We start from the raw sequence: 288,358 nt of genomic DNA, 5'->3' as shown, positions 1-288,358 counted from the left end.
GTGCGTGTCTCCATTCCCTCCTGAATTGTACAAGCCGAGCGTCAGCATGAGGTCAAAGACAGAGTCAAGCGCACTGGTGCAATACAGTGCTTTTTCTTCCAAGTGACTTATTTTTCCCTTCCTCCTCCCTGATCTTGTATAAACGCCGGGTTTTTTTTCCTTTCTTGCATTGGCGGAGCCCCTTTCCTCTCTCGCTATGACAGCATCGGGCAGGCGAGCGTGGCTTTGGCGGGGTTCAGGAGCAAGGGCGCACGTTTCCTTTCCCACCGCTTTCCGCTGAGTCAGAGCCGCGCAGAGCTGTTCCTGACCGCTGCTCCGTGGCTGAGCCCTCCCGGCGTGCCCGGGCCGCCAGATAAACCGCGCTCCGGCTGCTCTCGGGCTCTGTGCCCTGGCCGCTCTGAGGCGTTTTCCAAGGCCGTGCTATTGTCGCGTTCCCTTTGATGTGCAAAGCCGAGCGGGAGCATGAGCCGCCTGTTTCTACGGCCAGCGGCTTGGGAGATGATAACAATGTTATCGGAGCAGGAGGTGAATATCCGTGTAATGCTGTTAATATTCAGATAAGCGCTGACTTTGAAGAGATAATGGAAGACTTTCAGCCAGGCGCTTCTGCTTGTAACACGTAGGCTGGGCTAACCCACTGAGGAAGGGGGGTGGGTATGAAATTTCTGACCAGTTTTAGGATAACTGTTTAAAAAAAACAAAACAAAACAAAAACCCCAAAGCTTAAAAAGAAACTAAACCCAGAAAAAGAAACGAGAAACTACAGTCTTGTGTATTTAGACAGCGCAATTAGGCAGGTAAAAGGAGGTTCCACATCAGACTTGTATCACTGCCAACAACTAAGCAAAATGCAAGCAGCAGGAATTTAGCTAGTGCTCTTCTGAGGTTTCTTTCTCGTGAACAGAGAGGCTGAGAAAACTGATGGCCTTAAAAGAGCCTTGGAAGAGTAAACAGCAATACTGTTGACTTTGTTAAAGGGAGAGGGGGTATTTGAAAACCTTTTTCACTGATAATACGCGTGTGGAGTGTGTGGGCCCAACCCCAGGCAGGAATAAGACTAGCTCACTAAGTTTTAATATAAACTACACATCTTTGCAGCCCTTGGGTGGATGCAGCCCTCAAAGGACATGCTAATGGGAGATAGGTGGAAAAAACAGATGATGTGTTCAGGGTTTTTTTTTGATACCAATAACTTCCCATCTCTGCTCCTGGAAACAACCCAAGGCTCCACAGGGAGTCTTTATGTAGTTGCATGATGGTGGTTTTGTGTTCTTTTTTTTTGGTTGTTTGGGTTTTTTTTTGGTTTTGTTTTTTTGTACCTAGCCAAATTGTGCCTGATACACTGAAGGGTGCCTTCAATGTTGTCTCCTTTATACTCTGTTAATGTTACTTTCCAGTTCTATATATTTTAAGAACTAGCTAAGCATTTACTTCTAGATGTAGAATAGGTATGTTGCCTATATTTTTCACAGCAACTGTCAGGGGCAACTTAGGTTTAACTACAGGGCTAACTGAAACCACAAACTTACGTCCAAGATCTCTATTAGATGTAACATGACACTGCTGGTGCCTTTGTAGCGCCCATATCCTTTGATTCATAGAGCAAGTGAGTGAACTGGGGACCTGAAGTATGCTTTCCTGAGCAGACACTAGCTAACAGTGAGACACGTTGGTATCTTAAGTCTGTGATCCTGGAAAAACCTAATCTAGACCTGCAGGATATTATTGTGTAAGTGCACACAATAGTCTCAGTTAGATTTCTGAGAGGAAAAGGAGATGTTAGGACTCTGCAGTCAGTCTGGAACAGCTATTATCATTAATAATGTATTAAAAAGAAGTTTTATAGCCCTGAGGCTATCATCTCAATGATGCATAATCAGAAATGTCAAGGTGACTCAGGGTGACATGATGGACCATGGCATCTCTGAACTGCTCTGAAATGTGCTGTTTTGAATAGCACACATCCTGAAATGCACACAGCGCTCAGACACAAAGGCTTTGTTGCCCTCTGAATCATAAACACTCTCCTTGGCAAGGGTACAGAGCAGCAGTAGTGAGTATTGTCTTTGCCTCCTAAAAGTATGGGTTTGTTTTTACAGTCTGTAGCTAATTTGGGGTATGAATGGTTCTGTAGGTAAATAATAATCTAATTCCCCCCCCTGTACTGGGATAGAAATACTTTTTGCTCCTGTTCCTATGGGGTGAGCTAATATGGCTTAAATATTGTGGCTCCAATAGGGACGTATTTGTCACATTGCTGCAGTTTAGGTGGAAGTTCTTGCAGTTAACGGCATTTGTGTGTGTTAGTTTTGTGCTGTGTAACCATACTTCTTTCTCGGGTAACATTATTCTTTTTATGAGCACGTCCTCCATTCACACAGTGGGTTAACCAGCACCGTATTCTTGTTTGTAAATTGCTTTAGAGCAGCTTCGAGCTCTTCCCTGGGGTCAGTACAAATCAAAGCTGAGAACTGATGCCAAAACCTTATGCACAGCTACGCTTTGGCCAGCTGTGTCTTTTTTTAATTGGATATTTTTGTGATACAGTCCAATGGAACAACAAATAACATTGATAATGTGAAGGGAGGAGTTAGAAGAAATTAATTTGAATTCTTCAGACTGTAACAGAATGTTGTGAAATAAAGGACAGTTTGACTGTCATCTTCCATTGGAGTGGGTAGTTGAAAACTCCTAGTAAATAGCATTCCTAGTAGGGACCAGGTGGTGTAGCTGCTCCTCCCACCCTGTGACCTGATGTTTTCATTTTATTTTTATGCAGTGCCTTTCAACAATAGGCTTTTCTTATGTTTAGTGGACTTTTTTTGTATAATGGGCTGGGCTTCCTGACCAGCAGAACATCTGCCTCCCTTGATAATTTCCCAGAAGTTTCTCTCTGAAAGCTCTTGTAGTACGATATATTTACTCAATAACTCACTCTGCACTTGGCATTCTGATTGGGTTTTCCCATTTTAGCACCAATTGGCTTTCTGAATGAAAATAGCCTCACTGGTATGACATTGCAGGTGCAAACCTGTTGGGCCTTGAACAAAACTAAGATGGCCCCTTGGCACTTTGATTTTTGTTTTGTTCTTTGTTTTATTTTTATGCTAGAGGACTGACAGCTGTTATTCTTGGACTCTCATGTGGTCTAGGCTGAGCACTGGAAAATTTGTCTCTGCCTGTTGCTTGTTTATACCACAAAGTGACTTTGGGTAGTGCTAATGCCAGTCAGAGCTCTGGGGTAAACCCCTGGCTTTAGTAGAATTAATATTAAACTCTCGTTAAACAAAGTTGCTGGGGGAAGAGGAACCTCAATCCACCCCACTCCTACCAGTTTGATGCTAGTGCCAGCAATAGATGCCCAGAGCCTTGAGAGGGATCACAGGTCAGCAGGAGAGCACCTGGAGAGCAGGACAAAGGAATTCCAGCCAGTAAGCCAGCTTCACTGGGGCCTAACTTAAGTGCATCTGTGCAAATGCAGGTAACACAAAAGGAGTTACAGACACACACATGCTTGCAGTGCTGTGATCTTAACTGGCATCACAAAGATGTGTTGAATGGAAGCATACAGGCTATTTAGGAATTGTCTAAGGAACCTGAAGGTGTACAAGTCCGTAGGACTTTGATGTGGCCTGAGGGAATTGGCAGTTGAAGTTGCCAAGCCATTTTCCGTAATATTTGAGAAATTCTGACAGTGTGGAGTAGTTCCCACTGACTGGAAAAGGGGAACCAAACCCCTCATTTTTTAATGGGTGGAAAAACGGATAACTTGGGGAGCTACAGGCTGGTTAGTCTCACCTCTGTGTCCAGCAAGATCATGGAGCACATCCTTCTGGAAACTATGCTAAGGCCCATGTAAAATAAGGGGGTAATTAATGACAGCCAACACTTGCTTCAATGAGGCCAAATTGTGCCTGATAAATTTGGTAGCCTTCTAGGATGATGTTATAGCATTGAGAGGTAAAGGAAGAGAAACTGACACCATTTATCCGGAGTTCTGCACGACACCCTGCATGACTCTCTAAATTGGAGAAACATGGATTTGATGGATGGACCATTTGCTGGATAAGGAATCGGCTGGATGTTCACACTCAGAGTTGTCAGTGGCTTGATGACTGAGTGGAGACCAGTGCTGAGTGGTGTTCCTTGGGGGTGGGTACTGGGGCAGGTACTGTTCAACATTTGTTGGTGCCATGGACAGTGCGATTGAGCGCGCCCTCAGCAAGTTTGCCAATGACACCAAGCTGTGTGGTTCGGTTGATACCCTGGAGGGAAGGAATGCCATCCAGAGGGACCTGGACATGCTTGAGAGGTGAGTCAGTGCCAACCTCATGAAATTCAAAAAGACCAAGTGCAAGGTCCTACACCTAGGTTGGGGCAAGCCCAAGCACACCTATAGGCTGGATGGAGAATAGATTCAGAGCAGCCCTGAGGAGAAGGACTTGACAAGAAGCTTAACATAAGTCAGCAGTGTGTGCTTGCAGCCCAGAAAGCCAACCGTATCCTGGGCTGCATCAAAAGAAGTGTGATCAGCAGCACTTGGGGTACTGTGCCCGGAACCTCTGGGGCCCTGAACATAAGAAGTACTTGAATCTGTTGGAGCAAGTCCAGAGGAGGTCCATGAAGATGATCAGGGAGCTGGAGCACTTCCTGTATGAGGACAAACTGAGAGAGCTAGCGTTGCTCAGTCTGGAGAAGAGAAGGCTCTGGAGATGCCTTATACCAGCATTCCAGTGCCTAAATGGACTACAAAATATCTGGAGAGGGGCTTTTTATAAAAGAATGTAGTGACAGGACAAGAGGCAATGACTTTAAACTAAAAAAGCTTGGATTTAGATTAGACATTAGGAGGAAGTTCTTTCCTGTAAGGGTGGTGAGGCTCTGGCACAGGTTTCCCAGAGAAGCTGTGGCTGCCCCATCCCTGGCAGTGCTCAAGGCCAGGTTGGACAGGGCTTTGAGCAACCTCCTCTAGTGGAAGGTGTCCCTGACCATGGAAGGGGGTTCAAACTGGATGACCTCAAGGTCCCTTCCAACCCAAACTTTTCTATGAAAAAAATAAAGCTCTTGGAACCAGTGCTATAACTGGCAAGACTTTTGAATAGCAGCATTGAGTCTAATCTCTGACAGAGGCACATATAATCACATATCTGCCTATACATTTTGCTCTAAAACCAGGTGACCGTGTTAGCTGAGGTAATGCCATGCCTAAGGCTACAAAGTAATGGTGAAAGGCTTTCTTTGCATGCTGGGCTTGGTGCTGTTCTGACATGATCACACAGACGTTCATTTTTTCCAGAATGGTACGTGAACTGAAAAAACTTCATCTGCTTGGCAGGAGCCTGCAGTGTGCAGTGCAAACAGATACCTGTCTGACATCCAAGTGAGTTATACCAAGTGTGCATTCCACAGTCTCTCTCTGTAAAATGAGGGTAATTCTTTCTTCCTTTTGTAAGATGTCCTGGATGAAAGGTGTTTAATTGATGTAAATTCTCACTGTTAGGAATGTACCTCGTTGCTTCCAGTTGCTCATGCTGCTGACTTACAACCCAATTCTTTTCATCTTGGGCATTACTCCAGTGAGAGAACAAGTTTTGACTGGTCTTCATGAAGTGATATCTCTGAGTTCATGGAATTGTTGCTGTTTTGTACCACCCTAATGATTTACCTTGATTGTACTAATGCTTTTCCTAATTCTAACAGGAAAAGTAATTTTTGCTTCTGTCCAGCAACATTAAACATGCTTGATTAACTTGCAGTAAAACAGAGGCTTTGTCTTTAACAGATTTTCTTAGCAAGCAGCAGAACTGTTTGTATCCAAAACATTGTCAGGTTTCTCTCCCTGGTGCCTTTCTTTTTTTTTCCTTTAAAAGGACACTGCTTGCTAAGGCATCTTGTTCTGGAGGCCATCAGTAGTCTGTCCTTGTCTTCAGCTGTAACTAATCAGCCTTTTCTGCCTTTTCTTGTTTTCTTTCTCCTTTTCCCAGGAAAGTTTTCAGTCCCCCAGTATTCGTGAGGGAGATCAGAGGCTGCAAATGAAAGAAGTCCTAGCAGATAGTATGCTTAGAGGGTATGTACCACAGTTCTAAGTGTCTGTCAAGTTTAATTAGCTGGTTTTAGTCCATGGCACAGACAGCTGCAGGACTCTTCAGTTCCAATGCATTCCTTTCTCATAAAGGCATCGATGGTTAAGTCAGAGGTCTTGGGAGTGGTAAGAAGAGAGGGATGCTATCTTCTGAAAACAAAATCATCGAAAACAAACAAACAAACCATTTCATAAACAGCCCTTTCTAGTTCTTTTTTTCCTTTCTTCCCTGGCCCTGTGGCTTCCTGGTGCTGTTATGAAGAGACCTATTAAGAGTGAACCACTGCTTTACAATCCTGGCAGCTCCTAAAAAAATCCTGATGAGGGGAGTCATTATCTAGTATCTGCCAGAAGCCCTGGGAAGAAAGAAATGGGATTTGGGTCTCCCTGAAGGTATCTGAATTAAGAGAAATGCAGCCTTCAGATGCTTATTATATTTAATTGTATAAGCAAGGGTTAATTAGGAAAGCCCCTTCGGTATTTCAGGTGTTTAAGAGATCACTTAAAGCTGAGCAAACCAGGCTTTAGGATGGAGACTGAAATCTTAACAAGTCTCCCTGTGGGACTTTTGCAATCCTATGTGACTCTCACTAGCTCATCTTGCTATTTTACAAGCTATGACGCAGATGGTAAAGCAAGAGTAAGGGAGTATTAATGCCTGATAAGCATTGCAGCAATTTGCAAAGTCACCAAGTAACTGAATTTGAAGGTTAGCATATTCATGGTCTGAATGCTTGCACGTGTACTAGCACATACAGTTTTGTGTAAATAATCACGATATTAACTAATTTATTACATATTTGGCAAGGATGTATATTGTTTCCCCAATAATGCCAAACTGCAGGCTAGCTCTAACAGCATTGGATGTGTCTTAAAGAAAGAAAGAAAGAAAGAAATGGCTGAGGCTATGAAAATCAGAGATGTAAAAGGTTTAAGTTCACCATGAGGAGTCTGTATGTAATCTGGTACACATCAGGTTTTTGAGATATAGCTTGATAAACTTAGAAATTCTGATTACATCCTTGAAAGCAGCTGTGAAAGAATAAAATCTATATAAAGAAACGGTTCATTTTGTAGGAATTTGCTTCAGCCAGCTGTGGAACTACTAAGGAAAGAAAATGCAAGGCTCTGTTACAGCAAGTTGGGTTTGTTGTGTTAAGGGTTAAGGTTTTTTTTTTAATTCTTTTGTGTTTTGTGTGTCCCCTGTGTCCTGTTTCCCCCCCCCCCCACACATAGTCTTGCCAGAAAGTCATAGAATCGTTGAAGTCCTCAGTTCATTTGAATAATAACATAGGATAATTCTAACAGCACCAGGCATTTTGGTGATTCCTGCCTTGCCTCTAGCTGCTATTCCAACAGGGTACAGATTCCATAATGTGTGATTACATACACAGCCTTAGGCAGGTGTCTTGGATACCTCAGTGAACTGAGTGCAGACTTCCAACAAAAATCTAAAGCCTCTGAGAATCCATTTCCTGCATTAATATTGTACTATGGAAAATTATAAATTAAAAACAATGTTTTCAGTTTCTTGAAATATAAAAGGTTTCTCTATTACCTACTTGAGCAGCTAAAATTCTCTTCACTAATAGTACATCGGCTTCAAAGTTGGGAAATGCTCTATTCTTTTTTTTTTTTCCCTTAGTTTTGTTTGTTCAATATCAGGTACTCTTCAGCATTTCCAGTCATAACTTTCTAACTGCATAAGATCTGATATTAAAATGGAGAACCCCAAAACCTAATAACTTAGATCTCATAATTTGCTTCCTAAGTTCCAATCGGCACAAAAACTGGTTAATTTTGTTTCCCTCTTGTTCGAGATGTGTGCGTTAATAAAAATGTACACCAAGTTGCAGCACTGGCTCCGTTCCAGAAGTATATTATGCAAGATAACAGCAGTAAGCTGTGCTCTGGAAAGCCTGTCTGAGAGCACGCAGTTGGAAGCACAGGGCTGTGTTTTCTTCTGCATTGCACTGCTGTACAGATCATAGCAGGTCTCCAGCATCGTGGAACTGCAGATCTGGGCAGATGCTCTTTAACAACTGGTTTGATGTGTAGTATTTATGACAAGAAAACTCGTTTAAACTTGTGTTCAAAGTCAGCTGAACTTAGATCACACATTTAAACCCTCGCTGTACTTCGGTTAGCCTCCTTGCTGCCTTCACAGTAGGAACTATTTCCGAAATGACTGATGGGAGCAAGGGACTTTCCCCACTTTCAAAAGGGTCTGGACCATTATTTTACAATTATTTGGTTTAAACTGCTTTAGCTTGACAGTGTTAGTGCAGAGTCAAGATTATCTGCAGAACTGCATCAATTATGCCTAGGGATCTTACTGTTACCTCTTACTGTTAAATAAAATAAGGATACACCTGGCTTGGCACAATAGCAAAATGCATCTTTAGGCGGTATAGGCACAAAAAATGAGGTAGAAATTCCTATTCTGGCTGTTTGGTCACAAATACACTCTGCTCTTGAGGCCAGCCCTGCCAGATATGAATATACAGGGGAGTTGTGCAGACAGGTAGTGAGACCTAACCCTACTGAGGGAAGGTGGGGAGGAAAGGCTCTAGAGTTGAAGCCTAGCAGAATCTTGTCTTTGCAAAGTGAAAATGGGGAGATTTAATCTACAGATTAGCAACTGACAATTTTTCATCAAAAACAAAATCAAGAGGCAGCTGTCAAAGAGACAGTCATTTGCCTATGAGCGGCATTTAGTTTGAGAAGGCTGATCGCTAGTCAGTGTAACTCTTCTTTCCTGCAGCTGTTATAATGTTATAGCTAGGTTACTTATCCTCACCAATTTGGAACTACAGCCAGCTATACTGTCATAAATTCAACATGAGCTGCTTGTTGCGTGGCGCACTGTCAACAATATGTTCTACAACAGGAGTGTGATTCTTTTTTTTCTTCCTTTTTTTTTTTTTTTCCCCAATTAAAACATCATTCTAAAGAATAAAATAGTAAATGGGCAAGAAGAGTAGGTCAAACTCTCTACCTGTCAGACATGACAGGCACAGAGTTCTGTAGCAATAGGCTTATAGGTATCTGGTGGTGGAAAATCTGCCTCAAAGGGAGGTTGAAGTATTGCAAAAGAAGCTTTCTATAGAGTTATGGATATAATTAAAGTTACCTCAATTTTACTGGGATCAAGAGTAGAGGTATGGATAGAATAAAAACAAACAAACAAACAAATGTGGTTTATGTCCATAAAGCAAAAGCAGAAAATGGATATTTTTGAGGAAAGTGATGCATGCTTTCCCCCCAAAAACTGTGCTGAACGGCCCAGTGCCACAGGTTGAGGGTGATCAGGCAAAGCATTTTCAGATGCAGGCCCTTGCTGTTAAACCTTTTTGTTTTGTTAATTGCTTTGCAAGCAGGGAAGGGGCTCCAGGCATCTCTATCAGTGCACAAGTACCTGGTCATATCTCATGTCTGGTGGCTTGGGGCAGCACTCATTGCTCTTGGGGATTGCTCATTATCCCTTGGATGCCTTCAGAAACTGTTGGCTGCTGTTCAGTGGTGTTGAATAACGATCAGGTATTTTCTTCTTTCTTCTTGTTTTCTCCCTTCTTTCTCCTCAAGCTGCCTCCTGTGACCCTCAGCCTTTCCACCCCACACACCATCTGTTGTTCTCTGGTTTTGATCTCAGCGTGTGTCTCTGTTTTGGGTGAGGATTTATTATCAGGATATGTCTGCTTTCTTTTCCCCTATGTGTTTTCAAGATGGACAGTAGCCAATGGTAGATAAGTAGGGGAAAATATGAAGAAATATAATTCCTGTGCTCTGGAGAGAAAAACATTGTTCCTAATGTGAATCTCTGCTCACGAGTTGCTTTTTCAGTTTTCCCTTTGCCCAATTTGCTTTCCTAAGGGCACTACCTCCCACTTAATGCAGGTGTGAAGCAGGTGTTCTTTATGACCTGAAGATGCTCTGTTTGGGGTAAGCACGTGTCAGCCAAAGTCCCCACCTGCTTGCAGAATTTGTTCTTCAGTGTCAAATATAATGGATGGCTTGAAGGTCGAAAGAGGGTTTGTGAGGTTTTTTTTTCGGTTACATGTCTGTCTCCGTAGTAAAGTAACTAGGGAAGTAAAATTATGGAAGTACAGATAGCTGAATTCTTGACAGTCAACAATTTGAATGTTGACTACCTTTGTGTTTATAGATGTGTAGAATGAGGCAGTTTTGTGAAAAATGTAAGAATTAATCTGTGAGATGAGATATGTAGAGATTGTCCTTGAGACCTAGCTGTCTTACTGGATAGCTTGTGCTGGTTTTGGCTGGGGTAGAGTTTATTTTCTTCCTAGTGGTTAGCATGGGTCTGTGGTTTGTATGTGCACTGGAAATAGTGTTGATAATATAGGGATGTTTTAGTTATTGCTGAGCAGTACTTACACACAGTCAAGGCCTTTTCTGCTCCTCACACCTTCCTGTCAGTGAGGAAGATGGAGGTATAGAATCTGGAAGGGGGGACAGCCAGGACAGCTAATCCCAACTGACCAGAGGGGTATTCCATGCACAGCAATAGAACTAGGGGGAAGGTTGGTTAGAGTGCTGCTGCTTGGGGACTGGCTGGGTATCAGTCAGCTAGTGGTGAGCAATAATTTTCATTTGCATCACTTGTCTTGGGGTTTATTTCTCTTTGTTACTTTCCTTTTCATTACAATTTATTCTTATTATTTTATTTCAATTAATAAATTGTTCTTATCTCAACCTATATGTTTTCTCATATTTTATCCTTCTGATTCTATTCCCTCCCCCCATCCACTGTGGTGTTGGGTGAGTGAGCAGTTGTATGGTGCTTAGTTGCTGGCTGGGGTTAAACCATGACATAGCTGTACCTGGTGATTTCATGTTTTCTTATACTGGGAACCTTTTACTCAAGAGTGAGTACTTCCAATGAGCAAAGTGAACAAACACAATTCAGTAGGTATATAAAATTGTATCCTAGTGAATATTTCATCCTTTTAAGTCTGTCTCAAACTGACTGCAACACAGAAACACAGAGATCCTCCTGCCTACTTTCAAAACTCATTGCTTCCTATTTCTTTTGCAGCAACTCAGCTTGCATAATTTCATGTATGCATATATGCTACCAAGTCTATGAATACCTAGTACCTTTTGGTTAATTATCTATGGGGAGTTGAGATCTCTGAATATAATTTATTAATAGAGCTGAATGGAATTAGAAGGTGAAACCCAGCAGTGCTACAGTGAGGATAAATTTATACCAAGGGCAGCTCCAAAATGATTTGCATAGCTTCAGTAGTTTTCCGCTACCTGGAAACCTCAAGAGACTGAATAATATTCTTACCTACTTGCAATTTATAAGGGCTGTGGTTATCTCTAATCCACAGTTTTCTAGGTTTTCTATTTTTGATTTTGATATCCTGCACTATTTGTGGAGGTAAGGGGGGGGGGGGGTGTCTGCAGTGTCTTTGGGCGTGCCTGAGAAGTGTTTTCTTTAGATAAAGAATATTTTTGATCAGCCCTCACCACAGATACTTGTTTTCAGCTCAGTACTCCTAGGGGAGCTGTTTACTTTTAAAAAAGGCTACAAACAAGTTAATACTTTCTTTTTGATAGCTACATCAATGTTGCGGTTTACAAACTTGCCCAAGTAGGGTCAAGGTGACTGCAAGTTTGGAGGTTGGTGTGCTCCCTTCATGTGAGCCCTGCTGGTAGTGCTGCTCTGGCAGGGTTTGCTGAAAGCCTTTCCGTGTGTTTTAGGCACACATCCTGTCGATGAATTAATTGGTAGTGATAGAGAAGTGCTGGTGTGACTGAAGTGCTCCATGGATGGCACTTTTTGGACAATGCAGTTGTGCAAGCTTCATGATGTGGCCTCAGTATCTCACCTCCTTTCTGTCTTGTGCTGGAGTTGCCTGCAGATGTGCTGCCTCTTGTAGCAATCCCTGCAGTGAAGGGAGAGTTCACTTGCCTAATTCTTCTCACCCCCTCACTCTTTCCCTGTGTAAGAAATGGACAGAAGGGGTATATAGATGAAAATCCTGGCTGGAGGACCTGAACAGGACTGTACTACAGCGTTTCATTTCCACTTCTGTCTCATCTCTCCCACCTGGTCTTTAAAAATGCTCCCGTGGGTGGCCTGGCCCCAAACAACAGTAATAATTGTCTCAAAGAGTCCTGTTAGTGTTATTTGTTTTGATCTGCTTCTGGCTGCTGGGCTGTGAGCCTGGGCTGCAAGCCTGAAATGTGGATCTCCGTCTTTGAAACAGATCTCAGAGCAAGCTTTCCAGAAAAAGATCATCTATTCTCAAAGGTATTTCCCCTGACATTATAGAAAAGGCCTTGGTCTGCTGCTGCTTCACTAGGAATGAGCTGAAAACCTTTGATATTTGAAAGTTGAGCTGCTATGCTCAGATACATAAATCACATGGGTAGCTGGCCGAAAGCATTCTATATTAGATAGGTGTTACTGATAAAAAGTGCTTCCATTTCATTGTCTTTTTCAGCAGGGCTGTTCATATAGTCTTTGACTTCTTAATTTTTGGATTAGGTAACTATAGAAATCCTATATATATATTGGGTTTACTGTGTCAAAATTTGTCTCATGAATGATCTTCAATGTTTGCTTTTAATTTACTGTGAATGTCCACATTGGCAAACTTACTCTGTCAACTATTTATAAAATATGAATGCAGGCAAACAAACCCCTAAGGTTCAAACTGAAAAGTTTTTGCAGACTTCATTGAGTTGTGTTTGCTTTCTATTTCCCTTATTTGTTTATTCCTTTTTATTAAGGTGCTAGGGTGGTAGCTTGGAGCATTTTTGTTTGGTGGGTTGCTTCCCCCCCCCCCCAGCTCTGCAACTCAGGAACACAGGGGAAATATAGAGAACTGTGACCAAAGAAATCAATTTCCTTGTCCGAAGTAACTGAATTATGGATTCCATGCAGTCTGAGCTGCCCTGTGCTTTCTCCTGTTCCAAGCACTGATATGGGATACATGGACTCTGTACCTGAGCATGCTTCCCAGATTGCCTCTGTGAGATACTTGAGTAAGAATTAATGAATTAAGACCTAAGGATCTTTGTTTTATGAAAAGGAAATTGAGACAAGTGTAATGAGAAGTCACTTGTAAGCAAATAACCTCACTTGGTTTCACTGGTTGAATAATTCTGTATGTATCGGCAAAATAAATTACAAATACTCAGGCACCACATCCAGAGGGACTCCATTTTGCAGCTAATTTGCTACATGTTTTCATGCAGTTGGCCTGTCAGAAGAGCTACTTATCTCCTGCACGAGGCGTTACCATTCTTGCTAGATGTTGTTCCCTGCTAACATAACTAACGTTTTCCAAGTTTAAGAATGAGATACTGTAAAGCCCGTAGAAATGGAACAGCCTCGCATTGGGCAAACACCATTTGCCTAGCAAACAAATTCACCTTTTCATTTTTATGTCCCTGGCTTAGATTGAGCTTTCCCCAATGGCTTGTGAGCAAAATATTTTGGCATTTGATGTGAAGGAACAGGAACAGTTAAAGCACAGGGGGCTAATGAAGGCTGGCTCTCATGCTGGGCAGTGCAGTGCTGTGCAAGAGGCAGATGATTGTACTGTTGAGTCATGGGCCGTTTGGATTTTGTCCTGAAAGCTCCAGCTTCCTGAGTTAGGTGAACATATAATTAGAGCAAAGCTTGGCTTTTGTCTTGTAATTGTACTGCTGGAAACCCGAAAGCTTTACATTGTTTCCGTGCACCTCCCTAACCTGAATGCTGGGCAGTAAACCTGAACTGTAGTGTCAGAGGGTTGGTGGTTTTTTTTTCCCACCATGTGTAGTAGCTGGGGCTTAAAGGGAAATACATCTCTTAACTTGCTGCAAAATCATCAGAGCTGGTGTGCTGTGTGGAAACAACCCCACACAAAGTGCAACAGGGTATACAGGGGCTGACTGCCTCATGCACTCAGCCTTGAGGCAGCACCACAGCTGGGATCAAAGCAGAAGTCCACAGCTTGTTACTGTACCCCATGCCAGAGATGCAACAGAGATTTGTTTCAGAAGCAGGGCAGAAGCCTTGCCCTTGGCAGCTCTGTTCAAAAGAGCTTCTCTTAAATGATCAGGAGCAGTATTTTAGCCATACTAACTCATCCAGGCGTTTGGATTGCTGCTAGAAATACAGTGTCAAGGGCAGGGGGACATGGAGCTGAGGTCTCACATAAGATATATGTGTGAAATTGAGTGTGGTTTGTGTAGTGACTAGGTGAAACTCTGCTGATTAATTCAAACTGCAGTAACTGGCAGTGGTTCAGACTTTGAAGACAATCCAGCTGTTATTCTGGGGTGGATTTTTTTTGTCTTTATTTGTAATCTTTGCTGGCACCGTCAAGGAATGTGGATTCTTCCTTTTATTTTTGCTGTGTAGCTTTGCAAGGCTCTCTGTAAAGAGCGCCTGCTGACTTCAAGTGAAGCAGTGTGCACTGCAGTGGTAATCTTTTATTTGCTTCCCGAGAGGTGTAGATGTAAATAAATTAATCCTGAGTTGCCAGTTTACTGTTGGCAACCCTCTGTTCGAGTTCAGGCATGCTCCTTGCAATCGTGCCTGCATGCCAAGGAGTTCCTGGCTAATACCTGTCAACAGAAACCCTCATTCAGTGTAGGCATCATGAGTTACCAGTTCCTAGACTGGCTTAGATGGAAAGGATAGTCTTTCATCTCTCTTTTTCCCTATTAATTTTAGGGCTGGGTGCTGAATGATCCAGGGCCCTGTTAGGAGAGGCGGCCATTTCTTTAGGAATGGAATGCTGTTTGACCATCACTTTGAAAGCATCCCTTACCACCTGAGGCTTACAGTTAAAAACCTGATACATCCTGAGTATTGACCGCAGACATGGGCTACAGAGGTGTGCAGAAATAAGTCTTTCTCTGTTTCTAATGGCTAGTCTTCCCCAACCATTTTATTGACCTACAGAGTTTTTGGGAATACTTGTGAGAAGTATAAATGCTTCATCCTAAAACTTGCCTTTGTTAATGGGGGGGCGGGGCTCTTGATGAAGAGGTTTCATGTCCTTCTTTGCATGGAAACTGGGTATTTTGAGTGTGTATCCAACATTCTTCACTCCCCTGCTGTAAATCTCATGATCAATTAATTGTTCATGACATTTGTTTTAACACTTTTCCTACCAGGCCACCAACCTCTCCACTTCTTAAGGCTGAACATCTAATGCCATTTGGGTCAGAGTAGAGTTCTCCCTGTCAGAGTGATGACTTCCTTGGCACTTACTGAGCAAATCACAGCGTATCTTCTGCCTAGCAGGGCCATGTTTACATCAGTGTAAAAGCCTATTAAGCACAGAAGCTCTTTTACTGTGTAAACCCATACACTAAAAGTTTTAGTATTACAGTAAGTTTAGGTGATTTAATGCAGCTATGAAAAATTTAATGTTAACAAATTTCTTAAAATACAAAAATTGGAAGTTAGAAATCTTGGAGGTGGCTGGGCATTTTGTATGTGTGTTGGTCTGGTTTTATTTTGTTTAATTCTTGCTGCAGAAGGGATCCTAGAAAATATTAGTTTTGGACTTTTTAAATGACTAGAAACCAAGGAAAACAAGTTATAAAAGCTTGCATATGTAATATACATAAAGTGCATAGTTAATACAAAGGTGTAGGCACAAGTGGATTGTTGTGCATTTTGGACTTGCACAGGTTTGGCATGCTTTGTGCCAGTAGTGAGGAAGGGGTGGGATTGGACTGAAGCTGCAGTAGGGCATGGAATATGAGAGACCTTTTTGGAAGGGCTGACTTTTAACATGGGCAAAGGAGGTGGCCTGGAGCTGAAATTGCCAGGGAAATGCACATCAGCTGTAAGTGACAGGGCAGGAGGTCAAGGCAGAAAGGAAACAGCAAGATAAGGCATGACCCAACAGACAACGCTTGTTCAGCAAAGCGCTGGGAACAGTCCTTGCAATGACAAAAAAAAGGAAAGCAAATGTTCTTGGTGATCCTGATACAAACAGCAAGAAATGTGACAGTTTTGCTGAATAACTTTAGGTGCGTTTGATCTTGAAAGCATAATTTGAAAGGTTTGTTTGGGTAAGAAAACATGCATTTTATTAATGGAGTAGTGATTGGAAATGCTATGCAAGTACTAACAGAGGTCCACAGGACACCTCTCTACAGATGCTAAAGGGTGGGTGTAACTTCAAAATGAAGTGTGTAAAAGCAAAAGAGACTGATTTCAATACCATTTTCTGCTTACAAATAATGACCTCAGTATAAAGCCTGCTTATCTTCAGTATGGGCTTGAATGCTTCCCTCCCAGATACAGTTGGTCAGCGTAATATAAACTATTTCTGTTTCTCCTTCCTGTTTGCAGGAGAAAGTTTTGTTGATTTTTTTGTTGTTGTTGTTGTTTTTGTTTTTAATATATTGTAGGTATGTGATTAACTTTATGTAAGAAAGTGAAGATCACTTTATTTTTGTTGTTGTGTTCCCTCCCAGCTTAGCTCTTATCTTTTTAGCTCCTCAGAGAACAAGATCCAGTGCTGCGGCAGCTACTGTTCCTTTTGGGCCCACCCTATTGTACAATGAAGCAAGACTGAAATTCACTGTTGGTTGTTTTGTTTGGTTGTTTTTCTTGGTTGGGGGGGGGGATTTTTTTTCAGAGCTTGTAAATAAGATAAACCTTATTTAAGATAAACTATTTGATGTCTTCCTGAGGTTTCTCTGCAATGAATTTTCCACTATGTGTTCAGTGAAATGCATTTATTTTTAATCAAGAATCTGGTAGAGATTGACTTCCAATCATAGCAGAAATTTCCATTCCCTTCAGCAACAGTGTTGGGAATAGTCATAGTTTGGTGACTGCTTTAAAAGTTATCTTGACTGCAGAGACAGGCATATTGTGTTCCTTTCCAGAAAAAGGAAGAACAGAAACTTACTTTGTTCTTCAGATAAGACAGTTTCTATTCTCTGTCTTTACACAAAGGCTGGAGGAATCCCAGGGACCAGTTAATCTATGCCTCTGAGCTGATGCGAGGTTAAGAGTACTCAGCCCGCCCTAACACATGTTCTGGTAGTGTTTGCTCTTGAAAACCTTCAGGGATGATTTTCCAGTCTCCCTAGCTAGTCTGTGTTTCATCTCTTTCTCAGTGCCTTCAGAATTTCCTCCAGTACTTAAGCTTAGTGTTAGTTATTGTGAATTAAGCTGAAGTTCTTGTTTTCTGTTCCTAGTGGCAATGAAAAATAATTGCTTGCTGTCTTCTTTCAGTTTGAGAACTGTATTGGATCTCTGCCTCTAGCACAATTTCTTTGCTCATAATCAAATATGGCAGCTGATTTTTATTTTTTTTCCCCCTTCCTCATCACTTTGGCTGTTCTCTAAATTTCATATATGAAATTTTGTTGCAGTAGAAATGGGGTCTAGCAGGTCAGACTTCTTGTTAGAGCTGTAAACTGGAGATACACACTTTGAGTGTAATTATACTTGCAGCTTCCACTGTGGATATCCAAATGCTATTTAATTTCCCTCTGTCCTTTCTATAACCCTCTTGCATATTTCTCATTTGGTTTTCCTGCACTCCCCCCAAAACTGAATTTTACTGCGGTGCCCCTCTGGTTTAACATGAACAGCTGCTCAATCTAGAAGGCAGAGGGAGAGGCTGCAAAATGCTAAAGGGAAGCTAAATTCCTTAGTAGCTTTTTGATTCCTGCATAAAGGCAAACAAATGGAAGTACACCAGACCCTTCTGCAATATGCAGGAGGGGCTCAGAGGTATGAATACCAGTGAAACCATTATGATCATCTAGAAAGTGCCACCCTGTATTTCCTACAGCCACCTCATTTCTCCTGACTGAGATAGGGCAGGAATGTTTTACTTAACATGATGTCTCCTTCTAAAGAGTCCTAATTATAATATCATGTGGTCTGTATGGATTACTTAATCAAATACTACTCGGAAAATAAGTGTAAATGTTATCTCTAGTTTCGGATCCTCCACCAGTCCTCACCTTTTGTTCGGTTACTTTGCACCCCCTTCCCATCTAAAGTCCTGTGTTCTTTACGGGCATTCAGCAGCAAACACATTTGCTTTTTCCCACCACAGGTATTTATTAAATCAGCCAGAAGGACAGGAAATCCCCTAACTTTTAGTTAGGAATCATGAAGTTTTAACACTTGTTAACGATGCACCTTAACAGATTTCAAGGGGTGTCTGTTGTAATTAAAGAAAACTGATTGAAGTAATGATGATCTTTAATTGTCTGTCTCTTCAAAACAGCACCTCTTGCTTGTTCACCCTTGTGTCACAGTAGCTGTGAACAGCAGCTGTAGTGAGAGCAATATAAATTAAGAATTTTGGTTGTACTCCTGAGTGTTGAAGAAAATATTTATGCTATGCGAGTGGAGCGGCCAGTTTCTCTCCCAAAGAGAATAAGTGCAAAGCTGTACTGAAATTACTTGTTTGTTGCATTTGCATTCAGTAAGAGAGCCTGCGTGTGGAGGGCCAGCATTGCTAAATCGCTGATTGTGGTTTGCTTTCCTGCAATAGTGAGAGGTGATGGGTAGGAAAAATGTTGAGGTCTAAATGTGTGTAATTCTTATGCTGTCTTTATTCTCATGGATATGTGGACCTTGCCATGTCAACAGCAATTCTTCCCCTCCCCTTCCTCCCCACCAGTAATTTCTAAACCTATTTGCATGTGAATCCCTATGGGCACCCCTTTCAACACTGGGGCTGACCTGCTAAAAGTAGGTCTCCTAGGCTTTCAATCATCATGCCACGTATAATAGCTAAATAATTCTGCCTGCCTGCAAGAAAATGACCTGCATACTGAAGGAAAGGGCAGATGAAGGTTCTTGCACTGAGTAACTGCTCAGATAGGCATGCTGGTGCAGAGCAACAGATCACAGAAAAGCAATGAAACTACTGCCAACTTCCTGATGTGCAGATACCACCCAGTAAATTCCTTAAGGTATTGACAGCACCCATTGTGTTAGGAAAGGGTCCATAATGTCTACTTTCCCTGGAGACACCAGTGCATTACAATGCTTCCTAAGATGTATCTCTGCTGGCAATCATAACTGGTTAATGAAGTAATTCTTCACACTGTTAGATGTGGTGGTAGGTCTTGGACGTTAGATAGTAGCGACCTGACAGCTGCAGAAACCTTGTATGAAGGCTTAGTTGGTAGCCTTCAGGATGTAGTGCATCAGTGTCATGCTAAACACTGTCAGGGATTTGGAGCTCTTATTTCTGCAGAAAGTGGAGTTTCAGCCACAGCCTATCATAATTATTCTACCACAGATCGCAATGAGAAAGCAGCATTGCAACATTTGTAAAGCTGTTTCTGCTTAGAGGATGGTGCTGTAAGTGCAGCTGTTCCTGGCAACTAGAATGGCTTGGCATTATGTTTGGCAAAATGGCATTCATATAAGAAGTGGGGGGAACAAAAATCAACCCTATGAAAAGCAGTTGTAGGAAATACTGTTTAGAAAATTCAGCTTCATTAACATACAACATAATTACTAATTGCCTTGTGCTGAAGCATTTGCTTGCCTTTATATAAAAGATATAGGCTAACTGGGACAATATGTAACTGTTTCAGCGGGATGATATAACATGGAGCAAAGTAGCAAAGGATGAGCTGATAGTTTTATATGCTGCCCTTATGAAACTTCCTAGGCATTGCACAGTGCAACTCAGTAACTAGTATGAGAAGTTGAGAGCAGTAGAAATTGTATTTTTTTTCCACCTTCCTTCTAATTATATGGTTAATGAGTTCTTGGAGGTTTTAGTCAGGGTAATGTGCTCCCGGTCATCTTCCAGTTGAGCAGTGCAAGTCAACAGAGCTTACTTTCAGCTTATTCACACAAATATAGGCTTGGTACTGTTTGAAATATGGTGACAGGATGCTCCAGAACACCATTGTCTGGGTGCAAATAATCATATGTATAGGTTAAAAAAAGGGGGAAAATAACCTATTTTACTTTTTCTAGACACATTTACTCTTTATCTCCTCGTGGAGGAAACTGTACAATTACAGAACTGGAGGGGGAGAGTGGGGGTGGAGAAGGCAAGCACCTAAACTTTGCAGTTACTAAGCCTAATGTCGTACCCAAAGACTGGTTCCTTCTGACATCCCCTTTGCTGCTGGAACTTCCAGAGATAATTTTTTTTCATAACTGTATTTTGGACAGATCTATTTATTGAAACAATTGGGGGTTACTTTTATCTCTTTTTCTCATGGTTCACTTCTCCATCTTCAAGTATTTTATGTTTTTTATTTTTTTATAATTAAAGAATTAAGTGCCTGCCAGACCTCAAGTTCTTTATCCTGCTTAGGGAGACCCTGGGTATTAGCTTGTGTCTATTAGTAACCTTCTCACTGTTTAGAAGCTATTTTTTTAGCCTGTAGGGAACAGAAATATAGTTGTTAATTATTTCTAGAAGTAGCTGATAAAAATTAGAATGAGCTAACAACGTATTCCAGCAATCAAGACTCAGTCCTTGGAGTATCCTTATGGAAATTCTTGAGGACTTAAATCTGTGGAGAAAAGTACTGGGAGAGTGGAAGTATTAGGAAGTATAGAAATCTAGTTCCTAAATTCTACTTTTTGCTGTAAAAGGGCAGGGGGTGGGGGAGGAAATCAGTCCAAGACAGAAAGAGTAAGCAATGAATAATAAACCCTGGTATTCCTTAACAGCCAGCAAATCATGTTCCTTCTGGTATTCCTTAAAGAAGACTATTGCTCTAAAAATACTGGAAATGTACCCTACTGTGTTTGTCCTGTTAAATGAGGATACTGAAAAACAATATGTGAAAGAAGCATTTTTCTGTTTTATAGATATTCTGCTGTTCTATTAACATAACTTCGGTCTATAAGAGAGTGCCTTCACAGTATGAAAAAAATGATTGGAAAGCGTGAAGGACCTTTTATGCTCTTCTGCTTTGAGAATCTTCTTTTCCTAACCTTAACAAAATAAGGTAATAATTAATAGATTGTTCTTCCTGGTGGGGAAAAAATGTTGTTTATAGCATCAAAGACTACAGAAAAAAAACCCCATACTATTCCAGAAATATCTGAGTCCCAAAGGAACTAAATTGAGTGATGAGTCTTTTCTGGGCTGTGATTTTCTTTGCAGGTAGCATCTGGAATCCTTTCTACAGAGGTTTTTCGTTCTTCAGGTTGTACGGTAGAAGTTGTGCGCCCATTTTAAGTCCAAGACTAGATGTATGTTTTTGCAAATATGATATAAATATTTGTTACTTAACTTGTCAAAACCTAAACAAATTGCTGAGTAAAATGCAAAGCCTGGAAAATTCTGACTGGGATTAATTTCTCTGGCAAATAACCAATTTCCTTGCACATGCCACATCTTTCTAGTGAAAAGATCCTCCTGTTCCAAAAAACTCTTTGCTTTCTCCTAGAAGAGATGGATCTGACTGTTGAGAAATACTCAGAAGACAGTGTAACAAAGGATCTCCTCTGGGAGAAAGCATGATCTTCCTCTGTAATTGGAGGAAATGGTTCCTATTTCTTCCATTATTTTTATGTGCTGTGATAAGATTTCAGAGCTTAATGATCATAGAAAATAATATCTTAAGGTTTCTTGGGTTCTGGTTACATTGTGAAAGCTTGAGTTCCGCAGATGCTATTTGTCCGGTGTAGAGATGGAGTGGTGATATTTAAAGAAACCAGCAAAGGCAGCTTCATCTAGCATGGGACTAAAACAGTGAAAGGTTGGCATGGCTGGTCTGATATTGCTGAGTAGCAACAGGAACCTTGTGCTTTCACTGCTCATACCTTTTGATGATCAAATAAAAGAAATTGAAACTGTGATATAAATAATAAAAGTAGCTCAGGAACCAAACAAGATAGAAAACAGTTTCCAGAGTGGTCTCTTCAAGACAGTAGACAGCAGCTTAGGAAATGCATACAAGCTTGCATTTCTGCTACCCATGTTGAAGTTGTCATGCAGTTAAATAAAATGCTCTACTTTTAACTTGAAAGAGCAAAAATTGAATAAATTGCAAAAATAATAATACCATCGTAGCTTTAATTTTCACATAGTCTGTCGCTATTGCTGTTTTTCTGAAGAACTTTAGTTCATCTAGTGAGTACATACCTGCTCCATTGACAAGATGTTTCTTTTATTTCTTGCCTTTCAGAAGTGCAATTATATCTGACATGGAGCAAATCAAATGCAGAAAAATTATTAAATTAGGCTAAGTGATTTGAAAGAAAATGCTAATGAGGCATTATACTTAGCATTGAAAACATCTATCCAGAGCTTTTGGATGCAGATGTTAATGTATATGGCACCTAAAGACTCCTGTTGAAACCTGTTTTCATTCTTTTACTTGTTGAACGCTTTATTGTTGATGAATGTATTTATTTAGCGTATTTTAAATTGGACTAAAGAGAGACAATACTATTAACAGCCAGACTCTGTTCTCTCAAAATCCAGTAATAAATACAAACCTTTAAAAACGTTTATTTTTTTTTATTTTAAAGACTGTGTGTAAGAACTCTTGGAATGCTTTTTTCCTGGAAAATCTACCTTTGCCAGTAAATGTTGTAATTTATTAAGAATGAACTTGCTGTTTCTTTTTTTCTCCAGAAAACTAGTTGGTGTTTGTTGTCTTCCAGAAGAGTCTCTTAAGCTCACTTTAATTTCTACTGAATTTTCTGTCCTTTAAAGTGTCACTAAGTTACAGGAATGTTTAAAGCATTATCCTCTTTAGCAATTAAATGTCACTCATGCAGACCCTCCTTGAAAATGTGTCCTAAAATAATGTGTTCTTTTTCTCTTTATCTCTGAGCACACTTTGTTACTTTTAAATTTCTCTTCATGGGCATAAAGTAATAAATCTAGAAGCAGTTCTTGTTAAAGCAGAGCTGAATAAGGGCTGAAACGTTCTTGTAGATATTCTGAAAATGAATTTTCATTTCTCAACAAACTTCAGATATCATAGGAGCCACAGTAAAATATTAGCAAGAAGACATTTAAGGATGAATTCAAGGACTGATCATGAGTTATTATCTAAGCTAAAAGTTACCCTAAGAGAATTCCTCCAGTACGTTCTTATAATAAACATATTTGAATACAGTGTACAGCAATAATTAAGGTAACAGTTGTTATATCTATATGGTGTATTCATCTCTGATAGTGAGAGAAAAGACTGGATGTCCTACCGCTAAATCTTTAAATTAGGGGTAGGAAGGTTAGTTAATTTCTTCTTTAAAATCTTGCTGGCAGTAGTCTTTCAGCTCCTCTTGTATGGTTCCCTTGCAAACCCCTGGTGTCTCATGTAGCTGTATAGTATAATACCAGATTGTGGCCTTGTCCTAAGGACCATTTTCTTTTGGTAGTGCTTTGGAACTATGGTGCAGACATACTCTTTTTTTTGAAGAGCAGCACCTGAAAGGGAAATGAATAGCATGAATGAATATGGCTAGTGCGTATTCCCTATGATGAATAGTCTAAGAAGGCAGTAAATTGTTGGAAAAAACTTGATGCAGGAGGGCCACATTTATAGGTAGGAGTAAGGGGTTTGGTCTTAGAAAGAGAACCAAGTAGAAGAAGGATCTGCTACTGCTGTTTAGCTTTCTTAAAAACAAAACAAAACTACAAAAACTTGAATTATTAGAACTACAGAGAAAACAGCTGCTGCTTCTCTTGAGTATCAGTGTCTTGCATCTAAAGCCTGACTCCAGCTTTGCATGCCCTTTCCCAAGCATGCTGAAGGACAAGGATGTTTGTTTTGAAATACAGCTGTAATGTTGCCGTGGCTTTAAAAATCATTTTCATTCAATTTCAGCTATTGAGGTTATGTGCCATTTTTATCCACTTACTATAATGTCACCTCATCAGTCTCTCTGCAGAAAAATCGAAGGTCAGGCTAGGTTTCTCTTCTTGGTTGTTTAACCATCTAGTTGATATGGATTCATTATATTTTTTATGCAAAAAAAAAAAAAAAGTGGAAAGCAAATAAATGCAATACAGTGAAACCTGTTACCCCGAAGATGTGGCATGTGTGTTTTACCTTCTTCCCTTATAATGCAACGTGAAAGTATGCTTAGAAACCACTGTGATGGGTCACAACAAAGAACAACTCAGGTTAATAGAAACTGGTTCTCCCATGCCCAGCTAACAAAACTAGGGGAAAGTCTGCTAAAGCAAACATCTTGGACTGTGGCAGCAGAACTTCAAAGACTGGATCTGCCTAATGACAGTTCTTGCTGCATGAATTTGTACAAAGCGCTAATGAAGACAAACAGTCTATTTAGCAGTCGCTGGAAAGCTCCCATTCAGCTAGCAGCTGCCATGAATGTTGTCAGTCAGGAGACATAAGCAAATGACAAATAACTGAAGATGTGGAAAAAATGAGATGACAATGAGCTGATTTCTCATTAGCACTTCTTTTCTTCTTCTTTAGATATTATAAACACGTTATTCAGGGTTGGTTGTACTGGCCTCCTAAATGCCAATAAGTCACCGCTGAAGCAGTGTGCAGATGGGGAGCTGCTGTTCCCTGGGTGGGACTGCAGTCCTGCTCCATGGGAGCAAGGCACTTTTGTGTCCTGAGGTATTCACAACTCTGTGCTCCCTAAGTAACTTCTGTGGGGCACAAGATGTTCTGATTACAAAGAAAGACATTTTCATGAGAGCTAGAGGAAGGATTCTTGTCAACAGTAGGGCTGACAGAATACTTTAACATGTATTATCAAAATAGAACAGCCTATTTTCTTGGGTTTTTGTTTTCACAGATCTTGTGTGTACTTTTTTTCTTCAGATAACAGATATATTAGAATAACTGCAATTTAGAAGCAATTTAAAATGTTACACAATTGCCTTGAGAGGCCTTCTGCTGTAGACCAGGTCTGGCAATATAAATGGCCCTGGACTGCAGTGTTTGGATTCAGCTTCACATCCAGTGTGGAAAATAGGACTATTAGGTACTTGTGTTATTAGGTTATTAGGGTATTGTGTATTAGGCTATTAGCTTAATCTTGCATTCTAGGAAACTGGAATACAACATCAATGTGATTTTTGCATCCAAACTATGATGTCTTCAGGCACCTGAAAGCTGAGATCTGGTGTTTGCTTCCAACATCTTGCCTCCCTTTTTTCCCTTGGCCCCCATGTGTGACTTGCCTTGCATGGTCGCACTTTGTTTTCAGTTTGGTCACTGATAAAAATTCAGAGGGTACAAAGCAGACATGTCCCACTCTGGTATTGTGTTTGCTGCTTGCAAGTTTCCTAGCTTCCTTGCTTAAAGTGAGAGATTGGATTGAGCTACACTTACCCATGATATCTGTATTTGATGTTTGATTTTAACAAGAGTTTAAATCCTAAAGCAGAATGTGGGTGTTTCTCCATTATGAACTCAAGCGGTCAGCCCAGTTTAATTTGATAAGTTTTCAGTTTTTAGAAATGAAATATTTGTGTTAAGTGTTTGGGTTTTTTTTGCTTTTTTATTTGGGTCTTTTGTTCCTTGCTCACCTCCCAAATCGCTGGACAACTGGTCTCAGGGTGTTTTTCATGTTATATTGTAGTTTGTCCAATTTAAAAGGACTGAAAGGTTTATGTGTTTGTTTGTGTATCGATAGATACATGATCAACATGTTGCTTCTGCTCCCCTGAGGAGTGGATTACAGTGGTCAGCTGGCAGATCCATTTCTACCATGTGCATTAAATCTACCACAACTGATGCAAATTATTAATCATACAGGATTTCCAGTACTAATTTTCTCTTTGCTTCCCCTTTCTGCATAATCATCAGTACTCTTAAGTACCTGCAGGCATTTGGAAATCCCACTTCATCCTTATTCACTTTTTTGAAATGTTGAAAATATAGCCATTAGCCTTTCTACATTTGTGAAGGATGTTAATACTTTCTTACTTTTAATGAAGGAAATTTACACAGCTAGAGGAACCTAAGATGCCCCAGTAATACCCTGCATGAGGTTAAAAAACATCCAAACAAAAGATCTATTTACTTGGGCTCCTCTTAGTGCACTCAGCCATGCTTGGGGGATGAGTCTCTTCCCCCATGTGATGGGAGGCACCTGCTTTTGCTGCCCAGTCATGCTGGGAAGGTGTTTATATTTCTTTGAATCTAAGGAGAAGTTAAAACTTTACAATACAGTAGAGATGATGTAACTTCAGGCTGCTGCCAAGCAGCTCCTTTTGTACACCTTCTTCCCCTTTTTCATGTGTCTCTTCTGTCTGAATACCGATCCAGCTGTGTTCCGACTGTGGCTTGGGATCTCTGCCCCCAAGGGGTACATTTCTTCTGCCTCTCTCTGCAGTCCCACTGCTGCTTGCCATATTTCTATCTAACTACACAGTCTATCTACTGACTGACAGTAGAGAGTATCTCAGACATACCTATTTACACTACCTCATTGATAAGGTCTGTTTAGGCTCCTCTTCCATTTGGATGAGTGCTGGTGCTGCCAGACCTGGTCATTGCAACTTCTCTTTCTCCTTTTCAAATTCATTTTTTCAACATGTTGTGGCCTTATGGAGAACCTCAATTGTCAGTGATAAATAAAGGAAAAATCAGAAATAAAAAGAAGACCCAACCACCCCCCAACATCCTCAGAGACAGTGTATTTTCCTGCTAGTAAGCCAATGTTCCTGAGAGATGCTAACTGGTGCTCATATGCTGTAGTATGTGGGAATTCAGATCTTTGCATATTTTACCACTGTATATATCTATGAATGCACATTGAATTTGCCCCTTTCTCCTCAGAGTCAAAATACATGGTGACAGTTCATAAAAGTAACACCTGCCAATAAGAAGGTGTAACTGCCAACACTAGGCAGTAAAAGAAGAGTTGCACTGCAAGCAGGGAGCTTGGACTGGTTCAGCCTTTTGGTGCTTTCTACTAAGGCATTGAATCGGGAAGGTTTTTAGATGGTGAATGCATAACATAAGCTCATAAGTGATGGCAGTTGCACTGGTACCTTTCTTAATGGTTCTAAGGTTGGTTGTGTGTAATTGGTAGTAAACCAGATGTGCATCTATACAACTTCTGCTGTTAACACACCTCACCCTACCTTCATGATTATCTTTATTGATCATTAAAATTGTTTAATTATTGTTCAGTATTTTAATACCTTGAAACCCAAGACATACTGTAAAAAATAAACTTGAAGTAAACTTTCACCTCCCGTATGAAGATAGACTGAGAAAGTTGGGGCTGTTCAGCCTGGAGAAAAGAAGGTGGCATGGAGACCTCATAGCAGCCTTCCAGTATCTGAAGAGGGCCTATAGGGATGCTGGGGAGGGACTCTTCATTAGGGACTGTAGTGATAGGACAAGGGGTAATGGGTTCAGACTTAAACAGGGGAAGCTTAGATTGGATAGAAGGAAGAAGTTCTTTCCTGTTAGGGCAGTGAGGCACTGGAACGGGTTGCTCAGAGAGGTTGTGAATGCTCCATCCCTGGCAGTGTTCAAGGCCAGGTTGGACAGAGCCTTGGGTGACATGATTTAGTGTGAGGTGTCCCTGCCCATGGCAGGGGGGTTGGAACTAGATGATCTTAAGGTCCTTTCCAATCCTAACTATTCTATGATTCTGTGGTAAGTAATACCCCATTCTCAGATAACTTGTACCCTATTATGCAAAGACTGTAGACCACTTCTATTTAAAGTGATCAGCTTCCTATTGATTTTAGTGTTACACTCTGAATAGAAATTAGATGATCAAATAAGTACACTGGAATAAGTCTTGCAATAATAATCAAGAAAACAAATTACAGAAATAATGACTAAAGAGTGATGAAGATAGAGAAGGATACATATGGGGTTAAGTACCTGCTGAAGCTTTCTTTGCTTCCTGGCCCTGCTGTGCATTGCCTGTGTGTTCACCTTTTCAAAAGAAAGAAACAGTGTAGGACACTGTTTTCCCTTTTCCTCCCCTGTTTTGGGTTGTCTTTTTTTTTTTTTTTCTGATTTAAATTGCAAAGTTCTGCATCTACAGTATGTTACTATTGGTATGTATGCCAGGTACTACACCCTGGGGTCCTAATTTTGTTGCAGACTCAAAATAGTACTATAATAGCGTTTAATGATGATCATGATAAGAAGATACAAGTTTAGCACTACGCATCAGATAAATGTTGGGAATGCTGCTTCTTTCGTGGTGTGGGTGATGTTGATGGGGTTCCAGCTTTCTGGTTGACCTTAGCCGTTCTTCTTGTAATTTTGTTTTGAAGTGCACTTTTTACATTCAGTTTGCACCAAGGGAAAAATAGTTGTGCAGTCTTGGAGAGTTACACTAAGGGGAAACTGTCTGAGGCTGGTCTCATCTGAAACATGCCTACAGCATCTTGAATTCTGTAGACTGTGACAACATGTAGTTGAACTTCCAAGGTTAGACTCGTGATCTGCAAGCTGTTTGAGTGGTGATCCAGAAGATCTAAATATCTCTAGGGTATAAGCACTGTAATAGTATAAAATTATTGCTATAGGTGTGAGGACAAGAGGCATGTATGAAAGGAAACAACTCTAAAGTGGCTGATTTTGGTGGCAGGACAACAGATAAACAGGCACATAAGCCTTTTATTTGAAATAGAACAGAAGCAGCAGACTTGAAGTTTCAAGGTAAACTCATAGAGCCTGTCAATGGGAATAGTGCAGTAAAGAATTAAGTTAAAAAAAAAATCTCTTGTAAGAGCCCTAACTCTCTTCCTGTAGTGCATGCTCTGTGATAAAGGATTTTCTTTTCTCTGTGTGGTCCCATTTGATTACAATGCTAGGAGTGCCTGGCTGCATTCCATATATAATTAATTGCAGCTTTGATTTCAGACTGCACTGGGGCCAGGCTGTCTCAACCCCTTGCACTTGTTCACAACTTTAGATACCTTTCCACCATGCCAGCTGGTAAGTGAATGGAGCCTTTCAGAGCAAGCCTAGTAGGCATGAATGGTTGAGTCATTGTCCTCCTTGGCTCTCTAGTTAATCTAGTGACAAACAAGGTTGGAGCTGCTGCAGTTAACATCCTCTTTATTGCTAGTATTTTCAGTGTAAGCATTGTGTGTAAAGGGATTTCATATTTTTGCCAGCTCATTTATTTCTTGCTGGTTTTGGAAGGAAAGTATTCTTTATTAAGAGATACCAGTAAAAGCTGCTCTATGTTATGTTCATTTGTTTATTTTTAGTTTCCAGCAAAGCAGACAGTTGAATGCCTCAGGTTGTGTGTGCGGGCTCCAAGTTTTACGATGTTTTTATTCCTTCTGAGCTTCAATTCTCTCTACTCACATAAATGACTTTTGCATTGCCTGTGAACTTAAGTTACACCAAGCTAATGCTTCAGTTCTTGCCTGCTTATCAGGATGTGTTTCTGAATTGTTATTTACTTATGTAGTACACAAGCTTAAAAAATAATTGACAAGCTTGTATAAGATTTTTTGTATAAAAGCTTATGCAAAATTAAAAAAATAAAAAAAAGAGGAGGTATATTTTCTTACAGGGAAACATTATAGACATGGAAAAAAGATTTGTTTCTAATACCCTTTGGATAAATGCAAAAAGTAGCAGAAAACTAGGAAATGGAATAACAATAGGAAATATCCTTTCTATGAGTAATTTTCAAGTATGTGGTATAAACCAGAATTTTTTTTTTTTCTAAAATACTTTTACTAGTTCTCTTATTAAATTCTAAAAGGTAAATTACCTTTCAAGAGCATGTAGTAAAAAAAAGTTGTTAGAAATGCAAATTAATTCCACTTAGCGTTTGAAAACTATGCATGTTTTCTTAAATCCTTCTGCTTTTGATCATGATATCTAAAAAGAGGGTTTTAAAGCCTTTTCTGTCCTCAAGAAGGAAAGAGGAGCATGTGCCAAGTTTTCATTTCCCTATTTTTTTCTAGTTCTTTCAAAATCAAAGAAGGAAAAGTGAGTAAAAAGGGCAAAATCAATATCCAGTAAGTATGCTCACGCAGTCTTGTCATTTATGGTGCCAGGATAAGCAAAAATGCAGTTTTGGCAGTTGCTTCTCTTCCACAATGAATTATAATTGGTACAAAGAAAATACAACTCAATGACCACTTCTCAGTCTTCCTATAGCAGAAAACTGATTTATAGTGAGAAAAATGGGTGCTGTAATAACCTCCTTTCACCTAACACTGGTGTGATGAGGGCATATGTGGTGAGCTTTTGGCTTTAATGGAGGACTTCAGTGTCCCTGAGCTCATCATACCACCATGAGCAGCATTGCTGGTGGGTAATTTCATGCTCTGTCCTTGTTTAGCGTGGAGGAGCTGTGGAGGGAAGGGAGTACCTTGAGTAGCACCATGGTGATATCTGCTCCGCTGGAGAAGCAGGATGCCTTCCTGAGCCCCTCAGATGGAAGACCCATGCTATTTGTATATCTGTGCTTTATTTCGGGCTATCCTACCCATCTGTCAAGGGTGAAGTTTTGCAGAGGAAGATGTCCTCTTTAACACTGAAAAATGTTCTTTCATACAGTAAAGGAAATGAGGTTATCTTCAGTAATAGCTCTTGTACACCTTCTGCTTCCTTGTTTCGCAATAAAACATATTCCTGGAATCTTCCTGGGCTTTTGCCCATGTATGAAGTTGTAAATGAGCAGTGTGCATGTTTCACAGTGCTTAACAAGCCTAATCTAAACAAGGAAATGCAGGATGGAATTGTAGGGGTTGGCTGGGGTAGGGGCTATTGTAAATGTAATGTGGAGGAACTGGGACCAAAACTCTTGTTAATGATAAAGGAAAATTTGCTGAATTCCCTGCTAACCATGCTGAAAATCTTCCCCGAGAGGCATAGTTTAATAGTCATAATTTAATTTCATTTTTATTAGCCATCTTTGCCTAATTAATGTATAGAAAAAAGCAGAAGAGAGTGAGAAAAGAACTGTTACGCTCCTCAGTATTTGTTGTTTCACCAGTGCATAAGAGAAGGAAGAAATCAGCCCATTCTGCTGTTGTTCCAGCATGTATTGGGACAATGTTGACTCTGCTGCCTATTAATCTGAATGATATACTACTTGTCAGCAAGGGTAGTAAGAGAGGAAATCTAACTGCAGCTAGGTATGAGGCTTGCTTTAGTTAGAGTAAAAGCAAACTTTTTTAACCCTACTTCTATATTTTCTTTTTGCTTGCCTTTAAATTGAGATTTTTCTTATCATGATAACCCACAATGAAATCCCCACTCTCTCCTTTTTTTAATCTTCTAGTATATAACTTTGTTCTGTAGTTTTACTTATCTGAATAACCCCACAGACTTGGTTTGTTAAAGTATTTACTCACTTTGCTCAAAGCTGCACTTGACCTATTCTTGATGGCCTTTAGACCTTTCAAGGGTTTTGTATTGCTGTCTCGGAATTGAGAACGAGTTAAAATATTGTGTCTGATGGTCCTTTATATGTTGTTTGCTTGCGGTGTGTTTTGTCTCTTTTGTCTGTCCATGTTGTGCTGTCCATCTGTGTCTGAGTGTTGTGTCCCGTTCCCCCCCCCCCCCCCCCCCCCGCCATGTACTCTGGAAGCTTGAGAGGGGGGGATATGTGTGAAAATTCGTTCATTGCTTCATTCTGTGTGTGGGAACTTCTTCAGGACCCGCATGCCATGTGATGTATCAGTATGCCTCAGTTTTGCTGTGCAACACTGACAGTATGCTGTCTGTTCCAGGAGTCTCTGTGGCTGAAGGTCACAGACTAAATGTTATTTCATTTTGGACTGGGAAGGAACAATTTAAAGCTGACCAGAAGAAAAATCTGAAATCCAGAGCTGAATGGTGCTCACAGAGATGATGAAATCTCATTGTATTGAAAGAAGCAAAATCTTTCTTCTTTTTTTAATTCTGCCTTTTCTGCAATAAATAGCAACTCGAGTAGGCGTTATGTTCTGCACAGGAGTTTCCTGCAGAGGGTTTGCTGCAGATTTGTTAGCATTAAGGAATACCTTGGAAGGATTAGGGTAAGACTCTTAGCAGACTAAGTCTCTAGAGAGCATTCTTGATAACATGTGACTGACTTTTGACCTTCCCCTTTAAAGTGTTGGCATCAGAATAATTATCACGAGGCACTAGAGAAAATCAAATGTTTAAATGATTGCCTCCAATTAAGAGGGGTTTTTAACATGGAAATGAAATGTTACATGTGTAGAAGTCCTTATTAGTGGTGGTTCTTCATGTTAATGGCATAATGCTTTTCAAACCTGCTGACCTTGATCCAAACAATAATTTTAACTGCACTGAAAGATTATTAATAAAAAAAGAATGGTATGAAAACAAAAAATTAATAAATTCCTGGATCTGACTACTCTTAGTGGTCTTCAGATTTCCCTATCTTGCCTGTCACGCTTTAATTCACAGTAAAAAGGAGGTCTAAAACATGGCTGCTTTGACATCCCTTTTCTTTCACTGTCAGCATTGATGCACCACCAGTAGTGCTAGCATAGTCCACTCCGTGCACTTTACTATCATCTTTGTGGGGGTGACCCCAAATGATTTAGAACCATAGAATAGTTAGGGTTGGAAAGGACCTTAAGATCATCTAGTTCCAACCCCCTGCCATGGGCAGGGACACCTCACACTAAACCATATCACCCAAGGCTCTGTCCAGCCTGGCCTTGAACACTGCCAGGGATGGAGCATTCACAACCTCTCTGGGCAACCCATTCCAGTGCCTCAGCACCCTCAGAGTAAAGAACTTCCCCCTTATATCCAATCTAAACTTCCCCTGTTTAAGTTTTAACCTGTTACCCCTTGTCCTATCACTACAGTCTCTAATGAAGAGTCCCTTCCCAGCACCCTTATAAGCTCCCTTCAGATACTGGAAGGCTGCTATGAGGTCTCCATGCAGCCTCCTCTTCTCCAGGCTGAACAGGATTTACATGAGGTTTGGGGTTAAAGTCTAGCAGGCACCTGACGTTCTCCCACTTCATTCACTCCTTGAGCTGTTCCTGAGGTAGCAGCAATGGGAGAGAAAGAAAATGCTGGTCATACTGTAGCTACCCTTATAGGCAGACCTTCAGAAGTGAGTACAGTGTAATTCCACATTTAGTATTCCCACTGCTGTTTTAAGAGCTAGTAGGTTTTTGCTGGACTTTGATCTTTTTTTTTTCTTTTTTTCCTTTTTTTTTCCCTTTTTTCCCCTCCACTGAAAGCAATCATGTTTGTTCTGCTTAAAGAGAAGATTTCTGCTAAATCCCCCTGCAAATGGTCCCTGATCTCTGTATTTCCAAATCTTTCCTGCTTCACAGTGTGTCAGTTTGAGGGAGGAGCAAAATCACTATGGCAGCAAGCTGCTTCTCAGACATGTCAAAGAAACCTGCCAAGGTTTCATAGGTTTATTGTGTGCAGTGATGAGATTCTCTTTTGTTGTTCATCACGTAATCAGTTCAAAATAGCAGTATTTGAACAAGGATTTCACACTCCCTTATTCTGTCTCTGGCAGGGCCACTGTGTGTTTCCTTGTCCATGTCGGTCTTGTGCTTGTTCCTGAGAGGATGGAAAGGAACCTGGGGTAAAAGCTGCCTTAACTTGCTTCTGAAAGACAAAGGTCTCATTATGGCTATTGTATTGGAGCACTGGTACATAACGAAACAGCAGCCCCCCCAAGAGCGTTCAAGTGAGGTTTTATGGGACTGTGTCACAACAGTTTTCTCCTTGGAAGGTCAGAAGGGCTCAGGAAAGACGATAACAGCAGATCAGCCTTGTCTAAGCTGCAAGACTGACCCATTTTTTAAAATCGTGTCAAGGGACAGCATCCCCATCAAGGAGCTATTGCTGCTCAGGCAGCCAGTCCTGTTGGGAGCAGTGAAACTCTGTGATAGAAGCTCCTCTTGTAGGATATATTATTGCCATTGGGAAAACGCTTCCACAGCTGTGGCATGTGCTTACTTCAATGACTAGATTAATTTCCTAAATCCATTTTGGACTCATTCTTTCAAATCACATCTGGAAGATCCTGGGATGCAATACCTGGTTGCAGGTTTTGTACTCTTCCAGGCTGAGGGCTGTGGAGTGTGATCATACTGTTGAAACACCTGCCCCTCTGCATTGCACACCTATAAGGAACACTCTTGAGTCTGATTTTTGTGGCATCCCCACAGTTATTCAGTTCCTCAGTGCAGACAAGCCCTGATGCTCCAGCTGTGTCAGCAGCATCTTGAGGTAATGCCACCAAGTCAAAGGATGACCTAACACCTTTTCTTCTAAGTGTGTTGTGCTTTGTTTTTCTTGGGATGTCCACTGGAGAATAGAAGTAGTGCTCTGTGCCCAAAGACTGGGTTTTGATGTGTGCCTGTGTTTTGATTACTTAATCAGAACATACTGATTGATAGTTACACTACTGCTACTCTATTGATACCCTATCAGATGGCTGAGTTTAATTTTACCTTGAGTTTGGAGCCAAATCTGCCTCAGTTAAACACTCAGTTTTTCAGAGGCATTAATTTCATTCTATTGAATGCAAAACCAAAAATTCCTAGCTTAAATTCTGTAAGGTACCTATTGGTCTGTGTACATTTGCAGTGCTGAAATAAGTCACCTTAATCCAGCCTGTACTCTCTAGAGTGCTTGATTTAGAGCCTTTTGCTGCATTTTTCTTTTGTTACTTGCTGTTTTTCTCCCTTTTTGCATTGGCAGCAACAGAGAAACCCTTATCTCAGTGCAATTCCATCAGTCATGTATAGAAATAGAGCAAATACCTAGGAAATCAGAATGGATCCCAGAAGAGCCTCGTGGCAATTTCTGTTCCAACTTCAAAAGGTACCATTTACATAATGAAGTGTCTTTACTGGAATGAATAAACCATGATTTAATGCAAGACCTTTTGTCTTTTATACCTTATATTTATCTAATAGTTGCATAAAAATTAAAATGAAAATACCCGAAAGAGTGATGTTTGGTTAATGAAGATGTGAAATTGAAGCTTGTTTCTAAAGCACAGCATCAAAAGTAGTTTTCATTCTTATTTTAGTAAACAGTAAGAGGCAGGTTCATATTAGCTGATCTAATCTGGTCCAACTTTATATTATTTTAATCTCAGCTGCTCCCCATGCTCCATTTCAATTTATATATTACTGGGCTCCCTCTGGTCTCCCTTTCTGCTTCCCTGTGGCTATTTAAGATCATTGATGGCTCAGGAAGAGTCAGTGTATTTTAAGACAAGCATGGACATGAAAGGTAAATGTCTGTTAATACTTTTCTTGGTTTAGACCCATACCCCTGTGTCTCTAACATCTCCTATAAGAAATCAGTGATTCATTTTTATCAAAAAATGCCTTCCATAATTAGTGGGGTTTGTTTTTTTTTTGTTGTGTTTTTTTTTTATGTTTGTTTTTTGTTTGTTTTATTTGTTTAGTTTGTTTGGTTTGGTTTTTTACCACATTTGGATAATTCTATGGAAGTGAGGAGGGTCTCTCTGTGCTCTAACTGAAGACTTAAACCACACTGCAGACCCTTCTCTGTGTAAAATTTCTACAGCCTGCAGCCTCCTGTAGGCTTCTCTCCTCATATAGGTTTCCCATCCAGTTATTGCTCTTATTCATGGCTTTGGGTTGTTGGGTTTTTTTGCTGTGAAGCTTCTGGGACAACTACTTGCATTCCCTTTCATGCCTGGGACCCCGCATTCTTAATTCCCTCTTAAGTCTTCCTCAGTGGGAGAGTGTTTTCTCTATAAGCTATGAGCAGCCCAGAAAGGCAGCCTTTCAGCTTTCACTCACTACAACTGTCACATGCATCTCCACGAGCAGCTAGCTGAAAGGAAACCAGTTTCCAAAATGTTAAACGTTAGCAAAGCTCACCCAACAAATGGTTGATGTGCCATCTGTTACAAATAGGAATGAGGCTACAGTTGAGAAAGTACAAAATAGGATTTGTTCCTCCTCCTCAGTGTTTCTATGTGCCACTCTGTACTCTGCATATCCTGCCATACCATCGTTTTTCTACTATCTCCAGGTTTCCTTTGCAGATCTGACTTTCAGCCTTTTCTTAAAGCATGCAGTCTTCCCAACTGCCTCTCAGGCACTGGTCATCTATAATGCCCTGACTGGAAGTATGGTGCTAGCAAGTCCCAGCTGCTTTTAGAACAGATGATGTTAAGACTCTTGCAGGAAGAAACATAAGCTGCTTCTACCTTTCCAAGGCTCATTGTACCCTGTCCTTCTGGGATATCTTTCCAGTTCTGAACTGATCCTCTAGTTATTTCCTTCTGGCCTTATTTTTCTTAATCAGATGATGGAGAACAGCCATGGCACACCACTAATTCTATTTACTACGTCCCAATAGCAATAAATCTCAGGCTATGCTGTTCTTTGGCATCTGAGAATATTGTGTTGATGCAATGAAGGATACCCTCGTAATGAGTCTAAGGCTGTAACTTTACTTCCTCACAGTAAACTTTGGTCATTGCAGTTGCTGTCAAGCACACAGATGTAGCCCTGTAGCCTGACCTGTTTTCAGTATCCCCCTGCTTTCACATGGGAAGCAGACATTCAGAATCTGGGTGCTATTTCAACCCACATTCATTTCTTAAAGCAGTGTCCCAAAGACCAAGCTATGAGCTGGAATGGGATAGGATTGTGCCCCTGCTTTTAAGGTTGGGAATGGTGCAGAGCAGTGGATACATCATGATCCCCTAGGACTAGTGATCTTTTCCTTTTTTACTCCCCTATCCGGAAGGTGTTGAGATGAGGGTTTTCAATGGGTTCCTCCTCTCTGTTACAGACAATACTTTGTCCTAAAGTACTTTGCTACAGAATAAGTGCTTCACCAGAACTGCTCTTTCAATCAAGGACTTTTCCATCTCCCTGTGCCCCCCTACTCTCTAAGCATGAAGAATGGTAACTAAGGGAACAGGGTTCTGTGAAATCAGAAGTGTGAAACCACGTGCAACTACATTGCATATTTTTGACTAATCTGAGGACAAATGCTTAAAACCACAAAAAAAACTTAATGCCCTATGCATGACCTCACTGCTTCCTAATAGTACAGGCCCCCTCACACAAGCTTTGTTCTTTACATTAGCAGTAGCACAAGAACCTGCGTTAATGGCTTTCAGAGAAGTGAGACAAATTTTTAAAAGTTGTAAATCTGGAATAAAATTTTTGGTTTGGGGGGGGTGTATTTTGGACTTTTTAGTGTGTGGTGTGGGGTGGGGTTTTTTGTCTGTTGGTTTGTTGGTTTTGTTTGTTTGTTTTTTGATTTTGGTTTTATTTTTATTCAAGTCAGCTCCTTAGGGTGTATGCTGGAAACCAAGAGGGTACTGGAACATGACAGCAGTGTTTATGAATGCATCAGACCTTGATAATAGCCAGCTTTCAGACTGATTCAACAGTCAGGAATACCAAGTGTATGACTTCAGTGTAAGTATTTGAGAATAGAACACATATACTTGCTGTTTCCATATTTATATAAAAAGAGGTTTATAATAATTCTTGATGGCAAATCTGCCTTGCCTTGAATTCAGCATTATACTTTGATGTAGTATGTGGGGTCTGCAGATGTCTTCTCACAAAAACCATTAACCTAGTTAAACCACATTTACCACAGCCAGTAAATAAGTGAAATGTGATTGAGATCGGAATCCAGGCTGTGGTATATGCTGGACATTATTATCTACGTAAGAGAAATTATTCCGCTTTCCTATCTGGTTACAGTAAGACTGGTGCGTCATTAGGAGTTTTGCCAGGGGAAATCCGTATGTCTGACACGTAAGAGATCAGAGCTACATTAGAAACTCTTCAGCTGCTAAAATGCAGTTGAACAGCATTTTATTGATGCAGATACAGGGAGAAAAGACTTTAGTAGCATAGCAGAATGCACTTCTGAAGGTCAGAAATATGCAGCACTGCAGTTCAACACACCTGCAGAATCCCTGGGGTCTTCAACCCCTCAGAGGTTTCTGTAAGGAATAAATTACAGAGCAGCTCCAAATAAGGGAGAACTGGAATAATACTGTTTCTTTTTTTTTAGAATAGGATCAAAGCAGGCTCTAAGAGGAAAGAATATTTCATACCTCCTCTTGTGAATTCACAGCTCTCGTTTCTTTCTAGTATGTAACGTAAGCTGAAGGACTAATTTGTTATTAAGTGGTTTATTCTTTTTTAATGTCTCTCTTAAATGCCAGTATTGTCTATACTGAAAGGGGTTACTTCAGAGCTGTAGAGTAAGTCCCAGAGGATGAGAATCCAGCAAGGGAAAATGATATTTCATCAGGATGCTAAAATATTAGATAGAATTAATTGCTCATTTACATTGCAGACAGAAAGCTTGGAGAATGTGTGAGATGCTGGGTCAGCATGAGGAAAAAAGAATGATGGGAAGGAGAACTTTAGCAGTTTGACTATTTTTTGTATGATTGCTGCTCCCAAGTAGATTAGAAGAGTCCTGCTAAAGGAATAGAGGGTAAGGAGAAGGAAACCACCAACTAGAGAGATCCCCAGTCTTGTTTATAAAACAAGACTGATAACAAAGCAAATATGAATTGGGGGAAATGCTAAAGTGTTTTTGATCCAGCCTGCTCATCTCTTCATATACTCCAATGATTCACTTCAATGGGTAAAACAAAGCTTATTTCATTATTTCCTTTAAATGTCAAACTGCTACTGGGAAGGACTGGTGAAAATAAATTGCCTTTGCATCTCTGATAGGGACCACACATGGCAGCCAAAGTACTGTCACTCTTTAAATATTGAAAGACTTCCAAGATCTTGTCCTGGTTTTGAAGGTTTAGATGTGATGTGGTTGGTTCTGTGATAATACAGAATAAGAAAAATTCTGAAGAAGGTGACACTCTTACACAGCACTTGAAACGGGTGTAGGGAGCAATTATTAGTTGTTGTGTCAATATCTGGTTTTGATAAAAATGACAGCCATGTCTAGACAGTGTTGAGTGAGTCACAAAATGACAGGTTCTGATATAACACTTCTGACAGTGTTTCCCAAATACCCAAAGAGAATGTGTATGTTGTTTCTACTTTTACAAGAAGTTGAGCAGCATACCAATATCCATGCCTTCCTAGAGCTGGAAAAACCTTTCTATAAGGTTGAAAAAACCTCAACTATTCTTAAGCCAAGTAGTTCTCTAGAATGATCTGGCTGTTGAACAGTGGCTTTGTGAGGTTGGTGTGTCTTCATGTATCTTCTGACATGTAAAGTGGTTTGAATTTTGAGGGAACCCTGTTCTGTCTTTAAGACGTTTGTCCTCATCCTACAAGGATTTCTGGGTTCTACTTGTACGGCCCCCTTTAGTCAGGGGCTAATCAGTTTTTCCTTTCTTTTTTTTTTTTTAAATGTGTAGGAACTAAACACCTTTCTCCCCTTCTGGCACATTTGCTTGAAACCGATCAGCATATCTTGGGATGTGAATGCACATGGAAAATCAGTCAGGCTGGAAATAATACATAAACCTTCCAGGCCAGTGACATGAACAGGAACATTTGCTTTACATTTTATTCTGCCAGGCTTGAAAAAAAACATTTCAAGTTTGGCTGGTAGCTTTAGCACTCGTTGAGGCAGCTGAGCCTCTATGTCTGAACCAATTACTATGGTTTAAGTGGGATTGGGCAAAAAGGCAGTTCCATTCAAACTGCTTTATTGGCATGACTAGTGTCACAAGCTTTGCCAGAAGGCATGGTGCCACTAGGGATTTGAGAGATTCAACATGTCGAAATGATTTTTGTTTTAAAGTAAGTGCCATTTGATTCTTTATTCTGCAATGATTAGAACTAGAATTAGGTTTTGATCTCTGTTCTTGATCCTTAGAAGTTCACATAAATAACCTTGGTAATGGCAGTGTAACACTGTGTCAACTATGCAGATGAGAAATAAGGGAAAGCTTTGTCTTTTCATCTAAAAACTGACAAAGGTCAAATAATAAGGCTCTTTCCAGTGTCCAGAGGGAGTCTAGAAAATAGAATTTGGCTTTAGGACACAAGGCACAAATCCCTGAACAGGGCCTTTTCTAAAACTGAAAGAAAGGCAAAATCCTTGCAAATGGTCTGTTAATTTGCAAGTAATTGCTGTAATAGCAAAGTGCTCAGTTAGCTGAGGATCTTTGGGCACTATTTAAAATGACAATGCAAAGACTAAAATCCTATTTTCTTTCAATCAAATGTTAAAACGACGTCAAACAATGCCCCAGAAAATGTATATAAATTACAAACAGGCTGGTTTGTAGTTCTCAGAGTCTAGTGGTGTGTAGTGGAAAATGTTAAGCTGATAAAGAGTAAAAACGGCTGCACTATTTTAAGCTCTCTTATCCAGTTAGCTGACTAAAACTGTTTTATAGCTAGAACAGAGCATCTGGGCTGGTACACATAGCATTCATCAGTGACTCTAAATCTGTGAAAAAGTGCAGGGAAACAACAAGCTTGGAATAGATTCTGTCAAGCATGCAACATCTGAACAATTTGTAGTTAGAAAACCCCACTGATGCTCAGAAATCACAAGTATCTGCCAATCCTTCAAGATTTTTCTCTGCGAGCATGTGCTGTTTTTCTGAAGTTCTAAGTGCAGTCTGAAACAAAGTGGAAGATAGAACATACTGTACTGAGCAGGGAAGCAATGAAGCCAGCGTTGAAAGGAGAAAAACAATTCCGACTGGGACACTTCTTCTATCTCCCAACTATCGTAGTTAGCATAAAAAAAAGGATGTTAATTTCAGTTGTTTTCTTTGTTCCTCTTGAAATTCTAATGTGAAATGCCAGGTGACTAATTAGCGCCCTGTTGCTCCCATCTAAAACCTCCAAAGAGGTCATGGAGTTTTTAAAGGATTGTCTGCACAGGTCAGGTCATCTACTCACAGATGTGCCTCTTAATCTTGTCCCTGGCTTTTAACCTGAGCTAGGTCTTCCAGTCACTCTAAGAGGCTCAGTAGTGCCTTCCACTATCTGAAGGGGGCCTATAGGGATGCTGGGGATGGACTCTTCATTAGAGACTGTAGTGATAGGACAAGGGGTAACGGGTTAAAACTTAAACAGGGGAAGTTTAGATTGGATATAAGGAGGAAATTCTTTCCTGTTAGGGTGGTGAGGCAGTGGAATGGGTTGCCCAGGGAGGTTGTGAATGCTCCATCCCTGGCAGTGTTCAAGGCCAGGTTGGACAGAGCCTTGGGTGGCATGATTTAATGTGAGGTGTCCCTGCCCATGGCAAGGGGGTTGGAACTAGATGATCTTAAGGTCCTTTCCAACCCTAACTATTCTATGATTCTATGATATGTGCCTCAGTTTCCTGATTCTTAATTAAGAAAGTAACAGGCTGTGGAAGATCACCCTTCTCTCTGCAGAAAAGGGTGGAGAAAATCCATCATTCTGGATTTTTTGGAGGCCAGGCATTTTATAATGGTGGTAGTAAATATTTTCTTGGGCCTGGCAGTGGTGGTTCTACTACAGCTTAATGAGCTGATGAGTTGCCTGGGACAGGTACTGTCTGTATCTGGGGGTACTTCTGAGTTTACTGCTTTCGGCTGGGTCAGTTCAGCTCTGACACTTTTCCTGTGTGGACTGGTACCAAGTGATCCATACAGGCTCTGATTCCATTCCATTGCTGTGCTAAGACTGCCATCAGGCATTCTGCTGCACTCCCATCCATGCCAGCTGCAGCATGGAATTACTTGAGCACCCCACAGCCCATGTGGGATGGTGGCTCTAACCGCTGTCAGTGACCATGGGTTGACTTTCCAGCTCAGTGCAGGGAGGGAGAAGGTATTGTGACAAAACTCTTAAGGCCTGAGAGATCAGCCCTAGCATGGGTATTTCCCCTGTCATTTTGTTTGTATATGTGCTTTGGGTCGGGCAAGATAACCAGTCCTTTCTGGGCAATTTTCTTCCTATCCAAGTGCTGAGATGAGGAGCTACCAGCAGTGCCCTTCATAAAAATGTGGCTGGCATAGCAATGCATCACTAAGCACCATGGACTGTTTGAGCCAGGTGTAGCTGCCAGCTGTCCGTCAGCACCTCACCAGCAGTGTGGGAGAGAGGAGGTAGCTGGAGCAGTGCACGTATATGGAGATGGGCAGAAGGAGCAGGCTGTCCTGGATTCAAAATCAGAGGCTAAGCACAATTAAAAGAGACTCCATGTCTGCACATTTACCTTAGGGTGTTTGCTTTTAAAGCTGGTGTGCTATGAGCTATTATACTTTCCCCACTCTATCAAAGCAGTCGCTGCCAGCCTCATTAAACAAGTCTCTTCCATCTTTGGCTTGCTGTGGAGTGGGAGGACTGACTCCCACTGTCTGATCTGGTTAGTTACTTATCCTGGTTCTCGCCTGATGCCTGCTTGTTACACAAATAACATGGGCTTGGAGTTCACTGATCAAAACTGCTTTTTGTTATTCTTTAATGCAGAACTAAGTGTTGCAAGCACAGCAACAGCAGATGCATGGGAGGGACTGAAGATAGCGTTTTATTAGGGGAAAGGGAAATTGCTTATGGAGTTATGCATAAAACAGTTCACTCTTAGAGGTGAAAGAGGAGGGTCACCCCACCTCCTTCTCTGAGGGATCTCTTCCTGACAACTAGGAGGTTTGCTATTCAGATCCTGCTCAGATTTCATACCTGCGCTGTTGTGAACCTGTAAAAGACTGTTCTCTGCTCACCCTCTACAGATTCACAGGCTTGTTTAATATTGGACATGGAAAGAATTTTAATTTTCTGCAGCTCTCCAGGAGCTTTTCCCTAAACAGTAATCCCCAGCCACAGGGGAATGTTGTCTGAGGTGGGATGGAAGGCTGAATTTGGGATCTGTGGGTTGAATGTAAACTACAAGCTGGAGAGGCTTGGAGGATACTCTTCCATTAAGGTTTCAAGCTGAGGCCATTGTGTGGTCTTATCGTGAATATCAGATCCAAAACACAGTGAGGTGCTACTTTCTTTGTTCATGTTGAATTGAAGTAATACAGAGGAAATGAAAACAAGAGGGAACTAGTAGTTACTTGGGCAAGGGATGTACTTAGATTTATTTTTTTGTTGTTGCTGTTGCTTTGTACTCTATTGCAGTATGCATTGCAGCGCTGCTGTCCAGAATAACGCACTGCAAGAGGAAATTAACTTGGCTTTGCTACATGGAAATTGGGATGTGATTTCTCTTGTGTTTGCAGGAAGGGGAATGAAGCTGCTTGTGACACACTATTAAATTTTCTTTTTGCCTCTTGTGCCCTTTTGTTACAAACTAATTGTACCTGGCATTAACACAACTTGATAAAGGTTATAGAAAACTGAAATCTTATAATTGGAAATATCCAAAGTTGTTTTATTAAAGGAAGTCTTGCCAGCCAAACTCCCTGTGAACTGGGCTTTGTTTAGCTTTGCTCTTAAATAGCAAAGACCTTAGAGTCAATGTAATTCATTGTGCTCTATGTAAATGAGGCTGTACTAAATGACTAGCGCATGTTATCCATGTAAGATCTGAGATGAGGTGTCTGGGGGAAAATGATAGTATCTGACTGATAACAGTTACCCACCAAGGAAGTCTCTGGCCTTCATTTCTATAAAGATATAAGCACAAATGTATTATTGCACTACTAAAAGGCCAGAGGAAGGAATTCTTCTCCCTGCCCTTTTTGAGGGACACTCAGGTCTTTATCTTTCCAGCCAAAAGCAATTTTTGCAATAATCTGTCTTTTCAAAGAATTAAGTCAGTGTCAAAGACAGGGGAGGCAGAACTGTTAAATTGCAGGCAGATCGGTTGGGGTAAAATTGCAATTAGAAGAGACATTGTGGGAATTGGCAAATCCCAGGCACAGTTTCTTTATACCAAGATTTTCTACATTTGATTCATGTATTCAACCTGCTAAGCCACCAACTGGTGAAGACTGTAACAAAAACCTAATTTATCAGCAATTTATGGTGAAGACATGGAAAACCTCTCAGGAATCTCGTGTCAAATTGCACATTTTTCGCCTGCTGGTGCACTTAGTTAAGTACACTACCTAAGTCTGGATAATTTTTAAAAGTACACAGTTTCACATGGTTGACAAGAACTGTGGTATGAAAAAGACTATATAAACTCAGAATTTCACCTAAGGGTACTTCAGGGCTGAAACATAGATGACTGAACTGGATTAATCTCTTGTTCACCTGAAAGAAAATATGATTCCTGAAAGGGTAGGGTTCATTATATAATACATGTTTTGTAAGTAGCATTCTTGTATGAAGAACTTAATTCAGAATGTTTCCTGTATAACTCTATTCAAATCAGGTTTTATGCAGTTACAGAGTTTGTATTCTGATCTTGGACCTGTGCTTCTCATCACTACAGCTATCCTTTAGAAATCATCTAGTGCAAAATCCATCAAGAATAACAGAAACCCAACGGCCAAACCCATTAAAATTCATAGAGAGAACACTCTGAAATGTATACAAGGAAAGATCTCTTAGAATACACAAACATTAACTCATACAGCTGAAACAGTGAAGCTCCCATGTCCTCCCTTACCAGTATTCACACAGGTATTGGCATTTATATATATATATATAGGTTTTTTTTTTTTTACCTTGATGTGGAGGCTGAATACAGGATTTCTGTCATGGAGAAACTGATAAAAGAGAATTTGCCTGTAAAAAACCTCATTACCAAGCTCTTGGGACTCTGCCTCCTTCAAATTCAGATACCTTGGAATTCAAGCTGTGATGTATAAAGTTTTGATGTTGATTTCACTATCTATTTGACTAGAGTTCTAGATATGGTCTGAAGAGATACCAAAGTGTTCACTAAAGACAAGATTCTTCTTACCTTAATAATGATGCCTCTAATAAAAAAACGTAAATGCAGCTACAATCCATCTACCGCCTCCAGGCATACTGTTTGGGATTGCACAAAAAAATCCAAGCAAACCTGGGGGGGAGGGGGTAATAGCTGAGAGCTAATTTCAGACTGAAAATGAAAAATGTAATTTCACTAGAATGTAATTAACATCATGTTATATGGAACAGATTCGCCAAATAGGAGTGTCAGTTCTGATCTCCATTCCCTGTCTGATTCTTGGTAAAGTCTGAAAAGGACATTAACGTGATATATCTATCTCATGTTGTATTAAATGGTGGAGTACAATAAAGACGTTCATGAAGAGTTTGTAACTCTCAAAAAAACCCCCACCCAAACAACACAACCAAAAAAACCCAACAAAAAAAAACAGAAACCAAAGCAAAACAAACAAAAAACCCCGAACACCCACAAACTCAAAATCAAAACAACCCAACAACCCAATTCCATCCCCCAAAAAACCAACCACCAACCCAAACCCCAAAACAACCTTTAGGAATGAAAATAATTTCTTCACAGTACCTGCCCTGAACTTTGCAAGAGGGTTGTCTTTTCGTGTTTTTTGGTTTTTTTTTGTATTTTTTTGTTTGTTTTGTATTATTTTTATTTTGTTTGTTTTTTTGTTTTGGGTTTTTGTTTGGTTTTTGTGGGGTTTGAGTTTTTGTTTTTTTTTTTTAAATAATATTGTTGAAGGTGATGCAGCATTTCTAACCTAGGTTGTGGTGTTTGAAATCCATTCAGTTCACCATGTTTTTCTCACACTTCTGCAACCCATACTCTAGTCAGGAGTGTGGCTGCAGCTCATTCTGGTACACCTGAGCTAATCTGGAAGTAGCCAAACTAGTTTAAGACACAGAGATAGGGTGACACAAAACATCTTTAGTTTCCAGAATGTTTGGTTTTGGTTTTTGTTTGTTTTTTTTTAATCTAGGTTTCCAGGTGAATGCTGCTGTATTTGAAGCATTGCTGGTGCTTGGTGTGATTTCACGCTTGGCTAACACTGATGGAATTCAGTACTCCTGGGTGCTTAGAGGTCTGTTCTTCCACCAAGAAAACTCTAAGCTAGTCGTCTTATGCTTTCTTTTAAGCCAGTAGTAGTGATTGTACAGATAACTGCCAAGTTGAATCTGTTTGATGTTATAGATGGAGGCTAGTTACGAGTTTGGATTTGAAGCAGGGAGCATGACTTCTCCCTTCTCACTGCAGCTATGGGCCTTAAGCATCAATGTCCTGATATGGTTTCAAGCTGACTCAGACTAGCTTACATGGGGTGTAGTTACAACTTTGGTCTCTGTATGTGCAAACCTGAAATGTTAAAGGTGTCATGGGATGGCAGGAATAAAATTCCAGGTCTAGTAGTATTAATGATGCTGGGTTCTGGACTGTTCTGCTTCCACAATCAAGTTAAGCTGAAAAGAAGCAATATTTTTCTCTGTTGCTATAGTAGCTGAGTTTCAGATGTGTCTTTGACTGCAGTCCAGAGTGTTATGTATCATGTGCCTAGGATTTATATATAGGAGACAAAGCTACCAAAGCTACCTTGGATGATAACCTGGCATTGTAATTTAGACTCATAATGGCTCTGACTCATATTTGCAGGGAGATTTAGCTGCTACTAAACAGGGCCTGCCTTGTCCCTATATGAAAAGTTGGAGGAAAGGGCTGAATAGGACTCTTAGTTGCCTCTGAACTGTCCTCCTTTACACTGATAACATCTTCAGACTTTGACAGCTGAGGTATGGATACACATCCTCTGCATCTGCTCCTGTTACGAGGTGGTAGCCATTGCAGAGGGAAGTGTTGGACAATGGGAGATATCCCCGTTAGCTGGCCTGGCTAAACCTGCCTAAAGAAAGAAGCTGGAGCCATGCAGTGTCAGACCATACAGCATTGCAGCTGTGCTGCAATCACACATTGCTGTCTGCCAGTGTTGCTTTGTGAAGGCAACCTTTCAGCAGAGATGTAGAATAAATAGGTTGTGCAGCAGGGAAGAAGACAAGAGGCAAATTATTTAACTGTGGCAGTAAGGTTTAGCAAGGTTAGGGTTTGTTTGTGCCATCTCTAGATATCTCAGAAGACCAAAAATAGCTGGTGGGGGGAGCAGGCAGTTGCCTAAAGTCACTAGTGTTGAGCTACTTAAAGTTCACCAGCATGTAATGCTGAGGAAACGGAAATTCCGAATACAGCCAATCACATGTCTACTCAGGGTAAGAGGTTTCAAGGTGACAGTCTGGGACCTTACAACATAAATTCTGCTGAAGTCCTTGAATTTGGACTTGTTCTTCTCCTTCAAGGCTACCGGCTTGAGTAATCCACTCAGCTGCTCATGAATAGTGTGATCAGACTCAGAACTGCACCAAAGCAGTACAGGTTGGTGCTATCTGGCAAAATACAGGTGGAAAACTTGGTCTTTCTCTTTATTCTCATTTTCACAGTACTTAAAGATCTACTTACATTTTGCATTAGGTTATGTGGTGTATGGACTTATTAACTAACAACAGAGAAGTCTTTATGTTCCATGTTTGCATTTATTAGAATGAAAGGGTTTTTGTGGTCAAGATTAAGAAAACCAGTAGCAGTGTTTCTATACCTCTCAGTTTTAATGGTATGGTTCTTTTGATTAGTAATGAGTTTTGCATTGAAACCTGACTAAATTAGTTTCATGATTAAAAAAAAGGAATAATCAGAATTTTGCACTTAGAAAACCATTCTGAACCAAAGATCTGGGAAATGCCTTAGGCAGAATTCTTATATCTGCCAGTGGAAATAAGGCCCAAGAACAGGTTTTGCAGTAAAAGTATTTAATCTAGTTTGTGTTAGAAGTAGCTATAAAGACCCTGCTCTTCTTCTGCAGGGAGACCATTTTGACAGAAAAATAACTTCTAATTTTCCCAACATACATATATATTTAAGTTTTCTAGCATGAAATATTAACAATGGGAGGAAAAAAGATACTATCTTGGGGATTTTTTTTTCCTTTTTTTGTGTTGCTGTTTCTTTTTTTTTTTCTTCCATAAATAAGAAGCTGAAAAAAAAGAGAGTTTAAACCATTCAGGTCATTCTATTGAAGCAATTTCAACTGCATCTTCACGCCTGATAAATATTTTATGTATCCTTCATATCACATGTAGGAGTAAGAACTGTAAGCTGAACAGGTTTCATGCTACCTTGTTGATCAAGGATTGCTGAACAGCCCTTGCAAGGATCACTGTGTGACTGCTTGCTGGATCTGGGAGTCCTTAGAGATGTTATCTACTGGTTTAGGTTGTAACTTCTTTCCGTTAAACTTCCTTGTACAAGAGTTGGATGATGATGACTATGTCATGTGGCTGGGAAAAGGTGCCCAGGAGCTGAAGAGGGCTACATTCCCTTTGCCCTTCTTTCTCTGGCAATCCAAAAGAGGAGCACATTTCTGGCTAATCTTGACCTGAAAATTAGGAAGTGATTTTTTTCTGGGATGGCTCAGTGATTTTATCCAGTGACTGAAAACCTATAAAATATAGCTCTGAAGGCCCTTTTAGAAGTATTTTTCAGATTAGGCAACAACTGTGTATCTAGCTTTAATTTAAAGAAACACACTTAATTTGATATGCTACAAGTCATTCTCTCATTTTAGAGTTCAAAGTTCAGACTGGTGTTTTTTCAATTGTTATCCTTATTCTGTTAATATGTTTTACCTGACCCTCCTAAACCACGGAAATTCCACTTTTCCTTCTTCCTTTGATTAATACAAGTAGAATTGTACTTTTCCAGATTTCCTCTAGAAATACTGCACTTCCATAGACAGACTAACTTTAAAGGCTCTCTGAGATGTTTTAGACGTGTATTTATGCACATATATACATATGAAATATTCTTACTATTAAACTACATTTATTTTCTGCCTCAAGCACTTCCATACTGCTATTCCCTAACTGTTAGATACTACAGATAGCTGGAGGGAAATCAGATGCAGTTTAAAATCCCTTTTTGAATTATTTTGTCACATCCATGACAAGAATAATCTGATAAGTAGTGGCAGTTTCTTTTTCAAATGAAATCCAGAATGAGGCTTTCTATATCAATACAGTGAGCACTTAAGGACTGAACAGTTGACCTATTTTTAATCACATACAGGTCTAATAGTAATCCCCAAGCTTCAAGGCTCTGCCTGCTGAGTTTGCTTTAATTAAGCAAACCCAGGTTCACCATTTTCCAGGCTCCTCACGTGGCATCTGTCAGGTGTCTGGCTGTCAAGTGCTAGTCACCTTCCCACATTGTTAATATGTTGAAGAAAACAAAACCCAATCTCTAATGGTGGCGGAGCTATTCAGCCCTATCTTTAAAACTTTAAATAACGCAGACGATTGTTTGCCTCATTACGAGGAAGAAGAACCAAGGATTGTGTTATAAGAAAGTACTTCAGACTGAGTTGTTCTGAAGTGCTTAAGTGGACATCTCTCTGCTGATGCGATCAGTGCTAAGGAATTTGTTTGTGATACTTTCAGGATCAGTTGTTTAGCTCTATTGCACTGGAACAGGGTGGAGTTATTTTAATGAAACTGGGAACAAACTGTAGTGGTGTAATACCTGGAGACTATGTGTTGTGCCTCAGAAACGCTGTCAGGCTCTACCAGTGTTAGGGGAAAAAATTCCTGGTGTAATCCCACAGAAAACATTGACTACCTCCCACCCCTCCAAAGCTGACTACCTCCCACCCCTCCAAAGAAGCTCATAATCCATTTGGGAAAGAAACCCTGGATGGCATCTCACTGCCATGGAAGCTCCATGTGGAGCACTATCATATCAGTAAGATCACTTTAGAAAGACCAAGAAAGGCAAATTGTTCCTAAAATATTTTACACATGTTGTACAGGTGTAAAAATGGCAACTCAAAGATTTGAACAGAAATCCAATTGTTTTGTTCAGAAAAATAAATCCTCCAGGGCACTTCCATTTTGTGAGATCACCTGAAAGCTTCTGTAAAATGCTTTTGTTGAGAGAACAGAAGAAAATTGGAAATTTGTTGCGAACCAGGAGTATTCTCATGTTGGTCTGTGGTAGGTTGACCCTGTCTGAATGCCAGGTCCCCATCAAAACTTCTCTGTCACTCCCCTCCTCTGCTGGAATGGAGAGAGAAAATATAATGAAAGGCTTGTGGGTCAGGATATGGACAGAGACATCTCTCAGCAATTGCTGTCATGGGGAAAACAGACTCTACTTGGGGAAATTAATTTAATTTATTACCAGTCAAATCAGAGTAGGGTAATGAGAAATGAAACCCAATCTTAAAAACACTTCCTGCCACACAAACCTATACACGGTCGTAACAGTAACATATTACAACAGCTCTTGACAGGCCTAAATTATTAAGAAAGGTATATGGCAGCAGAAATTTACATCCTCAGTGCAGGTTGCAATTTCATATTAACAGCTTAGATGACAGAAATATTTTAGGCAAGTTCCTGGCCAAATCCCAACTATCAGTTGACTAACCCCCAAAACATATTTCTCTATCTATTGTGCCAATGTAATTACTAGTGGACCAATAAATGTCACCTGATGCATATCAGGGCTTGTAGGTAATTCTGCCAGGGGTTCGAGTGGGAGGATACTGTGCAACAGGGAGGAGTAGAGGGGCAACTCCATGCTCCAGTTGGGCCCATGACGCTGGTGTTGTGCTTAAAACTGCTGCTGTAGATCAGAAAAATTTCAATTTCAGCTGAGATAAATCATATGGCAAAACTGAAAATGGCAGTGCTGGGTAGACTTAGGTTGTTGAGGGTTTGGCTCTTTGATTTTCTCCTCTCATTTGATTCCTCTTGGCTGTTTATTTCCTACAGAGCCAGTGCACACTGGGTTTATATGTGTGGCTGGTACCTCTGTTCCAAGCAATTTACTGCTTCATAGGACAAATTTAAGAAGGAATAAAAAAATTCACCTATTCTTGTGTTGTCTAGCCTTCCGTGCTGTACTTAACCTACTCTTGTCTTGTGCCCCCTGGACAATTTGAGCATTGAGGATGTTTATTTTAAAAGGCTTTTCAGATGCAACAGAATGATTTTAAGTAAATGTGACTCTTGGAGTGAAGGGAACTGCGTTTTGTTCTGCTTGAAAACAAGCAAAACAATGATGGTTTGACAAATGTTTCTATTGGCTATGGAAGTGGGGAGATGGAAAAAATACTTGGCTAGTCTAAGTAACACCTGCATTGTAGCTGTTGATGTATACAAGGATCTTGCACATACTCATATGTCGAAGTGGCACTAGAAACAGTGAAGCATAACTAACTGAGGTAGCCTTATTTCCAGTGTAATTCCTACTGTAGCAGATTACCTTCCTACCTGTCAGGCAAACAGGATATCATACAAAAAGCTTTTGCTGGATGAGCACGGATGTGTCTCTAGATATTTTAGCACTGTATCTCCTGGAAATGTCTTGTAGGTAAGCTTCTATTTCATATTTACTAGGGCAATTATGTTGCAGGTGCATGCACCGCAGCTGCTGATGCTATGTGCATACACAAAACGACTGAACCGTTTTCTGATAGAATGGGGAAATGATATGCATGCTAAGCTAGTCTAGTAGCTGTCACTAAAAGATTGTCCTTGCTTCTTCCTTTCTTCTGTCTGTCCCCTTCTCCCATCCTTAGCGACCTGTCTTCTTGCTCTGCTTTGCCCTACTATGGGGCTCACCAGACTTGTTGGTGCTTGAATTCACTACCCGAACAAAAAGCTATTAACTTTTTTTTATCCTGATTTTTTTTTCACCGGACTACTGAGTTGAAACAGTTCATTATACAGCTAGGTGTATTTGTCCCAGTGCATGTGCAAGGGAGACCATGGGAATGTGCAGCTGGATCTGAGGGGGAGGAGATTTGGAGGGAGGACATAGAATAGAATCATAGAATAGTTAGGGTTGGAAAGACCTTAAGATCATCTAGTTCCAACCCCTCTGCCATAGGCAGGGACACCTCACACTAACCCACGTCACCCAAGGCTTCATCCAACCTGGCCTTGAACACTGCCAGGGATGGAGCATTCACAACCTCCCTGGGTAACCCATTCCAGTGCCTCACCACCCTAACAGGAAAGAATTTCCTCCTTATATCCAATCTAAACTTACCCTGTTTAAGTTTTAACCTGTTACCCCTTGTCCTATCACTACAGTCCCAAATGAAGAGTCCATCCCCAGCATCCCTATAGGCCCCCTTCAGATCCTGGAGGGCTGCTGTGAGGTCTCCACACAGCCTTCTCTTCTCCAGGCTGAACAGCCCCAACTTTCTCAGCCTATATTTATATGGGAGGTGCTCCAGTCCCCTGATCATCCTCGTGGCTCTCCTCTGCACTTGTTCCAACAGTTCCATGTCCTTTTTATGTTGAGGACACCAGAACTGCACACAGTACTCCAGATGAGGTCTTATGAGAGACAGAGTAGAGGGGCAGGATCACCTCCTTCGACCTGCTGGTCACGCTCCTTTTGATGCAGCCCAGGATACAGTTGGCTTTCTGGGTTGCAAGCGCACACTGAAGCCTGCTCATGTTCATTTTCTCATCAATCAACACCCCCAAGTCCTTCTCTGCAGGGCTGCCCTGAATCTCTTCTCTGCCCAACCTGTAGCTGTGCCTGGGATTGCTCCAACCCAGGTGTAGGACCTTGCACTTGCCATGGTTAAACTTCATGAGGTTGGCATCAGCCCACCTCACAAGCGTTTTGAGGTCCTTCTGGATGGCATTCCTTCCCTCCAGCGTATCAACCAAACCACACAGCTTGGTGTCATCAGCAAACTTGCTGAGGGTGCACTCAATCCCACTGTCCATGTCAGCGACAAAGATGTTGAACAAGACTGGTCCCAACACCGATCCCTGAGGGAACCCACTCGTTACTGGTCTCCAGCAGGACACTGAGCCATTGACCACAACTCTTTGTGTGCAGCCATCCAGCCAGTTCTTTATCCACCGAGTGGTCCATCCATCAAATTGATGTCTCTCCAATTTAGAGACAAGGATGTTGTGTGGGACAGTGTCGAACGCTTTACACAAGTCCAGGTAGATGACATCAGCTGCTCTACCCCTGTCCATCAGTTCCACAGCCCCATCAATGAAGGCCACCAAATTGGTCAGGCAGGATTTACCCTTAACGAAGCCATGCTGGCTGTCACCAAGCACTTTGTTGATTTTCATGTGCTTTAACATGCCTTCCAGGCAAATCTGCTCCAAGATTTTGCCAGCCACAGAGGTGAGACTGACTGCTCTGTAATTCCCTGGGTCATCCATTTTCCCCTTCTTTAAAATGGGGGTTATATTTCCCTTTTTCCAGTCATCAGGAACTTCACCTGACTGCCATGATTTTTCAAATATGATGTCCAGTGGCTTAGCAACTTCATTTGCCAGCTCCTTCAGGACCCGCAAATGGATTTCATCAGGTCCCATGGACTTGTGTATGTTCAGGTTTTTAAGATGGTCTCAAACCAGTTCCTCTCCTACAGTGGGCCCAAGGTCTTCATTCTCACAGTCCCTGCGTCTGCCTTCCAAGACTTGGGTGTGTGGTCAGAGCCTTTGCCAGTAAAGACCGAGGCAAAGAAGTCATTGAGAACCTCAGCCTTCTCCAAATCCAGGGTAGCCAGTTCTCCTGATAGCTTCCTGAGGTGGCCTACATTGTCCCTAGTCTGTTTTTTATTTGCTACGTACCTATGGAATCCCTTCCTGTTATCCTTAACATCCCTAGCCAAGTTTAATTCTAACTGGGCTTTAGCTTTCCTAACCTGGTCCCTAGCTTCCTGGAGAACATCCCTGTACTCTTCCCAGGCTGCCTGTCCTTGCTTCCACCTTTTATAAGCCTCTTTTTAGCTTTGAAGTTTCCTCAGCAGCCCATTATCCACCCAAGGAGGTCTCCTGGCCCTCCTGCTGCACTTTCTTCTAGTTGGGATGCAACACTCCTGAGCTTGCAGCAGGTGACCCTTGAATATCAACCAAGAGTCTTGGGCCCCCCTGCCCTCTAGGGCTGTATCCCATGGAACCTTACTAAGCAGGTCCCTGAAGAGGCCAAAGCCTGCTCTTTTGAAGTCCAGGGCAGTGAGCTTGCTGCACGCTCTTCTCACTGTCCTGAGGATCTCAAATTCGAGCATCTCATGATCGCTGCATCCAATGCTGCCCTGCAGCATCACATTTCCAACGAGCCCTTCCCTGGTGGTGAGCACAAGGTCAAGCATGGCACCTCTCCTTGTCGGCTCCTCTATTACTTGCAGAAGGAAGTTGTCTTCCACACAATCGAGGAACCTCCTGGATTGCTTGTGCCAGGCTGTACTGTCACTCCAACAGATATCAGGGTGGTTGAAGTCCCCCATGAGAACTAGAGCCTGCGAACATGAGGCTGTTCCTATCTGTCCATAGAGCGCTTCATCCACAGAGTCCTCTTGATCAGGTGGTCTGTAACAGATGCCCACAGTAATGTCCCCCATAGCTGTTCTCCCTTTAACCCTGACCCACAAACTCTCTGTTGACTGCTCACCTGTCCCCAGACAGAGTTGCATACTCTCCAGCCTATCCCTAACATAAAGGGCAACTCCCCCTCCCCGCCTGCCAGGCCTGTCCTTCCTAAAGAGCCTGTAACCTTCCATTCCAACACTCCAGTCATAGGAGCCATCCCACCATGTTTCTGTGATGCCTGTTATATCATACCCCCGTAGACGTGCACACATCCCTAATTCCTCTTGTTTGCTCCCCATGCTATGGGCGTTTGTATAGAGGCATCTGAGCTGAGCTCCAGATGAAGCTGGCTCCTTGGCTGGAGTGGCTGGGATATCTCTACATTGCTCCGAGCATTTATTATAGGTGCTGGCAACTGGCTGGGAGTGTTGGGATGGAATGATGCCCCCCTCCCCCAACACATCTAGTTTAAAGCATCCTTGACCAGTCTGGCAGGCCTCCTACCAGAACCACTCTTCCCCTTCTTTATCAGAGCAGCTCCACCAGCCCCCAGCCTACAAACTTGGGTCCCGTATTCAAGACACCCAAACCCCTGACTATGACACCACCCTTTTAACTATTTATTAACCTGGCTAATCCTCCTAGCTTTTTTAAGGTTCTCCCCTGTACCCTGGAGAATTGACAAAAAGACTATATGAGCTCCAGAGCCCCTAGACCACCTCTCCCAGGGCTCTGTAGTCCTTCTTCATGTTCTCTAGGCTACTACTATCTATATCCCTAGCACCCACATGGGTCACTAGAAGTGGGTAATAATCCGTGGTACTTACTAGAGCAGGCAGCCTCTCTGCCACATCCCTGATCCGTGCCCCCGGTAGGCAACACACCTCCCTTGAGACGGGGTCTGGCCATCCATCTTTCTGCAGCCTTGAGATGTTAGACTTGTTCAGTCCAGTATTGTGTAACTGCCATACGATGCCCTAGGACAAAAATAACTGACTAATGCTTAGTTTCAGCTTTAGACAGAAAAAATGAAATCACAGAAGGATCACCTATTATCTCTTGCATCATAAGTTTAATTTCTTTCCTCACAGTCTCATAAATAGCATCTGGTAGTTGCTGCAGAAAGCATTAGCAAATATATTTTGTGTAAATTGAATTTGTTCCATGTGTAATCATAGCGATCAGATTAGTTCTCATTAGAATTTGTTATTTAATAAAGTGTTGTCAATAAAACTGGCTGTGAAAATTCTGGTCAATATACCTCAGCATGCAAGTATTTGCATAAACCTATACATGAACAAGAGCTTGGAATAACTTTGTTCAAGTCACATTCCTGAAAGCTTTTTGAACTTGCAAGTCATCTAGCTGGGGCAAAACAGCTATTCTCTTATGGTCATTCAGTAGCTAATATATAAAATAATGTTAACAATTAATATTTAGGAAATAACCTACTAGCTGAAACATGTTTGTCATTATTGAAAGGCTGGCTTAAGGAGAAAGATATTTACAAGCCTTCTGCTGCTTTTAAGTCTGAACTCTACAGAGATTCCTGGTTTGGATAAATTGGTGTCGCTTCAAGCATTTAAAGGGAGCTTAGCCAATTTCTGTCAACTGAATGCTTTCCGTTTTCACTGGGGACTAATATTTGACCAGCTGTAACTCTAATAATTGTGTAACTAATTAACACTTTCTAAAATTATGTATTCAAATAGCGGTTGTCCTGTTTGGTAAATAGCAAATTAACGTGAGCTATTCGAAGTATGTTCACAGAATTCATACTCATTGGGGAAAAAGAAAGCACTTTCCATGAGTTTGGATTTTCAGCCTTGTTCAGCAATATTGGATAGCCTGCTTTTTTTGCCCAACTATACAGACTGGCTGGACCTTCAAGTTAAACTGTTTGAATGCTGCTTTTGGGGTTTCACTGTGAATTATCACAATCTTTTCTCCCTGCACTCTGAAAAGTCTCATCTGAGATTACTCACAGGCTCTTTAGCTGTCCCTTGTTCCCACTGCAAAAGTAAAAGCAAGTTAAAGCCTTGACCAGATCAGGGTTATGAAAGCATTTAGATTGACATGGAGCTTCGTTAGCTGACGTGTTTGAGGTAAGACGCTATTAGGTAGTGAAGGGTGGGGAGGGAGTTTCTTTGATCAGTGTAGTTTCATGTGAAGCCTACAGAGAAGTAATAAATACTGGTTAGTCCTATCTTAATCTCTAATAGTTTCTGTATTTCCATCAGCTGCTTCATGACATGACGTGATTATTTTAGTCAGGGTCCCTGACACTTGGTGTCTGATGGGTATTCCACCAATAGCAGTGGAAGATGTTACTCCTCCTCTCAGATAAATTTAACAGAGAAGGAAGGAGAGCATGTGCAAGGCCTCTGCAGTGCTGCAGGTCACAGCCTGGTTCATAGTTGTGGGTTGCCAATGAAGACAGCATTACAGCAATGTGACAAGTTGTGAACTGAGATCCAAGCATACATCCTGTTTTGCTTACTCCTCCCACCTAGTACTACACTCTGGAGAAAGTCTGAGGTCTCTTTCAGTCATGTTCATCTTCCCTTCTAGTTATTGCCTCTGATTATGGTTATCAATTTAGGGCCTAACAGAGTAGACTTCAAGCAGCACCTAATAATTCTGGGGGTCCCAAATTCAACAGAAAATAAAAATTAAACATAACTTGAGATATAGCTTCACCAAATAGTGCTATATTGGACAACTCTCAGGCAAAAACCTTCTATTTCTTCTTTTGACATGTTGTTCTTTTCTTTCACTGGCAGCTTTCTTGCACATTCTGTGGTGGAAAGGATGTAAAACATAGTTTATGTGTGATTAAAGGTTTGTTGGTTTTGAATTTTACTGTTAATACTTTTCCCCCAGTTAATCAGTTAAGTCTTTTTATGGATATCTTACCTAGACCTTTGTTTGCTACAAGATATATTGCAAGCAGAGTACTTTTTTTTTGTTTTGTTTTTAATATATATATATATATATATATAAAAAACAGTATTTTAATGTAAAATACAAGCACCTGCCTTTATAGCCATTGAGCAAAATCAAAAAGTTTGTGAACTCAGGTTTGAGAGCAAAATGTTTCTGGTGAGATTTGAAGTAAGTTTAATGCCGTTGATGGGGGTTGGGGTAATTGAATATACTTGGCACTTTGAGGCAATTAAGTTGAGCAGTATTGAAGCAGGAAGGCATCTAAAATTGTCTCTTCCTCATGCTCCTTGTTATGCTCCATGTTCCTCCAGTTCCTTGTTAGCAGCACAGCCTTGTTTGTAATCCCGGCTGGTTTCTCATACCATGCTCTTGTGCTTACTGTGCATGTACCTCTGGCTATCAGTACTCCAGTGGTGTACAGGAGGCAAGCTAATCTCTCCCTACCAATAACTTTGCTTATAAGATTGCTTTCTGGTTGAAATTAGTAGCCCTCGGGTTTCTGCTGGAGAAATCTTGTGACGTACTTCATCGGATTCTGTTAATTAGTGTGGCATATAAGGAAAAAAAAAGCTGGAAATCTTCAGCAATAAAAATGAACAATGCAGAGCTGCGAGGCTGGGACTGATAAGGATATGATTGTTGTGTTTGCTCGCATTTTCACTGGTACAAACAGCTTTGAACCAGAAAGACAGAGCTCAGGAGCAGCTGGCTGTGTGTAAGCCCAGACCTTCTGAGGTTGAGGGAATGCATTAAACCCTCTGGTAAGCTAGTCGGGTGCATGAAGATAGGCACATTTAGAAAAAACTTGGAAAAACCCAACGAACTTTGCCCTCTTTGCCCTTGGAGCATATTCACAGATAAGAAGCTTACGCTTCTCAGAAATGGGGGTTTACAGCCAGCCTGAGGAATAATAGGTATAGTAGTGGTAATAGTCTAGGTATAGTGAGGTAGTAGTCTAAATTATCTGTTTTTTTCTTTTGTTTGTTTTCAGAAAACAAAACGTATCCTATATTTTGCTGCTTTCTGTGCTTGCTTTTCATGAGTACCCAAGTTCTGAAGCCTAACCCCATTTTCAGGAGAAGTACCTGTTAAACGTATGCTCTTGGTTAGCAGAGTCATCAGTTATGCCCTTTTTTTGTGAGCGCACTTGATAAAGTGGAATTATTCACTGGAAATCTTTTCCAGAGATTCAGTACAAATCTTTAAAAATTTTCTAAGAAATGTATGTGTCCCTACTAAGGCTGGGTTTTGGAGGAAGTGTATTTAAACTTTGCACTCAGATGATGGGTTTTCCAGAAAAATAAACTTCCTAAAATTCTCTTCTCCCATTATATTGTCCTACTACTTTAACTGATTTTGCCTTATCTTTGATGAGCAGCTACAGCTCATGGATGTTACCAGAGAAAAGATCAGAGTTATTGTCTTAGTGAAAGGAGTGACATCTGTGTAATATAAATGAATTGCCATTTGTATTGAGCATTCATTACTACTCTGTTCCAGGATAATTGTCTAAATAGGTATAAAATGTCCAACCTACCTAATGAAACCCTTGCTACCACGTTTGGGCTGGGTACTTGGGGGACAAGCACAATTCTTCCCTTTCTTTTCTTCCTCTACATAGTTCCCTCTGTTAGAGGAAGAACTAAAAGACCTGTGATTTAAAGGTGGTTTTGAGGAGTTTAGGGCTGGATTATCTGAACCCACGGTGCTGCTGGTCTGGAAGCGTTGCACTGAGTTTGGCTTCTGGTGTGCTATGGAGCATGATTCAGACTGGAGTAGCACTCAGTTCAGTAAGCAGAGAGCTTATACAGTCTGCTCAGCGACCGTGGGAGACAAGCTAAACATGCCTGCCAAACTTTCCTCAGAGATATTAATTCATCTCCATTTAATCATTTTTGAGACAAACTCGCATGTCGTAGTAGTGGCTGTCTCTTTTGTGACAAAGCTCTTTTCTACAGCTGGATTCAGGTCGCAGGAGTCCTGTTCCTGCATAAAGGTGGGTGTGTTGATCTTCCAGTGACTTTAGGAGTGACGTACGGTGTCTGTAGGCACTCTACAGGGTAAACTCCCCAATTCCCATCAGTGGTCCTCTTGGAGGTGGTAATATATTTTCGTTCTGTGGTTTTTGCCCAGGCTCAGATTAGTGCCTCCCATATAGAAGGAGGGAAGGAAAAAAAAAAGAGAGGGAAGGAGCTACTACAAATGACAAAAACGTAGCTTTTCTAAAAGTGATTAGAATGTGCTTGAGGATATGAATATTCATTGGTGAGGCACTGAGTATGTGCTAAAAATGTACATATTTTCTTTGCAAGAGAAAGTAATAACATCACTTTGTAAAAATTCCTGGGTATCTAAGAAGTATTTCCATTTTCTCTGTCTTTATAGGAGAAAATAGGAGGAAAAAAGCCCCATAACCAAGCCCAAGAGTGAGTTTCTACATGTGGCTTATTACATGGCCGTCTTAATGCTAGTGCTGGCAGGAGAGAAGGGGTAAGCAAAGGTGTGAACAGTCAAGAAAGCAAGGGTGGGACCACTGTTTCTGACCTTAACCCACAAAACTCCAAACCCACTCATTTAAAATAGTTAGGACACTGATGATATAGCTTCAGGGTAGTACTAAGGAGCCATAACCATAAGCTACTGCTGAAAGAGGCGGTCCTGCTTCCCTGCTCATTCCTGCTATGCCTTGTGCTTCACTGCTTCTCTTGTTCCAGCACTATCACTTAGCTGGCCCCACTGTAGACCTGTTCAGGCGTCTCAGCAAAAACATTAATACCTACAAGAATATAACTAGTCTTTTGCTTGGATTTCCTGAAGCATAATCTGCACCCATAACCCAGTGTGTTATGGGTGCAGGGCAAAGAGGAAATAGTAATGCAAAGCATGGATTACTTGTGGGCAGTGGAAAACTGAGATTTAGCTGTAGAGCAAAATGCAGACAGAGAAGAACTAACTCTGTGGATTTGAGTCAAAGCAAGAAATTGAATTTGGGTGTCCCACTTGCTGTTAATGAATGCAGCTATATAACTGTTGGTTGATTTGAAGAATGATTTGGTATGCAGGTGGGTGGCAACAAGGAAAAAAGCCCCCAGTTTGTTTTATCTATGCTATACTTTTGACAGAGATTGAAGCTCTGTTATATAAAATGTCATAGTTAAGTGGTTATGGTGTTTTATTATCAGTATCTCCCCTTGATACATAGCTTCTTTTTATGGACTTATATTTAAGCAAGCTGCTTATATTTAGGTAAGACTTGGAAGAAGCTCACACATGTTATTTCAGTACACACTGTAGTCTCAGGCAGATTTATATTTCTAAGAATTTCCTAGCTTTCCCTTTAGCTACTACAGTTAAAATGCAAATGATACTAGATTTGGGGATTAAATTTTGTAGGTCACAGTGGGTCTTCACAATTTGTCTATTTTCTACTACTGCTGAATATGAAAACATTAGGAAGTTCTTCATATTAGTGTTGTGCTAGTATTCCTTTGTACAGACTTCCTGTTTTGTGCAGTAGAGGTTTTTGCTGGACATTTGGTCTTCAGCATGTAGTGTAAGGTTTTTCTCTTTAGAGATTATTAACACCTTTTTGCACTCTGTCTGTATTAACTGTACAAGCAGATGGACAGTTTTTCCTGGTTAAATTGTTTTTAATTTAGCCTAAGTTTGGTTGCTGGCCAAGTACTCATCACCTGTGGATCAGATTTGGCAGCTCTTTTGTTTCTCGTCCAGATATTTTTTTCACAGGATTATTTCTTTTTGAAAGGCCACACCAAAGTATAGCTGAAAAGCAAACAAAACACACTACTGGATTTCAAATAACAAAGAACTGCTGAACATGTAATTTCTCTTGTTTTGGTCTTTTTAAATCATCATTCAGTGCTTTTGTTGGCATAGCTGCCTAAGACTAGGGCATAAACAATTAGCTGGAAATCATCATCTTTTTTTGTTTCCCTGCATACAGGAAGTTTAGCACAGTACATACTGTTATCTTAGGATGGACCTCTTATTGTTCTCCCTTTTCTTAAATAGTCATAATTAGTATGTCATAGGCTGGTAACAGATGTATAAGACCAAAAACATTTGTGCAATACAAAAAAATCAGCTTGTACTATTGACTGTAAAGCACCCTTGAATGCATCCAACTCCACTGTTTCTTACAGCAGCCTAATTTCTTGAAGTGACTTCTCCTATCTCTTGTTTACAATCACTGAAGCTGAGTATTTTCCAATGCAGTTGTCCCTGAGGATGTTTTGCTCTCCCTGTCCCCTATAGGGCAGTTGCCAGTGTATCTGGAAGAGATAGGAAAATAGGACAATCTAATGGACCATTCACTTATCTAAAACACTGCTACACTGGCTGTTGTGATTGCTTTGTGTCATTAGAAGATTACTCAATGCCAGACTAAATCTTGGAGGTCCTGTCACACTTGCCTTAGATCACTCAGTCGGGGTAATATAGTATACTTTGATTGAAAGAAAGAAAGGGATCTGGGCTTAACACTGAGAAGGCAAGTAGTTACTGGTATGTATTTGAACAGTGAGGTAAGCGTGATGCCTTTGTGCTATACAGCAAGACAGGATCAGAGAACTAACTGCAAGAAGCGTTGACTTCTCTAAAGAAACTGACTGGTCTATCATTATTAATTTTATTATCTGAAGCAGGCCTTAAGTGGGAACAGTTTAAACATGTAAAGGATATTCTGCTTTCTACTTTAATATACGTAGCTTATAACTTAGAATATTAAAAATATAAAAAGTCTCTCTGAGTGTGACTCATACCTACCACCGTGTCTGGTATTGAACTCCTGAAATGATCTTTTACCTATTTGCCTTGGGAAATCTCTTGTCTACTTAAGCCAGAACTCTGGAAAACAAGATGACACATACTGCTGTTCTGGCTAGCAGTTCCTATAGATGCTATTAAACAAATCTCCCATAAAGGAACACATTTTATGAGACAGCTTTTATGCTGGTCAGCATGCTTCACCTCAGTAAATGTTTATATATTTCACACTAACCTGGGTTGGGCTGCAGGTTTCTGGTATTAGCTGCATTCACACTGAGATACTTGGAGTTATACAACAGCATCCCTGGCAAAGCAGTTCTGCTATAGTTCTGGTCTCAAGGTTTATAAACCTTTCCTTTCACTAACTTGTGCTTTTGCTGTCACCAACAAAGGGCCAGTTTCTGAAAGGGTGTAAGAGGGTGTACCTTTCTTTCCTATAGTTTCTCTGCCAGTGGGGCAATGAGTTAAATCATTTTCAGAAGAAGCAAGGTACTTTCAGTGCTGTCCTGAATCCCTTCCATTACAGAAGCAACACATTGTAACTGTCATAAAAGGCCATTGTAACTTAAAAAGCTTCTCTGATTAGTCAATCTTTTCTCCATTTATCCAGGAAGATGGAATTAGCACAATGGAAAAGAAAGCCTGAAATGGGTCAGTTATTTACAGTGCATTCAGCTTTCTTTTGTGTCTGAAAAGACTTCTATTTAGTTTTTATATGATTAAAATAAAAGACAGAGGAAGCTGCCAGAGGAAAGAGCCCAGGATTTTGGGCAACTGCTTTTAGCAACATAAAAATGGTATTGAAGCAAGTGTACCCGATATTTAAGTCTTTCTGGAACAAACCCAATTTTAAAAGACATTTTGAAGCCGTTTAATAGTCTACTCTTTTCCCAGATTCCTGTTTTCACACCTCTTTATTGACATAAGGATATGGCTGGGGTCAGTAGCAATTTGGGAAAGAAAGCAGAACAAATTTCCTGATCACCATGTGATAGTACATCTGCCATTTCAATTTAAGCCAGCATCTGAAGCTACTGCATTTGTAGGCATTTGGCCAGATTCTGATGTAACTGGCATCAGTTTTAGACTTGTGCAACTACTCTGTAAATCTGGGCAACTCCAGTGTAGTCAGCCATGTAAGAGGAGAATAAGGCCTATTTTTACCAGGTCAGCCTTTTTTATAATGTTTGCAGTGTCTTGGAAATTTGCTCCCTATCTGTTGTATTTAATCCGCTTGAACTCCTTCTCTGAGGTGTCCCAGTTTACTCAAATGTTGGTGTAGAAGACAGGACGCTATCACTTGTGATCTGTCTCTTGAGGCAACAATTATAATGTTGTCTTTTGAAGGTTTTCTTTCTGGGGTTCAAGCAAAATTTTAATGTAAGGAGGCCTCACTGCAAGCGACTAAAATTTGAAGATCAAAATGTTCATATGCAGTAAGTGCTCTAATATATGGCCCAATCATTAATCTGGTTCAAATATGTAGTTGGGATGTATAATCCCCACAAGTCTACCAATTGCCTGAGACCCCAGGATGTGTGTTCTGACTAGAACAGAATGAGTTGGATGGAAGGATGCAAAAAACCTGTGTCTAGTTATCTGGTCATAGGGAACTATGTGTTGTAACATCATTCACCTGGGTATAACCCCAACAGGAAACAGTCCAAGAATCAGGCTTTCCATATTGAAACTTTAGTAAATCCAGTTGAGGATGTGAAATATAGAGTGGACATGGCGGAAATAAACTAGATCGAATAATCTGCACAGGATAATTTACCTGATTCTAAACAATTTCGTTAAATAGGTCCAATTCTTACAACAAATAAGAAATTATAACTGCTTTTGAAGTGAAAAAGTTGGGAATAAATGGAGTTGTAATGTCACAAAATATCCCAAAGGGGTTAGTGCTTTTTTTTTGTTAGATTTCCCTGGGAGTATTTGAACCAATAGGCTTTTTAGAGCTACTGGCCAGATCAGTGACATTGCTTGTGTTGATCAATGCAGTATAAACATTATTACAGGCAGTCCTTACAAGACACACCTGTCTGATTTTTAAATGTCAAATTATAAAAAGTAGCAAAATGTGATAATATGAATGTTTTGAAAAGGCACAAAACCACACAGGAAAGAAACTCTCATGTTGGAAGGCAATAGATCACAAAGTGGTACCCTGTCATCCTTCAGTGTGATATCCTTTCAGTTTAATCTTGATTTAGGCTTTTCTTATCAGTGGATATTTATGTTCATTCTGCAGCTAGAATAGACCCGTGGAAAACTGTGAGAATTTTGCTGGGGCTCTGTGCAGGTGCAACTTGTCATGCATTTCATTGAGTGGCAGAGGTCATAGGAAATAATTGTTTCCACTGATCACCATGTTATCACCTCTGTGTGCATTGTACACTAACTTATTTTGTCATTCCTAGAAAGTAATTTTATAAGTTCTTAGGATAAGCAATATAGCTAGTGTGACTTTCAAATCATTCTGAGATTGGTCCCAGCACTGACCCCTGAGGGACTCCACTAGTCACAGACCTCCAGCTAGATTCTGCCCATTAACCACAACTCTCTGCCTTCTTCCTTTCAATCAGTTCTTGATCCACCCCACTACCTGGTCATCAAGCCCACACTTCCTTAGCTTATCTATGAGGTTGCTGTGGGAGACAGTATCAAATGCCTTACTGAAATCAAGGAAAACCACATCTACTGCTCTACCATCATCCAGCCACCTAGTTACTTCCTCATAGAAGGCTATAAGGTTGGTCAAACATGACTTCCCCTTGGTAAAGCCATGTTGGCTGCTCTTAACGACCCCCTCATCCTTGATATGTCTGGAGATGGTGTCAAGAATAAGTTGTTCCATCACCTTTCCAGGGATGGAGGTAAGGCTGACCGGTCTATAATTAGCCGGGTCCTCCTTCTTGCCCTTCTTATAGGCTGGCGTGACATTTGCCATCCTCCAATCCTCAGGCACCTCTCCTGTTTCCCATGACTTACCAAAGATGATGGAGAGTGGCTCAGCAATGACCTCCGCCAGCTGGTGAAGCTGTCTTGCTAATTGTTGTTGTTGTTACTTGTAATTTCAGAGTTCTTATTTCTTTCTCATTTCTGAGCCTTTCATGTCTGAAATCCTTAGTCTTTTCTTTGCAGTCAAGTAACTAAGTGTCTATCTTGAAAACAACAGCTATGCTTTTCATATCTCATCTGTTCAGGAGCTAATGAAAAAGTGCAGTTAAAAGTCTCGATATTTGACATTCAAATTGGTTTGTGGTCAGCTGCACTGATTTTCATTCGAACATGAACACATTAACATCATTCATAGGAAAATTACATTTAATTTTAAATGTAATTTTGAATTTAATTTTAATAATTAAATAATACTTTGAGTGCTGTGTTCAGAACTTATACTCTTCTCTGTCCATTTAAAGTCTTTTTTTTCCCTTGCCTTTCATCTTTCAACTTTCCCATCCAGATTACACTAATAGTTAACTCCAAACACTATATGAAATTATTATAACAGATAAAATTAAAGAGGTTGTCCTAAGGGTGTCATAATCTTAAAAATATATATGTTTTAGAGACTTTAATCTTGCTCAAGGTAAGAGCAGAGAGCCTGTGTGGTAACCTGCTGGCAGAATATAGATATGCACAGAAAATGTCTTAATGACATGGAAAAAGTCCCTCTTGTAGGAGGGGAAGAGCTGCTCTGTCTTTTATGATCATGAAGGGAGTAGCTTGGGTCATTTCCCAAGATAGAGATGATCAATCAGTTGTGATAGCCATGGGCCTTTTCACTAAATGGCCCAAAGTTGATCCCATAAGGAATCAGTAGCAAATGTTTGACTGTTATTTCCCCATACACAGGATCCTGGCTTCATTGTACATGGATCAGTTTTCAATCAGGGCATGTCAGCAGGTTTTCTGAGTGTCTTTGGAGTGCATCAAACTTGCACAGTCTTTGAATGCCTATAATGGGAGGATGGAAACATTTGGATGGAGTCTAGGAGCTGAGTTTACCGTCTTGGCAGGGTAAGATCAAAGAGATGAGAGCTAGTATGCTCTCATGCTTCTGATGACTGAGATTGGCAACAAGACTACACATGAAAGGTTCGGTACAGACCTGAAGAGGAAAGAAGAGGAAATCAGTGGGGTGTATGAGGAATGTGGCTCCTTTTCACATTATCAGCAAAGATAATATTTTTCATGTGATTACCACCATCATCATTAGTCTGGGATATCTGCCATCAGAAAGCATAATCTGTGCTCCAGTAATCTTCATTTTTGGAGATCTGCAAGGAACCCTGGCAGGTTTCCTGTAGTGTGTTCTGAAAAATAATACAAAGGAATTTGAGTTAGACAAATTGAACTTGGAAAAGCTCACAGCCTTTCTGGGGTGGAGGAGAAGGAAAAATACTTGCTAAAAGAAAACAAATCAGTGCTGTGAGGCTGTAGACAGAAACACTGAAAACAGGTATTTTAGGAGCTGCCAGGTTGGAAGCCTCAGTCTGAAATAACTACAGAGAAATAACCTTTGCAATATTGAAATAAATGTAAGATATGCGTTTAGGTTGAGCCCTATCATTACCTTTAAAAGTAGTGAAGAAGGTAGGAAGACTTTGATTTCAATACGGCTGCCTACTCTGTTTCATTTCACCTCTCCTTGCTGGAGGATGAAGCTGTACAAGCTGAGTTGTTTTGTTGGCTCCATTTTGAATGTCTCAGCTTCCAGGTGGGAGGAGAAGTTTACCTCTGCTGCTTTTCAGGGCCTAGGTAAAGCTGAATGACTTGGTTGATGGACAAATGGAGTTGAGTGAACATCTTGTAAGTTTGGGCTGACCTGTGAGGTCATGTTGCCTCAAGAATATTATGAAATCATTAGACATTCACTTATTCATAGATGAGGCATAAAAGGAGAAGGATTTCAGATATTTGAAGCACTCAGCAAGCAGAAGCAGTATACTGAGGTTTTGATATATGCAGCCATTTTCTAGAAGGAACAAACTAGCCAGAACCATTCAGTGTTTTGTGCTGTTTTCATCTCATCATTAGGTGATGTAGTACTCTAGAGGAAGGCTGGAGTAGGTATTTGTCTCACTTTAAGAAATCCATGAAAGCTAATAAGTGGATTAGTGAAGGTATTGGAAATAAAGTTGTGAGAACTTGAGCCTTTGCTTAGCTGGAAAGATGAAATGCTGTAAGATGAGTATTTTGAACTGCTGTGTGAGTGGTTCAGATAAAAACATGAATCAAGGGAAGAGTCATTTCTGTGTTATTTAAAACTGAGCATAATACAGTTGTTGCCTTCATTATCTTTATTTCTTCAATAGAACCAAGTAGATGAAAATATAAACACTGTCACCAGCAGACTGAACTGGCTGCAAGACTTGAAAAGAAACTAAAGAGAGAATTATCTGGGACCTATGACAGAGAAGAACAGGGGTAGAGCCATGACTGGGTTGGAGCTGGAAGTTGCAAAAATGAAATTGCAGGAAGTTGAATGAAGATTACAAAGAAGTGCTATGCAGGTAGTACAATAAAAGACAGTATGAACCTGGCAGCTGGCTTAAACATGTAGGTACAGAATATCAGTTTATTTACCACAACTTTAGAAGCAGGTTTTTTTTTTTCTACATTTTATAAATAAGATTGTTCCAAAAATATAATTGGTTTCTTTTCTTCAGTTGAAACAGTAAGAGAGCCCTGATTTTTTCTTTCTGTGTTCAGGAAAGTAGATTTGTAGTAGCAGGGAAGCTATAGATGAAAAGGTCACTTAAATAGAAAAGAAACGTTACTTTTAGTTTTCCTTTCATGAAATTAACAAATAACTTACTTCTCTGAGGCTAGATGAAACATTTTTGGTGCTATCAATTTCTAGTCCTGTGATGTGTGACTGAAACATAAAACTTCCTTAAAACTACTAAATTAAGAAGAAACCGAAAACCTACTCATCTTTGGAAATGTATTTGTTTCAAGGTATGAACTTGACAGTTGAAGACTTCATGATAATGAATTTGGTAAAAGTCAGTGGAGAAGAACAAGCAATTTCTGCCCCATAGTTCTTAAGTAGCTTTCCTTTTGCAACTTCCAATTATTTTTTGGTTAATACTCTTGATCACATTACTTCTATGTGAACAACAGTCAGAATGTGCTTAAGTTTTCTAAATTGAGAAGGTTAATATTACATCAGTCCATATCATGTGAGCACTAGTATGTGTGTTTTTTCCATTGTGGGTTCAATAGTACTATTGAATATACATAGTCGTGATACAACTCAATGGAGAAGGGTCTTTTGCCAGTGGGGCAATAATTTCTCATGGTGCTATTCATGTCTGAATTTGTCCATAAATCTGGATTCCACAAAGATCCTGCCTAAAGACTTTTAAAGTAAGTAGAAGTCTTATTAGTGGCAAAGGCCCATTTCTTAGCCAGAATAGTTCAGGTTGTAGCAAGGATATGATGAAAAAGAAGACAGAAAAATAATCCTTCTGTACAGTTGCAGCTGACTCATCCTGTAAGCAATTGCTTCAGCCTGGATGCAGGGAAACCTCCATAGACATTGCATAGATGATGACAACACTAGTTCTAATGAAGGAAACTGAAATTTGATCTTTAAACAAACAAACAAACACCCCCCCCCCCAAAAAAAAATCCCACAAAACAAAAAACAAACCAACAAACAAAAAAACTTAAAAAATAAAATTTTCTCTTTAGCTTTTTTTTTCTCCTTCAGGCAATGCTAACGCTACTGGGTAGCTCAGCTCTTTGAGATGATACCTTGCCTTTCACAGACTTCTCTTTGTATGTTAGAAGTAATCTTATGTTTGGGATCCATGCTGTCTGCAGATCTGAGAGCAGATAGCAAATGTGTTATAACTGTATGACTTTTAATGCTGCATTTAATCTTTACTGTCAACTCTTTCCTGTGAGAATACAGGGATTGTATAATAATACTGAAATACAAAAAATACTTAGCAATATTCAAGACTGTTTCATTTAGAGGAAAAGAAATCCTTTTGAGAAAGTAGAAAGTTTCATCTTTACCATGTTCATGTATCAAACCAATCTTAAAATAGTTAGCTGTTGTATACAGAAGTCACAGTAAGAATGAATTGTAAATAACACCCAAACTAATTTTGTGGCTAACTAAGTTTACGGATTTATTTAATTATTTTTAACTAAGCTCTTAGTTTTAAGATTTTTGGATGTCCCATCCGTGACAGTGTTCAAGGCTAGGTTGGATGGGGCTTTGAGCAACCTGGTCTGGTGGAAAGTGTCCCCCCCATGGCAGAGGGGCTGGAACTGGATGATTTTTAAGGTCCCATCCAACCCAAACCATTCTATGGTTCTGTGATTTACTGTGTGCTTGTTTTACTAACCTAATTAGGTCCAACCAATCCCATTCCTTGTGTCTTTTTTCCTTAAACTGGAATTGCCTTAGACTCATTTTGTAGCATCTCATTTAAATGGCAATAGGCTTCTTTACCATTATCTGAATATTTCTGTTCTCTGAACTCCTTATTTTGATTATTCACAGCTGATTTGTCTTCACTAGTGATGAAAAAAAAGGGAAGGAGAGGGAGGATAAAATTGAATCTCCTTTACTTTCATTTGTGCTCCCGTTTGGACTAACCTTAATTTTCAAATACATTTTGTGACCCTATTATCTTTCAGAGAGCAAACGGATATATTTTACACAGAACTTTGATTTGCCACTTTTTTTCTCCTCTGTGTCTTGATTCTTGCCCAAGACTGAATGTTTTTGTTAGGACTGCTTGTGCCTTTTCTTAAGTACAGAATAAAACCCACCTGATTTCTAGAGTGGAGCATATTGCCTGGCTTGTATTCAAGCATTTAAACACTTTTTTTTGATACTTTTGTTTTTAGAAGACAGAGAGAAAGCAGCTCACATCTGGTCATGTCCAGCTGGGGAGAAAAGGAATTCTTTTAGGATTTTTCCATGCTTTCCAAAGTCAGTGTAGGCTGAGAATGAAGGTATCTGAAATATAAAGTTTAAAGAAGATAAAGAGATGCAATTTGGGCACTATAATTACCCCCAGTCATACTTTGCAGAGAACAAACTTCAAATAAAAACAGTATTTTCTGGGCATTTGCACAAAGGTAGAACTCGCAGCTCAGAGAAAAATAAGTGAATATTATAAAGTGAATAAATTTCACTTTCAATATTTTGATTTTTAAATATAACCAAAACTTTAAAATGTTAGAATAAAATACAGTGGGAAGGAAAAAAGAAAGGTTATCTGGCTATCTCTCCTTAGTAAACACGTGTATTTGAAAATTTTTTAGATAATGTGCTTTTTTGGCAGAATAAAACTTTATTTCTGACACTGTCAATTATTCCTGAGTTATCCAGAGGTTTCTTCTGAGACACAATGCTGCATTTGAATGTAAATTAAACAATCAGGTTTTAACTGTGGCCTTTTCCCACTTCCTGATACTTCGATTAACTAAATCTGGAAGTACTTTGAATATTTCATGAATTTGTGGTCAAAATCTTGAGAATCACTGAGTTTTATAGTTTTATATGTTTCCTATTTAAAAATCACGAATAACCAAGACTTATTTGAAACTGTCCAGGCACAGGTAATAGCTGTTTCAACAAACCTAGCTGTGACCTATAAGGGAAGAGTGAAACCTCAAAGAAATCATTATACTGATTTTACTTGTTATGAATGCTTTGATCCTGATTATGTATCATTTGAATTAATGCACAAAACTCATGCACCTCCACTTTGTTCATGAAAAATGTAATGGAGACTATTTTAAGTAGACATTTTAGCAAACATTTTTCAGAGATTTACCATCACATGATGTTCCTTCTGTTCCTCTTCCTGATTCTCGTTTCTGTTAGTCCCACTAGTTTGCCTCCCTAAAGATTTTCAGATCCTTCTTTGATCTGCTTTAACTCAGAAAAAAAGCAGCAAAATACAAAATACCCAGTTGTTTGGTGATACTTTTTTCAGGGGGGATGGGGGGTGGTGGTGTGGCCACCAGGACCCTAGCTGTGAATACAGACAGCGCATAGTGAAGTTTGTGGTTTAGTGCTGGTGTTAGTCAAATTAAATTCTCTCTCTTATTGCTGTAGTCACACTTGGGTTTGTAGTGAAGACTTAACTTTTGTTTGGTGGTATCCAAAGACTACTTCGGTCATGGTGTGAGTAGCTGCTAACCTAAGATAAGCATATAGGAATGCATTTGTTACAGTATGTGGCTGCATGCAACAGGAGATAAAGGAAGGTTAATAGAAAACTGGAATTTGGCTGAAGGCTTTTGATAATATTAAAAACTTTGAGACAGATGTGAAATGGTAGATCACAGTATGATTGAATTGCAGCATTAGTGATCTTGCAGCTTCTTCAAGCCTGTATCCTTTAATAACTGGAAAAGCAAAGAAAGTGCCTGAAAAATGATTTCAGGGACCTTTGTTTAAGCAAAAAAAACCAACCAACCCCACAACACAACACAAAAAATCCAAACCAACAAAAAGAAGACATATAAATACAAATATTTTAGAGTATGCAAATGACATCATGATGTTGCTGCTAATGGAGATGTTTTGCTTTGTAATCAAGTGCCTTACTTTCTATATCTGAGGATTAGAGGGATTGATATTTTCCTGTCAGTTTTCCCAGATGTCACAATGTCATCCTTGAGAAATCAACCATAACTCTAATAGATTTGTTTTCGTTAATGCTCAGTCAATACCTTTATTGAAAAAAAACCTGCAGACCTTTCTCAGCTTCTGCTTCAAAGTATCAGCTTTAGGTGTGAGGTTCACTCTCAGACCAGGCTTGATTCTTTTCCCTGCATTGTTTTACAACTAACGTCATATGCAAGCACATTAGCTAACCCTTGACTTCATAATTTTAATGAAAACAGTGTAGAAATAAAGCAAATATATCATTATTAATTGTTGTTTGTGAAGTACTTTGTGATGCTGTATTTGAATGAAAGCCAAGCGCATAGACAAACTTGTCTATTGGCAGGAGGAAACTATGTATCTTTACCCTTTTCCGCTTTCTGTTACTGAAATAATGTGAAGGCAATCTCAAAAGATGTGATATATTATTGTTCAGATAAGCAACCAAATGTTTGGCTTGCTTATCTGCAGATTAGATGAACTAACTGAAGTTTTCTATTGAAAATTGGCTACAGATCTCACAGGAGTTGGCATCCCATTGAGGTTTCTGGTCTTCTGTCTTGGCAGGAAGATGAAAATAAAAGAAAAGGCTTATCCAAAAATGTCTGTCTTCCAGAAAAATTTCTCTTTAGTTCTGCAAACTGGTCCTAGTTTTGAACATGCGAAATTCTGACAATTGTAGACCTGCCAAGCAAAACCGTTGCTGGACTATGAGTTGTCATGCTGATTTTAATAGGTAAAACTCCACAGGAAAAGTAGTTGTATATTGCAAGGGGTCTGATAACTACTTCAGACCATGACATATCCTGCAATATGGATGGGTTACTGGAAAACACTGTGTTGAGTGGAGAAGGATAACTATGCCTGGGATGGGATAAGGCAGATAAACTAGAATGCTTTTTGCCAATAAAGGAGAGGTTCAGTAGAGATGCTTATAAGTTAAAAAAAAAGGTTATCTTGTAATATTAGCATCTCATTTTCTTGCTCAGTAGTCCAAACATTTATTTTAATGAGTAGTGGGCTTCAAACAGTTTTTCCTTTCTTTGTGAGAAACTCTTGAAAACGATTTTGAAATATCTGTGACACCAATAAGGTTCATTTTCTTGTGAAGATGTACCAGAAACTCTATTTGAATAATTTCAAAATTGAAAACAAAGTAAATGTATGAGAAGGCATTTTTATTTATTTATTTTAAAAAATAAATCTGAAAGTGGTAAAACACCAATATAAGAAATCACTTTAGATGGAACTTTCTTTTCTAAAGCTACAGTTTACGTCTCACAGATGAACATCTAAAGCACGTGATGTCTTCTCAGAGGTGCCAGCATCCCTTGGCTCCAATTTTGATCAAGATCTTTAGGCACTTTAGAGTGCTCCTGAAAGGCTGCTTAGTTTATTCTCATTTCAACAAGATGCCAGACATTGGTGAATCAGGTCTTCTATTTATGTTTTAGTGCTCATGAAATTGTGTGTATTTAAGAATGCTTTCATTACCTTCACCTACGTTCCACTAGACCAAGCTGCTCCAAGCCCTGTCCAACCTGGCCTTGAACACAGCCAGGGGTGGGGCAGCCACAGCTTCTCTGAGCAACCTGTGCCAGTGTCTCACGACCCTCACAGTAAAGAACTTTTTCCCAATACCTAATCCAAATCTAACCCCTCTCCTGTCACTACATGCCCTTGTAAAAAGTCCCTCTCCAGTCCTCTTGTAGACTTTCTTTAGATATTGCAAGGCTGCTCTAAGGTTTCCCCTGAGCCTTCTCTTCTCTAGGCTGAACAAACCCAACTCTCTCATCCTGTCTCTACAGGAGAGGTGCTGCAGCCCTCTGAGCATCTTTGTGGCCCTCCTCTGGGCCCTCTCCAACACCTCCACATCCTTCTTATGTTGGGGGCCCCAGAGCTGAGGCAGTACTCCATGTGGGGTCTTATGAGAGGGGAGTAGAGGAGAATCAACTCACTCAACCTCCTGGTCATGCCTCTTTTGATGCAGCCGAGCATACAGCTGGCTTTCTAGGCTGTGAGTGCACACTGCTGGCTCATATCCAGCTTCTCATCAACTGACATCCTCAAGTCTTTCTCCTCAGGGCTGCTCTCAATCCAGCCTCCATCCAGCCTGTATTTGTGCTTGGGATCGCCCAGACCCAGGTACAGGGCCTTGACTTGGCCTTGTTGAACCTCATGAGGCTCACACAGGCCCATGGTCTCAAGCCTGTTAAGGTCCCCCTGGATGGCATTCCTTCCCTCAAGTGTGCTGACCACATGACACAGCTTGGTGTCATCGACAAATTTGCTGAGAGTACACTCAATCCCACTGTCCACGCTGCTGACAAAGATGTTAAACAGTGGTGGTCCTAGTCCTGAACCCTGAGGACACCACTCATCAGTGTGAATGTCTATGCAAGCAGCTGACACCAGGGAAACACATAAACTATACATGTGTTGCCTCCTGGCCTCTAATGTAAAAAAGGACTGTGAGATGCATACCTTGGACTAAGTGATTTTGTTCAAAAGTTGCTTCACATTACCTAGGTAACCTCTTAATCCTAAAGAAATCCAGTTTCCAGCTTGAGTCTACAGCATTTGTTAGAAGCAGTTGGAACATCTTATGAAACAGAGAATCGCTACCAGCTGCTGCAGCAGCAATTCAAAGATCCGTTTAAATATATAAATACTAAAGGTTTGTGCAGATGGAGATATTTTGCCCCAGACACTGTACTCCAAGCAAAGCTGTACTGTTGCAAGCAGTATTGACGTTAATAGCTTCACATCCTGCAATTGAGGCAGTGCTTCGACATTAACTACCTGATTATTTTTATAAGGTCAAGCAGCCTCACAAAGTAACCATCAAGTTAAGAAGTGCCTTTCATGGTGTACAAAATGAGCTGTCATGATTTTTTCTCTACATTTGGCCATAATAGCCTTCATTTCCAACTGAGAAATGCACCCAGTTATATTTGGACATGTCCTTCATCAGCAGTATGATAAAGAATTTTTAAAATTAGTTTTCATTTATCTATGAAAAGTAAAGACCCTTTAAAGGTTAACGTAGGAGTAATGGCTATGGCATTCTGCGCTCAAAGAAAAAAAAAGAAAGGCAGTTATGCTTAATTAGTTTGAGTAATGCTTACCTAAATGAATGGTGTCATCTGAAGTCCAGCTCACTCAATCTGCCCCAATTTGTGTGGCAATTACTTGTTCTGTGGAAAGACAGCACCAGGTCTTGACCTTTATAAATTAGGGCAGAGGTACAATGGTTCCCCTGATTATTGCCTACCAAATGGTGTCTTAGCATAATATGCAGGGGGGTTGGAACTAGGTGATCTTAAGGTCCCTTCCAAACAACCATTTTATAATGCTGTGAGTCACATTACTTGATTTAGTGTATGGGATTTCAGTAAGGATCCTTAAAAGAAGAATTCTTAAGAACAGTGTTCCAGCAAAAACATAGACAAAATGCTAGAGCATGACGAGTTTTCTGCATGGATGTTACTTCATTCGCAAATGGTTTAATCTCCTCAGATTCCCAAGTTCAAAATATGTTCAGTGAAGCAGAAGGAAGCTTAGACACTAGTTTTATTACAAAATTTTCCCCAAGAATGTAGCACAGTATTCACTAGTCCTTCCTCATGTCTCATATATCCAGACGTCCTTAGAGCAATGTAACATGGTGCCAAATGCCTTGGACTGTAAATGGAAATACTGCTTAAAATTTATATGAGATCAGGCTTGCCGGAATCCCAGGTGTGGGATTCACAAAGTGCCCAAACAGCTGGGCAGTGGTGCATAATGTGAGAGGGTAAAATAAGGAAAACAAACTGTACGGTAGCTTATGAGTTTTTATGTTCTTTGTTCTTTTGAAACCTCAAATTAAAAGGAGGCCATGTGATCATCTTTTTTTCCCTTAGAGGTATTTCTCAAGCACAGAAGAAAATATGTTGGCAAACTAGTGAGGGAAATGTACATCATTAATTTTCTGTGCTCTGTGGGAAGTGGGAGATCTGAGTTACCAAATCTTCACCCTAAAAAGATTTAATTTATTTAATGTTCACATCTTTTTTTTAAAAAAATCCAAACAAACAAAAACAACCCCAAAAAATCAAACCACAAAACCACCAAAAAAAATCTTCCCCTCACCCCCTTTTATTTATTTTTTATTTTAGGAACGTGGTGGTGAATCTAGAGCGTATTTTAGTCAGCTCTACTTGACACAGCTTGTATTACACATCATTATGTAACTGGAACAGGTTGTCCAGAGACATGGTAGACACTCCATCCCTGGAAACACTGAAGGTCAGGTTGGACAGGGCTCTGAGAAATCTTATTTAGTTGAAGATGTCCCTGACTATTGCAGTGGAAGTTGGATACTTTAAATGTCCCCTCCAACCCAAACCATTCTATGACTGTAATTATAAGAAGGTACACCTTCAGCACTTGGACAAAGTTTATAGTGTTTTCTGGGTGTAATCTTGTATTTCAACTATTTAGTGCATTTCCAGCATGTGGGAAACAGAGCAACATTTTACTGAAACCTGTTATTTTTAATACCTTTGTAAATTGTTGCTTTAGAATATAGGAACATGGCCAGATGTGTACAGGAATAGACTGTCCCAAGCCTGGAAGCCCTCTGCCTATGTTAGTGCATAGGCAAATATTGCACCCTGAAGTGTTAAGCTCTGACTCTTGGAGGTTTTCAGGCTGTCCCAAGGGTTGCCGGTTCAATTACAGAGGTGTGCTTTTCTGGAAGACATGGTGTTTTTTAGTTCTGAGGCTGTATTTGAGATTATCTCAAATAAACATATATATAAATACGTATGTTTATAAAACTATACCAATATGCATGTGTGACAGAGATAAGATGTGATAAATTGCAAGATTAGGATATTTGTGAAATCACAAATATGATATATGAAAACCTGACTATATTAAAAAGGAGCAGCTGCAGTATTTGTTTGTAACAGGTGCACCCCATGCTAGTAGGAGGTTTTCCATCAGAATAATATGTTAAGAGGAGGGAAGAAACATTACCTAGACTAGGAGTTTTTTCTTAATTCTTTTTACTATGATTTAATTGAATAAGGGCACAAAAGAGACTTAAAGCACTGTATGCATGAGGGTAGTTAGGTCACTGGAAGAAACTTTAGGGACACAACTCTCGGTTTCTGCATGTGTATCACAACTCTGGCTTTAAATTTAGTAGAAGATAAGTCATTGCATTATGATCAGCATATTAGTGCTGTTACATAAGCATATGGGGATGTTATACTTTAGGTAACACCCAATATCATTCTTTAGATGAAGTCCCCTGGAGCTGTTGCCTCATTTGAAGACTTTCTGAAGGTACTTAGGGGCTGTACAGTTGCCAATATTTCTATTACAGGATTTTCAGGAGAAAAGTCCTACTTTGTAAGTTATGTCTAGTCTATACTCATGTTAGCAGTTAGCTTGGTACAACATCTGGATCTGTACAGCAAAGCAATTGGTTCTGAGGAACTGATGTCCACACAATGCACTTTTTTTTTATGATTTACTTTGGGTAGCTGTAGTCTGGTCCCTTAGGCTGAACATGTAGTAGAGAATGGAGCATATTGAGAAGACTTCTGGAGAGCATCTTCCAGTTTATTTCTCAGAAAGAAATCCAGTTCATAAGATGATTTTGCAATGCAAAAGAGAATGCAGGAAACAGGCATGACTGGGAGATCTGGTTCTATAGTGGGTTTTATCTGCACTCTTCCTTTGTCTGCCTGCTGCAAGTGGGATCTATGTGATGGCTCCTTTCATATTTTTTTTTTTAATTTTCTCTGTTCAAAATGATCAGTGGAGGTGGGCAGGAAGCGGTTTCTGATTCTACAAAGTACTTTGTGATTGCAGTTTTCCTATTTTACCACCCAGGATAAGGTTGGGAGCTTTTAAATGTCTTCATGAAAAACTAGGTTAAAGGAGAGAGACTCTCTGAAAACTGCTAGCAGTGTGCTTTCTTCTCAGAAAGGTTGGTCTCCTGAGAAAACTTTCAGTTCCAGTGAGTGAATTTGGCAATCTTGACAAAAATGCTTTATCAGCTTAACTTTTCATCACATGTTAATAATGCTGATAAATGAACTTTGTGATACAAATTTCTTGATTTTTCTTTTTTTTTTTTGTTACATTTTTGAGCCTTTACGAATAAAATCCAAAGGCGCACAAAGCATCTGGCATTAGGAGAACGTTATCTCAGTAAATACAGATGTAAAGATGCAAGCTGGTTGGCTACAGTACTCTCTGCCTAGCATCATCTGTTGTTATACAAAGACTTGCAGAGCTGAAAATGGAAAGGAAAAAAGATGCACATGAAATACTAATGTAATTCCCATTTGCTTGCAATAGAATGTATTACTGAAATCTATTATCCACTGAAATATTACTGACTGAAATTGACAGCCATTTATTAAATATTTAATATGCAATCATTATTAAATATTTAATATATAACCATTAATATATAACTGTTTAGCATTACCATCACTGATGAGTATGAAGACTTTCATTAAGAAATGGATGTCTCTAAACTGTAATAAATATGCTTGTAACTTTTCTCCTGAAGAATATATCATGAAATAGAACCAGAAGAGAACATCTATACTATCTATCTGGATGATCTTTGAAAAGGGTTCTACCATTTTTGCTTGTCTTTGTATAGATCTTTTCCTCATACATGCGGAGCACTTTACATTTGATACGTGGAATGACTGGTAGTTCTTTAGCTCATTATATATATGAGAATCGATAAACACAGAGCTGAACATATGCAATAAGGAAGTTAATTAAATACTGTTAAATTTTGTGGGTTACTTGTTTTTTTTCTGTTTTGTTGGTGCTTTTTTTTCCCAGTAAATTGCTGGTACTAATGATACCTACCATTGAAGACAATTTGTTTAGTAGTTTGACTACTAAGGAGCTTCTCTGTAAATAAGAGTGTTAATTCAAGAATTATCTGCTGTAAGGATTTCCCCTTACAGAGGAAAAGTGTTGAAGAATTTATGGTTGGAATTTTATTTTGGGTTGTATTCTTGTCTGTGCTCACCATGGAGCTCACCAGAGGTATCTGCTACTAAGAATTACTTCTAGGAGATGGGAATGCAAGGGGGGGTGCACCACCTATACTTGAACTCACTGTTAAAACTGGAAGTGTGTATTTACTACACCGATCCTCCTCCTGTCCTAACAATAAACAAAACAAAAATTTTCTTTGTACCTTTGAGATGCTAATGTTAACTTAACTCTTACCACTTAACTCTTCAGCAAGCACTTGTACTGTACAGGTAGTCATGCTCATACACTTTTCTGTGTACGTACCATTCTGTGACAAGACCATATAATTGTGAAAATATATGTAATATTTAAATAGCATTGCCTAGAGCCTGAATTAACAAGCAACTATACCTTGGCTTTGAAGTGCTTTTCCATGTCACCTCTGAGTATATGAGGTTGTGTATCTGTGCCTGTCGCCTGGTATTTCCAGTATGGCACAAGGGACTGGTGGTCCCTGCTTCTCATAAAGTGCAGGCACTGATCAAGGTTGCTACACGTCTAGAATAAGAGGCATGTATGCACATGCTCTCAACCAGGATTATTCTGAGCTGGATACCTTTTGATTCAAGTGTTGTTTAACCTTTTCAGAGTAGATGTCCAGGTGATGATCTGAAAGTATGTTGTAAACCATAGCCTCTTTGAGTTAGAAAATGGCAACTTCACCTTTCCCAGTAGATATGGCAATGGAGGAAGAATTTCAATCCTTGAGTTTCAAAACAGACACAGGCTGCCAAGGTACTATGTGTATGTTTGTGTCTTTCTCAAGTTTTTTTCTCTGCATTGCGGTGTAGAAAATGTATTGGGACAGGATGGAAGTGAAAGCTTCTGGTTATGTTTTAAGTCTGTTTTGTTACATTGGCTTGAATGAACTGATAAGACATGTTAGAAATTGTAACATTTTGCATGGTTTGGAATAAGAATCCAACTGAACAGAAAAGATCCATTTCTTTGAAGGAGCTGCATGGTTTCTTTTGCTAATGAAACCTGCTTATTCAGGCAAGTCCAGTGATGCAGGGTTTTTCTTTGGCCAATCCCTTTTTAACAGCACAAACTGAAATTATTATCAATACAGCAGGGAAATTTGACAAGAGTGCTGTTAAGTAGGGTATTGACTCAGTGAGCATCTTCAGGGTCATTTCAAAATGACCACACGAAGCTTTGGTTACTTGCTCATGGATAGGCAAACTTCATTTAGGAGAAAATACTCTGTCTTTTTCTTCCCTTGGTTTGCACAGCTTCATCAGTGCATCTCATCCTTGCTGCCTTCATTAGCACCCGTGCTGTGAAGTGATTACTATAGGTGAGGAGATTAAAATCTTGCTTGTTAGGTTTCAAGTGCATCCTCACACTTCAGAAATCTTTTTAATTAAAGCTTGGAAAACTGTATTTACTCTTTAAATTAAACACTTAGCAGTTGTAGTGAGAAGTAAGCCCCTTCACAGGAGAACAGGTGAGCTACCAGAGAGAGGCCAGAGCTTTGAAAAGATTACCTATGCCCTAAGAGGGCAAGGGCTAATTTGTTACTGATAGAGCTTTCTGAAGCAGCACAGGCCACTTAGCTGCATTGGTTTTAACAGCCTTAATGTGACTAAATCTCCTGTGCTGCTGTGGCTTATAATTGAACAATAGTTTGACTTTCAGTGTCCTTGTTATGGCACATGCAGTGGAGAAGACGTTCAGTTCAGATGTACAACGTGCTGTGGATCAGTCCTTGTACTGAGGTGATTAATTCCTGGAAGGCATAACAAATGACTCAAAAACGCACTGGAAGGTCATGTTAGACCCTGCTTGAAGTTGCTGTATTTCAGCTACCAGCACAGAGTGGTACCACCTATGCCCTTTACTTGAATAGATAAATCAGTTATCATCTGCAGTGCACCTAGGAACGTGTTCTCCCTGTTCTAAACTGAGATGAATTGTATCCGTGCGGAAGGTATTTTTACTAATCCAACATGCTTGTATGAAGTCTGCAGATTAGCTGTTAATTGGCACTGTAGTTGCAGCCTTGCCATAATAAGTCGTGGAGTGTATCTAAAAGAACATCCACGCTGTACTTCAGTATTACCTGAAGTGCAGGGTTCACATTACAGAGTGCTAGCGCACTGACAGTAAGGAGAGGCAGGCAACTGAGTGCAGTGGAAACTGTCACATATCAGTACTCCTCCATCTTTCTGTGTGTGGTGCAAAGAATTTGAAGGGCATAATAACATGATTTCTGTAAGCCATTTTCAGTGTATTGTGGAAAAAATGTGTGTGGAGAAACGTGTCTGTTACCTCTGGGTGCAAACAGCATGAGCCAACCCGATAGGTAAATAAATTCCAGTGTGACATTTGTTGGACTTTTGCCTGGTAGTTTTAGGATAGCATGGAAACTAAGTGTAAAATTGGAGTAAAGATACAGCTGGTGCAGTTTTCCATGGCTGAGGGAAATCTTCATTGTTGACCCGCATGTATTGCATCTGTCAAGTTATTTTTCATTTCTAAAGAATGAAAAGATGCTGCAATGCATCTCTAGCCACTCTACTGTTTTATTTATTGTAAACCAAAGGACTTTGAGGCATTTCAGTGTATTAAAAGCACAAATCAACCCATTGTAAAAATTATTTTCCACTCTTTTGTTGCTGTTGTAGTCCACACTTTACTGTCTTCATAATCCACACCAAATTCCCATATAAATCTAGCATTTTTTGTTAATTACTATAGTTACGTGTGGGTTTTTTTGTTTGTTTTTGTTTTGTTTTTTCTTTGTTTGGGGGGGGGGATTTTTTTTTTTTTTTGGGGGGGGTGGGAATTGGCGGGAAGTTTCTGCTTGCTTCTTTAAAATATGTTACAAATTAAACCAAACAAAGCAATACCCTGAATTATCATCTGACTTCACACAGGGAAAGGAAGAATTTCATTGCGTAAAATGTACACATTTTACAATGTACAATCAGAATTGGTTTTCAGTGCTAAAAATGAAACAACACTATATCTTTTTTATATGACATTCAGAGCAACTTCTCTTGTCAGTTGCTGCCTCACAGTTTTACACATTTGCTGACACATCATTAAAAATCTATCACTGTTAGTAATCTGTCATCATAGAAATCAATGTATAACTTGGCTGACGCTGTGTTTATCTGGCAGAGTAAGATCATGTAACAAAACAACAAACTAAGAAAATGCTGTATTGTGCAGTAGAATTATTAATTCTGAAGCAGGTTGCTGGAGCAAAGATTGAAAGTTAGAAGTGAAGCTGGTAGACTGTACAGTCTGAATCCTGAAATGTTCTTCTTTTAAAGTGTCAGGACTGCCTCACATAAGGAATTATTTTTATTTTTTTATTATTTTTTTAAATGAGGTGTTTGTTCTTGGTGCTCTTATTTAAACCAAAGATATTCTAAGGACTAGCTGTGGTCTGTGATTTGTTGGTATTTGTTCTTTGTTCTGTGGAAGAATAATCTTTACCTTTATAGAAATTACTGGCTTCATCACAATTTATTGTTCTTTCTGATATATAGCCACTGAAATTATTTTTTCTGCCCTAAAGCTACCCAATATGAAGAGAAAATTGGAGACAACTTCAATGTACAAACATATATGTGTAACCTATGGAATAATACATTAGAAATTAGCAGTAGTTATGTAGCTATCACAAATTTATAGAGAGGACCTGCTTTACACAGCAGGTAATGCCAAGAATACAAATAATCTCCTTGAAAAAAGGTCTTGGGGCTTTCCAAGAGAAACAAAGTTGGCTAGCGTTTGTCTCTTCCTTACTGTACTAATCTGTGATAGTTATTACTATATTCTAGAAATCAGAAACCTGCTAGTATCTGATTTAACAGCATTTATTATGGGCTTTTCACTTGCTCCACTCTAACAAATAGTGTCTCTTTTAATAACTAAGGAAAAAATGAGGGGCAAGGACAGAACAGCAAGTCATAGATAATATAATAAATCCCATTGTTTTTGTGAAGAGATGAAATGCATCTCCTATGGAGAGCTGCCATGGCAGAGCTCTCAGGAATTAAAATGGGAAATCATCTGGGGTTAGTTTCATTTGTGACAGAGCAGTATTTGTGGCAGAGAGTAAAGTATTTGGAAACCCAATGCACCTTCTGTTAGCCTCTAGACAGATGATGGTAAATAGTAACTGACCTCATCTTTTCTCTCTGTCTTTCTGCATTTTTAGTATCAGTGTAGGCTCCATGACAATAAATGTCTCTCATTTTACTTTCTAAAGCCTTCCATATTGAGGGCCAGATATTACTCAGCTTCTGCAAGAATCCCACTCGTAGCTCTTTACTGTGAGTACCACCCATAAACCCATTAGCTTAATGTAGGGCAGAGGGCTGACCACTCCTTTTTGGTCAGGGACCAAATTGGATCAAATTAAACAATTCCTGCCCAAGCCTCTGGAAATAGGCAAGCTGAGATTTTCAAATATCAGAAGAATGTGCAGAGGCCTTGCTATAGAAAGGTAGTGCAGGAATCTCAAATCTATGGAGAAACTAAAAGAGTTGGTAGGTTCATTGTGTGATACTTTCTGCATCTATGTACTGCTGTCCTCAGTACTTCTGTGTTGAGTCAGCAGAGCCAGCTCATATTTCCATAATGTGCAGTGGTGCATTTATGCCCTATGACTGTGCCCAACTTTGAGATGTGCTGTACTTGAGGCTTCTGTTGTAGCTGTACATATAAGACCTTCAAACACCTTCAGACCAGGCACCAAGTGCCTCAGTGTGGATTTGGCTGCCCAAAATGTCTGCCCAGATTTCAAAATGCTGCTTATTCTGAATTGCATCCATATGCTAACCTAGTTTGCTTTCCACTTTGATATTTAAAGGTGAAAAAAAGCTGCCACAAAGGTGAAATATTTCTAGTGTCTCCTAGTTTATGGATTGACCTTAAAATATAACAACCCACAGCAGCGTTCTTTAATCAGAAAATAAATGGCAAGAAACAAAACAGATGTTTAGCCCTGTAATCAAAGACCTGGACTGAGTGTGTACATTAATTGGATATTATCTGCATTTTCATTTACTCAGTCATCTGCTTTTTTTGTGTGTAGGAAACAAAAAGCCACTTGTTTTCTGCATAGGAAATAAAAAGCTACTTGTTCCTCAGTAAAACTAACTTCTTAAGGGATAGGTGATCCATCCAAGTTTTCCAAATTGAAGTTTGTGAAGGAAATAAGTTGGAGAGAAATGTAGAGCTGGGAGAAGGAAGAAAATAGAACAAACAGCGAAAGAGCAATGTGAAAAGAAAAGTTGGCAAGGATAGTGAGAAAAGAAGGGAAGAAGTGAGAATATTAATGAAAGTGAAAAGGACAATTTAAAACAATTTGAGACATAAAAAATGTCTAGACATGTGGGCAAAACAGTAAGGAAGTAAAATAAAAGTAAAAGCAATATGCCCCAAAGGTGAGATTTTCAAAGGGAAGATGTACAATTAACTAAATTTAATAAAAGTTGGACTATTAGTTGTTTTGAGTCTCTTAACATCTCCCTCATCTTTGTCATGGTGGTTATTTCATCATAAGAGAAAAAGCTTGTTAGAAATTCTCTGGTTAAAATTGGCTTGTTTTGATACATGTTAATTTGTCAAAGACAAGTATTTCATTGAAAGGGATAAAATGTGGCAAAATATTGTTTGGAATGTGGTGTAAGAAAGAGAGAGAAAAGAGTGGAAAGCCTGTAGCCAAAAGGTGAGAATGTGGCCTGCTGACATGTCAAGACCTGTCCTGCAGACTGGGAATTTAAAGCAGTATACCACAAACTGAGCATGTCTCTTAACTGCTGGGCTGCAGGTTTTCCTGGGAATGGCCTTTCTGATTGGCTTTGTTTCATGCTGTTCTGCACAAAACATTTGGAAAATTTAGATCCAAACTGAGTTCCCAAATCTATGTTGTTTTTTTTTCGTTTGGTATGTTTGGGTGTTCTTGTGTGTGCCTTAACGAGAACTCCCATTATTTCATCAGTTGTACACAGACCATCACTGGGTTATGTTTTTTGGTAGGTATTCCTTGCCACAATTCAACTCTAGAGGGGCTTCGTTTACCTGCTCTGAAAACCTTGGGTTCTTCACACGCTGGTGTTGGTAGTTAGCACCTTAGCTTTAGAAATACTGTTTGGAAAATAAACACTCTTTTTTTTTTCTCCTTTAAGGATAACCTTTTCCTTTCAAGCGACATTATATTTATATGTAATGTGTTATATTAGTCCCGCTCTAGTTTTTGCCTCTCCTTAGATATTGGACTCTGTTTCTTATTATCACTCCCTCTTTCCAGATTAAAGAGTCTTTTTTTTTTTTTCTACAACCAATTTCTTTTTCTGTAGTCAACACCCTTTCTTTAAGCCTCTGTTTTAAATTTAACAAATGCTCTAGATTAATTCTCTGCCTTCCGCAGGTGCCTGCAGGACACTGCAGGAGACTGGGGAAATGAATGCTCCTCATTATCCCTTTTGTGCATTTGCCAACTACTGTCTTTGGTCAGACACTTTTTGTCTCACCCTTCTTTTTGTTGTATGAAAGGGCAGTTTATATGTGTATGCATATATACGTGTATGTCTATATAGGTGGATGCACATGTACATACACAAATATGTATACACGTGTATTTGTGGATCTAAATATCTCCCCTAGTAATTCTCAGTTAATAGTCTGCTCAGTTAATAGTCTGCAGTATTTATTTGTTTTTCTGGAGAGTGAAGTGAACAATACTTTGAAATTGTTTTGCTTTCACTGGAGTTACTAGAAGGGACACATACAAATTTGGCTGCCCTTCAAAACATTGCAGAACCCTTCTAATTACTGTCATTGTGTCATCACCTGTGGGTTGCTACCTTCTAGTGAAGTAGGTGTGCCCTGGTTTGCTCTAGTTTTAATGCTGTTAACAGGGAAAGCACAGAAAGGATGAGCATGTATGAACTGAGTACGGTGCATGTACCTGGGAGTGCATGAAGTTTCCCAGTGTCAGGCACATTGTTCCCTGAGCAGAACCATTTGTTTATAATTGGAATAATAAACATATTTTGGCAGTTCTCCATCTGAGGAACATGTGTATGAAACAAGTGTCAAGCCAAACGCAAGTGTTATTTGAAGCCTCAAATTAGGCTTGAGTATGCAGTTATAACAGGGTGTTTTGAAATATCCTTTGTCCCAGTAAAGTATTTCAATCTCAGTAGCTCAAAGAGCTGATGATCAGGGTCTTGCAGACTCTGTTGTATTATTTTTCTGTACATTTCAAGAGCATCTTGCTTTCAACATCTGGAATCACGAGGTACTACTCTGACAGTGTGATGATGAAAATCTGCTTTTTGGGGCTGAAACCTATAACTTTGTTCCCTTGAATAATAACCAAAATGCTGGGTGTTTAGCTTGATCTAGCTCAACACAGAGCTGCTTCATTTTCAATGCTTCTGGTGGCTGTGAGTGGGAGGCTATCGGGTGGAGAAGCCCTACAAACCTTTGTCTTTTTGAGCTAGCTTGCAGAAAACTTACATCAAATCACAATGTTCTTGCATGATGTTGTTGAGTAAGTAGGTGACAATGTTGCACAGTGAAGTGGAGCTACATGAGCAGAGGAACATTCAGCTTCCAGGGAAGTGGTCAGGAACTGGATGTCTGGTTTAAAAGAAGTGGATTCCCTCTTATCATCATACAGAGGGACCTCAGGTTTACTCTGCTCTAATAACTTATATCGTTCTAATTGCTTTTATTACATAACTTCTTAAATTCTTCCAACTCATGTTTCTCCTGGCTTTAGTACCCTGAAGAATGAAAGAGTTTCTTAAGGATTGATTCTGCTTGAATTGAGGTAGGGACAGGAAGAGAAAGTTGGGAAAGACAAAAGGCTAACGTGTACAAAAAGAAAAAGGCATGTGTATCAGAGTTCCTGAACTATTTAAAATCTTACAATGCATAAACAGAGCCAGTTGCAATGTAGGTTATAAAGACTCTCACTGAAACTTATAATTAGAGGTTGCACAAGGGCAGGTAACATTTCAGAAACAGGTAAGACATTTGACCCAACGTGCTTGCTTCCCGAGATGGGACAGCCTTAAGGCTTGGCTGAGATCATCCCAGAACAACTCCCAAGATTTCGATTAAAGGACTACCCTTCACTTCTGTGCAGGTTTGTCCTTTTAAAAAGAAATACTTTCACACTCTTCAAACTTCTGATTTTCTGCAAGCGCCAGGGCTCCTCCCATTATTTAAAATGTTTAAAAAACTGGCAAAATCACTTCCCAGACGTGGGAAAAAATCCATGCAACACTTGGCCTTTACTAGTTGGTGTGCTTATTAACATTCTTGTTTTCACACCACGTTCACTTAGCGACAGCACTTACCCCACCTCAACTGATAAAATTTAACTGCATGCTTTTCCTTTATGCACTTCAACAGCTGCTGTAGAGCCTTTACAATTGGAGACATTTGAAATTGCCTGTCAGCATTTTGTATTGCAGGGTTTTTACATCAGTCTAATACTAGAATGCTTGCACTTTGCCACCCCTTTGATGGCTCTGGGATCTCAGACCACTGTGTAGAAATCTGAATTTAGCATCATGATCCTATGTTTTGAGGAGTAAAGTCAGCGACCCGTCTGCCCAAGCTGATACAGCACGTCACCTGCAGAATTCCTGATCTAACTTAAACCCATTGAAACAGATAAAAATGTCCTTCTCATTCACCTTTAATCTTTTCAGTCTTTTAATCTCTTTTTGGGTAACTGGTGAACCCATTGAATCAGTTTCCTTGGCTGCTGTCATCACCTTTTTTCTTCCACGTGAGTGAAACAGTGTGGGGAGGAGAGGAAGAGGAAAGTGGGTTCATCCAAGGGGTGCAGCTCAGGAGCACTTCCAGTCCTCCACAGTGAACAGAGGAGGAGAGTGTGTGTGGAGAGACATGGATGTAAGCCCTGGGTAGAGCAGAGAGCTTGCTCCCTGGCTGTAACCCCTCTCATTGATTAAACACATTTAACACTCAAACTTGATAGTGCAGGGTGAGACTATGTAGAAGCAGGAATACTAGAATGGAAAATCTGCTTGTCCTTGGCCTTTTTTGAATAATACCTGGACCAATTAAGAGATTTTGTAAGTGTATCAGAAATAAATACTCAGGGCGAGATTTTTCATGCCAGCTGCCCTGATCTAATACAAAACTGTCATTCTTCTCACTATCTAGTCTTCTACCAGGTTAATGAACTAAACCATCGCCAAGCTACTGAAAGTAGAGGGACTGCATCACCAGGGCAGGGGCAGGAGAAGAGTGAGATCACCCTGTTTGGTTGGCAGCAAGACTTTGACCTGTGAAATGCCACTCCCATTCCCGAACTGTGGAAAGCAGCAATAAGCAGTGTTCAAAGATGTATGCGCTCATTTTAATGACGCAGCTTTTCTTAAGGATATCCTGTGCACACCGAGAGTCTCCCGCACTTATAACCTCTAGCCATGTGTTACCACCTGGACAACATCACTGAAGCTCTTAGTTCAACTGCTTATGAGGGTGTGAATGGACCAAAAAATCAACTAGGCAACAAAAAAATTTATGCTTCACCTTGATCCAGTTCTAGGTTAAAAAATTAAGTTTGCTGTAGTGGTACCTCCACAATTGCTGCACAATAATACTTTAATTTTCTGGTTTCCTTCTGCTTTTCTCTCCATTCACAAAGCTGCAAGGATCCAATTATTTTTCCTTTGTTTAAATTGCTGAGAATCTTGTTACATTTGTGCCCCAGGAAATAACAGAAGGAAATTAATTCAGCTCCCCCTTCCAGAGGTGCTTATTCAGGACTGTATAGTTACTACCATGGGGGCAGACTGAGGGTATGCCTGCCCTTCAGTAACTGTGTAGGAGAAATTTTCTGTGCAGTAATTCTATGTACCTATTTAGATTCACTGCTTTCCTGGGAAGGCTCATTGTTTCTCCACCATCTGATAGCCCCAATTTGAAACAAGTGTCTTATGTAGTTTGTCCTAGAAATGTGTCTGATGTAAACAATCTAGTTGCTTTTTAATATGAATAATACTGCTATAGGAAAAATGTATGGATAACAACAATGACTGGGAATATTGAGGCATTTAAATGACAAATGATGCAGGATATCTATATTTACACAGGTTTGCTTCTTACAGTGTTTTCTGGACTTATTTGAATTTGGATGAGGCCACTTGTATTTTCAAGTACTATTTGATGACTCTATTTAAAAAGACAACTGTGGGCTTTAGAGGAATTCTACCTTTTGTGTCAAAATATAGCAATGTTGTAGATTTCAGAGAAATTCTGCCTCTCATGTCAAAACACAGTGATGTTTCATAAATTGCTGTGACCTTGTACTAAAATTTTCTTTGCTTTCACATCCATGTTTTTCATATTATCATGTTTCACACTAACACAGATTTTACAGCCTGTGAAATGTGAGTTTGTCCTAGTAGATGTGTTCATAGAAGTGACAGTCATTCTAGATGGGCTTCTTATTTTCCCTCCAGTAGAAATGCAATCCTATTCTTATTCCATGCTTATTGTACTATTCTAGAAAATGATGCCCTCTTAAATCTACACTAGCTCAAAAAGAGGAAAAGTTTGTGGCAGGTTTGCAAAAGACACTGATTTAACTCTCAGGGTAAAGCTGCTTTTAGATGTCAAGGCTGTTCTATATAGCATACTGTTAGTATGTGGAATACACTGACATGAGCAGTAGTAAGGAGAAATATTTTTAAACATCATAACCAAATAGTTTTTTAATCTTTAAGAGACCAAATCTTAGATCTTTTTTTATAAAAATATGTGTTCATACTCGGTTGATGTAGGGATAACCATGCACCGTAGTTATCCTTGCACTCTGCTCATTCTCTGCTGGGGTTTTTTGCTCAAGCAGAATCAGGAATTCTGTACATTGGCTAGAATTTCTAGATGCATGGCGGAGCTACAGCCAGGCAGGAATCCAAATACACCAACTGAATGTGTGCAGATAAATTTCATGAAGTTCTTCTAATGACTTTGTACTTCTGCTTTGTCTCAGATTTGCTCTGCGTACATAAATTTATATATGCCTCAGAGAGCTCAGACTTGCAATGCTATAGAGAGCATGTATCCATGTTTAATTCTGTGAAATCCCAGAGAGAAACTATGACAATTCTATATAGACCTGAGCTGCTTACCTTAGGTGGAGGGGAATGGAAGTTTAGCTTACAAGATAAAGATATGCTGAACACTGAATCCCATCTTCCAATGGCTGAAGCATTATCTGAAATGCTGAGGTCTTGCTTTTTGCTATTATTCTTATTTGAAACAGATCTCTTTTGTTCAAGGATACTGTATATTATTTCAGTGACTGCTTGAACTCAGATACTTTGAAATGAGTATATAATTATCTACACCCCTGCTAAGAGTGGGATGAGCTTTTGACAGCCTTTTAAAAAAACAAAAATCACCATGTAACAATACCTAATTATTTCTCAAGCAATCTACTTGTCTAAATTTAGGAATTGTTTCTCAAGCCAGCTGTTCTCAGTAAAACTGAGAAATAGAGCTGATTTAGTGGTTTGGTTACAAGAGTAAAGATTTCCTAAATGTTGAATTTTGCAGTGTTTGGGAACCAAATTTATTTCCCAAACAGTCCAGCCTTGCTCAGAAACGTAGACCAGGATGGAAAAAAAAAATAAAAATAAAAATCATCGGTTTAAACTAATTTATTGAGGAAGGAAAACCAGAATTAATTTCCAGGTGCTTGTCTTTCCAAGAAGTGCTTAGACTGGGTAGAAATAGTATTTTAAATTACTATTATGAAAACTATAATCAGTCGCTGAAGGTGATTATCCTTTAAAAAAAATACAGTCTTTACTATTGAAATGATGCAAGGCAATTCTGAAATGATTTTTTATGCCAACATGGTTTTCTGTGGTTTACTGTTCCAGGCAAGAATAGAATATGAACATATGTTGGGTATAGTACATACATAGTCTAGTTAAAGTGTATTTGCAAAAGAAAGGCTTCCTCCAACATTTAGTATGTTAAATGGACACATAAGAACTGATTATTCCCCAGAGACTCTGTAACATGTATGGTTATAATTCAAAATCCCAACACAAGAGGTTTCCAACTTGGTTTGCTAGTATCAGCTAATTATCAAGACAGATTTGCACAAGGGAGGAGCACGAGCTGTTCAGAAAGCATTGTACGCCAGTTTCAACTCCTTGTGCCAGTTTTGCCACTAAGAGGAGAACATGAAACCGTGCTCAGGTTGTCAAACCACAAGTGTGCTACTTGTAGCAGAAACTGGAATAGCCTGAGACTCCTGCAGAGGTACTCTTGTGTAATGAGCTTGCAAACAGCCATACTTCAGCTACGAAGAGTTGGGTTTTGATTTCATCTATTTGTTCATTTATTTATTTTAAACCTTGCAGTCTCTCAACGAGGGGCATAGGATTAGTGGAATAGACTTAACACCACAGGCAGATTTTGGCAGAAAGGGAAAAATCTCCCCCTGTGGAAGTCTGGGACCTAGAGTCTTATCCCTCTGCAGCTGTATGTAAGGATGAGAGCATGACAGGGTACCTAAACCTCTGTCCTATAAAAGTGCTATTCTAGAACATTGTTGTGTGTTATTTGTGTGCTTATTTTTAATTAGACCGGTTCTACAGCAGTCCAAACACCTGCACAGGCTCTTCTGATGCCTGGTATTTTCAAGCTTGGATTTGCTTACAATGAAGTGGAATTAAAAGGAAAAACAGGAGTATTTGTAGAACTATTGTCAAAAGTCTTGTACTTATGAATAAGGTATCTGTTCTCATTACTGTAGCAATGTTAACAGGAAATTCAGTAAAGAAGGATAGATTTTTTGATTTTTCTCTTCTAAAGCTGTTTCCTAGCTCTTATTTCCCTTTCAATCACAAAATCTTGCAAAACTAACCATATTGTGTTATTGCATAAACAATTGTTCACCATCTTGTACCTTACAATGATTTTTTTGCTTATTGAGGGTAACAATACACTAAGAAAAAGCTCTGTCCCTGCAAGGCATTTTTAGTCCTGCAGTGTTAATGAAGAGATGTTGAAATAATTAAAATCTGTACAGCTGAAGTACCTGATATATTAAGTTCTCCACTCCTGTCTACGCTACTTACCAATACAATAAATATTAGAAATGTGGACTGTACAGACAGGGGAATGAAGGATTTACACATATATGGGGAAGAATTTGGAGTGGTAATTGCTAATAATCTGCAGGTAAACAAAGAATCATTAGGAGTGGGTGTATAATGTGGTCGTGATCCAATTCTTTGCATACTCATAGTATATCCTATAATAATAGTATACAATATTGTGAGAAACTCTAATCCCCTCTTAGGCCATATGGAGTCATGCTGCTTTTTACTGAGAGCGTGGATCTGGTGCCTAACAGGGATGGCCAGCTCCACCATATTCCTCCAAATCAATAGTTAGTAGAAATTTGCTTGTGGTTTGGTTTTGTTTTAAATTCTATGTAGCCAGTCTTGAGGTACCGATTGAAATTATGAAGCATGTGAAAGAATGAGATTGCTTTTTTCATTTGCTTTTAAAGTAATACCACATGCTTTTAAAGTAATGAAAGCTATCAGCTAGATCAATACAGTATTTCAAAGGCAAATTTAAAGTCACACTGCATGGTTTTCATCTCTGAGTTTTGGAGGACTACAGGAGGTGTCTGCAGTTGAATGGACTATCTGATGTCTTTTAGCATCCATGTGATATGACTGTAAGCCCACGGTACACAGGAAGGCACAGTTGTGAACCTGGCCTTACAGACAGCCTGAGGAATTCCATGTATTCTGTAACGTCCTTCTAGGGAGAAGGGATGGCATTGTCCTTGCCCGGCAGCATTGCCATCTGCTTGTAGGAGGGCAGAAGGGGTTGCTTTGTGTTGCCTTCATACAGCAAGGACATTGTGCACTGTTCTGCAGGCTGCCTGTACCTTGACTTTGGGGCCAGGTAGAGCCATTGTAGGCTAAGTGCTGGGCACTGACTTTATCCCTGGCCTGGCCTCTAAATATATAGTATAAATATTAACACAAAATTTCCCTTCCTGGGTCTTGACTGCTTGGACATGAATTCTGTCAGTGAAAACCAGCGTAATACAAACTATGTTATGTGATCACAGCACTGAAAGGCCACTGGCTTCGTTATCTTTTAGTTCTAGACGCAACTTTATTCTGGCAGTTGTGAAGGATCTGTTGTTCATTATTATACCTCTACTCTTCTGAACAGAATCCTTCTGTTCTAGTACCAAATACTTTGCCAGCTGTCCGTCACCAAGAGGCCATGACATACTGAAGTTCTGATTTATTTTCTTTTGCACTTCCATTTGTAGAACAGCTAAATTGCTCTCTGTGAAGGATAAAATTCTGTGAAGGACAAAATGCCATCAAAACAACAGCAAAACCAAACCACCTTTTATTAGCTGCTATTGCTGGGATACCATGGAATGGTTTTTCATAACTCCCTGACTTAATTTAGGTTAGAAAAATTATGTGTTCCCCCTCCCCCCCCATTTGGATATTCACTTTCTCTAAAGTCTTCTAGAAATTTGTAACACTGTATTGGCAAAACATTAAACAGAATAAATGCAGTTATAGTATCTTTTTTTTTTCTTAAATTGCTATCTGAAGTTCAAAGCTTGTGAAGTGAGCACTTTCTCTCCAATACCCATCCCCCCCCCCCCCCCCCCCCCCCCCCCGAATTTTAGTCTCTGCAGCACAAGAATTCAAGCTCTTTCCTCTCCTCTCTTTCTTTGAAAAGTGCTTATGTTACTATGGTGAGGAAAGCATGTAGCATTTAGAGCTGCAGACTAAATGTAGCTATTTTCATAATCCATTTTAAGTATTGCACCAATAATTTGCTTGAGTAATTCTTATTACAAAAAGCATGATCTATTTGCCCTAAACATACACACATACACAATAACAAATATCCTAGGAGCTCAAGAGGGGAAACCAGCCCTGGCATTAAACCAGCACTCACTTCTCTTGAATCCGGAATAGGCCAAGTCTAAAATAGCATCATTTCACATTCTAGAAATGTTTTTCTGGTAAACGTAAGGGAGAGGAGAGGCGTTTCTAGGCTTCCACATATTCTTCAGTTTAGTCACTTTTTTCTTTCTTTTCATAGTGGGTATATACATGTACCCATTACCACTTATCAGATCAGGGTTATAATTTAAAACAAAAAAGTAAACGTACAAAATAGTGATATAAAATCTGTAAAAAGACAATAAATTTAAAGTATAATTGGGACTTTGTAGGAACACAGTGCTGGATGGTATATCATCACAGTCTGACAACACTCTTTTCTTGAAGGTATCACTCATGCAGCTCCAAAATAAAACTGAAAACAGGCTTTTCATTTTTCTGACTTGTTGGCTGGGTTATATTAGAAGATACAGGTGGTTAATTGTAATGGAATTGTTTTATGGTATGTATTTATAAACACTGCCTATAGTAAACACGTTATTTGGATGTATGACCCCTTAAGTTAGAACCGTATTCATAAATAAACTTAACAAACTTCTCAGTTAATAGCCCCTAAAGATCTTAACATATTAAATGGAGTCTCTGAATAATTCACCCTTTCCTTTCTCTTAGTATGGATAATCAGTTACTGTAAGGCCAGAAATGTTCTTTCTAAGAGAATGGTCATGGGTAGGCTCAGGAGGGCTCAGCTGATCTATTTGCACGCTTGGTCAACTACACAGAGATAATCTGAAGGACCTGAATCTTTGGTGTATAGTATCACTTAGGAAAGGCTGAAGGAATATTTTATGCCTGTGTTACTGCCTTTTGTGCAAAGGCTTCTCGAGAAATGATCCTGTTAAAAGTCTGCAGCAGTGTGGCAGTGGATCAGACCTTCAGTTTCTGGACAACTTTGGTGCAAAAGACCCACTAGTGCACAGTTTGGTGTCAGTGCCAGATGGGGCATGAGCATCACCACCTTGGAGAGACACTGAGGGCTACTGAGCTGTGAGATGGCTGCTGAAGAAGGAGCATCAGAACTGGGAGCCTTGGCTGGTGGGATAAGGCTGCAGCTCTGGGGGCTCTGCGCTAGCACAAGATGGGATGGGAAGTCCCACTGGTGGCTCTGTCTCACTGGATTAGGATTTTCAGGTGGATGATATATCCTATTGAAAAACTTTGCAGCTCTGCTTATTGCATCAGCTGCTCAAGTCAAGCACCTTAAAAACCAGGGTGCACACAATTAGTGACTGTGTTTGGGGAGTTTCTTCAATGATATCTTTTTCCTCACACATAAGTGAGATGAATGGCACAGAACTTGAACCTGGAGAGGGTCATTTAGTCACCCCAGCCCCGAGGTTGTCCCTTGTCTGCTTTCCTTTCTCAGGCACAGCTCACCTACCTGTCAAATGAAGTGCAAGTTCCATGCACACCCCAGCCTCCAGGGCTCCCTGCTCGATTCATTCCCTAGCAAGAGGAACTTGAATGAAACTGCACTATTTATGCAGTGTGACCTTACATGTAAGTTCATCTAATGGGAAGGTGACATTGGAAAGGACCAGCCTGCTCATCTTCCTCTGTGACAGGCGACCTACCGTCCATGGATTCGCAGGTTTTGCAGGTTGTCGTCTTCAGGGTGAGCCAACTCACTGTGCAATCAAAGAGAGGACAGATTTTTTTCTTTTTTGTTTTTTTCAAGGTTAATTTTCTGCTTAAATGATTTACTTTGGATAGTCAGGGTGCCTTAATTTAACGGAAGGGAAATGGTAGGAGGGCACATCCTGTCAGAGAGGGAAGAGCAGAGTGGCACCTTCAGCAGCACCTGCTTTACGCGAGCTTAGCCCTCCGTGTCAGACCTTGCATCTTGGCTGTGACCAGAGTGCACTGCAGTCCTCCCATGTGCTCTATGTTGTGGATGTGTTTGCTACACACTGAGAAAATAAATGGGTATGATAAAGCTGGATTTCAGGAACTTCCTCGTTAATCAGGAAAACTTGTGGCAAAACTGTGATGAGCTAAAATTGTGATGCCATAAAGGCAAAATCATTATTTCTATTTAACATACTCCAGTACCCTCCCTATGAGCAATTTTGTTTGCAGTATCCCACCTTAGCTGGAGTTTTGGTGGGCTGCTGGCATTATTCATTTGATCTGATGCATTTTTTTTCAGAGACATCTGAAATATGAAACAGTACTTTCTACTTAACTTGCTTCTGGAGACTTCTGAAGCATATCTTTCTGGTTTGCCCGTATTTAAACCTGGGATATGTTGTTGAAGGATGTGCTAGTGAAAGCCTCTCAGACTAAGACAGCCCAGAAACAAGTACAGATTGTACCCTTGGACAGTAGGCGCAGCAGTGCTGTTCAGTGAGGTAACCCAAGGGAGAAAGAAATGAGAACGATTTTAAAAATCTATATGGATTTAAAAAAGATTTTTAAAATCTATATAGATTTTTCCTGTTCTTTTTGTCAGTGTGACTTTACCTACAGTGAAAAAGTAAGGAATTGTTAAAAGTTGCTAAAACCCCCTAATTTTGATAAAGCCTTTATCAAAGAAAAACAGCCTGCCTGGCTTTAGAGTGTGCATCAAGACTCTAATTCTACTAATATTTTTATAAGTCTTGTGATCACGAGTTTCAATTAGAAGAAAAAAAATTGTACCTGTTTTGCAAGCTCTGTGTGCTGCTTCTCCTTACTAATTACTGTTTGTAAACATTGTATTGTAGTATTCCCATTTTGTTTATGTCCTAGCTCATTGCCCTTAAATGTTTCATGACTACTGTAGTTACTGATAATACAAGTACACCTATTAGTGACAGTTTGTTTTTCCCTTTCAGAAATATGTAAACCTGGCGTCAAACCAAGGATATTCTAATTCATTTTTCTGTGGCTATGCTGCATGAAAAACTGAGTTGATATGTGTTATAGTGCAAACGACTTACGCTTTCTTTGGGTCAAACCCACCATGGATAATGACTGAAGCAAGGATAACAAAGAAATAGGAATATGTTAGCGAACAGCACTTTATTTGCATAAAGATTTTTCTTCATGCTAGATACTGGCAGCATTTTTATATCTGTAGGCATGCATCTAAGACTGAGTAATTACAGTAGAATGGTAAAGTTCCAGACTTTGATTCTAATTTAACTGAAATCAATGGAAGTCTTGCAGAGGGACGTAACCCCTCAAGCTCATTGCTTTTGAATAATTAGAAACTACAAAATTGGATCTCTCATGAAAAGCAGCTTACATTTCCCAATCTTAGTGATCTCACAACATATAAGAAAAATTTGCCTTGACCAACTAAATGTGAATTATGAGCATTACCCTGTATTTATTTGCAGAGTGAAAATATCTCTTGGGGTTGGGGTTAGGTTTAGGTTGCCATTTCAGGAGCAACTGAGCTGATCCCGTGTTGCCTTTATATTGTGAAGAGGGTATGTTCACCTCTTCTTTTGCCTTCTTCTGAGGGTTGGCCCTCGTGCCCCCCTCCCTCGTGGCTCTGGCACTTGCACTGCACTTTGCAAAGCTGTTGTTTTTGCTGGATTACTTTCCTGTCAGGTTAGCAAATTGGTTTAATTCACAAAAGGGTTCTTTGAAGCAGCAGAATGGATGTCAACAAAGCAGAGGAAGTGCGCCAACACGAGTGGGCAGAGTTTTGTGGGGGGTAGTTTTCCCCTTCAGTGACTGCAAGCCGTGAGATTGCCCGAGCTGGGTAACAAAGCTCACCACTTAGCTGGCAATTGCTGGCTAAAAGACTTCATGTAACCACTGCTCCCTGATGAGGACAAACCCTATAGAGCTGCAAGTTTTGTGGTGATTATTCCTGAAATGTAGTTTGGGTAACGGGAGGTGATGACTGAAAGGCAGCCCAGGAGCAGGCTTTTACCAAAAAGGTTGCAATGCATTTCTCAAAGAGCTGGAGCTGCCTTTCAGGGCAGTTGCTGGCCGATGTTAAACGCAGCTGCTGTCTACAGTTCTGCGAGATGTAAACTTTGCAGCTGTGTTTTCTGTTGGGTATCACTTCCTGCTTAAAGAGCCTTCAGCTCTTGAAACCAGCTTTCATGGATTCAAAAAACCATGGAATTTTTAGAGATTTTTTTTTTTTAATTTTAACTAAATAAAATCTGTGCTATTCTGAAGTCTTCTGTGGAGGGAGAACAAAAATTACCCAAACCAAACCAAAAGAAAAAAAAAAACAACAAAACCAAAGAGCCAGATCCTCTCTATTGTTGTCAAAAATAGAATCACCCTACAGTTAGAGAATTCCTGTAGCATTCTTGGATCCCAGAACTCAGTATTTTCTGCTCTCTTTATTTTTCTTGAAGTCCTTGCCTGCATCAGGCAGAAGGACTCCATCTTATTTCTCTACATTTCATGTAGAAGCTGTAAACAACTGGAATATTGTTTAATTCAAAGTTAGAGGATCTCTGATGATGTGCTTTTGGCCAAATAGTTTGCTAGTGGAACTTCATGTGAAAACTTTCAACCAGAAAACCCTAACTGTGCTCTGGTTTTCATGACATTTTAATGCAAACCTTCAAGTTCACGAAAACTTTTAAACTTGTGGTATTTTGTCTGAAATACTTACCATATCAGACACTTTTTTCAAATATTTTTTTCACTGAAAGGCATTTAAGATGAGACAGGTTCAGTGAACTCCATTCTTTGTGCTTTAAATTTCTAACCTGTGAGTCAGGGTGGTAGCACTGTCTCAAAGGTTTCTCTGTGTGAGATGTGGCTGCTGGAGTTGTGTGATCGAGGCCAGAGGCAGCCGATACAGTTCTTCTTTTCAGCCAGGAAAAACTTGGTAAGAAAACTAGTTATGAAGCTTTCCAGGATTTGTTGTGGAGGGAATGTGGAGGCACCAGAGGCTGCAAAGAGCTAAGTGGAAGTCCATAAGGTGGTCAAGAAGGAGCAGAAGAGGAAGTGACAATGTGATAATTAAGCTGTACAATTTTGACAGCTTGAGGAAAGGCACTGCTCTTGCAGTGCAGAACTTCCTGGCTGCAATCTTGAATAAAATTGTAGATGGGGTTCCTCAAAATCCTGGTGACGGTCCTGGAAGGAGCTCAAAGAATGGAGTGAGGTGCTTCGCCCCAAGCGTATGAAGGGCAGCCTGGCCCTTTAGTGAAGGAGCAGGGCCCATTGTAATTAGGTAGAAAGTATTGGATCTCAGAAAAAAATTTTGGCTTGAGTTATATATTTTTTTTAATATTGAAAATGTTTTACTTGGCAAGATGATTATGTTTGGTATAGGGTAGAGCTAAGGAATTACAAATATCTATATACCCATGAGCCAACCCATTAGGCTTCTTGGAAACCTTCCTCACAAAGTATGTTTTGGGGTGTAACATACTATCAGGTTTTGAAGTGTTTGAAGATCTTGGGGGAGATAAGAAGTAAGAACGCTTAGGTATTCATCTTACTGTTTATTTTTGCAATCAGATTTAGTCTTATTAAAAAACCTTGGTTACCTTCAAAGCGCAGATATGTCTCCTTCTCACTATAAACACTGTTACTGTAGGAGTGAAAAGACTGTAAGAACTTTCTGTGAAGCAAGACAAGTTGCCTTAGCAAGACTCAGTTCATAATTATGATTTTCCTCCACTGTAACATTTAAACATATCTATCTAGAAGACAAAATGTTTTACAGACTAATTAAAACTGAAGATGACTTAATATACATTCATAAAATGTTGAAACAGTTTGGAACAGAGACTAGGATTTTCCTCTGTCCCATGAATCCCTGGTAGTTCTTGTAACAGGAGCAGAAAGGGGACTTTGCAGAAGTGGCCTGGAAAAATAATAAGTGTAAAATGGGTTTCTTGTGCTGACATGTGAGGTGTCCTTAATTTATTTAGTGTCCTTCATACATGCTCTTTGTGTGCTGATTTGTGCATCCTTTTCAGACACATTTAAAGATTAATGGCTTCTACCAGAGTGGGAAGTGAATATGCTAAGACAGATATTCTCATTAATTATATGCATTTTTGCTTCTGACTCAGTAGCTTCACAGCAAAGCTTTGCATTTAATGTATAATTTATATTGCTACGTCTTTCCTTTGGAAATGATAGCATAGAATAGGATTTGGTTTTTATAAAACCTCTAATTTTACAGTCATTTCAGGAACGCACCTAATGACTGGAAAGACAAAGCCTTGGCCTTTAAACTCCCTGCAGTGCCTCCAACTTAGAAGTTTTTGTCTGTAGGAGGGCAGAGGAACTGGAGAAATGTGCAGAGTTGATACCACATTCAGCTTTCGTTTTGGCAGTGATATGAACTAGCACTTTTCTAGGTGGCATATATATGTTCAACCTATGCAATATTGAAACATCAAATCACACCTATGGCTGGCAGCCGCATTGACCAATATTTATGTGGAACAAAAGGAAACCACATGAGTGATATGTCTGATGTGTAGGTATGAACCTGAAATGTTGAGCAGGTATTTCAGTTCGAGGACAAAATGCACAGTGCAGTGAGGCAGCCTATCAGATAAGAGTGAGAGAAATCATTGGTGAATAGTGTCTTGCTGTGCATTTGTCATGAAAACAGTAAACTTCCCACACCCAGTCTGATGGCAGGTGTTAACTGCTAATCTGAGTGTTAACTAAGGAAGTGAATGTTAGGTCAAAGTCTGACCAGATACTATATAAAAACTGTTTTAAAGGGTATTGACAAAATGCAATTTTTTTTTTCCTTTCAAAGAAAAAAAAAATGTGTATTTCCCCCGCTCCCCCCTTGGCCTTTACCAGTGTCTTCATACACTGGTTAAGAAGCATCCTGTAATGGCATTTGGAGGACTGCAAGTGTGGAAGTACAAACATACAATTGAGAGAATGAAGTGGGGATACCCTAATAAACTTCTCCATGTGTGACTCATGAACTAGGTAGTTGTAGAGCACAGCATCATTCTTATGAAATGGTCTTATAGTCCTCATTTTGGTATTACCACCACTGCTGCTGCGTACACAGTATGGTTTTTTAGGAGTCTGCTCATACAATATGGAGCTTTGCCCCAAAAAGCAGAAAAAGGTGGAAGAGCCAAACTCCAGTGATGTTACTCTGCCTCATTTCATTTCTGAACAGGGATCTTCAACTGTTGCTTCCATGTCAGCACCTGCCCACTGATGTTTGTGTATTTGTGTGTTGTTGGAATTAGATGATCTTTAAGGTCTCTTCCAACTCAAAGCATTCTGTGATTCTATGATTTATCTCAGTGTGGACAAGAGAAGTGGTGCAAACAGCCAAAGGGAAGTCACGACCTCCTTTGAATGTGAAAATCCAGGTGGCAAGAAGGGTTGGATGGAATACTGCTTTCCCAGGAGCCTGGTATGTTTATGAGGCAAAGAACTTTTTAGGTTTGGCAGATGGCCATGCTGCCTTGGTGACTGGCATTGAAACATTGATGTTTCCCCATTACCTCCTTATAACATGCTGCCATAGATCTATGCCTATCGCCAAAATTTCTGTGCCACTGATTCCTCCCTCCTTTTGGGGAAACATCGTGAAATCTCTGCTTCTATCAGAGAGAAAATCTTTGCAGGCCATTTGACCCTTGGCATCTCTTGCCCATGGATCTGTTATCACAGGAGACCTGTGTATCTGCTGGTGGGGGGTTATGGCTTACTGTCTGTCAAGCAGAGTATATTCACAGCAGCTCTGAAGCTGAAGCATGGGTGTGAGTTTGTCTGGGAGCCCAAATTACCTTTTGGATAGGGGCTACTGGCTTGTTTAGGCAGGTTCATGTGTGCACCAGGAGGAGAAAGGAAAAAAGAGCAGTATGGGAGACAGGGAGCAGAGGGAGTGACTGTGCAATGTGGCACAGGCTGCCCTGGCTGTGCCAACACATGTGCTTCTGGGGGGAATACTGCACAGAGAATGAATCCTGTGAGGGGCTCAGTAGGGCTGCTCTTGCCTGGGGGGGTCTGTCTTTCCTCCTGTCTTGAAAAAAGCAACGAGGGGAAGGTTTTTGACATCTCGGGTCATAAGTCCCTCTTGGCTGATTCTTCCCTTTGCTTGTGAAAACAGGTTTTTATATGTTCTCTTTTGAACAGATCCACTTATTTGCCAAGATGTTATACCACCACTTAGCCCTGCAGGCAGGACAACACAGAAAAGATTAATTGGTTGGGTCAAAAGGGGAAGTGATACCTCTTGGTGAAGTTTGTCTTGGAGTCATTACTGCCTGAAAACCACATACAATGGATTGGCTATGCCAGCTGGGGATAAGAAGCTTTCTTTTTTTTTCAAGTGTTCACTTAAAAAATAATAGCACATCTCTCAAAAACACTGCATCTCTGAGGGTAATAGATCTTCGAGGAGAAGGGCTCTCAGAGTGAATGTCAGCATCGCAGGAAAACTCCTTTTATATGAAAAGTGATTAGAAGTCCTTTATTCCTTCAAGTGTATGCGTTTGTCTGTTGTACTTTACTTCTGTATTTATACACACAAGTCTTCTGTGGATGGTGGTCCAGGCTTGTAAAATAGATCTCTCAAGTACTCTGAAAGCTATTCAAAAAGAGCATTCTAACACGTGCTATCTCACTAATGATGCTGTCTGAATGGAGTCTATAAATAACTGAATGCTGTGATGTTTCAGTAATGGCTATTTTGTTTCTATTCACATGGCATCTGGATTTTGGATAACATTACTCAGCCCTTACTCATTCTTGTGATGTAGAATCTTATTCTTACATGGGGAAAGATGCAGAAATAAAAAGGCAACATTTTGGCACCTACTCTGACATAGAGAAAAATACTGTATGCAAAATTAAACTGTAAAATAAACTTTGTTGTGGGTTTTGTGCATTAACTTCAGTTCAGTGATTTGGAACAACCTGGGTCTTACTGAAAAAGTATTCCTTTGAAGTAACTGGCAGCAGTTTTTTATTTCTTTCAAACTTTTATTTTGAGGAATGAGGGCTATATTTTGAAAAATACAATCAGGCAACTGAGCAATAATATGTCTTTAATGGGCTAACCTTTTGTACTACTTGTACTAGAACACACAGGTACAGACATACTGGTATTGGCTATGTATTAATGCTTATACACGTGTGCTTGTGTTAAAGCACTGAACCCCAGAAATACCTTATTTTAACTCTGTATAAGGGTGACCACACATTAGTGGAGAACCTTCTAAGTTACAAATGTGTTGAAAACTAAGCATAGCAGCCCTGCAAAAAGTGTTGCATTGATTTTTGTCCATGAAATACAGAAAAATGTTCCAAATAAGGCAATAGGAATGTCTCTAGTTTTACAGTCCATTAAAATATTTATTATGAACTATTTAGTGCAGCTATAAATGTTTAACGCCAAGTGTGCACTTATGGGGTTTTCCATGTTTCTGTTAAATTTTAGATACCTGTTATTAAAGGGTGGCAAATGAAAACGAAGCAAAACATCATCTTCCTTGTAGCCTTGTAGCAATGTTTGAATTCTTCTATACTGTGTAGAAACATCACCCTTTCTGGTCCACAGAACTGAGTGTCGTCCAAATTAACTACTATGCATTTGAAATGTCCATATTGACAAAATGTTTCTCAGTTGGAGGAAGTGCAGCATATGCATATGAGAGCCACTCTGCAAAATGGAAAGCAGGAGTTTATGCTCACCTCTTGATCTCTCAGAAATGAGTAAGTGACAGAAATGCCTTTAGCTGTAGTAAGTCTTCAGGGAAGACAGAAAAAAAAAAGTAACCAGATTTAGCAGGTATCTCATTTGCAAATTGTCCCTGCAGATTTTATCTCGTGCTGTGAATTCATTATGAATAGCTCTTCTAACAGAATTATCTTTATTGTGCTGTATCAGAGCACTTACAATATGCTGCAGAACATGTGCTGATAAGCAGGTGCTTTTTAAAGATTGTGGAAGTCTGAAGGTGAAATTTTGGAGATTGTAAAAATCTGCATTCCAGCATGGAGCTTTCCTCGTCTGCATTGCTAGTTTATGTTGTGTGACTAAACTTTATCTGATAAACACATGCACTTTATCTTTCTCTAAAAATGTGCTTTTTAATATGTAGTAAATCAGAAATTAATTCTGAGAAAAGTGCCACTGCATATACATATTTGTGCCCTCAGCTCTGTGGCACCATTGTAAATTATAGCTATGAACTGAACTGCTGGATGTTGGGTTTTTTTTGTTGTTTTTGATGCTATGTCAAGCAGCAAACTGTTTCTTTGGAGACCTACTAAAGGATCCAAAAGGACTTACTGGAAGGGCTTCATGCCATGCATTGCTGACAAGAGTGCATTTGTCTGCATTTATTTTGATGAAGTAAAAGGCATGTGGTATAAACATTTCACTGATCTGAAGGAAAATTAAACACTTCAGCACTGCCTTGGTGAGGTTACCATGACACCTGCATATGTACTTCTCTGTGTTTAAATAGATTATTCCAGACATCTCTTAGAATGACTATTTTAGTTGGAAAATCAAAGCCATACTAAAGTTGAAGCTATGATCTGTAATACAAGAAACTCCGAAGTTGCTCTAATTATGGTCAATACTTTTAGAAGGCTGTGTTTGTAATGTCATTGGTTGTTTTTTAATCTAGAACTTGGTGTTGCATTGGTTTTCAAACTGCACTTTTAAAATACATTATTTGAAAAGAAAATATTTTTATATAGCAAGCTTACAAAACTGATATGTCTTCATCCTTTTAGCTCAAACTGAGTTTTCCAGCATGTAGTGGTACAGTGTGAAGCAAGTTTATTGCCTGAGCAGTTTTATACTATCCATAACTCTGTTACCAGGAAAGAGACAGCTGGATTTTCCCCGTGTATTAGCAGGATCGTGCAAGTTTTGACAGTATTGTCTCTCATACACTTTCCCTCATAGCTTCAGGCAAGTAGATTCTCCTTGTGGGTTAGAATGTTTTAATGTGAAATGCATTGCTTGCAAAAAGTAGTGGATATGAGAAACATCTATGCACAGCACCTATAAAGCTAAGGGTCGGATAGATGTTTCTAATACCTGTGGATTCCTATGAATCTGTAGCTGTCATCTCATCTCCAGTCCATCTCCACTTACTCTTGAAGGCTTGTTCTTGGATTCCATCACACTTTATTCTTAAAAGCACAGTCAGATTAGAGAGATTAAAAACTTTGTACAATCTCAACTAATTGAATGGGAGGGTAGTTAAAGAGAAAAGCAAAACACAGCTGTTTACTTAAAACTTGAACTTTAGGCAACAAAATATTGCAGAAGTAGGCTACATCCCAGAACTAAGCCAGCATTTTAAACATAGCCTGATATTCATCTCTTGGGAACAGATGATCTGCATTGTTCTAAAGATGGATATACCTGTACTTTCTGCCTTATTGGCTCAGCTCGGTGGAATGAGCTGTTATGATGGATGGGCAGGGTTGGGGGCCCCAAGCTTTTTTGCCCTGTGCTTCCATGGGACAGGAAAATTTCAATGGTGATCTGTGATAATACTTATATGTTTTTGAGCATCTGCTTTGGAATTTTCCTATAAAACTCAAGGAGGTTAGTGTTTGAGGTGTTTCAGTAGGACTGGCTCAGAAACCTCTATTCCCTGCCTCTTTTTCAAACTGCTGGCATACCAACAATGAGCAGGCCTGGTGCAGGAATTAGGTCTTGAAGTTACTTAACTCTACAGGAGTGGAAGCAGACTGCATGAAGGGTCAAATGAAGTAGTGACTAGTTTGACCAAGTGTATAGGAAGAACAGTTGAAATACTAGGAAAGGATGTGGTCTATCACCCAATTACTTCCATACAAAATGAGTGACAGAGGTATCCTGTGTGAATTTGGAGGTAAATGCACATGTGAGTGACTACCTGGAGTCTCGAACCCTCTACTTCAGTGTCAGCTTGCACATGGCAGCACAGTGGCTTCCCAAAGTGGAACAGACATTACATACAACTCTGTAAAGCTGAAAGAGGGCAGACTTCTGAAAGTAGCTCAGCTCATGCTGTGTCTTTTGCATACAGAAGAGCCTTCTGCTAATTCTGGCGTCTCATTTAGAAAACATTGCCCTACTTTTCTGTAACCTGCAGCTCAAAATGCTCTCAAAATTGACAGGCCGTGTGGAATAGAGGGCAAGCAGTGATGGTAGTCAGAAATCCTATGTTTTGGAAACAGAACTGGAGCCCTACAGTAGCATCCAGGGAATTTTGCATGCCTGCAAACAAGCTTGGGAAGTGGAAGTGCTGCCACTGATTCTGCGGGAGAAAGAAAAAAATGAGCAAGGAAAATATGGTGTATGATTCCAGAGAGAGTCCCTTGAAAGCATGTGATTCCAAATCTTGTTCTGCAGCTGGACTTCTGTTGGATTTTGCTTTTATGTAGCTACCTGTTTTCCTGTAAGTCTTTTTTTTCTACGTTTTCTTTTCCAGTCCCATCCAGTCTTTATGGATTGATATCCATGATGACCCATGTAAATTTCCATATGCTACTATTTGTTGTAAATGCAAAAAAAACCTACAAATCAAACACAGTTGTCTTTTGCAATTTTTTATCTAAGCAAGTCAATATTCCCATTTCCAGTTTTTCCTCCTTTCCACATATAGAAGATTGGAAGGATGTATTTGAAATGCTTTAACAGGTTAATCCCTACATAGTGCTGACTTGGTCATCAAGATCAGTTAGCAGTGTCCACAAAAAGAAAGAAGCAGCTTTTAGCTTGTAAAGTGGGAAACAGAGAAAGAAATCCACTGTTTTAAACAGAGAGCCAGAGGCAAGTGAGAAGATAAAATGCAAGATTCTGGAGGATCCATAGGGGATTCTGACATGGCCACTGAGAGCCCTTAAGAATGAGGAGGCCAGAAAGTGTATGCTGGCATTTTTCTCTTGGGTGTTTATATTAATGAGGCTAGCTAAAGGATAATGCAATTCCCAGTACTTTTTATTAAGTATGAGTAGCTTTTTGCTACCACTGTTACAGGTCTATGGGAGTAGGTGATTCAGGAGTGCAGCAGGAACTCAATACTTAAGTAATGAGTAAAAGCTATTTGAGAGATTGTGAAGTGATGTCAGGGAATTGCATTGCTCCCGAAATTGCCTGTAACAACTCCAAGTTCCCCTTTCTTAAAAAGACGAAGAATTATGACAGTGATGGTAAAATGTGTACTGGAGTCTGCTCAGCTGAAGGACACATTTTGGGTCCAAAGCCCTGCATCAAGAATATTGAATGCATTAGCCTGATGAGCATCCTGCTGACCACAATATACCTGTGTGTTGTGACTACAGGATTTAATTTTGGTGTAAGGCGAATGTTTTGGCAAACAAGCAAATGGACAAAAATGACTGGCAGATTTTATTATGATCCCAGTCCCGTGATTTCAGGAACATGTACAGCCCTGCAGGAGCTTTGTGGATTTTGAGTATGATTCATTCCAAACAAAACAAAATCCTCAGAAAAAAACATCCAATTTTTAGTCAGCCAGACATAAGTTTCTTCTCTGGTCAGTGGAGAGTGACAGCCTTCTCTAGCACTGGAAAGAGGGTGGTAGGTTTTGTTCTGCAGTGGTCTTAAAGAGGCATGTTGAAATCTCCACCAGAAAATTATACTGTCTCCTACTGACAACTGAAGGAGATTATGTGACTAGGGTAGACTGGGCAACAAGCTTTTACACAATAGATGTTAGGCGAGAGGAATACAGCCCTTTGATTCAGCAGTTCCGTTTTCTGTTTCTTCAATGGTGCTGCTGACAGTGTTGACCAGAAGTAATGTGCTTAAAATAATTTACTCAAATGTGTTCGGGGAAGATGGCATCCTGCTCTTCTATAAATCTCATGCTCTCTACAAGATAGTAGCGGTGCTGCTACTTCTTTGAAGTATTTCATGGAAGGAATTCTGAGGTTTGGGGTATTTGTTTTAATAGACTGTGTTAGTACTGTCTCTGGTTTTTTGCATATATTGGTCACAGGAAAGACTAAAATGAAAGTAGTAGATGAGCAGAATAAAATCAGAAGGCTGATTTTGTAAAAACTAAAAATAGTTTTCAGACAGACATTCATTTTGGCATTGGAAAATGGGAAAAATAAGAAGTATTGGATACTTAGCAGTCAAGCTTCAAAGGCTCACAAGGCAGAGAAAAATCTGCATGACTGGCTGTCTGACATAGAGGGAAGGTATTAAAGGTTGATATAATAAAAGTGCTTTGTATAGCATCTTAGTATGGCTGCATGACAAAAAGTTTATAAATGGTTGACACTTCTTCCTAGGCTTCTGTAGTAATCTTCGTATGTTGTGCAATGTTTATTCTATCAGGCACTATGTTTTATTTTTTCTCTCTCACAATTCAGTGTGCATGTTTGGAAACATTTCAGAGTACCCCAATTACAGTAATTCTTCAAGACAATGAGGCTAGTTTGATTAAAGATTCATGTTTTTTCTTTTGGAGGATTAAGTTAAAAAGCAGCTCTCCTGCTCTATTACTGATGTTTGATATTGATCCTTCTACTGGCCAGTATCTCAGTATCACATATATCGCCTGCTTTGTCACATTTAATATTCTAGGTCCTTTTTGCACTGTATATCTGTAGTTCATGAATATATGTGATGGGTTGACCTTGGCTGGCAGCTAAGCCCCCACTCTGTAGTGGCATATGGGAGAGAATCAGAAAAACAAAAGCAAGAAAAGCCTAATAGGTCAAGATAAAGGGAGTTTAATAAGTGAAGGGGAAATAAAAAGGAAGAAAAAAATCCCACTAAGTGATGAAAGGCAGCCACTCACGACGTCCAATCAGCTGACTGATGTCAAGCCAGTCCCCATATAAGAGCTACTTTGGAAAAACTCCCCCTCAGTTTTATTGCTGAGATTGACATTATGTGGTGTAGAGTATCCCTTTGGTCACTGGTGTCAGCTGTTCTTGCTGTCTGCCCTCCCATCCCCAGCCTACTTACTTGGGGGCACAGTTAAAAAACAGAGGTGGTCTTGATGCTGTGTGAGCATCCCTCAGCCATACCTAGAACTTTGGTGTGTTGTCAGTACTGTTTTGGTCACACATCTAAACCTTAGCACCATACAGGCTGCAGTGAAGAGAATTTATTTCATGTCAAGCTCTTCTAGTGTAATACACCATCTGAAGTAATGCTGTAATTGTTTTTGCAGCAGTCTGTTAGCAGTTAGCAGCAGTCATTTTTAGCAGTTAGGAAATGGCTAAGTAACTGAACTTCACCATATCCTATAGAGCACTGTCAGCATAGTTACAGAAGTTTAAAGTCACCTTGATATTCATCCTTGACACTTTTCAGTTATCCAAAAGAAATTTACTAGGAAGTGAACTTCTCCCTTAGCCTCTGCATCTGGTACTTTATTTTAGATGATGTATTCCCAAACTCTAAAATGTTTAAGGAGAAATAAGCCTGAAAAAATACCATTTTCATGTCAGTAAAGGTCTCGATTTGTTAGGTCTCATTAGCTTCTGACGAATACCTGAACATTCAGCATTGATTAAATCTGTTGGTTCACAAATAAATTTTATACAAACTTTCTCTTTTTTTGGTGGAATCAGAAAAGGGACATTTATCTATAGTACCTGAGGTGACTTTTAAAAATGTGATAGATGACAAATACATACACACCTTGCGACAGGCTCTAGCTGCTCCATTTATTTATCTTTTGTTCTTTGACAGGAGCTACTAAAACAAATCGCCAATGCCCAAGTGGTAATTACAGTTAGACTTCTTTGTTCTTGGTTAAAAGTGATTTGTCATTAAGCAGAATCAAAGGCTGCCATTTAATTCAAGTACAGACAAAATGTGCTTATGTAATAAGCTGTACTCCCTCATATTTTAGGTTGCCTTTAATTATGTTGTGAAATCTAGATTTATAAAGGCACACACATAATAGAGAATTGGAGTATTAGCATCATATGTTCTTAAATTTCAATTACATACTATTGTTCCCTTTCGATTCACTAGAAGCAATTAAGTCTATTGCAGTCGTGGGCAATCCCCAGACCCAGCCTGTGCTGCTACTTACTTCAGAAATACTTTCTAATTCAGAAATACTTTGGAGTATCTGTGAAGAAAAAAAAATCATCCATCAGTTACTGCAACAGAAAAATCTTGGCATAGGAGCACAAAGAGCTGAGTTGTGTTTACACAGGTGTACAGCTTGATAATGCTATTTGCTTTGGTTGAATGACCCTAGGTTTTCATTGGTGGAGCAAAAAGAAAAGGTTAACTTGATGGGCTAAATTCACAGTGATTAAACTTATTCTAGATGTGTTCCAAGGAAAGTCAGAAACACCACTGAGAAGTGCAACTTGCAAGCCTGAAGTAAACTCCTAATTCATATTACTTCAGAAGCCTAATAATCCATAGCCCATCTGCATAAACATGCATATACCCAACTAAAATACATTGAGTCTTATAATCTTTTTAGTACTTTGTGCTTGGAACTCAGAACTTTCACAGTCTCTCTGCTATTTGAAAATAACAGATGAAACTTATGTTTCAGATTCTCGAACATCACAAACTGGTGTAGGTTGCTTCAGTTCAGAGGAACTGAGAAATTACATAGGCCCTTATTTAGCTTTTGTATCTAGTCTTGCAATAGTTTAATAGGATTGTTGTTTTCAGAATATTTTGTTTCTGCAGACATCTCAAAGAAAAGTTCAATCTGTTGTGAATTCTCCCAAGAATGATTAACAGAAGTTAGTATTTTGGAAAAAAAACAAAACACAAGAGTGTTCAGAGTCAACACCTGAGTAGTAGTACTGAGATGTACAAAGTGTACAGCTGACAGCTGGAAAGGTGTTATTTCAAGGCAAATTACCCAATGAATGAACATATCATGGTGTTGGAAATGTAAAGTTCATAGGGAAATAATCTCAGCATCATTACTGTGTGACTGGCAGACATCCACCTTGTCTGTGTTCCCTTTTTCCCTCACTAGCACGTGTATATGACCTTTTTACGAGCATTTTTTTGCACAAATACCTGGCCATTCCTGAACTGCACAAAACTTTCAAAAGGGTGGTTAGGCAGTAAATAAGTATAAAGCATACAAACAAAAATCCCTCAAAAATGTGGCAGCCCATAAATTTTTGCTAGGCAACCAAGTCATTGTGCTACTGCTGAATAGAAATGTGGTAGGTGTTTGCAAACTGTATGAACTTCTCTATTTTCTTCATCTGATTGGTGTATGAGTAAAGGAACCAGTATTAAAATATCTCTAACCAAATCTAATTTGAGCTCTTGTGAAAATGTTATTATAATGATGTGAAAATTTAGGAAAGAATTATTCTGTTTATGTAGTATCTTCTCTGTTGTTTTGACATATTTTGGAACTGAGTTATAGTAATATCTTTTTCTGAAGCTTTCAGATGATGCTGTTGTACAGTCTGTATGTGTGCTTTCATTCTGTATATGTTCGTGGATGAGTCATTGAATTTCTCTTCATATTAAGACTTGGACTTCATATTGTTTTGCAATATGCCCTTTGTCAATCTCATGTGGTAAACCTGATTTAAATATGACACATAACATTGTAGTGTCACGGTATTATATTATGCTATTCTTTTCCTACTAAAACTCTGGGGAAATAACAAATGACTAACAAAATTCAGATACGTATTTGACAAAAAAAATCAGCTGAATTCTAACCTTTATAATATTCATGTGGGGGGTTTTGTTGGTTTGCTGCTGGTTTTATTTTAGGAATCATATTAAAATGAATTATTTCAGGTTTTTCAAGTCTGTAATCAAAGGAGGGAGAAATACTGTTACAGTGTCTTTCAGCTAGGGTTTTTTTTAAGCCTTTTTCAGAGGAATTTAAGGATGGATTATTAAAGATATTTTTGAACCTAAAGGTGAAAGTGGGTCTCTAGTATACTAGGATCTTAAGTTTTCTCTCAGCTGTCTTAGTGGATTATTTTATGTGGGGTTTGGCTTTTAAAAAATTTACACAAGCACACAAACTATTCCTATACCTCCTTCTTTCCTCTGTCCTTTAAGCGTCTGACAATAAGCAAGGGTTTTGGGACAGGGTCTCATGTAGGATTTAATTTAATGGTACCATTTAGCTGAGAAGTGTCTGCTGCACCATGCCACAATTTAAAAAAGATAGTCCTAAGAAGATGGCTAGTTCCTTGTTAGAATAGTCTAAAATATTGAAGCAAATATGAAGACTTAATGGTTTTGTAGACTGGCATGTGATGCAGTCTGTGAACCATCACATGTTTATAAGACAAGCAGATCTTCCTGGACTCTGGGCTGTTCTAAGGACAGTGTCAGTTGCAATAGTAGGAGCTTTTTGGGCAAGAACACCCATTAGAAGAACATCATACCTAACAGCCTCCCCTTGTTTGCTCAGGCCTGTGAGAGAATATTTGAGGACTTACCTTATTCTTTTCAAAAAAAGAGAAAGGGGAAGAACGGCTTAGAAGGCTGCCACTAAAACAGGTGGTTCTGCTTTTCCCTCTTACTGATTACTTATTTCCTCCTTCCTTATGCCAGTACAGCAATTTCTGTGGCTCTGCAGTGAACCAGATTGGGGAGCTGGTCCTGAAATAGTTACATCTCAAACATATATTTCCAGAAGTGCTGGTTCAGCTCCCTGTACAGCTCAGCGTGGGTCAGGAGTGGGAGGGAGGGAGAGCAGGTGGCAGCACATGTCAGGGCATGGAGGAAGGGCAGGACCCGTCATCGCCCTCGCAGCTGGCACAGCACTCACCTTGGCTTGAACTGCCCACCAGACTGGGGTGCTGGAAAAGCCCTAGGGATTTGTTTGGGTCTGTCTAAAAGATTAGACCGAGGTGCTGAAAAGCGCTTGAAAATCTGTAAGGCTCAGTCAAGCCCTGCTATACCAGAAAGTCTCTGCAAAGCTTGGCTTGCTGTCTTGCTTTTAGTCGTAAAGTAAGTAAATCCAGTAAAGTAAATAAGGCCTGTGTTACACACCTGCAGCATTTTGCTCCATGTGAGAGAAGTATCTCTTAGCATGTTTAGTTTTTTCTTCTACTGCCCCTTTCCTTTAAGACTATTTCATTCACCCAGGAAGTGAAGGTTTGTGTTTCTGTTTGGCCTTCCCTTTCTCACTACTGGACGCACCTCCCCTCCCTTCAGTCTCTGAAAAATATTAATTGCAGATTGACTGTCTGGCTGAAGTTCAGCCATGAGTACTAGGGAGAGACTGACTGTCACTTTCCCTGACAGCCAGTTTTCAAACCTGAGATAAATGTTTGCCAGATCCCCAGCTGCACTTCCATGGGCTTGGGAGCCGCATCAACATGTACAAGATGAAGAGCTGTCAGTAAAGATTGGTGCAAAGATATCTGACTATTGAAAAAACCTGTCCTTCACAGTGGTTTAATTTTTAAGATTTTTCTAGGAAACTAATCAGCTTTCTACTAGACTATCTTTGGAAAGAAGGTTTTGTGAGGAGAATTTAAAGTGTCTTGGAATGTGCTAATATCATTAATAGTTTTCTGATCGAATCAATGCATTAAAAAAAGGTCAAAACAACCAATCTAAACCTTGTCCATAAGAAAAATGAAGTTGAAGAATTACTTAACTTTAACTAGTCTAGGTTCATTTCTTAGGAAATTTCAAAGGGCCTTTCCTGAGAAGCTCAGCAAGCTCTTCCGGAGAAATAAGCATTCGCTAATACTACCAATACATCATTATTCGCATGGCTTGCATATTTAAGACTCTGGGTTTTGATGACTACAGGGTAATGATTGTATTTACAAATCAAAGCCATAGTTAAATTTTTAAATTCCACACCTATGCATGGAGACTGGAACACATAGTTCAAGAAACAAAAATAAAAACAGAAAACAACTTCTGAAGAACTTTCAGCATCATTAGAAACTTCACTGGGATCTTTTTCATCAGTATTCTTAAAAATACAGTGCCTATAAATGTTGGTCCCAATTCAACTTTTCTTTTTCTTGCTAATGAATAGTAATTAGCTTAGGACTTTTAGTAGCTCTGAACCATTTCTCCCTCTCAGAGCTACGAGCATGGGTTTTTCTTACTGCTAGAGGGTTTTCTGCCTATGGTAGCTGATGCTTGTAGTGTTTCTCCAGGGGTTCACCGCGATAATGTTGTACTGTGCAGAGACTTGTATTTTCTTACCATAAGGAAGCATAGTATTGTTAATTTAAGTAAAGTAGTTGTAACCATGGTTAGAATAATGTCAAAATTACTCCATATAGATCACTTTAGACCCTTTGTGTAATGGGCTGACTTAATTTCAACATGCCTTTAATGAGGGAATTTAATTATGGATACAAAACTATTTATTCAACTTCCAATGCAATTCAGCTCTTTGAGGTGGGGTAAATGGGAAACTCAGCAGCCTCTTTAAACATCTACAGTTTCTGATATGTCACAGGATGCTGTGCATACAATTCGTTTAAAATTCAAGTAATTTTAATAGTAAATGCAGTGTTAGGACTTCTGTTTCTCGTCGTTTCTATGTACTATTACAAATAGTCATAATATCTATCCCTGAGCTAGTCATAGCTAGCATAAATATCTGTCCCTGAGCTAGTTATGGATCCATTCTGTGAGGAAATGGCAGTATTAAATATAGAAAATTAATTCTTACGGAATCAACAATATTCCTATTAAAGAAATGACACCATTTTCTAATGACCTAAAATGGATGGAGAAAAAAATCTGTATTGTTCTGATGATTTTCTCTTACTTAGGCTTTCCTACACTCTCACAGCCACAAGATAGGAAACTAGTCTAAAGGGAAAAGCTGTGCCTCAGCAGTGAGAGCTATACTTGAAAGGGCTGTCATCTGCAACAGTGTGAATAAAGCCCAACTGCCTTGTGAGAGTAGTGCATGATTTGGAAGCACAGCTGTGAAGTAAGCATGACTGGAATTCAGCAAACTTCCTACTAAAGGCTGCTACAGCTGCTAGTTGGTTCCTAAAGCTAAAACACAAAAAGAAGCACATGCCTAGGATCTAAATATGCAAACAGCATAACTTGCTTTGGAATCTGCCTCAGAGAAAAAAAGAGTGCCTATAAACATCTTACCCCCGCCAATACAGGGTGGAATAGTGGCAACTTTAATATTTCAGCAATGCTTCCAGTCTTTACACAGGTTTAATAGGTGCTGAATGCAGAGTACTTGTCTAATTTTCTGTGTAAATTGTCTCACTTTTGCCTGTTCGTGCAAGCACAGGACAGTACATGAGTAATGAGCTGTTTGAGCAGGACAAGTTCTGCATTGAGCTCTGCCTGTTGCACTTCTATGTGGCCTTTGCAAAAAGTACATTGGGAAGTTGCTGCTCCTGTGTAGAGCTGAATTCTCCCTACATGGTGAAAGCTTTGCAAACCTGTTTGTCTAAAGAAACTTAGGCTTTGTTTATCTGTATTGGCCAGAGCTTCCAGTTAATAGCCAGGAATAACAACATATATAATTACTTATATACAATTTTTCAAGATTACAGTACTTACCAAATATTGTTCCCAACTCAGCTTTTGATGTTCTCACTCATATGGTAGCAATCCCAGGAGTGCTGGGACTTTTTATTTTTCTTTTTAAAAGGCAATCATATCTCCTTTCAAATTGAGGACAGTGAACTTTACAAGTTGCGTCTGCCCTGCTACTGTGGTTTACTTAATTTATTAGCTGCACATTGTAGGACAATCTTGCTGTTTGCTACTGCAGAAAACCCTCAAGTAACCTCTGCAGAAATATTTCCATGGAGGATGGTCTGCAGGTCAGATTTCAATCCTCTGTATATAAACCAGGTTTGTGATTCTTGCTTTATGCTGTCATAAAGTGTAAAATTGCTCAGAAGGGATTGACAGATATTGTTGTTTTTTCTCATATATGAACTAATTTTCTCTGCTATTTCTTGGCTTTTTTTTTTTTTAATCTGTTTTTTTTAGGTTGATCTTCTACCATTTAAATCAACAGTACAGATGACAGAGTAGGAAGTGATTCTTTGTGCTGATCAGAAGTACATACCAGTCTAGGCATTCTTGCCCCAAAGGACACACTGCAATGCTGTTCTTCATATGTCTTTGCATGAGACTTGAAAACAAAGTCTTTTATCATGGCATGCATCCATGTGCATATAAATTTAATATGCTGAGTGAACAAGTCATCATGTTTGTGATGCAAACTCCTTTAATTGTGTCATTCAAGAAGGTTGTTGTGGAGTGGATGTAGACTTGTTAGGCATTAAGTTGTCACCTGCACTTAGCAAAGCCTTCTATTTAGCTCAAAATAACTCTCAGGACTGCCCTTGCAGAGCATGCTTACAGGTATGTAGGTTTTGCCTCTGTCCTAGCTGAAGTTAATAGGTGACTTCTGCAGGATGGGGTTACAGACCTGCTTAGTAAGGCATCCTATCAAATGCTGGTGTGAACCCAAGAGATAAAGACTATTCTCTATACTGGATTCAAATAACTGATCTTAGAGATTGGTGGTGCAGAATAGTAAGGGCAGTGAGTAGAATCCTCATGCCCCATTTCCAGGCTGCCCATGTGAAAAGTGGCCTCTATTCCCATGTACCTCTCTGCTCATGTTAGGTCACTCATTTTTTAAGTCACGGTGTCTTTTACACGTCCCCAAAAAGTGAGTCCTGAATATTGAAACCCATGAATTTAGAAACAAATTGATTATGAATTACAGAGTGCTTTGGAAAACCTATTTTAAAGTAATGCTACTGATGGCCATGGTTAACTACAAGTACAAAAGAACGAAGGCAATGTGGGAGCTTCTTTTAAAATTTGATGCTTTCTGCCTTTATCTTTCTTGTAGCCTTCCTAACAGCTAATAGGGGATTGCAGGCATTCAATCAGGTGTTCTCTTAACTTGCTTACATGCCAGATCTCTTTTAGGTAACAAGATTTATAGTTGAAGTACTAGCTCACTATAGTGAGGTACTAACTAGGACTTGCTTGATTTGACAGTTACTCAGGTTTTTTTCTTTCTTTCTAAAGAATAGAGAAGCAAGAATGACTCACAGAAGTCAATGTCTTTGTCCAGGGCACAGCAGGAACAAGCAACATCATGAAATAAGTGAAATGCTAAGTAGAAATTTTCTCTCCCACAGGCTAGAGCAGGGGAAGAGTTTTAGGTTGGTCTCTCTGTGCTGCTGCTGTCAGAGAGACCAGTAACCACTGTACTCTTGCCTTGAACAATTAATGTTTTTTTTCTGTATAAGTTCCACTGTTTTTCTCAGCCCTCACAAAGAGAATAAAGAGGCAATGCACGCAATCATTACTGGCAAATACCCTATTAATTGGGTTTTTGCCCAGAAACTATGCATTGGTGACTGTAATACCTCTTATTGGTATGTTTTAGTGCTTTCTCTTTGAAGCCTCTAATCAACACATTTTTTCTGACATGAAATCCCCTGAGATCAGTATTATACCAGACTCTGCACCAGCCCTTGGTACCATGATAAATGTAAAATATGCCCAGCAAGACTGTTTTTGTCTAGAGATGAAGCAGCTGCTACTTTGTGACCAGGCAGAATTTATAGACAAAATCATTATTTATATGAATTAAAATACCTTAGAGAAAAATAGATCTCAAAACAGGGAATGCTACTTAATAAATCAGGTAACTAATTATCTTCCACTTAAACCAGATGTTGTCTTCACATGGATTCTATAAAAGAACTTCTGGTTCAGCCCACGCCTCTCAGATTTGATGGATTACTGCTCTTCCATGAAGTATCTCAAACTGCCCCAAAATTTCTTGATGTGGCAATTCAGGTAATCCATTATAGTGTTTTGTTTGTTCATTTTCATTTTAAATCTGTAAGTCACTGAAGATAAAAAGTATGTATAAAAAAAAAAGAAAAGGTTTGGGGACATGCTAATCAGGACTGTGGTACTGAACTTCTTGGCAGATGCAGAAATGTACAGGGACATGGACAAACTACTTAGAAGAGGTTTGGGGGATTTTGCCTGTGAAAGCCCCACAATAGCAGCTGCTGCTGCTGAACCATGTAGCGTGGTTCAGAGTCTGCCAGCCAGTGGAGAATTCCTTCTAGGGCAAAAAGTGGATGTTGCACAATTCCGTCAGTTTGAGAAAGCCTTGGTACTTCCTAAATTAACTAGCCAGTGCCTACTTGTTTGTTTATAATTGGATTGCTTGTATGGTTGGAGAATAGTTCAGATGATAAAGACAACAAGTCTCATGTATTTAGTAAATTACTTTATAGTTAATAACTTGTACCAAAGCCATCTGCTGCTAGAGTGAGGTACAAAGTAAGAAACGAATGTCTGGATATCATACATATTTTACAGCCAAGGATTGTATACAGTTCAATAGTGAGAGAACTACTGCTGGTCAATATATTTAGGCTAATGACTGCTTGCCTGTGTTCCTAGTAGATGAGATATGAAATTGCAAGGAACTATTATTGTAATTTTATATTGTGGTGGCGGTCTAAAGCTCCTTCACATACTTAGTCCTACTGAGCTAAACACTGTACCGGCAAACAGAAGAAAAGAAAGTACCTTTCTGAAATGCCTTCCAACCTAAAGATAAAGAAAGAAGAGCTGGATGCAAGAAGCAGATGGTAGCAGGCAGAGAGCTCAAGGTAGCAGTGGTATATTTATGCTAAGTGGAATAGGCCCTGGTCATACATGCTGGTTGCTTCAGCTTGCACAAGTGTCAGATATCACTTTGGTGAATCTAAAAGCAGAGTCTTTGGGAGGCAGTGAAAGGAAGGCAGTGCATGGAGATCTGTCCAGTGAAGAAGGGAGATGAGGGAAAGAAAAAGGGAGGCATCACAGTGCTTGAAGAAGTGTTTCTCTGGAGTGCAAAAGCATCTAAGGGCTGCCATATTCAGATAAAAAGCTTGTCTGTCTATGTGTTTGCCAGATTTCAGCAATTGGAAACTGATGCAGTAATACTTGTAGCACTAATTTAGCAGAAGCATATGAATATTCTTGAGTGAATAATACAGATACTCTACAGAGGGTGGAAAATTGAACATGATGGGGCAGAAGGCAGTAACATGACTGCAATACTGTTCATAGCTAGTGTGCAAAAATTGGACTCCAGAAATTGCCAGAAATCACGAACCAAAAGGTTCGTTTTTAATCCCTTGTATTTTTTCACCTTATCTAACATATTTTTGAGTGTTTTTCTCAAAACCTTACCAAGTTTATAAGGTCAAAGAAAGATGGCTTAAAAATTCATGCTCTGTGTGGGTATGCTCAAGTCAGCTTTGAGCTTTGTTGATTTCAGCTGGTTTCAAAGAGGTTGTTGAGTTCTCAGACATAATTTAGGTCCTTCAAAGTTTTGGAAAAGCACATCTGTAGGAAGAATATATAGATAAATCCTATAACTCAGCCACAAGAGAAGCTTAATTGAGGCTTGCCTCTTTCTTCAATAGCTAAATCAGCCATCTGTGAGCTGCAAATCCACAGGGAATCAGTCTTGCTTGGAACTAAGCTTCAGTTTAGTCTCACAGAACTTCTATTTTAACCAGATGAGCTTATTTACAGCTTCTGTGTTGGTTATGAGGGTAAATCAGTAGTGATAATGGCAGGTATTTCTTTTATATAATCTCTCTTAGCTCGCAAAAAAGGTAAATCTCATATTTTACTGAACACATTAGAAATCACATCACGAACACATTTTTTCCCTCACCATTCTCACCGAGACCAGTGCTACTTTTCCTTACTGCTTCTTAGACCACCAGCTTCTCTTAAACGTTATTGCTGCTCTTACTGTGATTTCCACATTTTACCTCAAGGACACACAGTGCTACTAGCCAGTGTCATGGTTAAAGTGCCTGCTCAGTCTGCCTGTGCTTGTGTTTTATCTTTTCTTGAGTTTTTTTTTTCTTGTTTTTTTTTTTTTTTTTTTGCTTAGGGTTTGGTTTGGTGACTTTTTGTTGTTTTGTTTTTTTTTTTTCCAGCAATCTTGTTTCATAATAAAAGTTTGAGGCTTATTTATTTTTGTTTCCACAAATGTTTGGAAAGCTTAACCTAGGTAATTTTAAACTGATAAGTTGTGCTTAACTTGTTGGAAGCATATGGAAAATTCCTATTGCTGGCAGATCTGAGGTTGGAAATATTTCAGTAATTATAAAAAAAGGGCAAAAATATTTTTTTGTTTGCCTTATTAGTACTTAGATTTTAATTACTACCTGTTAAGTATTAAAATTACAGTGTGAGTTCCATTATATTTAATAGCTATCATCTCACTTGACAGTTCTGTATTCTAAAAAATATTCTTAGACCCACAATTTCGCTACACTTCTCCTTTCCCTGAATCAATTGTAATAAATAATACCCGTGCTGATATACAATTTTTTTTCTCAAAGTAGTCTTTGTTGTGCCATCAAGATTAAAACAGAGACTTCAAGAGAACTAAAAGAACAGTTCATGTAGATTATTGCCACATATCTATACCGCATTCCAAATCAGCTCTCTGTAGCTTACTATGAAAGATTCATAGCAATTAATGCAACAATAATATAGTTTTTAATTAAATACTAGTGAAAAATAAAACTTCTGGTGTTTATTATTGAAATGTTTCTCTTCTCTGCAGTCGATTCTGATACTCTGTAGAGCTTGTGCAGCCATCTGTTCATAAATAAGTGGAGATATATATATCTTTATATACTCACCAAAGAGACTTCTAAATCTGGTATTCTGTAGATGTATTTTCTTTCTGGTCTTTTAACATGGAAAAAGACCAGATTGTAAAGTGGAGTTTAGGGGTATTCTGCCAGACCCAGTAAGAAACTGATGACCTTTCACATGACAGTGGCACTCCTCTTAAACCTGTCAAATTTTCCATTTACCAAAAAGCCATTTAGAAGATGTTCTGTGGATTCAGTGGAAAATATACTACCTTTGGGCCTAGGTGTAACTATATATTCCATTCACAGGTTTTACAGTTTATATATATAGTATACCAACGTACATGATATTCACATCCTGAGTGAAGAATGAAGAGTTGTTTAGAAAAGATATCAAAAGTAACCACAGACCTAAACAAATCTTCACATGAAAAATGCAGTCTGCTGTTCATAGAGGTGGGCTATGTCCAAGTGTTTCACTATTTTTGCACCATCTGCTTATGCTTTGGAGAAGCTAGGGAGTGTTTATATATTTCTCTAAGAGCTGATACTGTATGCTAATTAAAATGGACATTTCATGGACTGGGAGTCCATACTGGAAATCTCATCCTCATCAGTGCTTGATTAACTTCTCAGTAGTTTGTTATGATGAATGCATTATTTGTGATTATTAAAATCTACTTTTTAAATAGAAGATAGTGTTTGAATTATATGATATATATCCGTATATAGATGTTCCAATCAAAATAGTGTTTATCCTTCTAACATTTATTTAGTCATTTAGAGTGGTTAGTGAAGAATCATAAATCACATTTATAAAGTAGGTATTTTTAATGATAATACCATGAACAAATCTTCTGGTGGGAAAAAACGTCTGGATCCACAGTTCCCATTTTATCTGGGAAAGAGGAATCCTATTTCAGCATTAAAGGATGAAAGACGCGCTGTCAGGTAGCCAGAGAGTCTAAGGTCAACTTTGGTTATAGAGGCAGTAGATGAGTTTTTTAGGACAATGGAAATTTCACACCTGGCAGGTAGAACTTACTATTAAAATGTAGTTAAAATGCCAATCTGGAAAACAAACCTCAGATATTTCTGCACATAGTTTTGACAACTCTTTCAACCTTTCCGTTATCTCAAAGAATGTCCAGTGAGTTCCAGCCTTGCCTTTGTCTCCTTTGTTTTTGTTCTGTTTCTGTGTTTTGAAATGGTGTTAGAGGTTCAGTTACTGGACTGGGCTGAAATGTCCTGTTTGTCATCACTGTGTGATCTTAAATGATATCTATGTAGGCACAGGCCCAAGAGAATAACACAGATATGAAAGGCTGAAAGAGTGGATTTGAATGTTAGCAGCCAATCCTCCTTGTGACAGAGCATTTGCATCATGTGGTGTCATATGGCCTACAGCCTAGCCAGCAATGCCTTCTAGGCATGGAGGAAAAGCTGCTTTAGAGTGTCTAGGCTTTCTTTTTACTCCTTGACAAAGCCCAACAGAGCAGAGTTCCTGGTAAGGCGGATTTTGCATGGCAGCATTAATATTTCTGTGTTTGGAAATGTCACAATTGGAAAAGCAGCTAAGGTGTTGAAAAACGGTCATGGTTTTTTTTGTCCTGATAATGTCCTTGTGACTTTTTCAAAAGTGTAAATAAGATCTTCTGTTGTGCTCGTTGTTAAAGACTACCTTCCCTTGTGCACATGGTGGCTGACTTGCTTTCTTGACATTCACAGCAACTAACTCCCTGAATTTCTGGGGCATTTTGTGATGTGCAAGTACTATTCACTGGGTGTGCAATGGCATTGTGTGGGACTGATGCTACAAGTAGTAGGTTTTTTGTACTGTACGGGCTGGTTTTATGAAATCAGATCAGTTGACACACAACTGTGTGTTGATTTTACACGGTCTTGTGTGAGGCATTCCTGCCCATGGCAGGGGGCTTGAAACTGGATGATCTTAAAGTCCTTTCCAACCCTAACCATTCTATGACTCTATGATTTGATCCAGTGTAAGAAAGTTGTTCCTAGAATAATGAAATCTAACTTCCACCTCTAAGCAGCTGAAGTATCCTAAAAACAGAACTGCCAGGAAGTGTTAGCTAAACTGCTGAGACTCAACACTGGAGTGGGTAGGGACAAACAAAAGCAAACAAACTTTTACCTAGAAGACAAGCTTTAGTTTTTGGAAACAAGGGCCACCGGTTGGTTTGTGCAGGTATAGCACTTAGACCTGGTGCGTATCTGGGGCTGTTGTGTTTTGCTGCACTGCCTATGACAAACATTTAAAACATGAGAGCAATGCAGACAGATGAGCGAACTGGGTTTACAAATGTGAAACCACACCCACAAACTACTTTCCTTTGTGCACCGCCTGACCCTGGGGCACATTCCAAAGGAGAAGTATATGGATATGCCTGAGCTGACCTATCTTATGTACTGCCTGCGTATGAGTTGTGCTGGAAAAGAACCACATATATTAAATACTTTTATTCAAGACTACATAATACCACTGAATAATGTATTTTTTTGTGTGTAGTGGAAGCAAAATTAGTAAGTGCTTGAATGTAAAAATAATTAGTGAAATTATTAGCAGCAGAAATAATTTTGTGTCTAATTTATGTTTAGTATCAAAGTGAAAGCATGCCTTATACTCCTTTCTAGTGATATCTTAATGTCTGCTTTAGAAATATTGCCGTAATTTCCTACCAGCCCCTGCACAATTCTGTGTTGTTGTAGTGTGTAAAATTCCCAGTGTATGAGTAAGTACACAATTTTCTATAGTTGGCAGACCTATAAAAAGTTGTGGGTTTTTTTTTAATTTATGATTGGAGGAAGACATAGGAAAGAGAATTGTGGTGCTTTGGTGTAGTCTAATCATTAATGAAAGTGAAAAAGAGTTTTTAAAAAAACCCTCAAAGGCATTATTGCCTTGAAATGCCTTCCCTTCTTAATAGGCATTGAAACGATTTGTTCTGTACCACTTTATCAAAAGCAAAGGTTTCATTTTATATGAAATCACTACTCTGACATAGCACATATTTCTAGGTATTCACATTCAGCCCGGATGCCCTCATGCTCAGGGAAGATGGTAGATGTGCCACCCTGGGGGACATTCAAGACCAGGCTGGATGTGGTTCTCGGCAACCTGATCTAGTTGAAAGTGTCCCTGATCATTGCAGGGGGTTAGACTACATGACCTTCGAAGGTCCCTTCCAACTCAAACTGTGATTCTGTGATTCTACGCTTTCCAGCACTCTCACAGCAGGTGAGATCTCTCCAGCTGTTCACCTGGTAGAGCCATTTACATCTATTTCCACTGCAGGTGTAAATCCTGCTGCAGGAAAAGCAGAACTGGGTACCTGGTTGTTGCTCACTCAGGAATAAACTGCTTTCAGGTCAAGGACTGTGGAGAATGTAGTTTTGCAGCTATAGGGATTTCTGTTCTCAGTGTGCTTTTAGGGATTTTTTTTATTTAACCTGGAAGATACTTAAATACAAAACTACATTATAGAGGTCATTCTGCTGATCTTTTGTAAGGGTTTTTCAGAACTCTGTTCACTAATGACTAAATAAAAAAAACCCAACCTTGTTGTTATTTAATTTGGCACAGTGCACTGTGTCAGCAAGCTTCCGTGTATTATTCTGACTGGTTTTATTTAAGTCCATTAAAATGTGTATATGCCTTCAGAAATCACTTTCCAAGAAGTTTGATGAGAGAATGGTTATTCATGGGTGAAAATTATTAAAATATTGCTAAAATATAAGTTAAATGTCACCGTTACAGTCACAGTTATAGGAAACTAAACATCAGAAAGCACAAACATGAGCAGTTTCAATATCAAGCAGTTGTTCAAAGGCCTAGTGAACCTTGCTGACATATGGGAAAGCATCAAAGCATCAGGATAATCATCAGTGCTCACACTCAGCCCTATGAGCCATCAAACTAGACTCATTCAGGACTACCAAAGCATAAAGTTTCTAGTAGAGATAATCTGCCAGGTTGTTTTGCTGGAGTAGGTGTGGTCTTCGTAAGATTCCAGTTTCCAAGCCATAGGGAAGAAAAGAGTTGTTGTGATTTAAGCTGTCACCTCCGTTGTGCTGGATGTTAGTGCCCTCCTTGCAGGACAGAACATGTGCCCTGGCTTAACCTCTTCTTTCCAGATCTGGGCAGTGTTTTCTTCAGAGGGCTGGGATTGCAATATAATTTAGGTGTATCAAATTTCTCAGATCTACTTCTAAAGCTGATTTATCATAACATACCATACCTGAATCACCCCTGAAAACTGGTATTTTTCAAAACAGCCCGATAAAGCCATGTACCCAGCTCTTGTCAGTATTTTGTGCTTTCTGGGCACTAATTCTCTTGAATCCTTTATAGCTCCTAGGCTGTGTTTCTAGTGCTGCAGTTCAGCAGCTAGATGGTTAACATAATGTGATACAAACACAGATCTTTCCCTTTCTTTTGGAAAGAATACTACTCTACTCTTAATTGTAACTGGAGAACCAGAAATGTTGCACATTATCAGCAGCCCTCAGAGAGGTAGAGAGATTAGAAGAACTAGAGCTTGTTGCTAAACAGACTTCAGACAAGAAGTAAAGAAACAGAAAAAAAAGTGTTTCATCCAGCAATACAATTATGCTTACACAGATACGCTTTTAAAAGTCTTTTATTTGAAGTATTTCTTTTCAAACACTGGCCTAATAAAACCAAGTTTTTATTTCTGAGATGGAAACATGGGTCTAAAAATAAAATCTCATAAGCAGTGCCAAAATTGCTTTGATACATTGAGGCTGTATATATCTCACTGTAGGCTCTTTTGTTTGTCATCAGTCATCCATGGAAACATGACTTCTCAAGCTTTATTTTAATCCGCTAGTCCTGCGTGCCTGTGGTCTGCATAACACTGAATAGTATTTTCCTCCTAAGGACCCCAGTAACTTTTCAGTGAAGCTTACAGTCAAACATAACATTTTTGTAACAGACCTGTTGACTTTTTGACCTAGTAACCAAGATCATAAAGTCGCAAAATGAGTTTCTATTTGTGTAATGATCTCAGAGAAAACAGTGCAGATGCAGCCTGAAATGCCTAAGCAAAGTTGCTGAGGCAAGTCTCTTCTTGCTTCTCTGTGTGGCGCAGGACTGGGTTTTTTTTTGTTTTTTATTTAAAGCATTTTTCCTCAACATTTTTTTTTTTTTTTTAATTTAAAACCTTTAATTAAATGCTAAAGAGGCTATATTTTTACCTTAGTTTGCCTAATGCTGTGAGTCATCCCATGACAAGGTGCTTTAGCTGTGTTGTGGGAGATACTTGCTGAGGTCTATCCCAGGCAGAGCTGCACACTGCAATTTACCTCAGAGTAAGATGTCTTGTACTCACTATGCTTTAAAGGTAGGATGGGTGTGCACGCTGCTCTCCCAGGTTAGTGTTTACAGGACTCTTCTTTTTTAAGGTCAAACTCATAGAAATAACAGGTGTATAAAGTCTGGTCTCTTTGATCTGCTGTGAAATAAAAGGAGATTCAGTTATTCTTTGTATTTAAAAGATGAGAAAGCTGCCCCTTAGAAAACAGGTGTTTTAAAATTTAAGAATGGTTAGCCATTGAGAATAGTTGAGAAGTCTAGTCTAATTGGCACGTTGGTTCCAGCTTTAAATTTGGCCCTGCTCTGAGTGTGGACCTGCTGCAGAGGCTCCTAAACTGTTCCAGGAGTATATGAACAATCAAGCAGATTCAATCAAGAATAAAAAAATGAAAAAGAATAAAAAATGATCAAGAATAAAAAAAAGAAAACCTCATTTTTTGCTTTGCTGAACTGTTATTCTGAATTTTAAAAATTCCATTTATCATAGTGCTTTCCTTTACCAAAGTTCTTACTTAAAATATTTGCTAGCTAACCAGAAATCTGCAATGCTTCACATCAGCAAAAGCTAATAGCCAAATTTCTTTCATCATGATTTGTCCCTTGTGTGTTTGGAGCTGCGTGGATAGACACCCTTTTGCAGAACTTCTCCCCTCCTCAGGGCTACTATTTGTTCTCTCATCACTGTATGGAGGCTTCTCTACAAGCTTTTCTTAAGTCATTTGAGTTACAACTTATCTTTAAGTTTAAACTGTGTAAATATTAGATTATGGCTAACCTTTGTCCCCTGAAGCTGAAGTTAGTTACGGGTCTTCACACAGGCAATTCCTCCAGCAGGTCTGCAGAGCAATGAGAGTGCACAGCTGGGAATGGGTGTTAGCTTCTTTGCCCAGTTGTCTTCTGTCTTCATCCTTCAGCCTGCTGCAGTGCTTTCAGCTGCTGCTGTCTCAGCTGATTTCCTTGCACATCTGCCTTGAGCAGCAGTAGCAGGATCATGCTCGGTTGCTGCTGCCATCTTAAACTTAAAACATGAGCTTAAACTACCTACAAAGTTCAATTTGCATGAGAACTATGAAACAGAGTGGCTGAGATGTGGGCAGGTATTTTGCCTTTAACAGTCTCGAGCAAAGAGGGGACAGCAGTGGGTGTGGTAGTAACTCCAGCCACTGCAGCTATGTGCAGCTATGTGCTATGGTGGGCATGTCTCAGCCTCTTTGGATAAAACCTCAGAAACAACTGCAGTACTGTAAATTTTTAAGAATTTTTATTTTTGGTCTAAAAGCAAAAATGATTTTGTAGCTTCCTATCTATAAGACAACACTTGGTTGGGAAAGGACTTGCTTTCTGCACTATAGACTTTATTAATCCTATCTGTTGTAAGAAATAAAATATGGTGGTTGGGTCTATACATCTCCACAAGTGATGTTTACCATGAGGTGTTCTCCAAATAATTTATTAGAGTTATTTAATGTGAATAAAATTATATCGGTTTCAAGTTGTCTTTTCCTCTAATGTCTCTTCCTTCAGAGAAGATCTGGTACTATCTTCAGAAGTGATGCCATCACTAGATTTTCCCAGATGAGGTATAATTGTACACCTATATATTCCAAGACTGCAGCTCTTGAGTCTGGATGCAGATCAGCTTCATGCTAGAACAAGACTGAATCATCTACCATTACTCTTTTTGTGCCCTGGTTTCCATGAAGAAAATTCAGACATGGGCAAGAGAAATGTCTGTCATGTGGCACATATTCCCCTGCCCCATCATGTAAAATAGGGTAATAAGAACTGCAGGACATGTCTTTGATGTAAAAAAGCCATAGGTATCCCATCTTCCCATCTTCTTGTTCTTCCTTTCTTCATAAGATTCTGCAGTGCAAAATCTGGCATATGTTTTAGTTGTATTACCCAAGTAACACCATGTTTCCAGGTAGGAACATGCTATCATCTGCATACCTTTATCTCTTGACAGTGGAAAAGTATAAGCGTTGTAAACTCTAAGTGTTCAACAACTCTTGTCTTAACAAGAAAGATTTGATTCTGCAGACCGATCACAGGAGTCCCACACAACACGGCCTGCCAGGGGTTTACTTTAAGCCTGAAGTAGTCAGCAGATGAGACAGATTCAGGCTAAGATACTCACTGAGCACAAAGCAAAACTCATAGTCACCCATAGGCATAAGTCAAAGGAAACAGTACTTTTCCAGGAACAAGACAAATGAGAGAGCAGATCTCCTTATTGCTCCTGCAGTGACTTTAAATCTGGAAGAGCTACAGGACAAAGGTTTCTGCTCGTTTTGGAAAATGTGCCAGGGCAGGGCAGCAAAGAGTGGGGGTCAGGAATCACATAAGAGGCAGTGAGATGCGAATCCTGTTTGAAACATTACCAAGCAACTGCTTTTGTTGAACCAAGAAAGCAGGGATTCTGTCTCGTCTCTTTAGCTGGAGTTGGCCAGTTGCTTTTGAAATCACAGCTCTGAGAGGAGCCCTGTAGGTGTTTGTATTTACAATAGATTGAACAAATTCCCAGATGCTGTTACACAGTATGCTTAATTGATCTAGAAGTTGATTTTGGCCCAGAACCAGCTTTTCTATCTCCCATTCACTGCCAAATTGACTGCCAGATTTCTATTCAGAAAACCATGTCTAGCAGAAATAAGGTCAGACTTCAACAGGCTGGAAATCACAGATCCCCTGAGCACACAGTGCCAACCTTCTTTCTGCTGGGTATCCTGTAGCACTTGCATCCTGTCTCCTCACTCCCTCTTACCAGCCCATGGGGAAAGGAAGTGTTAAATTGTTAAAAATTAATTTTTTTATCATTATTTGTCAGAGTCCAGCAAATTAATAATTAGAAGAAAATAAAGCATCTTAGTGCAAAAGCAGGAACTGTAGCAATCTCTTTGTGATAGAAAAATCATAAAATAGATTTTTAACTGAACTTGGATTTGCTTTCCAACACACAGCTCATGTCTGCCTCTACTATCAATTCACTGTACATAAAAAAAAAAACAAAATTTATTAGATGTAGCCAAGGCATTCTCTTTGCTTCTGTTGGGGGTCTGCAATTTTGAAAGTGAATGTGTGTCCTAATAAACATGGATGCTTTTGAACCAGGTTTAACAGGCTCAATGGACAAGTCTTATGTGATCACATTTCTGTCTTCAAAATGGAAAACTTGGAGGCACATTCAGTGTGCATGCTATGTATTAGTGAAAAAAAAAAAAACAGAAAAGACATATCTTACTACTGAGTTTGGAAACCTCTTTCCCCTTTCTTATATGCCTCCTTTTTCAAAGTAACATTACTGAAACCATTTTATTTCAGAGGATAGATAAATCATGAAGCTCAATCAAATACAGATGATGTAAAACTTTTTCAAGGTTACAGAGCAGGCCTTCACAGTGCTTCCTTTGTATTTCACTTGAATCGTTAGTTGTCTTCCTGTTCCAATGCCATTCTTTTTCCTTCTATTCAGGAGTTTTCTATTACCTTCCAAACTATTGTATGACTACGCAAGTAACACAAAGTCCTTTGTATGGTAGAAATCAGGCACAAAATAAACACACCTTTATCCTGCACTCTTAAAACTTTCCTTCTTTCTGCGCGTAAATACAGTTCCTATTAGAAAAAAACAGAGCTCTCTGAACTCAGTGTTGCAGTGTTAGCCAACTGGCAAGCTCTTAAAAGTGCTGGGAGCTTTCTTCCATGTAGTCCATCACCCCTGTGACAAAGCTCTGCTGCTGCGAACAATTGCCCAGTAACGTGACCGTTCCAGTTTCCTATGTGGACAGTCACAGTACTGACTTTAGCCTGTGTAGAAAAGAAAATGATATACAGACACATGAAGTGGGGAGTCTGGGCCTCTTAATGACACCAAGCTTTGGAATTTTATTCTTCACATATGTTTACTCAGCCCTTTCCTATTCTTGTATCCTGCATAATAAAATCATTTATTCAAGTGCTGTTTTCTGCCTTGTGGGTCTGCATGGCTGTGCAAGGGAGGAAAAAGGAGAAAAGAGCTTTTTCCTTTGTGCAAGCTGCAGCCTTTCCAGTCTCTCCTGCCTGGTGTCAGCAGAGGCACTTCACAAGGAAAAGCAGGGGTCTCAGCAGCCTTCAGCAGCCACTGAGCATGGGAAGAAGAAGTTGTGATACTCACTGTTCATTCTGATTCATATCACTTGAGTTAGTGAGGAACAATATGATCCTGTCACACAAAACAACTGAAGATAGTCTGGCCTCAGACATATGCAGGGGTTTTGATTTTTTCTTGTCCTTTCTCTTGGAACAGGTATTGTTTTTCTCTCCCCCCCTCCCCAGCCTCGTTCAACGGTTTCCCACAGATTTATGAACAACTTGTCCATGCCTGACATAATTTAACACAATTATGAGTCAGCAAGGAATTAAACTCTGTTTCTGTATAACTTGTCTCATGTTCTGTACTCAGTACAATTATTGGAGTACCCAGTGTGGTTGCCTTAAGGATTCCTGAGGGTGTCTTTCTCACCAATCCCATGATTTGGGTTCAGGAGTTTTCTCACTGCAGCTGCCAGAATTGTCTTGCAATCCTGAAACTGCTTGAGTCAACTAAGCCCCTGTTAAGCAACCTCTGCCAGGTCAGGGGCCTTCTGCTCATTTCTGTATTGGAGCTAAGGATAAACATAGGAAATGCCCATTGTATATGTAACACCAGCAGAAAGTTATGGATTGGCTACTCCACGCCTGCTCTCCTGCCATGGGTCTCTGAAGGAGAACACAGATTTTTGCTTTATGATAGTGATTAAATGTTGGTTTCATTAGATTCTTTTGTCTCTCTTGCATTTATTGATGATTTCAGTCTTGTAAACAGCATTTGGTACTCAGGTGCTTTGTTGGGAGTTCTAAAATCTTGCAACCAAAGTAACCATAAGCAAGTGACATTTAATGTATTCGCTTTGCTTACGTTCTTAAAGGTTTGCATATGTTCTAAAGATATCAGTGTTGCTTTGTTAAAGAGAAGGAAGCTTCCTTTGGCTGAAATGCCAGGGATTCAATTTAGAAGAGGTTGAGTGTTGCAGAGGCACTGTTGCAGATCAGTGGTGGAAAATTCTGAACTCATGACATGGGTGGCAGGGGCATGTATTAAAAAAACCATATTACTCTAAGAGCAAAGTAAAATAGAAATGTCTTATTTCAAAAAGCAACTGAAAAGACTTACTAGAAGAGATTTTGTAATGTGTTTGGAGGGGTTATAACTTGAGCTATAACCTTGAGGGTGAAAATCAGTCCTGTGGAAAGGAGTCCTGATGGCTGAGTGCACGATTAGAGTCACATTTTGATTTTGCTTTGATCCCCAGTGCAGGAGAAAATCAGAGCGTCATATATTCCTGGTACCCACACAATACAGTCTAGAACAAATAGCATTTATCTGAGATGTAAAATAACCTCTTAATTAACCTTTGCACCAGCTTTCACTTGTTCAAATGTAAATTAACATGGCTCAGGCTGGGATTTTCAAAGGAGCTTTGGTGAATTAGTTACCCAAATGTCATAAAAATTCTGGACAGTATTTAGTTATTGTGCAGTTGTTCGAATCGCAATTTTGCAATTTTATTTTGGTTACAGCTTATGCCGACTATTTAAAATTATTTGGACAATGAATTGGGCAGTGACAACCTCTAATTCTTTTCTATAGTTCCCTTTCTGCCTGTAGTTTTTATTAAGGTATCTGTCAGCTTTTGTTAACTGTATTTTATTGTTATATTTCCAAAATTAGAAATAGTACCTTACCCAAAACACTCCACATGGACAACAAACTGAATAAGCAGAGGAAAACGTATGCTATAAATTTTCATCAATAAAATAATCTGAGTAAGAAATTAGATTAAGGATAATAACTAATTCACAGCGGATAGGCTAGATCTTCTATTAATGTCTTTTAATAAATGAGATTCAAAAAAGTCTGTATCAGGGATAGACAATGTAGAATTTAGTGTATTTTTTGAGGGTGTTTGTGTTAGGTTGGAGTCCCATTGGAATGCAGTGAAGATGGAGATGATGGGAGTGGATCAGTGGACACAGCAGGAGGAATGCTTGGTTAGAAGCTACATTAGAACTTGTCAGAAGGGAGCAAGGAATTTTATGAAACAATGTTATGTCAGTTAGAATAGTTTGAATAAAAAAGAGGTTTTCTAGTGCCTAGAGGTCATGACAAGTGAGCCTTTATGGGCTTAGAAAAGAGGTATGAGGTGGTTGCGATAACCCTGATTTAAAAGTTTCTAGAAAAAAAATCTGTATTTAAAGTTCAGAATTATGCTTGGGCTTTGGTGCACAGTTCAACAGGAAATATCTGTCCTTTCATACCAATATTATTTATCTGTTGAGATGATAGCAGATGCTTGGGATCTTTCAAGACAGCTTCACAAGCAGAAAAAACAAAAATGTGGAACTATATTACATGTTAAGAATCATATATTCAACATATATACTTACACAAGACTTGGAACAGAGGCGGTCAAGACTGCAGACAGCCATTTCCCCCCACTTTTCTAGTTGCATTTACATGTTTAGTTTCCAGAGAGCAGTTCCAGCTACTGTCTTTGAATCAGAGACTAAGGAGAAAAAAGAAAACAAACAAAGTCAAGTTTGGTTTTGGGGGGTTTTATAGGTTTGTTTTTTGTGGTTTTGTTTTGTTTTGTTTTGGTTCGTTGGTTGGTTTTTGGTTTTTTTTGTTTTGGTTTTGGGTTTGGGTTTGATTTTGTTTGTTTTTTTTTTTTCCTTTTTTACAATTCTTCTTCCATAGACTATCTCAACAGAAACAACTAACAGCAAAATACATATTCCCATGATTCAACATGTTTTTATGTTAAGAATACGGTAGGAAATGTTCTTGTAACACTGACATCTGCTCCAGTATTGTATTAATAACTGGCTGAACTGGAACACCGAAAACTTGGAAATAAATCACATGTATGCAGGTGCTAAATTGTGAAGTCTGGATTTCACAGTTAAGTTTGAAACATTCTGGGGAGATGGATTTGCCTAAAAGTAAGTCTTGAGTGTTGTTTTGAGTCAACGTGTTCATTCAGACAGAACTTCCAAACCTTTGAAATTTTGCCAGATACATTTAAAAACCAGGAAAATGGTATTTTATTATGTATGCAATTTAGTGTTATTGTCGTTTATCATTTTTTTAAAGCTCAAAGTGTGTTCAGTGCTGTGCAAGATATAGATATCATGCTATCTAGCCTGAAAAGTTCATAACATAGAGTCCGAAATAAATAGCTCAAGGGGTTTCTGGGCTTTAAATTAAAGAACAAAATTAAACTAATGATCTCCATGGCACAAGAATTCATTTAAATTCACACATGCAGAGAGGTAGCATCCACATTCTAGCTGCATTTAGTTATAAATATCAGGTCGGAGAAATGAAGAATGGATGAATAATATTTGGCTTTTAAATAAAAGTCTCCAATTCTGCGTAACCCTTTCATTCCCTTCTCAACTCCTCCCCTCACACAAAGGTGGGAAAGGTGACTATAGTGTATTCACTGTTAAAATCACATACCTTCCTGCTGAGGGGAAAACATGCTGCAGGAACTACTAACAGTGTTCTTAATTTACTACAAAAGTTTTAAACAGTGCTAAAGAAGGGGTAGTATGGAAGGAAAAGAGTGCCTAATAAAAACTTTAGCTAAGGAGGCAATCTTACATGGGTACGATAGAAACAATGAAAATGGGAAAATGTATTTAAACCTTAAGTATTATGAAACTTTACATGATATAAAGGCTTCAGATTTCAAAAAACATACATCCCTATAATCATATCAGCATCTATATTCAAATCAAGTTTACTGTCTTTTTACATGTCTAGCATAGTGGCAGGGAATAGAACCAGGGTTTGCAGAAATTGCATATCCCAGTACTTTTGTGATGAATATTTTCTTCCCTGGTGTACTGCTGCCAGAAGAAAAGGGAATGGAATTTTTATTCAAAAACTGGAACCACCACCTGATTATATGAGAATCAAAAAATCCTTTGTCATCAGATCTAAAAAGCATGCATGAAAATCAAATCCCTTTTTTTCCTCCCTAGCTCACTTGGTATCTTCAGTGTTCTCTGCTTGAAAATCTGGGCAAAATCACCACACAGTGTAAGGTAGTTTTGTAAAAAGGTGCTGTGAGCCCCAATATCTACAGTTACACAAACAAAGATTTCTTCCACCATGTAGGCAGCAAGAAACTCCAAAGAATACAAGAAGCATACACTTCTTCCCACAGAAAAAGCAAAGGAAGCTCACATCCAAATATTTGGGCAGCAAGGAATGACATTGCTCTGAGTTTTACCTGTTTTTTAAAGGAGTTAACAAACTAATATCAAAGTGGAGCTGTCTAACCTTAAAAAGGGGGCTACCCTTGAAATTCCCATATCCTGAAATATTATTAGATGCAAATTTTCTAACAGAGTATTTTGCCTCCAACATAGAATGCGTTCAGAAAGGGGGTAGAAAAACTTTCTTTTTTTAAGCAGGTGGGTTTTAATTTTCCTTTTCTGTTTTCTTGAATCACAAATGCCAGTCGCTTGATGCTTCTTGGTAATCGAAAAGTCTCTGATTATAAGCATTAAATAGCCCATATTAAAACAGCTGTTAACAAAAATTGATTTGGCTGTAGTCAGTAACTGAAGATATCTGAATCTGTTCATGTTGTTTGTCTCCATCCGTTTAATTTTCTTTAAATTGTGGGAAAGGCAATGTGTGTAGGAGCTGGGAGCTGGGACTCAGGTTGTTTCCACATCTGCAGTGCTATTATATGGCTAGCCTTGTGGGAAGGTATTTGCAAATACTGAATGCTTGCAATTCTGATTTGTTGGGACTAGTGGATACCCAGCCTCTACAAATGCTAGGGCCTGATATTTGGTGAACCTCAGTTTCCTCACCTATATAATTCTGACCCTAACGTGTGTGCACCTCAGAATGAGTAATTAATTAATGTTTACAAAACATGCTGAGAGCCTCTGGCAAAAAGAACTGGGAATGTGCAACCAAACCTTTGTTCATGTTGGTGTGTGTTCTTCCTGGATTCCAGCTTCCTAACTGAGGAAGGTCAAGTACAAGAGAAAGCTATGGCAGTTTTCAAAGTGCACAGACTCTGAGGAAAAAACATAAAAAGAGAGACTAGTGATGTTGCAGCCACATGGCAGCTGACTGAAGAAAGCTTCACTAGCAGAGCACTTTGTGACCCCTGTATTTTTATTGTGCTGCAAGCTGTTCATTGAAAGCAGCAGCCTTGCTGCACATAAACAAATCTGAATCTTTCCATAGATGAAGGATGCCAGAAGCTGAAGAGGAAAAAAACCAAAAAAAGACAAGACAAAGCCCCATACCACCAGAAAAGAGGAAAAAAAAAATAACCAAAACATCCCAAGCTCCACAGCTAATGGAAGGCATGCTTGAGATGACAAAGTGCTTAGCTGCAAGCCCAGGGGCATAATGGGATTGCAGGATAGAGCCTCACCATGCTTGAGTTATAACATGTGGATCTTAGCTAATATATTGTTAACATAGTGCTCAGGGCCAAATTCACTCTCAGTAGTACAATTTGAGCTGAACAGTGCCCTGAGGACCCAGAGGTGGAAGGGGCAACAGCCCTGCACATTTCTGAAGTGTTATGAAAATAGGGGAGTGTTGCTCATGTTGAGAACTGCTCTCAGAAGAAGATTACACAAATATAAAAAAACAAGATGAAGAGCTCTCCTCGAGCAAGTAATTAGAAACTGCAAATCATATCTGGCTCTTAGGGGTGCCTTTGTACTACAGAGCAAAATGCTTTTATAATGTAAGTATTACAAGAAATGCTGAAGCCTTTTTCTCTGCTTTTTGCTCACATAAGGTCTATCCAGGACTCAGTGAAGAGAATATATAGACTACCACTGGATTTAATGGGTTTTGAATTAAAGTCCAAGTGCCAGAAAGAACAGAAAAACCTTGTAAGAGCAGTGTACTTCAGCAGAGAAGTAGGCTTTAGAAAAATGTGTTAAAATTACATTGAACAGTGTTTCTGGTAAATATTCAATTGCTTCTGTTGTCATCCATTCTCACACTGACTTTCTCCCTTGTACATTGTGCAGATTTGTTAGGCAATATTTGTTTTAACTCTCTTCACAATTGTATTTTAAAATAGAAAAAAAAATTGATCTGGAATATTCAGCAAAACTCAGAAAATCTTTACAATAACTGATATTTAGACTCCAGGAAATATAGATTCATTATTCATTACAGCTGGCTTATCAACTGTTAAGTTTCAGATAAACATTTTATTTTTATCTATTTAATGACATGCTAAAGTGTCTGAGAAATTATCTGCCTTTTCCACCTACATCCTACTCATCATATATTAATGAAAAAATATCTTTTCTCCTTATCTGTTGTAAAAAACATTCTTATCATGTACAAGAACCAAATGAACAAGAACAAAGAGAGAAAAGGCTGAAAAGAGCATATGAAAATGAGTTAACTGTGTCACATTTGTGATCACAGCACAGTGAATAATACACACCAACTATTCTTTTTTTGTCAGGGAAACATAACTCTGAGCTACTCCTGGCACAGGATGGAGTCTGGTCTCATACACAAAATACAGCCAGTTCTGCCTTGCATTTCTGTGTGGGAATGCCACTTTCTCTCAACCAGAAGGGGTTCTTGAAGGAACAGCAGGGGTGGTGCAGGGTTACCTGATGAGCTGCACCTGCCTTGAGAGGCCTAGGAAAATGAATATTACTCAATATTTTTCCAAAACATCTGTAAGTGATGACTTGAGTAGAGTAAGCATAGGATCAAGTTTCTGGATGTGTGTAATTGTTGACATTTTAATCTAGCATACAAGAGTGCAGCAAGAACAGATTTCAAGCTAGTTAGGCAAATACAGAAAATGGTTCATACTTTTTAAAGTTAAGGTAAGAAATCATTAGGTTGTTGAGGTGGATGTTCCATTATTGCATACTGTCCATCAAGTTTGGGTGTGTTTCTAAAGGATACAACATACTTCAGACTGAACCTGATGCCTCAGTGAGGCTCTATGTGCTTGTCTTAGATAAGAGCTCAGACATGAGACTTGTAGTGATGCTTTCTGATCCTAAAATACCTGAAACAATAATACAAACAATGGAAAAACCACCACTTTGTATGTTTGTTTCAGTGGAGTTATACTAAAAGATACCATGACTACCATCAATCCAGTTTAGGACATGGTCTTTTGTGATATGTTAGTTTAAAAAAAACATTTATATCTGATTTGCTATTCTAACTCAGTAAAATGTATTCATGTCAAGCTCATTAAGAACTTCTTCATCTATTGTTAGTGAAATGAAGTTAAAATCAGAAAGAACATGTCCCAGAAATGGAATTTACCCTTTCACCTGCAGTATTCATCTGTGGGTTTATATGTAAGTTTTATTTGTTCTAAACAAAACTTAGACTTTCTGGCATTATGTTATGATAGAATTCCCAGAAGTTCATCTCTTAGAATCTGATAGAAAACAAATCTTCTTGTTATATGTATTTCTGTATAAAAAGCATTATTTCCTTTCCCATTTACCCTTTAATCTGGAACAGAACTGGACGAGATTATTACAATTAGTAGTAATTTTGAGAGGACATTCATCCAGGTTTCTGGCAAGGACTTTGTGATAAGAGAGAATTCTTGTAAGAGATCCCATTAGAACCATCATGAGAATAAAAGAAGGAAAAATTCATGCAACCATTTACTGTTTTTAATATTTCATTTAAAATTTGATACTGGAAAAGCTCAGACAATTTCGGTTTCCTAGGAAACCTATCTGTTAAGGTGGTTTGTCACTTCATGCTATTTCATCAGCTTTCATGCTAGTGCAAAGTGAGACAAAGTGCTGCTAGCCTTGTGGTAGCATGAACATAATCTAAATATGAGTTTGCACAAGAACATCAAAAAAACAGAAAAGGAATTAAGAATTTCACAAAAAATCAGCTTCTCTCAATTCTTACAAACCCCTCTGTTTTGGATTTAGACGTGAAAATGTTGTGCAGCTTGTTCATAGCCAGAGTAGAGGGAAAAATGAAAGTAAGGATGAAGAAAAAACTTCTAAATTCCAGACAGAAATTCAGGTAAAGATCGGATTCTACCTCAAGTGTAATAGAATCGCAATCTGGTATAAACTAGGGCCATTTCGTTGATTTAAATAGCAGAAAGCAAGGGCATGTGTTTTGTACTGTGTAGTGAACCCATGCTCTTTGTTTCTTACATGACAAGGCAGCTCTCAACCCTGATCTTTATAGGAGAATTTATGCAGCTGCACAGGCAGTCATAGCAAGTGATATGGGTGTACAGAGTGTATTTTCAATGCTATTGGGGCAGGATGCTTTCTACAAGGTGATATGTTATCTCACATATTGTGTGCAGTGTAGAAAACTATCGTAGTTGAGGCTTTCTCACTCTTCTGTAATCCACTGCCATTCATTCTAATTTTGCCAAATCAAAACTTTGCCCTACTTTCACATTGCTGATTGAATACAGGACATTTGGAATTAGCAACTATGGTATATTCTTTCATGGCATGGACTTCTCTACTAATATTTAACTAATAATCTCTACTTTTTAGCAGTAATATTTCGAGTGGATTTATTAAGTTCTGGAGTATTTATTTTTGCTTGTTTTCCATTACAAAGGAAAACAACAAAAAACAACAAAAAAAACCCTCCTGTTTTATGAAAGAACATGGTTGAAATTGTGCAAGACAGTCTGCAGACATCAATAACCCTGAAAGTTTTTCACTAGCTGGTATGACTGCTTTCTGGCTGTAATGGTAGTGGTACAACAAAGGCAGAGCTACTGTCTCAGCTTCTTTATACAAGACCTGTAGGGCATAGCATGACTTACTTTCTCTCTTAAGCTTTATTTCTTTGGAAATGGAATTAGTATTTCTTGAATAAAACAAAGGTAAGCCAAGCTGAAATTGGGAAAACAACCTGTTTTAGGTATCCAGCAAAGCTATTATTTAGAAAGACACAGGTAGGAAAAAGGAGATAGCAGCAGAGATGCAGTTAGCCCTTGATTCCTATAGCCTGATTTTGGGAAGCTCTGATTAACAGAGGGTGATAGAGTGAAGTGGGCTCTCTTGCACTTGGCCTGTGGGTGAGGTTCTTCAGGAAGTATTACAGCTTTGGTTTTCTTTGATCTTCTGTCAACAATCCTTTAATTACTGTAACAGCTTACAACTGTAGGAGAATCCTACATCAGATTACAAATCTGGAGCAAAGTCAGTTAATTTTTCTTGTTCATGGAAGGAAACGCTTACTGAAATGGTAGCTTTAGTTTCTTGAGTTCAATAAAACTGTAATTAGAAACTTTTGGGTTCAGGCTTCTTTGCTGTCTGAAATTTTTAACAAAACTTAAAAAAAAGTTAAGGGAAAGTAATTTGACTTGTTCCAGTCTTCCTCCCACACATTTTAGGTTAATTTTAAAGCAAAAGTGACTGTGGTTTAATTAATGAGAGTCTAGTGAAATTATTACGACTGAACACTTCAAACAATACTTAGAAAAGCAATTACAAGTATTGAATGAATGCATGCTATTCAATATCTGAGATGGCCGGGCAATTTGTAGTCTGAGATTAGAAAAGGGTACTAAAGAGTAAGACCTATCTGCCTGTCACACTGGACTCATTAGTATTGATCAATATCTCTTTTCCCAAATTGTGAGTGAGAGAGTAAAAGAGCATCCATGCAACAGTCTGTCAGAGAAATGATGCTTCATTTTTAGAAGTTTTTAAAGAGATATTTAAAAATAATTCTCTTCCTGTGTTATTCCAGTACAAGAATTCACTAATATTTCAGAAAGACTGATTCTGACTAATAAAAACTACATAAGGATAGATTTATAACTGGTTACCAGCAAAGACTTACCAAAAAAGAGGCCCCCCCCAACCCTACCAAGATATGAAGAACCTGGGCCCAGATTTCACCCCCCTGTTGAGAAACTAGTTTCATTAAGAGCAGGCTGTATTCTATTGACATACATGTTTAGTGTCAAAGGTATTGAAGAGACAGTAAGATCTCACAATTTTTTGACCAATGGAAATGTTCCCAATGCTGTTACTGTAGTCGGAGAATATTATCATCGTTCAGGAAGTGTCATTGTAAAGCAAATAAGGTAAAGTAAGTGTGATACTTCTGTACAGATAGATCTCTAGAAGAGATAGTCTCATATTTGTTCTTCCTACAGGAAGAAATCCTCATGTTTAACCCCTATTGTTCAACAGTGAACTTGTCATTGTTAAATCTGGAATTGCCAAGAGCCAGAGTTACTGTGGTAAGAGATACAATGTTCTTATTGCTTGAATGCTTTGTTATTATTAGGAGGTAGGAACGAGCTTTATTAAAAAAAAAAATCAAAATACCAATTCAAAAATCCAAGCAAACATTGCACAATATGCAAGAAAGGTGAGATTACAAGAGGAAGACAAAGCAGTGATGGCATGCAAGAACTGCTTTAGCAAGAATCTGACCCCAGAACTGATGCTGTGATTAGGAACAGTAAAACAATAATCTGGCTTTTAAAACAAATGTAATGTCTACAGACGCACATGCACACGTGCATCTGTACATGTGTATATATATATATATGTCTATAAAAATGTGTTTTTTTTTTTACCAGTGTTTTGGAATGTTGCAAGTAGAAAAGCCATCTGTGTAAAGATAACAACTTTGCTCTTTCTCTTACTGGAAGGTGAATATTCAACTAGATAGAAACTTTCATTTTTTTTTGTTCCAATTGCCTCTCTGATTCACTGAGAGAGATTTTGACAACAAGAATTAGGACTAATTTCAGTCTTACTGATTCACATCATTTCTGGATTTGTTCTCCAGTGCATAAAAATAGAAAATACAATAGGATTAGATTGCTGCACTTCCCTGTTTATTAGCCATTATTTCTCATTGTATTGTTTGTTTCATTTGTTTGTTTTGCTTTTTGCTTCCTGACAAGGCCATTGAAGACTGCCTACAGAGAAACCACTTACTCAAATTGCTCCTTGTGGAGGGAAGGCAGAATTTTAGAAATGAAGCTTGGAGAGCCACGCAGCAGATTCTGCCTTCTTTTCTGTGTGGAGAACCTTAATCGACTTTGCCAGTTCTGTAAACAGCTGGGGATGAATTCAGTATCCCTGTGCAAATTTCAGGTTGTGAACAATTAGAAGATGATGGTTTTAAGTCAGAATTTTGATTATTGATGTAATTTCGGTACAAAACTAGCTTATCCTAATACTCAATACAAATTATATCCCTTGTTCTGTTCTAAATAGAAGATCTGAGTGCAGGGAGGCAGCAAAGGAAGCAGCTGTAATGGCTGAGAGAGGACCAACATGAGCTGCAGGAGAATGCTGGTAATGCCACCCCCACCTTGCTGCCAAAGTGGTGCTTGACCAAGCACTGAGGCCACAGTTAGACTCTTGCAAAAAGACAGGCAAACAAGCTTCACTCTTACCCTGTTGAAAGACCATTATTTTCTCCTATTGATTCACTGTAAAAGCCTGAAACTAGATTCTTAAGGTGTCTTGAGTGTCTAAACAAGGCAGAAAGGTTTCCTGAGCTGCTCTTCTGCTTACGCAAATAGAGTTTTAAGTTCCTGAGTGCCTGGTTAAGTGCCTGCCTTTGAGCTGTGATGAAATTAGGACAAGAGGTTACAGAAATCTTTGCTTTACAACTGCTTGTTTGTCAGCAGAGAGGAGTCAGCAACCCAAAGGCAAACATGTTCACCAATAATTGAAAGAGGATTATAACAAACTGCCGGTTTTTTTCTAAGTGCTGGGAAAAAAACTCTCTCTGTGTGGTCTTTTAATTATTTTTGTTACGAAATCATACTTGATTGCAGTCAGTGTCAGCATGCTTCCTCTTTCTCAGCACTGTCAAATCCAGCTTCAGGAGCATGACATCCCTATCTCTTTATATTTTTTTTTTCAGAAATAGCTTTATCCTATCTCTGGATCCAAATTCCTGACATCGAAACATCATGGGTAGAAATTTCATATCTGGAATAACAGATAGCTAAGTCCTGAAAGTTGAGGCATATTAGGCCCAGAGAAATGTTAGGAAAAATAAAGTCTTGTCTCCTTGTGTTGTAGGGCTCCTTTTGTTAGGTTAATATCCAATCTTTTACCAGAGAAAGAGTTATAGAGCTAAGAAGAGATATTGTACTTTGCTTTTGACCACATTTTTATATGTGGAAAATCTGGTTTAATTGTAAGACGTGAATCCTTTTTCTCAGTGTCTCTGACAACCTGAATTCTAAACATTCGAAGATTTAAAAAATCTTATTTCTGTTTTTTGTTTTCTTTCCTCTTTTCCTTGTTTTCAGGTATACTTTGAATGAATATGAAAAGAATTCAGGATATACAAGTAACTATGTAGTAATAATTGCATGAAGCAGTTAAATTTTTTCATAAGGTAATCCTGCAGTCATCAAGCAGTTACATAAAAATTAAAATGTAGGCTTTATTATTTATGGCTCAAGTAAAGATTTTAGCAATTTGGCGCTCTCCATCATTTTCATGAAACGTCTTTTCCTGTCAGCAGTTATGTGCTAAATTGTTATTTTTCCTAAGGCAGTTGGTTCATTGGGAGAAGGACAATATGTTATGTGGTAACTGAGCTGAGAAGAGGAATGAGTGCTCTTCTGTGATGGAGCTTGCGTAGTGCAGGAACCTTTGCACTAGCTGTCACTGATCAACAGTGCTCTTAAACATGTAGGAATTTTTTTCAAGCTCTTCAGGATATTATTTGGGTTTCTAGTCACTGAGTCAGATAAATTGTCTTTGTAGTTTAGAATACTGCCTTGAACAATTGCCGGTGAGCAAGAGACAAGCAAACAGTCAATAACAGAGTAGTACTATCAGACAGGGATTCTCCTTAACCCCCACTAGAGACTGTTTTGTGCCTTGCAGCATGTGAGCTGTTATGCCTGTAACAGATCACCCCCGATGGAAGTCAGCAGCTTTATGCCATTTTGTTTCAGATGAGAATCTGATATTTGGCAGACGGAATACAGTCTCTTTGCTTTCAGTCCATTTTATCCTTCCTGAGATGTACTCATTGCTTTAAATAAGTATCCAATACTTTCTCTGAATCCTATTAAGCGATTGACTTCTACAGTCTCCCATGGTAATGATATTAGAGGTTAAGTATGCTCAATATGCAGTTATGTTAGTGGCCAGTCTTAAATGTAGCATGCTTCGATATCACTGAAACCTTCCATGTTGTTGTGTTCTACCAAAATGTAAAAAGAAGCTTCTGACCTACCTTCTGCCTGTATCGCGCTATGTTTTATGTGCTGCTATCATAGCTCATCTTCATTGAGAGTATTCACATTATCTGTGTTTGTGATTAAATTGGCTGGCTGGGCTAATGTGTCTATTTTCTGCAATTGATGGAAAATGGAAAGTACTCCTATTCTGGAGAGGTGGCTTTTTTCATTCTTAACACGTACAGAAGTGTTCTTTATTTCTGCTCATTCCTACACTCTAAATCTTATTTACAGACATGGAAGAAACACCCCCTATATATAAAGTCAAGAATTCATTGTTAGTAGGATTGAAAATTTAGAAGTCTAATTGAAGGACCATTACTAGTCTAGTTCTAATTCTTACAGAAAAAGAAAGGAAAAATAATAATACAGTTAAAATTGTGGTACACACATTTCCTAGCTCCTACCTCACCTGCTAGTGATAGAAACACCTCTCTGCTGCTTCCGTGGCTGCTGAGCTTGACAGCTTCGTGCTGGAGGCACTGGTGAGGTGTCACAGTGAACTGTCAGCATCTTGAGTCCTTTGCCATGGGGAATATAATGTTCATGTCGGTAGTTTCTTCTTCCTCATTCTAAGATTGATTAGGAGTAATATTTATACATTTGTTAATATGCTTATATCACCCCTCTGTCTTCATTGTTGTGCAGTTCTCCATTACACCTGAATTTACTACATACGGTGCTTTTCTGTGTTAGATACTATTTCTTTATTACTCCCTAAAGCAAGTCCTGCTCCAAGTCTGCATGTCTTTAATGGACCACGGGTAAATTTTTTGCAGTCAAGTGATCTCCAGTGCCAGCCTATGCCCATTTTTTTCAGCATCAGGTGCCTGTGGCCCTCTTCACTGCTCAAGGGCTTTGCTGTTGTACTAGGCCTGTCTTTGCTTTTACATCATTGCGTTAGGGTTGTAAATACCTCATTCTGCATAGGGTACTGCTTCTTATAGAAAAGTATATAAAGTTGCACTGTATAAACAAAACAAATTATATGATTCACCATAGATGCATGGCCAATAAGAGAAACTTCTGTCATAGCTAAAGCAAGTAAAACAAAACTGGAGGCTGGTCAGGAAAAGTTCAGGCAGAGCAAGTCTGGCAAACCTCAGTCTTGAGGTCTTGTAATTCTGTATGCATCTTATATATGGCCTGTTACTAGCAATGGCAATACTGTATTACATGGTTACCTCGTTACAGCATCTTTTATTTATTTATCTTTTTGTTGCATCTTGCATGAGACAGCAAGGGGAGAGCTGAATATTCATATGATGATACTGGAAGGAACTGAAGGAACTGGGTCATTATTCTGGGCAGAGAGCCCTCAGTAATTCAGTTGCTGAGTAACAGCCCTTGAAAAGTTTACAGTTCAAGCTCATCACTAGTACAGTCTGCCTCTGATTACTCTGTTATTACTTTTCTTTAAGCTACACTACTATGGTCAGGACAACAGTGGTTTTTTTGACAGCACATGATCTTCCCCCACTCTGTGAGTCTCAAATGTTCTTACTGGAACCAGTAAGAGTCTGTGAAGCTAAAAACAACCCTAGAAATGGGGTCACAATGGTGGGAAAACCTTTATTTTTCTGTGTTTCTCAGCACAGCACAGATTGACACCAACCTTCTGACCTAAGTAAACATTTATGGGAGCCCACCTACATCCATATGGTGGGATATGCTTCTTCCTTTGATGAGCATGGTGTCCTTTGGGGGCAAATGGACCAATTTTTCTGTTTGCAAGTATTTCAGGAATCAGCTTTGTTGTAAGAAGCATGGACATAATTTTATTTCAAATCCATGAAAATAGGTAAAGAATGAAAAACTTCTGTGATTATAATTGACTCACTTTTGATAGAACCGAAATGCACTTAATTCTAGCCAGGATGAATCAGCTGAGCTTTCTGAGAATGCTGCTGCCCATGCAGCTGCATTCAGTTCTGAAGGGGGAACTGAATTTTGCTATTGCTTTACCTCAATCAACAGTGAGTACATCTATTTCAAAGGTACTGAAAGGGATTATTTCCAATTTATGGTAGGTAAACCTAACCACTTCAACCTAGTTGTGTTATGTACTGGTAAGAAAATAGTTACAGCTGCCCAGAGCTGTGCTGTCACGTGAAGTGCATCTTCTCTTGCTACATTAATGCCATTGCTGGTGTCTGAGCCAGATAGGATAATGTTAACTTGTGTGGGTTATGACTGTGCTGTAGGTATTGTACAGTACCATAGAGGACAATGGGAAGGGATTTCAATCCCATTTGTTCCAATACAAAGATTACTGGCGTTAATTTGGGCTCTGTAAGTAAGAGCCATTTCTACATGAGTAAAGATGGGAAAGTAAATTTAGGACTATTACTTGAATAAAGAGGAAACATATTGGAAACATATTTGCATATAAAGAATACTTCCTACATAGCTAACAAACTGACATGAGGTGACACACTGATTCCTGTTGTGCATTAAGTTCCAGCTGCCCATCTCCTCTAACCTAGGTGACCATTTTTCTCCTCATCAAGACCTGAACTTCACGTGGTGTTTGTTTTTTTCATAGTTCATCTCTGGATGAACTGCATTCTATGACAGGAAAAGTTCATACACTTTTTTTCCCAGTGGAGAGGTTGAAGCATTATTTCAGTTCTAGTAAATCCATCTTTTATATTTTCTTCATGTTTTGCATTGTTTTCTGGATGACATATTTGGCTTGATATTTATGGCCTGTAGGAGATCTGAAAACAGTATTGATTCCCTGTGGTTCTAGAGGGGAGAAAAGGTCTCTTTAGACTCTTTCAGAGCTGGTACATAAATTTTGGGTTGCCATACAGGGTTCCAAATTACCTGTACTAACTCAGGAAATGTGCCTGTCCGCTTTGGAGCATGGCTGGATGAAGAGTCTGGTTTAACGAGCAGCAGATGTACAAAATGGAAACAAGATGTTATGGTAATAAAGAATAGGATGGGGAATAGTAAGGAATACATTATAATGCTGTTGTACCAATAAATCAACAATCTGATCTCAGCAAATTCTTAGTCTTATAGGGGATATGGAAAAACTGTTGAGAGGTCACACAGAGGTGACAAGAAGTGATGCGGGGAGAAACACTTTAACCTGAAGACAGCTTTAAAGCCTAGTTGTTTACTTTAGAAATGCTGCAATTAATAGTGAACTCAGTAGATGAATAGTTTAGTGGTTCAGATTGTCTCTTTTATCCCTTCTCATGACAAAGCAAAAGGAACTGTTGCATTGAGAGTGATGAGTCCCTGAATCGATGGATTTAGCAAAGTTTGAGGAGGAACTGAACAAGACTGTTGGAATAAGTAGTACTAACAAAAAGATATTACAAAAGATAAAAAAACTTTATAAATCAGGATTTGATCCCTTTCTGGTAACTGAAGATTAGAACAGGTTTCTACGGGAGGGGAGATTATTCCTACCACCATTTCTCAGCATTGATATAAGGTTAAATCTATGTCTTGATCCTCTGGTGTGGAAGTTTAAGAAATTTTTATGTTGACAGTGTGTACACACTTCTACAGTCTGGAAGGACTGGAAGTTAATACTAGGAACTTTCAATATATATTCTAATGATTTCTTCTCTCATCCCACGATTCCTTCTGCATCCGCTGTATCTTCTGTGAGATAGAGAAACATATTTGAAGAAATTATGCTTGTTTTCTCAGTTTGTAGTACTACAGATTTTCAAAATTATTTCCAAATCTGGGGTTTTAAACAAGAATTTTTAAGCTTCATTGTTTAAAGCTTCAGTTGTATTATAATCATGGGGTGATTTTTTGTGATTTGCCTACAATATGTTCATATCTTTTTCCTAAGCAGTCACATTTTTAGGATCCAACAATATGTAGAAGTAATTTGGATTATTATGCCTCTTGCCTCCTTTAAATCTGATAGTTCTGCACTACAGCTTTTTACTTAGATGCTGCTTCCGCTACTAATTAGAAACTGTAAATCAAAGCCTAATTATGCATCTCAGCTACGAAAACTGTGCAATACCAAAGAGTAGGTGGATTAAACTGCTTAATAGTCGACACAGCCTGTGGAATAAAAAGTAGAACACAAAGTATGTTCAAGGAATTGCGAAAATAAGGTTCAGATGGTACAAGCTGGAAATCTTTGTTATGCTATTTAGGTAATGCTGTTCTGGATTTTTATGCTAACTTTTCCACAGCCTTTTTTTTAGACATACAGATTTCCACAGTTGACTATGTCATCTAAAAGCCACACAGCACCTGGTTTTGCTACAGCTACCAGTCCTATAAGTGTATGCTATATTGAAGTTTTACCAGGATACTTTTGTATAAGTTAAAAGGGATTTGAGTTAGGCCATCCATAATGTTTCACCCAGTGAAATCTTGGCATGTGTGGATTTAACCCGAGATTTAAAAATGACTTAAAAAATATCTATGAAGTGTGAGCTGAATTATAGAAGAGAAACTTACCACATCTCTTATCTTGTGGAGTCGAAATCATACCTTTAATTAAACTAGAGCAGGTTTGTCTAAAGAGAAAACCTTTAACTTCAGCTGCAGTATGTACCATAATGCAATCTGTCACAGAGAGCTAATGTGTTGAACTCTGGCTCCAAGCAGAATTTGTAGAAATTTCACCATCAGCTTATGAAAACATGACATATAGGCATTAAGATTTTCTTTAAGGCTAGATGACTAAACTATACTTCAGTCAAAAGTTTATATACAAATGATTTCCCACGCAATAAGGAATAACCAGGAAAAAGTGGTTCCTAATAAATAATCGTCTTTCTGATTTTCTGTGATTATTCATTTTCTGTTTCCAAGTCAGCTTAAATTTGAAGAAATTACTGATTTTTTTTCCACCTTTCATTTTTCTAGTCTTTTTGAAGTACACAATCTGTAGGATTTTCAACTGTTAACAGTAGCTGAATGCTACACAGCCTTTCCACAAATATGCAAACTTTTGAATGGTTTTACCGGCTTCATGAACTTATTTGCTAATGGATCCCATGGAGAAGCAAATTTTAGCTACTGTAAAGTGTGGAAAGCAAATTTCAAATTTATATTTAAATTTATATTTAAATTTATATTTCTTATTCTACATGCCAGCAGTATGATTCCAAGATTCCGGGTTTTGGCACATCAATTTATCATGTTATTACCGATTCCAACACAGACAGCTCCAATTAAAAATATAACATTCTCCAATTAACTCTTAAAACCTGCTTTTCCAACTGATAAATAATCCCATAAAAAGAAGAAAGAATTTTTATCTCTGAATGAAAAGGAAAAGTTAAAGCTAAAGAAATATTCTTCATAATCCATGGCAAAATTTTGACCATTCTCCTTTCCACTGTGCATCAAAAATAGTATATGAACTAATGGTTAGGAGACTTTTCTGAATGGGAAGCTTAGACTCAAGATTTTTGAAGTGAGCAGGAAATTTGTGCAAGTATGATTTTTAGGTTGGATTCTCTAGCTCCTTGGAAATTGTATAAAAGTATACAATATTGTATTGTATGAATTATATGTTTTTTTCTGTGGCAAATTTTAAGTAGCTCCATACTGAATATCAGGACTATACATGATTCTCCCATTCTGAATGGGAGAACCTGAAAGCCTTTGTATAGGTGTTAGAGAGAGAGCTGAAGACTTCAATTTTGACTTGCGGGCCAAGAACCAATCAGCCACTGTACTGCCCAATGTTTAGGCTATTAGAATGAATCCAGAAAGATTTAGTTGATTTTTGTGATGTCCTATGCTTCTATTTGCTGAAATGGTACACAGGGAGCAAGACATGGTTTTCAAACATCGGCCAACTCAAAGGTTTCTATAACTAGTATAATCAATGGCAAGCAGTCACTGAATCTAAATAATTATTTTGTTACCCTGAGAAACAATAGGTGTTATTATCACTCTGTCTCTGTGGCAACTCTTGCGCTGAGAGAGACATTTATCACGTCATTCATTGCCAAATTTCAGCATCTCTGTTGTCAGATGGGGACTCTGCAATTATGGCAGGGAATGCCAGGTAAAACAAAATGATCTAATCGCACCATAAAAAAATGTATTTTTTTCCCATGTGGCTTTTAAGCATGTTAAGGGTATCTGTCTTTTTCAGTGGATGGTTAAAAACAAGTGCTGTTTTCGCTTTGTACTTTTTTTTTTTGATTGTTGAAAAGATGCATAGACTAAGCAATCAGAAGGGAAATAAAAAGGATGCATGTAGACACAGTACAATAGAAAGGAAGACAGTAACATCTGATCTCTGATGGCAAAATATGTGGCTATTTTTGAGGCTTTTTATCAGTTAATTATTTTAATAGGAAAAAATGTGTTAAGAGGTAGGAATTTCCTTTTGTTCCTACTGCTGATAAAACAACCTTTCCATGCCTTCACAGCTGACTTGCCCAATTTGAACACCGTTTTTTTCACCCCTAGTTTGAATATGATCCAAAAAAATGTCTGTGCCTAGTGTTAATTAACTAAGTTTTCATCGATAGGGACTTTACACTTGAACTAAATAATATTTGATGGTTTGATAGCCTCTTGCCTTCTGCTTTGATAACATCTAGTGAATATTTAGATTGGTATTTATTTTTATTCTCAGACAGCTTCTAAAAGTAACAAAGGGAGAGCTAAGTGGTTTAGCACCAAATCTTTTACTCTCTGCTCCCCTCCCTTCTCATTCTAAAACAGTGCTTCTTCTTGATGTGTGGAGATATAAAAATTGCTGCCGATAACTCTGAACATTCACTAAAACAGTATGTCTTGACTATAGAGAGACTATTTTTACACCACTGTTGGCTTTTCCTAAACTGCTTTTCAAATATGTAATCCTGAACTGTGTTTTGAAAGCCTTTTCTATTTCTGTTTCTCAATTAAAAGAGTAAAGTCTTCTCTGTCTTTAATAGTAACTGAGGTTGGTGGAGTTCCAAATTCATGTTTGGTAAATTCTTTTAGTCAAAGTTTCAGTCCTTTTCCTCTGAGCTTACTCGTTTCAGTAAGACTGGAACTAATATATCTCCCTTCCTGTCAGTTTGTCTTTCTCCTGAATCCATTACTCTATCTGTGCCAATCACAGAAAATGTCATTTTAATCTTTCCTCCTGCTGTTGTCTAAAAAGCATCCTGACACCACTTGAAAACTTAGTAGTATTAGGCCTTTTGGGCCATAACTGAATTCAGGGCAACCACAGTTTGGGACTTACATTTCCCTTTCTGATCCTCAGCCAGTCCTGTCTCACTAAGCTGAGTCCTTCAGTCATGTTTGTGCTAGAAGCCAGATCCTGTTATTAACCACTCCGCCAAAGGACACAACATCCCTTTACCCAAGCAAAAACCCTCTGCATGGGCATCCACTTCTGTTCCTGGCAGTACTGAGCAGAGGCTGACCAGGCTCATGTAAGCAGGGACTTGAAGTGTCACAAACATACAACAGCACTGACGCTTAGTAGGACTGGTGTTTCTCAGTACTGTGCATTCCTGGAAACACATTTTCTCTCTTTGACCTAACGTGTCTCCTGCTAAGTGTAAAATCCTAACATATATTTCTGTCACCAATTTGTGAATGTCCAGACACCAGCTTAGAGATAGCTCATCAGTATTCCAAAGTCTGTTCCTCCCTTCTCTAGTTACTGTGGATGCTCAGCCATCTGTCACTTTGACTTAAAACCTGGAGATCACATTTGGGTCAGATCACTACCAGCTTGTATCTTAACTCTGCCTGATCCAATTTGTATAATCTCTCTAGGATATGAGTTATTTCTTCCTAAAGTGAAATATTTCTTGATTTCTTTCTAGTATACCCTCTTGAGGTCCACTTAGTATGCGTTCTACTGCCTGAGATGTCTGAGACTGTTCATCTAATATCTTCAGAACACACACAGCAACAAACTGTGTCATCTTCCTTAGGAAGAGCACCAATCATTTGGTTTTGAACTATGAAAAGATAAAAACGTGTCCTTTTGTATTCAGACATGCACTCAAGCCCCCTGCTGCCTTGAAGAGGTTCACAGCTAGATCTCGCATATGTCAGGAACACCTTACTTGTGAGGATGTTGGCTAAACTGGTGATCTCGGCTCCTTTACAGGAGAAATATGACAACAGCACAGAATAGAAAGGGGCTGGATGACAAAATGGAGCTAGATCAGTGAATTCAATTAAGAACATTGTTAATTTATTGATATTAAACTGAAGAATTAATTTCTGGAACAGGGTCCAAAACCTAGGACTCTCATCTTACTAAGTATGCTAACCATAATGCTTATGGTTATATATAACCATATATAATAATGATACTTTATGTGAAAGTGGGAGATGAATACAGGAGGAGAAATACAGAAGCATCATCAAGGCATGTTGGCATGTCATTAGGAGGTCAAAGCTCAGCTAAAGTTGGTAACAAGGAAGCCTCTAAAGGTATGTTGGCAGCAACAGTGATGCTGAATAAAATGTGGGTTTGAGCTTTGTCATGAGGCTGACAACTTCATGATGAAAAGTGTGGAAAAAGTTGAGCACCTTCTTTGCTTCATTCTTTAGCAGCAAGGTCTGCTGTTTCAGTGGGAGATTTGTTACACATGTTAGAGGAGAATCAAATTATGGACTATTTAAGTAAGCTGGACATACACAGGTCTGGAACTGGGTCAGCTGTCTGCAAGTTTGCTGAGAGAAATAACCAACACTGAAAGGCCTCACTTCCTATTCCCTTTGAAAGCTTGTGACAAATATTTGAGGTCCCTGTTGAGTGAGGAAAGGAAATGTCATACCCATCTAAAAGGCAAGAAGGTGGAGCTGGAGATCTGAAGCCTGGTCAACATCATTTCTGTACCTAGGAAAATTATTGAACAAATCTTTCTAGAAGTCTTTTCCATGGTGAGGGAGGGACAAGGAAGAGGAAGATTTAAAATAGATTTATTGAAGGCAGATTGTGCCCAACCACCTTCAGTTCCTTCTGTGATGAAATAAGTAACCCAATGGATATGGAAAGTGCAGTAGATATCATCTAACTTCATCTTACCAAGACTTTTGTCATGGTTTCTCATGGTATCCTCTTAGCCACATTAAGAGATAGGGACTGGATTGAAAGTATTAGGTGAGTGAAGAGCTGGCTAGACCAACAAGCATAGTGATCTCAGTCCATTCCAAGCAATTTTAAGTGGCATGTCTCAATGCTTGATAATGGGGCGAATTGTGGTGAAGTGAGACTGAGAGAAATGCATTTATTTAACCTGGTAAAGGGAAGAACTAATTTCAGTCTTCCATTACATAACGGAGAGTTATGGACAAGTTAAAGTTAGATTTTTCTCAGAGGTACATGATGAAAAGATAAGAAACAACACTACAAAACTGGATTTAGAGAAAGAAAAGTGTGCACTGTGAATGACCAAACAACCTTGGACATTTTCAAAATCTGTCTGGACAAAGCCCTGAACATTCGTGAAGTTAGATCAGGTGGTTCTGAACCTAGATCAGGTTTGATGTCTTTGATCCTATTGTACAGGAGGTTGCACTAGATTACCTCCAGAGGTCCTGTAATTAATTTTATATTTACTTAAAATTTTGCATGATTCTAGGCTTTTTCTGAATGTAGAATCCTGCATTCTTTTTCTGCACAATATCAAAGTTTCAGTGGATCGGATGCAAGGTGGCTTCATTCACTTTCCTGTGAAATAGAAGACATGGTTTTTTAAACTTTCAGTCTTCCCAAGACATGGGTCTTTCAAGAAGGATGTTTCTAGCTATTATCTCCTATAGAAAAGTTATGTGCAAAGAAAAGCATGAGCCTTTCTTTAAAGGTGTCTTTTGAATAGATACCTTTGTTTCAGAAGAGAATTCTAATCTGTATTTCCCAGACAGATAAGGGTGCCCATGTTCCTGTTTCACATTTCCTCCATGGTAGTTTTCGGTACCTTGCTTTCTGCTTAGCCAGAACAATTCTCTGGATTTCTACTGGGAGCTAATAGCTCTCCTTGGCAGTGGATTCAGGCAGCAGGCTCTGCATTACCTGCATGATGGAAGAAATTATTCTTGGCTCTAGGTTCAAGTCATTATGCAGTGATACGCTGGTAGTAAGAGGGTCAAAAGTGCACAGCAGAACATTCCTTTGAAGTTGATTTTGCAGGTAGTCTGTGTCTTTGTGTTTAATCTCTTTTGCTGGCATGGTTTTGGCTAGTTTCATATTTTGGGATTCATGACACAGAGTCCTAGTCATATGCAAACTTTCTGCAAATGATTTCTGATATAATTATAGTATACTGTTTGTTGGATTTGGTTGATTCAGATTCAAATGAAGACTGATCATATTCTTTGTGCATCAATGAGTGGATTAGCTGTTTGATCTACTAATTAAAGGATAGTGGTTTCTGAAGATACTTTTTTTAAGACTGCATTTGAGAAATTATTTATTTAACTTGAGTTTATTTCAAGCTGTCTTAGGCTTTAGTATTACAGGCAAAATATGTCTGTTACCTTACCTCAACTATGAATACATTATATAAAAGTGTGAAATGAACTTTTCCCCTTCAGTTTGATGATGTGAGAGAGTAGGGTAGGAAATTCTCACAGCTGGCACACAAAGGATTACTGTAGCTGCAAAGTGGTTGGAAACACAAATGTTGATTATTTCAATGAAAGAATTTAATTACAGTTCCTAAAGAACAGGATATTACTGACATCACCAATTGGCAAAATGAGCAAAGTAATACAGCACTTACCATTGCAATAGCTCTCTCTTAATGACACCATTATTAGAATTTGGCTGGCATCCTGAAATGTGTACAATAGCTTGGCAACAGTATAATGATTTGGAAATTGCAGATGTAAGGCAACGATGTGAAAGCCAAAGGTTTACTGAAAAGAAGTCCAGATGAAGCATTTATAGTGCCCCTTAAATTCATGGATATGGAATGGACTGACTCTTCCTCACTACTGGAACATATAGGCTAATTAAAAAAAGAATAAAAAAAACCCAACACTGGGTTTTCTTAGTCTCATTTTCCCAGTGGCAAGCTTTCATTCCTTTTTAGCTTTATCCCTCCTATATTAGAAAAGCTCTACCTTATTCTATCCCTATAATCAGGATTTAACAGGTTCCCTGAGAAGTTTCTCTGTTAGATCCTGCAGTGATTTTCCGCTAAGTGAAAGAAACAAGGGATAGGGGCTTTCTCAGACTCCTGCTATAGGTCACCTTATGGATATTTAGTTTTTAAATGTGGTGGATTCACTGACCTAAAGCAGTTTCTGCACTGCTCTAAATTGTAGCACTTATGCAATATCCCTAGTAAAACCACATCAGGGAAGGCTCCCTTCTTGCTCTGATACACCCCATTCTACTCTGACACATCCGACAGACAGACTAGTGTGGAGAGACATAGGTGATATACCCATAAAACCTGGCCCTCTTTGTACCTCTGAGAAATAAGCTTCATTTGCTCCTTATAGTCAGATTACATCTTTTCTGTAGCGTATAAGAAGTATAAAATTACAGCGGAGTCTAGTTCATATAATGTGAGCTAGATAATGCTAACTTAAGGTAATAATGCCAATTTGTTAGAATTGTGTGAGTGGGTAGGTTTCTTGCTCAGGAAGGGCTGATTAGTTCTTAGGAAAAAAAATGGAAGTTGTAAAAATAGTTTATCATAGGATGTTAAAGAGTAAATCAGAATCAAAATGAAACTTTCAAAAATAATTCTGATTATACCAAGCCTTTCTTTTTTTCTTTTCTTTTTCCTGTTAATTGATTTGTTGAGCTTTTAAACTCTGTCTGAATTTAGACAGCCAAGTGCAGTCCTAAGAACTTTTATTTCAATTCATTTTGAAATACTTATGGAGAGGTTATAGAGGAATGAATAAAAAAAGAGATATATTTAGATGAATGGCATGTATTGAAAGAATGAAGAGGGGGTATCTAATCTATAGTTGAAGACTATAAATATTCTCCTCCTACTCCCTTTCTTTCTCTTCCCCAGTAGAGATGTGGTTTGGTATGTTGGTATTTGAAACAACTGTCTTTAACAGAACCATTTATAGGAGAGACTGAATTTGGGATACTGTTTTAAGAAAAGAATACTTGAAATGGAATTACATTTGATATTCACATGAAGCTAATATTAGTCTTAGTAACTAGGAAAGGAGAAATGTTTTTAAAACTTCTTATGGTATGACTATCCCAAAATACTTTGGATTGCAGTTTACATTGAACAGATCCCAGTGATTCTTCAAATTTAATTTCCATCTAATAATAAATTTCAATGAATTTCACCCCAACCCCTCACTGCTGAGCATATAATAGCAGATAACAAAGCTCTTTGGGCTCTATGTGCAGCCCCTTTCAACTCCACATTCCTTCACACGTTTTCAGTTGCTGAGATTAACCAGCCACTGAATACATTCTGACTTTGCTCTGTTTGAGCCTGCAGCCTCTATTTTGAGCAGAGCTGTTCCCTTCATTCATTTGCCTGCATGTAGCATTTCCCTGTTTGTGGAAGGTCAGCAAGACCATGTCTTTGCTTCCTCCACCCAGAATCTGAACAAGTCACCTTCTAAGTGATTCTAATCACTTCCTAATGTTATAGTGTGCCCATAGGCAGTTCCTCATAAATCAAATATCAGAAGCTGTTTGTCGATGTGTATAGCAATTAACTATTTGTTAGTTAACACTGTACAGTCACAGCAAAATTTAATAAGCAATTTTCCAAACTTTATGTAAATAGCTCATTTTTGCTCTCAAAACCATGTACACAGTTCTTGCTGAGATCAGGAGAGATATAAGACAGGATATGGGCCAAAGTCTATTTAACCTCTGAAAATACCTGAAATCAAAACTAGGAGTCTTCACGACTATATTTCTTTATCTGGTGGAAGAAGTGGGTGGAATTTGTACATTCCTTTTGATCTGAGAGCAGTTGTATATATTATGTCCTACGGGAAACACAGAAGTCAGTAGGACTGTCAGCAGCCACATTGCTTGCTACATTGCACTGACACTGACTATGCTGGTATTTGTATCCCCTCAGGTGGGGCTTGTTAGATTTCTCTGTCTGGCAGCTGATAGAGAGGACCTAGTCAATAGTGCTAGTCTCAGCTATCAAGTGAGTGTAATCTTGGAAGCTATTATGACAAGAAACAGTTTCAGAAAACTTCAAAGGACTTTTTCAGCTGTTTTATGACAGTTTGCCATGAACAAGGCCAGACAACTTTAAGAGGACAAGCCTTAAAAGTTTTGCTAAGACACAGCTGACTTACTATATGTGTTAGAGTAACAACATCTGGAAATGCCAAAAGAAATTGGAAATGTGTCTTGAGCCTAATAAGGTAAATAAAGTCTGCAGTAGTGTTTTGGATTTTCTACCTTTATAAAAAGGTGTGGCCTTAATTCATGACTTACCTATTGCTTGAATTTTGTAACCAGCAAAATACCTTGGGTGATCAGTATAATTAATAGCTAAACGCTTGCTTGCCACATGAAGGCTAATTTTTTTGTGACTTCAATTATTACTGTTTATACCCTGAATGGCAGCTGTCTTTTAAATATGGTTATTTAGTAAAGCCTTGGTAGTATCCACATACTTCACAGATGTGTAAAATCTGTATGGCTGTACTACTGAGGACAATATTTGTCAGTCCTCTAGGCTTTAATGGTAATTTCAAATATCTTTGTTGACTCCTGAGAGCAAAAATTTCAATAATTTATGGCACTACAGTGGCCAAAAATTCAGTGTTATTGTTATGAGCATCTCTTCCTGCCATCTATAAGTTCTGATTAGATCTTCAGGTGATTTGTTCTTAACTCTTGTCTGGGGTTCCAAGGCCCAAATCTATTTCTAAATGGTTCTCTACTGAATAGGTACGTACTGCAGCTCTTATGTTATTTGTGCAAATGATTGTTGTAAGGTATGGTGAGAAATTTTTTTTAAATCAATGTTTAGAAATGAAATGAAAGTTCTTAAGATGTGGCAAAGCTTAAAATAAATAAGTCTTTATGATACTTTCCTTGCTCAGAGTCATATCTCAGTGACTGAATAGGGAAAAGAAAATATGATGTTACTATCATTTGATGTATTGAAGAACTACTGATTTAAAGCAGAGTCTCTGAAGAAATCTTGTTATCCAGGAAGCTTATGGCTTAGATTTTTTTTTTAAATGAGATTTTTAAATCAAATGAATGTGTAGTATGGTAGTACATTCACTTGAAGGAATGCGATTATTAGAGACCATACTTAAAATGGACATAATAACCTTAGAATAGCTTTTCTTTTCTATAAGTTCTACATCCTGGAGACAAGCATACCATTTTTAAAAGTGATGATGCTAGATTATGTTAACTTAGAGTGCAACCACAGCAGGAGCAACAGCTGTTACAATTTATAAAAGTTATTTTTCTCTTTTGGATTGAAAACTAAGAAAACCAGAAAATAGAGCTATTTCTGTGAGCTGTCATTCCACACCTGAGGCTCAGTTGTCCCAAGGCTTTCCATGAAGATTTCAACCTCTGCTTGGCTGGAAATTATTTATGTGTGAGGTGAATTGATCCCACCAGTGGAGAAAAGGACAGAGTTTAATCATAGTTTAATGCATAAAGCTTTCCAGTTATTCTCTTCTTGGTTCAAATTTTCCACTGCTTTCAGCCAGCTGATATCTGGTATGAAACATACATCAGTATATTCCTTCTTCCTTGTGGGACTCCCTTTGCGATCAGCCCATGGAGCATTACCTCTGCAAGTTTGTAACCTCACTTTCATTTAATTTCATGAAGATGTTCAGTTAGAAAACAGATTGTCCCATCATTTAATACAGTATATCTTTGGTTTCACAAACTGTTTGCAAGCACTATGGCAACTGAGTAGTTTTGAAGTAAGATTGACTTGGGTAACTCTACTTGGTCATATACACATACAAGCTTGGGTACATGGTAGAAAATTAGGAAATGTCTCCTGAGTGAGGTAGGATTGGAGGAAAGATACTAGCTCAAGCAAAGCTTTCCAGGGACTTGGAGTCAGGGTGCAGAGAAGGTCAGTTAGCTTCTTGGCACATTCCTCTTCTACACTGCAACTATCAAAGCTCATGAAGACAAAGGTCACAAATTACTTGTAAAGTGTATACTTTTAAGAGTAATACACAATTTTCAGAGTAATTGAGTCAGGGTGTATCACTCAAGATTCTATTAGGTGAGGAGAGTAATCTGGTGACTCTGGAGGCAGTAAATCTGCTAATTGACACTTGATAAAAAGTTATCCAATATAAATAATAGTTCAGAACATTTTTGTTTGTAAGGAAGATGATATACCTGATTTTTATTGTTGCAGAACAAATTCTTCTAATCACCACTGTATAAAGTTTGGGCATTATTTAATACAATGCATACCTCACTAAGTTATTGATCAGACTCTTGTTAGTTTGCTGTTAATGATAAATCATATTCAGTAATATCCACAACTTGATATTTCTTTCAACTTAATGTACGTAATAAATGCAGAATTACCTTTTCAGAACATCTTTAAAATTTTATCTTCTGTAGTAAGAGTATCAGAGAAAGATTCCAAATGTGAAGACTTGAACCCAGGTTAAAATTTGATTTTTTTTAATATTTTATCTTTACTTGTCACAATCTAATATACATTTCACAAATTAGCTTAATAACTTTGAGATTGTGCTGTATACCCTTTGTAATGGAAATTAGTATTTAGAAATAGGAGAAGACTGAATGTATTCTGTCAGGGCCTAATTAATAACTTTATTTACATCAGCAGTGTACAGCTTTTCTTCCTGAGGACCAATTATGTAATTTCAAAAAGGTCAAGGGGCCACAAATCAATATTCAAACTGTTTTTCTGGGCTCAATTACATTGAGTAAGGTTTTGATCATTTTCTTCCTCAGGCTGTTTTAGTTCAGGTGGAAGTGCAAAGTGCCTGTCACTGTGAAGAGCAGCCCGCTTGCAGGACCACAGTCCTCAGGGGACTAGTGGAAGCTGTTGAGATCCTGTAGACAGAAGGAGAGCAGCAGATCTGCCTACTTCTGAATTTAATGAAACACCTGATAGAAGATAGTTCCACATACTTATGACTCTACTAGGACTCACAGGTCTAAAGTTACCTAGATGGACAAATCAGCTTTTACTTTAGTGATTACCAGGTACCAAAGTGCACACACGGAGATCAATTCTTCTTACATATGCTATGAAACTAAGCTGGGAGCCATGGCACTGATGGTGCAAAATCGGTATGTGCAGTTCTCAGTACAGGAAAGACATGGATGTATTGGAGAGGATCCATAGGAGGAACACAAAAATCATCAGTGGGACAGAGCACCTCTCCTACAAGGAAAGGCTGAGAAAATTGTGGTTGCTCAGCTTGGAGAGGGCTGGGGAGACCTTATAGTGGATTTTTGGTTCTTAAAAAGGGCCTATAAGAAAGATAGGGAAAGACTTTTTAGTAGGGCCTGTTGCAATAGGATGAGGGCTGATGGTTTTAAACTAAAAGAGGGGAAATTGAGGCTGGATGTGAGGAAAAAAATGTTTACAGTAAGGGTGTTAAAATACTGGCACATGTTGCCCAGAGAGGTGGTGGATGTGCCATCCCTGGGGACATTCAAAGGCCAGATGTGGTTCTGGGCAGCCTGATCTGGTTGAAGATATCCCTGCTCATTTCAGGGGGGTTGGACTAGATGGCCTTGGAAGGTCCCTTACCAATACAAACTATTCTATCATCTTTTCCCAGGACCTGATTCTGTAATAAGTTGGTGTTAACTGACAATGAATTAAATTAGGTAAAAAATCTCTCACTTAAGACAATTTTGCCTATGACAGGTGTTCAGACTAAGTGCACATGCCAGCTGTCCTATAGTCCTGAAAGATTTACCTAAATTCAATTCAATAATCAAGTGGGATTTGTGGCCTTGTGCTGATGATAATTTTGTACGTGAAGCAGAAAATCAAGAGATGGACTTTTGCAGATGTGCAAAAATGGTTTTGATTGAAAAAATGTTTTTGTTTAATATTTCAATCTGAAGCACAATAATGACATGATGATTTTATGCTTTTCATGAAGGAAATAAAATATAAAGCAACTTAAAAATTTGAAACTGACACAGCTGAATTTATAACATATGTAAATTGTCTTTTCCTGAAATCATCTGGTCAGAATTAATCCAGACAATAAAAAAAAATTAATAGGTCAACATCAAGCAAAACAGCCATGGTCATGCAGTAATGTAGGTGGCATAGAGTAAAATCACCTCTATGCAGTGTTTAAGCCTATCTTTATTGGTAAGCATGCATTATCTTTGGTCTCCTATGAGAAATTTTATACCACAGCAAATCAGTGGTGATGCATGCTTGTTTGTATGCATCTTAACCTACCATCCTAATCTATAAAGGAATATTCCATTAAACTATTTTTTTTTCCACATTCTTGATAAGGATATCAGGAGATATTAAATCTACTTGAAAAAAAAACATTGCTTTACCTTCATGCATGATGATTTGAGACAAAGTCCTTTAGGGGGAAGAAATTGTAAAAAATATTTATCTTATTTAAGTAGTTCTAGCAAAGAGTGGATCATGGGTTAATGCTATGAATATCCATTTGCCAAATAAAATTATAACTTTTTAGTTGTATACAATTTCTGGCTTCCTGGAAAATGATGCCACAAAGATACCATTTTAAACTTTTCCATCTACCTTTCCATCTACTTAGGACTCTGACAGGACTTTATGCATGTAAAAGACACAGAGTTCATGCTTTACTGAGCAGAAATCAGCAACCTCTTCTTCTACTTTTGATGTGCTTTTCTGTGCTGTGGAAACTCATGTAGAATTTTTATGCCCATCAGACAGAATTTTGTAACCAAAAGTAAATCTTTCATTTAAAATCCGTCATAAACCATTAAGTCAAGAATTCTGGATATTATCTGGTTTTGTGTACACATTGGGCAGACTTCAAAGTGCCACCAGTTATGTCTATATGCAAAATCTATTTAAGGGATTTGTCCATGTTTCACTTCAAGGGGCTGGAGTCAAACTACTGATTTAATCACATAACAACTTAATGGTAATTGGTGCAAGAGACCATTGAAGTTATGGTACTTATCACAATCAAAACCTCTGAACAAAAGGATCTTTCCGACATGCCTGAGAAGGCAGAAGAGTTTAAAGTTTTAATATCAGATTTACTTATTTGAAGTATGTGATATTACATGGGATTTTGATTTAGAAGAGTGATGCAGCAGTATGCTGAAATCACAATATAAGCATGGGGTAGCAATTGTAGTAACAGTGGAAGCACAATACAAAGCTGGTTTCCAAAACTGGTTTCTCTATGCTCCACTGTCAGGTAGAGGGATATTTTATCCTGATTGTCCTAGACAATGTTTTGAATAAAAAATAGTCTGGAAATATTTAGCCCTTCAGAGAAGGATGTGGGGGTGTTGGATGATGAGAAAATGAACATAAGCCAGCAATGTGCACTTGCAGCCCAGAAAGCCAACCGTATCCTGGGCTGCATCAAAAGGAGCGTGACCAGCAGGTCGAAGGAGGTGATCCTGCCCCTCTACGCTGCTCTTGTGAGACCTCACCTGCAGTATTGTGTGCAGTTCTGGTGTCCTCAATATAGAAAGGACATGGAACTGTTGGAACAAGTCCAGAGGAGGGCCACGGGGATGATCAGGGGACTGGAGCACCTCCTGTATGAAGATAGGCTGAGAAAGTTGGGGCTGTTCAGCCTGGAGAAGAGAAGGCTGCGTGGAGACCTCATAGCAGCCTTCCAGTATCTGAAGATGCTAAGGAGGGACTCTTCGTTAGGGACTGTAGTGGCAGGACAAGGGGTAACAGATTCAAACTTAAAGAGGGGAAGTTTAGATTGGATATAAGGAGGAAATTCTTTCCTGTTAGGGTGGTGAGGCACTGGAATGGGTTGCCCAGGGAGGTTGTGAATGTTCCATCCCTGGTGGTGTTCAAGGCCAGGTTGAACAGAGCCTTGGGTGAGATGGTTTAGTGTGAGGTGTCCCTGCCCATGGCAGGGGGGTTGGAATGAGATGATCTTAAGGTCCTTTCCAACCCTAACTATTCTATGATTCTATGATTTAGATAGCATAGCAATTCTTAGTGTTCTTAGTGCATTCTTATTGTTTGTTTCCTAAGAGTTTGAATCCTGCTGCTTAATTTGTAAGAATGGATATTGTTTTTTTTTCCTCATGTTAAGTTACGACTCTCATGCAGTACTTCTGAAGGATGAATTTTGTATTTCCTTGAAATCAAGTCCTGAAAGTTGTCAGGGGAAGACGAGAGCTTGCATGACACTAGGAGTTATTTGGAGATTCGGAGTCAAGGTCTCTGGGGTAATCGTGTGTGACATTTCAGATCTGAGATCTGTCTGCATCAGGAAGGCCTGTCTGTACCTAAGATCTGCCAACAGTCTTATTTCAGTTCTTCTGCTGAAATTTCGTCTTTAAAATCCCTCATTGGTATTTAGTATTATGTGTGAAACCTGATTAAAGTAGCAGTAAAGGGAAAATCAGATTGTTAAAAACAATCATGAAGTGTTATTATAACTCGTCATGAATCCTAAAAAAATCTTGTTACCCCAAGAAAATGCAAATGCTTTGAGAGGAAAATGTGGTTCATATTTGAAAAGAAAAAAAAAGGAATTATCTTCATGATTCATTCTTGAGTAACAAGTGACATTTCATGTATGACATTTATGACATAAGTTTTTTCTACCTACTTTCCTTGGACTTTCATGTTTTTGACATGTATTGCTTAAAAACCTCATGAGAAGTATATGACATGAAATTAAGAATGAAACACAGAGTGTTACTTGACTAAACTTTTTCTTGTTAGAAATGAGGGTTGATATACATTTTCTGGAAAAAGTCATTCAGAGTTTACATGGGAAAATCCTCTTTGCAAGGATATAATGCACCACCAGTCACTAAGAAAGAAATTGAAAGCCAAAAATGAGCCCTTTAAAAAGATTACCTCAGGTGTTCAATCCTTTTGGCTTTTTTTGAAATTGAGTAACAGAAAGTGCAGCTGTGAATGGAAAGTTGAGAAAGGTCCCTTCTGAATATAATTTATTTAATTAATTTTATTATTTTTAATTATTATTCAGATAACTTAGCTCCAAAAAGGTGGCATAAGTTTCAATCCAGCACCGTGTGGCACTGTCAAACATAGGTTATAAACTGTGGGAAATGAACTCTGCCCAGGAAGATTGTGGATCTGGAGGGAGCTGGGCCTGCCTGCATTGAAAGTCCCTGCCCTGCCATTTCTGTAGAGGGTGGGAACAATTTTCAGGTGCATACTGTTGTGGGATTATTTCATCAGTGTTCAGCACTGAGAAAAAAAGATTCATGTGGCCTCTAAATCAGTGTTGTCTGTGCGGCTGTCTTGGTTTCATCTGCAACAGTTATTTGTTTCTTCCTAGTAGCTGGCACAGGGCTCTGTTTTGGCTTTAGTCTGAGAACAATGCTGATAACACACTGATGTTTTAGTTGTTGCTAAGTAATGCTTACTTCAAGTCAGCAACTTTTCAGTCCTTTATGCTCTGCCAGTAAGGAGGAGCACAAGAAGCTAGGAGGGAGCAGAGACAAGGTGCCTTACTCAAACCAGTCAAAGGGGTATTCCATAACACAGCATGTCATGCCCAGTATAGGAACTGGGGGAAGTCACCTGGAAGCGACCCATCTCTGCTTGGGTTGGACTGGATATCAGTCAGCAGGTGGTGAGCAATTGCATTGTGCATCATTTGTGTTTATTGGTTTTGTTTTTTTTTTCTTCCCCTTTCAGTTTTATATTCTCTCCCCTTGTTATTTTCATTATTATTAGTATTAGTTCTATATTATATTTTAGTTATTGGACTGCTTCCATCTCAGCCCACGGGGTTTACATTGCTTTGATTCTCTTCCCAATCCCGTGCAAAGCAAAGGGGAAGGAGAGGTGTGAGTGAATGGCTGTGTGGTTCTGAGTTACTAGCTGGGCTTAAACCACAACAGTGGCCCATGTGCAGGTTCAGGCTGCTGGGCTTTGTTGTAATGCACTTGTGTTATGTGGTTTGCTGCTTTTTTTAATCTAGCGTATTATCTATTCCAAGCTTTCATGTAAACAATGGCGAATTTAACGTGTTACAGCCGAAGGGGTGGAGAGTAGGAGGTGACTTTGAGGAGCAGCTTGACTGCAACAATTTATCTTCAAAAGGCTTTAACACTAGAAATCACTTTAATGTGACATTCCTTGTTTGTGTTTTTCCCTTGTAGTCAAATGTGTATGAGGGTTTTGCATGAAGGACGGGAGCACTACTGCTTGTTTCAAGGCATTTCAGCTACCAGAAAAATGTGAAATTTAAAAGAGCAGAATTAGGCTCACAGCTTGATTTTTCCTAAGTAGTTTTAGGTGATTTCATGTGTACTCCAAAAAGATTAATGACTCACAATCCTGCAATAGTCTTTAAAAGACTCAGAATGAAAAGGCAAATAATGTTTATTTTATTTCACAGATGTCTACAATTTTCTTTCTTTAACTTTTTTATTTTTATTTTTTTAATGTACCTGATAGAGTCTGAGGCAGACTGGGAATTGGCTTGATTGGGTGGTTCCTGATTTGTCTCAAGTGCTAACATTGTCTGGATGCTCTGTTTCAATTTGCTGTCTCTTTTAGGCTTCCATGGCACTGTCTAAAGTGAAACCAGGATAAAAGTTACCAGGACTCTTATTATTTTTCTAAGCTAGAAAAATAACAGTAAAGCTGTTCTTATTCAGAACTATGAATTGAACTCCTCATTTGTCTATGAATGCAAATGTTTCGGGGTTTTTTACCTTCTCACTGCTCATACTTCCACTCGTTCTGTTTATTTAATTTCATCTTAAGTTATATAATGCTTTATCTTTTTATTTCACAGACTGAATTTGTCTACGGTTTGGAAAGCTCCCAGAAAAAAACCCCAAGAGTGGAAACCATCAAGTGCTACAGCCGTGCAAGAAATAGCTTATTCCGCTAAGGTAAGGTTAGTGTCTTTCTCCTCTTTGAGAGAATTTCATGTCCCTTTATATTAAGTTTCAATGATGTGTAGCATACGGTAGTCAATAAGTAGCATTTTGTTGTTCATGCCCATTGGAAATAATACATGATGCTGCAAGAATTGAACGATGAGCTTTATTCCGTTAATCCCTTTGTTTGTGGAAATCTTAAATAGTTACAGATTCTCTCTACACCCTGAAGAATATTTTAGCCATGGAAAGGATACTCAGCCTTTCTGCTTTCTGCTGGCTTTATGAATATTTTCTTCTTTTTGCTCTTTATATTCAAAGCTGCATACATGACATAAAGCATTGTACTGTGTTTGTAGTGATGGTTTTTAATGTTTTATTGTGTTAGCCTGTTGTGATTGTATATATTGATTGGAATGTAGTAATTAAGAATTAGAAAGGAGAATGCCTCAAAGATAAAATCCATCAGAGCTTCATCTCAAAATGGCAGGCTTACAGTAGGACAAAGAGAGACTAAGTCTATGTGATTTGTTGCTGTATTGAAAGACGGCAGATAATAAAAAGAATATGTTCATATCAAGTTTACTTACCCAAATAGTCAAGGAGATATCTGAAAAATATCTGAGCATGAAAAATTGAGTGATTTCCTTCTTAACTGCTTATTTTGTGCATCTGCATTCTCATCAAGAAGTCTCTGACAAGCTTGTAGCAGAAGGTAGAGTGAATCCTTTAGGCTTTCTGTCTCCTCTACTTGTTCATTTACCTCATGTAAAAGTAATTGTTTATCCTCAATTTTTGTACTAGCTTATTGAAGACAGACTTAATATTGTCAGACATGCAATGGAATAAGCTCCAGGAAACCTTCCTTCCAGAAAATAAAAATAGAATTTGAACTTTAAAACCTAGTGTGCTCATGGAAGAATGCATAGCAACCTGTGATGAAATATGATTCATTTCTATATACGCAGGGAAGGATTTTACAGAAAAGTATTATGGGAGATGTACAGGATATTTAAAGTGACATGAAGACTGTTCCACATAATGATACCTATTTAATCCATCAAGAGCTAGAATAAAGGCTTAAATGCTTGTGTTTGCCCTCTTATCTTTCAGTAAGTTGTCACATTATGCCTCATTCCATTGCCTATTTAATCATCCTTTAAACCTGATTATGTGTTTAGAGGGGAAAGCTGGCGAAGAGAGTAAAACAAAACGAACGCGTGCTTCATTTGCTAAATCCCTAAAGATCTTGTTGAAACTTTACAAAGAATTTATGTTTTAGATATATATGAAGCTAGTGTCAAAGAAGTCAGTGCTTTAAGTTGAAAAGTTTACATGGCTTTGGTGGATTTCTTGTTTAGGAATTTTGTAGCTAATGGCATGTGGGTTTTAATGGTTTGAATTGCTGTCGCTTCTGCGTGGGAAGGTTTGGGGCCATGTTCTTTTCATAGTTCAGGTTTCATCTGAGCGCAAACATAAATATCCAACTTTTCAGATCCTTGAAGTGTACAGTTCTAAATATCAGCATGGGTGCTAGAAGGCACATGGCACTTTTAAAAAAGGCCACTGGAGAAAACAAGGGGAAATGAGTACAAATTGCACTAGGAGAGATTTCATCTTGACTTAAGAAAGAAATTTTTCACAGTAAGAACAATCTCCCTGGGGATGTAGTAGAGTCCCATGGCTGGAGGTTTTCAAGATGTGATTGGACAGGGTGCTAGATAATCTCATCTAGGCTCCCTTTCTCATGATAAACCTCCCAGCATGATTGCCTAAGGCTAGACAGAAACAGAACGCAGATCTCTAGGTTTGTAAGACTGGGCTTTAATTTTGAGCCTGGAGCAAATATTTGTAATCCTCATCATCTCTACCGACTCGCTCTCAAAATAGAGTATAAATCCTGGTATCAGTGAGAACTGAATTTAGTTTAAATGGTTGGGTCCTGTGTTTTTTGGATTATTTCTATTTAAAACATATTTAACTGATTTATTGTGGGTTGTTTTTATTTGTGGCAGACAGCTGTACCTGGTTATATGATTTATTGTTTTGTATTAAATGTCTGAACTGATTTTACATCATCTATATGTAAATAAATTGCACTGCCAAAGTTGGGGGTTGACTTCCCAAGGTTTGCCTAGCAGTTGTGAGCAGATGTATCCTCAGGTGAGTTAACTGAATTGTTAAGACTGATGACTACACACTCTCCATGAAGGATGGGAAGTTCACATTTATGGGAGATACAATCCCTTGTATCCTTCATAAAATCTTGTGTGTATACATCAGCCAAAGAAGGCATCAGTGAACAAGAACTCTCTCTTGTGTGTATACAGTAGTGCATTTTGCTATGCAAATGATCAACAAAGGTTTTGAAGCTTGAAATATTTCCTGATTTTTTTTCTTAATGTTTTGTAGGGGGGCATGTGTACCTTGTAAGCCAATGTGGCCTAATAGAGGTGGTTTTGTGTCACTGGTGAGTGATTGCATGCTTTGTGGGTCATTCACATTAACATTTTGATTATAATGGTAAGTTACAGAGGATGAGCTACAGACGATGATGTTTCCCTGGAATGTATTAATTTAGATGAAGAAAAGAGCATTTATCTAACCAAAAAGCTTTGAGGCAAACTGAATCTCACAAACAGATATTCTTTAAAGCAAACTGTCTACTCTGTATTATGGTGGTGTTTTCAGATGATGGTCTAATTCTGGTGTCCTTCAGAGCTTGCTGTGCCTCACAGCAGTTATGAGCAAGGGAGGTCTGCATGAAACAACACATGGGGTGATCACAAGAATGAGGGGTTCGGTTTCCCTGATATTTCTGTTATATATTGGGAAAATATACTTGATCCTAAAGGGCACACAAATGAAAACTCAGAAGGAAGAGAGAGGGGGGATAATTCTGCAGGAATGGAAGCACTTTGCATTAAAACCAGCTTGGTTCTGCCACTTCGCCACCACTGGGAGACAAAAAACAGGAGCAAGGACTCTGGTGTTAAGTGTGTTATGTCCTGATTCTTTTCTGACAAGAGCTCTTGAGGCTAAGTTATACATTAGGCTTGCTACTTGCTCTGTCTGCCATTTTTACACCTCGGTGTGTCTATACACTGACTACTGCATGACGATAGCTCCTGCTCTTTTCTGGACAGCTTACAGAACTTGCATGATCTGGCTCTAAACGTAATTCAGTGTTCCTTTAAAAAGCAGAGACAGCAAGTAAAACCCCAGACCTGTCTTTGATTCAGTGAATTTTATACAATCTGAAAGAGATCTACCCAGTCATACAGGGCAAATTCACCTTCCTTGAGCTTGATTGTAAGACTCTTATCTACCCCTGGGATTCTTGTTGCTCATTCCCTGACTCTTCTATGCCCCTTCATTGATCTCAAAAGGCTCTTTGAGCACTGGACACAGTCAGGGTAGACAGCAGAGACCTGCGGTCCAAATAAGAGATGCACAGCACTGGAGAGAAAATATGCATGGAAAGATTGCCATCATGAATATGTAATGAGCTTTTTGCATGGAGAGTGGCACTGAGCCTAGTTTATGTAAAATCTATTTTATGTCTCATACCATTTTATAGTTTAATTCATCTATGACTCTGTTAATACTTCAGGTCCCCCTCTGCTTCCTTCACATGTAGGTTCTCTGTTTAACATTCGCTGAGATAATTATCGGTGGCTAAGAAGCATACAGGTGTATAGAACAGTGTATGGAATTTGATGCCGAGTAGAAAAGGAGCATTCTGTATGTGCTTCAATATTTATGAAAAACATTTATTTTCCAGAGGAACTATGTTCTGAAAGTATCAGGTGCTGGATTTACTTGGTGCTACTGCATATTCTTGGATTATCCCAATACTGCTGTGTCGAAGCTTATACGATCAGCTCTGCAACACTTCTTAAAAGCACAAAGAAATAAGAATAAAGCTGTTTAGTTTGTAAACTGGAGGATAAATGCGGCACTCTTATACTATTTCAGCCAAAGAATCCCCCTTATACTCTGCAAAGACTGACATGTTTTGATCTGATTATTTTATCTTGTGGGTTCAACTTTAGGAAAGGAGCCATTCTTTTTCCATTGTCCTTGTCCATGCACACAGAACTTCAGAAATTCAATGTCAGAAGAGCTGTTAAGCATGTCTTGCTTGTTTTCATTTTAGTCTTCCATTCTTTTTTCATATAGACTTAAGACCTCATTAGGGTCTGCTTCTTCAATTTAAATTATTTTTAACTCATGTTGCCAACAAATCAGTCAATCAGTACCTATGAATACAGAACACCCATGGAAGCAAATATTGATCTTTCCTTAGTTGCTGCTTATTACACAGTTCCCTGCTGTGAGGAAGACATAAGAAGAAACTAATAAATATTACATCTCACACACATTTTCACATTCTGACAAATACAGTTTTAGGATTTTTAATTTTTTTTCCCCAATAAGAATGTTGCTGTTCTTGCTTGAGAAAGGATTAAAAAAACATTCCTCCTATTGTCTTTTTCGGTGCTAAAGAGTAGAAAGTTGCATAGGCACTGGAAATCATTATCAACTCTGGTCAATTGAGTGCAGTTGCCTTGCAATGATTATTTACATGGTAGAAATATTTACATTTCCTGCTGTGTTAATTAGTGTTACTAGTACAGTTTGCAAGATAGGTATTTCACAACTACCACAAAGTCACTTGCTAGCCAATCAGATTAGTATAGAGAGTCAAAGACAGCCAAATTATTGTAGTAGTATTTGTAGCTTTTCCAGAAAAAAAAACAATTTCATCAACAAAACCAGACCACTTAGAATCCTGCCACTTTTCCCTATTAATACTTAGCTGTCTGTAGTGTGCAAGTGCCTGAAATACCATGAGATCAATGGTCAGCACTGTAAAAGGTAGCTGCAGGATGCTGAGGAAATATAGGGTTAAATAAAGAGATTTGAGGTTCCCTTGTTGACAGGGAAGATGGACTAACCATCTTATGTCAACATATAAAGGATTTCCAAATCAAACCTTAAAAAAACCCAGGCCCATTTCCTTATATTGGTTACTGCATTTCCTGAGGACTGCTCCTTGGTTGGGTGTTCTGCATATGGTGGTTGCTACTTGTGGTGGTTGTGGTTATCTCCTTCCACTCCCATAGTTATACTTTCCTCTGTCTTCTTTTGCTAGCTGGATGCCAAAGCGCTCCATCATAGCAGAGTCCCAGTGGGAGCTGCTGTCTCTGCTAGTTCAAACTTTGTGGAAATACGAAAAAATACCCGTCCTTCATGGGGGAGAGCTGTTGGCTCGCACAATCTTATCCTATTGCAGCTGAAGTTCTTGTTTCAACCCCTTCTTCAGCAGCTGCTGTAACTCAAAGAAGGGTTGGTGTAGGCTTGTGAGGGCATCAGGAGTGTTCAAAGATAGCTTTCAAACAAGATTTTTCACTACTATTCCTCTCTCAGCTATTGTGCTGAATGGATAGATTACATTGGTTAGATACCAAGATCAGGCCTCCTGGTCTAAAAATCTTTTTGGAAGTTTTAAAAGTTTGTTTTAACTGCCTGTACACTACCAAGTGGTTATTTCTTTAAATAGGCTGTTTAATCCCTTTTAATCCCTCTGTATGTTGATTTGCTGTGACTAAGTCAACCTAAGAATTCTTAAAGCACACTTGCAGCTTTGGAATTTAAATATAAATTTGCTCTAGGAAAAACAAATCAAATATGCATTGAAGACCCCTACCAAAAGTACATTAATAGATATTATTCTGAAAATTCTTGGTGGAATAAATTGAGAGCTTCAACAATGCTTCTTTCAGCAGTGCCAGACCCAGAGACATTTAAATTGATTTTGTTTCTAAATTGAATTTCTTTCCAAATTCCAGGCCAGACCAGCAGTCATACATATGTCTCAGAATTTCCAGTGAAAGTATCTGATACACTGGACTAATGTGAAAATATAAGTGAATAAGAGAAGTAAGGAACAGACTATTCTAAAAAAGATAAGAACTGGGCTTTTGAGGTCAGTCAAATGTGACTTCTCTTGTAGATTAAGAAAATGTGCAAAGGTGATTTCTGTTGTTATTTCAATTTTTTCATCTGTCCATATAGTGAAGACTGCTTCCACAGTACAGAACCAAAAAAAGAAAAGAGATATTTGAGTCTTAATCAAAGAGATTTTTTAATTAGGTTCCCTCCTCTGTTCTGCACAGTAAAAAAGGCTGAAAAGAATCCATCACCCTGGACTGTCATTCACATTCGTCCATCACCATGTCAGAAATAAAACCTTTCAAGCTACAGGATAAATCAATCTAACAGTAGTATAACCCACTAAAGAAGAGAATGTCCTTGTATGCAAACAGCTTCATGCGATATGAAAGAGAGCTAATACACAGGCACGCACACACTCTCACTAACACACAGATGCACTGACGTGCACATACACACACATGCATATATTTAATGTATAAAATGAAGCTTCATTTTCACTTTAGCTTTGGAAAATTAATCCTGTTTACAGTAGGACCACTCAACACAATACTGGTCGCACAAAGTGCCCTTAGCATTGGTAGAAATCAATGACATCAACTCCTTTCATGTCATCAACAAGCAGCCAATCAATTCAGTTTTCATTGATCAGATTCACTAACTTCCATATGTAAAGTGTTATTGCCTACTTTCATAGCTGATTTTATAAATTTACTGTCCTTTTTTTTTGGTTCTTCTTATCTATTTTAACATGAACAGAATATCATATTGATCATTTGAAGCCTTTACGGTGTTGACAGCCAGAAAGACTATAAAAGGTCAAATCTTGCTACATATTGATGAGCACCTCTATGAACAGCAGTTCTAATTTTCAGGTTCACCAAAGTGAATTTAGTCACCAGACTGAATGTAGAAGCCTGCATCCCACTATATCACCTGGTCTCCTCTTACAATTAACAGAGAGCAACAGACATTTTCAATTGGTGATTCATCTTGTCCTTGAATAAGCATCTAAAATTGCTTATGCCTCAAGTCATAAGTCCAGTCTTTTTTTGTTTGTTTGGGTTTTGTTTTTTGGCTTTGGGTTTTGATTTTTTTTTTTGTCAGTTGATTATAGAGGAATCTCAGGAATATGAGCTGACATATAGAAATCTATATTGCACATATCTGACTTACTGTGAAAGAAATCCTCCACAAAAGAGAAAGTTCAATAACATGGGGGAATCTTGCTCAGAAACTACAGAGCTTATGTCAACAGCAATTTTCATTCTTGATGTGCCTGCACAATTTGCTCTTTGTCTGCTTAGTTCCTTCTGCTGTGTATTTCCTGCCTCTAAGAGAAGGTACCTACCCTGAAGAGTTTCTCCCAGTGAATATATATATAAACTTTATAGTAAACATGATATTGCTAGATGCAAAATATAATGTGATACTGACTTCTCAGAGTGCAGGATCTGTTGTCATTTAACTTCAACAGCTGTCCTTGGTGAAACCTGCTTAGTTTGTTTTATTTAGGTAGTCCAGCAGAAGCAAGTAGTCATCATTTCTGCAGCGTTAGGCATTGTCTGGAGAAATCAGCCTGCAAGGCCTCTGTCATGCGCTCAATAGAGAACAAACTCATTGATTTTACATATTGGTAAATACTGGACTGGTGTTCAAAGACTGTTTCTCTTAAAAAAATTAAATCTGATTGTACAAATCAAGTTTAACAGCAGCATTACTTTTGCCAGGTTTCTTAAAAATTGTTTGGAAAGGTACTCTCTCCGTGAGAGAGAAAAGTGACTAGTTCAATATTCAGGCTAAAAATTAAGTGTAGTGGAATTTAAGGAACTCCTTGATTTAGGGATGACACAGTGCAGTCTTTCATTATGAGCTTAACTATAATGACTATCTCTCGTGATTCATTTTGGCAGTGAGCAGACTCCTTCATTTCCTCACTCAGAAAACCAGGGAGCAGATGAGCATGCTGTGCATAGTCTAATATCACATTACAGTGAAATATGCAGCAACGCAGCATGCTTGGATTGAGGTTGGTGGTTTTTCAAAAATAAACATTATTTACTTTGTGTAATGAATACAAAATCTTTGCACGAATTGCACTGTAGCACTATGATAATAGTGATTGATTCACCAGGTGTCATACTGGAGGTAGTGCCTGTTATCATTATCAAATCAATAAATACTGGGTTAGGACACTTACAGGAAGTGCAAATCTAGTAAGGAATTTCCAGAGTTATTATTACCCAGGCAAGTGTTCTTTATTTAAAGTCGAAAACAACAACAAAATTATTTAGTGGAACTGCTTAAAATGCAAATGACAAGAGGGCAGGTAGCTGTCAGCCCAGTGTTTAAGGAAACTTGATTTTGAACTACTTACTTATACATACAGCAAAACATGAAATTTATGAACTCCAGAGAAATACAGATCTAGTCTAGCCTTATTGTTATCTGAGAGTTCCCAAATGGTGCTAGAAGCAGAAATAAACACCTACATAGAATTTCTTCGGTGTTAATATCTTTGCAAATTTAGCAATATTGCTGCAATGTGGCAAGATGTGTCAATTTAGAGCAGTTAACAGAAATAGAGCACTAAATGTTTACATGAAATATCTGTTATTTTCAATTCATTTATTTGCAAATGTGCTATTCAAAGGCTGTACACATTTCTCAATATATTATCTCCCTAGATTAGATTGTGTACTCTTTGTGGCATAGACATTATCTTGGTACTTTCCAAGGCAGTATGTACACAGAATTAGCACTGCTTCTACTTCCCGTAATTATTCAACTATAACCTACTGAGATGTGACACAATTAGTAGCTGGCTTTAAATCATTCTGAATATTGGTGCTGTTAGGATATATTGACATGGGATTTAAGTCCTTAAATGACTGTGCAGTGCTTTGCTTTTTGTATTCATGGGGAATGGCAGACATTTCTTTGCTCAAGTTTGATATTAGTGGAAGTTCTAAAGTGCCCCACAAAATGGAAATACCATTTTGTGAGATGTCTCATAGCTTAAGAATTTTGTTTCATAAGGTAGGAAAACCTACAAGTTTTCAGTGTTTCCATATTCAAGGGACTCTATGACAGAGGTCAGATACATATAATAATAACTAAAAGAAATAGCTTAGATGAAAATGGTGAAAAAAAGGACTTACAAAAAATGTGTCAACATCAGCAATGCTGAACTTCAACTTCTTTGATCTAATTTTCATTTTATCACTTGACGCAGGAGAGGTTGGAGACAAAGTTTGTTATCGCTAGGAAAGGATAAATATGACAGAATCCAGAAAATGCTGACAGCCTCTTTTTCCTTTTAAAACTGGCAAGAAAACTTTTAGGTGGAAAACTGGTTTCAGAAACCATGGATTTTGGAAATGGGACCAGTACTGACAAATATCCTAATCTCTATTCTTGATTCTTTGTTCATTCTCTGTCCTTCATTTACATCCTTACTAAACATTGAAAAAAAATAAATTAAATGCTAACTACTTGAAATCAGGAATAGTGAAACTGTTGTACAAGATACCTTATGCACATTTTATTTAAAAAATACAAATTATAACAGGAGCAGCAGATGCCAATATATAAACTCATTCTTCTCTGATTTAAACCAAGTAAAGAAAATATAGTCAGAACTGGTAAGATTATGTTTCCTACCTGCCTAGGGATGAGTCAGTGAATTCAGAGCTGTTTCAGCAATAGCTAGAAGGCTGAGGCCTATAAAAAGGAGGAAAACTAGATATCTCTCTGCAGTTTCCTGAGAGAATTAGCAATGTACAACTCCCATTAACACATTAAAACCAGCAACACTGGTTCCATTCCATGGGAATTTCTTTGGCCCTGTATGTGCATAAAACATCTGAAATGTAGTCTTATTTTTAATTTTTTGAAACTATAGAACAAATGTGTATTATGATTCGTGTTGATTTACCAAGCTGAAAAACATGTGCCAGTCAGCCTGAAATAAAAACCAGATTAATGGAGACTTTCAAGTACTTCTAATTCCACATTTCTTACATTATTACAAGATCGCTAGAATATTGTAGCGTTTAAAAACACATCTTAGGTAAACTATGTCTGCTAAAAATGTATAGTCAGTGGCAAATATATGTAAATATATGTTTCTGTTTCTTCCCCTGCCCAACATGTTTTTTTGCCAGGTTTGCAGAAACTAACAACTGGGAGTATTTTCTTTAGGTTTACGCTCAGGAGCTTTTCCCTGTTGTTTACTCCACAGCCATGTTTTGTAATGTGCCTTGCTTGTTTTCCAAGTTATTCACAGCACTTCTGCTTAGTCCCATCACTTGAAAATAACGGCTGGTTTTTTATCCTTACCTACATTTTGCTCAACAGAATGATTCCGAACTCCTGGCAGTAAGATCAAAGAGCTCTTTCACAATTCCCCTCCTTGCTTAGCATGTAAAAAGCTTACAGCAGCTTCTGAAGGTTCTGAAGGTTAACTATTAGGTCTCCCTAATGCAAGTACAAACCTGGAGGAAAGGCAACTGACAGTGAGAATTTTTATTTTTTTAAATTATTTTTCTTTTTTCTTAATTCACGCTGTGAGGAGGAGCTGAAACAAAGTTGACAACATTTGCTAATTGACAAGAAGGAGGGGCTGCTTCAAAAAAAAGCTTTGCACTGAGATCTTTCTTCCCCTCCTTGCCCCTCTTTGTTTTGTTGCAGCAGCACAAAATAGTTGTGTTTTGTTAAATCCAGTCCTGAATTCTCACACCTACTTCTCATCTGTTCAGATAATGTTTGCAGTATTGTTCAACCTGTTTAAATTTTGAGTTTTTACAGGTCTTATTCTATTCTGGTTATGTTTAAGTGCTGAAGGTCATTTCTATTGCCCTCTCTGGGGTTCTTTATTAAATATTCTTTCTGATCAAATAGGATGTACCTCTACTATCAGTTATATCAAATATTATTACTCATCATATTAAAATAATGTAATTAGGAAGTTCTGTGTTATATGACATTTGAATGCAGGTGTTATGGAAGTTTCTGAAGTTGACAGAAGTTCAAGTAGTATCCTAGTATGTAATTTAGCTATTAGACTCCATAAGGTCTGACTTTTTATTGTACTGCATCACGGAAAGACTTTGCACCTGTATGGAGTGGATGCCAAGTATTGTCATCACAAGGCTGTTTTTAACTGTGCACTTCTGTGTCTTATTTTTCAGTATAATATAGACTTGTACAGCTTAAATCCATGTCATCTTCCAACATGCACAAAGGATAGGATACAAAAGCACCTATGTTTAGCAGCATTTGTTTCTGATAATGATAGTTATTTGCTGACAAGAAAACGACCATTACCAGTTCCTACTTGAAAATAACAAGACAAGCCAGAACTGCAAATAAGAGCTCATGCAGTAGTTACAAATGTTCAAAGAAAACTAGAATTCTCTTGCTCCACCATTTTTTTGTCTAGCTTCCAAAATGCTACCAAATACAAACTGGCTCTGTACTGGTGGATTTTTAATGAATTTCATTAGTTGAATTGTGATCCATGGTCTGCAAGCAGCTGAAAAAAAAATATTTCGATTAGTTTGAAAGGTTTGTCATGTGCAATGTCATGTGGAATCATGATCAAAATCTAAAGGTCCCGATCTGTATCAGTCCCTTCTCAAAAACTCTATAGATGAACATCCTTAGTAAGCAGAACAAATTCACAAAAAGTGAATTGCTGAGCAGGTGGAATTCAAAGGCCCACTGAAGTCTAATTGACTTCCTGGACTAAAATAGTCGAAGAGCTCTGATATCATTCCGGGAAGTACCTTGTCCAGTTGCTTACAATCCTTGTTTCTTTAGGTTATATAACGTAAATGTTATGATTTTTATCTGTCTGTACTTAGCTTATAATATTTAGGTGTGTGGTGGGTTGATTAAAAGTGTTTCAAAGAAAACACCTATTTCTCAGGTGGCCGTTTCCCTCCTTCAGAAACAGCAACTATGAAAATCCTCCAAAATTATGGCTTATAAATGGGAAGTGTATAAATAATAGATCACACCTTTTCCTGACCTTATTTTTCTGTTTTTTTTTCTGTCTGCCAGTCCCTTTCTTTCATGTCCCAGGTTTGAGTATATTTATCTCAGATTTAAATTTCTATCTAGGCTATACACAAAAGTTCTGTTTGTTTTATGAAATTGTATAGGTTTTCTTATATTCCCTTGATTCCGAAGAATGACCATTCTACCATATTCTTCTCTAACAAAAGGGAATAACTCTTTTAAACTTTCTTCTTCCACAGTTTACAACATTTTTCTGTTGTCTGTTTAGTGCTTCCCATGTTTATCTCCATTTCAAATCTTATTTGGCACCTTTTCCATGTTGCATCACCCTAGATTTCCCTTCTATTTACATGCTACCTGTTGCAATTTCCTGAACTGCAGTGCCTCCTGCTCTCCAGACAACATACATTGAGATGTTTTTGATTTTTTGGTTTGATTTTCCTGTCTGTATGGCTTACCATTTGCCAACAAGTTCAAAGGCCACATGTGCCAATCTTGATGATGTAGCCTGCAGGCCTGCAGGTTTATTTATTTTAGCACTCATAGAATCATAGAATATATGGAGTTGGAAGGAACTTAATAAGGATTGTGGAGTCATAAAGATTTGTGTCTGGATGGCAAAATCAAAGCTTTGATATTGTGATAGAATAAATCAGAGATCAGTACAACTGCCCAATAGGGATCAGAGTTGGCAACAATACTCCTATGGGTTATGGCTTTCTTCCTAGCACAAAGAGACCTATAGGTTGAAAGTAACTTCATGCATTTTAGCATGTGCTAATTTAACAAACTTGTACCTTGCAAGAAAAAAACATAACTTGTACTACATTTTGTTTGCATCCTCTGGGGTAAATGGTAAGGAAAACTTTCTTCTTCCCTTTGTGCGTTCTCCCAGTCTAACTTCAATACTGAAATGCATTTGGGCATTAAGAGAGTTTCCCTTGTAAAAATCAGGTGAAATTATAATTAAAAACCAGTTTTAATAATATACACTAAAAAATGACAATTCAGCTTCACTGTATATTATTACATCCAGTGATTTTAAATTGTCAATTCTTGTTCAGTGTAGCTATGAGATCAGTCTGAATTTCTATAAGTGGATCCTTTTATCATGAGATGCATAGAAATATTTGTATGGATGAAGCTTCAGCTTATTGGAAGAAGGTAAGGTAGGACAGATAGTTGGACCCAAGATTTTATCAGAAAATCATGGGACATGTAGATGGCTTTATGCTGTCTTTATGAAGGTGTAATTTGAAAAATGTTCTGCCTTTGACAGATTTTTGTGTGTGTGTGTGTGTCCCACACTTGCCAAGCTTTGGCTTGTCAAGGTAATTTAGAGTTTTAACAGTCATCACCCTCTGCTGTAAATGGAAATAAAATTCAGGAGGGGATCACTGAAATCTGAGGCAGACCATAGTTGTGATAGACTAAGTGTAAATCAGGATCTCAGATGTTCACATCATATAAACCCTTCCTGAAACAGAAAAATAAGAAATCACCTCTTATATTGTTCTTTTTTGTTCTTTATCTTCTAATGACTTAGCACAGGGTCCTGTCATCCTCTTTCACCCTGAATGCACTGAATAGTCATTGCACCTTTGTTAAAAGATGAATGCAGCACAAAGTGACAGGCATAAAAAGAGTTCTGCACACACCTTGCAGTTTGTCAAGATGCAACAGTGTTGTGTTTCAACTAGTAACTAGCCATAGAATTTTTGTGAGGAGCCCAAGCAAATACCTGGCTTTGCTGTTCTCTTCTTGGGATCAAGTTTTGTAGTGTTTGTACTTGGTCCAAGGCATTCCAAAGGTTCAGCTAACTCCCATTCCCATCAACACTGTCACTGTAGGGTGTGTTTCTTTTTTTTTTTTTTTATTTTTTGTGTGGAAAAACATGTGCATAAAATGGCTTTTTTCAGGTGACAGAAAAATTTCCATGCTTATTACTGGAGCTGGTCTATACTCTACCACTTAAGGACAGCTCAGAAATTGTGATCATACCCAGCGCTCACAGAAGTAACAGGAAATTCCCTAAACTATTTTCCCTTCCTACTGTGTCATGCATAGCAAAGTGAAAACAAAAAAAGTGGGTCCATTTTCAGAAAATTAGACTGGTTCCTTTGAAACAAAGAGTCTCTAGGATAAATAGGTGTTTCATTGGTTTTATTTAGAAAGAAGGAGGAAGAAGAATCCTCACACAAATAGGGTCTGAATTCATCCTTTCCTCTGAGTTTCAGTGCAGCTTTGAAAGGAGGATTTTCTTTGCTTCTCTTTCAGAAGGCAGTAAGATTAAGTATTTTCTTACATTAAAAAGTGAATTAGTCACATAAAATATTACAAAACCCTGCTCAATAACAATTGCTGTTATTCAGCCCTGCAGGAGATACAAACACAGCACCCAGAAACATTTATTTATCAGTCCTGTAGGAAGTCTTCTAAATTGCAGGCTTCAATGAGAGCAGAGTTATAGAAATAAAAGAAAATAATTCTGAACAGGTGAATCATTATTTTGGGTATACATAGAATCTTACTCAGAATCCCAAACTGTCTTGTTACATGGTGAATTTCTGTAGGAGGAATTCAAAGTATGTATGGGAGTTGTGCAAGTGTAAGCGTGTATGTTTATATGTATGTACCAACTGTCTCTCTCTCCTTAACCATCCATCCATCCACATGAACACTTCCACATGTGTATTTTCAAATATGTTGATGAGAAAGCATTGAACTTCAGTACGTATTCGTGTGAACTCAGTCATCATGGGAATTTATCAGTCTAAAATTTCAGAGTATGGAAGAGCTTGGGCCTGATTTCTAGAGGTACTTTTCTGTAGTGTTTTGCAGTTGTAATGTATCCTGGAACAAAAAAAAAACACCTACCATTTTCACTCCATCATTGCTTATAGGTAAATTGCTAATCTACATTACACTTCATCTATACTGCACCCCATATTAGGAAAAATTTCTTTACCAAAAGGGTGGTCAGGCACTGGAACAGGCTTCCCAAGGGAGTGGTGGAATCACCATCCCTGGAAATATTCAAAAGCCATCTAGACAAGGCCCTTAGTGGCATGGTTTAGTGGTAGACTTGGCAGTCCTGGGGTAACGGATGAACTTAAAGGTCTTTTCTAATTTACCTGATTTTGTGATTCTACCTACTCCACATTGCCAGCAGCTGTCCAACTGCTGCACCTTGGGACAGAAGGCTTTCAGGAAGGGGGAATCATGCTGAGCTTGTGGCCATCTCTGACTGCCCTTTTCTGTGGATTGTAACTGACATCCTCTGTATTCAGATCTTAGGAGCATAATTTGCTCATTATGCTTAACAGTGAAAATAAGCTGACAAGCAGAAGGTATGAAATAGCTAAAGAGGGAGGGCTTTGATTTTTCAAGTTCAGTTACCTTGAGAATCCAGTAAAATAACAAGACTAAAGGTATAAGGAATTTTAGAAGGATGATGACAACATTTGTTTTTACTGCGGTCTATTTTACTATTTTAGTCAATTATGTGTTATGCAGTTGTATATTTATGAACTGTTATGTATTAAAATGTCTGTCAAAAAGACCTCTAGCTCAATGTAAGGTCTCCATTCTGAGCATTTGTGGAAAATACAAACATGCTAGAATGATACACTATTTTTTTTTTTTAATGCTCATTTATCATAAATACTCTGTTATGGTAATATTCCATACATGTATATTTATAGGACCTAGAAATTATGTAAAGTTTCCACAACTTTATCCCCCATACAAACCATGTCTGGGTGGTTCTTTTAAAGTACAGATTTTGGTGCCATCATAATAGTACCAAGATAAAAAACTTCAATCCCTTACTCCTTCTGGAGATCTTGCTTTTATTTTGCTTGTTCTCTTACAAATAAAACATATACACATGTTTTTCTACAGAGCAGAGTTTTAAGTTTTTCTCTGTTTCAAACTGTTTCTTTCAAATAAGAAGATCAGCTTGTACCTTCTTTCTACCTGTGCCGTTTCAAGGGTTAACAACCCTTACATTCACACTGGAACTGTGTGACAATTACAGTAAATAGGAAAGCAATACTAAGAAAATAATGAACATAGTCCCATAACTAAATATAATAGCTAACAGTATGGTCTGTATGACTAAGTGGCTCTTTTCTCATTAACATCCAATTACTGTTCAGACCCCTAAACACCACAACACAGACTCTTTCACCCTGTACTAATAGGAATAATAAGACACACTTCTTCTGCTTACGTACCTAGTCAGAGTTTAATTCTGTGGTGGAGATAGAATTAATTTTCTGCATTTTGCTGATGCTCCTGAGCTATGCTCCAGTGATTTACTACACTCAGATCCCTGCAAGGGATGCATATATTCCCATTCATTTTTTCACTTTGAAAAGAAAGTATAAGACAATTAGTTTGTGTGTAAACTACTTCTCTTTCCTTTCTCCTTGCAATTCTGTATTCTTATCCATGTAATGATGAATTTGAGATTTGTCCCTGAATAGAAAAGTAATCCCTGAATCCTAAACATGGCCTTGTGGATGCTTACAGTATTTATGCAGAACCACACTGAGGTCCCACAATTCTTTAGAGGGTTATTTAGAGAATCAATATTTGAGGTGAAGAAAGCCCAAAGGCCTGTAATCTCCTCTCTCGTTCTCATCATTTTTTCTTTGCACTGTCTTTTAGGGGAAGAAAAAAGCTCTTTGTGCTCTCTGACATGGCTTAGAAGCAGTCTCTCACTCCTTTTAGCTAGCACTTGATGCAATGCCTTTTTTTTTTTTTTAATTTAAATTGGGTGTCTTCCAAACGTCTTCTGCTTTTTTTTTGCTCTCTTTTATTTTTTAGACATGTTTTTGCCATGTCTTTTGCAAATCTTGTTATTATCATGTCCCAGAATCTCAAAAATGTATTGTTTATCTCAGTATACTCTAGTATTGTTTGTTGCCACGCCAGGAATCATAAATAACAACCAGCTTCTGTCAGTCTTTTGGGATTCAATCATAACATCTTCTACTTCCTTTGCAGTACTCTGCTGAATGAAGTCAGTCAGTTCTACATACTGGACACGCATAACAGTCATATTGTCTCAAGGAATTTGAAGGAGTTGGGCATCCTCTGAAGAGATTCTGATACACACAGTGTGTTAAAGCAATTTTAAGTTACTAAGCTTTGTTCTTTGACAGGTATTCCATATAGACAGTGCAAGAACTAGGGAAGGACTGTGTTGCTGTATTATTCCTTAGGAGAAAATCACATGCTGAGTTATCTGGCTAGCTAGTTGAGCTGTAGTGGTCAATCAGTATCTACCTAGACAATAACTTGAATATGCTTTTATTTACATGGTAACTTCCAGAAAGCTATTAAAGTTATAAAGCCTGCAGGTAAAACCAACCATTTTGGTTATTACTGAATTAACTTCCCCCAGAAGTTCATTTTTCTTAATTTCACCATTCCTGCATGCATGAAATTGGTACCATTTACAGAGTACAGGTTAGAGGCAGCGCTCCCTATAATTTCTCTCAAATGATAGGTGAGATGCTTTATATTCATCACAGCATCATTGTAGTGCATGAGTTTATAAACAGCTGCCACCACCTATCTGTCTTTGTTTTAAAGGATCAAAGCAAAAAAAAAATCTTTCAAATAACTTGTTCCACCAGGGAGAATACCTAACAAAGACTGTTTGTATTTTGTATGTGGATGGTTTCCTTAAATTTCCTGTGATATATGACACTATAAAATACATATGCCTTACTGAAATGTCTGAGTGTGCGGGCGTCACGTTTGCAGTGTTAAAATGAATTTCTGCAGGAATGCAGAAATGCTGAGATAGCACCATGATTATTTGAAAAACAGTACTGTAATTTGCCAAAACCAGTATTGCAAAGTCTGAAAAGCTCTAGCATCTTTTATATTTCGTTGCAAAATTATGGAATACCAAGAGTCCTGTCTGCACTGAAATTTTGCAGAACTGTTGGAGGGGAAAGGAAGTTTAACTCCATCTTTAAACAAGAAAAAAAAAAAACGCAGAAGTTTAGGTTGGAATTTAAAAAGCGGGAGTTTTGACATGAATAATATTTGCAAAAAAGCTTGAAATTTGTAGGCTAAATTCTGCTTGTCAGGAAGTATTTGGGGGAATTTTACACCCTTAATAATGAGTTTAATGTCAAATTAGCACCCTGGTTCAGTCACTGTGTTTTGAAATGAGAGGGCATGAAACTCGCCTACTTTATTCTGTTCTTCCTCATTCATCTTATCTGCTTTACCATTTTTATGAAACTACCTTTTTCCTTTTTTTTTTTTTTTTTTCAGCCAAGTAGTTGTAACTCTGAAGGCATGAAAGAATGGGGAAGAACCCAGCTCATCTTAGAAAAGAAATAGTAAAAATGTTAGTGTTAATACAGTAATTCACAGGAGAAACAGCTGCATACAGTGCTTACTGAAGTATTCTCCCACAAAGCTCAAGTAACATTTATCCCAATAAAGGATCAGATCTTGCCAGCATTTCCTTATATTTCATTTCCTTGCATACATTAAGGTTTCTTTCTGTATCAGAAATGTTACTTCATATTCCTATGACTGGAAACAAATAAAGAACAATTTATAAAGCTTACTACCGTTCCTTTCAGCTGACTTGCTTCATGTGACTATCACCATTTCCAGGGATACTTTTAACCTAAATATAATACAAACTGATGCTTTGTTCCTCAAGTAAAAGATTGTGGTCTGCATTTGTTTCTCATGCCAGTGGAAACCCAGACTTTCTCAGTGGATTATCATAAATGCACTCTAAACTGCTCTAAGGCTTAACCCAAAGAATATCTGGGTATTTTCCATCATTACAAACAGCACAGATGCCCATATTTAGGGCATTGCAGTTCTCATATATAAAGCATTTTTAGAATTTTCTGCCCTAAGAAGCTTTTTTACTAGATTAAAACACAGACAGACTTAAGGTTTAAAATGTGCTTTACTGCTTTTCTATTTCAGGAAAAAAAAAACAAGCTTGTTCATTAACTTTGATTTGCTAACAGACTTTTGGCTAATTTTCTTTTACAGAGCGGATTAGTTGAGAAATTATGCTACTTTGCTTTGGAGCAGGGACATGAATTTCAGTTTGTTTAATTTGTCAGAATTTTGATTATACGGATCATGAATTCTCTGAAAAATCAGGCTGCAGATATGCTGAAGTGGGATTCCTGTATTATCCAATGTACTAGTGGTTTTGCACTCAGTTGCCAACATGAATATTTGTTTCTATTGGTTTTATTAATTTTATGGGTGTAATATCCCTTTACCTTCCCTGTGAACTAATCACATTGTAAGAGCAAAGAAGTCCCCACTGAAATTAGTAGCTCTGACTTCAGAAGGCTGGTTGGAACCAAGCTCTAAGAACCAAGTGTAAACAAAATATTGGATAGCTGCTTAGCTAAATAGAGTTCACCCATACAGTAAATGAGGCAGACCCCTGAAATAACTTTTGGTCACATAAATAAAGCTATTTCAATTCAGCCAAGGAAACATTTTTTTTTTTTTCTTGATTACCCACTTTACTAATGCTCAAGAGTCTGATATTTTAAATGCAGTTTCATGTAATAAAATCTGGGTTTGTGTTTTATATAATTTTTACATTTTATATATATAGTAATTAATAGTATAGAATTATGTTTGTATAATACATATGAGTTCGTGTTTTATTATTCCTGTGGTAAATGCCGTTCCATGCATGAAGTGTGCTTACTATATCAGAGCCATATAGAAGTAATTTGTGTTTTACCTAAGTAAGCTTACAACTCTTGTTTGGATTTTGTGAGTTAAAGCCAAAAGTAGTCATAGTTATTCTAGTATTTCATAGAATCTAGTCTGTTTGAATCAGGACACAAGTCACTATTTTTTCAGAAAACACATGCTTTCAAAAGCTTGTGTCTCTGAATTTGGGAAGAAGCAGCTCCTGTCATTCATTCTTCAACATCTATGGAAAATAGGTAGATGATAGGCCAGATCCTCAGCTCACCTATCTCAGTGGACATCTGCACTGGTATAATAAGTAACCTAGCTGAGGATCCAGACCTTCTGAATGGATGTTCTTTCAACAGCTTTTTTCTGCTGATTGTACCTTGTCTCTTGCTGTGCCCCGATCCTTTTAACAAGTGTCTGCATGAAGTGAATTAGTCATATTCTGTGTGGTCTGATCTGAAGTCAACCAAACTGAGCAGAAAAGCTACTGTTAATTTAGTAGGGCACTGGCTCAGCCACTCAAGAGACTAAGAATGTGCAAATGTGCAAGCGTGCTTGAATATTTGTAGGGCTTTGGAAATTATTTCATCAGAATTCCAAGACCAACTGGACCAGCTGAATGTTTAATGTCATCATTTAAGTTTAGATCAACCAGCATTATGCTTTTACAAAACTGCTTCAGAATGGAATCACATTACAGTGACAGACCACAGCCTTCTAAGAGAGAGGCTGGACTATTTTAAAGTGTATTAACAAATAATAAGAGAATAAATGACAGCTGGCTTTATTGAATCCATCCACCATCTACAGATGTATATGTCTGCAATAAAACACTCCAAGGATACTAGGCCTCATGTAAAACTTGGAGTCTCGATATACATCCTTTTTTCCATGCTTTGGTGTGGATCTCAGGAAATTAACTGTAAGGAAAGGATGCATTTGGTTTAGGACCTGCTGTGATTAGAGCTGTTCTTCAGGCCCTGACTGTGAGCAATGAAGTGTTAGAGGATTTCACACTTGCTTCAGATTACAACCCACTTGATAGAATTTGTGTGCTTGTCTGCCAGCTTTCCTCTCTTCAATTTCAAATGGCACTAATGAATCACAGCTTTATTTAAAAATCATATACAGAACAGCGCTTTTTCTATTATGTGTCTTTGAGTCAAACTAACTGCAAATAAATGCACTTGGTTTTGACACCTAAAGTACTGAAAAGACTTTTCTGCTCCTGAGTCCTCTCACACTGGTGTTTCTGTTACTGCTATGTTGTTCTTAAAGTATCACCTTAAAGATGTACTTTGCTTCTTCTAGAAAAACGTGTGGTGCACCAGCTACTCATACTTAGTGAGGGCATCCCAGCTTCTTATCCCACTCTAGTAGAACCTACTGACTGTAAGACAGGCCAGCTTCTTCTTTGCCAAAGGAAAGTTTTTCAGGAGGACTAAAGTATTCACTCTAGCCATGTCTATGTTTAAAGAGCCTTGTGGCTTTGCAGAACTCATATGCTCTGAGTTAGACACTCAGGTTCACAAAAGACAGTGAGTGAGAAGGACAAAAAGCTAGTCTGTAGAAAAGGCTGAGAAAGGGTATACCCCCATTTCTTTCCACATCTTGGAAAACACTTGCATACTGTTTTGGAACATGATGAAAACTGAAGTTGTGCAGTCTGACTTGAACTGTCTCAGTTCTTCCTCTCTGATAAACACTGACAGAGCAGCATGAACTAGAGCTGAATAGTCACTGTACTGACTAAAAGGGATAGAGAGCTTTGACTGAGCAAAGGTCTTCCATGTACAGTGTGAGTGATATTAGTACTAACTATCTAAACTCAGTGATCAAAAGAAGGGCACTTATAGACATGTATATTGGGTGAGATGTCATTGGATTTCTATGCTGAATCGTGCCAGCTCATGCCATTCTATTTGGCTGATACCATTTAGAAACAACTGCTTAATGTTGTCAGGTCTTATTGCCCATGTGTACTTGTTACGGAAGAAATTGGGAAATCTTCAGTGCTAAGGGAGGCAGAAAAAAAAGTAGGTTGGAAAAGATAAAGGTGGGGATTTTGAGAACAGAGAGATGCAAAACTTGCAAAAGACTGTTTTTGTGGAAGTATGCTTTGTTTTCTAGGAGGAACCTACAGTTGTGCATTAGCCTGTTTGTATATTTGGTTTGCTTCATTTGTTTTAAAGGCAGACTTAGACTGCAGAGCTGGAATCTTAGTCCTGTAATCTGCCCAATATTTGGTAGGTTTCCTAGATCTTGTCAGGCAGCAGTGAAATTTAGATCTAGAGTTGCATTTGTCTGAAAACAAAAGAGCAAAAGAATCCTGGCACAAAATTTCACCTGCATTCATTAGAGGCATGGTCTCTGAATCTCACTGGGAATCTCAGGATTTGGTGTTCCCTTGTCTCTGTGCTGCTCTGAACAAGAATTTTGTCTTGGGCTCCCCTTTGACTATTGATTTTTATAGAAAAACAGCCAAATGAGAACATCTGAGTAACTGATGTTGACTTCTGGGTTTATTTAACTCCTGTGAAGTATTCCTCACTAGCTAGGTTTCTCCCTCCATCAGAAAACCCTTAGACCAAAAAGCCCAAAAGCATTAGCTATCGTGATTAAGGTCCAATCTGTCTCTTGACATTTTTTTTACAAAATGAAAACTTAGAATTATTTGTTCTTCAGACTGTTAAGTAACCGTTCTTGAACCTATTTCAGACCTGAAGGGCTGTTCTTAGGAATGTGTTCAATATTTACTTGAATAAAACATTCTTAACCTTGGCTCTTTATAAAAATGTTTTTCATATCCTCATTCCAAATAAAATAAGTCACTATCATATGCCACAAAGGCTTGTTATATAAACTGATAAGGCCAGGTGATCTCTTAGAGAAAAAAAAAAAGTCTGAAATATTTGTTTGATCTTTATTTTCATATTGAAAAAGCATGTCACAGAAAACAGGGGGCTTCTTAATTTCAGTTGTTTGGTTCTCAGACTTGGCTTTCAGCATAAGGTAGAGCTAGAAAAAGAACAAGTTACCTGAATTCAGAAGAAAGCACGTGTGCACTGCCCAGGTAACGCAGGTGGAGTTGTGACTGTGTATCTAACTGATGCCTTGAGATCAGGAACCATTTAAAATGAAACATTCAACCTTTCAGAAATGTATCTTTGCTGTAGGGAAACACCACTGTAAAATTTAGAAGAAATTAATTTTCCTTTCACTGTTTCTCAGCTTTCTGTCTGAGTGCACTAATATATATAAATGAAGGAATGGGTCCTCTGTGCAATATACGAATATCCTCCAAGATAATAATTTTTTGCATATACATATTGAGAGACTGTGCCCTAAGGAGAAGGACACAATGGAAAGGATTTCTATGTAAAGGATTGTGAAATGTGAAGTAAAGCAATTCTACGTCTCTTCTAACAGCTAAATGTAATCTGTTTTACTCAGTGCTGCAATTTTTCAACTGTAAGACAATGTGTGATGCCAAAGAAGTGACTTGTCATCTACCTGAATGCTAGTTTAGTAAAATTATATTTGAAGAAAATCTAGATTATACAAAATTTCACAAAGTGCCAATTCTTTTAGTGCTTAGATACTCTCATATAAGATATGACAGTATGTAATATATAATCATCATTATCCATGAGCTGTTTATATGAGGTGTAGATTGTTTGTAAGTGCAGACAAAACCAAGTTGGCTCCAGGCAGAGATGGATGAAGCTTAAGTTAGTTTAACTTTAAGCTTATTAATTTAGGCTTCATTGTTTAGGCTTCATAAGCTTATTAATTTAGTCCTTCATAGAAGTGGCCGTATTTTTTTGCCAGGGCCAGCAAATCCAAAACCAGCTTGTATGGCAATAGTAAATGCTATTAGGCCTAAGTCAGCAGCTTGAGAATTTCTGAGCCATGCTATCAGGGTTAGAAATGCTGTGGAGGGTGTAGGGACACCCCTGTGTCACTCTATGTAAACAGTGTTTGGATTTAGCATGGACTGATCAGGATGCTGTATCATCACTGCACTTCCTTTTAATATTCCAGGTATTGGGAGAATATATGAGTTTGAATTTGGGAAACTGGGCACAGATTTTTGAGGTTGCACCTGAGCTAAGACGCCCACCTCAGACCAAGAAGACGGAGAAAAAGGAGACATCCATGTGAATCTGAGAGGAGCCATTAGCTCAGCTAATTTTTAAGTCTGAACTAAAAACAGTGAATGACCACATGGGAATCCTCTGTAAAATGCTTTCCCATTAGTACTTGTGTTACTGAGGTAAAAAACAACCAAGAAACTATGCCCCCCTACACCATTTCCAATAGGATGAGTTCTCAAACATCTCAGTAATGTCTGTGAAGATCTATCTTTTGTGAAGTTTACCTGGCATAATCACAGTTGGATGGATACACTGATGTTTTCTTTATAAACATATCCCAAAATATGGACATGGGACTAATTATGAACAAGTGAAATCTGGATTATTTTTTTCATGTTGATGATCAAGATAGACTAGGAGAAACTGTAGGACACAACTATATGCTATATCCCTTAGATACAATAGGTATTTACTGACATTGGCTTTAGTAATTTACATGATCCGGTAGTATAAGTAGCTTTTCGGTTCCTGACATGCTGAAGTCATGTAATCTTGATCCTAAACATCTGTTAATATAAATTGACCAGAAAATTTGCAATAGGCCACTTGATAACATCCCTCATCCTGAGGTTATGGAGCCTTCAGGATTCAGCAATAAGCATAGCTCATCAATCCTCTAGTATATGAACTCTCTCACTGTAGCCTGATGCAGAGCCACCCACTTATGCTTCCTGTCAGTAACTCTTACTCTGTTTGCCCTTACTGTCCTGCTATTCAGAGCTAAGTGAGGGACTAAAGAGTAGTAAGAGAGAATTTTCTAGAAGTTCTAACATATGAATAAAATGTAAATCAAAGAAAGCTTCATTTCTGTGTAATGGGTCGGTTTGGGGTATGTCACTGGCCTTAGCCAAGAACTGAGGTCACCTAATATAAAAAACTGGTTGGGATTGTATTTTCTAAGTTATTTTGTGAAAAAACCTGCTTAACGCCATTTTAAAAAATGAGAGATCAAGTACATCTACTGGTTTACTGTCAGAAGTCTTGATATAGCATCACAGTGAAAATGCTTTAACTATGAAAGGAAATGCAAGCAAAACTGAATAATTGCATAACACTGATTAGACGTGTATGCACTGCAAGGTCACCAGTACATTAACACTCAGTAATGACTGCTATATCCTGGGGTTGTCACAGAATCATTTTCCAGATGTTTAGGACAGGTCTACTTAGTTTACCAAGGGCTTTTAAACAGATGAGTGTAAGTAGGACTTCCAGAAATACGGGCTTGTTAGTAATGATTACCAGGATGGATATATAGAGAAGTGAAGAATAATGGTACTTCTGCTTAGCTTTTCTTTGCTGTCTCTCCAGCCAATTTCTAACCAATACTGTAGGTAGCTCAGTAGTTATGTAGTTCAATAATAATATAGGAGTATGGAAATGAAAATGCTGGGATCATACCATTGGCAGCCTGAAACTTGTAAAGATCAACATAGCTGTTATTATGTAGACTTCACAAATGTGTGCATAAGGACTCACAAAAGTCAATCAACCATCTGTCAAATGTAAATGCTTAGCAGAGTCCTGAGCTTCAGAAGATAGGTACATAACTCCTGTAGTGCATGGTGGGGCCCTCAGAATAGGAATCATACAGACCGTCAGGCTGAGTGGGAAAATATGAATACTTCAAAGGAAGAATAGTAACACAGATAATCAACTATCAACAACTTCAGACCAGAAAAATTAATGAGGTTTTCTTTTTGCCTGTGATACTTACAGGCTGGATAAAGGGCTGGACACCAAACAAGTTAGTAGTTAAGCTACTGCAGAAACTAACTGCCCATCTTCTGCTTTGTGGTAGCTTTCTGATTCAGGAGTAAATGCACAGTTTTTTGTCCAGTAGTAAATTGCCTTGAATTGTCTCGCAAGGAAGAACAGGTCAATTTTAAAAAATACATAAGTATTTCCATCTGGACATAACTTCCTTTTTTTCTCCAGCTCCTGTTCAGTATTCTCAGAGGATAAGCATCTTTTCTGTAAACATGTTGAGACATTTTGGTTCTTTCAGCATCAGTCCACAAAAATATCCTCACGTTCTATCTGGAAAATAATTCACATTGCTTTTTCTATTTCAAGCTGAATCAGAAGTTCATTAAAGGGAGAGAATTTGGGCTGCTGAAAAAAGAAAAGATCAATGATGGGGTAATTATTCACAAGCATAGTTCATTATTCAACCAGCTGTGTACACAGGGTACCACTGACATTAAAAGCTGTGAAAAAATGCTTTTTTCCCCCCTCAACACTTGTGGCTCAAACTATTTTGGATAAATTGTAGTGAAATTTGCATTTGTTATGTCTTGCATTTGTTATGTCTTACTTTTGTGATCTTGAAAGGAAACTGAAAATTTATTGGCACAGTAAAGTCATACCTACATATTGCATTAAAAGCGGGTCTGTTTACTTTCTTTGGCTTTCTGATAGAAAAACAAATGTTTTAATCACTATGGGGAAAAGTACTGTTTATTTATAATTGCACCTGTTCTTGCATAATAGGAAATACAGTTTGAGCCATGCTTTCCTAGAATTGTTGCCTGACTGGTACAGTTGTTCTCTAAATCCGATACTCTTGTGTTATCTTTCAAGGGATGTTTTATTTCTTCTACTTTATTTATTTATATTTGAAATGCCTGGCATGTTCCTCTTTACATTAGTATCCTAGCTATGTTTCCTGAGCTGCCTTTATGGATGTCTTTCAAGTCTGGACAGTAGCGTCCAGTGTCTTTGAATTAGCATTCCTTGATGAAGTGGACTTAATACTCGCATGCATGTGATTGTGGGCCAAGTTGGAGGTAAAGAAAACAGTGTTCTACAAATTATAGGAGCTGCTTGTGAAGTGTTCTTGGTTCTTTGCCCTCCTTAGAAAGTTTTGTTTATGTTCAGTTTTAAGAGTTGCAAATCAGCCTTATCGTTTCTACCATTTGCAAGAATTGTACCCCTGCCAGTGGCACTTCCTTCCCTCACCCAGAAGGTTTCAGTTTTAAAAGTTTTCAGGAAATATTAAAAAGACTTAATGATGTATGTTTCACTAGTCAAATAAAAGGAATTAAAAATTCACATTTAGGTTCTTTCTAAGCCCAGAATTTTTAGCACATTCACCTTTGATTTGGGGAATTGCTCGTGTCCAGGCAGACCTTTACTAAATCCCATGGGTACAAACAGAGATTTAAATAAGCAAAATGATTTCTTCTGCCTGAGTGGTAGCAAAGGTTTCACGTTCCTTAACAAATCAAGTAAGCTTTTAGAGGCTCTAAAGGGTACTTTAAATGTATCCATGGAGAAAAATAGCTGGAAAATGAATTTATGACCCATGGACAGCTCTTAACATTTGAACTTTTTTTTTTTCTTTAAACTCCAAATGCAAACAAAAGTTCATCTTTGTAAAATTTCTTGCTGAAAGCAAATTTTAATTAGTAATTTTTCGTTATTTCAGCCTAAAAATCTGGATCAATATCAAAATAATTTAATAATTTAAATTAAATATTTGTAGCTTGAGGGAAGTTCAGGAGGAAGGAAGAAGAGTGGATGTTTAAGTTACCTGTGCTGCAGATCTTACCAAATGGTCTACAAGGGAAAATGACCTTTTAACATGGCTCTGCAAAGAAGAGGTATTGATTAGATAAGACTTGGTCAAAGCTTTTTGAAAGCTCCAAACAGGAGCAGAATATGTATTATCATAGGTTTTGAGGTCCTCCTTTTGCACGACTAACATCATACCTACTGTTTCTTTCAAAAACAAATAAATTCAAATTTTAATGAGGGCAACATAGAAATATTGGTGAACAGATAGATCCATGCCCTGTTGCAGAGCCTGCTTTAGGCAGCTTTACTAAGGTCATGTAAATATGTTTAGCATATTAACTCAAGTGATTTAAGCAATTTTTCCACCTGGTCCAAATGATCTCCCTGTCATAGGGAACTACCTTCTTTTGCTTCTAAATGGTTTTGCCATTAGGAGGGAACAGATTGCTTTTCCATAATTACAATATATTCTAGCAGTTATACCTAATAATCGTAAAGCTGAAGAGATGAGAAACTAGTCAACTCACTATGTGGAATCTTGTGAATGCAGTATGACCTCAACTGGAGAAGGCTTGAATTATTTTTATGAAAAAGTTTTAATTTGTAAAAGTCAGATATGATGAGGCCATTTTTGTTACCTCTCAAAGTCAGCCAGTGTTTTTATGTACACTGCATGTCTTTCCCAGATCCTCAATGAAAGTAAGCTGGGTTTGGGTATTTAAAATTAATGTTACCTTCTTTTCAGAGCTCTCATTTTATTTAAGCACATGGCATCTGGCAGATTTAAGGCAGGGAAATATGTTTAAGTTGACATTTGCTATCATTAACGTCTACAGACAAGCAAATCTGCAGCAGTTTGGGCAGTGCTTTATGAAAGAAAATTACTTCATGTGACATAGCCTGTCTTCTTGACAGTCTGGGTTGATTACAAGGCTTTTCATTCAATAGATTAAAAATATTAAATTATTCTAAAAGCTCTAGTATTAAAAGTTATATATAATTATAACTTCCCAAAGAGTTTACTTGGGAAAGTTTTTAAGTCTTAGATTTTTTAACAAAAAGTTATTTTTGAAAGTATGGTCAGATTAGGTTGAAGCTAGATTTGCACATATACCTGCTTTAAGTCCTGCTGGAAATGTGGCTAAAGTTATATAATTCTGGGGGGAAACTGAATGTGAGTGGGGTTGTAAGAAAGTCACAGTTTGTTAACACAAACCAAGGTGGCACTGCCTAATGACTGGGCCATTGGACTGCATCTGAGGAAAACTAAACTCTATGCAGGTTTGGCTTTTTTTTTTTTTTTTCCAATTCAAAGCTGTTTGCTTGAGGAAGATTCAGTTGTATTATTCTTGATAAGCTTTTCTGAAAATCTGTTTGCTCTCATTGTATAATAGCCTAAAATTTAGCTTTTTGCTCTCCTATAGGCTTAGGGAGAGATAGTAAATACCAAACAATTAATCTCAATTAACTGCCTAAGAAGGTACATTGACTAGGTAATTGATGTTAAACAATGCAGCACCTAATTTAGCATTTAAAGACTGCATCTACTGCTAAACTGAGAAACATACCTTAAGGGACTTGAACACTGTACCACAATTGTTCCTTTGGCTCAGCTGGAGGCGGGAACCCTAGTATGTGTCTGCTGGTGCTCTCCCAAGCAGTGTCCAGTCCTGGAAGGAAAGGACATTTCAGGCAGGATTCTCAATAATCAGTTTAGAAGTTGCTACCATGTTTCGGGAAAGAAAAACTTTTGCAATGTGGATGTAGCAAGTTCGTGTTGGGACTAGGAACGAGTTTTACTTAGAGTAGTCGTCAAAGATGGCAGACAAAGCATGGCCTTTGGTGACTAACTATACATGATATTTTGCTATTGCTATTGTAGTTTTATTATAGCTCGTTCCACTGAGGGGAAACACTCAAATAATAGTAATAGTGGTAGTAGTAGTAGCAGGGGCATGGGTGTGTGTGTTTTGCACAATCCAATGAGAATTTTCCAAGTATTAAATCTAGTATAACTTTAAGAATGGCCCATTATTTTTTCAATTGCTCAGGTGAAGTCAGCTTTTCTTGCTCTGAGGACCATACATTGACATTTTACAAACGCCGGACTCAGAAAGATACATTAGGTACCTTGTGAAACAAACAATTCTGGTAAGAGTGTACAAGGAAGTGATGGTGATTGGTTACTCAAAGACAAATGTCATTGTTGTTAGGATGCTGTTAGAACATCCCGGATTCATCACAGATGGGCAGTGTGCAGCAGCTTCTGAGGGTGTCTCACAAGGTTTGTCTCAACAGGCTTGAATAATGTGCTTCCTTCTGTTTGCTGGTACTGGGACTTCTTAATCAAATCTAATCAGCACCTAACACTGCTGGTTATGTGGCATAAATGCATCATGTAAATTATGTTTGGATATTTAAGATCTGCATATATTTCAAAAACTACTCATGAGTTATACTGAACTCTTAAAATTAGGCACCTCCGTGCAAATGACTGGAATATCTGTGGAAGCACAATGCAGTGAAATGAAAAGAAAAAAAAACCCAACAACACTACAATTAGACACGCTGATAATATGTTTCAGTAATGCTCATGCCATAATTCAGAAAACAGCTGTCCAAGGTTATTTGACTAACACAGTCTGCCTAATCTGTACCTGACTCATGACAACAATAGCATGTTTATGATCCTGAGAGATTCACATGGACTTGTTTGCTTCTTGGGAAGAGTCTAGAATACTAAACTGCTTTTATAGACAAAGACATTAATTTTCTTCCTACTAGGGATAATGTTCTTTACAGTATGCTACCTGAAAAAGTAGATAAAATATATTCAGTCTTGGCAGTGAGGTATAGCTAAGCTGTATATTGCTGAAATGCTGTCTAAACTTGTGTTTTGTCTGTCCTTCACTATACCATTTGGGCTGTATGTTCAACCAGGCAGATGTTCTCTGAAAAGATGTAATGAATAAGGACTATTGTCAGAATTTTGTAGATAAAGTGAAATTTGAGAATTTTGTAATCTGCTGCTAGGAAAGCTATAATCCTTTCTAGAGAACATCTCTCTAAAGAATATGTTTCTAGAAAAGGGGTACAAAGAATATATGTCTAGAAAAGGGGTATATCTCAAGGTTACATCTCCTTTAAATGCCTGAGAATTTTGCCAGGGTGAACCTTAGCCATTTGCCTTTGGTCTTTGGAGAACTAGCTCCTGCTGGTCTGAAAAGTGAGTCAGTGGTAGCACCTGGGGAAGGCTGGAGCTACTGTGAATTCTAGCTAAATTCATTATGCCCAGAACATACTAATCTGTAGACTGGCCCCTTTGCTCTTCAGGTTTACTGAATGGCTGTTACTTTGTGGGTTGGAACTACTTGATCTTTAAATTCCCTTCCACCTCAAATCATTTTTTGATTCTGACAATGTACTAAGGAGACATTTTTCCTGGGATTTGGCAAGGGCAGCCAAAATTCACGAATCCCTATAATCTCAAAACCACTATCGATTTAGGGAGAGGGTCTCTCATTTTTTAATGGTTTTGGTTGTTATCCTCAGCTCCCTAAAAAGGAATCCTTTTCCTACCCTTCCTCTGGGTCAGGCGCCTTTGATCTAGAATCCAGAAGGATACACAGCAATACCATACTCTTCACCATTGCAAATCCAGCTGCTTTTCTTTAAATGGTCTAATTCATGGCTAAGTGTATGAGCTGTGAAGCTGATCTTTGCGTTTGTACTAGTCATATGTAAAGAATTTCTGAACACCTGATGTCCCTTTTGTAGCTATGAGGGTAGTTGAGATCTCTGCCAAATATCCACACCCCAAGTTTTACCTGGGTAAAGTTTTGGTCAAGAAAAGGTTAAACATTCAGAGAAACAGAAATCCAAACACATTTTGACTCCATTCATTTTCCAGATTGGCATCTCTCATCACAACACAAGAACAAACTAAATCTTTAAAAAATGTAAGTCTACTTTGGATGTAACCAGAGGGAAGAGGATTATGAGGATGATGGCTCAGCTCAGGAGAAATCTTTGTGAATTTGTCTCTTTCTAATACAAGCACAGGTTGTACTTCAGAAATGTTTGTCTGACTTTCTGAAAACAGCAAGGAATTTGCTGTTACCTCAGGCAGGGAATTTCATCTTGGTTTACATAATATTTAGGAGTGTCCTAATGACTAATACCCTGAATAACTACTGCAGCAACTCCTGCATCTTTGAAATATCATGGCTTAGCTTCATATAGGATGCAGACTGTTAAAATGGTGAGAAATTGCTGAGGGTAGAGATACGTTATAACATCTTAACCTAACTGATTTCTACAAATTGCATCATATTTTTCAAAATGAGACACCAAAACCCAGAAAATACACCAGTATTTCCCACAGCAGTTTTCCTTGCAAAATCAGAACAGTTTATTGTAATCAGAATATTTTTCTTCTTTGTGCTTACATTTTTATTTACTGTTGACCACCTCATGCCTTTCTCTTTTTCTAACCACTCTTTAACGTGATACTGTAGGCAGCAAAGTACAGATTTCCCTGGGTTTCATCCAGCATATTTGCTGGAAAGTCAAATTACTGTGTTAAAAATGTGCCTTAAAAGATAATATCTAAGTAAGTGCTCTAGGATTGAGGAGAAATTATATCCAAAGAGGAATTGAAACAAAAATACATCACTTTTAAATTTCCTGAATTTGTGTAATATATTTTATATTCCAAAACAGGGCCAGATTATGGCCCTTATATCCAGCAGCACCCTAGATATCAACCCTATTACCTGAGTGCTGTTGGATTCGTACTGAGAGCCATCATGAGGCCCTGGGAGAATAGAAGGATTTGAACTGCACACAGAAAAAAAAATGGAGTTCTTGTGGTGCTGCCATTAAACACCATATCCCAATATGGCTTCAATTATTGCACAGTCTGAAATTCTGTGACTTCCCTGCCAATTTAATTTTTGATCTATGGATTTTAAAACCTCACTTGTAATCTTGGAAAGAAGCAAGGAAATTTGGTGGAAGATCAGTTTTGTCATGTTGATTTTATTCTCATAAACAATAAAAAGAACCAATGAAAAAGAGAGCTGTCAGTGTAAAATATAATGACAGATCTTTTTTAACAGCAATGGTTTCGGGTGTGCTGAATAACAGATATGATATCATAAGATGGTATCTGCTGCAGAATCTGAAGTTTCAGCAAGACATCACACACACAGAGTGCTTATATTTGCATTTAAGGCAACAGAGTTCTTTGTTGTCTAGCTATTATTAAACAGAAGTTTTCTAACATTAATTTTTTTTCTAACATCCTAGGAAATGATAGTTTTAGCAGAGTTTGAGGCTTCATGAATTTGAATTGTATGGGGTTTTTTTTTGTTTGTTCAGGGGTTTTTCATGTGTAGGTTGCATGCAAGACTAGGGATAATTCCGGAGGAAGCAAACAAGTAGGCAGTTGAAACTGTCGTCACTGCCAGTTACAATGGAAACCGGTGGAGTTTAAGAGTTGCATCCTGGGAATACATGTGAGGGGCTAACTCCTGCAAAAGTGCATGTGTGTTTAGATAATTAGAGAAATAAGGAAGGCGAGCCAATTTAAAAAATAATAAAGAATTGGCAATAAGTCAATTAGAAGACTTTGCAGATGAATTTTAAAGGACTCTATAATAAAAAGCTGAAAGATCAAAGAAGAAAGGATGTGATCATACTGTATTATTAGCAAAAGATCTGGATAAGAATTGTAACAGGTATACCATATGAACAGACACTCCAATAGATTTGATAAAAAAAAATAAATTTCAAATACCAAGTAACCGAAAAAAAAATTAATAACCTCGTCTTAAACTTTTTAGATCTTCAGATAATGAATAGACATATTGTTTTCAGTGATAAACAGTTTGGAATCATATTCTTTCTTTAGCTCAAGAAACAAATATAGTACAATTAGTAAAGTTTTAGTTTACATAAGATGTATTTGCTTTTCTGCTCAGGTTGGTTTAAAAGGCGTTCCTAGGAGAAAATTTATTCTTTCTTAGCAGGTAGGCTCTGAAAAACAATGTTTCTTCTTCTATGCATGTCTAGCTAGCTTTTCCATTGGAACGTGGTTTTCTTCTGCAAAAAGCAGAGGCAAAAACTACTATTCTTCTGTAGGGGTCTCTGTGAAGCAAATAACTCTCCTTAGTTAAGGATCTCCTTAGATCCTTTATGAGTATCAAAACTTTTTTGGCAAACACATTCACAGACTTTTCTGTACAATGGTACTTGAATAAGATCTCCTTATCAACTGCTTGAGTTTAAACATGCTGTCTGGCTTTTCTATATATTCAGAGCATGTGGATCTGTAAAAGTTACCAGGAGCTCCCAAGCTCTTTTTAACTTTAGCTGTGACAACCTAATATGTGCAAACAATTCAGAACTCTAAAGAACCATGGAAATTATTTGGATTATTAACTAAAGTTACAATATTTGAGAGTATTTGAGATTAGTATTTAGGAGTTGGCCAGACATCAATTGTATGCTCTTCTCATACAGTTCAGTCACTCCTGTGACTCAAAAATGTCAGATAAGTACGCTGAGGAAGAAGGTGGAGGGAAATCATATTGTATGGAAGACAGACAGAAGAGGAGGAGTTGTTAGAACATGCTAAAGCAGCTAGATTCCTGTCTGCTTGGCACAAGCAAAAGGTAGGAGAAGCCTGATGGTATGATGTAGTGTCATAGAGCTGCCAGTCAGAGCTGTGGATAGATGAAGTGGAGGGGGAAGTGAGGCAAGGGAAACCAGCTGGGGTAGGAGGAAGATAGTATGAGTGTTGCAATGAGCCATAGCTACCAGACGCAGGGTGGGGAACCTGATGTCAAATGTGCAAGTTATGCCAGAGAAAGGGATCCAGGGAGAAGTGCACTTCTGATAATGCCTGAATTGTGACCTGTTCAGTGCTCTAATAGGATGTCATAAGAGAAGACAGGGTGAGGTCTTTTCACATTTTCACATTTTATAGGTGATTACAGCTTATTTCAAAAGGTTAGAGAGAACACAGCAATTGAACGTGTTGGTGCTGTCTTTGCACTAATGACAGGAGCAGATGGTAGAAGTGCTATACTACAGAGAGAGGAGAAAAAAAGAAAGAACTGGTAGTTTCTGTAAAACAGCAGACATGTTATGTTCCTTGCATCTGGTCCTGTGCCCATCACATTGCATTGTGAACATTTTTGCCAAGAATCAGTTCCATTTTGTAACTTCAATTTTCATTTCAATGTGCTAGTTTCGGTAATTGCCAGAAAAGTTGTCTCACATTAAAAATATAAATACTGGTCAAACCCAGAGAAAGATTTGCCTGACAACAGCCCAGCAGCAATGAGGAAAAAGAAAGAGTTAGATTTCAGGAGGCTGTATTGAACTCCCAACCTGAATCAAGCAGTATGGAAAAAAGAAGATTCCAGATATCTCTGTAGATTTAGATGAGGGTCAGCTAAATATCCATATTTTCATGTGCTTACTCAAACCACTTACTGAGGTTTATTCCTTTTATTTTGTAATTCTACATTGATGTCTGTATTAAAAAAAAAAAACAAAAACCAAAAAACCCAAACAAAAAAAAAACACAAATAACCCCCAAAACAAAAACCCAGCAACAAAAATGTTCTCCAAATCTCCTTGCTCTTTTCTCTTTGTTCTAAGTGACAGATAGTAGTGATGGAACTTACAAGTACCTGCTGAAGAATCATTTGCATTCTCAGTTGTGCATTAGGCTGTTGGGAAAAAAATATGAGATGACCCTAAGTGGATCTGACACAAAATATTCATGGTGCAGATAACAATATTCATCACTATTAGACTCCTATGTGCCCTTATTTTCTTCTCTCCCCCACATAGTAATGTCAACAGCTACAACATTTTTGGAATACCCTGCGAAAGAGAGGCTGATTTTTGAGCAGTTAAGACTTAAAAAAATATACCTTCACAGCAAACGTCTCTACAAAGCCTTGCAAGAGTTTGTGAATATGCCAGGGATTTCTGCTGTTTGTTATCAAGCACAAGCTGTAACATTTACATCACTTAACCTTTACCCAACCCTTTATCATAAAGTGTTTTTTCTGTCTCTCCAAGTTCTGATCAGTGTTGTCTCTATAACTGCAAAATCTCTACCAAGAGAATAGGATTATCCTTAGGTTTTGGGGGGAATACCTCAAGTCACATTTATCAGATGTGATTTTATGTTTCCATACTGTATATTTACGATGCTGTCTTCCAATCATCTCCCATTATTTTGTGAAGCAAATAAAACTATTGGAGCCGATGTAGTCAAGAGGATTAAAAGGGGAGAAAAAAAATCACAGGTTGACTAATAAATAGACATTGATGAAAACTATTTTGAGTAAAGAGATGGAGTTTACTTTGTAGCATCATGATTTGGCATACAGAGGAGCATGATCTGGAAGACAGTTTAATAAACTTCTGAAGTTTATGATACTGTCAGCATACAAGCAAGTCTCCTAACAGAACAGAAAACATCTTTGTATCTTTTTTTTTCACCTCACCCCAGTAACATGAAAAATGGTTCAGTGGCCTGATAAGAATTCCAGGTATTTGAAGAAATATATGGTTGGACAGTATGGCAAAGCCTCTCAGCCCTAGCTTTAGGTTGCTTTTAATTCTGAAAGTTGCGTCAGAATCATAATGTTGTGTTGCGAGGTAGTGCCAGTACTATATTTTGGTTTAAACAGGAAGTCCAACAAAATACGAGAGGAATATAGAATCCTAGGAATGACTTTTTACTTCTTACAGCTTTGGTCAGAGGCCAAGAAGTTTCCAAGATTCCTTCTCAGTTCCTGTTCTGATGAATCAAAGTAAAAAGAATGGTCAACACTGCTAAAATCTGTGGGCATGTCTAACGTATCTGGACTCAATGCTGGCATTTCCAGGAATTAAGCTTTCAAATCCCATTGGTTGAAACCACATTCTCCAGAAACATTATCATCTGTAGGTGTGAGTCTTTCACTTTTTGACCTTAACTGTAACAAATAGGAGAATCACAAGGTATATGTGAGAAAAGAATTCTGAATGAAAAAAAAAAAAATCTAGCCTTTGACCTCAGATATCTGTGTCTAATTTGGTGTTTTCTAAAAGACATTTAATCTTGAATTTGGATAACTTATTCAGAGATACAGGTTATATAGCTTTTGTAAGAAAAAAAATGAACTGCAGTATTTTTGATCACCCTACCAATTCATGTACTACAATGTAATGCAAATTACTTCTCTCCACTCCCTCTCTAGACTTTATTTATGGAGCATTGAGAGTAAAAGGCATCTTGAAGAGTTCATAAGGTTGGGTATATAATACATATTGAAAGAGTTTTTCAAATTGTGTCTGGGTGAATGCAGAGGAATATGAAACGTTCTTTGTGTGTGAACATAAATGGCATAAAATGCCATTATGCAGTCTATTCAGAGATGGTGACCAATTTTATTACCTGTCCCACTTCATATGTTTACCACAAAGTATTAATACATTTCGTCCATGGGCAGACATAAACCCACATCTGCATCTTCTCTATGCTCTTTGTGAAGCGTTATTTTAATCTGGTTGCGCGCATTTTATGCTCTTCATGACTTTGTGATTGAGCAAGTCTTCTTTATTGAGGCTTAAGACCCTATTTAAGGAAGCAGTCAGAGGGTGAAAATACTGTACAAGAATCTTTGCCCTGAGTTAATTCAGAAAAATGCAAGTTAGTCTTCTACATATAGTGAGCATTCACTCTACTCTTACACAGTCCTTGGAAACTGATACTTGAGTGAGGTCTAGGATTCTGTGATTTTGCAACTTCCATTATAGTAATAATATAATTGCTTCTTTTTTTATTTGCCCTGGAAAAAAAAAAATTATCAGCACCAGATCGATCCTTAATGTAAGGACCAAAACCTTCATTTCAGTGGTTCTGTATATCATGGGAAATTGCTTGGGGGAAGTTTCAGGGGCTAAAAGTTTTGTGTGTTGTCTCCTTAAATCTTTTGTAGGCCTTCATATAACAGTGACTTAAGATATATATATTTTGCTGATACCTTTACCAGTTTATCATGATTCCGCTGTGAATTTGTAATAAAAGACTTGCAAATGAACATCTTAATGTAATGGAATTAGCTATGCACTTGAAATTAAGCCAAACACTTCAGTTGTTTAAGACCTAACATGTTCAGGTTGATTCTAGTAAGAGAGTGAGAGATCAGAATCAAATCTGGCTCTCCTGCGTGATGACATAAGTCTTTGCAAATTGTTAGGTACCACTATTAAAAAATAGAATTAAGGACAAAACATCCTCATCTCACTGTAGCAGTCCTTGTTTTCATGTATTTCTATTTATCTTATGACCAGAACAGGTGACCCTAAATGACTTCACAGCAAATTTGTCATCTGGTAAACCTTAAACTCTGTAATTGAAAGAAAACAGATTTTTGAAATGTACTTATTGACATATCTTTCCAATAACCTTACTGTAAAAAAAAAAAAAAGAATACAGGGGCAAAGTCCTTCATGTCTTAAAAAACATCTGAAGTCATCATTGCTTTGTAGCATGAACTAAGCTGTTTGTTTTCATCATAATTTGCAGTATGTAAAAAAAAAAAAATACACAAACCCACAAACTTACTCTATGAGATTCTATGTCTGCAATTGCACTTTTTGGAACTCTTTTTGTTTGTTTATTTTAAGAGTTATTTTCTGTAACTCCTTTTCCTCTCATGTCTATCAGAAATAATATGTCCAAACTCTGAGCCATAAAAAAATTCACAAGAATTCATAAAAAGTCTATTATGGCTCTTTTAGTTCTGTCAGTGGAGGTGACATGGAGGATAAACTTCAAAGAAAAATAGATTTTCACTTTTTAGTCTGACTTTAGAATTCAGTTAACCCATCAAATATTTAAAAATGAGTAAAGCAGAAAGTTAAAGATCAAAATGAAGAAACATCTAACTTTTTATGTCATTGAGCAGGTAAATTAATACAATTATCTCTTATGAATTATGCACAAAAATGCCTTCAACTTGTCACAGAATAATATTAGGCCTTTGAGTAACAGCTTTGCAACAATAGGATTTATTTTATCACTTGTCTGGATTTAATATAAGGTTTCTATCTTTAGCTAATGCATAATTTCTGTACATGCTAATAAAAATTTCTTCAGTTGCTTGCTAACAAAATAATTATGTGTCCCAAACCTGTACATTAGAATGAGTAGTAAACATGATGTAAAGTCCTGAAATGTGGTATGTACTTCAGTATCATCTGTTGCACCAAGTCTCCCATTGAAGTACACTGAAGTTTAAAAACAATAAATATTGTTATAGTAATAAATTTATAAAGCTTTATTTTTTTTTAGAATTATGAACATGTCTTAGCACTCTGTAATGTCAGATAGAAATGACTGAAAACAAATATGCCATAGAGTGAACATTGTTTTGGTTTTTTTTTCTAGAAGGAAAATTCTAGCCATTATTTTCTTTCTTCAAGCCTGAAGGACCACTAGATTTTACAAATGGCTTTCCTTGCTGTTGTAAATCACAGACAAAGCAAATCACTCAAAGATCAGTATGGAATAATGTTGGGGTTTTTTTTTTTTAATTCTTTGAATATCCTGATGGGCATATTCAAAAGAAAGGTGCCCTATGCACTGGCTTATAGAATACATACAGGTCTTGGTGTGTTTTAGTGTGTTACTAAATAAATGCTAGTTTGTATTATCCCACTTCTTTAAATGCTTACTTGCCTGATGTAAAATGTAGGGGAAAATGTGTGGGGTTCTTTTTCCTTATTTCCTTCAACCAATTAGGAGAGAAAGTCTTTGCTTTTATAGCACCTTGCATGTCCAAAGAAAAGATTATTAAGAAACGCAAATTAATTTAACCTCAGAACACACTCTAAGAGCTACAGAGAAATGGAGAAAGATTGGATTTTTAGAAATTAGGTGATATTTTCTATCATTAGCATGTGGTATATTTATAGCCAATTTAGACTGCGTGTTGATCCAAGAATCTAGTTATTCACACAATTTGGTTATGCGGTATTTACACTGGTTTAAAGAGGCATTGGGTTTTGTTATGAGTAAGAAATCCATTCAGAGATGTCATGTGAGTGCTTACACTGTTCTTAAACTCTTCTTTGCATTTCCATTTCTTACAGAGATTGGGCTATGTGGCAAAGATGGAAAAAAAAAAAGAAGTCCTTTTTTCCGTCAAATCTTAGCTCTAACACTGTTCTTCTTCCCTCACATTTTAAATGCGTAGCAAGATGACGATACAGAACTCTTCCTTTGCAGTGGTTGCAGCCTGAACTATATCTTTCTAATTACAATGATCTTTCCTGAATTTAGGCTGGTTTTACCTCTGCACAAGTAAAAAAGTGTGTTATGAAATCTAAAAGTTTTACCTACCCAGAAAAGACAAAGTCTTTGCACCCTCTTATTTAGTGATCTTGTTCACAGATACCATACTTGCAATAGATCATTGGCCATTGACTCAACTGTGTATGGCAGTTTCAAATATATTTCACAGCAGACTCTAGTGAAAAAGTCTTTACAATTTTCACTCTTATGATTTGCAAAAAGCAGGCAGGGCAAAATTTGCACTCTATTCTAAACACAGACCTTCATCAATTTGTGAGGTCCCTCTGCAGTGCTTTGCATCTCTTCTTGTCGTGGTTTAAACCCAGTCAGGTAACTCGTTCACTCACTCCCCTCCTTCTTTCCCTCCCCCTACTCCTGGAGGGATAGAGAGGAGAATCAAAAAGAATGCAACTCCCATGGGTTGAGATAAGAACAGTTTAGTAACTAAGGTATAAAAGAGATCACTACTGCTACCACCAATAATAACAATGATAAAGGAAATAACAAGGGAAGAGAATACATCACCTCAGCACCAGCCACTGATAACTCGCCCCGCCCAGCCTGACCAAGCACCGACCCATACCTCCTCCAACCCCGCAGTCTCCCAGCCCTTCTGGGTAACTCCCAGTTACATCCTGGGCATGACGTGCTGTGGTATGGAATACCTCTTTGGCTAGCTTGGGTCAGGTGTCCTGTCTCTGCTTCCTCCTGGCTTCCCCTCCTCCCTGGCAGAGCATGAGGCTCACAAAGTCCTTGGCCAAACCAAAACATCATTGTTATCAGCTCTGTTCCCAAGCTGAAAGGCAAAACACTGCACTGCACCAGCTACCAAGAAGGAGAAAAATGACTGCTACTGCTGAACCCAGGACACTTCTGCACGTCTCCATTTCTTTGGAGTAGTTTCTGATATCAAAGAAGTGAAGTTGTTTTTTAAAAAGAATATGCTTTAAAATAAACAGGATCTACAGTACTGAGCTTACTATATGATGACAACATCTCTGCTTCTTCTCAGTGTCTCTTGTAACTTTATTCTAGGTCCATCATCAGTGAATAAAAAAAGCTGTCCTATGGCTGTATGCTTAGCTTTATAGCCAAGTATGAATTTATTAGAAACCTCTGTCAAATGCGCTATAATAAGGATTCTTTCAAGGGCCATGATCAGCAGAAACACCCAAGATTTACAGCTCAGTTTATTTCCTCTGTTTGAAATCACTAAGTTAAGAAATTTCACACTCTCAATGCCAGAGGATGAACTATATAAAGTGTCAATGTCACTTTAGTGGCTGGCTCTGTGTACAGCCTGTGATGCAGCAACAACTTTCAAATGCAGTGGGGGGAATAATGGGGAGAGAGAGGTGAGTTGTCCTATTAGATCAGTGTTAGACTTGAACTATATAAGATATTAATATCTCACCTTCCTTCAAATCCCAGAGTGGAACTAAAAAGCAAATTCACTTTAATTATTCAGCATGCTAGAATAACCAGTGCTCTGAGACATTAAATGTAAAGCCCTTCACTTTTGCCTTGTGTGTTTTTATGTGTAAATATATATATATATATGTATATATATATGTATATGTACACACACATCAATAAAGGTTCCCTGCTGCCTTTATCTTTTGATTTTAGGTTCTGCAAGAACATCATAGAGATTCGGTAAAAACAATCATGCTGATTCATGTCTTGGAGGGATGAAGTCACTAAATTTTTTAGTCGTCGGCTTTAGTGTTGGTTCTGTTCATTAATTATTGACTTAAGATTTGTAGTGGGAATTGCTCCTCTACCATCAGAATGATAAAAAAAACAAGTGTGAAAACATGAGGGGTATGTGCAGTTCATAAAGGTTGCAAAAAAAAAAAAAATTATAAGGGGAATCACTGTCTTGATGCACATGTGGAAAGAATAAGGAAGAGAAGCGAAGTCTGGAAAGGCAGGAAGAGGACCTGATTGCTCTCTGAAGTGGTCTTAAAGCTTGTATAAATCAACAGCAATAAACCAGCCTCACATTGGATGTTGTAACTAGCTGGATTACAGAATTGTATTTCCTTCCATCTAGGAGGACTGTCTTGACTTAAATATCCATGTCATGCTTGAGAATAAGTGTCTCCTTTGTCCTACCTGCACAGCCAGAATTTACTTTAAAACTTAGCTGCCAAGCCACTCTTCATGATACTTGAAGTCACGGTTGCTGTGAATAGTCTGGTGCAAGGTACTAAAGCAAACATCTTTCACCTGTGCTAGCCATTTTCCCCCTCATATGCAGGCACTAAGGAGAAAGATTCTTTTGACTGTAATCCTACTGTTCCTTTTTTTCACAAGTGCTCGGTCATTCTTAAAGCTTTTTTTCTTTTTGTGAGTGTTGCTGTGCTCTATGGCCAGCATCAGTTTATAAGATTCCTTGAAGGCAAGATAACTCCTAATTTTGAGCAAATGTACACATCATATTCCATTACAGGCTCTCACTCAACCAAGTGCTTTTTAGCCCCACTTTGACTATAAAGCTTCAAAGAAAGCCCATATCCACAATATCAACATAAATGAGCAGCCACAGCACTGAGGATACAGAGCAGAGCTGACACTTGAAGATCTAGAGATGTGTGAAGTTACTGTGACATCAATAATTTTAATTACATTTCAGGAAGGAGACTTTCTTATCTGTGAGTTCTGTTTGTGGCTGAAAATGTAACTGTAGGAAAATTGACTAGTTTTGCAAAGCTCTAAGCTGACTTTCTACATGCAGCATAAAGCTGTATGTAAAAAAATTACATACCTGAAATCACAGTGCATGTGCACACACTTATATGGATATATACAAGTAGATGTAAATTATTTTGATGGTCTAAAGAAATATAAACAATATACTGACAAAAATAACCAAACCCAAGTATCTCAACCACAAACATTATTAAAATATATTTCCTCTGGATCTTGTGAGAAAATTGCCAATAAGTTTTATAAGGCTATTAACTTTAAACTGTTTTCTCCTTCAGGCAAGCATTTTATATTTTTCCTTTCTTCTTATTATTAATTAAAACTAGCCATGTTTCTGGAGAAAAATATAGATACAAAACCTATTAAGAAATATAATTTCCTTGGAAAGGTTAATATAAAAACACTGCCAGGCTTAATAATCTTGAGTGACATTACATAGATACGAGGAATGCCATTGATCAGAAATCAATTCGTTTTTTTAGCTATTAAAATATAATATATCCTATCCTAAGACCCAGAGAAGATGGGCACATGGACACACGTGAACAGTCTTGTTTTTCTTTACCTAGACTTGAAACTGGACTGGACAAAGCCAACATTTGTTCTGCTGGCAGTGTAACAGTGGAGCTGCTCCTGAGCTAATACAGCGCAAACCCCAGTATATGTTAGTTTATGCTCTGTGATAGATAAATATGGTTATGTGCATTGAGCTGACATGTGACAGAATGAGCACTTGTTCTCTGAACTCATCCATGGAGTCATGGAGTTGAAAACCAGGTCATATACACCATTATATACTGCTACAATATGTTTAAATGTTGCAAGTTTTGATATTTAATATGTTTAATATGTAAAAATATATAATTTATATTATATTTAATAATATTTATTATAGGTTTTGCCATTTGATAAATGTTAGATAATCTTGGATGGAAAAAAATGAATCAGTAGTATTTATAATAGGTGAGAAGGAAGAGCTATCCTTTTTAACTCTGGGAATCTAGTTAGCTTCTCTGACAAAGGAATTCAATATCTGCAGAGGACTGAAGGTGTGTTACAGTGCACTGAGGGAAAGGGTTGATGATCACATAGGCATTCTCCATAAGATTTTTTTCTGTTCTTTAACTTCACACAAGGTTTCTAAGCAGCAACTGCTGTTGTTTTTTCATAGCATACTCTGGTCATTTGTCAGAAGCTCAGGTTTCATCAGGCTTTATCAGCCCATACAGAAATTTGCTGCTTTGGAAGTGTGTTTTGGGAAACAAGTAGATACAATAGTCACATTACTGTGCTCTCAAAGAATGATTTTGCCTTCCTTCTGAGCTCAGGGATTGAGATTATGCTGGTCACTCACACTGAGTAACACAGTAATGCATAAGGATCATTTAGGAGCCCTATAGATCCTATTCAACATGCGGGAGGCTGTTAGGATATCTCTTTATTTACTGCAAACGATAAATTCAGAACAGGACACACTTTAAATGCCACATCTCTTGACTGTTGTTCCTTTTTTCATTCATTTTACTTACACTTTACATGAGACTGTGGATTTGGTACAGCATCATTGAAACAGTAGCAGTTATTATGCTTGATTCATTTAACATGGTCAGTTTACCATAGTCCCATGTCTGTATTTCAAATGCTACTGACTAAACTTACATTCTAGCACACTATTTATTTTTAATAGCACATTGACTCCACAGTTCAGTTTTTCCCCAGTCTCTTATGCACATGGGGAACATATTTACAGTGTAATCAGACTTTGGAAGCTTATTCCTATTCTACCTCAACAGTTAAAGCTTATTGAATTGTGCTTTTTTGAACCAGATTGTGTATTTCACTGCAATATAGTTTTTATATGACTTTTTCTTTTTCCTAATATGAATAATTAATAAGTTTTCTGTCCATGGTCTGTCAATACTTCCAGACAAGGAGTCTGTAAAAGGTTACTAAGGAATGGTTTCTGTCAATAGGTTTACATTTGCTGCACAGTGGTCCAGAATTCGAGTGAGGATTTTTCTTGGTCTTTTAAAGAGAAAATGGCTAAAACCTATGTAATCATTTGTATATCAAGAAAGGACTACTTTTACTAGTGTGATTTTTTCTTTTTTTTTGTAATTTATCACTACTTGTAAGTCAGAGAGAGATAAATGCATTTCATCGAATAAAGGTAAAAATATCTCAACTTTTTATTTAGTCAGCAGAGAGAAATAGGTATTGCAAGATGCAATTTCGATCATGAAGATGTCTAAGAGAGGATAGATGAAGTAGAGAATATAAGTCTAGAAAATATGTTTTCTTTTACTTAGACTGGAAAATATTTTTTTCTTTTAGTTCATTGCAATTTTGATGATTTTCTTAAAATTTCTATAAAGGTAAGTTGAAACACATTTCAGTGCAAACATTTAAAAAATATTCATTTAGAAACTGTTTAGTTAGCAAATCAGTGTATCCAAGAAGATTTCATAAACCTTTTTGGTTGGTCTCCAAATTCAAGTTTTTTTATTTGGATAAACAGTTTGTGCCCCACTAATATGCTTTTGCTGCTCCTTTGAAACTTATTTCAGAAAGTGAAGGACAGTGACTGCATAAAGGTCATTATACTGGATGGCTTCTTGTTTTATATGACATGAAGCTGTTGCACATCTGTATAATTTTTTTCCCTTCAAATCAGTTCTGAATCTGTTTTAGGGAGTACCTAAGAATATTAAAGTCTAAAATCTGGCACACTGTTTAGAAACCACAGCCAAATGTCCTGCCATTCAGCTCCCATGCAATCCAAGAACCATGGTCAGGTTCATTCAACTCATTCAACATTTGCTTTTGGTAGCATGATTCCTGTTACTGGAAATAATTAAATTATGTACTGATGCAGAAAGTAATAGAATTATTTTTTTTTATATGAGGAAAAACATTTGACACTTGATAATTGTAAACATTAGCTGTAGTTTACAGAAACTTCCTACTTTTTTAATTTTATCTTTCATATTATCAATAATCATTTCATTGACCTTATGTTCCATCTTTGTCCTCTGTAAGGGCATAGATAATTTTCCATTGATGAATATTTTTCTAGGCTGCTTTCTCTTTTTCATTTGCTATCTACTTTTTTCCCTGAATAAGTACAGACCACTATATAAATAGCGATACTGATAAGATAACATTCCAGTAACAATATCTGTCCTAGATTAAAACCCAAATGTTCTGGGTAACAGCATAAATTTCTGATTAGAGAAAACAGATGAGAACATATAAGAGTGCAGGCTAAACCCTTTTTCTGTGTAAAATAAGATGCAAAGTTTTACTTGATATGCCAAGTCCTTATTTTTTATAGCATGTGAGGAATGTCTCCACAATTTGTCAAATACATATGGGGTGATTTGGAAAAAGGCCATCTGCCCAGTGGTATAACACAAATAAAGACGGCTGTTGCACTCAGCAACACACATGACTGAAAGAATTTGACCCCTGAGATTCACTTGGTGATGTGATTGTGAGGAATTTGGATTGCTTTGCTGATATTCATCAGCACAGACAAAATGCGGTGAAAGGATGGTCTAAAGTGAGACCAAGATAAGATAACTGTAGAATGGGAAATAAAGAAAACAGCTTTATTTAGCTAAGTTCTCTCTGTGTGTTGCATCTTCTGAAAATGTTCACTGTACTTGTTTATAGTCGGTTCAGCCCCACTGTGTGTGACCATGCATTGTGAATGTAGGGAGGCCACTCCCCAAGGGGATGTCACCAGTGCTTTGCCACTGTGACACTGTTAGCCATTTTTTCCTTGAGGCCTGTGGTATTGTGCCTGCTTTCTTCTGTAACTCGTGCAATGTGCATATGTGCTCTCCCTCTACCTCTCTGTCCCAGTTTGTTCCTTCCTTCCTGGCCCTTGTACCTGGCACAAGCAGACCAGTGGTCAATTGGATGTTTACTCAGCAACAGATAGTTGCTTCTGCCAGGCTGGATGCTGAAGGGCTGCCAAGATATTCATGCAGAGGGGTTTATCTCAGCACCAACCTCTCTGTACCAACCTTCAGATTAAAAAATGCTTCAACTGGATAAGGAGAGGGGGAGACAGAACTGTAGCCTCAGTGTGCCTCTTACCAGTGTTGTAAAGTGTGAGAGGTATGGTGGAAACCTGCTCCAATTATGCTGAACTAATGAGTTTGTCAGTCGTGCACTTTGAGTAGGCAGCTTCAAATTTTAAATTTACCCCTGTACATGGTAATGTTGTGGTAATCTCCACCCACAGGGTCAACACAGGTAGTGGACATGATTCATAGTCAGATCCTTCTCTTGTCTTCCCCAGCTAATTTAGGGACACGTTGCTACTCACTTTCTGAGATCATCTTGAAAAATGAGAGATCTCAAAAATGGGACATTTTTTAATATCACAATGCCATGCCTTCTGTGTTCCTGGGGAGCTAGCATAAGAGTGTGCAGGTGTGACTCTGCCCAGGGATTGTGCCAGAGAAGTATGCCAAAATGGCATGGTTTAATCTCTGCTGCTTTTTGAAACATTACCTTTGAAATGCCATCTGGGAATTGTTTGGGAAAGTATAGTTGTGAACCATAAGCATGCCAAAAGCTGTTCCAAAAATTTAATCATATGAGCAATGGCCTTTCAACATCTTGAGCACATGCCCTAGTCATGTTCAATTTACCAGTACAGATCTAGCTTCTGCTTGACAAATGTTAGTCTTGTCATTTTTTCTGAGGTTAGATTTCAGTAACATTATGCAAGTTTTACCTGGAAGAAAGCTGCTACTTTTTTCCTGGTTGCTGGTGGTAACACTTTTAAAAATAGCATAGGAAAATGCTATATGAACTAATTGGATTACTCAAAGGGTTTGCTGTAGGAAGTAAAACTGGATTCTTCACTAATGGCCTTAACACAGAGGATAGCAACGGGACAGATACAGACTTACTCCTTTCTTAGTATTTCAGTTGCTAAGGAAAAAGAAGTATGGGTGAGAATGTTCATATCCACCTGGCCTGTCAGTGTAAGAAAACAGTAACGGATTGACAATAAGCTTTCTTCATCATGTAAAGATGGCAAATTTCTATTTGTGTTTCGCTTGTAAATAGAGAGCTATGATGCCATTTCTGCCTTTTCCATTGTTAGTTCTGATTGTCTGGCTTGACACTGTCTCTATTTCTTTATGATGATGGTGGAAATGAATTGTCAGAATCCTTCACTCCATTCCCAAGATCTTCTGGTTGGTCGGTTTCAAGTCTTAAATGTGTTTTGTGTGTCCATCTGTTAGATCTCAGACAAAATCAAAGTAATTGCAAAACATTTTCCATTTTCATTTTAGAAATAAGGTTCATGCCCATTCAAGGCTTGGGGTAATAAGACATGTATAAAAACATACCAAAATGAAGATCAAAGCATACCGAAGACTGAGCAAGTGGAGTGCCTAGAAGGCATTGTCTTAGACAAAGGATGCACTGCTATGACCACAAACAGCTGAATCGTCTTAAAGTGTGCTAAGCTCTGTTGGCTGTTTACTTTCCTATTAAAGTGATCTCATGTCAGGTCAAAGCAAGACAAATGACTTCTGAGAGACCTCTGGTCACAGTGTGGTAGCTAATCTTGTGGTAAGGTTAATATGGCTACAAGTACATCTTACTACTCCAGATAGTGTGATTCAATAAGTTATATATTAAAGAGTATAGGCTAAGCATATACATTCACTCTGGTCAACCTCTGTATAAGCACTTTGAGAGATTCCAATTTTGCTCATTGACTGCATGCTGGAGAGGTCATTAAAAAACATGGGCTGTGTGAATGTAGCAGAGAGTTTTTAATATAACCTTACCAGCATCAAACTGAGAGAGAGAGAGAGAATCCAAAATGCTTCCAGCCACAAAATATGGAAGGGAGAGGCAGACCTTGGAAGTAAGTAGCTACCACCTGTCTCTACAGACAGGCTTCTGGCAAGGTCACCTTGGCTGATGAAATGGATTGTTCAGCCACCCTTGTGATAGAGTCAGGCAATATCACTATGTATGAATAGGTTACATTTTCATCAAGTAGAGAATCATTCAAAGCTTGCTTCAGGTCTGAATTTTTAATATAAAAATATACATATGAATAGTGGCAATTGGTTTATTTTGTAGTTATGAAGTGTGTCAAATTTATGGAAAATTTGGTGCTAGCATATGAAAATTAATTTTTTATCTGATGCACTTGAATTTGACAGTCTATTTCTCTAAAGGATCTTTTTTTTTAATTTTGGTTTGCTTTAGGCTATCAGAAGTCTGATACTGTGTGATACTGATTGCAAAATATTTCAAAGTTTGTCAGTGGCTTAGTTGAGTCTGTGCACAATTATGATTGAAGATGGACAGCAGATTTTTAGTTCTTTGTCCATTCAATCCTTTGAATGTCTTTCTAGTATATGCCAAATGAATTGCATGTTACTGGCTTGATAAAAATCTTAAGTTACAATACCTAGATCAGACTACAGTGTTTATGAACTCATGGCCTGAGCTTCAGAAGGACAAAGGTCTTGAGTGAAGCCTGCTAAAAGTGACAAGCTCAGCCCCTGGGCTCTGAAAATGAGAAACAGAGTGCATGGGTGACTGCTTCCACTCTACAAACGTGCATCAGCTTTCAGGTATTGGTCTGTGTTGCACTTAGCCTTAGATTTTTCTGACAGGAAAGCTCAGAGAAAGTGGCTGAATAGTTCAGTTGCTAGGATTTGCCCTAGTGAAGAAATGTCTGCTGACATTATTTACAGAAAAATACAGTGGCTACAAGCAGGGGTTATAGATAGAACACCGTTATGGAAGAGTATAAAATATAAGCACTCCCCTAGCATATGTGAAGCTGAGGTTTAAGTTTGTCATCTCTGTCAGTGATCTGGCAAATAAACTGATATTTTACAGTCATCATCCCACTTGTTCTCTGCTTTACCCAGGAATTTCTCCTTGACAAAAAATGATAGAAGCACTCCTGTGAAACCTTTTAACAAAAAACGATGTTCTGTCAGCTTGCATACACAGCTGGTGCCTTCACTCACTCATTATGTGCCTTTCACAGTTAAAATCAGTAACAACAAGCTATCAGAATTAGTGTCAAGTATCATATCAACAGGGATTTTTGCCTACTAGCAGTGGTGATTAGCTATAATTCTTTAAATAACGGTACCTGATATCAGGCATTTTCATTATTGCTGGCTACATCTTTACAGGGAGGGTGTCATGGCATGCTGTCGCTGGTGTCACGCTGTTGACTGAAACCTATATGTTGGGATATACTTGAGTTCTAGAATGCTTACCAATATGAGCACTGCTCTTCAGATTTAACCTGTTTTCCTCAGCCCTTTGTGAGGCCCTGGTCTGCTGCATACCATTGTACATATTCTGAAGCAAAAGTTTTCTGAACCATTTTAAGTCCCTTAATATAAAAAGCATACAGCTGTACATAGTCCTGCATCTGTGCTATCCCATCAAAGCGAAGGCATTCCTGAATACCATGCTCTCCATGTTGTGCTTCACAACAAAATGGTTTCAAAAGTATTTAGAGATCATTTTCTTTCTTTGATAGTGATGCTATAGGTATGCCAGCAAAAGATCAGAGAGAGAATGGAGGACTGCTCTTTAAATAGTGGTAAAAAGATTTTTCAATAATTCTTAAAGTTGTTTCAAAATCCACTTAGTAAATTCTAAACCCATGACTTAGTAAATTTCTAAACCTGTGAATGACTTCCTAAGTGCATATATACAGAAATGTTGGTCAGGCTGACCTACACATATTATTCTGTTGCACTTACAACAGTGTCTGGTAAAAACACAAGTAATTACAGAGATTATCTGGTGCTATTTCTGTATTTTTATTAAAACAGAACCGGAGATTATTCCCTGGTATACATAGCATTTGGCTCTGAGATTGTCCCAGGCCTCAGTAGCCCATGACAAAATTGTAGCTGTGTGTGCATTTGGGTGGAGGGTGTCATTTTAAAGTGTCAATAGCAGGAAATAATGTGCGGACTGTGTGAAACTCAGAATATGTGTTGTATGCCGTGGGATGTGGCATGCATGCGTATGGGGATGTTTAAGGTATTAAATCCTACTGGAATACAACTGGAGGTTTATGCAGAGAGAAAGGAGCCCAAACTTGGTCTTTCCTCTTCTGTACTGCCTCTGGGAACTGCCTTTAGCATGTGCAGTCCCAGCTGTGCCTGGACACTGTCCAGGGGGAAAGCTAGTTGAGACAGGCCAGTGCAATGCAGGAAAGCAGGCTGCTAAGGGAGATTTTGGTGTGAGGGGGGTCCCTGGGGATCCAACTTGTATTATGAGAGACCAGTTTTCTTCTATAGTGAAAATGTAATGATATATCTTGATAAATCCTGATATTTTAACTGTGGATATGATACTATATCTGCTTAGCTGGTATGATCTAGCATCATAATGTGCCATGCAGAAATGTTCAAGGTAATCTTTCCTGCAGGTGTCATGTGAGACTTGGTGGATTGATGCAGACTGCATTGCTTGTTTTTGTCGTAGTTGGGTATCTTTGCACAACACTGCATTGGGCCACATAAGCAAAACAAAAGACCCAATGAAAAGGGAAAAATGTCTTTTTCTCTCCCTTGTGCTTTCCTCACTTAGATTGCTCCAGTGGTTCTTTGCAAGGTCTACATTCTCTCCAAATGGTTTTCTCCTCAGACTCTGTGTCCCCCTCTGCCAGGGGCTGTTTCTACTTAGGCTAATCCAGCACAGAGACCATAAGTCCCAGAGTTACAGCTATGGTGTCTCTGACTGATACATTAAACACTGACCTTTTTATGTGAGACTGAGCCAAAGACTCTTAACTGTAAAGAGTGCATTGTGACATTTTAAAAAGTAAATGTCAAACATGGCATTAATGGAGCATACACAGTACCATTACAGAAGACAGAAGATTTAAGGCTTCATACTAACTTATCTAGAGTAAGTGGTACCTCAGTCGTACCTGTCAGGTACCTAGGCTAGTTGAATTCCTACAGAGTAGAAGAACTGGAAAATTCTATTAATCTAATACTAATCCAATGATAATCCCAAAAATTTTCTATTAGAAGCCAAGAGTAAAGCTATAGCTCTTGTACTGCAGATTTGTCAGAAAATTTTGTGTGTCTGGAGGGCCTAAGAATTTTTCAATTGTATTGAAACACAGTGATTTATAAAAAGAAGAATACAGCGATTCATCATAGTGCTATATTTTTCAAATATCATTGTATAATTTAACCTAGGACACTGTGGTTATTCCTTAAAGAACATAAGATATATTAAGCAAAACCAATTACAAAATAATCAGCAAGATATATAGATTCTCTTTCTTTGCTCTTTTTACATACTTGTTAATGTTTCTGCTTTTCTGGGTATCATTTTAAGATGCTAAATATACTGGAAAGAAAAATTCAGCAACATGCTGGTATTTGTTCAACAATTTGACAGGCAAACACTTTGCCAGTATAGCATCATATTTATGCAATAGATGGTAAAAACCTAGCTGTTAAATCAATTATCTTGTCAGTAGCATAAAGAAGTAGTAGATGTGGAGTTCCTCTGTTTTTTATTAGAGGGCATACTCCCTTACACATTTCAAAACAGCATGGGGGTTGAATTGAACCACAGATTCAGATAATCCTGTGATTTTTGTATGTTTAAATTTTAAACTATAGTATTCTTCTTTTGGTGTCTAGCAAGTTATACCTGTCAGAAAGCTGGACTCAGCAGCTGAGGATACTGTATGGTTTCGTAACCCTTTTATATGTTCATATGATATGAAGCTTTTCACAGTGTCAGTTTATTCCATCTAAGTGAAACAAGATAGTGTCTCACCCTTCTGAGTTATGGAGATAATATTTAGAATCAAAATACTATCCTTTTGTTTTCAAGAAGTTTCTAATTCAAATAATATCACTGGTTATAAAATGTTATTGTTGTGAGTCTTATGCAAATACAGGACCAGTTCTTTAGCTATTTCTGTATTTACACACAAGTGTAAATGCTGACTTACTATCAAGTCATACAGTTTTAGCGAAGCTTAACAGGCAAAACTGTTTTTAACCAACTAAGAATTACAAAAGCATATTATGTTAGGAAGATAGTAAAATCCATTAAATTTAGCAGGTTTCTACTGACCTACTTTTTCTGGTCAAATCTAAAAATAAATTAAAAATTTGAATGGTAGTTATTGCTTACTTTTACTACTGAAAAGATTTGGTTTTAGTGGCTTATACATTTTTGAAAGTCAAGATGCACATCTAACAGGTTAAAACTGACGTTAATTATCATTTGGAGATTGAGTCTGGAGCTTTAAAGCCTTTAAAACTTTGTATTTCCTGATTTTTCTAATAACTCCCATTTGTGTTGATTAAAATAATGGATGAAGCTCTTTTGAAATCATCATCAGTGAACATAAAAGCAGCAAGTGGAATAAACAAAGCAAGGTTAAATTTTGAAATTGACTGGCATGGATCTGGGGTAAACCCTAGACAAGTTGTGACATCGGGCTTTCAGGTTCGGGATTACGTTACAATTGATGATACCCATGTGCTGCTTCAGATAGTAAAATCCAGAAAATTCATTAATTAAATAAACTTCAGGATTAAAAGAGGTTGCTCTGCAATGGTCTCCAAAGTGCATGGCAGGAAGAAGAAAAGCCCTTTTAACAAACCTGCAAGTATCTCATAAAACGTGATACTGATATGTAAGTGAAACAAGTTCAGACAAATTCCACATAAGAGTCATAGTAAAGCCTGGATCTGTAGCTTTTGTAATCTCCATGTAGTGGTTCTTTAGATAGTCTTTGGATAAACAGAACCTGAGACTAGAATTGCAATGTTGCTGTTTTTCCAAAGTGGAAATGTGTGATTTTGAAAAGCTGTTATTCTTTTATTTATTCCATGTGCTCTTTCGGTTTCATGCAGGGATAATCTGCTCTTTGAAAACTCTAGGAGTGAAAAGTACCCAACTTTCTCATCTGAGAATTAGCCTTGCTGCCTAAATGGAGACCAACTTGTGTGATTCATGAGAATCTTTCTTACTAAATAAAGAAAGAAAATAATTTTTGATCAAGGCATTATGTTCTGTATAGAATGTGTCTTTCCTGCAGTTTACAAGCTTTTTGATAACCTATGGCATCTAAGATAATCAGCTATAAATGTGGGAAACCAATGAGTACTAACAGGGTAGCTAACAATCCTCCATCAATTTCATTCTTTTTCTCTCCATTCTCCTGCACCATGTATGCCTTTCTGAATCTTGTGAAGTTTCTGTATCCATACGGTTATTGAACTCAATGGTCTTTTGAACTGTTGACAAGGTATGTAATAGTTGTGTGGGAAGGTTTAAAAGTCTGAATATATTGAAGGTTCATGGGTGAAGAAATGACCTGGACAGTGTGAAAAGACACTGAGATATATTATTTCACTTAATTTTAAATGGAGCTGAGTCATTTTTCCCAGGTAGGTGGCATGGACAATACACACCACTTCATTGCAATCCAAAGAGGAACAGAATGCTTTTGTCCAGGTTCAGGTTCAAGATGGAAGTGATTTGACTCTTTATCTATTAAAAAACTCCATTTATTACACACTTTCTAAAATATATTTTCTCTTTATAAGTTGGTCTAGGTAGAATATTGAAAATTTTATTAGATTACTTTTCTTTTAATAGGACTTTCTATGTTGTGGTGTCTTGTAAATCTGCAAATTGAATCTGTAGGAAATCAGGTTCCTTGGGCAGTATCAGAAATCAGAGGCCTGTATTTCAAGGTTCACAGCTGAAACAAATGCAGTTCAGTAGCATGAAAGAAAAATGGCTATCAGGCTACAACACACATAAAACACAGGAATATTGATTCCTCAGGCTTTAATCCTAGGAGGACCAGCAAAACAATTTATTTTTATGTGGGTTTTTTTCCAAATAAAGTGTTTTACCAATAGAGTTTTGCTAAGACTGTAAGAATAAATCTTTCCTATGAGGAAATGTTAGTAATAGGATTACAATTTGAACCACATAATCTTTTATGATTCTTTTTCTTTAAAAGCCCATTTGTGTTAACTGGTTTTAATTGAATGACTTTAGGGTGCTCAAAAGCCTGAATCAGGCCAACATGTTAAGTGGGATAAATTTCTCAAATAACAAATTTAATGATCAGCTTTGAAAGTTAGGCTAAGACAGAATCAATAACCCCCTAGGGATATGTGTTCAAGTTTAATGGATTTGACCAAAGCAGATTTTCCTAGTATTTATAGTTGTTCTTCAGTAGATGGTTAAGAAAACAAAGAACTAGCATAGTCTTATTTATCAATCTATTCATGACTGCAGTTTTAGCCCTCTCAAACTAATGTATCATCTTTTAATGTTTTTATGAGGAATTCCACCTTATGGCTTTAAAGCATTGAGAGAGTAACTTAATCTTATTGGGACTGGATTGGTGTGCCTTGACACGTGGCCAGGCAGGTGTACTTAGAAAAAAAGTCTTGTCAGTTGTTTCTCTTGATGGTGGTGACCGGCATTGCTTAATGATTCTGTGTATTCTTTCAACCACATTCTCAAAATATTTATGAGACCTTTTAGGAGGTTTCATTACTTTTTTTCTTTGAAAGGCAGTTTCTTGACAGACATGGAACTCTGGAGATTGTCTGGGCCCCCTTGCCTGTACAGAATACCTCAGACTCACTCAGCAGGTCTAATAATCTGTCCTCATTGTTTTGTTTTCCTTCCCAAAGAAAATTTCAGTCTTGATTGCCATCTGGCCACTGAAGTAAGTAATATTTTCGCATGTATTGTCTAAGAAATGGATCTTCTGAATGTACCAGTAAGAAGGCACTGAGCATCCTATCCATTGGGTATGATACCTATTATTGCTGAAAATTAGGTACAGTATACATTGTAATATTGTGCTAAGGCCACAAGGTAGCAACATGATTCAGAAAGTGATTTGTGTCCCAGATTGCATTTACGCTCCTGCAAACAGTATCACAAACTCTATAGGTAAAAAGCTGTAATTTTCAGTAGTGCTCTTGGGGCATTATAAGAGTGGCTTGATTGGTGCGTGGGAAAATCCAGAGCTCTCTAGGTCTTAGTTATCCTAAGACATACTCATAGCCAATGTAAGCAAAATGGCACTCTGGAGCTCCCCAGTTTAGACCAACTTTAATTGCCAACATATACTCATGAAGATATTACTGTAAAGGCATATTCTAACCCTTGTATCATGCCACATTGTCTTCAGGAGTAATATGCCTTTTCTATAACAAGCTAGATAATAATAAATTTTTGTTCACTGGATTGCCCCGTCAATGCCAGAATGCCAAGTAGGACAGACAGCTTGTGAGCCATAGGGTAACCCCACAGAATGGTCTCACTGGGACTGAGAAATACATCAGCAGAAATGACTAGACATACTGTGTGCACTCCCCATGTTAAACAACAGAGAACTGCTGTCTGAGCCCATGACATAAACTTATAGCATGATTCTCCTTGCACCCTTGCTGCCCCTTTATAGCTTTGAGCCCAACATTCAGTGTTGACAGATCTGATGCTGCAAAAGAAAAGGAGAAAAAACCTAACTCCTATTGAGAAAAGTATCTGTCCCAGCCTCAATGGTGCACTAGGACATGTTCCGTTTCCTGATAAATATTTTCAAAATCGCCATGTTAGAGTGCGGGAATTGCAAGAAGCAAACTTTGTGACGATGTGTAAGTTTGCAAACATCTGGTCTAGTTCAACAATCTGACCAAAGCACTCATGAGGAATATTTTGTATTGACCCAAATAATGCCTTAAAAATTTGCTAGGAATTACACAGATAATGTTTGATGCCATACAGATTACCTCTTGTGTCAGTGTCAAGGTGAAAGATATTCAACAGCTAAACACTATCATCCCATTTCTTTCCTTAGAACATGTAAAACTCCCCCTGACAGCTTGGGCTGTGCCGCTTGGTATAGGTTAGGTCTAGTCTCCTTAGCAAGGGCAATGGATTCTTACAGAGAGTGGGAAACTGAGGTCTTTCTTATGTCAAAAGCCAAAGTAATGATGGAGGAAATTTTAGGTTGTGCTAGAATTGGAGTCAAAAAGAGTGAGTGTATTTTTTGGTGCATGCAGACTGAATCTTCAAAAGCAAGTGTTCCCCATGCCAACATATGTCATCTGCCAACTCCAGGGGCAAGGAATTTCTGGAAAAACACAGGTAGACAAAAGGTACAAGAGCGGTTCCCCCCCCGCCCTTGTTTTTATCCCACTGTCTTGTGCTATGAGGAAATAGCTAGAATAAAACAAAGTCTGTTTATGGTTAAACTGTGGACACATAATGTAGGCGAAACACAGGAGCAACAGTGATAATCAGACTGACCTTGTCAAAGCCATTGGAAGTGTTTGTGGATAACTGTCCAAAAATTTTCTGTGCAGTCTGCCATAGTTGGCCATAGCTAAGCTCTCTGGATAAGCATATATCAAATGCCTTTCAAGCATAGTTAGGTGTGGACACAAATAGGTAAAGACAGGAAATTGGGATTTTGAACTGCTATTAGAATCTGGGGATGCAAAGAGAGTTAGAAGAATTAGATCAAGCATTCAAGACTTCTAAGTAAAAGAAAGAACATGACAGTCAAATTTTAAAGTTATACAGTCTTTTGCCATTCATTCCTTGTACTTCAGATTCTTGCTGTTTTCCTATTAAAAACTACTGTAGCACTCCTCAGTAATAGATCCCAATAGTGCTATTGTAATATGTCTTTTTTCAAAAAAAAGGAAAGAAAACCAGAAAACCTTTTTAAAAAGCTTTATGCTCTTCCTTACATGTAATTTTTGTATTATGATCTTTACTACTATTTATTGCTTTACTATACAATTGCATTGACTTACTGTCCTGGCACTGAAGAATTGGTTCCCTTTTTTCCAATTTAGACTAGCCTGCTCTTCAAAAGATGCCAAAATTCAAAGAATTCTTACAGTAAAAGGAATCTTCTAATGTTTCATGATTTTTGGTATTTCAGACTAACATTTCCCAACTCGTTTCATCTTGCTTTGTTTAAACCAAATAAGATATTGAGAGGTAATATCCTGCTGCTCATTTGTTTAAACTTGTTCTATGTTTCCTTCTGAATGTTGGTCTGTTTTGTCTTGATCTAAAACAGGATAAGGGATTATAATAAACTGGCTTCAGGTGAATACTTCCTAATCTCTGTCCCTTTCCTAAGAGTTTTCCACTTGGCTGTCACAGGGCCTAGAGGCAAAAAGCTAATATTTAACTTTGCAGTGAGCATTTTTTCATTTGCTCTTACCTTAAGCAAATGCAAAATACTATAGAAAACCTCTAGAACCTACACTTCTAACTGTTATTACAGTATGATAGAACTACTGCTTATTTTCTCTTCTGGTACCACTTTGGTGCATCTAAATGACAAAGTTAGGGTAGCGTTGAGTGACAGTTCACAGCTCTTCTCATTGCAAATGTGTTTAATATGATGGATGTCTTCTTTTAAAGCTAGTTATTCAGCTAGGACTTGATTTTTGTCACATTTGATTGCTGCACACCATCAGAAATATGTGTTCTATGTGATAGGAGGCCATAAGAGCTATGGGCAAACATAAAAAGAAAAACTTAATCCTTATGAAGTCCCCTGTTTGTTTTCCACTGTTACTTCACAAGAGGTATTGGTATGGGCTCAGTATCATGAACTAGTACAGGTTTAAACTAAGAGCAGAATAAAGAATGTAGAAAGTACAGACAGTTTTCAGTGGATATATAGTTTAGATGTGGAACTTTGATAAGCTTTTTGTTTGTAGCTAACTGACTGAAAACAATAGATCAGAATCTGCTTTCATTGATAGATGTATTAGCATAAAAATGCAAACCTGGGAGCTTGTTGAGGTTTACTAATTTGTTCTTTTTAAATACAATCTGCTTTTCACTAAGAAGAAATGACATCAGGAGAGAAATGACCAAACGAACAAGCATGCAAGCTAAAAATTGTAAGGTTATATAAAATTTTCGTACATGAAAAATCTTGACAGAATTCCTTCAGAACTATGCTTTTCTGGCATTTACCATGCAAAAGGCTTGTCCTTTTAACCATCTCTGGTTTTAAACTTTTGTACATTTTAAAACTCTTCCAGCCATTGTCCAGCACTCACTGATATTTCTAGCTTGCAGAATACAATGACTTTATAATAATTCAGGAACTTCGCTGCAGTAGAACTGCACAGACATTGACACAACAGTCATAGAACAGATTAGAGTTGATCATTTTATTCATCTTAAAACAATATTGTTTTATATGACTCAGCATAATTAACTAAATTTTTTGTTTCTTGGATTTCTGCTTTACTTCCACTTTTTCATACATTTAAACCTAATATTTCAGTAATAGGTTTAAAATTCAATAGAATTTAGTACAACAGTATTTCCATATTATTTACCATTACTGCTGTTTTGAAAAAGAGTTAGTAAAGCTGTTTACAAGCGATACAATTTCCATTAACAAATTGCTACCTAGTTTTATTTATTTTAGTCAAGTCTTTTAATAAAGGTCTTTCCTGACTCACATGAAGTGTTCAAGTGTCAAAAAGATGTGAGCCTTATTTCTGTGTACTATCAAACATTACAATAATGATATGAATTAAATTAATCTAAGAATTAAGTTAGTAAGATCTCACTGGGATATTTGTGAAGGGAGAATACCCATGAAAACCTCAAAACTATTCATCTGCTTTCCTAAATGTGAAGACATCATCTGGAAATACTTTGCATTCTATGCTAATGCCAGTGAGCCTGACATGCTGCAGATAAACTGAACCCAAAAACTGGGAAATGGGATTTTAAAATTACAGCAGCTACCAAATGGATTTTAGAGGATGTACAATGTTTGAAACTCATGCTGCGTATAATAAATATGAACTTTTTTCCAAATATTATTTTAATAAATCTAGTCATTAGTAAGCACATCTTGTGAAAAAGTATTCGCTCAAACTGTCTTACAAATGTCATCCTTAATCATTTAATTTGATGGAGATCACGATCTAGATTTCTCATCTACAGAATTCCTATGTATCTTTTGAAATAGTCTCCTTTTTTTATATTCTAGGAACACTTTGTGTGGTGGTTGTTGTAGATTAAAGCCATAATGGAAAGATTTATGTGAGTGTAAACAGCTCAAAAGAGATGTGCTCCATGCTATCTCTTTTACTTGACAGACTGGATGCCTGGTTCATAGGAAGACAAAAAAATCACAATTTTTCCTGACTGTTTTCTGATGAACGGTTTTGACGAAGCTCCAGGATCCTAAAGCTGCAAATGGCACAGAAAATCAGGTATCCAAGTAATATTAAAGTCTCTGCATACTGTTATCTCGTTCACAGTGTTACCATCTCAGCCGTGTTTTTTGAGCAGCGAATATACATTGCAAACCATACATGCTATCAAACTGTTTTGTTTTTTTTTTAAGTTGTCATGGTTTAAACCCAGCCAGCAACTAAGTACCATGCTCATCTTCCCCCTTTCTGCCTCCCCCAGTGGGATGGGGAGGAGAATCAAAAGAATGGAGAACCCATGGGTTGAGATAGGAACAGTTTAATAACTAAAGAACAATATAATACTGCTGCTAATAATGATAAGGGGAATAACAAGGAGAGAGATATAAAACTAAAGGAAAAAAAGAAAAAAACCCAACCCAGATTATCCAATGCACAACAGTGATATGCACTACAATTGTTCACCACCCGCCAACCAATACCCAGCCTGATCTGAGCACTGATCTTCCCTTCTGAGTGACTCCTCCCCAGTTTATGTACTGGCCATAATGTGCTGTGGTGTGGAATATCCCTTTAGCTAGTTTGGGTCAGGTGTCCTGTCTCTGCTTCCTCTCTTCTTCCTCCCAGCTTCCTGTACCCCTCCTCACTGGCAGAGCATGAGACTGAAAAGTTCTTGACTTAGGGTAAGTACTACTTAGCAAAAACTAAAACATCGATGTGTTATCAGCACTGTTCTCAGACCAAAGCCAAAACACAGCACCGCAACAGCTACTAGGAAGAAAACTAACTCTGTTCCAGCCAAAACAGGGATATAAGTGTACAGGTGCTGATTTTGTAATGATCTATACAAATGGATGACCAGGCAGAGTGCCAGTGACTTACAGCTGTCTATGCAAGGAACCTATCTGTGGAGTTTACTGTAGGGGTGGGGCCATATGTAGATGTAACACCATTCATGGAACTCCATGTTCATGTCAGACAGAGCGCAATAAGCCATAGGATCCTCAAATGTAAAGCTTTGATATTAAGTTAAAATAGTTTCAGTCTATTACTTGCCACTGATTTTTACATTTTCTTCATCGCAGGAGAGCATAAGCGCTATCTTACCATGGCACTTGCAACTGTTAGTTTCAAAAAAATGTGTTTCTACTACTACTTCTACTACTTTTTCATTTGAAGTGCTAAATTTTGACTTCTCTGCCTCTGCCAGGAGCTATATCCCTTGAGAAATACTTATCAAATATATGAGATGTATCATCTTTCTTAAAAGAAGTACACTGTGAACTTATGAATAGTAAATCAGAGAGCTGGGACAATGCTGTTATTTAATTATTAGGGTGATTAAAAATTAACTGTCATTTTTTATTGACTTTCTATTCTTCTGCACATTTAGAAGCCAAGTGAAAAAGAAGGCCCTGATAATCATCAGTATCTATGTCTTTCTAACATTAATATTTGCAGGAATTATTTTAAAATCAGCCTAATACATTTCCAGACATAGGTATAGACCTGATAGATTTTATTAGCACTCTTTCAAAAAAGCAGTTGAAAGCATGATGGTAAATGCTGACCCTTCTCCACTGTCAGAAGCTTTGAAGACTGCATCTCCTTTAACAGCATATAAGCAATTAAAAAAAAAAAAAAAAGAATAAAAGGCTCCATTTATTAGTTCTCATTCCACAAAGATCTTTGTGCATCCATTATGAAGTGCATACGGAATGTAAAGAATTGCTGATAGCATACAGATTCTCTATGGAGGGCAATTCTCTTATCATGTGCCATCATTTCTGTTTCTTGTCATTATAATTTTAGAACCTCTTGCATAAAAATTGTAGTGCTTATTGCTCCTCAGTTCAGCTCTTCCCACTTCTTTTTTATCATCCAGTAACACAAGCCTTTTTAAAAAATGTCATCACTGACATGCCAGAGGGACAGGATGCCATGCAGAGGGACCAGGACAGGTTCAAGAAGTGGGCCCATGTGAATCTTTTATGGGTCAACAAGGCCAAGTGCAGGGGCCTACACCTGGGCTGGGGCAATCCCCAGTATCAATATGGGCTGGAAGGGATTGAGAGTACTACCACTGAGGAGAAGGATTTGGGGGTACTGGTGGGTGAAAAGCTGGACATGACCTGGCAGTGTGCTCTCGTAGCTCAGAAAACCAACCATATTCTGGGTTGCATCAAAAGAAGCTTGGCCAGCAGGTCAAGGGAGGTGATTCTCCCCCTCTACTCCCCTCTTGTGAGACCTCTCCTGCAGTACTTCATCCAGCTCTGGGGCTCCCAACACAAGAAATGTGGATGTGCTTGAGCTAGTCCAGAGGAGGGTCGCGAAGACGCGAAGTTAGCTAATATGGAGCTGTTTTGGATTTGTGCTGGAAAGCTGGGGAAAAAAGGAAGTGTGTGTATGTGGGGGGATTTTCTGAGAGATGGTGTTTGTTTTCCCAAGTAATGGTTAATTGTGATGGAGCCCTGCTCCCCTGGAGATGGCTGAGCACCTGCTTGACCATGGGAATTAGTGAATGAATTCCTTATTTTGCTTTGCTTGTACTTACAGCTTTTGCTCTACCTGTTAAACTGTCAATATCTCAACCCATGAGTTTTCTCACTTTTTCTTTTCTGATTTTCTTTCCTATTTCCACCACAATGAGCAAGTAGCGGTGTGGTGCTCAGTTGCTGGCTGGGGTTAAACCATGGCAACTTCTTTCAAGCAACTGGGTTTGTTTTCAGCACATCAAAGAGGACCAACTACTGAGAAGAGTTGCAGCAAACACCCCACTCTCAGAAATCACTGAACACAAAAATGGGTAGCAATGCTTCAGTAAGTCATTGTGGTTGCCCTATGCCAGAATACTTGAGGTGTCATATCTTGAACAGGAAAACTATTGTCAGATATGCTTATTTTTCAAGCTAAGCTAGAATTTTCAGCACTGAAACCTATTCAGTTCCACTGTGTTTATTCAATTCTGCTATGTCAGTCAACTGTGCTGCAAGATTTGTCTTTAAACTTGCTAACTTAGGCTGTGGATGCCTCAGCAAAATAGTGAATGCAAGCTTCGGAACTTGAATGAGAAACAGAGTAGGTATCCGGGAAGTCAGGAGAAGCAGAAAATGGAGATATGTCAGCTGCACTGTAAGACTGACCAAAGCATTAAAAAAAACATCCAAGTTGTTCAGTGTCAATCACAGCCCTTGGCCAATAGGTGGTGTCTAGGGATAAATGTAGGAGGACACAGGCAAAGGGTCTGTTGGTTTTTTTGTTTGCTTGTTTGTTGGTTGGTTTTCAAGCTGAAGGGCTCTAATATGCTTGGCTATTTCTCATTCTGATATCTTTTCATACCTCTGACAAGTGACATTGCCTTCAGTGAAACTTTTTGAGTTGGAGACCAGAACGGCATTTTCACATTTTCCAAGTACAGTTTTTGTACTGTGGCACAATGTTTTGTTATCTATTCCTTTCCTAATAACTAGTGTTTGATTTGGTTATGCATCCATTATTGATCATTTGGCTGCCTAGTAGGCAAGGCAAACACATGCTTATAATTTCCAAGGCTAAAATGAACTGTATCTACTGTCATGGAATGGTTAACAACAGTGACTAAGTCTGGACTTAGTCTACAAGCAACAGTTAAACTAATGGCCTTTAGAAACGCAAGACAGTGGATTGCAGATTTTCAGGATGAGTTATATCAGGAGCAGGGGATAATACTCTCCACAGACTTTTTTTCTGTATTACATGTAGATCTTGCAAAATACTTCTTGAAGAGTTCTTGAAGCCACTTTTTAGCAGCACAGTATCATTTGTCACTAGGCACTATTTTTTGCAAGAATTATGTAAAATTTTAATCAAAGTATGAATGTTTAAAATGGCAAATAGTCTAAGATGCAGATTTCAAGCACTACTTGTTTCTTGAAATGCAGTTGAGTTATCTTGTTAGTGTTGATAAGTAACATAGTTTAAAGCAGTAAAAGTCCACACTGTTCCTAGGTTTTATAGCATCAGAATATTTTGTTATTATATTTTTACTCTTTGTAAAACCAGGATGATTTGTAGCTCTCCACAAACTAGCAGGAGAAAGCAGCGTTTTTGATGGTAAAAAAAAAATAGTTAGTGTTGCCAGCTATCACTGAATATGACTATAAAACAAAAAACCCTTTACCTGAAGCTTTCCAGCTACAAAGCTCTTCAAACTCAGGAGATAGCTGCTGTGTTATGTGTGCCTTTACACTGGATTGCTAGAGACAGTACTTTCTCACACTACATGTGTGTTCCTAATATTTTTTTATAACTTCTTCCATTTTCATTTTTCTTTGTATTAAAGTTATGCTGTTGTAGGTGTAACAGTAGATGATTGGCTTATTCCACAGCAGACATCCTGCTAATAAATCATATTTAATAAGATTGGTTCACTGACATTGGCTGGAGGTTTGAAAGGAAAAGCCTTTCATACTATTGATTGATTTTAAGAAAACGCTTTTTTCTGCTCTGGATCAAAGGCAAGGATGAATGTCAAGATCTTAAAGTTCTGATTTAAAGGAGAGAGATCTCAAGAGAGTGTTTTTAACACTTTACTGTTGTGTTATTTTTGATATTTTGATTAATAGATTTGATTGACCAAGGAAACAGGTGGGTTAAGTGCATTTCCTGATGGTTTTCTTATTGTCACCAGCAACATCAGGAGCTTTTAAGATTTTTCATTGCTTGCACTTGGTCCTTTATAGCAACTGAAGGAAGGGCGATGGCTGGCTCTTCTGCCTATCTTTAAAGATGCAGGAAGAAAAATGCAAAAATACATTTTTATTAGAAGAAAAATCTGTGTTCAGATTTGAGTTGTGAAATTACAGATAACTCTTCTCATCCAACAAAATACTTTTCTAGCACTACAAATTGCAAATGAAGTGCAATAGCATTCTCTGTTTACTTAACAGAAAGTGTGATACCAGCTTATTGAAGTGAGCCCTCAATATCGCAAGTCCTCACTTAGTCTATAAATAGAATGAAGTGAGTCAGACTCAAACAATTATGTTTGGAACAAAGAGATTTGATTACTCAACCAGAAGCCTTTAGCTTTTAATTCAATACCGTAATTTTGAATCTGCACTTACAGTGATGACTATAAATATTGCTTCATAGTTTAGTCTTCTAAAGCTCTTGTCAGAAAACAAAGACAAAAGCTCAGCTTCCAACTTGACGTAATTAAATGAAGTGAACGGAACTATACCAATGATGTGTTTGGCTCAAGATTACACTGAATTCTAAATGAAAGTATTAAGCATGCAACTGTTTCTAATTATCTAACAAGAATAAAATAATGTGTGGACATTTGTAGAAAATATTAAGGACTTGTGACTATTTGAAACCCTGAAAGCATCAACTGAAATAAGGTAAATATTGCAGTCGACACAATTTTCCCTTCTGTTGTGGTTTAAACCCAGTCAGGCAACTTGTTCACTCACTCCCCCCCCCCCTTCTTTCCCTCCCCCTACTACCAGAGTGTCGTGGTTTAAACCCAGTCAGGTAATTCGTTCGCTCACTTCCCCCCCCCTTTCTTGCCCTCCCCCTGCTCTCGGAACAAAATACAACTCCCACGGGTTGAGATAAGAACAGTTTAGTAACTACAGATCACTACTGCTACCACCAATGATAATAATGATAAAGGAAATAACAAGGGAAGAGAATACATCATCTCTGTTTAGCCCGACCAAGCTCTAACCTCCTCCAGAAAACTCCCAGTGTCCTGGGCATGACGTGCTGTGGTATGGAATACCTCTTTGGTCAGTTTGGGTCAGGTTGTCTCTGCTTCCTCCTGGCTTCCCCTCCTCCCTGGCAGAGCATGAGGCTCACAAAGTCCTTGGCCAAACCAAAACATCCTTGTTATCAGCTCTGTTCCCGAGCTGAAAGTCAAAACACTGCACTTACCAAGAAGGGGAAAAATCTACTGCTGAACCCGGGACATTATCCACCCCTTATTCCATACCATTCACGTCATGTTCAGATCCCACGTTTTCAATATACCATCACTCTTATCTTAGTGCATGGACCAGTCCCTATAAAGCTGCTGTGTCCATCTGGTCCATGTCAGGCTCCATCTCTTGTAACAGTCTTCCAGAGCAGGAGAGACTGTGTGCAGTGTTCACACTCGTGAATAACCTGGGTAATAGTGTCCATTGCTAAGTCCACCCCTCGATCATGAGTCCATCTCTATGTTGCATCTCTGCTCTGATGGCCTGAAGTGCCATGGGCCCACCAGACTCAAACTAATTCACTGTCCCCTTCAGCAGTTTCTGCAGCTTGTTGCTGGGGACTCCACACAGCTGCCTTCCATCTCCGACGCTTCCAAAGCACTGGAGGGGCCCAGTGGACTAGATACTTGCCCATACTGTCCCACACACCCTGCCACTCATGACTGTCCAGCTTTGGGGAAAATCTCTTGGTCCCCCTGCATCGTCATCTAACCCCAGACAAGACCCAAACCTCACTCTGCTTAACTTTTGAGATCAGACAAAATGGTTGTGGGTAGAACACAGCCTGTGTGTGTGCCAACATGCTGATCCCCATCACAATCAGCAGGCAGGTCCCAAGGGTACCCAAAGGCCATTCAAAACCTTCAGAACTCTCAGTTGATGCTGCTGTACTTGTCACTGGGGCTGGTGTAGCTGCTGTGCTTGCCGGCTCTCCCACCACCAGCTTCTCTTTTCCTGAGTCCAGCGCTTCCTCCTCTGCCTTGCTGGGAAATGCTGCGTGGTCTCCTGCATCCTCCTGGGGCTCGGCGGGCGGCTTCCGGGGGATGCTCTCGGCTGTCGTGGGGCTCGGCTCGGCCGCGGGGCTCGGCTCGGCCGCAGGGCTCGGCTCTTCCGCGGGGCTCGGCTCTTCCGCGGGGCTCGGCTCCTCCGCCGCCTTCTCCGGCTGCTCGGCAGCCGCCTCCTTCTCCTCGACCGCCCCGACCTCCTCCACCGGCAGCCGTCCCCTCGCGGCCTCCGGCCCCGCTCCCGCCGCCGCTTGGTCCCCGGGGCCGCTCTCCCGGGCCGGTTCGGCTGCCGCCGGCTCCCGGGGCCGCTGCCCCTCGGCTCCCCGCAGCCTCACGAAGATGGAGAGTAGGGTGAGGGCCAGGACGGTGAAGAGCAGCCGGACGGCCAGGTACAAGTCCACGGCCACGTCCGTCCCGCCCTGCTGCTGGAGCCCACCCGTATTACAAGCCATTGCCATAAAGCACAGTGAGACAAGAACCTTAGCCCAAGCCCCATACTTGATAAACGCTATCACAGCAAATACCGGCTCTACGTAAGTTACAACATTCTGAAGCTGTGAGATCAACAAGAACAACTCTGAGAGCCAATAAATCAGCATTGTGACGAGTGACTATTAATCCAGTCAGATCTGTCGTTATCTCAACCCCTCGATGCCCCACGTTGGGCGCCAAAAAGAACTGTCGTGGTTTAAACCCAGTCAGGTAATTCGTTCGCTCACTTCCCCCCCTTTTCTTGCCCTCCCCCTGCTCTCGGAGGGACGGAGAGGAGAATCGAAAAGAATGCAACTCCCACGGGTTGAGATAAGAACAGTTTAGTAACTAAGGTATAACACAGATCACTACTGCTACCACCAATGATAATAATGATAAAGGAAATAACAAGGGAAGAGAATACATCATCTCACCACCAGCCGACCGATAAATCGCCCCCCCCCCCCCCAAGCCCGACCAAGCTCTGACCGATACCTCCTCCAACCCTGCAGTCTCCCAGCCCTTCCGGCTAACTCCCAGTTACATCCTGGGCATGACGTGCTGTGGTATGGAATACCTCTTTGGTCAGTTTGGGTCAGGTGTCCTGTCTCTGCTTCCTCCCGGCTTCCCCTCCTCCCTGGCAGAGCATGAGGCTCACAAAGTCCTTGGCCAAACCAAAACATCGGTGTTATCAGCTCTGTTCCCGAGCTGAAAGTCAAAACACTGCACTGCACCAGCTACCAAGAAGGGGAAAAATGACTGCTACTGCTGAACCCAGGACACAGAGGGACGGAGAGGAGAATCAAAAAGAATGCAACTCCCACGAGCTGAGATAAGAACAGTTTAGTAACTAAGGTATAACACAAATCACTACTGCTACCACCAATAACAAGAATGATAAAGGAAATAACAAGGGAAGAGAATACAACATCTCACCACCAGCCAACCGATAACTCGGCCCCCCAGCCCGACCAAGCACTGACCCATGCCTCCTCCAACCCCACATTCCCAGCCCTTCTGGCTTACTCCCAGTTACATCCTGGGCATGACGTGCTGTGGTATGGAATACCTCTTTGGTCAGTTTGGGTCAGGTGTCCTGTCTCTGCTTCCTCCCGGCTTCCCCTCCTCCCTGGCAGAGCATGAGGCTCACAAAGTCCTTGGCCAAACCAAAACATCATTGTTATCAGCTCTGTTCCCAAGCTGAAAGGCAAAACACAGCACTGCACCAGCTACCAAGAAGGAGAGAAATGACTGCTACTGCTGAACCCAGGACACCTTCCATCACTCCTTACACTGTACAGATTTCCACTGCTCTAGCTATCATGGTAGGCAGGGGAAATGAAAGTTTCTGTTTTGCGACTGGACTCAAGTTCTGTGTTGCTGTCAGATTACTTTATGTACATATCCCAGAGTTATCACAATTTTCCATATTGCAATATTGCAGTCTTAGAAACCTGGAACAAATGCAGACTTCAGTGCTCGATGACTGCTTGCCAAAGGAGAGAGAATACCATGATCAACAGCTAAGGACACCCTTGACTTCTACATTTGTGGGATTCATAGATTAACGTTTCTGAGTTTATTTTCCTAAGAGAAGGAGGGAAGGCATCACTTGGTAGTGTGTTCATAGTATACCTACTAGAGTACACGCAGACAGTGGTTACGACCGTATGTTTTGACAGTAAGCACACATGGAACCCTACCTGAAAATCCATGGGCTGACTTCTTTATCTGACATAATGTAGGATCTCCTGCTTTCCACTGATCACTCTCTACCAAGCTAAATGGTTGTGCCAGGGTAACTGCACAGAAGATTTAAGGATTCATTCAGCAAGAAAGGTGTCAGACCATCTGCACTGGTTGCCACTGACTCACTCAGCAGGGTGACTAGTTGACATCCTGTTCCTGAGGTGCCTTTTACTGCAGCTGCTCAGGGCATCACCTGAAAGATATGGTTGATGTTGCGCTTCCAGGAGCAAAACAATATAGGTACCTTTAAACACAGCTTCTAAGCTTGTCTGTGAAGCTGTGCCAAAATAAAAATACCACTTTGTAAACTAGTGACCAACGGCACGGAAAATATGGTATCATTAACATGGTGACCAGTAGACTGAACAGATTACAGGAGCTACCCATGACTGATCAAGAACAAGAAACAATTGAGTTTTAGTAGACTTTTTAGGGTTTCTAAACTCTAGTAGTATACATGGTATGGGTTATGCTTTCATTCTGTGCATGCTTTTAATTTGAAAACTTACAGTTTCCTGGTAATGTAATTATATCTAGTGAGGGGTAAAAATTGAAAGCACACACTGTGTGGGGAGATTAAATGCATGAAAGATTAACAAAGGTCATTATAAATGAGAAAGATAGCTTGGCAGAAATGTCTTGGATTAAGCAGTTAAGTGTTCTCATCATAACTCTTAACTGTAGGCTATTCAATATTTCTGGAAACATGGTATACATGAGATTGTAACTTTGCCTCAGAGAAACCTTGAAAATATTTTGATTATGCTTTATGAGCTCGCCTTATACCCATATATTAATAGGCCATCAGTTAAAAAATGGATCTAAGTCTTAGCATGAATGTATCTGCTTAATTCAATTCTCTGCATAGGCTAAAACTCAAAAAGAAATTAGTTTTCTTTGGTCATGTGGACAAGTTTCAAGGAAGTATTTCAAAGAAATAGTTATTTCACTATGAGGGTGATAAGACACTGGCACAGGTTGCCTAGAGAAGTTGGGGCCACCCCACCTCTGCAAGTGTTCAAGGCCAGGTTGGACAGGCCTTTAAGCAACCTGGTCTAGTGAAAGGTGTCCTTGCCTATGGTAGGGAGTTGGAACTGGTCCCTTCCAACCCAAACAATCCTATGATTCTAAGAACATATGGCTATATAGTTATGCTTTAATTGTCATAGACTTTAGTTTTGTAAGCCACATCAGAAATAAATATGGAGTAGCATGGCTGCAGTGAAATTTTGGGGGACAGATTGTTAGATGAAGAAAGAAGGAAGCATATATATAGATTCACAGTAATTTAAACATACAAACTTTGTATGAAAGTTATGACTCTTGATTGTTTAATTATAAACTTCACTTGCTTAGGGTTTATATGCAATTTTAATTCATATGTTTCTAGTTCTTAAAAAACAGAAAACTACTAAACAATATAGTGGAAAATAAATGCTGAATCGTTTATGAAACATTTAAACTTTTTCTGCTGCTCAGGTGTGCAAGACTTTAACTGCTGTAAGCGGTATTTTACTTATATGAATACATGCCTCTGTATTGGAGTGAATTCCAAATTCCATTTACTGATCTTATTATTCTAAGCATCAGATAATAATAATGAGTTTTATAGTGTCTGTCTACTTTTCTTATAAATTTTATTAGATTACTGCAAAACCCATTTGATGAGAATGGGAATCAACAGTAATCCTAACTTTTTTTTAAAGTTTCAGAGAACAGGTTGATCAGATGCCAAAGTGTCATCCTCAAGAGGACTGAAAGGCTGCATGAATTTACAGAGTAGCCTCTCTCATTGCAGGATTAGACACTTGTTCTTTTAAAGAGGTAGATAAAGAATCTTGTAAATGTCTGTGAACAGCTTTTTAGCCTCAGAAAGAAGCCCCTTGAAATTGTGTTAAATATGATTGAAGACTTTGTAGGACTTCCGAAAGACTTCATCACTGTTTTCTTTACTCCTAGATTCAATGAGGCTTAAGCAAAAGTTTGCTATCAGCCTGCTCAGACATTGGCAGTTTGTGTAGCATGTGTAGGACCAGTTCCAGCTACCTGGGGAATTTCAGTCCAAGCAAAGAAGCATGCAAGTATTTTAATTGCTTGGACTCATGAGTTGGAACAATTTACAATAACAATACAATAGCAGCACTTGGCTAAGTTACCATTTTCTGCCTTGTCTGCTTGTTGCACAGCTCACTGAGTTTCTTCTGAACTCTAATAATTTGCAGTCTGACATACTAAAGTAAACCATAACTAGTGTTGTGCATAGCCCATAAACACATGCTTTATTTCAAGCACTTGAATAATTCTATCATTGTTCAGCAAAGCAGTCAAATGCGTGTTCATCTCCTTGAAGTTAGTGTGGTGTTCTAGGCCAGATTGGACAGAACTTTGAGCGACATGGTTTAGTGCGAGGTGTCCCTAACCATGGCAGGTATGTTGGAACTTGATGATCTTAAGGTTCCTTCCAGCCCTAAACATTCTACGATTTTATGAGTCTATGAGTTGAGAATAGAATTAAGATAAAATGTGTAGCCAAGTGCTTTGCTAAAACAGTACTCAGAGGAGCTCCTTTTTTAATCATCTTTTCTCTGAGGCATAGAGTCTTCTGTATTCTATTTCAATAATATGATTTTGTCAATAAACTTGTGTAGTTACTTTCAGCCCTTATTTTTCATATTTCAAAAATGTGTTGCTTTAAAAAGCAAAAAGTTGTAGCTAGTATTAGATTCATAATGAAGAGTGGGCAGATGGAAGGAGAAAAAATGCATCAATTAGTAGTTCAACAAATATGAAGCAATCCTTGCATTTATATTGTCAGCTCTAGCTAATTTGTACATGAAAACCTTCTAAAAGGTTCATATAGCACTTTCAGACTCTTAAACGTATGATTTCTTTTTTATTTATTAATAAAATAATCATCTCCCTGTTATTTTAATATTTAACTATGATTTTTTTATTTGTTTTTGGTTTTACACCCATTGATAGCATAGCATATGTTGTACACAGAAACTGAAACCCGTTTGAAGACAGCACTACCATTTCTGTATGACTAATGTGTTTAAATATCAGATACTGAAATATCTTATGAAATACCACGATATATATTTTTAAAGACTAGAATGAGAAACTATAGCCCTAACAACAGAGTTAAAGGAATGATTAAGCTAGGTTCAATATCAATGATACAACTAGCGGTAGGTACTGACCTGCTGTAGTACCCTGACACAGGTACACTTGATTATCCTCTTTAATATTCTTTGTTCTGTGCAGAACTGGTGACATTTATAATATCTGTACACATATGAACATAATTAAATTAATAATGTGCTTGGCCAGTTAGTTTCCTTTAGTTGAAATCCAGTCCTTGAAAAAATTTCTCAAGTTTACAATGAAGTTTTTCTAATTTACAAAAGAAAACCACCTAGGTGAAATTCTTTGTCATTCATCTGTCAGAAAAATTAAATATTTATGTCCATTTTATATATAAATACATATAAATATATATAAATACAATGTGAGGTGTCCCTGCCCATGGCAGAAGGTTGGAGCTAGATGATCGTAAGGTCCTTTCCAACCCTAACTATTTTATGATTCTAAGGCATGCAGAATAGGTTTAAGGCTTACATACAGTTAGTACAGACTGCCCGGCAGAAGATTTAAGCTACAGCAAAAAGGGCATTGTTCTAAGAGGTAAATAGACAAAATAGTGCTCATTTAGTACATAATAGATTTCCTTCAAGATCCATAGGATGAATTACCCCAGGTATGTTAATTGACTGTCATTTCAGATGAAGGCTGTGAATCATCCCACATGAAGCTGAAGTTAATAGAGTTGGAATGAACCTTTGCTTAGAATTCTCATAACTAAAGTCCAATTACACATTTTTGCTGTTAAGTGTTTGGTCGAAAATGATCTCCTTTGCAATCATGATTTCAGTGGAGACCCATCTTTGACAACCTAAACATAAGACATTTAACATTTTTGAACTTTACTTCCATGGGTGTATTTCCAAAAGATGACTTTCACATGCAATTAAATTTGGACTTGTGGCCAAAACTGTGCCAGATTATGAAATGATTCCTTCTAAGTGGAAGGGAGTGTTGTGAAGACTTACAGCTCTCAAAGGCAAATATCTTCTGTAAGCTAAAAGAACACCATTTTCATATCGGCAATTAATGAACTACAGTGATAGCAACTTATTATTATTAGCGATAAAAGAACAGACTACAGCTATTAGTGTCTGGCTAGATTTACACTGAACTAGCAGCAAGAGAAAAGACACTGTAAAGTAAAGCTACTAAATGTTTTAATATAATTCAGATAGAAGTTATCATAAATTTATTTTTTTTTTAAGAAATGTTGATCCTTGTAGGTTCAGTTTTCATCTAAAGAATTGCATGCTTTGGTGAATTTCAGACAGAAGAGTAGTTGCACTTAATTATGGGATTTAACCCACACAAAAAATTGCAGCTGTGCCAGAGCTTTACACTCTACTCAATCCCTGCAGTCATTGGCATTGCAAAGGGATAACTGAAGATGAGCTTTTAAACGTTTTGTATTCTCTTTATGCAATGCAAATTTCATATCACAGTTACTGGGTCTGGGATCCCAGGGCACTGAAAAGAAAGTCTAAAGGTCTGAAATGAAGACATGAGTCTACAATGGCCATTTGAATTGAGCAGGTTCTTGGTTGACACAGCAATTAGAATGTGGTATCCAATAGGTTAGTCTTAGTCATCTAATAAGTATTTGAAGATGCACTAAACTTCTTTTATCTACTCATTGGAGTATCAATCTGTATTCTGTTACTAACAATCTTCACAACATATCCTGTTATGCTGTGACAACCAGAAAGTGAATTTTCTCTGTTGCTTATTTCTTCTTCCACTTAAATCTTGGTGAGCAGCTTCCTTACTTTGAATTGTGATACCATCTCTGGTACAAACTGGATCATTTAGCAAATGGACACTTGACTGAGAATTCAGGAGTAGCCGTGCGTGTAGTCATGTATTGCTGAGGATTTATACATCTATGAACATTTGTTTAGCCTCGGGTCCATCTCCCCATTGCTGACCTGACCAAACCTTGTTTTCATATTCTTAACTTTTTCATCTTTGTTTAAATCTCCATTTATATCTTTGCATATTGAAAATCTATTGCCACCCTTATCACTTACAAATTGGAGAAGGATTAGCAGGAAAGAAAACTGTGTGCAGGAAGCCAAAAGCACAGTTTTAGATCATATACTCTTGCCCCATCTCCTAGTATGAAAGAGAAAACTTGTATCAGCTTTTTAATGTTTTACTTCAGTTGCAAAAGAATTGTGAGGGTCATTCAGCAAAAAGACTCAATACTGATATGGCAAAGGAAATTTCACTGTTCGTTTTGTTATAACAGCAAGAATTGTTGTTTAGGAAATGGAAGGAATTACAGCCAAACAATTTAGCACTCTGCTGTAATTACGTAAAGGATAGTAACGCCAAGGACCTCTGGCAAGTTCCATGTACAGTGCTTGTAACCAAGATTTCTGCTAATGTGTCCATAGGAAGCAAGTACATTGTGATTGGTTGAGAAAGAAGGATGGCGAAAGAGGTTATCAAAAGCAGAATTCACAATAACATTTCTTGCTGAAGCAGTCGACAGATATGTAGCTCTTCTCAGCAAGATAAATTTTGCAACAGCTGCATATAACTAGTGGTTCTAGTCTTTTCATTACTTTCCTCTATCTGCCACTATCTGCAGATGCCCTGCATGGTAAGAGAAATGAAAATCCTGTAAAACAAATAAGGTAGGGGAAATGACTTTCTGAATTCTATGAAACCTTTCATTTGTTAAAGGAAAGCTGTATTGTAATTGTTACACACCATATAGAAAATAATCTGTGCTCCTAATGCTTGCTATATTTCATCTGAGCTTTTTTACTAAATAAATATACAAATCTTTTTTATGCTGCATTAGTTACACAGTTGAAAGCATTACAATAGCACTGCTAGTCTGTTTCCCAGGTGACAATTCTTCACATTGGTTAGAGGAGAAGACAGTGATTTCTGTAATGTAAAATTAGCAGAGCTGAAAATATTTCAGTAAATTTTACCCTTAAAAGTCGCCATTAAAATGATATATAAATAGTAGCCTTGGAAAACATAGAAACTGAGTTGTCTGAAGTCATGTAAATGAAAGATTCTTCTGGGGGCATCCTTGCCTGTAGTGATCAGGACAAAAAAGAAATATAATGCATACAAAATCAACATCATTATAAAAAACAAATGCATCGAAAGTCTGACAATAGTATTGGAAAGAGGGGAAAATTACAAGAGTAAAGTTGATGTTACTAAGGGTTTAAGTCTGTAAAACAGTTGTTTAAAAAATAATAGGTCAAAGTCATTACAAACATACAAATGATAATTACCACAGTCAAAAAAATTCTTATGGGTTTTGCTAGTTGTTATTAAATGTGTATCCTCTGTCAGTAACTGATGCTAAATAAGAGCATGAAAGAGCCCAGCTATTCTCTGGTTATGGTAACATCATATGCTGACTTTAAAAATGGAAAAGAAGAAAACAGGAAAAACCCTAAATTTTTCAATAGTTCCATTTTTTTTTTTAAATGGGCAGTCCAAGGGGATTGGTAGATACACCTAACAGAGACCTTTTTTGAGTAAGAACTTAAAGACATATTACTGCAAATGTTCCAAAGAGCTTAGTATTTCAGAATGTAACAAAGGTGTAGATTGTTTGAAAGATCTGAAGATCCTAAGTGCTTTGGAACTATAGAGCCTAAAAACTTTGCTTCAAAGACAGATGTTACAGTATTCTTTAAGTTAAAATGCTGAAAGCAGAAGACCATAATGTAATGTGTTAAGTGAGCATGCTTTTTTAACTGTTGTGTTTGTCACCATCCTTATGATCATGTGGTAGCTGCCAGCTTTATAATTCTCAGACGCAACCTTTATGCCCTTTCTAGTTGCACTCACCCAACTGTAAGATGAAATTAGTGATATGTGCATGAAATATTTGATTTAGTTTACTAATATTTCACAAGTATATTCCTCTTGTTAGCTGATGTGTTATGGGTATCACAGGTATCTCATATTTCTTTAAAAGTTTCCTAGCTGTAGTAGCTTTAGTAAGCAGTGAACTTTAATGAACTTTAATGAACTTTAATGAACAAAAAGAATACCAAACGCTTTGTATTTTTTTTTGTTTGTTTTGATTTGCAGTTTTGGGGTTTTTTTTCAAAAAAAATAATTTGATAGTGTCACTGATTAGGTAACAGATGACAGTGTCCATGTAACATAGCTGGAGTAGCAGATAAAGGCAAGTCAGGGTGTGATCTCCAACATATAACTATATAACTTAATGCATTCAGTAATAGACGGTGTTCCAAAACCATTCATCTGCCAGTGCAAGCCTAGAATGAATGCAAGAACAGAGCCAATAAAGAACAGGAATCTAGGAGACAGTTACAGCTGACGTCTTAAGCAGTAATGTCATACTAACTGCCTAAGCATCAAATATTTGATAGCTGTCATAAAATATGGAGTTTTGAAGTGACTGAGTAGGATGCCAAGATCATTCTTTTCCAGATGTTTTGCAACGTTTATTCCATGAAGTATACCTTGATTTGCTAATCTAAAATAAAAGCTAACAGAATGTAGCAGAAGGTTAAAAAACCTACCGTGCTGCATTTTGCTCAAATAAGAGGGAATGAAGTATCTGTTTTTGTTACTTTTCAGTTGAGACTCTATCCATCTCCCTTACCTCTAAAACTTGAAAATGGTCTGCTGTATTGTCTTCTCTCTTTTCATACAAGCTAGTGACTGAAAAAATGATGGGCTTTAAGAGCAAAGTGAATAAAATGGGAATGGCCACAAAGGTCAATGAATAGCATTACTTATGGTACGCATCATTTGCTTTTTGGGGGGGATTGGGTTTGTTGTTTTTTCTTAATGTCTCTATTGAATGTTAGTGATGGAGATTGTTTTGGTTGGGTTTGGATAGAGAGATTGATACAATCTATGTCTGAATAATATTGACTGGTTGATCTATATAACTACACGTAGATGCTTTTGCAATTCTTCACTTGACAATTTCACAGATTACAGCACTATATATTTAACATTCTTTGAAATCTTTTTGTTCTGCTGTAAATCAGGTAAGGGGTAATAACTTCAACATAATCTTCATGCACACTGCACCAAGTATGCACATAATATTATTTCAGCATTTTGAATTCTGTACAGCATGTGGACAGAAAAATGATGAACACCAAAATGAATATGCAATGAGTTCATTTGGTCAAACCCATAAACAATACTATTGCAATATGCAATCAGTTTTATTATACACATATCCAGTAACCTTGGCAAATGAAGTGCTGAGTAAGTAAACTATTAGGAACCATTTGGAATTGTTTCGTGCTAATTTTTTATTTTGTGTTTGTGTATGTGTGAAACATTTTTTCTAAAGTTGTTTAAAATCTCTTCTTGACTGACCTGCTGTGCTGTCCAACTGGCTAAGTGATTTCTGTTACTATATCAAACAGCATAATGACAATTAGAAAGGAAGAAGGAACTGTGTGGCAGTGCTACTTTACTCCCTCCTGGAGCCTCACAAAATGTCATTTGTGTCATGCTGAGTGCTGTTTATTTTAGAATAAGAGACATTTACAGGTTTGACTCCTAAAGTACTTTGAGACAGCCTGCTAAAAAGGCACAGATGAAAAATAAACAGAAGAATTACATTATTTTAGTGCAGTATCACTAATTTCCAACAGCTGCAGAACCACCCTAAGACTACAGAAGGTTGTCTCAGACTGCATGATGTTTTTCTGTGGCTTAGTGTGTGGTTTCAAGATATGTGAAAGCAGATCTAATATTGTGATCTTTACTAAAAGGGCCATCTTAGCTACATGTTATTGCTGCTTGTTCTACATTGTTTAAAGCAATTGTGTGTAGTAGGGTTGAAAGGTAAATCTTCATCAATGAAGCATAATTTAGTTTTCAGGAAATCAGTGAGCAAATTCAACTTCCTAGGTGGCTTTAGAATACTTCTTTCTGCCTAGTAGTTCATACCTTATATTTGCAGCTTCCTAAACTGTAGTTTATTTCATATAAAAATAGCAACAGCCAGCAAAAGCTGGGGGGTGAGGGGTGTTTTGTTTTCTTTGGTCCGGATTTGTTTTGGTTTTCTTTTTGTTGCCTTATTTTCACTAAGACTTTTTTACTTTTTTCTTCATGTGTGGCACTGTGCAGCATAATGATGTCATAATGACTTCAGCTGGGAAAGGATTAAGCTGCAAGAACAGACAGACTTGGTCATTTTTTTACATCCAGAAAATAATGCAGAATTAATGTTATCTATGTAGTCAATAACCCTTGCATCTCAGGAGGTTAATTTTTAGTTCTTTATGTCATATAGAACATAAGAAAAGACTTCCACTGTTTGCATCCTATAGAACTGAGGAAAGAATGAAAAAACCCATGTTCATGGAATACCTTATATAATAGAGATTCTCTTATATAGAGAATTTCATTATTTAATAACAAATGAAATTCATCATCCTCCATCTGTTCACAGTTGATTTTAGGTATAGAAATGTCTATTAATATTTTCCTGAAATTACTTTATTGAATTGTATGGTTTCCCTTCAAAGGTAGCTGATAATTTCAAAGTGAAACTGGGGTGTTGCACATCTATGTCTTTCTAGGGTAACTCAGAAAAGCTGTATTACCAATGTGTTATCTTTGTGTTTATCCTAATTACTAGTTCTTGATCAGGAAGTGTTGCTTAGCACCATGTGAAGGTGAAAGCGTTTAATTCAAAGCATCGTAATAAATATAGCAATTCACAGCAGTGCTTGTGGTAAATGTGATATGCACACTGGTGAACTTGAAAGAATGAGAAGACAAATTTGATGGTTGCTGTAGAGTGAATGTGAAATCATTAGTTTATGTGTTTCGGTGCAAATGCTACGTACTTTTGAAGATCCATGGCACTGATTGTAACTTTCCTGTTTTCCAGCCATTATCATCTCCGTGTTGTGGTCAGCTCAAGGCATGATTCATTGACCTATGATATGTATTCCTAACTGCTTTTTAAGAAAATATGCTTATATTTAAGAGCCTTATTTTTTTCACTGTTTATACTAAGCATAGAAATACCTCCATCATTTCTCTGCTCAATATTCACTGGCTTTCATCCTTTGACAGAGTTGCCATTGTGAGCAACGTGGGTAGAGTGCCAGAAGGGCTTCTCCACTTTACAGACCTGAGCTGTAATTCACTGCAAACCTTGACTTCTCACATGCATGGGGTCTCTTAATTGATATGCCTTTGTATTTACTCATGAAAGTTTAATTACGTGTAGCCATGTTCTGCTGCAAAACATATACTGCACAATTTTAGTCTGACTTGGAAATACCTGGCTGTTGATTTCCTACTGGAAGAACATTACTATTGTCAGATTAATGTTACAGCATTTTGCACTGTAACAGACAGAGACTTTAGGAAATATTCACAGTTGTTTTGCTGAAGAACAATAGATTTCAACTAAATAATATATTTTTAACTGACTATTCTCTAAAAAAGAGTTGAAAGATAATTTTTTGCCTCTTTATTCCTATTTAACGTTCACTTCTCTACTTGCAGTTACTATATGTAAATATTATCATATAAAAAATAGGTATAATGAGAATTTTTTGTTTCTGTTTAAAATGTTTTGTTTTGGCTAATTCAAATGGAAACTGTGCTTAAGCTGAAGAAGAAAAAGATGACTATACAAAACTTCACCTAAATGCCTCTTTCTACTCATGTCTTTGAAATATTTACAGTATTTGAATTACTAGACTTTGGTCATACTTATTTAAATGATTATATATGTATCATTGTGGGCACAAACTAAACACATTTTTTATTTTTTACTCAAAACAAAGGCTGGATTATGGCACTTAATGCCGGGATCAGACTGCTGTGACTCTCAAAACAAAGGCTGTTTTGGCTGTGGCTGTTTTGGTTTGGCCAAGGACTTTGTGACATAGGGAGGAGGGGAAGCCAGGAGGAAGCAGAGACAGGACACCTGACAAAATAAAACCCATCTGAAGGCAGCTGGGCGACTGCAGGGTTGGAGGAGGTATCTGAATGCCGGGATAATTTTCCCTTATCATTGGTGGTACTGCTGTTCTTATCTCAACCCGATTCTTTTCGATTCTCCTCTCCGAGAGCAGGGGGAGGGCATTCTTGGGTTTAACTGCTACAGGCAGTTAAAGGACCTTCCAACTGAAGTGGCCTTGCTCCATCATCACATACAAAAAATAGGGAAAAAATTAGTATCAGTGAGCATTAAATGCTTCTGAAAACTGTCTAACTTTCAGTGAGCATCAAAATCTGTCCCTGAAAAATCCATCACAAAATTATTGATAAACCTGAATATTAGGCCATCCTTATAGCAAGTGATGAAAGGTAAGCTCCTCTATCAGTAAGTATAAGGGAATTAAATTAGAATTTTATTTCCAACCATATTCTCTAGTAACCTGCCTTTTTTATTAAAGTTGTGTTATCTTAATTTTCACACCTCTCTCCTGTCAATTAGAGTGTTCAGAAATACATCTTTGATATTATGCCTGTTATATCTCTACTAATCAGTGGATTGATTTTCATCTCCTTCATGATTTTTTATCTGAAAATCAGCAATTCAGATAATGATGTTGATATTTTTTTTGTTGCTTCCACAATAAGAATCAATGCACACAAATAAACCTGGATGGTGGGTGTATGTGTGAGTTACATATTTTACACATTTTGTGCTGTGCAAATATATGTGTTTGTAATTTCCCAGCATTGCATTATTGATTTTGTCCACTTTAAGAGTCTGGCGAAGTCTCCTGCACAACTCACTGAGATAGTCTTCTGTATTTAATATCTTTCTTGGGGGCAGAGACCACTGAGAAAACAAATAGATGAGGTCTGACCATAGACTTTTCTCATCTGAATTTTTCATAATTAACATTAGTTATTCCAAGACTTTTGTTTTTTCTTTTGAGTGAAAGCAAATATGAATCCAAATGAGTTGCCTACAGTTTGAGAATCAAAATATATCCCATAATGTATCTGCAGCACTTAAATGAAAGGAACAATATTGTGCATGTAGTGCTTTTTAATGGCTAGCAGTTGCCTAAGAAGATAAACTTTATTTCTGGCAGTTCCTAAGTAAAGTAATTTTAGATTCAACCTCTAATAAGCTGGAATTGATTTTTACAGTGCCCCCGTTTTGAAACACAAAGTGTGAGTCAGAAAGTAAGATAGATGTGTATGTTTTTGTTGAAATACAACAATTCAACAGTAAGCAGAGACAGGAGGGCTTGCAGCATGAAAGTCAGTTGCTCGTATTTTAAGGTAATCTGGCCTCCATCATATATTTAGATTTAAACAAGGTGATTGGTGGAATTGCCTCTCCATCCAATTACCCTAATGGAATAGTTGTGCTTGCACTGAGAACAAAGTCATGCGTGTCCTACTGAAAAGGAATAAAAGTACAGAGGCTTAATAATCAAAATATAACAGGAACACATATGACGCTTGTACTTATGCTTGTATTCACTCCTTCTTGAACCTCTGAGAAAACTAGTTAACAGGTCTTATTTTTGATTGAGCTTTTGTGCTGATTTTGTCCTTGATAAAGGACCATCATTGTACTCCAATAGCCACCCTGAACCCTAAAATATGAAAGAAATACATATAGTTTATTTGAGGATCAGTATTCTGATTGGTGACCTTAGCATAGGGAGTCAAAAAAAAAGTTTTTGGTTGGGAGTGGCTATGTTCCTAACTGCTGCTTCATTCTAAAGTTAGAACAATATAAATAATAAGTCCAAATGCATTTTTATAATTGGGGCATTTTGGATATTCAATCAGAGGAACAATTATAGTCTATTCCAACACAGCTTTTTTTCTTATTCTAGTGGGCCTTTGAATGTTACTCTGCCAGTGCCCATCTCTCCATGGTGGTAAACTTCAGGTAAAAAGAACCTTTGTATCTTGGAACTTGACCTCAAATATTCCAAAGACAAGTGTTTAAGTGCCATGAAAAAAATACTGCCAGTGATAATGGTACAGTGAAACTGATAGTAAAAAATCAGAATATTTCAGCCTGTCATAATTTTTTGAAACACAGAAAGAATCAAAAACCTGAACTGAGCTGAAGTGAAATCCTCTTTTAAGATATAATAGTTCAGGCTCCAGGTTTCCTAACAGGAAGGAAAGGAAAGGTCTACTGAAAGGACCTTTTTCTCTAAAGGTGCTTACTTAGTTAGTTACATTGTAAACTATAACGTTTCCTCTAATTTCATCAGAGGATTAATGTGCTGGGAGTTGAAGCTATTCTTTGAATCCTGGATACAATTGCTGCAATCTTGAGCAGTGGCAAATGGACAAGTCATAAGGGAGATACTTGCAGTGTCGCTTCCTGTACTCTGTCTCTTAAATGAATATATTTGTTCTTTTTTCAAGGAGTGGGGCCTGATAGGCTGTTATTCCAATACCTCTTGGGTCAGACTGGCCCTTCTTCGACTCTGCACAGCTGCATTTTCTGAAGACAATAGGAAACCAATAAACCAATAAGAAGAGGGATAACAAGATGGATAATAAATATCTCATACCTCACCCTGCTCTTTGCATCTGAGTGCAAACAGCACTTCCTGTTGTAGTGTCCTAAGGTGTGTGCTGTCCCTGTGCTCCAAAGAGTACTGAGCACACGGAGCTGTATTCAAGTCTGACCTCCTTTCCCTACTGCTCCAAGACAACATTGTTTAACTAGACCAGTGAATAATATAGTAGTCACTGATGCACTAAGCATAAATAATTCAAGATAGATTGAATTTTAAACTATTGAGAGTATCCTGGAATGCAGATGAGCAGAGGCGGGGTGTTAAGTCAAACCCATGGCACCATGGTACCAAACTTGAGGCAAAGGCAATACCAAGCATTTAATTGTTTTCGCTGTGCTGTGTGATGTATATCTTTAAGTAGCATGTAGGCAAGAACAATAAAAGGAAAGCAGATACAGAAAAGATAAAAAAGGTGCATGTGGTATACAGAGCAATTTGTGCCTCAGCTGAGGGAGGCAAAATAGCTCCCGTCTTATGACAAACATCTAGTGTGTCCCCTCATCATTGCTTCTCCTAGCAGATTTCAGAGGCTGTTCAGTGTTTCAGGGCTAAAGGAAGAGGTGAATGATCTCTTCTTGGCACTGTTGATTTGCCTTTGCCAGATGAAACTTTTTGAATGTTTTCCCCCACATAGAGGCCAAACAAGCACCTTTTTCAAAAAAATTTGAAGTTTGGAGAGTAGTTACTTCTGCCTCTCAGTAAAAATGATACTTTTTTTCGGTTGTTTGCCTTGTTTTTGTTAGAAATATTGTTACCTTCTCATATTCCTGTTTACTCAGGTAGTATAAATTTATTCCAGTTTACTTATCTTAAAAAATCATAATGATATATGTCAATATAGCGAACCCAGAAAGCATTACTAATAGTATATCGATGTATAATGGTGTACAGTGTGCAAGAGACTAGTAAAACGTTTTCCTTTCATCATATATCACTAATAACCATAAGAATAAAATAAATACAATCCAGACATTCTCAAAAGAACACAGCAGATTCAAAGGCTAAATCCATGCACAAGCTTTCAAAAATATTGAAGGCTAGAAGACCTGTAAGCACTGTTTTTGGTTAATCTCCATCATTTCACCTGAAGTTTCAGCTTTGAATTTTTCAAAAAGAAAAAAGTCAAACAAAACCCCACCTATGATAACACAGAAGGCCATACAGATTTATTATTTTTTTTTTTTTTTATAACCAGTTATGTTGCTGAAACATTTCAGTAATTTAGAGTGGCTAAGTCAGCCTAGACACTTTTACTTCTACAAATCTTGAACTTCAGAGCTCTCTGCCTTAGAAGCAATAATTCTATTTGCTGTAATAAGTTTTATGGCCAGATTTCTAAAGGAGGTAATAGCTACGTTTATAAGAGGACAAATACATTAGTGTCAAATCAATAACTGCAGTTTTCTGTGTAGCTTCTTAAAACGAAGATATTAATCTTGTTGCTGTCGAAAGGAGGTGCATATTTTTCCAAAATACCTAGTATGTCTTGATTTGAATAATGACCTTAACTCAGTTCATATATTCCCATGTGTATGTATTTTTAGCACACAATTATAAAATCCATTTTGTTATTATATACTACTTAGATTATTTTTATGTATTCTAATACATAACTTTTTAAATACTGACTTTTTAAATCTTTAGATTTTAAAGAGGCAGTAGACATAAGGACTGTATTATTTAAGCACTGCAGCCATTGAGGCATCCATAATACAACAGTGTTATACTCAAAAGATCAAAAGGCCAGCAGTTCTGGAGTAAGCGCATCCCTCGTGGATTAATTATAATGAAATTACTAATTTGGAACACTATGCCAGAGCTTTGACACTATCCAAGGTGCAGTAAAAATTTCATGTGAGCTTTCTTTACACTGGAAGAAATGCTGCAGTAGCAAAAGATGTTTTATTTATAGCAACCCTGTCTATACAGTAGATAGAAGAGCTACTGCTCACATTTTGAGAGGCAATATTTTCACTGTAGGATGTAGCTATCCTTCAGCTACATTACAGCTTTGGTGCTAAAATAGATGCATAGCATAGGAAGAGCAAAAAATGCACGTAGCTGTTACTTCATAGATCTCAACCTTGAAGGATCTCTTGAAATCTAGAAATTCCCCTTTTGAATATTGTTAGAACATTTTTAGTTTCAGAAGTGAAAGGGGACACAATACCTGAAAGGTAGAATATTTGGGGTTTCTGAAAAAATCCAGAGAACAATGGTATTCTGGAAGTTTCCCATATCATCCCCAGACTGATGAAGTTGTTGGAAATTGCATCAGACCCAAGTGTACATATAAGTAAGACTGCTAGATCTCTGTGTTTCCATGGAGACTCCTCGTCTTTGTGGCTAGTCTGTGCTCCTAATTTCCAATAGAACAGAAGTCCAGCTAAGCCCATTTTATGTGGAGTTGTTTATGCAACTCAGGAAAAGTTGAATTGTTCAAACAAAATACTACTAGTATAAAACATGGATTGAGATGAATGTTTCAAGCAGTTCAGAGGAGCATAGAACTTAAACTGTATAGGCCAAAGTTGGTATGTTGGAAATAAGAGTTAAAGAATTACTAGAAAAAAATACTCAGTTTTTCTGCCCTCTGAGTTCTCCCACCTTAACTTGATTTGTGCTTTGAAAAGGTTAATTCCTCTGCAGTCTCTTGGACCATGCACCTCCCTGGATGCTTATCCTACTCTAAGGATAACTACCACCCGGCTGGAAAAAGGAAGCAGGTGACAAATCTTTGTAGTCAAAAAAAAAAAGATTTGAAGAACAGCTGATATATGGGAGCTATAGCTAACCTTGGCATGAAGTGGTCTTCATTCTCTCACTGTGTTTTGTTTTTTTTTAATGAGGGAGGGTATGTTGTTTCCCTCTTTCACCTGTTCTAAGAGAGGTCTAGATTAACTAATCAAGAGAGCATCTCATGCCTGAGAGTCGTGTGGAACAAAGGTCAAAGCAGCCTTGATATTAATGCAGGTTTGTTAGCTTTTGTTGTGCTGTACTGTCCCTTCAGCGGTGAGTTCACACCAAAGGTCCAATCAGGACACCGACACCAGAAAAAAGTCTTCATAATTTTTGAGTCTTCTCTTCTTCTATTTAGCATAATTTTTGTCTTATTTTTCTCAAAGTAAATAAAATGACTGTACAAAAACGTGCTGGTTAATCCCAAATTCTCTAGAAAGGATACTATTAACTGTTTAAAGTCTCATACAGGACTTCTTCCTTAGAATAATTCTACATAGCTAAATGTGAAGATTAGCAAAAACCCAAAAAGAAAAAAAGTGTTTAATGGGAAGTTGTTTTTTAAAACATTTCTAGAGACAGAGCCTCTAGCCTTGTTTAATGTTAATACAAAAGTATCTTCTCTCTGAATTCTTTGGATCCTTTTATTCTATCCAGGCTAACACATAACCACCTGAGGTAGATCAGATTTCAGGGTTAGGGATCCATTAGGGACAGTGAACACTTTTGTTAACATGAGTCATTACATTAAAGTGTGTGAAATATATTTCATTCCCAAATATCTTTTGTAGCTTTTGCCCTTCAATTGTTTTCAGTGAATCCCATGTAAACTAAAGTGTCTTTTCTGAGCTACCTGGGAGCAAGAGATTAACTGGAGTGAGGCTGTACTAACAACTTCTACTAAGAATGGTATTTCTACTGATGAACTTAAAGGGTATCAAAGAGCACAGTTTTGCAGCTGGAAATACTGGGGTGACAAATGTGAGGTGACAACACAATACACTAAAGGTGACCCTGCTGCTTAGTGAAAGAGATGAGAATCAAAGGAAGATTCACAGACTTCACAATACAGTTTCTGTGCTATATTAACTTGTGTGATACCAGTATTTGCACTCACATTATGATTAGTGCTGAAGCCTCAGCACTATATTGCAGCATTTCACTCTCTCTATAATAATAATCCTGTTGGTGGCACTGGAACCTCTGACAGACTCTGTAATTTCATTGGCAAGAATTGGGAGGCTGATGGAAAGAGTGATTTTACCAGTGATATTCAGATTCCTTATACTGTTAATTTAAGAAATAACGATGATTATAGAAATTTGGAGGTTCCAGCTGAATGATGGGTAGGCCATTAGACTGGATGTTTTTTTACAGGTAGAAATGAAAACTGAATTTCACTTTAAACAGATGTGAATCTATGTTTGTTATGTAGGGAAAAATTTTCTATATAATTTTAGAGGATTAGTTGCAATGAACAAACAAATTTGACTTATTTTGTAATCCAAATGAACATAATCAGCTGTGACTGTACCTCCACAAAACTTTCATCATCTTCGTCTTGGAAGTACCAATTATTACTACAGCTTTATTCAAGATTTCTGTGTGGCTTCTGAGGCAATATTAATGCTTCAGTGAACCATCTACTATTGTTTTTCTTCAAAGGAAAGCAGTAGAATAATTCCAGACTCTGGGGTCTTCTGATAGTCTAGGAGCTCCCTGCTGAATAAATGTACTGCCAAACTATTATTAAAGTCTCTTTGAAAAATTGATCTATTGGAAACAGTTTTCTGTAATGGAAGTTCAGCTTAGTATATCATGAGCCCTGTGGGAACGCCATCCATGGATTTTGCCAACAAAAGTCCCTGACTAGCTTGTTAAATGCCAAAATGACATTTGTTTTCTATGCAATAAAACTGGCAAAAAAGACCAGAATTGTTCTCCATAAAATGCTTAGAAATAAAATTAAATAATTCTACAGCAACTGTTTGATGGTTAACAATTTTGAGCTACAACTTGGTAATTTAGAACAATAGTTATTTGTATGCAGTATTCCTGTGAACAAACACATTATCCAATTGCTTTATTTAAAGTGGTCCTAAGCCTGTTTTAAAGCCAAAAGACACCCTATTTTTCCCAGTGCTATCCACCCCTCCTCCCCATGCAACAATACACATCAGTTTAGGAATTGCTATTCTGTGCTTAAAATTTTTTTCTAAGTGATTTTGATAAGTGGATTTTGAGAATTATGTAAAGGGGTGTTTAAACTATTGCTTCATGGAGAACAGTGTAGAAACATCTCAGCACTTATTGTGGAGTTCTGCAGTATGTGAGAGGTACTTTTTAAGGTCCAGAAGTAGCAGACTTGTTACCACAGAAGTTTGTCTAAGCCTTGCCTGCTATGCTACGTTAAAAGTCGCTTAATGGTCTTTGCAGCCTGATCCATTATATGGGATTTCAGATAAGGCACTTTTAAGAACACTTTTTAGGTTAAATTTAATTTATGTCAATGAAGCATAAGAGTTTCCCATACCAATCAGTCCTAGAACTGGTTTAATGTATCTCAATACTATTGGTAAAACGTAATATTGGGATAGTTTGGGGGAAAAGGGCAAGGGAAAAAGCAGGCCTGGGAGAGTTAGTGGCAGTTCTGGGTTCAGGACTTCAAGGAGGAGAACAGTACCCAATCCCTTTTCTGTCTCCCTCAATTATTGGAATAATATCTGTTCAGGGTTCACTATAGCCCCTTACCTCACATATAGCCATCTCCTTTTCCACATAGCTGTCTTCCTTCTCACCCCTTCCAATTAATGTGCAAGAACACTCCTCCAGTTCTCTTTCATTTGCTTCCCAAGTTGCTGTAAAGGGACAAGGGAAAAATCCTGTTTCTTGTTTTACTAGAGAGAGGGGACAAGACAAAAAACAGAAGAGAGGACACTCCAGCACATTGCCTTGCTAACAAGATCAGTAGAAATCTGGACAGGTGGTAAGTTATAGGATAAGTCAGCTTTCCTGTAGATAAACAAATCTGCCATGCCCTCCTGCCTTCTGCTCTGTGCTGCTGAATTGACATAAACAATCACAGTTTAGGAAGTGACTGATCAATGAGACCCATGATCTGATGCGTGTAGCTGTTGTTTGAGTGAAAGAAAAGCAATACCTCAGGACAGTTTGATTCAGATGCTGCTGCTTTTTACTAACTGGGTCTGGGCTGAAGGGAGCTAACACCAGTAGCTGGCTTAGGGTAGGTGCAAACATTTGTTTTACTGCTGTTGTCATTTTGCACATCAAGTGAAATATATCCCGTGGCAATCAGTATATTTTTGTTGGAACAGTTACATGCCCACTAGTGGCCATTTTGTACAGACAGCACTAGCAAGGTATTGCCTTCATAAGCAGAACCGCGGCGATAGCACAGAGTGTAGGTAGAACAAGCATTTTTGCAAAGGATCTGAGTGTAAAGGAGTAATCTGTTTAATAATGCTAAGAAACTCATCTAACGTACTGAAGTCCCAGTCTCTAACCAATGCATTTAGCTGTCATATTCAAACATGGAGTGTTTTAATCTCTATTCAGGATTTTGCAAAGGGAGTTGTATTGCAGTAGAGCCGTACTGACACCAGGAGGTTATCAGCATTAGTGGTCAAAGATGTATGAATATGGAAATATTAACATGTCTCACAAAAAGCATTATAAAAGTGCAGTCAGTAAAAAAAAACAAAACCACAAAGAAACAAACAAAAAAAAACAAACAAAAAACAAACTAACAAATATCCAAAATATCCACTTGCATTGCAGATTTTTTTTCTGATGCTGTATTTTCAGGATAGGTATCTTCTTGGGGTTTTATCTGAAGGCTTTTCAGCAAACCGTGCATACCATGTAACCATGAGAATAAGGACCAAACTTTTCTCTTGATAGTCATAATAAAGTGGTATTAGCAGAAGATATTAGCAGAAGGAGATATTAGCAGAAAAATCTCTACAAGAATAAAATAGATGATACATTCAAACAAAGGGTGCACATCTCAAATTCTAAGTGATAATGTCCCATGGAGAGGTGGTTCTCATCACTTCCAAGGTTTTTTTTCTCCCCTGTCAATTAAAGTATGCTGCAACTGGCTAACTTGTATTACACCTGTCAGCCATTGTTTGTCTTGCTCCCTGTTGCAAAAGGAGAGAAGAGAAACAAATTGGAACTCTGCACCACTAGAAACCCCATTTTAGAAATTATGATGGTTGCAGTTGCCTGTGCTGTTACTCACTACCCAAAGTTATCTATGCCATTTGCAGCAGCAACTGGTCAACTATTCAACCCCTTGAATATCAAAGCAGAAGTGGTCAATCAAAAAAAAAATAGAAAAGGGAATGTATAAATTTATGAGATGGACAGGAACCCTTTGGAATCTAGGGGAAGGCCAGTTTTTACCTGAGGGAACTGTCTTCTTTGTAGAAATAAAAACTTAAATGTAGGAGTTTGCAGTTTGGGTTAGAACACAACCAAAACCTCAGGAAATTATCTTGGATTTCTTTATTTAGAATCATAAATGTGAGGTTATGATGTATTCTTTAATATCATGTCCATATAACTCTGTCCCAGTCAGTGATAATCTGGCTAATAATACTTAGCTCTTAAGCAGCACAGCAGATGGAAGTATAAATCCTTTTCAGGTCATGAAGCTGTATCTCAGCTGACTGGACTTTGCAGGGTAGATCAAAGAGTATAAATTAGTATTGCAGCTGTTCATTGAGGGTAGAGACTACAGACACAGTGATAAGCATAAATATCGTGATACACCAAATATGACTGTAAGTTGATCATTTTTTCATACAGGATTTAGAACTTTTTCTCAACGATGACATGATTGTGTCTTTGAATATAATTTTGTAAAAATGCGGTGTCTTCTTTGAGGTTGCACACTGCAAATTGCTAGCATTATGACACAATATTTTTGATGGGTAAGTCAAAATTGCTCTGTCACCTGGAGTTAAATTATGAAAGATATCTGAATGTCAAGTAGCTTTATTGGTCATTGCAGGGAATAAATGTGAACTATTAGTATCTGTATAGTATCTATCACGGAGGATACAGAAAGAGTGGTTTATTTACTCATCACTTATTGAAACAAGGATGTGTTTTTGGGGGCAATACTTGCACTGAAATGCGGACTCTGTTCAATCAGATAGCCCTAATTCTGCTCGGCAGCATTTGTACATCAAAAGTTTTCTGCTGGGATTTCATCGCAGGCAAGCCCGAAGCCTTCCCCTGCGCTGCCGCGAGGTGGTGAACTCGGCTCACAGTTTGCAAAGTCAGCGCTCTTCCCTGAGAGCGAAGAGGATTCCTTCCCCCGCGGCTGGGTGACACCTGTAAACTCAGCGGGGACCTGGGGCTGCTTCTCCCCGAAGGACTAAGTCCAGCCTGCATGAGAGGTCAACGAGAGCCTGCTGCCTGAATGGGCTTAACCTGTACGAAGTGAAACTTCAGCTTCCAGTTACTACTTCTGCATTTTTTTCAGATTGAGAGATACTAAATTCCGTACATGAAATTCATCATGAATCATATTCTAGTAAAAAAATGAAAAGGAGATTTGAAGTAAGACTGCATCTCACTCTCACTGAAATCTCTGTTACATTTAAAATCTGTGGTGTAAGATTCCTGTTCACAATTTCTCTCATTAAAAAAAAAAAAAAAGAAAAAACAGATTTTCCACACACATACATAAACGCTAGCTGCTTTTTCTAAACTGTCTGACCTTTCTAATTTGTAGAGATAACCAAACATTTGCTAATTCCTCCCAACCTACAAGTTGCCCCTTCTCCCCTACCCCTATATTTATAAAAGATCGGTAACAAAAAATACAGGGAAAAGAGAACAGTTTTGAATTTTATGTGTTTGGGGAGAGGAGAACATAGTAAAGGAGAATTTAGGTGGAGAGGGTTAATTGTCAGTGCTGTATAAAAAAGGTTTCTATCCTTTGGTAGTGTTAGGTTAAAGATTAGAATGGATGATCTTAAGGGTCTTTTCCAACTTAAACAGTTCTATAATTCTATGAAAATATGCTTTAGACACCATGTTTCCATTTCAAGTTTTCCAAATATTTAACCAAAAAAGCCTTTTTATTTTAATTTTTAACTATAACAAAAAAGCGTAGCCAAACTACACTTAAATAGAACACACTCTGAGCAAAAATAGTAGTGTTTAACTGAAAAAAAAAAAAGAGAATTCAGCTTCAGGTTTGGTTTTAGGGGAGCTAGAATGTTACAGACTCTCAGGAAAGCTGTAAAATGTTGGTGGCAGGTTGGAAATGGAATGCTTGACTTGCAGTTCTGCGCTGAAAGCAAATGTGCAAACAAAAATCCCCAACCACAGTTCCCAACCCATGTAGATAAATAATTCTAAAAAAAAAAAGAAAACAGAAATTGTAGAGAGTGTTGCTGCAGGTTTTAAGTTTTTGGTTTTTTTTTTTTTTGGGGGGGGGGGAGGGAGGCAAATGTTACATCCTTTGTACTTCTTATGTCTATTTTTTGTTTTAAATGCCCTAAACGTCTCGTTTTATAGATTGCTTAGGTCTAAATGAAGGAAACATCCTTTGCATGTCTTCCTTCGAATCAACTGAGGCATATATTAGGATTTGCATCTGCAGCATTTTTCTAATATTCTACTGGGGATCATGTCCTTGCTCCCATGAACACTTGCAGCCACTGGGTGGAGAACTTGTCCAACAAACTGTCTTGTTATGACAGAGTGAAAATCAATCCGACTGTACTTTGCTGGCTGGGCAAATTTGTCTAATACAGGTCATATATTAGGCTTTCCTTTTTCAGTGGTCAACGTGGTTCAATTTCCAGCTAGGGCATAATTTGCACAATAACCTGAAGTTGAAATTAATACTAAGAAACAAGCTGTACCGGGCTTAAGAAAAATCCATTAAGCTGTCTGCATTAGAGGAAGAAGCTGGCCAATGGAGTTGAAGCACATTTGTTATATTGTAAGAAGAAAGTTTCAGACAAATATCACAGGAACCAAGATGACACTCCAATAACATAACTTTAGGTTTAATCTTAACTGCACATAAGAATATTATTATGATGATTTATTTTTCGGTACTATCTTGTCTGACGGACTCAAATGAGATCACAGCCCCACTGTGCTAAACACTCGTGTCCAGCAGAAGACTGTACCTTCCCATTGCAGCTTATATTTTAAGTAGATAAAAGTAAGAATTTTCTGGAAGACCGAAAAATGAAGCAGAGTGGTAAAAAATCTCAGAGCTGCTCATTGGCAAAGCTAAGGATAAACTCTGGGTTTCTGATTTTTGATCTTGTCTTCTTGTTGCGTCCATGATGTCATTTTGTTAAACGTTATTTAAAACCAGAGCAAGCACACTAGACTTTGGGGCAATACTAAGTAAAAAATTGAAAATAAGTAGGTAAAGATAGCTAAAGAAGTTAAACTTTCTATAAATAAGTTGGGTTGGGGGTGGGGGGGAATCTTTTTTTCTTTTTCTGGAGAAAGGCACATGTTTAGCTGAAACGAAAGGCAAATTGCCAGCTCCCATATTTTCAGTAACAGGGAGAATATGCGATGGTGTCCAAGGGAAAATTTGTTACTGCCAGTGAGCTATAAAGCAGAAGTCAGCTCTACTGAGGAAAAAGAAAAGGCTTTAATGAAATCAAACTGCTTTTCCCATGTGTATTCTGCAAATTCCAGAGAAACATTTTCATCAACTTATTGGGTGGAGTGATATAATACCTGATACAATATACAGACTTTTGTAAAACGGGGCAGATCTCAGCAGTTCTAGTGGACCCTGTTAAGAGCTAGATACCTTGCAAATGATTACTTTTACTTTTTAAATAAGGGTGACACAATAGCTCTCTAGATGCTACTTAAAATAATCTCCTTTATATCAAGTCAGGGTATTTCTATCACAAAAATCTTTTTCACAATAAATGTGTCATATCATTGAATGGACTAAATTATTAATTCAGGGGTTTTGTATTTACATGTATGTCTTTTATCTAGAAATACGGAAATTATTCTGGGACAGATTCATCAGCTTTACTTCTCTGAAACAGTAACTTCTGCTGCAAATCATCTCAGTGGTAAACAAAATACTACAGAAAGAATCATAGAGCTGGCAATATTAGTGGCAAAAAAACTTTGAATGGAGTTTGAAGAGCTAAAAATTCCATCATTTGTTATAGATAATATTAACTGGCTTTCTGTGGGTGCCTATGCCATATGCCTTGGCTTCCTTATATATGTGTATGCTTTGCAAACAGCATTACCCAATTAACCATTTACTTGCCGCCTAGCTGGACAAAGATACTATTGGCAATGATTATTCAAAGAGTAAGTTCATGTAAGTAGCAAATTGGCTGAATATTCAAACTATTTTTGTATCTGAACAAACCAACAAAAAATCGTAATTGATTCAGATCTGATAAAAGTGTCTCTGTTCTTCCTCATTCAAATCAGAAACTAAATTATGCCAGGTTGTGCTAACCATAATATTCGTATTATGAATATACAAAACAAAAATTATAGTTACAGATATGCTGTATTACTGATGGAAATGATGCTGTGCTTTTACTTAATAGTTCAGGGAGAATAAAATAATTGTTAGAGAAGCTGGGAATCCAAACTCCTCTTTCTGAGTGAAGCAGTTACCCTGTAACTACTAATCAGCAACAGTGTAGTTGCTAATTTTGTATGGCATTTTCTCATGTGAGAGGTGTTGAAGTTCCCATATCAATATTTAAATATTAATTGACCTTAGAATAAAAGAAATACATGTTTATAATGCCCAGTGACCAGAGGAAAGATGTGTTCTATTCACTGCTCTAAGAAGTGAAGAGTTCAGGAAAACTCCTGATATGACATTTTTAGCTCTGTGCCAAGCAGATTTAAATTTGGAGTTTCCCCAGAAAACTGGGGTTTGCTGAAAACAGTCAGTAGATGAGGGCTGCCTTGGAGAAGCAAGATGGAGGTAAGTCCCTTCACACTGCCATCTTGATATATCCCTTAGGAGTTTAAGGTATGCAGTTATACAGAGGTCCCATCTGCTAAAGGACTGAAAGAGCAGTCATAAAATTTCATTACAGAACGATAAATGAGAATAGGTCTGGATTCAGCCATAGCTGTGTGGCTAAGACCTGTTGGAGTATTCTACCACATCCTTTTAGCAGCTCATCACTAACAGAACAGAAGTTGATTTTCCTATGTTCTCCTCGCTGGACTTAAAGTGCCCTGCCTGTCATTTACAACCATGTTTTAATTTAGCTCCTTCAGTTTTGCCCAGTTTGGAGGGAGAACACTGGAGCTTAGGAGGTCACTTGTGTGTGTCTGTTCTGTGTACTGCAAATCAGAAAACATATCCAAACAGGAGCATAGAAGACATTATCCAAAGCACAGAGATGAGTTTTAAGCACTGTATTTTAGGCAGCTATTTTTTGTATGCACAGGGACCTTTCTTTTAAGTTTCCTAACCTAAACTAGGAAGGAGCAAGTGGGGGAAGGGGAAGGGGGAAGGAAGGGAACATGACATGGCAGGCTTTTACTGTTGATACCCTGAAAGGAATTGTGGAGAAATTCACCTTTTCCTGTTAACTGTGAGGAAGAACGTCAAGCTTAGTGTTCAAAGCTGAACAGTGAGCAGTCTGCCTGCATTTCTAAGTACTCGCACCTGACTGAGGTGCAGAAAGTTAATGACAAGATGCCAATGGTCCCAAATATATAGATATGAAATCTATATATTTGTTATTAGCTCCACCAGGGACAGAGATTCTGTCTAGATTGTATGCTGGGCTGTGCAGAAGAAAGAAATGTAATCAACTTCTGGCTTTCTGTGCATGTTCAAACACACTCCCCCTTTCCCTCCCCGATGTATAGTTGTCATAGTGTAAACATTCTGCTAAATATTTCCTCCACCTGCTTCAAACAATTAAAGAATCATCTCTTAACAAGAAAAATAACTGTACCAAATGTCACAATGCCTCAGGGGGATCAAAAATGATAAAACAAATGCTGTAACATCTATTTTTGATCCAAAGGTAAACAAATGAAACGATGTGTGTACATGTGTATACACATAGATTTACTCCCTCGGTCATGTAATTCATCACTGAGGCTATTGGTTAAGGGAGAAATTACAGTTCCAACATATTTTCCAAACATTTAAACCTTTCTCATAAAATTATTTGGGGCTGAAAAATGTCTTCTGCTCATTCTCAAGCCAGGTCTCGGAAGTGAATTTTCTTGGAAGATTTCATAAAAGAATGTGTTCTGGGGTTTTATTTTCACATAATAACTTTGAAATACATTAGCTGACATTTTCCAGACACACTTTTGTGCTCAGCAGCTCAAAAGAAGCCCTTATTCAGGAGATGGACTAGATGGCTAAAAACAAAGAAAAAACTTTACCTTTAACCATTCTCGTTGCTGCATGAGGAAAACTAATTTGGATCTGATTGAAACACTCCCATTTTATGAGGCATAAATCTGCTAGTTTTTATTGTCTCCTTCTTATAGGACTAAATTTTGCAAGACAGTGTAGATCAGCACTTTCTAGTGAAACTAAATATATTCTTTGTAGGAAATAAGGTCTAGATTTTGCCTTTCACTGGTGCAATCCATGGGAGGTAGTTCAAAGAGAAAAAAGGAAAGAAATGACTCACTGTTTTTTCTTTCAGAGCTTCCAGAAAGTGATCTTTAGAATTAGAGATGGAACAGGAGGGTTACAGATAGCTCAGGCTCCAGATCATGTGTGTGGATATCTAAGGAATTCAGATTGATAATTCAAAATTAGCAATATCCTGGAGGCCAAAAATGAGGGCTAGTTTATAGGAGTCCCCAGAACCATGTGCATAGAAGATATTTATCACTCTACTTTATCATAGTTCAACCTTGTCATTTATTAGATGCCTTTGTTGCTTTGTAACATTAAGCTGTTAGCTGTTAGAGAGGACCCTGTGTATGTTCTTACGGCTTCCTCAGTGCCTACCTCTGTGACTGGGCTGCACGCTATTAGCTAGGAATGGGACAAGAAGAAATAATCCGTAACAAGCTCTGTGCTACACAATGCTTGAACATCTCAAGCTAATCACAACATGAAAGAACTGACGAATCATTTGACTTGGAGGCTTCAGTTCAGCTCTACATCCACTGTTGATTTGGTCACATAGCTTGGGATATACTTGAATTAGCTTTACAAGGCTTAATGTAAGCATGAAGCATCTTGTGCCCTTCCTTCTCCTGAGGGCATATTGACCTGCACCAACTCCCATACTGCTGCAGCTACATTGCTTCTCATGCTATCATTGTGATAGAAAAAGCTGGCTCAGGCAATCCTATGCTCCACTGCAGTCTGCATCCTAGACACGTATTGCCTGCTTCTAAAATAAGGGTAAGAAGAACAGCAGAGGTTTTTTGAGGATAAAGATATGAATGATTATGAGATTCATGGTTTTGCTGAGCCACAAGCCTGCCTAGACAGAATAGAAGGAGTTGCAGTCCTGCAGAGCGAGAATGTGCAATATTGTTGATGCAGTGGCCTTTCTTTTTGATGCTGTTCATGGCTAACAGCATTTAAGGTGCTGACATTTGAATCAATAACTAGTCATTCTTCTTCAGAATGTGATCATTAGAGAATGGAAATGACAATGAAAGATAAATGTTGGACTCATCTAGCAAAATGAAAACATTATTGTCAGTGGTATTAGCAGAGATTTCAGTACTCTTCAGAATTTTTTGCTAGAGTTTCAAAAGGCAGCTAACCTTTTCCTGGGTGCTCTGCTTAAATGATGACAGATCTTCTTAGTTATCAGGCTCGATTATCCATTCAGAGCACTTTATCAGTCTGTCTGACTTGCATGAAGAAGGTAAGTACATTAAAACCTTAAACCATGTAGACTTCTCTACAAAAGAACATGTCCCTGATGCCATATACAGGACTCCAGCATCAGGTGATTTCAAATCTGTTTGCTTTAGAATGAAAGTGAAAAAAGGAAAACATAATGAATGGATTAAAAAGTGTCCAGTCAGAAGGTCATGTATCCCCAGCATCATCTAGTAACCTCCAGTTGAAACCAATGGAAATCTCCCTACGGTTTCATGAAACTTACACAGAGTCCATATGGATTACATAGTCATTCCTGCATTTACAGTTTGAGTTAAAGATTGGGCAGTAGTAATTTCAAAAAGGGCTGTTGGTATTGCAAGCAGCCATGCAAATATTTGTTGCAACTGAAGGCCCATTTCCATTGAAGCCTGTTAGAAAGTGGAGCAGAACAATGCAATGAATAAATTAAGATTTCATTGTGAACTTCAGTGGGTACAGTATCGGGTTGCCAAAGCGGTTAAAGTGCTTTTTCTGGGTATTCTTGGAACAGCATCAGATTTTTGACATAGAGTGCTGAAAAGGATGGAAAAATTTAAGTATCTTGATGTTTTAGGGTGCATTACTACATGCACTTCAGCCTCTTCCTCACAGGTTTGGCTCAATTTTCTGAAGCTTTAAATAGCTAAAAAAAGGCTTTCCTATGTTGCCCTAATATTCTATTATATTCTGTTCTTTCTTTCTGGCATGTATGATATAGTGTAATGACATCACATCCATTAGATCTGTCTTTCTTCCTTTCAGAAACTTGTTTAAGGTTAACTGAGGCACAGGGGTTCTATTTCGTGTATTTGATGCTATTTAAACTGCAGGGCTCTAATTCATAATGACTTTAAAACAATGAAGGGATAACCAGCAGCTGGGTCACAGAAGTTGTTACAAGGCTTCTGCACTAACAATATTCTATGTGTTATATATGATCGAAGCACTTTTCATTTCCTGAACTCTTCATATTGCCAGGGAATACAATCCATACTTTGTTCTCTTAACATAACTTTGCTGTTTTAATAAAGGCTGTTGATTTGGCAATCAATAAATTAAGTTTAATATTAATACCCATGTTAACTACCTGACGAATGACACCTACAGTGCTTCTCACCGTTAATCTTTTCTTAAGTAGATGCTGAACTGGGGTGAATATTACATATATATGTGCGTATATGCATATATACACGCACACATATGTATACATCATCTTGAGAAATAGAATGGTATGAGAAGACTGATTAAGTGTAATGCTGCCATAAAACTACTTCATATAATTCATTACGTTTCTCCATATCTCCATTTATGATGTAAAATGGACTAGCCAAAACTTGAAATCTACAACATTTTTCAGCTGAAAGTTTCACAGCGAACAAACCAGCTCTTAAAATATTTTAAAGGAAGTGATTATACATACATATATATTAGTTTTAATTTGAAAATGTCAATTGGAGATCGTATAATTTAGGAGCTTCAGACAGGCTGTTATACTGTGTAAGCCATGAGACTGAGAGGGTTCCTTTCCAAGCTGTTGTCTAGGATTTGTTGTACTCAAGTATTAGACATGATACTCCTCCAACCTAAAGCCAGATATGTTCCAGATATGATTATTTTTTTCTATAGCATGCAAGAGAAAGAGTCTGTCCTTGAATACTGAGGTAGTAAATCTTGACAGCTGGAGATGCTGTGTTCTTATCTTTGGCAGCAAAACTTGCTCATGTTCCTACAATCTAAATGAAAAGTACCCAAATTGTTAAGATGTTCAAACATAAAACAGCTGAAAGTGTCCATGATGAACAGCAGAACAAGTCACAATGCTTAATGTAACCAATAGCTACATTATAGAAACCCAAGAAGAGATTATACAATGTCCTCCTATGTGATTGCACTACAACCAGACTTACCTTTCTTGTTGCCCCAACCTATCACACCCCAATCAGCACTAGGTGTCAAGCCTTTAGAAAGAGGATCCTGCAAGTAACTATGTAGTGTTTGGCTAAGGCTGATCTAAGAATCATTGGAAAGCGTAAACTATGAACTGTGCTTAATCTGCCCATAGTACGAAGAAAAACAACTAGCCCACTGCAAAAGTCTGTCTGCATGTCTGTGTATATTTGTACATCATGACTAGAAAGAAGAAACTCACTTGTCATACTAGAGTATCCTCTCTGCCTTGGGAATCATAGAATAGTTAGGGTTGGAAAGGACCTTAAGATCATCTAGTTCCAACCCCCCTGCCATGGGCAGGGACACCTCACACTAAACCATCTCACCCAAGGCTTTGTCCAACCTGGTCTTGAACACTGCCAGGGATGGAGCATTCACAACCTCCCTGGGCAACCCATTCCAGTGCCTCACCACCCTAATAGGAAAGAATTCCCTCCTTATATCCAATCTAAACTTCCCCTCTTTAAGTTTGAACCCATTACCCCTTGTCCTGTCACTACAGTCCCTAATGAAGAATCCCTCCCCAGCATCCTCATAGGCCCCTTCAGATACTGGAAGGCTGCTATGAGGTCTCCATGCAGCCTTCTCTTCTCCAGGGTGAACAGCCCCAACTTTCTCAGCCTGTCTTCATACGGGAGGTGCTCCAGTCCCCTGATCATCCTCGTGGCCCTCCTCTGGACTTGGTATTAGTGACTCCATCCTTGGAGATTTTTAAGACCTGCTTTTGTAAAAACTTCAAGCAACCTTGTCTGAACCAATAGATGAATCTACTTTGAGCAGCAGCTTGGATAAGAGACTTACTGAGCTCTCCCTCTTCCAACAACCTCAGTTTTGTGATCCTAAAGCAGTCGCTGATTACTTATAGAGTGTCACAAGAAATTACTGTTCTGTACCAGAGAATGTATTTGTTTCTCTGTAGCATTGCTTTTTTTGTTTTGTTGGGATTGGGGAGTGTGTTTGATTGTTTGTTTTAATGTTTTTTCTTTTTTTCCCCCAGAAACTAGCAAGAAAATAGATTTCTACAATAATTTTACATGGTAGCTTTTATTTTCACCTAGCTTTTCATCACAATTGCAGAATCATTCATTTAAAATTCTTCTCTTACTGAAAAGTAGGCCTAAAAATATTTATTTAATAAAGATCCATTAACGTCCTGCTGTTTTTTCTTCATGTGTTAACACTGATTTTATTTTACTTCTTTTTCTCTTTGGTTTGATGGTTAAATAAAAATAATAGCTTGCACAGTGGGGATAAAATTTAAATTAAAAATAATCCTATTTAAAAACTTTTAAATCTTCCAAATTTATAGGAAAAACATAGTTTAATGAAAATGTACAAGGTATTGTTGGGTTTTCTTTGTTCTCAGCCCGCTTTTTTCTTCCGAAATGGGCATGAATCATGGTAAGTTTTTTAATAGTAGTAATCAGAAGGCTTTGCAACAGAAACCAGTCAAATTATGGCTTCTAAATGTAGAAATTTTTTGTTAAATGTTTAGTATAGCCATTCAGGGAAACATAATGTTGGTTTATGCTAACTAGCACAGATTGAAAGTATTTTTCAGTCTCAATGTTGAGTTGTCTAAGAACCTTTGTTTATATTGTATCCTATTTATGCAAGAAAATGAACTTCATTTTAAAGCTGGTATCTTTGAAATAGAGAATTTGCACTGCATGGATTCTGTCTGCAATATCAGTGAAGTTTGCAAAGAAAATTAGCGGCAAAACCAGTAATGTTCAAACAGCCAAATCTCTATTCTATACTGTTATTACTCTATGGATTAGAGGTGTGAGAATTTACCTAAACATTATACTGATATAAGTCTTAATAGTTCTGAGTGGAATTGTACCTTTTAATCTTTTAAGTTTCTAAATTAAGTGACCATGACTTTTTTTGTTTGGTTGGATTTTCCTTCCTCCTTCTCCCCTCACCCTCAAATGCTAAATATCACCAGGGACTGCTTGTGCTGCCTTTCCATCTCTGCTAAAAATTAAGATGGAAAGATCACATTCAGGAAGTTGGTCCTAAAATTCTATTAAAAAAATCTTTCTCCAGAGAGATTGCTTTCCTCCTAGTCCTAGTGAATGAAATTTGCTCTGTGATTCTTGAAACAGACTGTACCTTGGAGATAAGCTTATGAAGACATTGGCTGATCCAGTGTAAAATTGTGTGTGTTTGAACGATGCATCACTTTTCTCAAGGAACACAGAATCTACAAGCCTGTGATACGTAATTTTGGGGTTTTGTGTTTCGGAGTACAATGCACTTGTATCAACATCAGGTTCACATCTGCCCATCTATATTGACAGGGTCATATAGCTTTAACTTAAAAGCAGAGCTTGCGATTGGAAGAGTAGAATCTAAAAGAAGTTCTTGTACTTCATGGGTGCATGACTACATCAGCAATTATTTTAATTATTTTACAGAAAGTGTTTATTGTTTTCACAGAACTTTCTTTCCCATAGTACTAGAGTACTGCACAACACAGAGTGCTCTTTCTAGCATTTTTCACACATTCACAAATTATTTAGCTACAGTAACATATTAAATAGAGATGGGATACAGGCTTAGGGAAAGACATCCAATCGTCCAGAATGTATAACTATAATTAGCATGCTCCTTGGCACAGTTTTCTATTGGATCATCTAATACTTTCCCAGACAATTGTCAGGCAAAGTTTGGACCAAAGAATGTTCACAGTAAATAGTTTGGACAATAGCTGTGGGAGAGAAGAGAGTTTAGCTGCGTTATATTATTAGCCAGTATTCTCTTGCCTTAAGTCATTTGTTGAAAGTTTATGCATGAGCAAAATATAAATCCCAGTCTTCTAAGTCTTAAACAAATCTACTAGCTTTTGGGCAATCCTTTCTTGTGCTTGCACTGACTCCATACAGGAAGTTTACCCTGTTTTTACAGGCCTAAATCTACAATAATTTACTCCTGAAATTAGTCATTTAGTCTCTGAATAATCATCTCTTACTCAATATATTTGTAAGGTTCTGCCTGAACAGCACTTACGGGATTCAATGAATAGATTGCAACGTCCTTGGACACAGTCTTTTCCTTATTTTCATGCTTTTGCTTTATTGGGTTAATTTTTCTCACAATTTCAGCTTGTCCCCAAAAATACAGGTGCTTCGTAAAGCCTGAAAAATACATTCCTCACTATTCACTCTTACTCTTGAGTATTTCCGATGCAACCAGATTGAAATGTGCCTCTCATATTCTGAGTGGCCTGGCTTCCTAACACTTTTAAAGGGTCATTCACTTCAGTGAGAGTTTGCAACTGAATGAAAAATTCGCTATGTTTGATTTTACATTCTCACATGCTAAAAGGAGAGTGATAGATAAAATTATCTCCTTCTTAGAACTTAAAAATTACCATGTCAAGATTGAATTACAAACATGATGAAGAGATGCATCTTATCCACATGAAACATATACATGCTAGTTGATATTAGTATGCTGATATGAAGCCAGAAAGATTTTCAGAAGTCCTTAGCATCTAGACCTGGATGAGTTTCAAGACATGGTTATCTCCAGTCTAGTGCCGTAATGAAGTAAACCAGATTTCCAAACATTCTCAAGAGTCAGTATCTCACCCTCTAAATGGGAGCAGGTGGATGAATACATTTGGAAATCTAGTCTATCGCTGTACTGTAATAAGAATGGAAGATCAGATGCTTTCAAACTAACAATATATTTGTTAGTACCCTGGAATTGCACAAAGCCGTGTCATTATTTGTGTATATTTCAAAAGCCTATGTTGCAGAAAGATTATGGTCCTCCCAGAAGGCCAGGTATTACTTCCAAAACTAGAGGTGAAAAACACTGATTCTGTTATCTATGATTGGTGGTCTCATTTGTCGCCAATTACCATTTAACTTAATAAATTTGTAGAGATTTTATGAGTAAAGCTCATGCAGCTTTGGAACTGTGGGGTTTTCTTTAATCTGATTATTCACAGCTTGCTAATTTGTAATTGGACTTCTACAACTCAAAAACCTCCAGATTTCAGAAAAACTAATTTATTTTTTCTTGGTTTAATTGTGATATTCACACTCAAAAGTGGGGAATGAGATTGCTTCTAGTGGGTTTTATTCAGTGTCCTGGAACTAATAAAATATATTATTGATTGCTTAATGAAAAGCACCAAGTTCATACAGAATTACTGTGAGTGAGGATGGATACAACAGCTGCTTCTTATTCTGTTTTGAGGCTCACCTGCCATTTTACTTGGGTGTATTTCTGCATATCAAGTGTGCTTTTAAATTAAGTTATGGTTGCCTACAGGGCACTATGTTGGGTGGCTCCATTAAGGTGTCCTTATACTTTTCCTTCAATGCAGTGCTACCCGTTGCTTTTAATTTAGCTTAAGATCATCAAAATTAATTATGATTGAGTGTATAAAAAGTTCAAATAGCAAATCAAAGAGTTTTATTAAGTGCCCTTTAGTTTTTCTTATGTGTTTAGTGGTTTTAGCCTTTTATTTGCTCACCATTGTCTGTTTCTTACTGATTACTGTGAGGATTGGTAAAGTAGAACAGAAATGTTTAACTATGGTGGGAATAACTCTTTAAGTTCTTACTGGGATTTGATATTCCTATGAGGGGAAATAAATTCACAGCTGTTCTACCAGTGACGATGCAACTCAGACCTGTAGTTGCCCTTTCCCTGTTGAGGCATTTAGTCTTTGATCCTTGGCAGCAAAGCAGTGGCTGTGCATCAGGCAAACAAAAATGTTGCTGGTCCTCCTCCATCATCCCAAAGGCAAAAATTCCAGGGCATTAGTGTCACATTCCCACAACCGTCATTGCACTTGTAGCAGGAAATGAGCTCCCACGGTACCTGATGGACATAACACAGTGTGCCCACTGCAGCAAGTGTTTAGGACAGGATTTACTGAGATTTTATAGTTCACAGTTGGCAGGGGATTGTGAAGACCTGTCCAGTGGATGGCCCCTTCGGTGGGCCTGCTTGTGTACTGTGTAGTTTACTGTCCCAGGGCACAGACTCTGTGAGGTACCCCTGGCATAAAAACTTCTGCTGGAATCCTAATATATTTGTCACCCAAATGTACAGTTAATTCCATGATTCAAATCCATACTATATAAACTTTTATCCTCCTACTAGAGTGGTAGGATGCATCTGCAAATGGAGAATAAGATCTGGCACTCATTAGTGACATTGCATGTACAAAGCTCTATGCATAAAGGTTTGTAACATCCATGGTGAGTTCCAAACCTAATGACATTGTCATCAATATGGTCTCAGGCAGATGGGCCATCTATCAAACTCAACCTGGAAAAGTTGTCACATGTGGTTCAGCAAATAACTATCATGTATTAATCTCTCTCATGTTGCAAAGTAAAAAGATGATATAGCTACCTATAATCACCTTCAACCTTAACCTATCCACCCCATTACGCTACATTAACTCAGGTAATACGTTCGATGTACATACTATACCCACTGATATGTAGATGGATGGACATACCCCTGTTAACCAAATTCTACTTTCAGAAGATTAATAGTTTAATGACCAACAGAATAACCACAACAACCATACTAGAGCCATTGTATTGATATACTGTACATAACAATTCCTGCTAAACACAGCAGTGCTCAAACACATACCCTGAATGGACTCGGCGCAAAACAGGTCCTCATTTCTACACCAATATACAGTCAACCAGACATACAGCCAATGTACCAGATTATCTATTAGTTGCACTTCTCAGGTGAAATCAGCCACTCAGCAGATCTTGTATGCGCTAGCTTCAAGACCATTCATTCCTCTAAACTTGTTGCATAACTTCCTCTTTTGTATCTGATGCCTATGTCAGGTCCAGTATACTACAAGTCAATCTATTAATTTCTTTAACAAACCACAATTATTTTGGGGTAAAAGATGGCAAAAAAGTCTTATGCAAATGATACAATGCTGGTTAATTGTAATATCTCTTTTTTTCCAAAAGTTATTTCTCCTCACTGTTTCAAATCCCCCCCGTGCTTCTAGTCACATTTGGTTTAGATTCACTTTGGATCTTGTTATACCTTTTCCTGCCAGATTAAACTTCTACTTACTATCAGAAATGTTTTTTTCCATGTAAGCAATGTGCAAGGTATCTCGAGGTCATTTGACACATCAACTAAATAGGCTGTGTTTTTTCCGTCTCTCACAGTGAGGCATGTTTTGAAGACTGCATCATTGCATGTTTCCAGAATTGCTTCCAATACCTTGATGTCCTTTTAGGAATTATTGATATTAATTCTGAACACAGAATTCCAGTAATAGCGCTATTAATGCTGCCTTACCCTTTTTATCATGTTCCCTTGCTTGTAAATCAATTAAGGATCATGTTAGCTCACAGAAGGAAATCAGGTTCAGCTGGTCATCTACTGTTATAGTCATTTATTATCAACCTTGAGACAGAATCATTGCTCTCTGCAATAGCATGTCTCATCTTACAAATATTCCTTGTTTCTATGTAGAAGACTTTGCACTTAGCTGCATTAAAACCTATGTTGGATTGAACTGACCTCTTCAAGCGATCCACGTCACTCTGTACAAGTGACCTGCTCCCTGTATTATTTACCATTCCACCAATAGGTCTCACCCAGTCCTCTGATTAATTGAAAGTAAAAGGAAATAGATTTTATTGTATATAAATTAGTTTAATGCATGAGGTCATGACTCAAAGCCCATTAGACTCACAGAAAGAATTCTTATTGAATTTGGGCAGCTTTAGATGGGGTTCTGAGTCAGTTGCAGTTCTGCTATTTTAGAAATTGTCCTAACTCCAGGGCTGAGCAGAATACATTATAGGCTTTCCTGACAGCTACAGAATTAATTTTGCTTAGTTTGGTCTACTTTTTCATTTTTTTACTAGCAAAGAACAACTGAACTCTCCAGGCAACATAGGGTCAAAAGCTGGCTGCGGAGCTCAAACTGGAATTAAATGTAATTTTCAATAGCTTAACAAACTAATTGTCTGTGGATACAGTTTCTGAAAATATCCATGTGTATGGTCTTAATATGGTCTGTATTTTTTAAAGAGTAAGTCTGCTGTTTGGGTTTTTTTAATTATTATTATTTTTCCTTAATTATACTAGTGAAAGGCTTGATTTGATAACCCTGAGTCAAAATTCACGCAGGTTGTCAATTTTGCAGAAAACTACAGAATTTCAAATTTTCATTCAAATGTGTGATGCATTTTTTAAAACACCGAATAATTTTATTACATATTTTATAATCTTAAAGCACTGACTAATGCCAGTTGTCACTGTTTCAAGTAAATCTAGGAATATAACTAATAATTCTTAGTAGAAGGAAAGTCTTTTGATACAGAAAAGTATAAAGATTTTCACTTAGCTCAAGTTTCCTGAACCTCAGTGTCTAATAGGAAGTGGAATGTATTTCCTTTGAATCTGTCGTGCCTATATGAGTCACAAACTAATTTTTCAATGACTGTTCCTTAGTGTTTTTATGTGTAGCGTCTAATGTAGTAAATCCCTGATCTCAGTTTAGATTAAGGCATCAATATAATAACTAATAATTTTTCAGTTGAAAATAAGCTGCTACAGAAATAAAAAGGGGTTACTTTGAGGTGAACATTCTTCAGGACTGGCTTGAAGTCATTTTCAACAGTCAACTACAGAAAGATTTATTGGTCAGATGACTTTCATAAGTACAGTACAAATTAAAATCCCAATCTTGGAAATTTGTGTAACAATAAAACCCTGGACCATGTCTACATTTGTAGAGAAAGGCATGAATCTGTATGAATTTAAGAGCTGTAGCAACCTGCCTTAGGCCTCAAGGTATCCCCCAATTTTTCCCCAAAAATTGTATGCAGGGCATTCAGAAAGCTTTTATTGTATTCTTTTATTGGTATTAAAAATAGTCCCTACAATTCTCTCCCTCCCCATGGTTAGAGTCAGAATTTTATTTGCTAATTGTTGCCTATGTGCTTTGGCACACAAGGCTGTATTTTTCAATATCAAAGTAGTTGAGTAAGCTAATTATACTGATCCTAAAACATTCAATGCCTGTAGGCTTTCTTCAGTGCATTGTGTATTTGTATCAGAAATGAAGCTTGTCTTGTCTGCTTGCTGTGCTGTGCATGGGTTTTTAACCTCCTGCTAAGATCGTAGCTATTGATTTGGGTTGGCTCTGTCTGTAGGTGCCTGGCATGATGCATGATGCCTTATTTCTCACAAAGCATTAAATACCTGCTTCTGAAAACTGGGATGTTTGTTGGTACTTTAAGGCCACCAAAAGCACATCTTTACTAGTTAACTGAGAATACTGCCTTAATATAGGGACCTAAAATCTGGAAATTGCTGGTGGTATGCAGTAACTTGAACAATGGCAGCAGACGTTGAAAACTGGGTGGATAGCATCCTGCCATACAGCTGATAGTTTGTTGCCTGTGGATTTTGTTAAAACTTCTTACATTCTTTCCCCAACATTATTTTTTATTTTTTCTGAAGAAAAATTACATGTCAAGTGATTACTAAGTTTCGTGTATGGTCTTATATAATAAATTCAATATATAGGTCTCACTGTATGAGCCATTCTTCTATTGCACTGATATTTGCAGTTCAGCAGTTGTATTTTCATTAGGACATTTCTCCAAATGTACTATGAAGATACAAGGAGGTGGAGAGTAACTGGGCTCTTTGCTGTGTTTTTTTATAGTGCCCAGATGTAAGAAAGGGGAAGTGGCAACTGTAGTGACAATGTTGGGTGTTGTTCAAGTTTAACTAGGCAATTTCAACAGGTGAGACCTCATGGCACAAGTAGCCAGTTAACAGTAAAACTGAGGAAGGAAAACCGGGCAGATTGTCAGAAATGTGTTCCTGGCTGAGTGACAGAGGCCCACTTTGACAGTCATGCAAATGTGTGTAACTACTTGTGTGAATGGTATCGCTGAAATTAAGGGAAGGAAAGATCTGAAAAGGATATTGCTACAAATATTCTTTCAGTATTTTATCATTCAGTTTATAGAATAGTTTAGCTTTTACTGCTCAGCTTTACAAAACACTTCAAAAAGTATTGATGTAGCAGAGGCAGGCATATGAGTAAGCGAGCAGTATAGACTCTTTAACAGCTCACATTTGTATGACTCACAAGATGCAGGCTATGAAAAGTAGGAGAAGCTTTAATGCTAGGAATAAGAAGAACATTTGTTGCAGTTTATTTTTTCTATCAATAGCTTTGAATGGCAAAAGATTTACCCATTCTTTTTTTTTTATTTGGAGGAAGAAAAGTAATTTACAGATCCACCCTCGCTGCTCTCTGCTCAGTGAAGACCAAGGACAAACAGAAAATTCGGGGTCTGCTTTGTTGGAGGTTGGAAGTAGCCACTAGGAGGAGCTGACTGCCTTGAGGAGAAGGTAGAGGATAGATTTATAAACAGTTCTAATAAAAAGCATTAATAAAATGAGTTCAGTACTGAAAGTAGTGCTCAGCTAAGGTAAAGTTGAAGTATTTATATATTATTTACAATTGTTACATAATAATCTGTGGGATAAATGCTCTGTTTAATGCTAAAGTACTTCCAGGCAGCAAAGATATTCAAGGGCCTGATTTCAGAGCAAAACTCAGAACACTGAAGATAAAAACTCAGAAGATAAGATCTGATTCATGTCAGTTCCTTAGAAGGAAATGTGCTGTATAGGATGCATTAGTGTGGAACACAGATAAAATATCTGATTGAATAAAAAATAAATAAAATGTCTCAGTTCTGTATATGGTTGAGTATCAATGTGTGTTAAGCCAGGTGGTCTTGTTCATAAGCATGGCTTTTGGACAAATCAGCTTCTGTTTTTCCATAATAGCCTTTTTTTCTGCATTATAATCTCTTTATATATTTAATACTATAAATAAAATAGCAGCATAGAAGAGAACTATAAATAAAACACTGGCATAGAGGGGATATGCCAAAAGTGATCTCTCAACTTGTTTCTTAATATCAGTGCCAAACATAAAAGAAAACTCTACTCAGTGTCACACTGGAAAGGGTGAGGGAACAACTATTTCGTACTTCCTCAGGCCAGCACAAATGGTCACCCTGGGAAAGTTGCAAATAGAGTTGCACTTAATGTTTCCTATCAATTGAGGCTTCCTTTTTCTCCTCCTTCACATGTAACTTATTGCTTATGAAAGATGCCAGAGTGAGAGTACTAACCTCTTATTAAGAAGTGTTTTGAAAAAGCTGTGTATTTCAACCAAAAATCAAGCAACATGAACAAAGTATGAGGTATTGCTCTTCTATCCTAATTTACAAGACTGTGAGTGAAGACTTGTGTTTGGCATATGATTATAATCACTTATATTCGGTCTGGTGAAGTCCACTTCAGGGCAAAGACATCCTGGAAATCATGTCTTTTCTTCCTTTAAAAATGGAAGGATAAAATTTGATTTAGAAAGGTAAATATGAAGTATACACTTTTTTGTTCTTTATCAAATATACACTGTATTTTTCTTTCTCAAATTTAATGAAAGGCTTGAAATCAAAAATATTGCAGCTGACAAACCATAGGCCAAGAAACTTGGTGAAACAAGGTTTATATTAGAGATCTGGAAAAAGAAAAAAGGAAAGAAGAGAATCCTAGATTCTCTAAAGGCAAATTTCAGTGAGGATAGAGGTGATTGCTATGAAAAATGGCTAAGAATATTCTTCTGTGGATGGTAATAATCAGGGCAAAAAGGAACAGCATGAGCTGACCGTCTGTGTTCAACAAAAAGATATTTTTTCCATATTCAAATATACACTGCTATGAGTAGGAATCTTTTCCACACTAATGTAATTAGTATCAGCACAAGAAAACTGTGTCCTGTTTGTTTATAAGCAAGTAAAAAACCCAACAGTAATGACAAAGTTAGAGCATGGTTTCAAAGCAGCCCTTTGCTCTAAGAGGAGAGAAGTTGCTGCCAATCAGCAGAATACTGCTTTTAATCAGGAAAAATCTCCTCTCCCACTGAGTTCAGGCAGAAGGTGATCATCTGCCTGTCACAGGCTGCCCTGTGACTTCAGTGCTGACTTCAGGGTAGATCGAGGAAGGCTGGAAACTGCTGCCTTTCACTGATGCAAGTTCTTGATTTGCAGGGAAGAAGAAACTGCTGCTATTAATGAATTCAAAATGCCAGTGTAACAAGGGTCTAGGTTTTGCTAAAAGGTAAGCATCTGCATGCAGAATTTGGTTATTTGAGACAGTGTGTTATATTTTAGGAGAAAAATAATACCCAAACCCCAATGGGAACTGACAGCTCCTGTTTCATTGTCAGCTCAGCTGAGGTGCTGCTTCTCACAAAAGTCTCTCAGTGTGTCCAGACCTTGCAAAACACAGGCTGGGTCAACCAAAGGCAAGATTTTTCTGCATTGAAAATTTAGATATATGGTCTCATAATTTCTGTTAAATTAGGATGCCAGAGGAGCTGGTATGTGGGATCTAGTTGCTGTCACTTTGCGGGATCTCTGAAGAGCATTGATTATGACCTCACTCCTGCTAAGGTCACAAATACATATACTATAGCTGCCTCTTGCAGATGCATTTCTTATGGTGGGAGGGATGACGAGCTGGTGTTGCAACAAGACCTAGGAGGTATGGAGAGCTGCTTGTGGGTGGCAGAGGGTCTTAAACCATTTCATAATACTGATTCCTAATGCATTTACTCAGATATTTACTCAGATATTCTCAGTTCCTTCACCACTGTCATTATTAGGAAGCTCAAAGTAAAAGAACATTGATACAGCATAATGTCCCACATCAACTATTTCACCTATGAACTCTAATTGTCTGGAAGAAATCTTTGCACAGACACTCTACTAGAAAATCAAAACCAGAAGTCAGATATCGTAGAATCATCATAGAATCATAAAATGGTTCTGATTGGAAGGGACCTTAAGGATCATCTAGTTCTAGGGCAGGGTCACCTTCCACTAGACCACAGTGTTCAAAGCCCCATCCAACCTGGTCTAGAACACTTCCAGGGATGAGGCAGCCACAGCTTCTCTAGGCAACCTGCTCCAGCACCTCACCACCCCCATAACGAAGAAATTTTTCCTAATATCTAATCTATATATAAATACATATTCCTAATAGATTTCCTAATATCTAATATAAAATCTACCCTCTGCCTGTTAAAACCATTCCCCATTGTTCAGTCCCTACATGTTCTTGTAAAAAGTTCCTCTTCAGATTTCATGTAGACTCTTTAGGTATGGGAAGGCTGTTTATGAGGTCTTCCTGGAGCCTTCTCTTCTCAAGGCTGAACAAGCCCTAGTCTATCAGCATGTCTTCATAGGAGAGGTGCTCCAGCTGTCTGGTCATCTTCATGGCCCTCCTCTGGACTCGCTTGAGCACATCTGTATACTTCTTGTGTTCGGGGCCCCAGTGTGAAGGCATGTCCTGGGTTCAGCAGTAGCAGTCATTTTTCTCCTTCTTGGTAGCTGGTTCAGTGCAGTGTTTTGCCTTTCAGCTTGGGAACAGAGCTGATAACAATGATGTTTTGGTCTGGCCAAGGACTTTGTGAGCCTCATGCTCTGCCAGGGAGGAGGGGAAGCCAGGAGGAAGCAGAGACAGGACACCTGACCCAAACTGACCAAAGAGGTATTCCATACTACAGCACGTCATGCCCAGGAGGTAACTGAGAGTTAGCCGGAAGGGCTGGGACTGTGGGGTTGGAGGAGGCATCGGTGAGAGCTTGGTCGGGCTGAGGGGGCGAGTTATCGGTTGGCTGGTGGTGAGATGTTGTATTCTCTTCCCTTGTTATTTCCTTTATCATTGTTATTACTGGTGGTAGCAGTAGTGATTTGTGTTATACCTTAGTTACTAAACTGTTCTTATCTCAACCCATGGGAGTTGCATTCATTTCGATTCTCCTCTCCGTCCCTCTGGGAGTAGGGGGAGGGAAAGAAGGGGGGGGGAGTGAGTGAACAAGTTGTCTGACTGGGTTTAAAGCACGACAAGGCAGTACTCCAGGTGGGGTCTCACAAGAGCAGAGAGGGAGGGAGAATCACCTCGCTTGACCTAATGGTCATGCTTCTTTTGATGCAGCTCAGCATATGGTTGGCTTTCTGGGCTGCAAGTGCACACTACTAGGTCACGCTGAGTTTCTTGTCAACCAACACCCCCAAGTCCTTCTCTGCAGGGCTCCTCTGAGTCTCTTCTCTGCCCAACCTGTAGCTGTGCTTGGGATTGCCCTGACCCACGTGCAGGACCTTGCACTTCACCTTCTTGAACTTCATGATGTTGACATTGGCTCACTTCCCAAGCACATCAAGGTCCCTCTGGATGGCATCCCTTCCCTCCATTGTGTTGACTGCACCACATAGCTTGATGTCATCGCCAAACTTACTGAGGGCACACTCAATCCCACTGTCCATGTTGCCACAAAGATGTTAAACAGTGCTGGTCCCTTTATTACAATTCCAGTAAGGTGCTCTGTTGGACCAGCTGGTGAGTTGTTGCCGGATGAATATCAGTCAACTGTGGTGGCTAAAATGCTTGTTATCTCTGGATGCCTCTATGGCCAAACTGGTAGATCAGAAGATAGCTGGGACATCTCAGTCACCCAAGACCACAGTGGCTTGGCTAAAACATAATCAGTGACTTGAGTTAACAGCAAGGCATTGCAAGAAGCAGCTAAGAGATGGGTGTGCACTGTACTTCATTGATATGCAACCTCAAGTAGCTGCCTCCAAAACTTCCATCTGTACCTGAGCAGTGTCCTGTTAAAAAAATTATTTCTTCATTTTAGAACACAATTTTTGACCTTGATGATCTTAAAGGTCTTTTCCAACCCAGTTGAATCTCTGATTCTCTGATTTTCCTTGCATGCAGAGCGCCTATTTAATGTTATCCTGAATGAACTGTAATTTGAACATAACACAATAGCAGACAACAAAAAGTCTCCATTAGAGAGGGAAATTTGTTCTTCTGGGCTAAATTTGCTGGGCTTCTTAATATAGCTCCACTCCCTCTTGACAGCAAAGGTCCTTTACACTTGTACAAAAGCCTGAATAAAAATCTGAGAGTAGTAGCTGCAACAGAAATATGACAACTCTTTGTTCCTCTTTAAGTGAGTTTAGTGTTTAAAATTCCTTTCGGCCTAATTTTACTTGGAAAACCCCTAATCTTTTAATCTACCTTTTCCTGCAAATTTTTTTTCAAAATAAGTCTCTCTCATCCCAGTACAGGAATCTTTGTTTCCTCTTCTCTTTTCTTTATTGGAGGGTGCCATGTAACTCAACATGCTCCATTCTGACAAGCCCTTTGGCTCTTATACCACTGCATAAAATAAGGCAGCTAGGATAAAATCAGGTAATAAAATGTGATAGAGTACAGTGACAAATGCAGCCTTATGTGACTTCAGTCAAATGCTGAGGTTTTCCACTGTGAGAAAATTTGATTTTACATCTGTTCATATTCGTTTAGACAAAAAATATTATTGTAGATATCCTTGATTTAAAATGTTCTTGGCTTATCGACATTTACTTGAAATAAAACTTCTAAAGTAAATGTAACCTTTCTTGTGTGAAAGTTGCATATTATAGTTAATGATCCAAATTCTAAATTCTTTGTGGGCATTACTTAAAGCTCCTACTGATCTCATTGGAAGTTAAATTACTGCCTCATGAGTATTAGCAATAGCAACCCTAAACACTGTTTTAAGAAGCCACTACAAACTCCCTAAACAAATTCGCTATGTGAGCACATAAAACTGAAGGTTTGTTAGGCTGGGAAGTTCCAACCTTTTCTGTAAATGATCCTTGGTGTGGCAGCTGCTATTATTTATGAGAAGAGACCTTTTAAGAAGCTGGGTAAACTTGATGTATCCAAAATCTTTGAACACCTGTTCTATTAATGACATGGAATGTGTCCTGTGTATAATAGCGGCAGTTTCCATCTGAGAGTTTATCTGAGAGAATTGGGCCTAATAAGGAGGGTAGAGGTTCTCAGCTAATGAGCAAGTCGAGGTTCTGATCTGTTAGGTTAGATAGAAACTACCCTGTCTTTGAGACTTAAAATAAGACCTGGGCTTTGGCCTTGTTTTCAAACATTTATTAATCATCAGTGGCTTAATATGTCAATATTATTAAGTTTAAAATTTCTATTTCCAGAAAATATTAATGAAAATGTCAGTGAATATTATTATTTTCATGGTAGAGCAAGTACATTCAAAAAGAATAAAACTCTAAAAAGTGGATGTTGCAAATTTCAGTCACCATGTAAGAAAAAAAAGGTCAATTAACATTGCAGCAAAAATTGACCCTGTGAAATAACAACTAATGGAGCTTGGTCCCTCTGCTTCAATAATGGCATCCAGGAGCTCCTTTGCTCACTACTACTTTGTTCTTTCTGTTGTGACTCATTCTGCATACTGGCCCTGAGGAAACCATGCTAAAATCTCACAGGCATCTATATCTACTTGACCTCTCTGAAACACAGCCACCAAAACAACAACTGTTAATGTGAGCACCAGACTTTTGTACTAATAGTGTTTTGAATGGGATTTGGTGATTTATTCTCATCATCAGGTACTTTGTTAGAGATGTGGTTGAGGTGTGATACACTTGGGATGTCATAACATTTGAATTCGGTATTTTAGAGGGAAGAGCGGAAAGAGGAAAATGAAATGAAACTGCACGTGGTAGTCACTGACAGACAGATGATAAGGCCACTGTAATAAAGGACTCCAAAACTACAAGCTGAACTGAAGACAAGGGCAATGTGGGTAGAAAGGCCTTTACAGACATCTTTCTGAGTCAGCCCTAGGAGGATTGATGTGCAATGTACTGTTTGGTAAATCTCATATAACTGCTTGCAGCAGTATTTTTTTCCTCATTAATTCTCATGCATTTCCCTGTAGTTTACATAGTCTTGTGCAGAAAGTAACCATTCAACTTATCTTCCATTGCAAACACTGATCTTCAGGGTACACTCCTTCTGGTGGATATTCTTTCCACTTAGTATCAGACCTAGTCAGTGCTAGAAAGGGCTGACTGGCAGAATGAAACAGGCATAGTTTTGTAATCCCAGTACAATTTCAATTTCCTGAAATCATTTTGTCTGTATAGTTCATGCTGATAAAATAAGGTATACCACAAAGAGTATGCCATGTATGTTCATGTAACCATCTAATTACAGTGTTTGCTACATTAAAAATGTTGCAGAATCATAGAATAGTTAGGGTTGGAAAGGACCATAAGATCATCTAGTTCCAACCCCCCTGCCATGGGCAGGGTCACCTCACACTAAACCATCTCACCCAAGGCTCTGTCCAACCTGGCCTTGAACACCGCGAGGGATGGAGCATTCACAGCTTCCCTGGGCAACCCATTCCAGTGCCTCACCACCCTAACAGGAAAGAATTTCTTCCTTATATCCAATCTAAACTTCCCCTGTAAGTTTTAACCTGTTACCCCTTGTCCTATCACTACAGTCCCTAAAGAAGAGTCCCTTCCCAGCATCCTTATAAACCCCCTTCAGGTACTGGAAGGTTGCTTCAAATCAAACTAAATGTTTTGGGTTTCAGTCTAGCTTAAGAGAATTACTTTCTGCTGATCTGACTTAAAATTTACCAATAATAAATACTGTGTTAAGTTACTCTGTTAAAGGTAAATAGAGAGGTGCCAGCTCCTATATTCCTTAGATGGCACATGCTGAAGACTAGCCCACCTTACAAATGTGTACTTAGGCCAAACAAAAGCTAAAAAGACAAAAGATTAGTTTTATTTTCTGTTGTATAGCTTGAATTCTTCCTTGTTCAGTGTATGACAAAATAAATCCAATTGTGTGGCTACTAAATCCAAGCAGTATAAATTCTGTTTTCACTTCATTTAAGCAACTCTAGTTTTACAGTGTGAGACCGTTTTAGACCAGATTTTGCTAATATACATAGCTTTGTTGCTACTCTATACAAAGTACTGCATATTTTTCCTCTTGTCATCTTTATAAAAGTGAAAGAAATTATTTGCAGTCCTCCATTATATAGAGTCTTGTTTCAGAACCTTCTGATTGGTACTTCTCTGACATCAATGGCAGTTTTGCTAAGGATATGTAAATGTCAGAAAATGTTTTGTTCTACCACAGACGCAGACAAATAATTGGCATCTGTTTTCTGTTGTCTAGCTGCCATTCTGTTTTCTGAAACAGAAGCTTCTATTTCTCATCTAAATCTTTGATGAATTCAGTCTCTAATGGGATTCAAAGATTGTTAGAAAAAGATATAAAACATTCTGTTAAAGGAAACATAAAAAGTTTCATGATGATTTTCATGTAATTAATTGTTCAGACTGTGTGGGATTTCTTAAAATAATCCAAATAAAATCTCCAGAATGTTTATCTTGACAACTGGAAAATTCTTCAGCTGAATAATATAATTGCTTCTGGTTTTGTCTGGATATTCTTGATAGATTCTATTGGAATTCAGTTACTTTTGTCATCATCGTTACTATTTTGCAAAAATACAGCATAAGTTCTGTGTGTACAGAAGGAAGAGTTTTCAATTTTAACCAACTATTACCTAGCAAGATATAAAATTCTTATTAAAATATGTATTCAACTCCTTATTACTAATGCTTTAAAGAAGATAAAATAGCATGCTGACTTCAGGAATTCTTTTGGTTAAGCATGTGACATTAATACTCACTAACATGCTTTCAGATTTATTGCCAGTGTGGTAATTAAATCAACACCTTCGTATTTTTATACTGAAACGAAGCCAAAGTGCATTGGGTCTTGTCACTACATAGCAGTGTGCGTGATACTTAAGATATCAACACAAACACTGAATAAAAACATAATTTCTTTATTAAGTGAAGACGTAATTTTATCATGAACCGATACTCTTCTACTACATAAGCAAAATACATGGTAAAGGACTAAGAGGCAGGCAAGAGGATGAGATCAGCTTTTTTCTTCATACTTAAATGCTTTCAGTTCGTCATTAGATACCAAACGGCACCAAGAAAGCTAATTCCAGTTTTTATACTTATTGTTTGCCATTTAGACAAAGTCTCGAGTAGTCACTTAAGTTTATGGGCAATATTTGCCTAAAGTAATGCATAATCAGATACATTTTCTGCATTATTTCAGATCAGACCAACATACGTACATTAACAGTGTAATCTGCTCACAGCACACTTCTGTAAAATTCAGATCCTACAGCCTCATAAAATGAGTTTCAAATTTCTTCACTCTTGTGAAATGAAGAAGATACAGTTTTAGATAATGTGAATCTGTGCTTATTTATAAGCAGTATTGCTAAACATTTTAAGGATAAAAATACATAAATGTAGGCAGATATTTGCTTCCAGAGCCCTGAATGTACAAGAGCATTTATCTGGTGTAAGATAAAACTTGTTATGGGGTCATTGTCTTTTCATGTATCATACATGTGAGACATTTTCATCTCAGTCTGATCCTGTGGCCTGTGTGAATTACTGAGGGCTTTTTTCTGTCTAGTCCCTAGCAGATTTAGAAACCAAGCCACTGCAGATCTTTATCAGATACTTTACTCTGGTCTGGGACTGATAGGGCAATGACACATAAGTAAAAAAGCACAGTTACTCTCTCATGCAGAGCGCTTTGATGCTAGCAGGAAAAGGTGGGAAAGTTTTGTTTTGTAGAGCCGTTATTAACTGCACCATTTATAAGACAAAATGGCAATAAATGCATTTACAGAATTGTAAACGTGTATCATTGAAATAATGAAGTCTCACCAAAGTAATTGTCTCTTTCTCCCAAAACTTGCTGGTTTGGTTATGGTCAAGAATAATTGGCTGAGGCGTCATTTTAACTTTACAGTTAGTTACCCCGCATCCCCGGATTTGACCTTCTTCATCAGCCTCAGTTACTATTCCTAGTTTGACTGTATGCTTACTTCTCTCATTTTATTTTATTTCCTCCTCCTTTAAAACTTCCATTACAAAATAATTATCCTCTGTGCCAAGTAAAATCTTGGTGAAATACTCTCGATAATTCATTCAACTTTTCTAATATCAGAACATGGACTGCAGCATTTCAAACTGATCTGCTATTTCTAGAAATTTTCCTGTTTTATTAGTCTAGTTAATATTAAGAACAAAGAAGAAAAAGAACAAAACCTGTGTTATGGAGAACAAGTCCATTTTCATAGAATTTTTTGCACATTTAATGTCTTGCTGATTCTGTTTGACACCTGAATAGTTGGTCCCCAAAACTTTTCTACTTTTTCTTTTTTTCCCAACTTTGCAGGCTAATCTAATAAAACCAGTGTCTAATGACCTCTTTTTTAACCCTTGTGGCTGCAGCAGCACTACCACTATATTAGTGGTATTCACTTCTCTACTGCAATTTATAAAAGACAGGTTTTGAACTCTTATCAAAGCATAAACATATTGCTACCAATCTCTCCATCACGGAAACAGCTACACAAACAAGCATCATTAAAAAGTTCACCCTGTAGCAGAATCTTATTCTGTGTGAACACTCTGGCCAATTTAAGTTTATGCATTTTTCTATGAAGTGCAAATCATGCAAAAAAACCTGTTGCTGTCCTGTGACTCAATAACTATTAAGCTTCAGTATACACTTAAAGACATATGGTGGCATAGCATAATTCAGTGAAAAGGCAGAAGATGGTGTATTTCAGGTTTCTTAAGTTTATTGTAGCAGAATTCTACCTAATATATTTTGAAGTGTTGTGAACTGAATTTTTACTTTGTAAACACTTTTAAGAAGGTTATTTCCATAATACAGAACCTAAAACTTCTTGATTTTATTATGTTGAAATATTTAGATGTATGCTGCAGTTTTTATAGTATTTCCCACTGAAAATGTTATAGCCTTACATCATCTGAAAAGATTACCTCAATACCTCTAAAATTTCCTTTTCTGAATGAATTCAATGGAACTGCTATATAGCATGCTTCTATATGTTGTATGCATGCTATATATTAGTTAGCATGCTTCTGTGAGGCAAGGCATATTACAGTGCCTTAGAAGTTGTTTATTCATCCATATTCCCCCTTTCAGGATGGAGTCTATGCCATCTAAATCTCCCATAGGTCTTATGATTATATTTCTTCCTGATCTGTAGGTTTATCTGTGTCATTCGTATGAAGTAGTAAGTTCATCAGGATTGAAAACTAGAATTTCCACAGGAAGTGTACAGATATGAGGAAATGTACCTTTAATGTTGAAATAATTCGAGGTAAAGCATTGCTTGTGATTTTGACAAATCTGGAGGGGAAAAAAGTTCTGCACTTTCACTCCCCAAAATTAAAGTGAACTGTTCTATTTTTAAGGTTTGTCCACTGTGTTTTGACTTATTAATTTTATTTTTTGGCATTATTATTTCTTTATACCATCTGAAATGACTTATTTCTGTCCCCAGGTAAAATGCTTCCTTTTCTGATGTCTGTCTTTTTCTTGTAGATCAGAGTGCCAATATGGCCATGCTCTTGAAAAGGAAGAACTGAATACACAGCTCATTTACCAAGGCAAAAGTGTTTAACTATGACCTTAAGCACATGCTGCTGCTTGTTAGTTCAACTGAAGCTACACAAACATGATAAAAGGTAACTGACCTTTATTCTGTGCTCTAGGTATCTGTTTGATGATGATCTCACTTTGTCCAGGGGTTTAACAAGTGTTTACTTTATAACTCTCTGATTACATGATCCTTTTTTTCCCCAACTCTCTTCCTTCATCATATGATACAGCTTTTTCTTAAGTCTCTGACATTTCAAGTGAGGGTCACTGTATTTATGCAGTGCCAAGAACTAGGAATAGTCTTATGTGCTGAGTGTGCTCTTCCCCATTGTTCTGCAAATTAGTCAACATGAAACCAAATAGTGATAATGTGTTGTTATGATTAAGGTTAATAAGCTACTGATTATCTCCATAGACTACAATTCCAGACACATTATTTAAATGGATTGCTTTTTTGAACTAGTTGATAAAAGATTCAGATTTCCCCTTGTAGCGATAAAAGACATTATAAACCTTTAAAGGCATAGGGAAACATTATACAACTGAACAGTTTACTCTGTTCTATGCTTTGCAGATTTATCTTATGTGATAATAGAACACTATAGCTCCGGAAACAATTGTTAAAAAAGGATGCTCCTCTATGTCTCTGGGACAAATCCACTTGAATAAAACCCCAGCTTTCTTAAGCAGCCTTTTGTACCTTTCTGGTGTGCACAGCATATTTAACAAATGATGCTGTTCAGTTAACCTTGCTTTCTAAACTTTTTCAACATCCAAGGCCACTAGTTTTACATAATCTGCTTTCTATTAGCAGTGATCTAAACATGAATTAAATAGCTCAAGTCTTCCAGTAAAACCACTAAGTACACACCAGTTTATAAACTTTAAAACAAGCATATTAACAAACAAACATAATTTTAGTGAAGTCCTTGGAAAAACTACCAGCCTGCAAAACACTTCTTAAACGTTAAAATGAACAAGTTTAAAAAAATCCCTATATATGTTTATAGGACAAATAAATCTCAGAGCAGAGATAGCATATCTTTGAATTACTTTCTTTTTGGCCCACTAATAGATTTAAAACACATTTCAGATCATTTGCAATATTTTTAAATGACTAACAAGCATACCTTTTCCTTCTGTAGCTCTGGAAGAGGATAATTTCCTTTGGAATTCACAATCAAACCTAAATTTCTCCTAATGACAATTGCGTGATGCATTTTTCACTAGTCCCAGGAAAAAAGCAGCACAAGAACTTTCTCTGACTTCTTAGCCAAGAGTTCTGTGTGCTACCAACTGGGTCATTACTGACAAGCTTGTATTTTTATGCTTTATCACACTAGTTGACACTCACATACCTCAAAGAAGAGCAGCTGAACATTGCTCTAAGAAAGGGCACTTGTTCTGCCAAAAAAAAAACCACAAAAAGCAAAAAGCAAGGTGCATTGTGCAGAAGTGCTTTGACAATCAATTATTAAGAATCCAGATATGACAACTCATATACATGTATTTAAGTTGATAACCTTTGGGCACTTAATCCCCAGAGATCACAGTAGTGGCAGAAGGATCAAGGTCAGTGATAAAGAAATCAAAGTGATGGCGAAGACCAAATACCATCTAGTCTAGCCCTAAGAAAGAAAAACTTGCAGTGGCTTTATTAATCTATGTGGTGTACCATGCGAGAGCACCTGTAACAAAGCAAGTTAATTCTCCAAATTCCTCTCTTGCATTTGTTTTGAGAAGTCTCTCTTGCTTCTGTTCACCTTTTTGTTATAAAGCATGTACCTCAGTTGCTAAGTTCCCAAGTTTCAGTCATTGCTTATTAAATTTCTCTTGCTTACCTTCTTCCATAAACAGCTCCACAAGACATAAATATGAAGTCATTCAAAAAACAGGAAAAAATGGATTCATGGTACTTGACTGACAAACTGTAAGGTTTTTTTAAGCATAATGGAAAATGTAAATTATATGCCTGTATCAGAAGATGTTTGTGTGAAAAAGGCATAATAAGGTAATTCTTTTCTTGTGCATTTTTAAAGATGGGGTGAAAATTTTCTTTTTCCTGAGTGAAATTGGTATAAAATATTTCACTGTTAGCAACTGAATGCAAAATTAAAATTCAAGAGCTGGTGCTGCAAATATTCAATTTTGCATGTGTAAGGCACTTCAATAACAAATATGATACAATATGTGTCTCAGCATGTCTCTCCTACTTAGGCAATTTATTAAATCTATATATAACTACCTATATAGAATAATTAGCCCAACAACCCACTGTGATCACTGAAATTGTCATTATTACAGTTAAGATCAAGAAATATCCTTTCTAAATATCAATCCAAAATTAATAGGGGAAAATTAGGGCTACAAAATTCACATGGTGACAAGAATTCTGGAAATTATGCACCAGGTAGACACAAGCAGCTTTTTCACTCACAGTACTTTAAAATTGTATCCCACTACAATTTCACTAGATACATTGGGAGTAAAATCAGGTCTTAAAATATATCAGGCAGATATAAGCAAGTGATTTATTTTTTTCATTAAAATAATTCTCTCTTTTGTTTCCTCTGAAAAAAAAACGTTTTCGTAGAACAAATCAGAAAACTTGTTTAAAACCTCAAATGAAAAGGGTAAAGGAGAGAGTTCGTCATCTAGAAAATAAAAAGAAATGACATTGTTTAAAAAGAGGCAAGAAGTGTGGTATTGCTCTGAGAAGATTATAACAAGGCATGCCACGTTTTTTGTCCTATGCTATTGTAGGTTTGGAGTACTTTACTGTGTCAGACGAGTCATGTGTGCTCTGTGTAGGTGCAATACATCATGAGCCATTAAATATACAGGCATTAACTCCAAGTCAGAACTTTCTCTCAATTGCTAGGTTCTGGGAGAATAATTTGGAGAAGTGTCATTACATGCTTGTCAGGTTTTTACACATTCTCCTGATAGGCAGCCACTATTAGTCACTGACTAATATGCTGGGACTTTGGACTACATGGCTCCCTTTGAGCTCTTGATTGACTCCAGGCTGGTTTTAGGACTTCCCTTGACACAGGCTGTAGACAGTACAAATGGGACTTGGAGACACTGAGACATCACTTTTGTTTGTGTTGTCAGATTTGGAGTGTAGTTATGGTGGGAATAGAAGAGGCCCCTTCTTTGCCAGCCTTCTTTCTGTAAGGAGTGCAAAGTGAATGAAAAAAGACAAGCCTACTGCTCTGGCATGCTGGGGATATAAGCTTCTCCTAAAGTATTTCAGAGTTGCTCCCTGGAACAAAAGGGGAGAAGGGAAAGGATGTCTCTGGGGAGTCATAATTCATGTTCCAGTCTGCTTATTGAATGCGGCAGCTCCTTGAAAGATTCATAGATTTTAAGGTCATTTATGATTGTCTTGCCTGGCTTTTGTGACACAAGCCATAGAATTTCATCCCTTCAGTGTTGCTTTCCAACCCATTAGGATTATATATTATCTCAAGTATTTAATGATTTTCCAGTAATAAAAGAAATAAAAAATTAATGGCCATAAACAGCAACTTGTCTGTTGCTACTAAAGACCAGAGAGTGCAGTGTTGCTTGTCAAGTTTTAAGTCATTTGAGAGGAAAAATAAATATCTAAAAATACTTTGAAAGCTCCTGATAGGCTTTCTTTGTGTAAATTGAAGGCAGTGAAGGGAAACAAAGCAGTCTGTCCTATTATCTCTCTATCTGGGGGAACAGTATCCATTCCTCCGTCTGTGCTGGCAGTGCCCTTTGCTGAGTTACTGCCACAGATGTAAGCAAAGGGGCACAGAGAAGAAGCAGAAGTGGCAGTATTATCATTGTAGAAGATGAATGTAGTGGCACTTCTAATTTATTTAGTATTCAGGATTTCGACTTTAATTAGGATTCTTTTGTCACATCATTCATCAAATGCACTTGAAAGAAATGGAAATTAACACCAAAGTTTCTGTTGCCTCGGGCATGCTTTTAGTACTTCTACTCCTTTTGGTTTATTGTTGTTCAGTTCAGTGAAATAGTTTGCTTGTGATAGCTCACTTAGCTGTAACTGAATTTCAAAAGAGGTGGAATGAATACATGCTCTTTAAAAGCTGTTTTGTGAAGACCCTGTAGCTCCTAACACCTCTTTTATCGAAAAACAATTATTTTTTTCTCTCTCAGTTTTTCTTTTTTCTTTTTTTTTTGACTGACTTCTGTGTT

At 38.2% G+C, this 288,358-nt stretch overlaps 1 long non-coding RNA gene across 1 annotated transcript; it reads left to right on the top strand.

Moving 5' to 3' along the window:
- Nucleotides 1-59,317: 59,317 nt before the first annotated feature.
- On the top strand, nucleotides 59,318-284,335 carry LOC134156738 (uncharacterized). Its single transcript, XR_009962043.1, has 4 exons — nucleotides 59,318-59,631; nucleotides 191,317-191,408; nucleotides 283,767-283,880; nucleotides 284,105-284,335. It is a non-coding gene; the product is annotated as an uncharacterized LOC134156738 (long non-coding RNA).
- The last annotated feature ends 4,023 nt before the right edge of the window (nucleotides 284,336-288,358 follow it).

The sequence above is a fragment of the Pezoporus occidentalis genome, unplaced genomic scaffold (assembly GCF_034315485.1).
Source record: "Pezoporus occidentalis ecotype Australia unplaced genomic scaffold, CSIRO_AGI_Poc_V1 ctg9, whole genome shotgun sequence".
Taxonomy (NCBI): domain Eukaryota; kingdom Metazoa; phylum Chordata; class Aves; order Psittaciformes; family Psittacidae; genus Pezoporus; species Pezoporus occidentalis.
This window is presented reverse-complemented; position numbering and strand designations above follow the sequence as displayed.